Source organism: Dermacentor albipictus, chromosome 9 (genome assembly GCF_038994185.2).
Source record: "Dermacentor albipictus isolate Rhodes 1998 colony chromosome 9, USDA_Dalb.pri_finalv2, whole genome shotgun sequence".
Lineage (NCBI taxonomy): Eukaryota > Metazoa > Arthropoda > Arachnida > Ixodida > Ixodidae > Dermacentor > Dermacentor albipictus.
Genome location: NC_091829.1, coordinates 100,735,700 through 101,022,272, shown reverse-complemented (window position 1 = coordinate 101,022,272; position 286,573 = coordinate 100,735,700). Strand labels below are relative to the sequence as shown.

The window sequence follows — 286,573 nt, the reverse complement described above, 5'->3', positions numbered from 1 at the left end:
TACTTTCATATTCTGCTAAATATATTTATGACCCTATTATTCTACAGCCCTGTAAAGCCTCATAGTATGTTAATCAATAATTAAAGATCCAAACAAATTGCTTCACGTATTTGCTTAGGTATTGACCGCGCAATATTTTTATCTTTAGTACCTTTTTATCTTTACAAGCAAAACACTGTCTTCTGTGGCTTTGTTCAGCCCAGTGAGACATTCGGCTGCACCTCTGCGCTGTACCATTCAGTACAGCCCAATGCTGTGTGTGGTCGAACACTCCTAGAGTGAATGTTGCATGACTGTCGCTTCGAGGTCTGTATTCTCAAAATCACTCTTGGTGATATAGTTTCACTCGTAGTATGATACCTGACGTAGTGCAAGGCATAATAGCTGTTCAGGGTGGTGGGCATTTGCTAATGCAGCCATCAATTCTGCAACACAAAAGTAATTTTGCCAAACAGAGGCGTCCCATTTCTTTTGTCACATTGACATTTGTTGGCCGAGCTAACCAATACACACTGAAAGTAATATTTTTATGAGCTATTGATTGAGTATAAGGCTCCTGCATCTGGAGCATCAGAGAAATCATTGATCCAACAATTTTCGTCATTTGCGTGGCATTCGTGGAGAGCCCAGTTGCACTTTCTGGTCTTGATGAGGGCAAACCAACTTGTCCAAGTTCAGCGTGAGTCAGGGCCACGCCGCCAATTCGGAACAGGCCTTCACGGAAAGTGCACCTTTTAGCTCTTGTTCCCTCTCTTCTCATTTGGCAGGACATGCCACTCAAGTCCAGTCATTGCGGATGCCTGTCCAAAGACGGGAAGCCATGATTGGTCAGGAGGCAGCCTGCCGAGAAAGAGATGGCACCAATGTCTCTGCCGATGAGTGAAATCAGCACGCAAGTTCATTTCCGGGAGCCTCCTTTCTTCTTTCCTGGCGCTTGTTCCAAGCCCTTGAGGTACTTGCGTGGCACACCGTACGATGGACCAGTGAGCAGCCTCTCCAGGAAAACAACCTGTAACAGCCACACCGAGGGAACCTCCTGTTAACTGATGGGTGCAGCATAGCTCCAGCCACGGTGCAAAGTGCCCTGTACAGTCACAATCAAAAGTCTGCGGGCCAATGTACCAGAACAGCTACATTTTGCTGGGACCTATGTGCATGGTCTACATTAAAAGCACTGCGACTAAATTTTGTACGACATGAAATGCCAACTTTTAGATAGCACAGATATAGACTAGCCCCAGTGCAAAGGACTACACTTGAAATATGAGAGGATGTATCATCAAAATGATGCTTTTGATACAAAAACTAGAAAAAATGCTACTATCAGTGCTCGCTGGAAATGATGTAAAACCGAGAACATTGGGAACCAGCACTGCTCCTTGGCATGGCCTCTGAGATTGGGAGGCACATGGTGTGGAGCTCAAAATCTCTGAGGCCATGGTCTGGAACTTGTGTCGTATCCGCTAACCACCAGGAGCATTTAACTTGCTTAAATGCAAAGTTAGCTTAAGGTTAGTTAGCTTAAATGCAAAGATTGCTTAATAATTGTTTTAACTTTGCATTTATAATCAATTCAGCCAAAGTGAAATTTTATTACAGTTAGCCAGGGTTCCTGACCAGGTTTGGGCATTAGCAAATGGACAAGTGTGGTGTTAATCGTGTCGGCAAAGTATCAAACGGCTGCACAGCACAAAAACCGTAGAAATTTCAAACAGAAGTTTGCACGCCCTTTCTCTCGAGAGAGCCCCATTTTCAGCCAGATTAAAGGACACATGCACAAATGCCTCCATATGAACGTCACAAATTATGGCACATGACCTCGGTAAATCGTCCATTTCCAGCTACAGTGTAGGAGAATGCAGGGAAGAAAGGTTGCTTGCGGATGCTAGTCAAGGCAGGAGGAGAGTGTGCATATGCTGGCACTGAAGCTTGCCCCATGGCAGCACGGCAACACAACATTTCAATTTCTTCTAGTACTTCGTGTAGTAACTAACGAACACTGAACAATTAGTGCGAAGAGACAGTGCCCTTCAACTTCCGGTGCATAACCTAAACTTTTAGTGAGGCCTGGTGAAGGGTTCTTTAAGGACATAGAGCATTCAAATACACAAGTGTGGTGAGAAAAGGTTCAGTGCTTTTGCTAGCACATGATCTATGAACTCTTGGCCACAGCTGTGCCCACTCAAGTAATGTGATAAGGAACACTCAAATTCTTTCAAGAGATCATAGTGGCTGAACACATGCCCTTCGTAAGAGTGTTCAATTGATCTAAATGTTCAACAGTAACGCTACTTGTAACGTATTAACATGTCAGATTCGAATTTGCACATCATGAGTGATCGCTGCTTAAAAACATATTTGGTGTTCCCTCTCATATCGCTCACAACTAGGAGCATGCGAATATTCGAAAATTTCGAATTATAATCAAATACTACATTTTTAACATTCGTATTTGATTCCAAAACTAGGTATTCGGAAATTTTTACGAATATTATAAACAAGGCGAATGTATTACGGGCTGTGCGGAAGAAAACACGGTTCGCAGCGTTCGCTTTTATCTAGTCTAAGAATAAGTGTCTGATTTAGCGCTTAATTTTGTGATAATTTGGTGCTGCTGACAAAATTTTGCCTGTAAAGCCCGCTTAGCCACGGCACGTCTGAGCTATGCGGAAAAGCCAGCCTCTCGGTAGCAAGGGGCCCGGCTTTGCGGACAGCAATGGTGTCCTGTTTTGCAGCGTGATCCCCAACCTTGAACTTATCGCTTGACAGCAAATGCGATGGTTGACGGCTGGCATAGGGTCAAACGCCTCTGAGCTTACGGGCATTTTATGCTGCATAACACAGCAACACTGCCTCTGTTTCTCAGCTCCATGCACAAAAGACAGTGGGTGCGAGCATTACCTGGTTGCCCTGGACCAGAAGCTGCTGTTTGCCGTTGGCCAGAGGGGTCAGGGACACGCTGGCCGCCACGCCCACTTGAACCTGTGCGACACACAATCGCAGATGCTAGTAGACTCCCAAGTATGTCAAGCACCGTGTTTTGTTGCACAAAATTTGTAAGCAATAAACTTTGCAATAAGTTTTTGGATATTCGATTCAATATTCGACTTTTTTTCCTTTTGACTTGATTCGAAATATACTATGTGGAATTTACACATCCCTAAGAAAGCTTGCCGAATATCAAATAAAGAAAGACCACATGGATCAGTCTGAAAAAATTTCACCAAGACAGCGTACTATGCCCAAAATTCCTGTTCCCATGATAGACTGGTTCTGTCGAGTAAGTGGAGGATGGATGGACAGAAAAAGCTTTCAAGATTCATCAGACTGTGCACTAGCGAATCCAAAATTTTAAGCAAATTCGGAAAATCCTTCAGCAGCTGTATTTCCATACCTGCAACCTTCACAGCAGCAGCCGGCATGCTGCTCAGCCCAATCGCCAAAGAAGTTGATGTGCTGCTAGGGACAGCACGGTTCAGGGCATGGTCTGTTCGAATGAACCGGCGCTAACATACGCGAGTGTGAATGATCGAGCGCTTTTTGCAGATTGAGATATATGCAACGTCATTCAAATGGGACCACAGCATCCTAGAATTGGTACAGCCAAACATACAAAGGAAGAAACAAGCCAAGCCGGCCAGATAAAGGAACAGAGCGCTGACTCCCAACTCTTTCTTCCTTTGTATGTTGCACTGTACCAGTTATAGAATGCAATACCAACTCGCCCGATCCTCAACCTTAGTGAACCACAGCATCAGTTCAAATTAACTGGAAGTTCAAATTATGCGATGTTGAACTAATGAGATTCCGCTGCATTTGCACAACAGTGGGACTTACCTCGTGGGCCAGATGCACAACGTCAATGCCGTATGTCTCGAGACCCTCGACGAGGGTCACCTTCTTGTTGCCCGTCCGCTGGGCCACCGTGAACGAAATGAAGGGCAGGGCACCGCGGTGGACCACAGGCGCCCCGCCGCCTGCAGGCGTCACCTCATGTGCAGGCTGCATCCGCGACAACACCCTGCTGAACAGCTCCTCCCAACTGAGCTTTTCCGATGAGCAGGCCGCCGCGTCACTCAGCCGAGGGTCCATCTGCACTAGGCTGCGACACGTCAGAGGGAAAATGACTCCGTTACTTTGAGCCTGTGTACCCCACGCCATAAGGTTTCATACAAAAATTACTAGAGGTAAATCTGCCACTGCGACTTTGCATGGAATGCTAGGATCTGCCAGTGGAATGATGGGGGGGTAGGAAATGGATTTGTCAAATCTTTGGGTTAATGGCTTCAGACGTCCTTGTGACGTTATTCATTGAACCTTAAGAAGAACCTGTTGCTTGGCTAGTTTATGCATGAAAAGAGACAAGCAATTCTGGCACCATCAGACCACTGAATGGTCACAGATGTACACATGACAGCACCTGTTCTGTCTACGTGGGTATTCTTTTGGTGGCATCTGTTCTGTGCGAGAGTCGCCTTGTTTACTGTTTATTACACCTAATCTTTCTAAGTTTCCAACTATAATCATATTTTTCTAAATGCATCAAGGCAATAAGTCTCTGCTCACATTGGATAAGGAATTTTCATCTTAGATGGGACTTCGTTATAGCAAGGTTCAACTAAAAAAGTGTTCATAAACTTATCACCATTAGTAATAACAATTTAAACCACCGTGCAGTGGGTCAATACAAGTTCCGAACGGCGTGACATTAGCAGTGCTTGTCTCACTTCTTAACGAGGGACATGAATCCATTACACATCAACTGGGCACAACGAATGAACCAAACAGCGACACTCTAAATTTCATTTATATGTGGCACGCCTAAGGAGACAAGTCCATGGACCTTGTCTTGGGATACCAGCTACATACAGTTGAAGCCCATTAATATAACAAACTTGCATCCACTCAAAAATATCTCACAGTTTCGTTATATCCAATATTCGTCATATTCATTACACGCTGATATCAGTGAGAAAAAGAAATTTAATTTACTCTGTTACACTATTTGATAATTCGTTATATCTATGCTCTTTACATTGAGGTTTGACTGCACTTTGTAATTTGCAACAGCAACGCAAAATATTTTTTCACCGAATGATGCAGTAGAGGTATATTCCTTTTGGAATGTCACGTCAATTAAATTAAATTCTGGCTTTTACGTGCCAAAAGCACCACTATCTGATCATAAGGCACTCTGTAGTGGGAATCTCTGGATTTATTTTGACCACATGGGGACCAGTGTTTAACATGCATCTAAACCCAAGTGCATGAGCGTTTTTTTTTGCATTTCGCCCCCACTGAAATGCAGGCACCACAACTGAGGTCGAATCCACGACCGCGAGCTCTGCAGCGTCACGGCTTAGTCACTAAGCTGCTGCGGCAGGCTGTCCTAACCTTTTGTCATCTGGATCTTGCAGTTCGTTTTCCTTTACGTAGCTCCGGATGGTGGCTTTCACTTCGTCCAGTCCGAGTGCGTGTCCTTTGCTGCCAAAAGAGAGAGAGCACGACATTTCATTCGGGGGACATGCACATTATGCACTGACTACATCAAATAATGCACAAACACCAGCCAATAGGATGGAATGATGGCCCGCTAGACAGGGCTGATTGGACTAGAAAATATGTAGGCACAGGAAGGAGTCAGATGATGCAAGACAGAGATAAGCGGGAGCAAAGGGAAGAGGCCTTGGTCCTGCAGTGGTTTAAGGAGCAGTTGTGTCTTAGACAAAAAATTTTTAAAAATCTTTATTTGAGTTATGGCATTGAAAACCTGCATACATGTGTAATTTTATGAACTTATTTCGTATGACGCCCACTTTTGTTTGTCTAATCTGGTTCCAATTTTACGCAATGCTTCTCTTGCTTGGTATTCTGTAAAAAAAAAAAAAAAAAAGTCAGTGTCCTAAATTTTACAAAACACCTTGGGAAAGTGAAAATTGAAGAGTTATGGCACCATCAATAAAGCAATCGTTATCCATCTTAGTCCCTTTGGTTGTCGCAGCACACATCAGGTTTGATGGTACTACTAGAAAAAAGAAACAAAAAAGAAAGAAAAGGGAAACAACAGCAACTAACAGCTTAGAAACATAGGCAATTAACTTTTCGCAGGAAACCATAATAGTATAATACCTCTCTGTTCACTACTGTATGTGCTGCTGGCAGAGTATCTAGTAAATTATCCTTTTGAATTTTTTCTCACAGATGCCGTCTTCTCAGTAATTAATCTGCTCGAGAATTACTGGATAACGAACACACATACTCCAAGAGCACAGCCTCACATCAGCATTGGGTGCACCAGTTCGGGGAAATTATTTTTGATCCGTGACCACTGTGCACATTTGATCAGAGACATTTAGCTATTTCAGGGCATCTGAACTGGGAATCAGAATGCCCATGTGCCTTTTATATTCTTTAAATAGAGCATGATGCGATAAATCAAGAAGAAGCCACATGTTTTCTTCTGGTATTTTGAAGTCAAGATTTTGAGATATCCGAAGTCCGGTGCAAAAGCTTTTCGACTTAAGGGGTGGAGATCAGATGGGTTGACACCAAAGCAAGAAAAAAAATGTCAACTGTACCAATATTTTGAGATGTCAGAGTTTGAGTTTACGAGGTTTTACTGTAATGCCATATGGAATTTTATTGTATTACAAAGTAGTGGGCTATGATAGAAGCCCTAGTGGACGCTTGTGAATAAATATGATCACCTGAGTTTTTTAATGTGCAAGGTACACTAGTGTTCTTGCATTCCACTTTCATTGGCACACAGCTGCAGCAGCTGAGATTCACACCTGCGACCTTGTGTTCACCAGCAGAAGGCTCATAAACAAATCATAATACTCACTTGCGACGTGGGAACAGGGGTAGCACAGCTGCTGTGATAGAGCGCAGCTCCCTGATGGTGGGAAAACGGTAGCCATCCCCCTTGGGCGGCTCAGCCGGTGGCAGCTGCATCTGGGAGAAGCCACGGAGCCGGGGATGTTCCCTGCAAACTGACACAATGCTCTGGACACCCGGACTGGTCTCCTTCAGCGCCAGCAGACCTTCCTGGGAACGAACCCCACAGAACCACCTACTCAGAATGACCTTCTTCCACCAGTGACCGGAAACTAGCCAGCTGTCTATTAGTCCAAGTGTCATGAGCACATTTCTTGGTACTCCCTATTGTAAAATCTGGGCGCGGCTGTATATGTGTTCTCGTTGTAGGATATATTGGCTTACGCGAACAATATGTCTCGTGCGGCACGTTGGAAACAGAGCAATGTGTGGCACGACTGCCTCACTAATCAGGAGATTGCCAGAGGCGGCACATGGGCGCGATTCACAGCAGGCACTGCAGACAGTCCTCCACTCATGCAGCCCTTTGTTTCCACAAAGACGATGCACGCTACTTTGGCGCCACCTCATAGCCATCTTTACCACAAATCCCGGCTTGCGCGGCACTATGCTTTTCTTCTGATGCGTTCGCCATACATTCCTCCTCCGCTTCCCGCCTCATGGTTCCGCCACGCCCTCCTCCTCGCGCTCCCTTCCCTATTGCCGTCTTTCATCTGCCACTGCACCCTGCGTTTGCTTTCATCCTTCGCTGTGTTTGTTCGCTCAGTCACGAGAAACAATGCCGACGTTCGCCGCAGGAACGGACAACCAAGAGCTGTGCTCTAAAACAGCAGATTGATTGATTGACAGACTTTTTATGGCACCTCTGTGAGAGGGTTCTAAACTGGACTACTTAGTTCATGTTCAACATGGCGAACACTAATGTGTGATTTCATCTTTCAAGTTAGACACAAAAACAAAGTATGACCTTTAACTTTTTTGCACCAGCTCCCCTTAACATCATGGATTTTGACGGTGCCTGCTCAAGGCTGGTTAACTTTTTTCTTAATGCGTTCACATACTTAGCATACTTCACACACTTTTCGGGGGCTCTCTCTCGCTCTGAGTACATGTGTGTATATAGGCTAAACCCCATTAGCGCGATTTTGTGTGCGACAGCGACGAGCGACGAGTTCGCGCGACGGATCAGGCCGTCGCTCGAGCAGATCGCTCGGTCTTGTTGCGCGATCGCTCGGTTTTGCAAAGCTAGAATTCGTCACTCGTCGCCCAGAAGTGCTATGAGCGACTAGCCAATAGCGCAAAGCTGGAAGTGGATGTACATAACTCTAGTACTTCCGAATGTCGCACGCAACGAGCAAACGATTGAATTTTTATACGTGCAAGGACAAGAACCTACTGCAAGACTTTCAGAAATATTTTATGCTGCTTTTTACAGTAAAATACATCAACTTAAGTTAATAAAGCACGCGTCACGTTAGTTTCGGCGCCTATATTGCTGCGCTCATACCAGCAACACTGGGGAGACGTCGCTCGAAGTCATCGCTCATATGGGGTGCAACTTGTAGGCGACGAGCGAACGCGACAGCCATCTCCATCGCGTCGCTTGTCGCTGTCGCGTGCAAGATCACTTGCATGGGGTTTACACTTATGCCTGCCTAACCATTTTCCTGCCTACCTTCACTCGGTACGCCATTGTCGAATGGGTAGTGCATCAGGCTGCAGTGCTGAGGGAACAGGGTTCGAAACCAACTGCTGGACCAACTTGGGTCAATGAGTATATGCCAGTGTGTACATACATGCCGCACTCCAACAAACCTGTTTCACTGACATGGGTCACTGTGGATGTGGATGCAGCACTGGGTAGGTACCGCTGTTCAATGAAACACTTTCATGCTGACTTGGAGCACTGGGTATGTGCCAGTAAGTACGTGCCACACTTCAATGATGAAAAAGATCTCTTAAATCCTTCCGATGACGAGCGGAATCGAACCCACGTCACGAGGGTCCAGCAAGGATGGCAACCCAATGCTATAGCAGGCAGCACCACAAAGGCACTGGAGAGGTGCTGCTTTTCAATGAATGCCTTTCACGCCAACGCTTGAGCGAGCTGCGCCATGAATGCACAGCGTATGTGCCACTGTTCAATGGACCTCTCGCCAACTTGGGTCACTGAATATGCGCCACTGGGTGTGCGGCAAGCGAGAGAAGCCCGTTTGCCGCATGACGCCTTTCTAAGTGCTCGCATGCAGTAGCGCCCCACAAATTTCGGAGGCCATGTGCGTGGCCTCCTAAAGTGGACTGAGAGCGTTCTTAGGGAAGCACGCAAGAGCAGTCCCAGTACAGTATACGCCTCCCACATAACTCGTTTCAACGGTGGTATTATGTTGTTTCGGTGAATTGATTCAATGCCAAATGCATTACTATCAACAGTCATCGTGAGATGGGTTCTGCCAAATTTCCTTTTATGTAAGGTTTCACTACACTATATCATAAAAAATCTAAAGACTGCATTTACCCAAGTTCAAGAACTTCTCACAAAGCCACGACAACCCAAGTATGAAGAAATATGCAGAAATCTGTAACATGATACGCGCATACTGGCTGGGGTTCTGCCACAACATTTAAGAGATAAAACTTTCACCTTCATTTTCTCTTCCAATGACCAACGTGTTACTGCAAAATGAACAAAAATAGAACTATGAAACGATATTTCATCAACCTAAAATGATTCAGTGTCCATCCTTAGTGTCCCTTTAATCCACCAAGCAGAGCTTTGTTTGCAGTGCATAGCAAGGTGAAGAACAGGAAATGCTTCACAAAATACCTTAACAAGTTTAACAGTATACTAACCAGAAATGTTTAGCAATAATATGTTTGTCCTAAAGAGCATAAGAACCACTGAATTGGTACTACACTTGCCGCCACTTTCACAGGGACATTATTCAAAAGGTGCGAAATACCACTCAAAGCCTGCTTACCAGAAAGTGCTGAACAAGCTTGAAAAATAAAAAGCGAAGAACGCATTAGGTATACTGAACCATGCTGTGCTATTTGCACTGCTGTGTCTGGCATTAAGAACAAACAAACAAACTAAGATGGAACAAAAATAATGAGACATGGTCCCAAAGACGCAACAAAATGAAATGAATACAGTTTACTTAAAAAGAAAACTAGTTTTTTAGAATCCTAGGAAGTGGCAGGAACAAATGGTGCAAATGCCTTCGCCTTTGAGGTAAATGTCTGCGTTATAGCATACTTTCCAAGCCAATTGCATACCATTAACCTCCACCAAAGTTTTTAGAAGAAATCTTATATTTAGATGGCCAGAATTTAACAAACCCACAGAGTTCTTAATAAAGATTACTAGGAGTAACCTTAAGTGAAACGTGAAAGGCACTGCGCTGTTGGCTGTCGAGTGGAGGTGACATGACGCAAGAGCTCACCGACTGCAGGTGTGCCAGGTAGGTGGACAGCTTCTTGTAGGAGGTGCGGCGGATGTCGATCTGCCGACCCGGCGGGCAGCGCGGGAGGACGTGGCCGCTGTAGAGGCTGCTCGCAAGCAGAGGCAGCGGCAGCTTGGATCTCAAGGCCGACAGCACACAGCTCTCCAGCAGGGCATCCATCGTGTCTGCCTAGACACAAAGAAGGCCACAGATTAGCCACATAAACTATCGAATGCAAGCACTTTACCACGCCCTGGCGATGGGCTCGGCGAAACCATGCATGTGCAGAAAGCAAGCCCCAACTGGGTTCCTTCGTACACAAGGCTGATAGCGTTTGCCAAATTCAGACAGGCTATTCCTAATCAGGATAGCAATTTCGGCAAGTTGGTCTAGGTTATGAAACAACGGGAGTCTCAAATCCGGCAACACTGATGCCCTCAGGTAGCACGTGCGGGTCTATTGAGCACTTGCCTTCACCCAGAAAGATCACATACTCGTGACGTCTGTGGCAGAAAGGATGTTCCACATCTGCCACCAAGGTTTGTGAATGGTGACGCTGGCTAACACTCCTAGGGTTAGTTCTAGTAGTAAAACATAAATACTCAAGAAAGTGGATGGGGAAAACGGCGCTGTGGTACCTCAATTGGTTAGAGCATTGCACGCGTAATGCAAAGATCGTTCGCCACCTGCGGCAAGTTCTTTTTTAATCCACTTTCATTGCCATTAATTTATCATTTCTTTAGTTCAACTAGTAACTACGAGTAATTTCCCCTATGTTGTCCTCAGTGGCTTTGTTGGCTTCTTATGATATGATTAATAAAAATCAGGCCCCTCAGTTAATCCCCTTTCTCCTTGTTTGATACTTCACACAAAACTTGTGAAATCATAGAGCGAACGCAAATTCATGAACTTTACAAAAAATTAGGTAGAGTTGGCAGTTATGATAATACTAAAAAGAAAACACAGCAGACTTGAGATGACAAGAACGGACAGAGGCTGTGTCAGGCTACCTTCTTCCTAGCACAAGCTCATCTGGGTGATGGAACACAGCAATGGGGATTCTCTCAAGCTACATTCCAACGTGGCAAGGCCTCCTTCCACCCTCAACCTCAGATAGAACCCACTTACAAAATTTATCTGAACCCCTTCGAGCTTGCTCAAGGAGAAGGTAAAAGGACGGAGAGACTGTGACGTCACTTTCTGTTTTTTTGTGAAGCCCAGAGCTAGCCAATCCCTGTCGGCATGTCCTGCAACAGCCATGGCAGCCACTTTACCACAGAGGAGTAAAGCTCAGACTACATGTACACTTACTAACAGGGACCAACTCTTTCCAATGCACTTGCTGTACGTCATAAGTAATGGCGGTTCGCACCTACAACGCATGTGCACTCCTTGCTAGATTCCTTGGCAGATGTCACTTCGCATTGAGCATAACCAATAGTACTTTGAAATGCTTATAAACCTCGTTAAACATATTCATTAACTTTTGTTAGCAGTAAAAGCAGATTAAAAAGAGAAGGAAGTGCTTTCTAATGTCCCAATATTTCAGCCAACAACTGAGGAAGCCAGTTTGTACCTTGCCACAGCTGCCACGGCTGCCCCCGCCAAATCACCCCACCACTGAATCAACTAAGCTTCACTAGTTTAGGTTTCGAGGTAGTGCCAGTGGCAATGCCATTGACATGTCAAAGCAAAAATATTGCTCTCTCTGCTCGACTTGGTGGCCAAATTAGCACACTGTCGTGCAGGTGGAGTGTGAATTATCAAACAGCATGCTGTAAAGCATCTGAAATTTTGTTCATACCTATACATTAAGTCTTTGGGGCCAGTGGCGGTGATGTGAAGCTGTCTAAATAACCGAGCATGCCCTAAATAACTGCATGCATGATTCAGCACCAGTAAGCAGGTGCTGCATCATGCATGCCCCCTTGCAACACTTCAGCTACTGCAGTTGTGAGTACAATGCACCTGGAAACCTCACCTTAGATAACAGCTGTGCATGTCGCTTGCTTCACAAATAAAGAAAGAAAAATATATATTCAGCATACTGAAATGCAGTCAATAGCATGATACAAGTGATAGCAGCGTCATTGATATCAAGTTTCCTTATAGAACATTCCAACTAAGATAGTGATGCAGCCCTAATGAGCAAATACCGTAAATACTCATATGAGGGCCGTACTTCTTTTTTTCTCAACTTTGATGAGGTGCAGCTGCCCTTACATGGGACCAAGCCATTTGGTCTAATTTTTTCAACTATGCGTTCCAGAAACCTGCACGCTTCCCCACGAAATGCCTTCCTCGATCCTCTTTCTGCTTCAGGCACCGACATTTGAAATTGTCGCCGACACCAAAATTGTGGCTGGCTGCTTGCTTGCCATGTTCCTTGGTGTACACGAAAACCTTAAGCTAAAATACAGTGTCATAAGCCATGAAACACTTCCTCTCCCTTTCGGACTCCCAGCAGCTGACAGATGAGCCAAAAGAACTGACTGAACTCGCTGCAGAAACTGACCGCACAAAGAAAAGATAGCACTGAAGGCTTTCCTGCTGCCACGAAGTAACATGGAGTTGCAGGTCCTGGCCGTGTCCTGGATGTCAGAGTTCAAAGCAGAGCTCCCAACATCTAGCAGCAGCAGGCGAAAGTATGCTGCGCATAAGCTACTAAACGCAATCGTTTCTTGATTGCCTTTTTTTCTTCTTTTTTAATGGGATGTTCTATGAAAACCATACTACAAAGCAAGGAACTTTACCACATCCCAATGCAAAGCTTGTGAAAAAGTTGTGAAACAGCGCAGAAGGGATCGTACTGACCGTCTCCTCCACCTGCTGTTGTTCTTTAGCATCCTCCGACTCTTCTGGCTGTGCTTCCGTTGCTGCTGGCTCCTCCGAAGGTGCGGAGTTCCCTTCACCTGCAGCTGAAGAGTTCTCCTCTGCTGCCGCTGCTTGGCTCTTGGTTTCTTGGGACTGCAAGAACCAGGGTTCACCGTGATCACACACTGCAACATAGTAAATGGAGTTCTTACTTATGTGCATTTCTATGCACATAAGTATGCACACATTTTTTTATGTGCAGACAGCACACATTCCTCAACCAATGAGATGCGCAAACCTCAGGCTGCTGGTTCTCCTCGTCCTCTTCTTCACCACCGCTGTCGCCATCAACCCGAGGCAATGGCCGCTTGCCACCGTGCGCCCAGAGCTGGTCACCTAGGACGTGCTCGATGGCAACGGCCTTGCCAGCTCGCTGCTCAGCCGCCAGGGCCTTGGGGCTTTGCAGGAGCCGCCCCACAGCTATGGCTGCCCGGCCCTCTCCGGCCACTCGGACTGCCACTGCGTCGCCCAGACGAGCCTCGGAGAAGTGCTCGCTGCAGCCAGCCAGCCCTGGTGCCATAAGGTCTGCGCCACCTGCCATAGTTCAAAGGGATTCCACCTTTGCATCGGCATTGCCTGAGCTAATCACCTCACCAGATGAGCGGAAACATTCAGCAATCTGCTCATCTGGGACCGCAAACTGCCTCTATTTTCTGGTGTAATGGTGCCACAGAAAAAAAGTAGACTTAATCAAATTGTTGGGCAACTTCGGGCGTTTTTTTCAATGTCCGCTGATCTTAATAAAATTTTGAATATACATTCTCTTTTGCACTCTGACTGTCGAAGCCAAACAATATGGCTACAAGTCATTTAGTTTTCCTGAAAATTAATTTTAAAGATTGGCTGCGTCCCCGACTCATAACTTTTTACTGGCCACCCTGTGTTTGCGACAACAGAGACTACACTGCCATTGTCGCTGAAACCGTAGCTGAAGATGCCACTGTCTAGTTCGGAAGGTCTGTAAAAGCTTCCTGTGTCATTAGGAGACAGCTTCAGCTTCGCTTCTTTGGCGTCAGGGCCACGTGTACTGCGTGTTTAGCACGCATTCTGCATGTTTACATTATGGTAGTGCAGGAAGTGACGTCACATGAAGCAGCTACTCATTTCAGTTTCGATAGCTAGTTTATTGGTTATTTAAAATTACTGATGAATTTCTAAGCAAATTGAACCACGCTACCGGTGACAGGACTGTCAATGCCATTTGAAAATGACAATAACCTAAAATGTTTTAAAGAAACACTGGAGTTGCCCTTTAACATCTTCAAACTGCTCAATGGGTTATGAGAGATGTCACAGTGGCAGGTTCTGGATTAATTTCGATCAGCTGGGGCTCTTTATTGAGCACGCTGCACAAGCGTTTTTATATTTTGCCCCCATCAAAATATGGTTGCTACAACCGGGAATCGTATCAAATTTGTTATAGTATGTTATATATATTTTATAATTTTATTACGTCTCTTACTGTATTTCAGTTTACGAACTAACATATCCAACAACATTGCAGCCAATAAAAGTACCTCTGAACACAATACTACAAGTAATTAGTTTAGCCCAATGAGCAAACTCCATATAATTTGCTTATCCTCTATTAAACATCTTAACAATGCGTAATCACATCAGTTTCTTTACCGCAGTTCTTATTTTCCAATTTTTAAGAAATATTATACAGAGCCCTTTAGGTGAATTCTCTTTCCTTATGAATAATAAACTGTTATGTTCTACGTGGCCACCTGTCACCAAGTACTGTTGTTACGATGTGCACAGGCTAGGATGTCATTGGGACAAAGTGTGATCAAGGGTAAAGGTGGCAATGCCACAATGTCTTTCATTCTCACTTAGATTTAAACGTTTTCTCAGATGTTTACATTCCTCCATATGAACATTCCAAGTGCGATAAGATCCTGTCATGCCTCGCCATGCTGCAGAGTGAAAGCATGCAAGATTGAGTCAAGAAGGACAATGGTTCGATGAGCGCTGTCTACCTGCACAAGCAAGGGGAAAGGGCAGGAGGAGCGAAGCGAGCTCGTGGAATCAAGTGTGTGCGAAGAGGGTGAGGGGAGGGAGAGAGTGGGGACAGGTTGGTGCGTGTCTCCTGTTCTAGCACAGGCGGCACCCCCATCTTTAATCTGCTGTGGTTGCAAAGATTGGGCATGCCGAGATGGCGTGGCATCATGTGTGCTGTGTTCTGATGCGGTCAGCACTGGAGATTGCATAATATAGCGTCTCGGAGAGACACTGAAGCAACAGGCAGTTAAAAATTGGCTTTTGGTGCTTTTCATGACAGTGGCATCCCATCGCGGGCAACACCATCAACCGCAAGGGCAGATTACATGTGAAAACGTGGCCGGCTTAATTTCCTACTGCCAATGTGGAGATATCGTTGACATGCCATGAAACTGTATCTTTAGTCGCTGACACTCAATTTCAACGAAACAATCTTTTTTCTCATACATTTTCTTGCCCAATAATACGGAAAATTTTGCGGTCCCTTCCATGTAAGAAAAATTTATCAGCGACTGTACTTATTTGCATAAAACATCAAATTTCTATATAATGGAGCAAATTGCCAATTTTACCGACTTCGTTATATCGAGGTTTAACTGTATATATGTCTGCCAATTCAAAAAGACCGAAAATTATTTCATCTTCGCACTGCTGGTCTACGCACATGAGCCCTTTTGCCATCAAGATATAAACTTTTGGGTGGTGCTTTGCCACCTTGGCTCCTTTCCTGTGTGGCTTCCAACGTGCTAGCAGAGTTGAAGAGTGAGAAAGTCGTTCAACGGTGCGATATTCTACAAATACTTGAAGAATTCGAAAACTTCTTTCGGCATGAGATTTGTGAGGGAGATGTCCTTTAATAGTGAAGCCATTCTATGATTAGCTAGAACAGTGTTTCGGGATCCGTTTAATACATACTATCTTAATTTTTGTGCCACCATCTGCATCATGCTCTCTCTCTGCTACTGCCGTTCAGTTCTCGTGCTAGGCGCACTCGAGGTATCAGACGTTGCAGGTTGTTGCTACATTGCGAGTTTTGCAGCTCCTCACTTGGCCATTCACTATCATGTGAACGCAATGCAGGCAGCACATTCTGGAATCTGCTGCAATGGCAATGTGCTTTCACACACGCCTCCACACTCACCCGCCAGCCGTTCAATCACAGGTTTCCATGTGCAGAGGTAAGGCAGCAGGGACGGCAGGCGCCACAGGGTGTACAGACTGGGCACCAGGTGGCCCCCCGCATGCTCGAAGAACAGGGGCTCAGAGTCCAGGCTGTATGCCACCACAGACTCGCCCCCGTGGCATAGCAGACGCAGCTGGAACAGCTCCCCACCTCGCCCAATGGGGCATAGCTCGTCCAGTTGACTCACACTTAGGTGAGGGTATTGGGACTCCAGTTGGGAGCGAAGGCGCTTGCTGCATCAATCAGGAGGAACACCGATATCAGACTGTGGTGTCCGCCCCTTGACACTCCTCCATGCCTATGATATGGACCTTTCCATTGGGGAACAAGAACGCCCTTTTATGTTCGTGCACTGTTGTATCGGTATTAAAGATTGATTTACTTAAAAAGGACACATGCTGCTACTGTCACTGTGCACACAGTATTCCAGAAGGCATTGCAGTAACGCCCACGGAGCTTTTGTTCAAAACCTTGCTCCCTGGATGTCTATGTTCCTTTTATGAATTCGAGGCCTTGTCATACAGCAGACCCCGAATTTGTCAGACGCGGCAGCATGCACAAAAAGCATAACTACGAGGGATGGAGTGTCCTAGAGGGCTGACCTTGTTTTTATTTCTTGGTGGTGCTGACGCTCATCTTGCGCTTTGGTTTCAATGCAATTATCTCCCGACGTCAGTCGCTCGTGTAAAATCAAGTCAACTGCCTAGCTTCGTCGGCCCAACTCTCACGAATTCAGTCACCAGAAACCATCCGTTGCGGCTTGGTCATTGTAAACGGCACCTTCAGTGGTTGGTGTGTGTGAATATGCGACCCCAGGACTCGATACGCCAGACATCGCTGTGAAGTACGACGGCACAAATTGTGTTAGGTCCTAACTTGTACGATGAAGCAGCAACAACTGCTGCAATGTGTACTACTCGCCACCACTTCAAGCAATATCTCGCCCACATTTATCTTTACCGAGGAATTTGTACTTACAATACTAGAATCTTCGCACGGTCATTGCCCGAGCCCTCAAGTTAGTCAAATCTACATGAAATGCAGCTCGCTGCCATCATCTGTAGCGGCGCTGCCAGCACACTAGCTACTATGACAAGCAGGGCAAAAAAAGGACCCACCGGTCGGTGTTTCTAAGCCGAACGTTGGACTTGATTTTGAACGGTTTTATGAACATTGCACAGCCGTGGATGTTGAGTTCTTCGCACTACACTGCGCAGATTAATTTCGGGTATGCCAAGTGCCGGTCTCGACCAATGCGCGCCCGCGGCGCACCAGGAAAGATTAGCTGTATGCAGCCGCTGCAAATTCCGACTGGCGGCTACTCAAGAGGACCGACGTGGATGACGCAGACTTTAATCTTACTGCAAAGGTTTCACGCGGTGCTGCTGGTCACAGTAACATTTGGCCACGACTCTGGCGACTCTACCAGACTCTACCGCACACGTCTCAGCACATTTGGATCGACGGCAACGTAGCCGGCTTCGGCCGGCTCGTAAATGCTCGCAAACTCTCCTCGAATTGGCCAGGCTTGACTTGTCTACTGCGCAGGGCAGCGACTTGGCATTAGAGGCCAACGCAGAGCCAACGCGTGCCAACGCTAAGCTTGGCACCTTGCACCTTGCAGCGGCCGCCTTGATCCCGTCGAGCTTCCGAGTTTCTTCGGGTTTCGCCGTGCTCTTGTCGCGCCAAGCGGTCGTTTCGTGGCTCCGTCGTGTTGGGCGTCGTTATCAGTTGCCGTACTGCTTAGCGCTGCACGTTGCACAATACCCACGCGACTCGTCTCGCATCAGAGGACGCGGCGGCGGGGAGCGTGCGCCACACCGGTGAAACTCGACTCATCCCAGCCGCGGCCGCTTGACCTGACATGCCGACGCCGTCACCACGCGTCCAAGCACCACCGTGCGTGGCCGACTCCTTTTAGAGGCATTCATCGCGTATTTGGTGAGCGGCATTTTACGGCGTGTTGCGAGTACGCGAAGGAGCAGGCGATCCGCGAGACACTTCCGCAATGTCGACGAGGCGCTCCCGGATCCAGATCAAACCCAACTTGGGGCGCAAGAGCGACGGCCCTGCGGCGTCGGGACCGCGGAAGCCGGCACCGCCAGCCCCAGCGGCGGCTCCTCCACCGCCTTCGACGACGTTGGGTTCCGGTGACAGCGTCGCCGTCACCCAAACGATCGCTGCCTCGGCAGGACCGGCACCTGCACCGCATGAGCCTAGCGCTGCGGACCAACCCGACGTTGCGAGCGTGCCAGAACAGCCGGCCACGGTGCCGGCCGAAGAGCCCTCGACCCCAACCGCGGCTCCCGCAGAGCCGCCTTGCGCTGCGGTCGCCGTCGCGGAGTCTCCAGTGGACCCTCCGGACCCACCGCCGGCAGAGCCCGCCGTGACCACATCGCCGCCCAAGCGGCCAGCGCCCGTCGTTACCGCTTCGGAGTCTCCCCAAAAGTAAGTACCGCTGTGGATGGAAAGCCGCGAGGTACCACAGCACGACATTGTCCTATTCAGATGATAACCGAAGAAGTACTCGGCGTGATGCAAGATTTCGTGACTGTGGCACTGGCGCTCATCCAGCACCAGCGCAGGCATATTCAATCGGTTTCCGTGTGCGCATTATTAGTTTGCATGCTGATTTTCTTCATAATTTCTTGCTTCATCTTTGCTGAATCTTTGTTCATTGCTTCATAATTTTTATTTGTCGGATTTGATCTATTTCTTTCCGCGTCTCTGCTGTCTTATTGCCTCATTTGCTGCTCGGAAATGTAGGGCTTGAAAGTCCTACAGAAAGCTTTGCTGAGCCACACTCGTGTGAGTGCAAAAGAAACTTCATTTATTCGTTCATTGCCCATCATGGCGGCTTAGCAGCTGTGGCGTTCAGCTGCCCGCCACGAGGTCGTGGGTTCGATTTCCCTGCCCCGACGGCCGCATTCTGATGGGAGTGCAATGCAACAAATACCTGTGCTATGATTGAAAGACGTATTAAAGTACTTAGGCCGGTAAAAATTAACCATAGTTGCGGCAATGAGGTATAAGGATCAGTAAGGTAACAAAAGGAAAATGGTGCATATAACCAGCATTTCCTGAAAAGTAACAAACATTTCACAACTGAAATTTCATGTGCTTATAACAAGATTTCAGTCATTGACATACACTGCTATCAGGCTTCCAGTAAGTCTAGTGGACCAGGCATTTGGACAAGTTGGCGACTAATCGTCCTGAAACAGAGCGTAGTTTGGCGCTTGTGTCTGCTTTTTATAAAGCTCTCGTTCCTAATAATGCAGCAATAAGGCCTAGTTGGTTGAGTGTGTTATTTGCTCTGGTGTTCTGAAGAGACAGATTGGGAAGTAGAAAAGCAGACAAGCCCAGACTTGCAACTGTTTAATTTTGGTGGCCACTGCTCCCCATATTTCATATCAGGGGGCAGTGGCTGCACGTTCAAGTCGGTGTTGTTTGTTAGGTAACTTCACGAGCTTGACTTTAAGGTGAAGTTAGCAGCTACTACAAATCCTCTGAGCAAATTTAGCGATTTTGACCCGAGCCTCCTGCATGCTGTTGAGCGAAATCATGGCTTTGTCTCTTTGTGTTGGGTCCTATGTTTCAAGGTGATCGTCCGTAGTCAAAGGCTTCTGGGAAACATGAAACAGACTACCTCAAATCCACATTCCTACTCAAAAATGTGTGTGTGGGAAGCACCAGTGCACCCAGGTGCAGAATAAAACTTTGAGGAAGAGTGGGGAAACATAGTAAACTTATTGTGCATGGTCCTCCCCAGCATAGCGCATAAGGCAGAAATAAAGTGTTGGAGTAGTAAGACAACGCTGCTATTTGCTGGTGCTACACTCGGCTCATTTTTGTGAAATATATGCTTACAGGGTAGCCAGACCATCTGAAGCACCAGAGCCATCAACCCCTCAGCAGCCGGTGTCCACCCCTAACACGCCATCGGAGCCGCGGACTCGCAAGGCAGAAAAGCAGGTAAGTCACATTTTGTAAATTGTTTATACGAGCTGTAATGGCGAAGGAATGCTTCTTTGTTAATATTTTGGTCGTATATGCTTTCCCCCAGCGTGTGGAAATGCAGATGCATGTTTTAAGGGACCTTGTACTGCTGTTAACAGGCATGTAGCCTAGAATGGCTTTGTTCAAGCGCAGCATTTGGCAAGCTTATGAACTTTTTGCCATGTTTACATATTTTTTCGCTAGTGGTGTTATTATGGCGGGTGTTTTTGAGCAGGAATACCTCTCAAACATTTGTAGAGGTGGGGCATTTTCAGTGAGGTAATGTGCCAGTTTAATGTTGTGTAATATTTTTGTGCATAGGAGTACAGCATGCCATTGCTTCTGTGTACCAATGTGTGTGGAACGAAATAACATTTTTCTTTGTGTATGCTGCCATCAAGGCCACTGAAGTCTCGGCTGCTGAAGTCTACAGCAAGTTTAATATTTTCTCACATTTATTGAGCATTATGTCCTGTAGCACTACACAAGACAGAGGTAACACACAAAGTGCTGCTTTGTTACCATTGTCTTGCATCACACTACAACACATAATGCTTAGTCAATCCCAACTAGCCCAGTTTTCTGTTCTTATAAAGCTTAACATTTATACAACCTGTCAACATGACCTTTGGAGGCAAGGTCAAGACAAGGTCAACGTTTGCTTATGGCAAGCCTATAAAACTAAGGATCAAGCCATTGGCTTCTAGAGCACAAAGAAGAGTTTCTAACCAGCAGAGACAAGGGCCTTATACTAAATGCACCAACAGGATCAGATATTGGATTGTAATTGGTTCTGTCGTGATACTGGATAAATGTACTGCTCTGCAGGATTGGTAAACCTTGAGTGACAGTCCTCGGATCACAAAATTGAGGAAAACACTCTAAAGTTAAGGCGCAATCTTCTGCACCTTGCGGCAACAAATTGAAATTATGATGCTGTGATTTCTGAAAATAGATGTAACTTCGTTATAATAGAAATTGTGACAACAATCCTCCGCTGACTCGCACTGTGGTGCTTAATGGAGCTAAGATTGGTAAATGAATATAAAAGATAGTGGGGGGGGGGGGGGTGGCAACAAGTTTTTTTATGCAGATATTTACATGTATAAAATTGCAAGAGTCGTTTGAAGCCAGCTTGGGATTTTTACATCAAAGACACAGCGCACAAGACAGGCGCTGCGAAGGATTAACACCTTACCTGTGCAAGGTGTTCATCTCTTTCTGCTATGATTTTGACTTATTTTGTTATGAGTCAACTTTCCCAAGAAAATGCTTTGCCAGGATCAAAATATTTAGGCGGCATGTCTTCATTTTGATTCTTGTGTTAAACAGCAGCAGGTGTCAGTGCTAGAACACCTTCAGCAGAAGAACAGCAGCAGGTGTCCGTTGGCTAAGTAGACCAACTCAGTGGAGCGGCAATAGCGTACAGCACCTGTTTAATTTTTGACGACTCGTCTCACTGGAGCATATTTTAGACCCCTTTTCTCACACTGTGCAAGTAGAGAGCCATGTGTACAATTGCTTTTAAAATATACGAGTTTGTCACACAAGCTGTGCTAAAAGAAAAGAACTGAGTGAGGCACACAGAGACACATACGGGTACACTATTATATGTGTCCTTTCCTGCCCCCTGCACGTTTACAAATATTATTTCCATGTAGGACAGTCCGCCACTGAGGCAAGCAGGTACTATTTGTCGCACCTGCAAGGCTGGCTTCTCCACAGCATAGTGGAGAAGCCAACAAGATGGCATTGCCGAGGCAACAACTAATGTGCTGCTTGACCTTCTGCACTGTGCAGGTGCGGCGGCGCAGCAGGCGTACAAGTGCTCGCAAGCCACCCACGGACCGCAGCGCCATGACCATGCAGGACCTCATCTACTACAATCCGCCCGGGAACCCCATGCCGTACGTTCCTTTGCATGTTGCTCTGTTTGTCACCATCATCAGCCCAGTCCTGTCCACTGCAGCATGAAGGTTTCCTTTTCAGAGACCTTCATTTGCACATTCTCTGTGCTATCGGAGCCCAAATTGTGCCCAGAAGTTTTCTAATCTCATCACTTCGTCTGATCTTTTGCTGCCCTTGAATATGTTCCTGTTCTGTCAGCATCTGTTCTGTCGCTCCAGCAGGCCACTTGCTATCTGCTGTGTGCATTATGTGATATGCCCACCTTGCACTTCTCGTAATGTTAAATCAGGGTGTCTACCAACCGGGAATTCTCAGGGATTTTGAATAGTCTGGAAAAACTCAGGGAAAACTCAGGGAATTTGTGCTTCTATCAGGGAAAATTAGCTGTAATTTTTTTAGAGGGTCAAAAGTCGCGGTAATGCTGGCTCGAGAAACAGACAGGACTCGTAACGAATCGTCGTCGGCTGGAGGAGTTGCCAGTGTACTGTCAACGACCGACTTTCCGGATTCCCGATAACTCGGACGGCTTCGCGGCACCACCACGTACCGCAAAGAGTCAATGTATCATTACGTCTGAAAATTCAGACGCAAGAACTCTTCGCCGTCCGATTTTCTAAACGTTTTGCGTGATCGCAGGTCCGAGACGGCATTAATGAAAACCACCACCGCTGCTATTTTGATTACCTCGCCGCCTTGAACCGGTGCTCTCGCACGCAGATGCGCTGGCAGCCGTGGCCACCACTGCGGCAACGGTAGGCCTAGCTGCTTCGACGTTCGCTGTTAAGCTTCTTGTCGTTCGGTGCCGTGTTTCTTCATTTCTCCGCTGACAGCAATAATTTTGTCTTCGAAGCTCGGAAAGCACGGCGCATTGCATAATGCTCTTTCCCGAAAGTCTGCTTCGCCTCATTACAGTCGTGTCACGCGGTGAAGCGTACAAGCGTAGGAAGGGGCAATTGTCGCGGGACACTGTATGTATTTCTTACTTTTACACGTGTGCACTCGCCCTCACCTGTCACAGTAGGAGCATCGATATACCTAATAAGTGCACTGACAGGCATTCAGAGCTTTTTCAGACGTACATGTGTCGATTTTAGCCCTTAAGTGCAGTAAAAGACATGAATTTATTTTTTCGGACTGCCTGATTTTTCGGAAGTTTTCGCGGCCCCTAGGGGGTCTGAAAAATTGGACGTTGACTGTAAATTGACCAAGAGTATTCTTCAAATGGTCCGCGGGGCGAACGCGCGGCGAAAGGAGGACGAGAACAGAAAGAATTGACGCACTGAGGAATGAACGACCACTTCTTTGAAGGAGCCTGCGCTCAAAAAACAAATTGTTGGCTGATGCTGAGATGCAGGTGTCCCTCATCCAAACCAATATAAACTCTTTAAAGCAGTGAAACACAACACTGAGGCGTCTTGTGCGAGCTGAGAGTATGTCAGGACAGTTGCATGACACTGAGCATGCTATCAGTTCAATAGCTCATATTCGAAAATGTTTGCTTCTGTATGCATCTCCTTTTTATTTGTGCTAGAGAATGTCCAACTCGATTTGAAAATTTTTTCGAAGACATTTTATTTGCTGTGCATTTTAATAACCCCTCCCTTATATTTTTTTGAATAACATAAACACTACTCCATAGTATTCAAATTGGATTAAGTCGGTTTTTTTTTTTCAAACTTTTTTCATATGCTTACTAGAGAGTGACAGCATAGGGCGATATGGTTTCAGCGCGTCTTGACATAAAACATAGTTCTGCATCACTCAGGGAATTTTGCAAAAGCACTCAGGGAAAACCTGGAAAACTCAGGGAATTTGGAAATGTCAACTTGGTAGACACCCTGTAAATAGAATGTCACCTACTTGAATTTGATCCCTAATCCAGATCTCTATCTTCTGACATTGTGTCTGTCATTTTATTTTGCATCACTCACTACGGGATTCCCATCCTCTCTTTGAATTCCTTTATAAAGCTCCCAGCTCCAGTAGTTAGTCTGCGCTCGTATCGTCCACTTCCTGTTGTCCTTTGTCCGGGTTGTGCTGCCCACGCCTTAGGAATATGTCGAAGTTTCAGCCCCATAGATTTGACATATGTGGAATACTGTGACTGTGCAGTTTTATTTTCTTTGTTCCTCAACTTTAGATTGCCATGCACATTTTTTTGTCTCTAGCAGCAGCTGGAAAAATGCTCTTGGAATCATGTTGATATCATATCAACATGATTTAATAAAGTTGTAGCCAGTGTCAGATTCAGGATGCTGCAACTGACCATCCTCTGAAACCATGTTAAGGGGTTCATGTCCTGCTCTGGTGTCCATAGCAATTGCTATGCATCTTGTGAGTGTGCCATCAAAGCACTGCAAGCTTCCGATTTCGTGCAATGCCTGTTGCTAGACGCTGGTGTAAAGACGTGCTTTTTTTTTTTTTTAAGAAACGTCCACTCCCAGCTAGTGATGAACATCGTGCAATATCGGAGGCGTGCACTGCCCGCTAGAGCACTCGTGATACACTGATGAGGCAAATGATCGTCAAGAATACAGGATCAGAATGCAAAGTCATGAAACAACCTGACTGCGCACTAAGTGCAACAGTTTCTCACGGCCATCGTCAGATGGCGCAGCATGCGCAAGCACTGGATGCAGCATGTCTGTTGCGCCGCTGCTATTGTGCTAACGACAGTGATGGTGGGTCAGGATAGACAGGTGCATTAGAGAAAGCAGCCATGTCACTGAAGAAGACACCAGAAAACAATAATGCATTTATGATATCGTTAAAAGTAAGGATGTCCGAAAACCAAATAGTAGATTTGGTATTGAATACCAAACAGTAAATAGTGAAGTTATATTGCTTTCCAAGTTTTGCTTTCCAGTTCTTGTCCAGAAAAAGAGGAGGGCTTTCCCATATTTATGGCAGATGGTTTCTGTGAGTTATTGTCTGATCATCAAGGCCAATCTGCACAACAGACAATAAATAGGGACTGCGCATCACGTGATTCAACACTGCTCCGCATGTTCGTTGGTGCCACGTACGCGGTCGGTGCCGATGGTGAAGAGCGACCACCTTTTCACTGTCGAGTTAGGCGCATCGTTTGTTGCCTGTTCATAGGTTCTCAAATAGGGGGGCCCACGGCCTTCTGGTGGCTAATCGGCCCGATCTTCACAAATGCTTCTGTGCTTTCCATGCGCGCTGCTTTTGTTGTTCTCTCTGTCCGGGTTGCATGAATCGTTTCATGTGGTCCTGTCATCTGGGACGAACCTTGTACATGCAGAGATCACACGCTGTGGGAACACTGCATGCATCAGGGCACCAGCCATGGCCAGGTTTTTCGCTGAATATACCATATGTTCGAAAAGCCGAATAGTAGATATTTAGAAGGGTGACAGTTTCGGTTAGTTGGATTTCCATTTTGGAGTGTGCGGTATAGCGCTAAGCGGGACAGGGGACACTTGTTTTCACACTTGTCCTCGTTTTTTGCTGTGTCCCCTGTCCCGCTTCGCGCTGTACCACACAGTCTAACGAAAAGAAAGTAGATATTTGATTTGTGAATTGAATTATTCAAGGTTTGATTAGAAATCGAATACAGTCTACAGCTCGTTACAAATACAGCTCGTTATAACGGACAATATTTCAGCCTTGGTTTGCACTACGTATTTTATTAATGCAACGAAGTTCGCTTTTAATGGACTGCGCTATTACAAACTATCGGCTACAGTGGATGAAATTAGTGGCAATTTTTGTCAAAACCGGTCGTATAAAGCGGGCTTCTGCCATGTCACCACGGGCTGGCAACTGACTTGCTAGGGTAAGCTGAAGATCGCGGCTCAATATCGGACGTGCAAGCGAGCGGGGAAAGTGGGGCAGAAGCGTACTATATTTCATGCACAATGCAAGAGGGGGGGGAGGGGGAGGTATACTAAGCAGCCGCCATATCTTGAAAGTGATCTGCAACGTGGACAATTGTAATCGGCGCTTTGCCTTTCGGGCGAAACTGCAGCTGTCCTTCTTTCTTCTTCCTTTTTTTTTTTTACTTTGGACATTTGTTACTCACTTTTTGCAATAACGTTGTGGCACATGGTGACCAATGTTTGGGAAGGGAGGCATTTCAGATATTATGGACTTCGGATAAGACGGACATCTTTTGTTAAATTATCAGGGTTCACTGTAACGAGAGTCGACTCTATTCACACACTCCTAGACAAAACAGTAGAACACGCATTGAAATAAACTTTGGCTATGCAAATTTCCAATGTACTTCACTGTATCCTACAATTTGTAATATCTGCTCAAGGCCATGTTCACATTTAGTGTCGCTTTTTCCCCGTGTGTTGAAACGGGCTTATTTCCTTTTCAGCATCACTTTCCTAGCTGTTGTGTTCAGTCAATTGATTAATGGGGCTAAATGTCCCAGAGCAACCAAAAGTTGTGAGATAGAGTTCACTGGAAGGCTTCAGATTAACTTTGACGTCCTGGAGTTCTTTAATGTGCACACATCTAAGCACACGAGCTTCTTTGCGTTCCGCTCCCATCTGTATTCTGCTGCGGCAACCGAGAATCAAGCCCATGACGTTGTGCTCAACAGCAGAGCAAAATAGCCGCTCAGTCATCATGACAGCTCTGGCTGCATTGTTCACGAGTGCAGAGTATCCTGGCAGCAGCAGCAGCAGTTACCTACTGAACGTTGAGAATAGTGCTTGCTTTTGGCTTGTTGGCTTGCATAGTTGAATCCAATTTCAAAACGGTTCAGCTGTACGAGGACAAGCATGACATCAAGGTGCGAAGAATTGGAAGATGCATGCATGCATCAGTTTCTTCTATCTGTGAATTTCCCTTGCCCTGTCGCATCATTTAGAAATATTGCATGTTGCTTGCTGCAGTGAGAAGGCATCCAAAACGTTGAGCAGGGATAAGGCTGCTCCGGAGACCGGGTCAGTCGCCGATGTGGAGGAACAGGAGGCTGTCGACGATGTGGCCGAGCAGGAGGAGGACGACTCCGCGGAGGTGGGACCCCGGGTCCGTCTTGGTCCCAACGGCGAGATCACGCTGGACGAGGAGAGTCTGGTGATCCGCCGGCAGGTGGCACAGCCCTCGACACGCGCCATTGTCTACGAGACGGGTGGCGAGACCAACTACGCGTCGTTCCGCAAGAATGCCAAGGGGCGGCGCACGTGGACGCCGGCGCAGACGGCGCGCTTCTACCGGGCACTCAGCGTCTGCGGCACTGACTTTACGCTTATGGCCACTTTTTTTCCCAAGCGCACCCGCCAGGACCTCAAGGTGAGTGAACGCCATCTGTTTCCCTGCTGCCCACAAAACCTTTAGCACTTGACAGCAGAAGAGCTCAGTGGCACACTTATTCACTGACCGTGCTTTCACGTGGTTATACTACACTAAACATTCAATAAATGTACGTTCTGACCTGGAGGTGCTAATATGAATGGATTTTAATTTTAGGTGCGACTTCAAGGCAATGTGCTCCACGCTGCCTAGAAGCCACCTTTAAAGGACCCCTCACCAGGCTGCACACCAAATTTCAGTTATACGCTGGAAGTTGTTACTTGTCCTCTAGGGAGCGTTCTGGCCGCAAAAATTTTTCAAATTGGCTCATTAATAGCCGAGATAGAAATATTTCAGTGCCACAAACCCATGATTTTAGGAGGCGAGCTTCACTGCAAACAGACTCTCTCTCCACTTGCCCTGGCTAGCGTCCGTAAGCGAAATTCCTTCCCTGCATTCTCCCATACCGAAGCTTGAGGATCGCGTGATGCATACATCACTGACCTCGCCTTTCTTTTTTTTCTCCTCGCAAGTTTTAAATATGTTGTAACTTGAAGGGGGTTAAAGCAGTGCTGAAAAGCATTCAGGTTGTCAGCAGATCTAACTGCGAGTGTGCCTGTCATCATCATGCTGTCCAGGGCCATTTGTGCTGGAGTTTATGTAGTGCTAAGAAAACACTACTGAAAGCATAGGAGCATTCAACAGAGCATGATGGGGCACTCCAAGTTTTCATTCAGGTGTCGGATTCCTGCGAGAAGCATCGGGACACAAGCGGAGAATGTTTTCCGAGTTAATCGTCACACAGCTTCAAGTGCTTGAATTGCCGAAGGTTCTTTCTCATAAAAATACACGTGGCTCTATTGAGACTGGAAAGTCGGTTCAAATCAGTTCACCTTACTGTCTGCCATGGTTAATCAGTAGCTGTGGCGCACAAGGTCCCGGGTTCGACTCCCAGTCATCACTGCTGTACCTTGATCGAGTCATAATGCACAACTCTCGTGTAGCAAGCTTTGGTTACTTGGTGGCCAAAATACTCCGGAGCCTTTCGCTGCATCATCTGTTTGTATTCTTGACTTTTCTTTGGGACGTTAACATCAACATTCAGTGAGGCTACACGTTGCATAGGGTGAAAACAAAGACACTTGTAAGCATGAAATTTAGTTGGATAGCATTTATTCAACCACTTCACGAAAGCTTCACTTCACAGAGATTCTAGCGTGTGCGTTCGATCTGCATAAAATGTATATATATGCCGTATGTACTCACATAATGAATGCAGCCCCCACTTTTCCAATCAAGAAGTGTGTTTTCTTCTTTTCCTTATTTAATGATCGCACCCTCAACTTGCTGCTGTGAAGTAAGAGACACGGTACGATTTGGCGTCTGATATGCCGTCCGGTGGGTAAGATTGTGTCAGACACCGTAGCGGACGCCAAATCGTACCGTGTGTCTCCTACTTTTATTGCGGTAGCAATTATATGGACGCTCCAGGCGCATTTTCGGCGTCATCGTGGCCGCATGCTGTGGGTGCAAGTGAAAGTGTGCGAGGATAGCCAACGATTGCGGCTCAGTCTCGTGCATGCAAGAGTGGAAAGCGGGGAGGAAATGAGTCATCTTCTGTCATGCCCATGGTGCTGGGGGGAGGAGAGGGAGGGGTGGCGGCGTTTTACTCCGGCAGCAACTGTGCAAAGCGCGGCTGCGCGCACCCTACCTTGAAAGTGATCTACGTTGGGCGCTGGGTCTAGGTGCGGCGGCGGCTCATACCTTTGTGTGTGCTGCGTTCTCACTGCTCGGTTTTGCGTTGAAGTGATACAAAGCACGAAGTTCACTTCGCTTGCTGCTGCTGCCGCACTTCCTCACGCCAGCATTCTGACATCGAGCGTCCGCAGTCATATACTTTGGTGTGTTCATGTTTGCAAGTTTATACAGCCGATAAATCTACTATACTTACTTAGTATAGCTTTCTAAGCATTTGCTATGGTAATTGATGGTTCACATTTCAGATGAAACTGCGACTTTTTTAGAGGTGGCCATGGAAGAAAAAAAATCACTCACAATTTTACCCCACATAATGAATGCAACCGCCAACTTTGCGCATACTTTTTGTTGGGGGGAGAAAATGAGTTTATTATGCCAGTAAATGCAATATATGTATTTTTACTTTCCATCCATTGTTTCTATTTTTGTCTGTGTAGTGTTGGTTGTTGTCATGTTTAAATAGATTTCACCCTCTATCTTCTTTGCAGAACAAGTTCAAGCGTGAGGAACGCCGCAACCGGGAGCTTGTGGACCGCACAATCAGTGAGTGAAGCTGCTGCAATCCGCACAAGGCTTTATCTTGAAGCCTCTCCTCAAGGCAGTGCTATTGAGTCGAGCGTCAGCTACAAATATGGTTCAGCATTTTTTATTTTTGTTTTGAATGCACATTTTTGTTTTTTATCAGTGAATCTATATACAGCTAAACACATTTTAAGTTTTCTCTTGGCAAATATGTGTGCTGGTTTTAGCGTTGCTGTTAAAATAAAAGGGTGTGAAATGGTGTGAAGAACAACTTCAACAACATAAGGCACAACGTAAGCAACGACAGGCCTCCTCCCCACCCCGTCAGGTAGCCTTTATGTGCCAGGCAGTGGTGAGGAGGTTCCACAATGGGAGATGGGAGACCCGCTCATTGACGTCTTCACGCACCCACAAGAACAGTCCATAATGGTCGAGTAACTCAGTTACTTGAGCACCCGGCCAGTTGAAGAAACTCACTTTTTTCGGTTAAAACCGAATACGGTAAAATAAATTAGGCGGACTCTTTCTTTCTTTTCTTTTTTTTCTTTTCTGGTTCAAACCGAAAACGCTGCACCCTACTTATAGACGTCTATATACTGGATGCATTGGAGTGCTGCCATCTTGGACTTGTAGTAACGCTGACGTTGTCTGATGATGGCAATGTATGCACTGTACAGTAAAATTTTGGTAATTAGAAATCTCTTAATTCAAATTGATAGTTACTTCAAACTGCTCTGTTGGTCCTGGCAAAGTACTGTGTGTTGGAATAGAGAAAGTCTCCCGGGAATTCGAACTTCACAAGCCACGCAACGGTTATTTCGAACAAAATGTCTCGCTCTCATGGACTGCTTTTCATAAAAACATTAGCCAAAGGCGCAGGTTTGATGCGGCACTAGATACTGTAAGGTCACGTGCCGTAAGGATGACATGCGGGAAGCCGAGACCGATGCAAGCAGAGCAGTGTGTGCCCTCCTTTCCTATCTGGCTTAAAAAGAGCAGGAACGAACCCCTAGAGCGTGCCAGATCATGTTTCATCATGCATGGCCACTTACGCATGCCTCTCCCGTCTCGGCACGTACAGTAATCCCTCGTTATAACAAAGTCAGTGGAATGGTGAAAAAAAATTCATTATATAAGCGGTAAAGGCCAAAAGAGAGCAGCTTTGGAGAAGCAGCGATGTTGAAACTGGGAGCAAGGAGGTGAGGAGTTGACATGAAGGCGAGTGGAAGGAGTGACTGGCGTCCAAATGGCTTGCAGTCTGTAGAGTAAATGAGGAGGGGAAGACAGTGGGCCACTTTTATAGGAGGAGTGCGGAGGTCACAAAAGACTACGAAAGTATCGCGTTGGAAGGCTCAGCAAATGCCGTGGCTCAAGTCTGAAGTTGTGTTTGTTGTGCTCAAAAAACGATTAGCTGCTCATTGTGGCTATGCAGCGTGATTGTGAAAACTGAAAGTTTTTGCAGTAGGGGCTTTGCATGATCACTGGGCAATTTTTTCCCGAGGTGTGCAGCCATGAAATTTGCAAGCAGTCGTGAAATTTGCAAAATGAGAGTTCTTCGATGCACCGTTGTCTGCGACACTGTGCTAATTCTATGGTTCGTGTGTTGGTGTTCCAGCACCATCGCGTCCGTGCCATTGGCAAATGTCTAGGAACAAAATGCAATGACCCTACCACTTATTAACGCGAGAGCGTTAAGGAGCTCGTGTCGTAGAAAAGCCGGTGTCGGCGGCGTTGGCCGTGAGCGATAAATCCCAGCAGGCACTCATGAATAAAAAACAACTTGCAAGATGGGCTCGGTGGGAATCGAACCAGGGTCTCCAGAGTGTGAGACGGAGACGCTACCACTGAGCCACGAGTTTGATGCTTCAAAGAGGTACAAAAGCGCCTCTAGTGAATGCGGTGTTGCCTTAGAAACGAGCTGTTTCTAAGGCTCAGGCGTGCGTCGCTTGCTCAGGTGCACATTTCGTTGCCGCGCCGAACGCTGCGTTGCTCGACGCTCACCGCATCCGATGCAGGGCGCGTAGCCGCTGCGCCGTAGCCCATTGACTTACACCCCTTGGCGGGTCGATGGTAACGCTGTCGCGTTCCACTCTTGAAGGCGAAGCTTAAGCGTCCTCCAATTTTTTAGATCATTTGTCTGAAGTTGGATGGCGCGAATTGACCATGACCGCCTCAAGAAAATCGCCAGAGAAACACCAGCTTGCGTTGACCCGCCATGTTGACAGCCTGAGTCGTCGTAAGATACGGTTGGATTTTTCAAGTTTTCGGCAAGTTATCAATCTACTTGTACTGTAAAAAGTGCAATGAAACTAGGGGCAGTGTTTTATTGCGATGCAGGCCGATTATGGTGAGCGGCGAGCAAATTTCTAGATTGGCTTCCCCAAAGTCGTCTTCCCTATTTGTTAACGTAGCTCCTTGAGTCAGACATGGCACTTATAGTTGGCGGAACACTTGTTTTGTGCTTTTCGTCACGTTTCAGCACTAGAAGTGCTCTTTAGAGCGGTAAAATTTTGCTGATCGAGCACAGCTTATGGAATGCTATGGCGCAAGTCTGCTCATGGTCTTTCGGCCACTTTTTGGCATCCAAGAAACCACGGTTTTCTGGCATCGCAAAGCGTGAGGAAAACATTATTTTCGTGTGGATTCTATCACGGGGAACACCAGCGGTGCGATTGTGACCGGGAGCACTCAGCACTTGTTTGGTACTCGTGACTAGGCATTCATCGGTCATGGGTTTGGTACTTTTGTGGCATGTTCTGTGCCTGCATGAGACTAATCAGCCGGCAGTAATAATTTGACACTGCATGCGAAAAAGGGTCGCCGCCGCCGAGCCTTCGCTCTGAGCGGGTCAGGCTCTTCGTGCGCTTCGAGCAATGCAGCTTAAAATGCTTCCGTTTGGGTCCGGACCGGAAGAAATTTCGAATAAAGCGATTTCGTTATAATGAGGGATTACTGTACTTGATCACATTACCTTGTGCTCACTTACGCTCCCCTCCTGGCGTGCGCAAATCATCTCCAACATTGGGCACACAGGAGGACGGCACACATCAAGCCACCATCCTTCTTGGGTCACCCTCGCTCATTCTAGAGCGCAGATTTTAGGCGGCCGTTCCTGCAGCGAGCGTCGGCGCCGTCCCTCGGCGTCCTCGTAACCGAGCGAACGAGCACAGTGAAGAATGAAAGAACGAACATTGAGCAAAGCGGTGCATGAAAGGCGACGATAGTGAAGAGAGCGCGAGGAGAAAAGCGTAATGCCGAGCACGACAGGCTTTGCGGCGACGATCGCTACAAGATGTCACTCGAGTAGCACGTGCCGTCTGTATGGAAACAAAGCACTCTATGAGCAGAGTCTGTCTGCGGTGGTTGCTGTGAATCACGCCCACATGTCACAATTAGCAAGGCAGTCGCGCCACACTTTGCTCCGTTTGCAACATGCCATACAAGACAAATTGTCTGCACCAGTCAATATATCACGAAATGAAAACATATATACAGCTGCGCTCAAGTTTCACGTTAGAGAGTATCATAATCGTCTGTGAATTTTTTTCCCTAGCACTCGCAGCAAATGGCATGCAAAGCGCAATCTTATCATACTTGGACTTTTTATGGAACCTGGGCTTCTTGTCGCACTTGTCGTCGTCTGCTAATGAAGAAAGATAAGATTTTTTCAGTGTGAGCCCAGTGGCAGTTTTGGCTTTGCAAGCTGTACCGCACAATTGATAGGGCGCCATATTTAAAAGGGCTCTTCTTAGTTTAAACTTAGTTTTATTCAAATAAATTTCCGGTCCCCTTGGAGCTCAAATTAACACAATTCTCCTGTATTATTGTCAATTTCATGCATGACAATGGTTGTGCAGATGCATTCATTGTTTCAGAATAACAATGTTAACTTTTCTTCAGTGCTCACAGAATTGAGGAATAGTTTCTGTTATACTCCACGACGTTGGCACTCTTAAAATGAAAGCAGTATTATCTATACTGCATCTACTGCTGCTAACGCACAGAGGCAAGGTTGTTACAGAAGCTGAGCATATGCAAAATTTATGGGCCTAGCCTTCACTATAGGAACAGTGACTGTCACATTTATTCTTAGAAATCATAGGCAGCTTTTCATAGCAGCTGTGGGAGTCCTAGTCAAGGAGTTAGGCTGATGAGAGCAGTAGGTTTGGCTGGTAATGGTGACACAGTTGAAACTAAATTTAAAGGAGTCCTGAACCACTTTTATCAAAGTCAAGAAATGCATTTGACATTCTGCCGCAGTACTCTGCCGCAAAAAGTAGTTTAATGCATTCAGCAGAAGCAGCATTATTGGCAATCAAAGATCACCTATGATCCCTTCGCGGTGCTACCGCTCCTTCTACGGCGGAACAGGGCGGAGCGAGGTGGTGCCCACAGTGCTCTGTCTACTGAACAGCACTGCGTCTTCATCTACGCTATAGCAGACGCAGCTACATGCAAATGTAGTGGCCAACTATGTGCATGACAGGGCTGCGCTCCCATTCATGTGCTCCAGTCTGGCCGTGCTATGTGGTGCGGACCAGCTTTGTCCTGCACCAGCTTGACCAAAGGATAGTAGCCCCATCTAAATCGTGCATGCTGTAGCTCAATGCGAAGCGAAGTCTGCCAAGGCGTCTCGCCAAGAGTGAGCATGCGCCGGCACACGTACGTCTGGTCTGACCTTAAGTTTTGTGTAGTTGGAGGCTAGTTGAGTGTTCAAAACTAATAGAAATTAGCAAGACTCAATGGCTTAGCAAGACCCAATGACTATGGCACTGATAAGCAGTATGGCCAAACTTCCATTCCCACGCGGTCTGGCACGGCCAAGCGTTGGCAGACGATAGCCAGCGACAGCTGGCTTTCGTCTTCAGTCAAAAGTTTGTTAAGCCACAACACAAAGGGATCGGCTTACTCTTAAAAGTAAATATATTGGAAAACAAAGCTCTTTTCCTTCTTCCCTAAAACTCCGTTGCCCTCTCATTTCTACGTAGTCAGTGACGGCCCCAGCAAAACACGCAAGGCCCGTACAATTTATTGCTAGGCCGTCTCAAACCCCGATGGTGTCTCTGGACCGCAAATGTCTCGGAAGCCGGGGCTTCAACACCGCATACTGCAGCTGCACTTGAGGTTTGTCTGCTTGGGAGATTTATGACCCTCCATGGCATCCGAACTTATTGTCTACAAGACAAAGTTCTCCGAGCGTGTGTTTACAAGACGACGCCGTCCGAAAGTGCTCCTCACATGCGCACTGCATCTCTACAGCGCACACTGTAAGCTGTCATTCGACACCATGCGGGCTTTTCTCAGCGCCCAGCATCAAAGGCCGCCGATTGCCTCCCGGACGCGTTGAAGAATAGACCCCCGCTCCGTTCATGCAGCACGTGGTCAATGTTGCTAGGCCCTTTTTAACCTCGGCGTCGCCTCCAATTAGCCAGGTACTCGAGAGCCGGCGCCACGACACCGCATACAGCAGTCCCATTCAAGGCTTGTCTGTGTGGACCTATATGGCCGTCGGCAGAATGCCAACTCCGTGCGCACAATACCGCCTTCCCCGAATCCGCACCTCAGCCCCTTGGCGCATGCCGTGACTCGTCACCCGACACTGCGCGGTCCTTCTGACCCCTCATAAAACACAAACAGTTGCCCCGCGGACATGGAGGGAAGTGAACCCCCTCTCTATACACAAAGCACATGGGCGACTCGCGACACTTAAGTACACAAAACAATCAAAGCGGCCTTACATACGTGTTTCCTATTGAGATCCAAATGCAGATTTCCACTTACTTCAGTCTGTTTAGTAAACTGCGTCAATAAATATACATAGTAATAGTAGGAAAAAGTGCAGTGATGCACTGTTCTTGATTGATGTCCGCAGCCACATATGGGAATCTGTTATATGCAGATGAAATATAGCAGCCCGAAAATAGTGAGGAGAAGGCTTCTGTTGAAAAGAGAGCGTTTGAGAAAAAGGTGACTTCGCACTCTGCTTGCAAGCTCCACGTGTGGTGTACAACTGCACAATTTGGCTGAGATGTTTGCAGCAGCGTATGCTATCTTTGGACTGCGTTTCTTCACCAAGCCGAACGGGTGGTTCAAGACGCCTTTAATGAATGCAGATATAACAAAGAGAACCTGAAAGTTTCCTTGTTGATATCGGCGTGCGGCAGATATATGCGTATAACAAATATTGTATATAAAGAAGGTATCTTTTTGTTTCATTCAACTTTGTTATAACGAGGTTCGACTGTATGTGATGAAACAAATCAGCAGAACATTTTCATTCATTCGAGCACACAGCATTGTGGTGCTTAACCCCGTTAATTATACATTGTTTTTCTAGCATGCCTGTGCATCATGTAATGTCAGCTGCACCCTCTTAAAGCTCTTTTCACAGCCCAAATGATGTGCCAATGCTCCAGGTGTAGTGTGTCTGAAAAAAGAAACGTGGGAGGTCCTTTATCTTCCACTGTTCGTCGTTTGCAGATGACCCCACCCAGTTTGACCCTGAGGGACTGGAGGAAGATACCGACGAGCCCGATGAACCGGAGCCCGTGCCTAAGCGTGGAAGGGGCCGCAAGCGCAAAACCCCACCCACGGAAGACGTCACCGTTCAAGAGGAAGTGGTCGAAGAGGAGGTGGTGCACGAGGAGATCATCATCCAGGACGAGCCGGAACCAGACAAGACCGCAGAGGAGACGTCGGGGCACGCCACAGGGACGGCCGAGTCTGCAGTGACAGTGGGACCACTTGTGCCGGGAAGCGCAGCGGTCGGGACGACGCCACCGCTCAGGCTGCAGGCTGGGCAGCTGGTGTTCTACGCCAGCCGGACACAGGAGCAGGTGGTGCATGTGTTTGTGGTGGCACCGCCGCAGGGCGGTGCGAGCAGCGAACTGGCTGCACGCCTCAGCAGTCCACCCTTGCCGCGCGTTGCGACAGCCCCGCCCTCCGCGGCCTCCTAGTAGTGTTTTGCTTCGGTGGATGTGTGCATGTGTGTGTGTAGGCGCCCACGGGACCTGGTGTGTTTTGGTGCACTCTCGAACATGCTACGTGTTGTGGTGGACGTTGTGTGTTTGTACGTGAACATGACCCCAGCGCATTCGCGGTACGCACGGTCGAACGTGTACGTTTGCTCGCGCTTGCGTGGAAGTGAGTTTTTGTGTGCGTGCACTGGGATGGTGGCGCAGTGCTACCATCGTGGCTGTGGCCTGTTGGGCCTATGGAAAGCCGAGGCGCCTAGAGGTATGCTGACCCTCCACTCGCCTCGTGCTTTGCCAATTCCCTACGCTGCCCGAATGGTGTGCCGTAGCGAAAGTTAAGCGAGGTGCGGCTCGGCAATGCCAGTGCAATCTTTCCACACTGTTGCCTTTGCACATTTTGTGTGACAGTCCTAGCTGGCTAGAACCATCTCGTCAGACTTGTTAGTGTCGTTTCACTTATATCTCGACACATGTTCTCGCATAACTGGTGTTGCTTACGATCACGTGACGAAGCGGAGCGTCTTATAGATTGTAGGAGTGCGCGTGAACGTCGTCTGCTTCACTGACGAGAGAGCCTGCAATGAATGGGACTCATTTTGTGCTTCCTAATACAGAAGCTAACCAACCAAAGCCACTCTTGCATCTTTGAAATAGCTGCCATTTTGCGTGAAATCTGCATAGAGGTCACATGGCAATATTACTTCATATATGTGACAGTCAAGCATTGCTATTATTTATTGCTGAGCCCCTCAGCCTAACGTGTCGGCCGTCTGTTGAAGACGCCATATTTTATTTTAAGTGCCCTTGCACTTGAGGCTGCACTTATGTTCCATGTGCTCTCAGGAAACTTAAGAGACTTCTTTTTGTATGTGGACATTTCTCCTAATCGCGCTGACGTAAATGAACATGCGTAATTGTGCTTTATATAAGCGTACTGTTGGCATTGTTTGGTTTCCTGTCATAGTGGAACCTCTCGGATGAATGTAGTTCCTGCATAGATCATGTGCTGGGTGAAAGCATTTACACTTCCAGTATTAATACGATATTTATTCTGGAAGATCCAGCAGTGGCCATTCAGGCCAAGTGCAACTAGGGCTCTCCTAAAATGGGAAGTGCCTATTGGCTGCTGCACTGCGAGTGTACTCTGACAGATGGTTTCGAAGCATTTCGTGTGTTTACTGCACAGAGTGTATGGTTTGAACGAGCACTGTTTGATGGTAGTGGCTGAACTAGATGCTTGTACTGCAGAAATGGCAAGTTGATGGCAGAGGCACGGCAGTTCACTTTTCCGTAACGTGGCATATGTATTTGTCGTTAACCGCCTCACCTGCAAAATCACTGATTGGCCAGAAGCAGTCGCATGTCAAGGTGTACGCGTGGGTATCGAGAGTTTACTAGCCTCTGTTACATCAAAGGTGCTTGTAACACAGCTGTATGTTGGGTACCCGCCGCAACCTTTGCGCAACTGTTTTTGCACTCTTGACTTGTGCACCACCTGGATTTGATAGATGGAGGTGGGCAACGACATGTGCTTTCTGGACTGTGGCCTGTTGGGCCACAGAACAAAGAATTGTCTTGTGGCCCAAGCGATGAAGAACCAAATACAGATGGCAGGTTGATTGTTGAGAATAAAAGATAGCACAAGTGCAGCTGTATTGCGTTATGTGCCATTGAGCTTACTGATTGTGAAACTGCTGGGCTGTTCCCGCTCGTCAGTCTTGAGCTAGTTCAGGAGATTGCTGTCATTTCCCTGGAAGCTGGCCGCTTATCAAAAGAAAGAATTGCTTGGGTATAAGAGCTATCTGCTGAATCGCCCCTGTGACTAAATAGTGGGAATGGCCCTGCACTCTGCCTATTGGTGTGTTCATGATCTGCAATGCCATGTGCTGTAATGTTATCACTCTAACCCTCAGTACCTTGCACTGATCTTGTCTTCGGATTGATAGCATATTATCAGAAGTAAAAGGTCTGCTCCGCTTGCTACCAAGGCAGACTGAACCATGTAGTAGGCCTTGCTGCTGCATTCTTTCGCAGTTTTAGATCTCCATTGAGCTCCATCTTTATTGGGAGCTCTGAAGTGCCAGAGGTATGATGAGAGATTCACTACATAGTTTTTAGTTAGCCTTGGTTGCACACTGAGCTATAGGTCTTTGCTTTTGATAATCTGGGCCTGTACTCGTGAAACTTACTTTGCGTAACTTTGGCCTATGTTCAGGTGGCTGCCAGCCACGATAGCAATCAGTGGTTGTTTGTGGTGAACTTGTTTTTTTAGCATTCACAGACACGGATACACTGAATGCTTTGTGTGCCCTCTTCTTGTGTCTGTCAGTGCTAAAACAAGTTCAAAAGTTTTGCCAATATGGGCGCTGCACACTTTACTTTCAAAGTAAGTCCCCAGCCCAATGTGTTTGTAATTCAATAGGACATCAACCTGTTACAGTGCTTTCGCTGCCAATAGTGTACTAATCTGAGAGTATGGAGAAGCTTAGCTTACTCCAAGTCTGTACACTGAACGAGTAGGTTCAAAGAGCAGAGTGGTATTACATGGCTTATGTCTAGTCCAACTGCTAGGGAAACTTTTGCAATAGACAGTACAATCTGGCTGAAGGGTTCAGGAGATGGTAGGCCTGTTGTTTGTGCTGGCCGCTATGCTTATGCGAGATATAAAGTGAAAGCCCTGTACAAACTACCTGCTTCTGACCTGAATGATAAGTCCCTTGCGAGAAATTCTTTCTCCTCACGCAAGGGGCTTTCCCCAATTTGAAGCTGTAACTGGTGATGTCTGTTTAACAAATGTATGTTTGGTTACGGTATCTTTCTCGATGCTGTGCACTTGCTAAAGGAAGTAGAAATGGATTTGCACAATTCCTGCTCAAATAAACCTTCTCCAAGTAGGTGACCTTCAGTACACTTTGTGTCGCATGCAGTACACAAAAGCATTGCCTTGAGAATAGTTTCTGCTATTCTCGGGGGGGGGGGGGGGGGGGGGGGGGGCAGTTGCTGAGGTGCTAAACAGTGATTTCACCTATGTAATCAGGTTGCTGAGAACCTGTAGGTGGAACATGCAGTGCACTCTAAAGTATGTGCCTGGCTTGGCAATTTCTGCAAATGCTTGCACCGATTAGATGGCAAAGTACACAGCACATCGTTACAAAGCTGAATTTTTCAACAAAGGGCAAAATCGTGGAAAAGCTTAAAATGTTTAATTTCAATTTTTACGTGCTTTGATATTGGCTGGCACAATTTCTTGCAACAGGTTCATTGGAAAGTGCAAGCTGGCACATGTGCTGGTGCACTGACAGTCATGATGGGGGGCATGTGAAAAGGCAGTAAGCTTGTTTCTTGCAAACTTTAAGTGGTCAGAAAACTTGCCAGTTAAAGTTATAAGCTGCTCACTGTCGGGAATCGCATACAACAGGATTGCAACACATTGTATTAGCACTTTGTTCCATTAATTTCTGATCGCTATCGCATGGCTTCAGTGTAAGCAGTTCATTTCTCTTTATTCTTGTAGGAAAGTATAGCAAATTCTGTTTGCTGTGCACAAGATGTTTGTGCACAGCAAACCTACGATTTTGTAGCGATGCCTTCCGCTCGATTTTGTGTCACTCTTATCATCCACCAGTCTTGGCTGGCTGACGCTGTTGATAACGTGGGCGGAGTGTCGCTCTGATCACTGACAAAATGCACAAAAAGGAATAGAATCGGAAAAGGCACAGCTACAAAATCACCACCCTGGTTGCTGCTTGTAGCAGTGTAGCAAGCATTACACAGTGGATGTTTATTTCAATGTGAAACAGCATTGTCTCGGTGACACGTCTGCACTGTGCAACACCTTCCAGAGTGTACAGTCTGCCCACATTGTGAGCGCGTGAGGCTCATCTATCACTGGCAACAGCACAACAGAAGGTGTTGCAATGGGGAAGGCGGGGGGGGGGGAGAGGGGGGGGAGGCCAACGGAGTCTCTGACACCTGTGCCAGCATGGTCTTTGTCATGTCGTCACCACTTGTCCAACAACTCTGTCACCTGACCGCATTTCTCACCTTTTCCGCAAGTGTTCAGAAAAAGCTAGGCCATCTGGCGTTGCAAGCTTGGCATGGCTGGAATCGGTCATGCTGCAATTTTGAGCGCCTGAATTTTGGGAAAGGGCATAGTAGAAAGGGAGGGAGCTGTGACAGGTTCTGAAAATAAGTCTACGGGACTGTGGCGGCTGGAACTGTCGGGGAATTTCCCAGTTCTGGGAGAGAGCCGGGAGCTTCCTGTCCTAACCTCAGCTGACAAGCTCACCAGATGCAAACAATCTATTCCCGTTGGAACCAGAAAATCGAAAACCTTATCTATCAAGGACCGTGTCTGGAATTTTTATTCATTGTGCCTTTGCATTTCTGCTTCTTCAATGATTATTCCGTACATCCCTCCTCTTCGCAGCAGTATATATAATGCTAGCCATACCACACAAGCCGAATGATTTTTTTTTTTAATGCTCTGAAACGAATTGTGTTAAACTTAGCAAGCATGTTTGGCTTCTTTTTTTTTTTTGGCATCCGCGGCGGTAGCTTAGCGACTATGGCGTTACGCTGCTTAAAACCGTAGAATTTTAATTTTCAGTTCGTGTCCCTATGGTGAACGTTCGCCTATCAGTTGATGTGCTTGTGTGAACTAAATGGCGTACACCAGCGTTTGTGCTCGCGATGTTGCGATGGAGACATAGTACAACAGTACAGTCCACTTCTTGATGCACAAGTAGCGGCGCGACTAATATTGTGACTGCGTTGACGTTATGTTTTATGGTGCCCAAGGCGAAAGCTTGCCTAACTATGACGGACACTGCTTGCAAAATGGGAGAACGTTGACGCTGCGTAAACGCATATTAGCGCTGTTACATTTCAACAGCTGCCAGTTCAAAATCTGCGAGACGGAGCCGGACGCGCGGCGCGGGCAAGAGGGAGCCGCAGCTGAACGCTGTAGGCATATAACAAAATCAACAAACGCCGCGCTCAGCTGACCGTTCTACGTTTTATGCTGTCTCTGCTCTTTTCTTTTCTCTCTCTCTCTTTCCTTTTTCTGCCTTTTGTTTTGGTGCGCCAACTTGCCTACAGTTCCTCCTCGCAACAGAAATACAACTCCATGTGCTTTTCGCCACACCTTCTGCCGCGATGGATACTCTGGCCAATAGGCGCGAGGCCTCCGCGTACCACGTGAGCTAGGCAGACCAATCGTAGGTTGCCGTTTTCAAATTTGGTTCGTCTTTGTCCTGGGCCCGTGCAACGAAAATTTGCAGTGAGCTTGCGTGCGGCCGTAGATTTTGCCTTTGCATTGCGTTTCCCCGTGGAAAATCGATTGTTGGAACCAATGTGAGCGTTTGTCAACGTCTTGGGCACACCCTTTGCGTCGAAACACGCAACAACTAAGGTGAGTCGTTCAACGGGAGCGCCACCGATCTCGCGCGCTGCCTCCTAAACAAAGCCCCTTCCGGGGCGTCAGAGCTACGTGAACGTCCGCCGCGCCGACTAACCTCTCTTGCAGTGGTGTGACCGAATTTTCGGCGGTATTTTGGAAAGCAAAAATTATTTCGATAAAGGAAATTTCCTGTTGTGGGCGCTAGCTGGAGGCGTCGAGCAAATCGGTACCGTGCGCGCGCGGTCAGCAAGCAGACATTTCGGAGAAGCCCCTGCCGCGCGGTTGTCAAGAGAAGGCGCCGGGTTTGAAATAATCACTTGTCGACCCGCTTTCAGGTTTGCGATGCCGTCTTGTCTTATAATTTGCCGCGTCGACACGTATCAGCGTCTGTCACTTCTTAACTCGGCATTTACAACAGTAACAGCACGACAGAAACCGACTCGCGAAAGCATCGCTGGCGGGAACAAGCTCCCGCGCAAGTTTGTCCCTCTGCAACGGTTCCTGTAGATTTGCAGAAGAGTCGGTTCTTGGCGCAAATGCTTGCGGAAACCGTGGTCGTGACGCAGTGCATATGTCATTTGAGATCTGATTTCTGGTGGCGTGGGCGCTTGGCGCACAATTTGAATTCGTTGCGCGAATTTCAAAAACTGCTCCACGCGCGAGTGGCGAAGGGACGTGCGCGAGGAATATTCTGTCGGCCAGAGCGCATTGCTGTCGAAAACGAAATAAACCTTTCATTTTCGTGTGTGCTTTAAACCTGACGATGTAGATGCGGGTCCGGCATGTCGAATGTGCTCGGCGACCTCTTATCGCTTGTTACAGGGTCGAATGTCTGCTTACTCGGTACCGTGTCGGTCGGAACGAAGGGTAGAACTGGAGAAGGCGAACAGAAAACCAGACGTGACAAGGGCTATCTTGTCTTTAGCGCAAGATAACGCCGGTCTTGGAATCTATTTATATCATTTGTGCCCTTTACTTTTCAGTTCCGCGACACAGATTGTCTCGCCGCTTTCACCCGTCATCTGTGCAGCTCTCACCCAACTACTGTCGCGGCGGATGAGACCACTCTTAATCCGGCAGCCTGCCTAACTATATCTGCTAATTTTTCGAGTGTTGCGTCGAGCTTTACAAAAAAAAAAAAAACTCTACGTACGCTAAAAAGCTTAGCTCACTGGTCACTGACCATACCTTTGGGAGCCTTCAGATGGTGTAAGGACACCATTCGACAAATTTCTGAATTCAGACACATTTCTGATGCTGGCGAACTAAGCAGTTGCAACGACCCTGAAAAAGTCACTGTGATCTAGCAAACAATGTGTTTGTTACATGTCAGTTGCTGCAGTTCCCACTTTGCCAATTTAAAATGTAACTAAATCATTGTTATGGTGCGTATGTATCCCACAAACTCTGAGAATCGGTTGTTATGCGAAGCATATTGCAGGTAGCTGGTTATCAAGTATCACTTGGGCTTCTGCTCTTTACTACATGGACAAAGATGTTTGTGTGAGGTGCGAAATTTTGTCTGTCGCAACAGCAGCTAGGCGACGGTGAAGATGATGTCAGGATGACCGATTTGTTGTGCCACACAGCACATAATGTTAGGTTTATTTGATTCAGTCAAGTTTCCCTGCACCTATTAACGGTGCGCTGTACCCAGGCCTTCGATTCCCCGAGGTGCAGCGGTGCACCCTGCATACCCGTGCTCAATTGAACAAGGTGCAAGACCAGATGCCACCGCGGTGTAGTGCGCCCTTGAACCTTGCAGTGAGTGGGTGCAGCCCGGCAAACCGTAACTGGCACCACCTGCACCTTTTCTGAATCGAACGAACCTTTTATAATGTCATGCGGGACTTGTGTTTTTGCAGTACACTGTTCGTAGACTAGGTGGACATGCACACACCGAGTAGGTAGAATGAAATGTGCAAAACGACGACGAAGAGATGTGAAGAAGACTAAGGCAATATAGGATGCTTCTTGGGGGAAGAATGGTCACAAGAGGTGAATGGGCACACATATACAAATAAATATATTTAAGCTCTCTGTACCTTTAGGTACCCTTATACCCTTATGTAGGATTAGCCAAAAGATATGCAGATGCCCAGGAATGGATAGCCCAAATGTCAGAAATTTTAAGAACATCAAAGAAGCCATTCTTCTTGACGGCACGAAAAAGAGGCACCACAAAGAGAACTCAAGTGAGGCCCGCTTTGGCAAATATAGTTCAAAAAGAGTTGTTCTTGGGCAAGTTGGTGTGCTTTACTATACTTTTTCGTGTTCTCTGTGTGGTATCTGCTTTTTGCACCATCAAGAAGCAATATATAGTAAACTGCGCTGAGTTTCCTAGCAAAAATAGTTCTTTTGATCAAAGAAGCCATTGTATACTATACACTAGTATTCTACTTTGATGTCTGTGTGCTTTTGAGATATCTACAAGCCATCATATGTGTCAGTTTGATGTCGTGATTTAACATTTGATTGCACAGGACAAGAGGCAGTCCCTGGCACTACTTCATCGAACAGAATTCTGTGCTATATATGCCATAGTATCCAGTGGCAGAACCACTGGATACCAGAATACCAGAAGTCAAAAGCGTTGTGTATTATGCACTATTCCATGCAGAGGTATTTTTTGCGTCGGAAGGATACTTATGAGCTAACATTATAAGTGCATATGCTACACCGTGACTTATGGTTTCATTATGCATAACAGATTTGCGGTGACTGGCATCTGTTTTATTCAATAGAAATTAGGTAATACTAACCGGCTTGCCATACAAGAACTCAAGGATTTAGCCTAATAATGCTTACACTAAAATGCATGCTGCCCCACCCACCCCCCTAATTTCTCTTAAGTTTAAAATTCACAGGATGGGAGATGCCGCCTAACAAAGGTTAATCTTTCATTCACAGCTGCCGTCATGGAGCTATACGAGGAGGCGTTCAAGTTACAGGAGATGATTGAGTCGGACATGCGCGCCGAGATGTCACCGTCGGGAGGCGACCTGCGTTGCGGCATGGTCGACGACTCGCTCGATGCCTTTGATCCGCCCTCGGTCTGGACCACAGGCATCTCGCTTATCTCCGACCTGGACGGCCTTGAGGGCCTGCTGGTTGACCCGCAGACGGGCCTGCCATCACACCACCGTTCCTCCACAGGCTCCGGCACGCTGCAGCTGAACGTCACGCTTGCGGCCGTCACCACCGCAGCCACAACAGGTGCGGGAGTGACATGTGGCACTGTGCTTGTTTAGCTGCGCACTCTTGAGGGCAAAAGGTTTTAAGCTGGGTTAAGGAAGGTGTCACATCGATATGAAGCGTAAGCAGCGAGGTTGTGCAAGCATCTTGCTTCACAAATGTCTGCTTTGACTCCTATGTCGTAAAGTAGGCGATGTTCAATTTGCACTCCCGCCTCACCATGCAGACATAAGTGTGACCCCAACGAATCACGAACGTACAAACCAACGTTCGGAAAGCAAGATGCGAGAGAAAACTTAAATCTTACCCCGCCCCTCTAGAAATTTCATAAATCTTGGTGAAAATGGCGAGAAACAGACCAGGTGGAAAACACCTCGAAGTCTTAGTTAACGTTGCACTGTTTGTCCAGTAAGGCCTGTAGACCGTGTAGGCGGCAGTGTTTGCGTACTAATTTTTGTTCGGAAGCCCTTGAGATATTGCATATCAAGTCGATAACGAGAGCCATCAGGTTAATATTCTGCTTACCACAGCACCAATCATTATGCTTGAATACAAATACTGCATGGGAGTCGCGCCTCTGACTCACCAGCATAATGTGCAGTTATGTGGCAGTGCTCGCTGTTAGTAGACGTTGGTGTACACATGGGGCACAGAAATTGTTCAAGTTTCAAGCTCTTTATTTAGTCGAGAGTCTGATGGAATCCTGTCCAGTCAGGCAAACGCACGCTTAAGCGGAAAATTGGGTTACTGACCAAGTTCGTTTTGACTTGGTCAGTGACCCAGTTCTCTGCTCAAAGTTCTTGTGTGGTTTACTGGCACTTGTTGGAGAGCGCTTTGCATTCACTGATGCCAGTATGTCACTAGCCGAATGCCTTGCACGAGGTTCCTTATGCTGTTGCAATTTCATTATTATACCTTCTATCAATGTACTTCTGAGACACATAGTAATTGTACTGGCATGCGTTGAAGGCACTCATTAGAGTGTTCTGCCTTAGGGCGACTTCTCAGTTTGAAGTCGTTCAATAAGTGCCCTGGCACCACAGCTCCCACCATGCAGACCACGTCGTCTACAACGTCCTTAGACCAGCTGAGCGTGCAACCCATGTCGTCCCCATCGTCGCCGGACGACGACGCGGGCATGGTGGCATCGCTGCAAGAAATGGCACCAGCCGATGATGCCCTGGCACCTGGTTCCTACCCTAAGCCGGCCTACTCATACTCGTGTCTCATTGCCATGGCACTGCGGAATAGCAGCACAGGCAGCCTTCCTGTCAACGAGATCTACAGCTTCATGACGTAAGTGGCACTGGGCGACTGTCATGTCTCATCTTGCTATAGGGCAGGCTGTGGCATTTCCAGGTGCATCACTTCCATAGTCTTTGCCTGCTTCAACTTTGCAAGCACCATGCTCCCAGGGGTATACGGAGCCGAAGAAAAAATTGCAAAACGTACTGCTGATAGACAGAACTTGAAAGAACAGTGTTGTGGCATCATTGTTGATGCACAGTCAACTTGTTTACAAGAGCTTATGTGGCACGGCTGCTGCAAACAAAAGCTTAATTTCTGCATGGTGCATTGTTTTGCCATACAATGCAGGCCCTGAGCTTTCTGCCTGCCCTGTCTTATTGCACGTACTACGCTCCATAAATTTTTGAAGCCAATAGCACAGCTTAGCACTGTTATACACCAGTGTTATAGATCTGGGCTCTTATTACTAGCTGTATGTGTCGGCTGTATGAGCTCTCTACGTTCTAGCTCCATCAACATTTTGGAACTGCCCAATGAATGTGATCGTAGAAGTTGCCATTGTCACCCGTTTGCTGCTGTCAGTATCTGTGTCGTCCGACTTCTGTTGTACAGTGCTCATCTCTTTATCAACCTTTCCTCTGTGCAAAGATTGTCGGCCTGTTGGCGAACACTTGCATGGGTGACAACTCTCATAACATTCCTTCTGGGCACGTAATGCAGGGAGAACTTCCCATACTTTCGGACGGCACCGAGCGGGTGGAAGAACTCGGTGCGCCACAACCTGTCCCTGAACAAGTGCTTCGAGAAGATAGAGAAGCCCGGGGCGCAGCAGCGCAAGGGCTGCCTCTGGACTTTGAACCCGGCCCGAGCGGCCAAGATGCATGACGAGCTTCTCAAGTGGAGTCGCAAGGACCCTGCAGCCATTCGGAGAAGCATGGCCAACCCCGAGCGCCTCGAACTGCTCGAACGTGGCCAGTCCCTGTCCACAAATACTGCTCCTGGTGACTCCTCGCTCAACAACGATGAGGAGGGCTGACAACCCAGTCCCGTCCAGACCGAATCGCGCCCCTAGTCAGACGGACTGCACACACGCTCCAGGTGCTCGCTTGAAACTGGGGTCCAAGGCCCGGTCTTCGCTGCGGTAGCCGCAGTCGAGCACAACTCTGAATGGAGTGTGGACATCTTTGATTCTTGGCTGCACGATCTGCCGCCAAAGGTGCTGCATCGGTATAGTGCATCTTTCTGGGGCACCGTTGTGATAAGTCTGAGCACCAAAGCACCGCTGTTGTTTCAGCTTCTCCGGTTTAGGCTCGCCCGGTCAAAGCACGTCCACCACTGCTGTCACATATCACTGACACTACTCTACAAGACTTGACTACTACGTCAGTGGTGAATCAAGGTAGTGCGCCAGATTGTAAAACAAAAAAAAAATGATACCAGTGGATGTGGCATGGTTGGTAGTCGGTGCAAGAGAATTGAAAAGACTGCATTTTGCACTTCCTCACAGGTGGCCTCTAAAATGCTGCAACTCTGCGCGTGACAAGAGGTTCTGCAGGTGGTGCCTTCTGGTGCAGGGTAGTGTTGACACACATGGACAAAGTTGTGTTGTGCACTTCCTAAAAGTACATATGTATACATAGTCACTCTCCGGTGTTGCCATTTGCTAGGCAAGCACCCAAAGCAAACAAAATGAATTTGAAGGGGCGTAGCACCAGCAAAACGGGGGGGGCATAATTATACTCTGGCTACACTGGCATTTTCAAAGGAAGATCCTTTTGGTAGCTGCTATACACAGTTGGATTCAGTGGTCGACTGGCTTGCCAGATGTATGAAGAATGCTCTCAAGAAGGGCATGACTGGCGATTCACTCCCAAGCGTTATGTGCATGTGAACACGATTGCCCTGAAAAGCAAACTTAACTGCATATATTGAAAATTTCACTTTATAACTAAAGTTTAAAAGCAATTACAGCAGAGTCAAGGTTTGAGCCAGCGAGCCTACTGTTGTGAGAACATTGCACAAAGCACATAAGTGAGATTTGAGCATTCTAAGAAAGCAACATTGGCCTTGCAAACAATTTAAAAAACTCACTTCAGGTGCAAGGTTCCCTGTAACATAGTTTCAGTGTTGTTAGTCTAATCAGTCGGTAGAGTAGTTTTACCCATGTGGACAGTACGTGCCTGCCACCTGTGTAATCGTGTGGGATGTGTAAATGAAGCCTCATAATAATGAAGTGTCCAACATGAAAGTATATTATTATTCATTTGTAATAATCATACATTCATTACATACGGCTATTGCCAAGAAACATATTTACTTTATAGCTGGTGATTCGTTATATGAAGGTTCAATTGCACTGCACTTGGGAGTGTGCAAAGTTTAGCCACAGTTATGCAGACATTCCATGCAGCAGTAAGACAGAATTTGAGTGGAACAACTGTAGAAAGAAGTTTGCAAGATGTCACCATTAGCAACAAAGACCCCTGTAATGGTGCGGGCCAGTCACATTCAAAGACGCAAAACTGACTAGTGCTTATCGAAAAATATGCAAACATGGTGGCAATTTACTAAGCAAGAGCCCCAGCAAGAACTTCACCTAATTCATTGCTGTGCGAAGCTGCCATGACAAGCGTAAAAACAGCTACGATTCACATTTAAAAGGATAAGGAACACAACAGAGTTTATTCACGTTGCAAATAGTTTTACTGCTTATGAACATGTGAGCAGATAGCCCTGTGAACTGCGATTGTGTGGGAACGATTGAAAAGCGTGCATCTGTGGGAGGCCATCTTCAGTGACTTGCAGAACCTGGGTGCGATTCGCTGCTAAAACGGTGCCACCTGGATGTGCAAGCAGCTCCTGATCTCAAGAGACTTCCAGCTTTTTTGGGGGGTCCCCGTGGCGAAGAGAAGACTATTTATTGACGACGTCCATCCGAGCGGACACTCCTCCAAGTATACGGAGGCGGCGGTTCTGTCCCCTGAAATGTGGGGGTAGAGAAGACAGTTCACGGAATGCGTCGACGAACTGCAAGGACGAAACGGTGTTGTGAAACTGGTTTCGCCTGCAATTTTGGTGCTGTACATTCTTTTTCTTGCGTGCAAAGAGGCAAGAATATGATGCTGCATTTCGCCGGTGGCTTATGTTCGTGGGGAAAAAACAAGGGAAAAACGAATATGGGGAAGGGAGTCTTCGACAATGCATTGAGTCATTTACGCACTGTGCCTCTTCGACGGTCTGGTGTAATACGAGATGCGAAGGGGTAGCATGGTCTCAGCCCAAGTGATGATTTTTGTGCACTTTATTTTCACCGGGTCATCTTCCTGTCAGTTTTTTTTTTCTCACTGAAGTCATAAAGAGTATATTAACACAAAAGACTGGCGAGTCCCATCACTGAACATGAGTACAAAAGAACACAAAATGCAAACATTAAGTCAAGCTGAATTTTCAGATAAGTGCCACAAAATGTCACTTTTACTGCCAACAAATCTTACAAGTGAAGATGACAGGAAATGGCACAATGAAAATGCAAGAACCAGCTTCTAGTGGCATCCCATTTCTAATTGGTAAATAGTAAATTATTGCCAGTAAGGTAACTATCTTGCATTCAAGCCCCCGAAACATAAATTTCTTTTTACTGCTGGACACTTGCTCATGTGACCTCTTTACATAGCTTCCAGTCCTGTTTGCGTGAGCTGTGCCTACTGAACGGCACATCAGTAGCAGCCAAAAAACCAGGACCTGAATTGCTGGTTTGGCTCAGTATTCCTGTGTGGTGCCAATGTGTGGATAATGCATTGCTGCTCGTTTTTCTCCAGACTTTAACTGCTGCAACCAGGAGGCGTACCGTCCTTGAAATTTTCTTGGGTGAGCACGCTCCGTTTACATAGAAACGGAGTTTATGTGCTTCGTTACGTGGCGAGCTTACTTAGTTTACAATACTCCATTAAGTGGCAACCATAATCAGTTTACATCCTCTGTTACGGGGCAAGTATACTCCATATATGTAGCAAGTAACGTTGCAAAATCTACACAAGCAGCGCATCCGAAGTCTCACTCCGCATGTTGTTTTTTACCTGCGATGCTCTTATGGAATAGCTGCTTCGTATACAAGATGTTTCCTACTTTTCTTTAGACCAGGCAGAGGTTTTTTTTTTTTAATATTACTTGTAGCAGTTGTAGTCCTTGAGTTAGACTACTTGAGGCGGCGGACATTACTTCACGAGAAATTAAGATGCATAAGAGACTAATGAACTTTTATACAGGGTGTCTACCAACCGGGAATTCTCAGGGATTTTGAACAGTCTGGAAATATTCAGGGAAAACTAAGGGAATTTGTACTTTTAACAGGGAAAGTTAGCTGTTGGGAAAATTGAAAGGGAACGAAAGTGGTGTTAATGCTGGCTCCAGTAACGGAGCAATTGCAACGAATCGTCATTGACGCCGTGTCATCGGCGTGAGGTATTGCCAGAGTAGTCAACGATCGATTTTCCAGACGTCCGATTTTTCAAGCATGACCGATAATTCGCACGGCTTTGCAGCAACACCACGTACTCCATATAGTCAATGTATATTGCCCTGACTGCAGGTCTGAAGTGGCATTGATTAATCAAAGCCACCACCGCCGCCATTTTGATTACCTCGCCGCCTCCAACCGGCATTCTCGCACGCAGATCCGCTGGCAGCCGTAGCCACCACTGCGGCAACGTTAGGCCTAGCTGCTTTTACGTTCGCTATTAAGCTTCTTGCCGTGCGATGCTGTGTTTTTCATTGAATGACTTCGCCGCTGTCAGCAATGGCACCGACTCCGCCTTTGTAATTCCTCGCCATTGGCTTCGAAGCTAGCAGAGCACAGCGCGTTGCGTAATGCCAGTCTCCAAAAGTTACCTTTGCCTTAGTACAGAAATGTTACGCAGTGAAGGATAACAAGTGTGGGAAGGGGCAATTGTCACGGGACACAGTATGTATTCCTTAATTATACACGCGTGCAACCCCGTCTCCTGTCACAGTATGAGCACCGATATGCCTAATAAGTGTCCTGGCAGGCCTTAAGAGCTTTTTCGGACGTGCCTGTGCCAATTTTAGCCCTTGAGGGCAGTCAAAGACATGCATTCATTTTTTTCGGACTGCCCGATTTTTCGGACGATTTTGCGGCCCCTAGGGAGTCCGAAAAATCGGACGTTGACTGTACAACTGACCAAGAGGATGCTTCAAAGGATCCATGGGGTGGACGTGCGGCAGAAGGCAGATGAGAACAGAAAGGACCGACGCACTGAAGAATTAACGAGAAATGAAACGTGCCGCCGCCTCTTTGAAGGAGCTTGAGCTCAAAAAACAAAGTATTGGCTGACGCCGAGATGCAGGTGTCCCTCATTCAAACCAAAATAAACTCTTTAAAACAGTTAAGCAGTGAAACGCAACACTGAGATGTGTACAGGCTGAGAGTATGTCGGCACATTTGAGGTTGACTTTGCAGCTGCTGAAAAAGAATCTTAGTTGTGACAAAGTTCAGGCCTCTTACCGATGAGCTTGCTAACAGTTGATACAAATAGCTCATATTCAAAAATATTTACTTATGTATGCATCTCCTTTTCATTCGTATTTGAAAATGTTCGACTCAATTTGGAATGGGTTTTACGATTTTTTTCGCTGTGCATTTTACAAACACCTTCTCTTTGTTTTCTTTTTAAATAATATAGATATTACTCCTTACTATTTAAACTGGATTAAGTCATCTTTTGTTTCAACATGCTTACTAGAGAGTGACAGCATCGAGCAACATGGTGTCAGCCTGTCTTGACATAAAACAAAGTTCTGGTTCATTCAGGGAATTTTGCAAAGGTGCTCAGGGAAAACCTGGAAAACTCAGGGAATTTGGAAATGTCAACTTGGTAGACACCCTGTTTATACCTTATGGTACATATTGCAATTTATGAGTTTGTAGCCGGTGAGCTTACAAAGCATATCCACTTGGAATGAACTATAAGGATTGCATGGGCTTCGAGATAGGTGCCCTGAAACTTGCAGTAATAAGTACAAAAGTAATGAACACCCATGTATTTCATTGCAACCTTTAGGAATTAATATATCAAGACTGGCGTCATTCTGAAAATTCATTCCTAGTGGGTACACCTCATGAACTCTCTAGCTGCAATTCGTAAATAGCAAAATGTGCGGTTGATATTTAAACAGTGAATTTGTGATTTTTCTAATTTGTTCATTGTGCATTTTGATTTTTCGTGCAAATGTCCACCTCCAAGTAATCCAGCTTTACGACTAGAATTATGGTATCCAGACTCAACTTTAAAATATTCTGCACGGTCTTAAAAAAGCACCTGGTATATTGCAACTAGAACTTGTGGGCACTAGGGATTGTCAGATTATGTATTCTATTAAGTTGCTCAAACATGTCACTCGCTCATTCTGTTGTAAGTGGGCTCACATCTTGACCCATGTGATGTAATACATACGTCATATTTTGCATGACATAATGCGAGCGCCAATTTTATGTCGGATTACATGATGCGTGGCTCTGTCTTTCATGTGTGACGCACTATTTTTCAGTTGCGAAAGCAAGCAGTGAGAGAAGTCGCTTTAGCCTTCCGAGTGTTGCCTGCTATAAGTGAATAGGAGTATGTTGTGCGAAGGAACTGGTCCAACATAGATTGCCCATTCCACCAGTTGATTACTTTATCGGTAAACCTAAAGCCCTGTGCGAGTGTGCAACTTGCGCTATGGTGAGCATACAAAGCAGCAGCACAGTTGAGTTACAGGCATGAAATGGACACGGACCGTCACCACTTACGTCAAGTACAATGACATAGTCGTCCTTGAGCCTCCTGCGAGAGTCCTTCTTGAGGACGCGACACCTGGGAAAAAAGAACAAGAAGAGTCCAATGGTATGGCTTTTCACTTTCTTTCGGCAACTTGCATGTAAATAGCAGGGTATCGAACCGAAAACTGGGAGAAAAATATTTTTCTCCTATTGCAATATTAAGATTTTTTCACTAAAGTGAAACCGAAAGGAGGGAAAAATTTTAACTTTTCGATTCAGGTTGGTCACCTTTTCTGGAGCTTTTGATCCATGTATTGCCTCTACTTGTGGCTAAACTATGCTACCTCATTTGTAAATGTGCGCCATCTTGCCATGATTTTAAAAAGTAGCAGCTCCGTTGGTACAGTTCTCAGTGTATTGCGTCAGGAGGCAGACTACGTGTTGCGTTTATGTGACAATATTTGCATCGCATCCGATGTCTGGACTCTCCAGGCTGCGATGCGTGCAAAGCACCCAGGATGGTGAGGCACATACACTTGTTGCTTGTCCCCGGTACGACTGTGAACTGCAGGCATTGATCTCTTTGTCAGCCACTTATCAACACGCTGTTCAGTAAAAAAGTGTTACTGCGCCATTGACCGAACATATCAATGAAGCATGCCATCAAGGCTCTATTAGATTGTTTTGTTAATGCAGGCCCAGATTCATGGCTGAGACAAACGGGAACATGTATATAGTCGCATCCTACTACTGTCTGTCCGCCATCGTTCTCACTCGTCTATTTTTCTCCCTTTCCCTCTGAGCAGAGTAGCAGCATCCCTGTGTTTCCTCAATATATTCCCTCTCTCTTTCACAATAAAGCTTTGCTTCAGATTCCAGCACTGGTGTTGGATCTGCATCATTATCTTGTAACTACATGCAGCTTGAACAAGTGGCGTAATCTTTCAGTGCAGTTTAGCAGCAGCAAAGAGTTCTGCCAAAATAAATTTGTGCTCTCTTCCTGTAATTGTTCTTACTTGAACCAGTTTGAACTGTCAGTCTTTTGTTTCGGAGTTGAACTGGAGCTGAAACGTTCTAGGTAAGCCGAAACAAAAAGAAATTTCGTTTGACACTTAAATAGTTGCAAGGGCAACCAAATGCCATGAACTATATGACTAACTGCTAGTCTACGTTAAACTACACCACGGCCCTGCGGTTTCAGGTATTGTAGCGATAGAAATCTTTTTTTTTCTTAATTTATCCATACTGGTGCTACTCTTCAACTGGATTACTGCTGTGATATCTGCGCATAAACTGCAAGTACTTGACAGTAGAAAGCGAAAAAAATTATGCCGGTTAAAAGGGGCCGGCTGTAATGCAGTCGAATGCGTCGGCCTACGCTATAAGGCACTACAGGGCGGTCGCACTCAGGCTTTTCCTGGAAGGTCCCATATCGTCTCTTCCAAGCACGTGCCTTCATTGCAGTCGTCGATCTTGCAAGACGACGCGCATGCAACCGCCGCAACTTTGGCCGGCGTCCAGATGAAACCGGGAACGGGTTTCTAGGAAGCGCGGATCTCTGTACGTGGCTTTTGTTCTTTCTTCCGCCGCAAAAAAAGAAAAAGGTTGCCGATTTGTGTCCGTAGTAGCCACCGTACAGGAAGGCACGAGCTGCTTCTCATTAGCAATCGCGCGTTTGCGTAAGTCGCCGAATAAATCGCGCCGTTCAAAAATGGTCACTCACAGACAGCAAACTGCGCCCACGATGGCGGCAACGATGAACGCCGTGGAGAGCACGAGCAGTGCGACGAACACCTTGGGGTCGATCATGATGGGACGCCGATGACGCCTCGCGATGCATGACCAGCAGAGGCTGCGCGCGGTCTAGCCGGAGAGTCCACCTGCGACCGCTGGAGCTGCCATACCGCAGCCAGCGCTGCTTCTGCTGTAGCGGACGGGTAGAGTTGGTTCACCGCGCGGTGTCCACGGCCGTCGCCTCGAGAGACGGTGGTTTTGAAACGCGCGCTTCACACTCCGGCGCGGTATCGCAGTCAAGAGGCTCCGAGGATGCTAGGAAGCAGAACGCCGGCAGAACCGCGGTCGCGTCGGCGACGCTTTCGCGATGCACACATGGCACGGTGAAGCCGCGCTGGTAACAAGCCCTCGCCTCCCGCGGCGATGAGGGGTCCAGGTGCATCCACGCCGCCGATGTGCGGGCGAGGAGGTCCCCCGTTGCAGCTGCCGATTGACGCGGTCCTGTTTGGGTGGTGCCGGGCGTGATTCGCCACCCCCCTCTCCTCGACGGGGCAGTCGAGCGCGAAAGCGGCGGGGCAGCTTGCCAGGAAGAAGAGCCGCGATCCCGACGATCGAGAGCGGCGTGGGGGCGCACTTACCAGCGGAGAAAGCGAAACACATTCGTGCGGGCCATCGATGCTGCCGCGTGTCGACGAGGAGGCGACGGACCGCGGAAAGCACGAATCTAGCGGCGCTCCATTCTGGTTTTCGAAAGTGGGCGCGCACATCTCTGAGGAAGCAACAAGGCTTGAACAGGCTCAAGACGTTGATCTCGCCGCCCTCTTCGAAGCGCCGCTGGTCACAGAATACGGTGCTCTCAGCTGGCTAGCCAGCCTTGATCCATCCGCTCGATTACAGTGTACTAGTAGCTCGATCCCCTTGCGGTGACGTACGCGACCCGTGAGCGCCCGTCCATGCCCGACTCCCATTGGCTGGCTGTGCGAGGAGCGCGGTTGTCGTCTGGCGCGCGCCGTATCATACGACTACCCGTTCTGCCCGGCGCTGCCGTCTCCGCGTTGCGGTACGTGCGGTCGAGGTAAACAAAGGACCGGCGTTCCCCCCGGTCGTGAACTTGCCCGCGCTGCTGGGGAAGATCGCGCGCCCTGTGGCTCGAGCCCGAAGAAGCGAGGACGCCGCGACTCGCTATGGTTTGTCCCGCGGGCCATGGACCAAGCGGGCGAGCCCGAGGTGCACGTTTGGGCGAAGGCGGTTACCGCGGATGCGGCCTGCGAGCAGCAGCTCATCGAGCCCGCCGAGGTCGTGCCCTGCATTACCGAGGACTGCGGGCCGTTCTGCAAGATCTGCCACATGCCGGCCCGAGACGATGACCCGCTCATCTCGCCCTGCCGCTGCTCCGGCACCGTGCAGTACATCCACTGCGGGTGCCTCACGGTGAGCAAAGAGCGCGCGCGCGCACAGCTGATCGCCAGCTGACCGTCGTCCGCACGGAGCTTGCGTGCGCGCGCGTCAAATTGATTGCGGTCACTGGAATGGGAGATGCTTATCTGCATGGTCCACACGAGTGCCTGCTCAGCGTCCGGCAGTTCGCCTTACGCGGATGAAATTTATAAGGGCCTCTAAATATGGAGCAGTTATTCCTGCTATCGCGGCGCTGTCGTTAATTGCACTCGTATATGCATAACGGGGTTACAAAAGAAAACGAAGAGAGAAAAAAAAGGTAGTCTTCGTGAAAGCGGCGGCTTCGCGTTCGCGTCCCGCCTCGGTCGCGGCAGATTCTAGGCGGCTGCCGGTTTTTGACGCTAATCAACAATTAACGAAAAAAAGAACGTGCGTTCTCTCTGTTTAGTCGTTTAACTCTGATATGCCCCTCCCACGCTCTAATTAACATCCTTGAATTCGTACAGTCCCGTTCGCTTAATTCGCTGGTGGCCAATTGTTGTGGGTCTCTGAGCAGCGCAAGCGAAACGACGCCCCGCATCTCGGGCTGGTGCCCCGGCGAGGTTAATGCTCCCTCGAGCTGCTCGTCGTCGTCATTCCCGAATGGTGCACCCCGAATCCGGTCCGGATGTGCATGTTCGTACGCATGTTGCAGCGAACGGGCGGAGAAGCTCGCGAATGAACTTGAATTGCGTGCCCGGGCAATTATTAATCTCCATGTAACGTTCGCAAGTATTTGTGTTGTGTGACGTATACAGATAAAGCCAACTACTGGCAGAAGTTGCACACACAATGGCACCGAGACCAGCACATCGGTGGAAAGAAATAATTGATCAAATAAATGTGGAAAGGAATAATTGATCAAATAAATGTGGGAATTGAAACTGTTTGAAGAACAACAGCTGAATGCTTATTTGAGTGTCAAGTTACACCCATTTATAGCCATTCTTAAACTACAACTTCTTCCTTGGGAATTAGATGAGCAGTCACAGGTTTATGTTCATATCTTTTGGTTCAGTCTGCTCCTGTTTTCAACTAATATAATTAGGTTGCTTTTGATTGTATACTTCGCGAGGTATGTTCTCAGGCATTGGGGTATTGGTGGAAGCTAGACAAGTGCAGCTGTTATCAGCGCATCATTTCAGAAACTTATATTGGTATATACAGTACAAGAATGGCTGACATTGGCTTGAAATTCCCACACCATACACATGCACATCAAACCTTTGCTTTTGCTAAATAGCCTAAATAGAATGTGGCTGTCCTAGCATGTGTTTGTTTGTTTGGCTGGAATACTTTAAAACACAGTGGCTGTATACTGTAATTGCTTAGTAGAAAGGGTGAACCGACAAAGCCACACAATTTTGCATAGAGGATCGCTGACAGTGATTCATCATTTTTCATTCAGGCCACGGAGAAAAATCAATAAAAAGCAACTATAACAGCATCATGCAACAGTTGTGCTCTAAAGGCAAAGGCTGATAACCAGGCCAGCTATTATGAAACTATTGTGTTATAATTTGTCATATGTGTGTTGTGATGTGTCATACATGTTTGCAAACATTCAACTTGATTGAGGTTGATACCAGAAAACCATGTACACAGGTACTCTGGTGAAGGACTGATTCTAGACATCAGCCAATACAATCTAGCTAGCACTGAACTGAACCACTAAACAACAGATTTGTCTCTGAAAGTTTTCTCATTGTCTGTGCCTCTATGGGTTCCAAGTTCTTTCATTCTTTTTAATTTTTTAATGTTACTTTCAAGAAACCAAAGGATATGTACGAAACACTGTTTGAACTGATAACCTAAAAGGTAGTAGCTGGTTGAATACCAAGCAAGCACTCAGATTAAGTGTAACAGAGGATACGCAAAGCAGCATTCAGATTAACATTTCTCACAGGGCAACATAATGTGCCAGCTTTCCAATGTCCACAACTTCATGTGAATTGAATTTAACATAAAACTTAATTCATCATGCAAGGTTTCATGAAGAAAGATGCGTCTGTCATAAGATGCGTAGTAGAAATTTAAACTGTCAAAGAATATTTGAAATACCAAAGTAAAGTAGATGAATAAGTTAATATAAGTATTGCACTGTAAATGCAAGAACAACGGCTTTGTTGTTTGGTGTGCACAGCGCTGGCTGGAGATACTGAGTAAGAAGTCCCGCAAGCCGCCAAGCTGCGAGCTCTGCCAGTACCAGTACCAATGGCACAAGAAATTCCGGGCCGGCGGCTCCTGGCGCCTCCCACCGTGCTCGCCACGCGACAAGGTCCTGCACAGCGTCTTCCTGCTGGCAGTGATCGTCATGGTGGCCTGTGCCACCGTCACAATCGTCTGCTTCCGCCAGGAGGCGCCGTCGACGACAACAACGACGTCCGGCCGTCGGAGCGACCTCACCCACTCGGAGCTGGTGACGCTGGTGTGTGGGGTGCTGTTCTTCCTGGCCTTCTTTGTGGCCATGTACGTGGAGGTCACCGCCCGCAGCACCCTCTACCGGTTGCTTCTGCGATTCGTCTATCTCAACCAGCAGTGGTACATAGATGAGTACGACGCAAAGCGTGGACCCGTGGCTGTCTGACGTGCGCTTTTGACCTGCTTGCAGGAGCAAGTTTACAACTAAGCTTGGCTGGAGGTTTGTTTGATCTCTGTAAGTGCATTTGAAAACAAATAAGCTGTCTCACCTTCACTTGTGTAAGGCAGCATGTGCTTGTTTCTGTAAGGTGTTTGTTGTCTTTGTGCTGTTTGCTGCCTGTATTGCATTTCTTTTTTAAAAAACAGTCTGCGGTCCTCTGTCTCCACCAGGGAACAGTCTACAACTAAGCAGTCTCAGCTTCGCCTTAAATGTGAGCAAACTTGTGTTTGCCCCTGGAAGGTGTTTGTTGCATTTGTGTTCTTTGCAGGTCTTCAGTGTTGTCAATTGTCAGATTGCCAACTTCGTGAGATGCAGCCCTGTTGGCCAGGGCTGGTGCACTCTTTTTTGCTGTTGTCTGGTCACTAGGTTAATGGGACGTCGCAGAGGATCGCAGTGGTTTCTTAGAAAACTCCATGTGCTGCATCATCTCGGCTGGTGTTAATCACCGCCTCATTTTTCCTACCGAGCTTGACTGTAGGTTGAGCGTGTTGCCATGAAACCCCTGGAGCACCTAAATTCCTGGCACGTGCCCGGTGTGAGGAGACGCAGAAATCCAACACTATGTTGCATTGATGCAGCGTGGACGTGAATGGATCACGTTTCTTGCGTCAAGTGCGAGACCCCTTTGCAGCCCAAAACCTTGACTTCTTTTACCCTGCCTTGCCGTAATGCTTGAACGTCCGTGAAACGGTCATCGGCAGCTCTTTTGCAGGATTATTGTGAGGAAATGGCAAACAAATGAGCAACCTTGCTTTCCTTTAGATTAAAGTAAGTGAGACTATGTGAGGGCAGTGCGCTCAGCGAGGCCATTACATGAGCTGCCAATTCATAGCAGAGTGTGGGTGCAGGCCAGTCGGTGATTCATGATTTTGGGAAGTTGCCGCAAGCAAATTACAAGACTTGAAGAAAGGGACAACACGAAGCGGTACTGACAACGAATGACTGATGCATCAGTTGTCAGTACCGCTTCGTGTTGTGCCTTTCTTCAAGTCTCGTGTTTTGCTTGCGGTAGCTTCCCAAAATCATGCCAATTCATACTGGAACATGGGACATGCGAAAGGGCACTGGTTGTCTTGTCGCATGTGTAGTTGTACGTCTTTGGCAAGCTTGGGCCGGGCGTCCAGGGGCAGTGGAAACAAATCGAATGTTTGTTTGGGGCAACGCTGGTGTTACAGGATGATGTTACAATAACTGGGTCCATGTGTATGGTCTCCCAGCTGCATCAGCTGGCCATTGTAAGCCAAATAGAAAAGGTGGTGGTTTTTCGCATTTTGCTCCTTCACAAGCTTCACTATTGAGCAGACTTTCAAACGACATCGCATTTATTGAAGGAAGTGAACTAATTTTACAGCATTTCATCATTCTCTTTCTTTTTATACTTTTGTGTGCGGACAGACATTCGGCATTCCATTTGATGCGAAAAGTTCACAGTTCAAACGTCCCTATGCTTTAATGTTGCTTAAACATTATATATATAGTAGCAGATGGCGGGCAGGATCTGTGCCAACGTGCGAAACTTCAGAAGCACTAGTCCTTTAGGCAATAGAGAGGAATGAGTCTCACAGGGAGTTGATTAATTTATTTAATCAATCGATCAATCGTAGGGGTCAGAGAGTCTCGTGTCATAGCAGCGGAAGGTGTGTGACACCTTCTTTTGAAGCTGTGTACACCTTGCAGCTGTCAACTATCAACAGTCAGACCATGTGCTTTTTTGGGGTGTTCCAAAAAAGCATGTGGCACAATTTTAAGAGGGCTTTTCAGGCAGGTGTTCACGCCTGCTCACAAGAGTCCGGCGCAGATTACGGTTGTGCCCAGGGAGTTCTTGTCGGAAAGTTCTATATGTGAGAGAGGGAGCAAACGACCAAAGGGACTATCACGAATCCCTCTTCATGAAGGGGCAATTTTCCAAAGCACAGCAGCTTTGCAGCACCTACATGGCTTGTCAGGTGGTTTTAGCTGCCAGGCTTACGTGCAGAACCATTGCTCCTAGCACATTGTTCCGTGCTAGTTGGTCAGTGCCAAGCCCTGCATTAAAGTGTGATGTGGCTGTTTGTTTGTATGTGACAGTCTTTCTTTTCTTTTCGCTCAATTGGCACTTCCAGGCAGCTGTTTAGCCAAACCATCTAAGCTTATGACCCTGCGTACCAGTGAGCTTTGTACGCTAACAAGTGTCACTGGTAGTTAGTCATATGAGGCTGTATGAGGGAAACAGACAATAAAGCCAGGATAAGCATAGGAGAAATTAACTCATGTTTATTTCATTGGAATGCGCAAATAATATGAAAGGCAAAATAAATGTGGATGGGAAAAGACAGCATGCCGCTGGTGGGAAACAAAGCCGCACCTTTCGAAAGACAAAATGGTGCTCTACCATTAAGCTACCACGGCAGCCGTCCTCCCATCAACTCACTCGCGCATTTGTCCGACATGCTGCCATGTGGTTGTATGCATGGGCATGCTGGGATGTGGCAACTTTGGATTGTCACCTTTCTCAGATAGCCAAGGCATCACCAGATACATCTTGATAGCAGCATTCATCTGTTATGATTGTTCACTCCTTACTGAAGCAGCGTATAAAAGGCAAATTTCTCTTCATTATTATCTAAAACAAATTTTTTGCTAAACCTTAAGAACTCCTGCCGGGTTGTATATTAAATGTACTGGCGGGCACTGAAGATAGAAGATAATTTACACTATCTGCACTTAGTGTGCATTAGTTTGAATCATACAGTTTTGTTTCCTTCATTTGTTCAATAAATCCGAGTAAACAGTAAGAAAAGATGTGTCACGGGCAAGCAAGGACTTTGTATGGCGATTACATTCCAGGAAAGCATTATTGAACCATAACCACAATGAAACTATGTTTTAAGCCAAGCCACGTTCCAAGACAAGGATCACACGCCCACATCCCAGCCTTCCCACGGTGACACAGCACCCATTATCAAACTTGTAGACTGCGGCGCCAAATTTTTCTTGTAAACTCAATGTCCCATGCTGGCAGCCACTGTGCGTGACTTGGTGCGTGAGCATGTGTTTGAGCACATGCAATGCAAGTGCTCTTTAAGGCAGCTGCTCTTCAAGGCAACACCACTGAGAGATTTGACAGTGGAATGCCTGTTCTGCTCAAGCGCTGGTGCATGTTGCCCTTTAGGGCCAAATGACTGCAGAATCATTTCTTTGCTGTTTAACTGGTTTTCTTTCAGCCCTTGCTCGAACGAAGAAAGTCCAGCTTCATGAATATATGTACTACTTGAAAAGACGTAAAATAAAATAAAAGGGTCGATGCTTGTCCGCCCATCAAAGCGAGGAAACAGTCAGCAGCCCGGCCAGTGATTTTATTTGCATTGTTATGTGCTGTTTTTAATGCCTGAAGGCAAAATGCAGAGCTTGGCTTTTGTATTCACCTATGACCTTTAGCAGAACTGCTTCTATGGATCTGATGTTTTTACATCACTGCAGAGGTCAGTAGTCGACAAAGCTACATCCTGGGCACACCGTATTACATCTTTTCCTGCCAACTTCCATTGTGGATTTTTATCTAGCTGTAAATTAACTTTTACATTCTTACTTTACAGCCTCGAGGTAAAGCAACCAGGCAGTGAAAGGGCACATAGAGGTGCAACGGCCCAGAAAGGCTTGTTAAGGCCTTGTTATGTTCCCGACATGGTGTCTTGTTTGTGTTCCAGCACCTTTTTGCATTTGTTTTTTGGAAATTACAAAACCAAATATGCAGCTAAGAGAATGGCTGTACTGCCTTAGGTCATAGCCTCATTCACACAGCTGCAACAAGGTGGAATGCTGTGGGCATTTGCTCCGTCATGGGCTGCCTTACTCCCGTCTGTCCAGATGTCTGTACAAGAACTGCTCGTTGTCCATCTAAACGGTCGGCCAGTAGCTGGCTGCCTGATGTTAAGCTGAAACTGGCTGGGAAAGGACAAAAAAGAAGTGCTCCATTTCAAAAGCGAGAGAGCTAGCTTCATGCCAAGCGCAATTGCAAGAGCTGAAAACACATCACCGCCATGTTTTTAACATTATCTATTGGGCTAATTAAATGCTAACCAAGTAGGTCTAATCTTAATAAAGTAGGCCTAACCAAATGGGTACAACCGATTATATATAATCTAATGGGCTGTCAGCCCATTGTAAGAATAAGAAGCTGCTGTAGCTTCCCAAAGTCAGTCCTGATGAAGAAGTCAGAAGGACTCGGAAACATTCGGTTAAATTTAATACACCTACTTGGTTGAAGTTTAATTAGTCTGTATAATTTCAAATGTTCACCTCCTAACTTCACATTCTGCTTGTGAGCTCCACATACAGTCTACAACTGGAATACTTTGTCGAAGTGTTTCCAGTTCTGTGCATGACTCGCGGAATGCGTTTGCTTAACCTGGGCTGGTTCAAAGCGCCTTATAAGGAAAGGCTCCGACGCTCCCGATGTTCTCGACTGACCGCTTTTGGGGATTCCTTCACTTCTGCATGATGTAAGGTGCAGTTAAGGCCTAATAGAGCCACAGGGCGTAGTCGGTAGATGGCCTTGAGAACTGGTTGCTATCCAGCTCCGACGGCAGGTGTCCACTTCAGCTGGCTCAACGTGTCTGTGGGCATTGACAGATGGCATCCGCAAAAAAATTTTTGTTTGGGAGGAAGGTACCAGAATTCAAAACAATCTTTTCGTATTTGCCGGCTGTGGCTTGCCCTGTGATGCTTCTTGTCATATTTCAACATGGTACTTAACTCTGACATTATGACAAGACACGTGGCTGTCGCCACCATTTTGATTGTGTTGAGCTTTATCTCCGGCATTAGAGAAAATGTGTCCGACTTCTACGCTGTATAGAATGGGCAGAATGTGAGCCATGAGTGACCTTGCACTGTCTTTTCTTTTTTTTTTCTCTCTCAATCTCGCCTACTTAAAAGTTTACTACATGTAATTGTTCATGAAAACTTGGTGTTTGGAGCAGATAGCCAGCTGCCTTTTGGTGCAACAGGGAGGGAGGAGGGAGAAACAGTCAGGCCAGCAGGGGGTGAGGTAAGATGATTAGGTTATGAAATCGATTAACTGGAGAACACTAGGAAGAAGGAAGACCTGTTGCCCTACCAGTGATGAATCCAACCGCTGCGCTGACAAACATGAGCATTTGGTGTTCCAGCACCTTGTCACAACGATGTGAATTGAAACACCTTAGTAGAGCCCCACATTTGCTCGCTGTGCATTCTCCACTGAGCAGACTTTGCAAAGGGAATGCTTTGTGCACTGCACTCTTTTTCTGCGCTGATGACCAAAGGAATCTCTCAAACTGTGTTCCTGCTAAGGTGCCTTCAACATCCTTGCGCTTGATACTGCTGTCATTGCTGTTCGACCTGAAACTTGTGGGTGAACTGCACTGGTTGTTTCGGAGGAGTTATTTGAATCCTTGGGCAAGTGCTGGTGTCGATCTTGGATTTTGCAACTTCTAACCTCCTGTGCGAGAACATCATATTGCTAGTATAGCAGCAACATGATGTGATGTCACTTCTGTCATGCAGCAAAGCCAACAGAAGTGACGTGGTGCTCTCCACCTTCCGGTCAAATCCATGCTTTGGTGGCAGAGCAAGACAGAGTGATGCACCCCACAATGGTTTGATGTGAAACAACTGCTGGAAAATGCAGCTACACTCTGAGCTGACCACTAAGGAAACAAGTTCTCTGCTGTGGAGTAGAAAATCACTCTTTGATCAACCAGTGGAATTCACTTTCAATGGATAACGCACAGGGTGTTTTCTTGTTACACTTGGACAGCCGAGGTGCCAATCCATTGTGCATTTTGTCGCTCACATTGTACTACTAGGGTGCTATGCCAGACTCTTGTCAAATTATCCAGTGTTGTCCAATTACGCCATGTTGGCATTTTGAGCCAATCAGAGAGGGTCCTAGTGTAGCTGGCTCCGTTTGCCAATCAGAGATGACAAGGTGGTGAATTTGACAACGGAGTGGAACTTGGCACTGTTAAGGATGGCATCCCTGGACAACTCGATACAATCAGTAAATAAATGCTGATGTCGTGAAGACAAGTAGACGCTGGACTAGGTTAGAATGGTACTTGGGTCAATTGGTGCATGACTAAGGCAGCTTACATTCGCATGTACTGTAGCGGAAATTATGCTGGTAAATTTTTTAAAGGCCCTCTTCTATTGTGATGCCTTATTTGCATGCAGATTTGCTGCAAAAGGGTGCAAACATGCTGTCATCCACTGAGCCCATTTTGGGACCAGCATTTTGTCTTTGATGTCTCTACATTTCCATGCCTACCAGGCAGCTTTAAGCTTCAGTTTCCTGTTTGTAGGCGCAAAGCAGTCATATTTGGCATCGGCACTCTATGCTGGTGCGTGGAACAGAAGCAAAAATTTGTGTTTTGTGATTTTGTGCGGCACCTAAAGTGCTGTACTTTGGGAAGAAGACGGAAGGATCTCGACATGCACATGCCCTCGTGGCATGTGAAGCAAGTGTCACTGTGCGTGCAGTGTGAAAACGTGCTTGAATAATAATGTGCCCTCGGTGTTTGTGGCAGAGCTTTTGCCACAATTTAGTCACTGTTGTTTAGTCATGTTCAGAGTGGAATCTGTGTGGTCCATGAATAAAGAGACTTTGGTGTACAAACTTGTACTTGTGGTGTCCTGGTGGCCAAGCATGTCCATTTGTGGCAAACAGCTTGCCAGCACTCTATGTGCAGTTAAGTAGCTGGCATTGGGGCATTGCTTGTCAGATATTGCTCCGCAGACCTTGCTCACTCACGCAGACCACTCTGAAGTGCCATTGACGGAAATAGCCTGTTAGAAAAGTAAGCGTGATTGTTGAGGCATCTATGGCACAACCTATCTCTGTGAAACCATTTCTCTACTTTTAACACAGACCATATAAAAATTTTAAAAAGAAGAAATAGCTGACACAAAACCCAATTTGGCCAACTTTTAAATGAAAGCACTGCCTAGATGTAGTGGTATCTAATCACTTCTACCTGTAATGCTCTCAGGCCCTAGAACACTATCTAATAACTAAATAAATAGACAGATTTGCGCGGCAGCAAGGAAGGCTCATCTAGACCTGTAGGTGCAGCCATGCAGCCTCGCTGACCACGGCAATCTGCTGTTTATCATGAGGTTGTAGGTTTAACTCTGAGCCGTGCCAGCTGCATTTTGATAAGGTGAAATGCAGAAATACCTATGTACAGTTTTCCACAAGGCATTACGGGGCACAGGTCCCATGGCAGATATAAATTTTAGCTGTGTTAAGGATGGCACCTCTGATTTAATGGGTCACTGTGCAGTTTGCAAAGGCTACTGCACTTTGAATGTGGAGCTATGTGCTCGTGCTTTGTGGGAATTCAGATTTTTTTTTTTATCACGTGCCCTGTAAACTTTTGTGGCCAACTGTAGCTAGACGTGTTTAAAGGGAAACAATAAATCAGTTTAGACTAATGGAGCACTGTTTGAGAACCCTGCAGGCAGTCATTTCAAAAAAATAGTTTGATTATTATATGAGAAAATGAAGGTCCAAGTATCAGTATTTGAATTTCGCGCCGAAACCCCAACGCCACTACGTCAGCGTGATTTCAGAGATTCCAAAGTATGTTTTCACATTTGGGCTGCGTTGGCTGAATAAAGGTTCCCGAAACTTGCCATGTTTAATATTTGGTTCCTTTAGAACACAATGTAGTCAATCTGTACCGCTATATATAATTAGTAGGCCCTAGAAGATGCCATCAAAATCCATGACGTCACAGCCCCCAGGTGCGGGAACTCAAGTAGGCGTCGCCACCCGTATTTCGTTCTTGCGCTTGTTCTGGCTTACCAAACGTCTTATCATTGTAAGAGTGGTGTTTTTGGTGTTGTAGAACGGTAATTTACTGATGCATAAAAAATCATTTTTCACTTTAGTGTCCCTTTAAAGAGCCCCATGTGGTCAAAGTTGATTTGAACCCCTTGGCTATTGTGTCTCTCACAGCCAAAGCTTTGCTTCAGGATGTTAGCATTAGTATTACTGCTGTTATCATTAATAGTTTTCGTCAGAACCTGCCATTAGCATCCTTTTTTTTTCTGGATGGCACGATGGCCTTTCCTGCTCATCATAGGTTGAGCGAATTCCCACAGTGACCTTCAGTCGACACACAGACAGTCCTCCACCCCAGCCCTGCCTTCCTTCTAGCTTTTTTTCTTGCTGCTTTTTATGCTAGTTGTACAAAAGCCCAATCAAGATGTGAAATATGCTGCAGAAGGACATGTTGCTGGGCTAGTTGGCGCTTACTTAATGACGTGATGTAGTGGCAAGGGCACAACCAAAATGACATGTCTGTGTGTCTCTTTGTGGATGTACCCTTGCACTACACCATGTCAAGATGTGACAGTATGTCAGTGTAACGCCCAACTCTCGTGCAGGAAATGCAGTTTCACTTCTGGTATTTTCAGTGAGATTGTTGGGTGATTGGGTGAGGGAGCAGATTGTGTGAGGGAACAAATGCGAGCTAATGACATCTTAGTTGAAATCAAGAAAGAGAAATGGGCATGGGCAGGACATGTAATGAGGAGGGAAGATGACCGATGGTCATTAGGGGTTACAAACTGGATTCCAAGGGAAGCGTAGCAGGGGGTGGCAAAAAGTTAGGTGCGCGGATGAGATTAAGAAGTTTGCAGGGAAAACATGGCCACAATTAGCATGTGACCGGGGTAGTTGGAGAAGTATGGGGGAGGCCTTTGCTCTGCAGTGGGCGTAACCAGGCTGATGATGATGATGACAATGATTTTCAGTGCACTCCCTTTGAAACAAATTCTACACAGAGTTTCACATTAATAATAAATTGCAGTTGCATTGCCTTACGCTGTTGCAGCGAGTGTGAATGAAAGCAAGACGTTATACATATGGGATAGAGGCACACACACGCACACTCTTAAACCCAAACAGAACTGTAGGGGGAACAAATGTGGGACCAGCATTGCCCAATGTTGGGCCAAGGTGGCCCAACATTGCTTTTACGTTGGCACTGATTTCTTTTCATGCTGCTAGGGAGGTACTGCACTGACTACTGTGACTCATTTGGGCATTGCTTATTAATGCGTAGCAGAGCAGGGCAGCTTGGTTGCCCACTGCTATGCCCATGTAGAGCAGCAATCAAACTTAACTCAAACAATGAGGTCATATGTATAGCGGCTTAACTATAACAGAGATGGGCTGTAAGGTGCAAACATAGAATACATTCAAAGGAAGATGCATTTGGGATGGTTCGATTAAAGGCATCTCAACCAGAAATCTCCAGCACCCTCCACCGGAGAACTACATTCTGGGGTTTTACATGTCAAAACCACAATCTGATTATGAGGCACGCCATAGCGGGGGACTCCACATTAATTTTGGGCCACCAGGGGTTCTTTAATGTGCACCCAGTGAATGGTACATGAAAATTTTTGCATTCCGTCCCATCAGAATGTGGCTGCTGCACCCGGGACCAAATGCACGACTTGACACTCATGATGGTGACTGTGTTGTAAAAATTCATGTGAAAACCCGAGATGCCCCTTATAAGCAGACAATACAGAATTTCACTTCTCTTATCTCTGGCATGATAGCGTAAAAGCCTTCAGTGAACTAAGGCTCACCATATTCCACATTGTTTTATAACTTTGTTGGATGCCACACTCGGCACAATGCCACAAAGAGGACATCCACTGATGTTATCACATTTTCATTGCCAACATCTTCAATGCACTGATCATAGATACAGGAAGAAAACGATCCCTGTGATAAATTTTCACACCCAGAAGTTTCTGCTGGCTCATTTACTTAGCACAAGTGATGCCCTAAATGTTTCGGGGAGTTGCCCAAACTGCAAGGAACGAGTTTCTCATGGATGTTCGGCATTGGCATCAGGTGACATCGTCCAGTGTCATCAAGAACGACGCAACAATGGGGGAAATGCTTGCTCGACACCAGCCTGCCCATGCCAGATCACATTTGTGATGCCTGAGGCAGCTGGCAAAGCATAAAAGCCGGATGATGCCACCTGCTGCCGCCACCAACGCTGAAAATAGGTCTGAAACTTGCTCCTTGTGGTTGGGATTTTAAGGAGCGTGTCCGCTCAACAAAAACAGCCAAGTGTGGCAGAGTGTTACCATAGGTCTGCACAGTGTGGGTACGTAATTAGTGCAAGTTCACATAAAAACTGGAAATTTGGTTTCCTGTGCCTCTGTTCAGTCCACACCTTTAGTCAGAAACACTACTGGTCAGTCACTTGCCAGGCAGCAGATACATCATTGTGCATACAAACAGGATTCGCACGCCTTCATTAAACTCGCAAGAGCAAATAAAATAAAATTGTGGGGTTCAATGTCTCGAAGCAACACATGGGCTATTGGAGATGCCACAGTGGCTCTGGATACCTATAAATCTAAGCACATGGATATTTTTTCATTCCGCTCCCACCAGAATGCAGGTACCACAACGGAATCAAACATGATACCTGATGCTCAGTGGCAGAATGCCATAGCTAGTGAACCACTGCAAGGGGTCGCTCTCAAAACTCAAGAAGCAGATCATTACTAACAATGGAAGTAACATGCCAATTAATAAGGCATCTCATAACAATATATGTGCCGAGTGTCACCTAAGTGGCTTAGATGAGCTTTGTTATGGTTACGGCTCGGACACATAGATGCTTAGTTATGGGCTTCGACAATGACCCCCGCAGTTATCGTCTGCACAGCACACTTGGCATGACAAATGAGAAAACAAGATTGCGAAATGAAAGCGGTTGTTACAAAATACAGCCACAGGCTAAAGAAAGGCACGAACAAGCTCTCATTACAATGCTTTGGCTCAATAAGCTAGGAAAAGCCAAGGGATAAGAGAATATGCAGGAAGGTGCCGTACAACACTTTCCTATGCTGAACGACGTCCAGTGTCGCAAGTGGGATTTGCAGCCTCGGTGCACATTCAGATTGGGGAATCTAACGTCAAGAGTGACGCAAAGTCTAATTCGGCGACATCTGCCGAAAAAGCCCTTTCCGTGGCGATCGGTTCCAGATAGATTCTTGTCACTGCTTCTGCCGACACCCTTTGCTGTGCACCAATCTGACTTCAAGTCGGAAGTCTTGTAGAGCAAGCTGGACCCACCACTGCCACTGGTACCGTCTCTTCTTCGGTGAATGCCTCTGCTGTTGTTGATGCGTAGCCAAAAATGTGCTCACCAGGAGGCCCGGAGGTATCGCTTCTTTTTCCTTGGGGCTCGTGTTTGTGATTGACGCAGAAAAAAAGCATGCAGTCTCATTGTGAGCGGAGAAATTGTGGGGCATGTGGGGACAGTGAGGATGCCCTGCACGCGTGTAATTTAGCGCGCTCTGCAAGTTGCACTAGAAGTCAAATATTGCTCTCCGGTGACGGCTCCAGTTAGCAGTGGGTAAGCAATGTGGACAATGCAAGATTTTGGTGGAAGATTTCCGGTCGCTGAAGACACCAAAAGTCCCAGTGTGAACATGCCATTATATTTGCTCGTGAGAGCCACTCTTTTCCCCATGCTGCAAATAGCTGCCTCAACTTGCCGTGGTAGCTCGGTATTGAGCTGCCTAAGCTGACCTCGGAATATCCGCCGCTTCCGTGGCAGTAAACTGCCTTGACAATTTGAAGGTACCACCACTTTTTGAACTCTGCTGCGGTCACGCGACCTTCTCGCCCTTTGCGCATCCCCCCTCCCCCCTGGAAGTGGTCTTGCGCCCATTTTTCTGCACGATGATTGGTCTCCCTGCAATTGCCCTTGGAAACGCGCCGATCTTGCGTTTTGCTTGTGTGTTTGTTTTTTTTCATTCGCGCCGTTTTTCTTCTCAGCTTGGCTGGCTCGGTGTAGCAAAGATAGTACACTGTGTTTCCTGCTCTCTGTGCTAGTGCTATACCGTGCTGTTGCACATGAAACTGTAGCAAGAAGCCTGAAGATGGTTATGCAGTTTTTATGCTACCATACGAAAAGCATGACGGCTTGCACAGAAAGCAGTTGCTGCATAGCATTGGCCAAAAGAACTTTGTTCCGACTAAGATGTTGTTTGCAAGGTGAGGCGTCTTATTGTTCGTACCAAAGCATTCCTTAATGTCGCATTTTTGAAATTCTTCCAGCCTGCTCACCAGCATTTTTTCTGTGGCAATTAGTATGTTCCATAAAAATGGGGTTGTCCTCGGTATGCATTCTGCTGGGACTCCATCACCTCACATGTCGTAATGGATCCTAACAACCACGAAAGTGCTATCGAGAGGCTGCATCTTTGCACATAAATGTTTAATGTGCAAAGGTACAGCCTCTCAGTCGCACTTTTCGCAATTGTTAGGATCCGTTGCCTGTTTTACTGAAAATTGAAATATCGGCTTGTAGAGGAGCTATTATTTTCATTTTACGTCGATTTGTGCATCAGTCATACAATGAATGCAGGCCCTGAAAAAATTAGCTAGTCCACATTGCGTTTTTTTTTTCTTGTAGTTGTTTTAAGGCAAAAGCCTTTAGATCTTTTTCAAGGTTCTGTTGTGAACAGAAAACATCATGTGGGCCAGAAGCGGACCAAAGCATGTCCAGCCATCTATAAGAGATGAATAATTAGCCAATTGAATCAACGATTCATTGGTGATTCAATTAAAGTAGATTAGGGTGTATTAAGGCGCATGAATAAGGATTAGGGTGGATTAAGATGAATTAGGGTTAATGAAGGAGTATTAAGACTGATTAGGGTGAGTTAAGGGGATTAGCATGTATAAAGGAGGATTAAGGCACATGAACAAAGATTAAGGAGAATTAGGGTGGATTAATTAGGATTAAGGTCAATTAAGATGAATTTGGGTTGATGAAGGAGGATTAAGACTGATTATAGGATAGATTAGGGTTGATGGAGGTGGTCTAAGGTGAATTACAGGAGGCTTTACAAGGCTTTCGCATTCCCGCCTCTTAGGCGATACGTATAAGGACACTTTCGATTTTTGGAATTTGCTTTGAACTGTGCTTCCATGCACGCATGAGTGGGCGACGATTATTGTTTGGTTTTCTCATGGATACAGGCAATGTGCAGGGGGTGTTCACATGGCTGCGCATGCTTGCTGTTGATATCAACATCTAGGCGGAGGCTGGGAATCTTCAATTCAATAGCGAATGTTTTAGAACTACCTTTCTGGGGTTTTGTTCTGTGGGGAAACTTTTTCCTTTGATTTAACATGAACTGAAATCATTGCATCAATGCGCTTTGATTATGAAGATTGAGCGATCAATCATGATTGTGGTCATGTTGTAGTAATGCAGAGAATATTTGCAGGCAGTAATTTTAGCACTGCAATGTATTTCACCCTCATCCATCTTTATCAACCTTAATCCTCCTTCATCCACCTTAATCCATCTTAATACAATCACTAATCAATCATTAACTTTGCTAAGCAGTAATCATCTCTCATACACGGCTGGTCATGCTTTGATTCGCTTCCGACCTTCCTTGGGTCATGTGATATTTTCTATACCTCACAATGCGGCCTTGAAACAGAGACCTAAGGCTTCGCTTAATAAGCCACATGCAGAGGGATATGTGCCACAAGCAATACTAGATCATACACACATCATCATCAAGTGGCAGAAAAATTGTCAGGAGTATAAAACTCGCCTCAAAGCTCTTTTTACACTAGTATAGCCCGTTCATACGGCTTTAAGAAACAAAACTCTTCATAAATGTTGCCTTCAGCATTATCGATGCATTCCTCAATTTTCAACACCACTGGGGTGTGCAACTGGCCCAAAATAATGCACCTCCATGGATGCTGCGGCCTGTACGCGGGAGCCCAGTAGAAAAAGCGTGCCGTGCACAGCGCGCGCACACCCGGCGGGCGAGGAGAATTGAGGAGGAAAGTGCCGCGGGGAGGAGCTAGAGTGTCGCTACTTTCGAATTATCAAGGGGCTTTAAGTGGCAGTGGTAATTGGCGCCATCCATCAGGAGGGCGGGAAAGGAAATCCGCTTCCCTTCCATGCCATTCTAGATCGGCGCGCGCCGATCCAGGTGGTCGTGCCCTTCCCCCCACAACTTCTCCCCCCTCGCGCTCCCTCAGCATTCCCTCGTGACTCCCTCACCTTCGACTGTCTCCGCCGCCAGCTGGGCGGTATTGCATTGCGATGGACACTCCAGACGCATTTCGGCCGTCGCCGTGAGGTTCCGTATAAGTGAAAGCGTGTGAAGGTGAGCCGGCGATCGAATGCGGTTCAATTTCGCGTGCGCGAGCGAGGAACGCGACTCCAAATGCGTGCCCTGTCCTGTCGCGCGCGAGGCAATGGGGTCAGGCGAGGGATATGAGGAAGGGCGTTCTTTACCAGCGGCTGCTAGAGTGCCTCGATGTTCTCCTTGCCGCCACTCCACACAGAGTGGACACAACTGCGTCGTCTACTACGGCGTTGGTCACGCGAATCGCGGACGCCGTAGTAGACCCCTTTGGCGGACGCCGTAGGGCCGTGTTGCCACCGCTCGTGTGTCTTGAAAACGATCTGCGATGTTTGCCAAGTGCGCGTAGTGCCGGTAACTTCGTATGCGCTGTGCTTTCGACGTTTCGTTCGCGTTGAAGCGAGAGATGCATATGAAGGTCAATTCGCCTGCTGCCGCCGCGATTCCTTGCTCCAGAATTTTGACAGCGAGTTTCCGCGCTCATCGAGCGAGATGTGTAGCCTGTGCGTACGTGACACCGTGCTGGTTAATTAGTTTAGTTAAAACACGTTGGCGTGCTAGTTGGTTCCGACGATGGACGCTTCGATGATTGCTGCCCGCACGGTGAGGCAGTGCTCACGGACGCCCCATTTGGTGATCGCTGTGTCCGGCCGCCCCGTCGAAGCTACAACACATCGGATAGACTTTCTCGTGCCTGCGGTGCTAGTGTTCAATGTCAATCATGGCGGATTAAACCCTCCTTGCCCCTTACGGCACTCTACCTTCAAAAAGAAAAAAAAAAGAAACATCACTGTTTTTTTTCTGGGGAGCAGTAGGGGCTGTAGTAGAGGTTCAGCCTGCTCCCCGGCCTCGTACAGCATCTTCACTCTTGGCAGGCTTTTCGCATGCTGCTGTCCGCAACTTTTCAGGCGCATTTTGAGTGAAATAAACGCACAGCGCCTTATCGACTATGGCTGAACGCCACTGCCTGATATGTCGTGCCGTGAGGTTTTGCATCTCGCCCAAGCTAGGTTAGCTTAGCTTATGTTTAGATTATCTTAGGTTAAGTTACGTTAGTGTGAAAGGTGTTAGGGTGGCATGGCGTATTCTCACAGCGGTTATGCCGTGAGGATTATTGTCTTTTCGTCTCGGGCACTTTTGCTTAGGTTAGAGATAAATAGATGTTATGAGAGTCCCCTTTGCGAGGGGGCGGTGGGTTGTGCCACCAAGCTCTTGCTATTATACTGCTTAATGTGCTACCTAGGTTAAAAAAGAAAAAAAAAGAAAATTCCCTATTCAAATTTTCCCACCCCCTATTGTGAGCTTTGTTTTTGTACATATCCGTTTTTTGTTGTTTCCCTACTTCCACCAATCACCACTTGCTAACCTCTATTTTGGACATGTTTACTTCCCCCTGCTCTCGTTGAACCCAAGCATTCTTAAAACAGTTACACCATTTGGGGTGTATATCTGCCAAACAACAACAATAGTCGTCTGTCTTGCTTGCGTTTCCTTTCTTGAAAATGCTGCGCTCTATATACTTTTCTGCAGGGAATGCTCTGTCATGCTGATAATGCGCATGCCGTTCGTGACCTGGAAGTACTGGGCTTTAAAGAAAGGAAATGTGGGCAGGACAGATGGCAATTATTGTTGTGTGGCTAGATATACACCCCACATGGTGCAACCGTTTTTAGAGTGAAGGAGTCCAGTGGTGCCTAAATCAACCACTGGGCAGTAGTTATCTTCACATTCTAATAAAACATGCTGCATCGTTTCCCTAGTTGTTGTTGTTGTCGCCTATCACGTGTGTGGCTCCTACACAAAATGGGAGATTGGCCAAGAAATGGGTCAATTATTGCAAATCAATATAGAGCAGAAATTTCCGAATATCTATGGAATTAGCATTGAATAGCGTAGAATTATCTGTTGAAATAAAACCAGAAAAGTCATATGAAATGAGTAATAATTAATAAATAAAGGAACTTAGCAGGGCAATCATTTGGACTCTGTAATATGTTTGGACAGCGAAGCAAGCATCCCTGTGGCTGAATCCCAAAGTGGATGCCCCTAATGAAAGAATAGCAGGTTCTGTTAATCTTTACCGCAGCAGGCACATGCTTCTTTTTTCTTCCTATATCTCGCTTTATAGTTGCGTGTTCTAAGGCATCCTGATCTCGCTTCAAAAAGTAATGAGCTTTCCTTTGAGTTATCATAAATTTGTCTTTCCTGATTTCATTTTTTCCTTTTAAGTAGTAATTCATGGCAGGTTTTTTTTCCCACTGCCACCACCCACGAAATTATTTCAGCCTGTCTGACTTTCCGCTTGACAATTTTTGTTGATGTGTTTTGCTCACCCAACAGGTTGCATAGTTGCTGGTAAGTTTCCTATAGTTTTTTTCCTCCACTGTTAATCAATGTTTTTCCTGTACAAATACTCCAACACTCTCCCAGCCCATTTACGTTCTTCCATATTGCTCAGTTGTTGTTCATAATCAATTTTAGTGTTACCTTCCCTCAGTTCAAAACTTGTCCAGCCCATATCACCCTGCACAGCTTCATTTGTAGTCTTACCGTGAGCACCCAATGCGAGGCGTCCCATTGACCTTTGGTTGCCATTGAGTCCCGATTGTACTCCCGACTTCAAGCAAACAACCGCCTTTCCAAAAGTAAGTGTTATCCCACAAGATGTTGCGGTCTACATTGTCATACGCTCCTGTAATGTCTAAAAAGGCCACATATAACGGTCTGCTTTCCATTGTTGATATTTTAATACAGTCAGTAAGAACAAGTAAGTTATCATCCAAACGCCTACCCATTCTGAAGCCATTATGAAGTTCTCCCAAAATGCCATTATTCTCTACCCATGCTTGCGGCTTTAATTTGATTGCCTGCATTGCTAGCCTGTATATTACCGATGCAATGGTCAACAGTCTACACAAGTGAATTCTATCTCCCTCTTATACCCTTATAAATTAAATTCATTCTACTTTGTTGCCAAATGTCTGGTATTCTTCTATCTTCTAAAGTTTTTTCCACTGCTTTCACCAGCGCTTCCGTACTTTTTGGTCCTACTTCATTAATCGGCCTAACGGGAACCTCGTCTTGCCCTGTGGCTGTGCGCTTAGGAATTTTCTCTTCCGCTTTCTTCCAGTTGAAATTTGCCAGCACCAGCTCCTTTTCCATCTGGTTCTTTTTCATGCTCTTTTTTTTCTTCAAGTACATCCTTGTCATTGCCTTGCACAGATTCGGCTGCTATTTTTCGGATGTAATTTAATGCTGCTTCCCCTTCCAGTTTGTTTCCATCTTTGTCCAGGATATGCTGCTGTATTGTTGTTCTATTGTTGACTTCCTGCCTAATAACTTTATGTGGTTCCAAAATATTCTAGGTGCGGCCTTCTTTTTCTCACGTATTTCTGACAACCAGAGTTCATGCACTTTCACTTTTTATCTTTGCTTGCACCAGTATTTGAACCATAGACTTTTTCTCCCTGTATATTTCCCATTTACGGGTTACTTCATCCTGCGGCAACTGTGCCTTCTTTGCCTGCCTGTGCTCTCAGGATGCTTTCTGTCGTTCGGCGATCGCTTCTCATACCTCCCTGTTCCACCAACTTTTCGGTTTCTTTTTTCCTTTCCAACAAACATGTTGTTTCTCTTTCTGTATTTATGTCGTTATTACACTTAGAAGCTCACTATAGTCCCACTCCTTACTTGGCCATTTGCAAAGTTCTTCCTCGACTCTTGTGACTATATTTGTGATTTGTTCAGCTTTCAAATTTGGACTAGCAATTTTGCACTCCTAGCTCTCTTTCCCAACTACATATACCATTTTCAAAATGATGCGTTATGGTCACTATCTATGCTGATCAACATGCTTATTACGGCACCTCTAACAGGAGATATTGAACTTATGCAGGCATCCTTCAAGTGGCTTTACTATGCTTGTTTTATTAGCAGCGGCACGCAGTCGATTTTTTCGCCCTCTGTGACCATTTGTTGAACTTGAGAGTGTACTACCCCTTGTAGTGCCTAGGATGAGACATTCATTTGCAGGATTGCCAGCCGTTTGTGTGCAGGCGTGAGTAAGAGCGGGCGCAAGAGGAAATATGGGGGCTCTTGCTCCTTGAGGCTAGCTTAGCAGGACTCTTTAAAGAACTATTAGACATTGTTTGGGATATCATCGGCCTTAGTGAGATTTGAAGAACTGGTGGGGCTTATATATTGCTGAATAACGGCCATGTCCTCTGCTATAGAGGTCTCCAAGATAAGAAGCAATACAGGGCAGGATTCGTAATCCATAAGAACATTGCGGACAACATTGACGAATTCTACAGCATTAATGAGATGGTAGCCAAAGTCCTAATCAAACTTAATAAGTATTTATTAAAGGTAGTACAAGCCTATGCGCCAACATCCAGCCACGACGATGAGCAAGCAGATCAGTTTTATGATGTTGAATTAGCGATGAGAAAAGTGCAAACTCGGTGCCGGTAGAATTCACAGAAAGGAATAAGCTGAGAATAATCAATACCTTTTTTCAAGAAACGTAGCAACAGAAAGTGGACCTGGAAAAGCCCCAATGGCAAAACAAGAAATGAAATTGACTTCGTACTTTCTGCCAATCCCAGCATAGCACAGGATGTAAAAGAGATAGGCAGGGTCAAGTGCAGTGATCATAGGTTAGTGAGGGCTAGGATTCACCTAAATTTGAAGAGAGAATGAGTAAAATTGGTCAAAAAGAAACAGGTCAACCTAGAGGCAGTAATGGTAAAAACAGCTGACATATTCAGGCTGGTACTTGCAAACAAATATGCAGCCTTAGAACAGAGAGACGAAGATGATACAAAGGTAATGAATGAAACCATAACGCTGGCTTCAGAGGCAGCAACTGAAGTGAGAGGCAAGGCACAAATGCAACCAGTACGCAAGCTCGCCCAAGTAACAAAGGACCTAATAAAGAAACAACAAAGAATGAAAGTGTCCAACTCAAGAGATAAGATAGAACTCATGGAGCTGTCAAAACTGATCAACAAGGCAAAGATAAATGATATTCGAAATTATAACATTAGAAAGACTGAAGAAGCCATAAGAAATGGACACAGCCTGAAATCAGTGAGAAGAAATCTTGGCATAGGACATACCAAGATGTATCCACTGAAAGATAAGCAGGGTAGTATCATCAGCAATCTCGAAGGTATAGTACAAGCACTGGAAGAATTTTATACTGATCTGTACAGTACCCAGAGGACTCAGGATAACTCCATTCGAAACAGTCATGAAGAGGATACAGAACCTCCTCCTATAACTAGCGATAAGGTCAGAAGGGCCTTGCAAGACATGGAACGGGGAAGAGCAGCAGGAGAATATGGAATAACAGTCGATTTAATCAAAAATAGAGGAGACATGATGCTTGGGAGAACTGGTGGCTCTCTATACGAAGTTTTTTATCAACTGCAAGGGTCCCAGAAAATTGGAAGAATGCAAACGTTCTACTAATCCACAAAAAGGGGCGATGTTAAAGAATTGAAAAATTGTAGGTCCATTAGCTTACTCCCAGTATTATATAAAATATTCACCAAGATAATCTCCAATAGAATAAGGGCAACACTAGACTTTAGTCGACCAAGGGAACAGGCAGGTTTCAGGAAGGCATACTCTACAATGGATCACATCCATGTCATGAATCAGGTAATCGAGAAATCAGCAGCGTACAATCAGCCTCTATGCATGGCTTTCATAGATTACAAAAAGGCATTTGATTCAGTAGAGATACCAGCAGTCATAGAGGCATTATTTAATCAAGGAGTACAGACCGCTTACTTAAACATCCTGGAAAATATCTACAGAGATTGCACAGCTACCTTAATTCTCCACAAGAAAAGTAGGAAGATACTATAAAGAAAGGGGTCATACAAGGAGACGCAATTTCTCCAATGCTAGTCACTGCGTGCTTGGTAGAAATATTAAAGCTAATAAACTGGGAAGGCTTAGGAATAAGGATCGATGGCGAATAGCTCAGCAACCTTCGGTTTGCTGATGACATTGCTCTATTCAGCAACACCGCAGACAAGTTACAAAAAATGATTGAAGACCTTAACAGAGAGAGTGTAAGAGTGGGGTTGACGATTAATATGCACAAGACAATGATGAATAACCTGGCAAGGGAATAAGAGTTAAAGATTGCCAGTCAGCCTCTAGAGAGGAGTATGTATACCTAGGCAAATTAATCACAGGGAACTGTGATCTTGAGAAGGAAATTCATAGAAGAATAAAAATGGTTTGGATCGCATACGGCAGACATTGTCAGCTCCTGACTGGAAGCTTGCCATTATAATTGAAAAGGAATGTGTATAACTAGTGCATTTTAACACATTTAACATTTTACGAACAGCAGTAGAAGAAGGCAGAAGGCTAGCTGGTGCGATGAAATTAGGAAATTTGCGGGTGCTAGTTGGAATTGGTTAGAGCAGGACAGGGGTAATCGGAGATCGCAGGGAGAGGCCTTCGCCCTGCAGTGGACATAAAATAGGCTGCTGCTCCTTGAATATACGACTCTGCCCAGGCACTAGGGAGGAAGTTTCTTAACGCGTGTTGTATGTGGCGTTGCGGAGTGCAGTTGAGTTTGTTTACGCCCAGCCGCTGGCTGCCCGTGCGGTGAAGCAGTGGGCACGGGCGCCTCATTTGGTGGTCGCTGTGTCTGAAGAGGCAAGGTTCCGACTGGTGTTGCATAAGTCGCGGGTCGCATTTTTCGTCGCGACGATAGATTGAATTTTTTACAAGCACATGCTCCAGGACGGCACATGTAACTGGCAGACGGAAGCCTCAGGAGAGCACCTGAGGTTATTATAAAGCAGCCAGCGCAGGATCTCCAGGGCACCCAATTGAGGGGTAGCGGGGGGGATCAAAGCTGGAAGCAGGGCGGCCCGTGGTTTGGGGTCGTGCGGCCGAAGCGTGCCGAAGCATGGGTTCTAGCTTTCGTGTCCTTGAGGTGGCGCCAATAATGCAAAATAATGATACGTTGTCACAATTACTAACAAAAACAGGATTGAATAAATATAACTACGTCCAGCCGCCAACTTGTGCCACTAAGTTTAGCAGTACTGCGCCCCGAGACTTCTGCAACACCAGTCAGAACTTTGACTTTGAAGGTACATCGGACTGGCTGGACAGACTTTCTTGCGCCTGCGGCGCTGGTGCTGAGTCAGTCATCGTCACCAGCAGACTTTAAGCCACTTGTGTTCAACCACGATTGCTAAGGTGCTCTGCCTTCCATAATTTCAATGTATGTAGCCCAGGCTCTACTACGGTCGCTACTGCTCCCACAGAAACATCCGTGATGTTATTTACAAGGTACATCGCCGTAAGGCGCAAGAAAGCTATGATCCGCCACAACTGGCTTAAGCCCGAGTGCCGCAGGTGCGAGGCAGTCTGTCCGACACAGCGGATAGCAACAGCGGTCGCCAAATTGGGCGTCAATGCCTGCACTCTTAAAACGGTTGCACCATTTGGGGTGTATATTTGTCCCACAACAATAATCGTCATTTGCCCTGCTTGCGTTTCCTTTCTTGAAAACTCGGCGCTGTTAGGGTTGGCGTCTGACACCACGTGGCGACAGGAATTTTGCCTGACCTTCTACCAGAATTCGTCGAAATGAGGGTTGACTTCTCCTGCGATGGTTAATGTCAGGCACCTTGCGCACAAAGGGCCTTCCACCAGGATTCGTCGAAATGAGGGTTGACTTCTCCTGCGAGGGTTAACGTCAGGCACCTTGCGCACAAAGGGCCTTCTACCAGGATTCGTCGAAATGAGGGTTGACTTCTCCTGCGAGGGTTAACGTCAGGCCCCTTGCGCACAAAGGGCCTTCTACCAGGATTTGTCGAAATGAGGGTTGACTTCTCCTTTCCTTGCTCGGTAATGCAGGAGGAGGGGCCCTCTCTCTGTGTCTGTCACGTGACATCGACGGAAGCAAGATCCCGCCCACACTTGTAGAGAGCCTATTTAAGGGGCTCCGAAATGTACTTTTATATATTTCATGCTTTTCTTATTTTCTTTCAACTACCGTTGAATAAACCGTGCAAGTTTCGCACTAGCAAATCGTCTTGCCCTTGCTCGGTCGCCAAGGTCTACCGGATGCCTGCAGCCCGCCGACAACGCCACGCTACCCAATAAGTAATGTCGGTCAAGCTTCGATAGGCAGGCGCCGCTACTCCTCGGCAGCAGTATGGTGCGCTACCCTGGAGTACGCAACAGCGCTCGCTACTTTCCTGTCGAGAATGCAGCGTCACACTGATAATGCGCATGCCTACATGACTGGGAAGTACCGGGCTCGCAGCGTTAAAGAAAAGAAAGGCGGGCAATACAGATGACGATTATCATTGTGGGACAAGATAAGCCCCAAAGGGTGTAAGCTTTTCTAAGACTGTACGCTCTAAAAACAGTTGCACCCTCTGGGGTGTATATTTGCCACACAACAATAATCGTCATCTGTCTTATTTGTCCGCATTTCTTTTCTTTAACGCGGTGACCCCGGTATATTCCCGTAACGAACGGCATGCGCGTTATCAGTATGGCACAGTATTCCCGACTGGAAAGTAACGAGCGCAGAGTTTTCAAGGACATCCGGGCAAGACATGTAGATGGCGATTATCGTTGTGTGGCAAATATACACTCCAAAGGAGGTAAACTTTTCTTTAACACACACCCATAGAAAAATTTACAGCCTTTGGGGCTTATCTTGTCCCACAACGATAATTGTCATCTGTCTTACCCGCGTTTCCTTTCTTTAACACTGCGAGCCCGGTACTTCCCTGTCATGAACAGCGTGCGCGTTATCAATGTGACGCAGCATTCTCAACAGGAAAGTAGTGAGCGCCGAGTTTTTAAGAAAGGAAACGTAAGCAAGGCAGATGACGATTATCGTTGTGGGACAAATATACACCCCAAAGGGTGCAACCGTTTTAAGAGTGAGAGTGCACTCTTAGAAAAATTTACAGCCTTTGGGGATTATATCATGTCCCACAACGATAATCGTCATCTATCTTGTCCACGTTTGCTTTTCTTAGCGCTGCGAGCCCGGTACTTCCCAGTCACGAACGGCATGCGCATTATCAATGTGACGCAGCATTCTCGACAGGAAAGTAGCAAGCGCCGAGTTTTCAAGAAAGGAAACGCATCAAGACAGATGACGATTATCGCTGTGTGGCAGAAGGGGCACTCCAAAGGGTGTAACTTTGCGCAACACTCTTAAAACGGTTGCACCCTTTGGGGTGTTCATTTGTCCCACAACAATAATCGTCATCTGCCTTGCTTGCGTTTCCTTTCCTGAAAACTCGGCACTCGCTACTTTCCTGTCGAGAATGCTGCGTCACACTGATCAACCGCATGCCGTCCGTGACTGGGAAGTACCGGGCTCGCAGCGTTAAAGAAAGGAAACGCGGGCAAGGCAGATGACGATTACTGTTGTGGGACAAGCCCCAAAGGGTGTAAATTTTTTTAAGAGTGTACACTCTTCACACTCATAAAGAATTTACACCCTTTGGGGCTTATCTTGTCCCACAACAATAATACTCTAAGAACAGTTTACACCCTTTGGCTTGCCCCTTCTGCCACACAAATATAATCGTCATCTGCCTTGATGCGTTTCCTTTCTTTATCGCTGCGAGCCCGGAACTTTCCAGTAACGAACGGCACGCGCGTTATCAGCATAGAACAGTTTACACCCTTTGGAGTGCCTCTTCTGATAACGCGCGTGCCGTTCGTCACTGGAAAGTTCGGGGCTTGCAGCGATAAAGAAAGGAAATGCATCAAGGCAGATGACGATTATTTTTATGTGGCAGAAGGGGCAAGCCAAAGGGTGTAAATTCTGTTCTTAGAGTGAAGACAGATGACGATTATCGTTGTGGCAAAAGGGTGTAATTTTGCTTAAGAGTGTATACAAACTCGGCCCCACTCGCCCACTCCGCAATGCCGGCAGGCCTAAAGACAAACACCTACAACACGCGCAAAGAAAGAAAGGCCGCAAAGAAACCGTCTCCGTAGTGTCTAGGCAAAGTCATATCTTTATTCTATATTCAAAGAGCAAAAACCAATGCAAAAACCATGCAAAAGCACCCCCCCCCCATTTTTTTTCTCGTGCCTGCGCACAAACGACTGGCGATCCCTCAAATGAGCGTCTCGTACTCGCGCATGCGCGCAAACGTCCGGCGACTCCGCAATTGCCACACCCGGCGGCGCCAGTTAGCTCGCTACGTTTAAATTTCGTCTTTCGTTATCCTTTATTGTATGGTTATCTGCCGTAGTCGGAAAGTGTGCGCTGCGTGCTTTGGCTGGCGTGGGCAGTTTCGTCGCTTTCGTGGCCCTCGGTAACCGTGTGCTAGCGCTCCGCGATGTTCTACCCGCTCCACGACTACTCGCATCGCTCGTGCATCGTGCAGTGGTGCAGGAATACTTCAAGAACGAGTCATGCAGTGTTCTTCCGGGTGCCTAAAGACAACAGGTGAGCGCGCAGTTGGCTTCCCTGTTTTCATTTGTCCTAATCAGTGTGCGCAGTCATGCATAGCCGTTCTTGAGTGAGGCAACAGTTAATAATCGTAAATATAGTTGATTTGAGAAGGGCAAAGATGTTGCTGTAAAATCGTTAAACCAACAAGCCGCGAACATAAACCACTTGAGACGTACTGTATAGCTTCGCCTTTGCGTCTCTCATATAACGAAGTGCTTGGTTGTGTGCTTTGCATTTGCCTCCTGCTGAGAACTAGCTATCGTTTACAAACGAGTTTCTGAGCCTCAAAGTAGATGTTTCACAACTTCTACTGTGCCGACACAACGAAACGAGTTTACTTATGCATGATCCGACTGCACACTTTTATCTCGTTGGAATTTATGGGTTTCACTTTTCTTCAGGATGGAAGCGTTTCTAGAGTACGCTGGGAGGACAGACCTCATGGGTTTGCCCAGAAAAAAGGTCAACAATTACAGAATCTGTTCGGCGCACTTCACGGATGGAGACTTCATGGACCCGGCAGAAACCAGGCTCGTTTGGTCAGCTGTGCCATCCGTGAAGGCGCCACATGAGCTGTCCGAGTCGAAAGGTAGGTGATAGTACCAGGTTTAAACCTTTTAAGCTATACTACATGAGCCTTATCTGACACTGCACATTAATAGCAAAGCTTTCTCGTACCATTGTCATTTCATCAACTGGAAAAAAAGAAGTGTCGGCCTGCTTTGAAGGTGCACTTTGTTTGTTATCCACTTTGTGATGAATGTGTACTCTTCGCTTTGGAAGCCCCATATAAAAATAACTCTATTAGAAAAGCAACAATTTATTTGAAACATTAGCAATAGACATTCAGAAAATAACTCAACATGTGTCCTAAATTCAGAGCCCATCACTTGTCTAAGTATTCAAACACAAATGAAGCTGGTGCCACATGCTATTATTTTTCCCACTGCATCCTTCCTTTTCAAGCACCTTTTACCTGTTGCCATGCCTCACCAACAAGACTGAATGTCCGCACAGTGCAGATGCATCTAATGCAGCCAACCTGTGATCCTATTGTGGCAATTTTAGAAGCATATTTTCCAGTTGCCACTGCTAATCACCAGTGTTTGCTGTTACTTATACAATAACTGATGTGTCAAAATGTGACTCAATAGCTGAACTTCTGTATAACTTTTTCCAGATGATGCTGCCAGCCCTGTTCCCCTACTGGAGCTGAAGCCTGAGCCAGGAATGTCCGAGCTATACAGAGGTGGGCACATGGTTGTAGCACATTACATAGCATAAGCATACGTTTAGTACTTAAACAGTCTTAATCCACAAAACAACTCAGCGTGGGTCCTAAATTCAGAGCTCGTCGTACATGCAAATGCTGTGACTCAAGAAAAAATAAGGGTGTTAAATCTTTAAAAGGGCAGTTTTTACTAGGTGGGAGAAAATCTTTTTTGGCGGGTAGGCACTAATGCCTTAGTTACATTGTTTGGTTTAAAAATGTAGCTAAAAGAATTTCCTATTCAATAACATTGAATATATATATATATATATATATATATATATATATATATATATATATATATATATATATATATATATATATATATATATATATATATATATATATTACACAAGGTAGTGAAAAAATGTTTATGTAAAAATTTATAGTGAGGATATCATTCTGCCTGAAAAAGGTGCACAACTTTAAAAATATTGATAGTGAACAAATTTGAATATATATATTTTGTAGCCTAGTACGTCCTAAAAAGATGACAAGTTTTGGAAAGTTTTGCAGAAAACTGTTCTTTCCGCTAAAAGGAAAGTTAGCCTGGTTGGGTGGCGTGCCAATTTCCAAAGCAGTCTCTCGTCGGGATGAAACACAGATACACACCGCATGGCTCACAGAAAACTGCCGTCTTCATCTCTGCTTTGTTTTTGTCATAGCAGAGCTTGCAGTTACGGTGCTTTTTTTGCACCTGGGGCTTGTGCTCCGACTACTTTGGAGGAGGTGGAGGGTTACTATGTCCGTCGTCCATCCCAAAAATCTGGTTTACCAGCTCAATTCGAAATGCAAGCTGGCCAAAGCCAGTCTTTCTAGAGAGCTCTTCTATCTCGGCATGATTCGTTCGTCCACACAAATTTCGCTATAGCTGAAAAAGCTGACTTGACACATCATTCATATGCTGCAGTAGATGTGCGATCCTGTGCAGCTTGCCATCGCGGACAAGGTCAGTCTTCTCCGGGTCCATGACACTGAGAAATGCAAGGAACGAAAAAAATCGGATCCTGGGCAGAATCTTTGGAGAAATGAGGCCCAAAAATAACACAGAGGTATTCCAGTACAGATGGAAGCGAGGCAGTTCCACAATTCCCATGTTGATCAAGATTCCGATGCACTGCATTACTTCACCGGGACTGAAATTTTTCAGTGAGCCGTCCTTTTCTGACTAGGTCTGTGTCTATAAAATATGCGTACACGCATATTTGTTTGTGTTTTCGCAGATAACGTTGGTTAGCTTTGCAGTGAAAAGTAATTGTAAGACATCGACGGCCCACATGAAATGCCTGTGTTTCTCCAGAGTGCGCCGCCAACTTCGACCCCGGGGTTTCTTCTAGGAAAAAACTGTACGCGCTTTACAGCTGCTGGCAAGGAATCATGTCCGTATGATGTTGAGACCCTGAAAATACATAATATAGCTGTGAGTACACGCTCCACCGCCCATAACTATTTATTAGTAATCGAAATATGCGCTGCACATATAGCCAACATTCACCTGCTGGACGTTCCCGGCTTGATTTGATGCATCCTCATCCTCGGTGCTGAACTCTGATATGTCCACATCTTCTTCAGAATCACTGCTTCTGATTTCATCCGCAAAATCAGCTACACAAGCGCTCGATTGGCGAGAAACACGCCTTTTAGGAGCGTCTGCGTGCTATGACGACGCCATGATAGACATGCTCGCCTGACAATCCGAAACTTCTTGCGGCGCGGGGAGATGCACCGGAAAGCAAAAAAACCAACAAAACATAGCGGATCACGTGCGTTTGCCACTCTCTAACCTAGATGGCGCTAGGTGCCTGCAAGCTATGCGATAATTTGAACTTGAAATGACGTTGATCAAATTGATCGATTTGAATAGGCGCAATAGCGAAAGAGTTAAGCACTTGAAAAAAATTGAAACAAAAATTATGATCCCAAAACAAGCATAGCCCTCGCATTGCGTCCTCCCTTTTCGTTTCTGTCTTTTCAAACACTTTTTACCTGCTGCCGTGCCTCAGCAAAAAGACTGAACATCAGCACAGTTCAAATGCTTCTAATGCAGCCAACCTGTGCTCCTATTCTTGGCCATTTTAGACGCATAATTTGCACTTGGCACTGCTAATCGCCAGTGTTTGCTGTTGCCTGTGCAATAACTAATGTGTCAAAATGTGACTGAATAGCTGAGCTTCTGTATAACTTTTTCCAGATGATGCTGTCAGCCCTGCTCCCCTGCTGGTGCTAAAGACTGAGCCAGAACAGCTTGAGCTATATGAAGGTGGGCACATTGTCGCAGCGCATTACACGGCATAAGTATACCTTTAGTACCTTAACAGTCATAATCCACGAAACAACCCAACATGAGTCTTAAATTCAGAGCTCGTCGTACATGCAAACGGTGTGACTCAAGACATAGTGAAATAACACGTGTAAAGCGTTTGAAAAGAGAGAAACAGAAATGGTGATCCCAACGCAAACACTAGCCCTCACATTGCGCCCTCCCTTTATGTTTCGGTCTTTTCAAGCATTTCTTACCTGCTGTCACGTCTCAGCAACAAGACTGAATGTCAGCACAGTGCAAATTCCTTCTAATGCAGCCAACCTGGGTTCCTCTCGGCAATTTTAGCCACTGCTAATCGCCAGTTGCTTATGCAATAACTAATGTGTCGAAATGTGATTTAATAGCTGAGCTTTTGTATAACTTTTTCCAGATGACGCTGTCAGCCCTGCTCCCCTGCTGGAGCCAAAGACTGAGCCAGAACCCTTTGGGCTATATGAAGGTGGGCACATTGTAGCGGCACATTACATAGCACAAGCGTGCCTTGAGTACCTTAACAGTCGTAATGGAAGTCTGGGGTAATGCCTACAGATTGGAAAACTGCGGTAGTAGTGCCTTTTCTAAAATCTGGTACACCCGCAACATTCCCTAGTAGCTATAGACCCATTGCACTAACAAGTTGTCTAGCCAAATCCTGTGAGAGCATTATAAACATAACTCACGTTCATCCTTGAAACAAGAAGCCTAAGAAACAAGCACCAGTGTGGATACAAAAAGGGCTGCTCCACCACTGACCATGTCGTGCGACTAGAACATGAAATGCATGACATGTTTCTACACAAACAACACTCTCGTGGTTTTCTTTGATTTAGAAAAGGCGTATGATACCACATGGCGATATGGAATTTCGAGAGAGCTGGCTGATCTGGGAATTCATGGCAGAATGCTAAATTCTCTGTGATTTCATGTCAAATAGAACATTTCAAATACGTCTCAGCACAATACTGTCACGCACATTTACACATGAAAATGGCGTTCCACAAGGTCGCACTCTGAGCTTTACAATCTTCATAGTCAAAATGAACTCTGTTAAAAAGGTCATCCCATCATCTGTTATGCACTCAATATGTGTTGATTCGCAAGTAGCTTGCCGCGCCTCAAGCTTACCCGCCTGCGAAAGACAACTGGAAATGACGATAAATAATCTTACACAATAGGCTAACAAACATGGTTTCTGGTTTTCAACACATTAAACTCTTACAGTTCTCTTTTCCCAGAAGCAAGGGTTGCACTGCAGTCCAGTTCTCACATTGGATGGTACAAAACTGCCGGTCTAGTAAGACTACAAATTATTAGACGTAACTTTTGAAACAAAACTGAACTCCCTGGCCAACAGTAACACAAATAAAATTAAAGCAAAGAAAGCACTAAATAACCTCAAGGTTCTGTCTCAAAAGCACTGTGGATCTGACCGAACATGTCTACTACGTATATACCAGTCCCTTGTACGTAGCATGCTCAACTGCGGTAGTATAGTTTTTGGTGCAGCTAGGCAGTCCTACATTAAACAACTCGATCCAGTTCATAATCTCGGCCTACGACTGGTGAGCGGTGCCTACAGAACATCGCCTCTACAAAGTTTAAACGTTGACTGCAATGAGCCTTCCTTACAGCACCGCAGAGCACTACTTACACTTTGCTATGTACTGAGAATTCAATCATCGCCACAACACATATGCTACAACATCGTGACACAGTGCAAATCATGGGTGCACTACACAAACAAACCAAACATGATTCAGTCACTTACGCCACGAAGAATACTGTCAGATTTATGATGTTCCTCATGAAGTCATACAGGTTGCCGAATGGCCACCAAGATTGCCTCGGTGGGACAATTTTACACAGCCATGTGACTTGACACTAACACATCCAAAGAAAGAAGACATTCCGCAAGAACACGTAATACAAGAGTACCGAGCTATTCAAGAAAAATATAAAAGCTACAAGGAATTCCATACTGATGGCTCTACAACACAAGAATACGTAGGTGTCGGGATTGTAACGAAAAATTGTGAAAATAGCATTCAGATAAATAATTTTTCTTCACTCTTTACTGCTGAAGTTTATACAGTGTGGATGGTAGTTAAGAAAATTACTACCGACAAGCAGAAGAATGCTGTTATTTATACTGATTTGTTAAGTGCCCTGAGAGCTCTAAACTTAAACTCCGCATCTGAACCCCTGCTTGCCAATATCTTAAACATGGTCCTTAATAACAAATACGGAGGAACCATATGATTCTGCTGGCTCCCAAGCCATGTTGGGATACCAGGGAATGAAGCAGCAGATAGCACACCCATGGCAGTTCACAAAAGCATAACTCGCATAACACTTCCATACAAAGACAGTATCCAAGCGATTCGTAAGGCCCTAGCATCAAGATGGCAGCGAGAATGGAACTCGTACATAAATAACAAGTTACATATTACTGAACACTTGCTTGGCGAGTGTAAATCATGCAGTCACCAAGAACGGTTATATTAGGTGATGTTATGTCGACTTCGAATTGGACACACGCATCTAACACACAATTTTTTATTTCGAAAAGAAAACCCACCAACTTGCGAGAAATGCCATGAATCGCTTACAGTAAACCACATCATTACGTCATGTCCACGTACTGAAACACAGAGGTGCAAACATTTCAACAATTTGTATCACTTGGATATACCTTTACACCCTGCCTTAATATTGGGCGATGAGTCGCTAGTGCTGGTCACTAACTTGTTCGAGTTTTTAGATGAAACTGGGTATTTACATACTTTAAGATAATGCAGCTATTGCTGCCTTAACATTGGATCTTGTACTGTCTTGTGACTGGCGCAGCATGGCCTTAGTCGCTTTTGCGCCATTTAACTCGAATGAACTAACTTAACAGTCGTAATCCACGAAACAACCCAACATGAGTCCTAAATTCAGAGCTCGTCGTACATGCAAATGGTGCGACTCAAGACATAGTGAAATAACACGTGTAAAGTGTTTGAAAAGACGGAAACAGAAATGGTGATCCCAACGCAAACACTAGCCCTCGCATTGCGCCCTCCCTTTTCGTTTCTGTCTTTTCAAACACTTTTTACCTGCTGCCACGCCTCAGCAACAAGACTGAACGTTGGCACAGTGCAAATTCCTTCTAATGCAGCCAACCTGTGCTCCTATTCTTGGCAATTTTAGACGCATAATTTGCACTTTGCCACTGCTAATTGCCAGTGTTTGCTGTTGCTTATGCAATAACTAATGTGTCGAAATGTGACTCAGTAGCTGAGCTTCTGTATAACTTTTTTCAGATGATGCAGTCAGCCCTGCTCCCCTGCTGGTGCTAAAGACTGAGCCAGAACAGCTCGAGCTGTACGAAGGTAAGCACATTGTTGCAGCACATTACATGGCATAAGCATACCTTTCGTACCTTATCAGTCGTAATCCACGAAACAACCCAATGTGAGTCCTAAATTAAAACTCGTAACACATGCAAACATTGCGACTCAAGACATAGTAAAATAAAGGGAATAAAGCACTTGAAGAGACGGAAACAAAAATGTCGATCCGAACACGAGCACTAGCTTTCGCATTGTGTCCTCCCTTTTCGTTTCTCTCTTTTAAAACACTTTTTATCTGCTGCCACGCCTCATAAACGTCACGACAGTGCAAATTCTTTCTAATGCAGCCAACCTGGGATCCTATTGGCAATTTTAGAAGCATATTGTTACGTAGGTATGTAAAAAGACGCCGACGAAAAGCTATATACAAGTATATTTACAAGGTAATACGCCGCACTTGGCCAAGAGGCAACAGCCCGCGCTAGCCTCTAATCGTCGTTGTCGTCTTCACCCTGCTCGCCTCTTTGTCATCGCAAATACTGTTCCGTAGCACTACCCCCGGCGGCAAAAGCGCCGTCCCGGAGCGACTAAATGCCGGACTCGGAAGCAGTGTAGTAGGCCTTGAGCCTACTGGGCTTCTTCGATTTTCCACTTCTGGCTACCCGCGGGCTGCCAGAGCCAGCCAGAGCGTCTTCGTTTTTCTCGGGTTGCTCCGCCCACTGCGCGACGCACTTCCGCCGGGAGTTCGTTTTACTCTGGCTGGACGGTTTGGCTACTCGCGGGCTGCCAGAACCTATATATATTCTTCGATTTTTGGAGTTCTGGCAGCCTGCTGGCAGCCAGCTAGTTCCGGATAGGAAGTCACGTGGACTGGGATCCCAAAACAACCTGAACCTACCCGAAGTTTGCAAAATTGAACGCCGATACAGCTGGCCTAATGTAAACAAGCTACCAGCATGGCAGCGCCCGGCGAGGGGCGCTCGGTGTAGGTGGCCCATTTATGCGTTGCCAGCTTGAAAGTATATAGTTGCATTCAGGGATACGATCACTTTCGCGCGACTCGGCGCAGGACGCACACTGGGCCAACCTCGCCTTGCGCAGCGCAACAGATGGCCTCCGACGCGGCCGATGCCAAGACGCGAAATCGCGCGTAAGTGATGGTCTACTCGAAAGCTATTGCTCGAGGATCCCTGCTCACAGCGATCACGTCGCCCACTGGCGACATTGATGAGTTGGTGTTGTGACATCACAAGACATGAAAAGGCAGGTTATCAGGTACCTCTCATACGCATAACATTTCGTGCTGACCTGCTTGGGCGTCGATTTCAGAAAGTTTGTTGTAGCTGATGGTGCTTCTCATTTTGACCCTAAGGAGCTTGGGACGCAGCTGGTGCATGAAAATGCACGGCACCTGTGACCAGAGAAACGTTTCACATGAAAAACAACATTGGTCGCGATCATGAGAGCAAAAAGCCAATGTATGTGTGTAATGTATCGAGTGCAATCAGTGTATTTTTAGATCAACGGCCTGCAGTTCGAACGCGTGTCGGTTTCGAGCTGCCATCTAAGCATATGAAGGAGAGACGGAGCGAACACGGGCTAGCTGCAAAGCCTTCGCTAACTGCAGAAAAAGGAGCTAGATGTATACATATGCGAGATTTGTGAAAAGGAACGCCACCAGAGAAAGACGAACCCAAAACGTACCGCAATGTGTGAATGAGCGTCTACAACTTGCGTGGAACATGATGCAGATAACATGCACGCGTGAGAGCGTGGCGCGCTGATCACTGCCGCGAAGAAACCATCAGGGGACGCACGCACAGAAGCTTCAAACAGTTCACCATGGCTCGTATCGCACCGCTTCGCAATGCGGAACGGAGCGTTCGCACCTAAAAAGATAACGCTAGAAGTAAGGAAATCCGAAGATGACCGTAGACAGTTGACTGAGCGAGGTAAATTTTAAGTCCTCAAGCGCCCGCGTTGCAATCCGTGAAGTCCCCGCAAAGGTGGCGGTGAGCACCCATCGCCTCTTTAAGTCGTCTGCTAGCCAGAGAACTTCCAGAGAGCAGCCTGACCAAAATCGTCCTGGCAGGTTCTGGCAAACCGCAGGTAGCCAGATCCGTCCAGCCCGAGCAAAATGAACGCCCGGCGAAAGTGCGTCGTGTGGTGGGCGGAGCAAGCCGAGAAAAATGTAGATGCTCTGGCAGCCCGCGGGTAGCCAGAAGTGGAAAATCGAAGAAGCCCTCTGACGTACACAACATCACTAGATGCCAGAGTTGAGGACGAGGTTGAACGCACAGGAGCAATTTCGTACTACGTCACCTGGCACAGCACGTGGCAGGGCCCTGTATATCGCGAAAGGAGCTTCTCTGAAAGTCCGACGTGATGAGAGGGTAACCACGGGAGCACGAGCGCTCCAGGCGAAAACTGTACGTTACGGTGGCGGGCGTTGTACTGACGTTGCTGAGTGGTTTGCGAGGCCGTCAGTCGAGTACGGGCAAGCTGGCGTGCATGGTCCGCGAGGGCGATGGCCTAGCGCGCATACTCGCTTGTTGAGATAGCAGCAGGAGGAAGTGCTGTGTCTAGGGGCAAGGTCAGTTCGCGACCGTACAATAAATAAAATGGAGAAAATCCGCCGATGTCGTGCCGGGAAGAATTGTACGCAAAGGTAACGTCAAAAAGGGCAATGTCCCAGTCGTGGTGGTCCTTGGAAACGTACTTGGACAGCATATCGGTAAGAGTACAGTTTAACCGCTCTGTCAGGCCATTGGTTTGAGGATGGTATGAGGTAGTCAGCTTGTGTTGAATCGAGCAGGAACGCACAATGTCGGCGATAACTTTCGAGAGGAAGTTACGACCACGGTCAGTAAGCAGCTCTCGCAGGGCGCCATGAAGATAATGTCACGCAAGAGAAAGTCCGCAACGTCAGTGGCGCAACTGGTAGGGAGAGCCAGCGTGATAGCGTATCGAGTGGCGTAATCAGTTGCAACAGCTACCCATTTGTTCCCAGAGGATGACGTGGGAAAGGGACCGAGGAGGTCTAATCTAACACGAAAGAACGGTTCCACAGGGACAGTGATCGGCTGGAGATGACCAGCAGGTAGCTCCTGAGGTGTTTTCTGACGCTGGCAGGGATCACAGGCAGCAACATAGCGTCGGATGGAGCGAGTGAGACCAGGCCAATAGAAGCGGCAGCAGACGCGGTCGTACGTGCGGGTTACCCCAAGGTGTCCTGCAGGGGGTGCGTCATGCATCTCAAAGAGCACAGTCTGTCGTAGATGTTTTGGCACGACAAGAAGAAGATCAGATCCGTCAGGGAGGAAGTTCCTTCGGTACAGAATGCCGCCCTGGAGGACATATCGGCGAACGGACGCGTCGGTAGGTGTAGAGCTCAGACGCTCGATGAGTGCTCGCAGCGGTAGGTCTCGGTACTGCTCATGGCGATGTTAGCGAAGGCAGACACAGAGAAAATGCCGTTGGCGGTACTACTGTCGGCGTCGTCAGGCTCGTCTACCGGGTAACGAGACAGGCAGTCAGTGTCCTTGTGTAGTCGGCCAGACTTGTAGGTGACAGTATATGAATATTCTTGGAGGCGTAAGGCCCAGCGACCAAGTCTTCCTGTAGGATCTTTCAGTGAGCATAACCAGCAAAGCGCGTGATGGTCTGTGACAACGGAAAAGGGTCGGCCATATAAGTATGGGCGGAACTTCGCAACCGCCCAAACTAGGGCCAGACACTCACGCTCAGTGATGGAATAGTTGTGCTCCAAGGGTGAGAGGAGCCTGCTAGCATAAGCGATAACACGGTCGTGGCCACGCTGGTGTTGTGCCAGTACTGCACCGATTCTGTGACCGCTGGCATCAGCACGGACTTCAGTAGGCGCAGAAGGATCGAAATGAGCCAGAACGGGAGGCGTTGTGAGAAGGTCAATTAGAAGCGAGAATACAGAGGCCTCGTTATCGCCCCACTGGAAAGGGGTGTCTTTTTTCAAATGCTCGGTTAGTGGTCGTGCTATGGCCGCGAAATTTTTCATGAAACGGCGGAAGTACGAGCAAAGGTTGATGAAGCTGCGCACATCCCTGAGACACTTTGGAACAGGGAAGTACGTAACAGCATGGATCTTGCCTGGGTCCGGTTGCACTCCGTTCGCGTCAACGAGGTGTCCAAGGATGGTAATCTGGCGACGGCCGAATTGGCACTGCGATGCGTTGAGTTGTAGACCGGCTCGCCGAAAAACGTCCAGGACTGCTGAAAGGCACTCGAGGTGCGTAGCGAATGTTGGGGAGAATACTATAACGTCGTCCAAGTAGCACAGGCACGTGGACCATTTGAAACCGTGAAGAAGGGAGTCTATCATGCTTCAAAAGTGGCAGGAGTGTTACGTAGACCAAACGGCATCACTTTGAATTGATAAAGACCGTTGGGTGTTACAAAGGCAGTCTTCTCACAGTCGAGATCATCCACGGCAATCTGCCAGTAGCCGGAGCGAAGGTCAATAGAGGAGAAATAGCGAGCACCGTGAAGGCAGTCAAAGGCGTCATCAATCCGAGGTAGGGGATACACATCCTTTTTGGCAACCCTGTTAAGGTGCCGATAATCCACACAAAAGCACCATGATCCATCCTTCCTTTTTACCAGTACAACAGGTGACGCCCATGGACTACGTGACGGTTCAATAATGTTCTTGGCAAGCATTTTGCAAACTTCGGCATGAATAACTTGACGCTCAGCCGGTGATACTCGATACGGGCGGCGATGAATAGGAGGGGCATTGCCGGTATTAATGCAATGTTTAACAGCTGTTGTTTGGGCCAAAGGACGATCGTTAAAGTAAAAAATATCGTGGTAAGAAAACAGAACACGGTAGAGCTCACGAGCATGCTCAAATGGCATGTCGGGCGCAATCATTTTCTGTAAGTCGGCGATGGTACAAGTTGCCGACTGTGATGGCAGAGGAGGATCAGCTTAATTGTCGTCTACTGCAATAGATGCTACTGAGTGATCCTCGAATGAGCAAAGCTGGGCCAGAGACATCCCGCGTGGCAGCACTTGTGTCGTCAAGCCAAAATTGACCACTGGCAGGCAGACGCAATTCGCCGTAATAGATAAAACTGTATGAGGTACTGTGATCCCTTGTGTAAGGAGGACGTCTTGCATAGGAGCTGCGATATCGTGACCGTCGCGGACTGGTGGGGGTGACAAGAAGTCAACTTAAGTAAGTGCCAAAGGTGGCAAGCGAAGGAAGTTGGCAGAACTGAGGCGACTGGGGCGCAATCAGTTCAGCGGGATCCAGAACAGGCAGGTCAAGGCGGAGAGTACTGGTGGAACAATCGATGAGAGCAGAATGTGCGGAGAGGATGTCTAAGTCGAGGATGATGTCGTGGGGACAGTGGGCGATGACTGTGAATAGCACGATAGTGGAGCGATCGGTGAAAGAGACGCGGGCGGCACACATACAAATTACAGGGGCTGTTCCGCCATCGGCAACACGGACAACAGGCGTCGTCGCGGGCATGATTATTTTCCTCAGCCGGTTACGAAGGTCAGCGCTCATTACCGACAAATACGCCCCAGTGTCTATGAGAGCAGATACAGAAACACCGTCGACTTGCACGTCAAGAAGGTTCAGATGAGTGAGCAAAGTCAGTAGAGGATTTGGTGGTGTAGGGAGCAATGCAGCGTCACCTCGAGGCGCTGCATCGTCTAGTTTTCCGGCTGGGAGCGGCGTCCGAAGGGAGTCGGCGAGTAGGAGCGACGGGGCTGGGGAGAGCGAGATTGTCGTCGTTGGGGCGAAGGCGAACGAGAATAGGGGCGGTTCGTTGCAGGAGAATCAGTGCCGGCATTATCGGAGCGTGCGGCATAGGGACGAGAAGGCCCACCTGGGGGTCGAGAGTAGGCAGTATAAGTAGACCGGCTCGGGGAACTCCAGCGACTGCGACAGTGCCGAGAAAGGTGCCCGATTCGATGGCAGTGAAAACAAATGGGCTTGTCATCTGCAGTGCGCTATTCAGACGAGTTGCGGAAACGTGGTGGGTAAGAAGATGCGGGACGGGGCGGAATCAAAGAAGCCGGGTGGGTATCAGGGTGATGGGCCGAGCAGATGGTGTGAAGACCCATGTTTTTGAACTCCTGGCGGACAACTGCCTGGATCAGGGAAACCGTGACTGCAGGTGCATTGGAGGGGCTGGAGTCGAAGGCAGCCGGATAGGCGGCCTTGATCTCACGCCGAACGATTCTGGTAATATCACCAGTGTTGTTGGGACGAGGAGCGTCGGCACAGGAAGATGTCGCTGGGATGTTGGGCAGATGGGCAAACTGCTGGTCGATACATAGGATTTTAGCGAGTTCCAGGCGGCGGCACTCTTTTATAACTGCATCCACCGTTGCCACGTTGTTAAAAATGAGCAAGTTGAAGGCGTCATCGGCAATGCCTTTGAGGATGTGAGAGACCTTGTCGGACTCAGTCATGTGTGTGTCAACTTTGCGGCACAGTGCCAAGACGTCCAGAGTTTACGTGATGTAGGGCTCTGTTGACGTCTGCACAAGGCCGGAAAGCGCCTTCTGCGTGGAAAGTTGGTGACCGTAGGGGTTGCCAAACAAGTCTCGGAGTTTTGCTTAAGGAAATCCCAACTGGTGAGCTCATCTTCGTGCTTCCGAAACCAAAATCGAGGTGTGCCACCGAGGTAAAAGACTATGTTGGCGAGCATGATAGTAGGGTCCTACCGGTTATTGCAGCTGACGCTTTCGTACAGGCTGATCCAGTCCTCGACGTCTTCCTCATATTTGCCCGAGAATACGCCAGGATCACGGGGAGCGGGGAGAATGTGTAGGTCGTCAAAGTGGCAGCAGCTGTCGGAGCCGGCTGAGTTGAGTTGTCGTCGCCAGGAACCATGAAGGAACGCTTGACGTACCGTCTACTGCGAAGCTCCGTGACGAGGTACAGGGAACGTCCACCTCCACCAGATATGTTACGTAGGAAGACGCCGACAAAAAGCTATATACAAGTATACTTACAAGGCAATACACCGCATTTGGCCAAGAGGCAGCAGGCCGCACTAGTCTCTAATCATCGCCGTTGTCTTCACCCTGCTCGCCTCTTTGTCATCGCAAATACTGTTCCGTAGCAATATTTTGCACTTGCCACTGCTAATTGCCAGTGTTTGCTGTTGCTTATGCAATAACTAATGTGTCGAAATGTGACTCAGTAGCTGAGCTTCTCTATAACTTTTTTCAGATGATGCTGTCAGCCCTGCTCCCCTGCTGGTGCTAAAGACTGAGCCAGAACAGCTCGAGCTGTACGAAGGTAAGCACATTGTTGCAGCACATTACATGGCATAAGCATACCTTTAGCACCTTAACAGTCGTAATCCACGAAACAACCCAATGCGAGTCCTAAATTAAAACTCGTAATACATGCAAACGTTGCGACTCAAGACATAGTAAAATAAAGGGAATAAAGCACTTGAAGAGACGGAAACAAAAATGGCGGTCCCAACACGAGCACTAGCCCTCGAGGTGTGTCCTCCCTTTTCGTTTCTGTCTTTTCAAGCACTTTTTACCTGCTGCGATGCCTCAGCAACAAGACTGAACGTCGGCACAGTGCAAATGCTTCTAGTGCAGCCAACCTGTGCTCCCTATTTTTGGCAATTTTAGACGCATAATTTGCACTTGACACTGCTAATCGCCGGTGTTTGCTGTTGCCTATGCAATAACTAATGAGTCGAAATGTGACTCAGTAGCTGAGCTTCTGTATAACTTTTTCCAGATTGCACTGTCAGCCCTGCTCCCCTGCTGGAGCCAAAGCCTGAACCAGAATCATTCGAGCTATACGAAGGTGGGCACATTGTTGCTGTACATTACATGGCATAAGCATACCTCAGGCACATACCTAAGGGGGGGCCCGGGGGGGGGGGCCTTGGCTCTCCCCGAAGTTAGGATGCATACCCCCTCCCCTCTCTGCCCATGCCACCACTTTCCTAAAGCGCCGCCAAATAAATGTTAAAACTTGACAGCTATTTGGCGGTCAACATTTTGCTGCCTTTTTCACTCCTTTTGGATGGCGGTAGTTATCGGCATCTTTTGGGGTGTGAGGGTCAGTTTCCTTATCGATTCGGTGCCCACGCGATTACGTCGAGATGCATTCAGTTGTCACCATCTTTTCGACAGTCACGTTAGTGCAACCTTCTTCATTTAGACTGACCCAGGGACCAAGAAAGGGATTCGGTTCGTGGTCAGCTGGTCTGTATGCACGTGGAATGAGTTGCAGCCAGAGAAAATGCCAGTTGCATGTAACCTTTTCTTTTGCTTCATTAATTCCTCTAGTAACGGCTTGCAGTGACGCTGACAGATTCTCGGAACCATATACCTGTGATGTGGGTTAGATAAGGTGAAAAATAATGCGAAACAGCGTCCATCATCAAACCCTGCAATAACCGTTGTGGGGTTCTTACACCCATACTCTTGGGACAAAGGAATGACAAAACACTAGTGCAAACAATCACAAGGGCATTGATTGCACCTTTCATAGATCAATGCCTGCTAGCCGAGTTGCTATCCACAAAACATGCCGATGGGCGCGCGACAAATCTAGAAGCCCGACTCACCGAAACCGGATAACGAGCGAATATGTTCGCCCCATGCTGGATCCCAACGCCTGGTCGTTCCCGTGTACGGTCAAGCGAACGGTGGCGCGTTCGAAGGCAGCCAGGCGAGACGGTCCTGCAGAGGCATGGATCGGCGCACGCGTGGCACGTCCCCGCTGCTCGCCGGCCCGCACCAAAGAGACAGCGCCTTGTCTTTCCTGTGCCCAAGTAACCCCGCCGTGAGGCGGCGTTAGCAGCTCAACACTCGCGCCATCTCTCGCACTGCGCTTCAACCACTCCGACCGCCGCGGGCGCCAGGCCACGGGGCGAAGCTGCACTGCTGGAGGCGGGAGCTATGCGGGAAAACAAGGTATCAGGGGACGCGTGAGAGTCGCGCATCCCCACACCGTTAAATTCATAAGCAACATAAATGTCGTCCGTTACTTCGCTGGTTTTTGCCTAATTGTAGAGCGCATTTCTTGCAATATTGCCAACTGCAAACAAGAGTCGCAAGGCGTCGAGAAATTAAGCGATTTACTAAGCAATCCACTTTCTGCAACCGAGGCAACAGCCAAACAGGAAGAAAAAGTGAAAGCTAACAAATTTAACCGTTTATGAAAATATTTATAGAGGAACATCTTTTTATTTAAAGAGGAAGTAGAGAAAACACTGCCAGAAGTGGAGGTCAACCCTGTGTGTTTTGAACGACGCTTCTACAGTTATCATTCGAGCCACCTAACGTAGCCACTTCTCTGGTGTGCTTGTGTAGGTGTCTTTCCAACCTTCCGCTGTAGGCGCAGTACGTCTGTAGAATCGCAGCGTCCTGCGCCCTACGAGGTTGTACTGAACTCGCAGCCACGCATCGTTACGTAACTTCCCAAATAACAATACAAGTCATTTGCGGCACTTAACTTGGTAGAGCATAAGTGAGAGATCCAAAAGAACTGGGACGGTTCCGCAAATATATATTTCTCTATAGTTCTTCCAGAGCTAATTCAAAAAACGCTGCTATAGTCAGATACAAATTAAGTCTGCAGTGAAGCCCTGCCCACGCCCTCATAACCGCCAGCCACTGTTCTTCCGGGAGGCTGCAAATAATTGGTTCTTCAAACTTTTTTCTGTTACCCGAATAAGGCCGTAACCACAAAAGTAAAATTATTAGCGCGTAATTTTACACCTTTTGGATCGTCTATTATAGTGGAATGGCCAAACCCTAATTCTTTATTGAACTGAAATAACATGCTTGCTTTGCTGCAACTATTTATTGTCGAGTCTCACTCTAGTTGGCAGTGAAGTTTCATGAGTAAAACGAGTTCAGCAGTGAAATGAACGGCACCGCAAACTTTTGAAGAGTGAAATGCTCAGACTCCATACACTTTGTCTATGTCTGTTGCACACCTCATTGCTTCCGCCGATGAAAAGACTGTTCAAGAACAGCAGACGCTCCAGAGGTATCAAGTGCGACGCCATTTAGAAAAAGGCCGCATGACGACGTTTTTGTTCGCTTCTGCGATTGGCTGGCGAAGTAACACAACCCTGCACCGTTTGTGTGCCTTGGTTGCCAACTGCTGTTTTTCTTTAAGTTGTGTTTTTCTAAAGTAATCATTATTTTACAATTTGGCTTTACTTTTTCTTGGCAGTGTTCTTCCTGCACTTCTTTGCTGCGCAAGTCGATTTGATGTGGTTCCTTGTTTGCCAAGTAAAGGAGAGGCGTATTTCACAGGGCGTGCCTGTAAAATACACCTTATTTCATTTCTCTTTTGTGGGTTTATGCATTTTTATGGCGAATGGTGGCCATTATTCACATTTGTACTTGTAAGGTACCCCCCTTGCATAGAAGTTACCTTGGCTTGCACCCCCCCCCCCCCCCCGAAAACATATCCTGCGTATGTGCGTGGCATACCTTTAGTACCTTAACAGTTGTAATCCATGAAATAACCACATGTGAGTCCTAAATTAAAACTCGTAATACAAGCAAACGTTGCGACTCAAGACATAGTAAAATAAAGGGAATAAAGCACTTGAAGAGACGGAAACAAAAATGGCGATCCCAACATGAGCACTAGTCCTCGCGTTGTGTCCTCCCTTTTCGTTTGTCTTTTCAAACACTTTTAACCTGCTGTCACGCCTCATGAACGTCAGCACAGTGCAAATTACTTCTAATGCAGCCAACCTGTGCTCCTATTCTTGGCAATTTTAGACGCATAATTTGGACTTGCCACTGCTAATCGCCGGTGTTTGCTGTTGCTTATGCAATAACTAACGTGTCGAAATGTGACTCAGTAGCTGAGCTTCTGTATAACTTTTTCCAGATTGCACTGTCAGCCCTGCTCCGCTGCTGGAGCCAAAGCCTGAACCAGAATCATTCGAGCCTTACGAAGGTGGGCACATTGTTACAGCGCATACCTTTAGTACCTTAAGACTCGTAATCCACGAAACAACCCAATGTGAGTCCTAAATTCAGAACTCGTAGTACATGTAAACGTTGTGACTCAAGACAGTAAAATATAGCACTTGAAGAGACGGAAACAAAAATGGCGATCCCAACACGAGCACTAGCCCTCACATTGCACCCTCCCTTTTCGTTTCTATCTTTTCAAACACTTTTTACCTGCTGCCACACCTCATGAACGTCAGCACAGTGCAAATTACTCCTAGTGCAGCCAACCTGTGCTCCTATTCTTGGCAATTTTGACGCATAATTTGCACTTACCACTGCTAATCGCCGGTGTTTGCTGTTGCTTATGCAATAACTAATGTGTCGAAATGCGACTCGGTAGCTGAGCTTCTGTATAACTTTTTCCAGATTGCACTGTCAGCCCTGTTCCCCTGCTGGAGCCAAAGCCTGAACCAGAATCATTCGAGTTATACGAAGGTGGGCACAATGTTGCAGTACATTACATGGCATAAGCATACCTTCAGTACCTTAACAGTTGTAATCCACGAAACAACCCAATGTGCGTCCTAAATTCAGAACTCGTAATACATGCAAACCTTGTGACTCAAGACAGTAAAATAAAGCACTTGAAGAGACGGAAACAAAAATGGCGATCCCAACACAAGCACTAGCCCTCACATTGCGCCCTCCCTTTTCGTTTGTCTTTTCAAACACTTTTTACCTGCTGCCACGCCTCAGCAACAAGCCTGAATGTCGGCACAGTGCATATTCTTCTAATGCAGCCAACCTGTGCTCCTATTCTTGGCAATTTTAGAAGCCTAATTTGCACTTGCCACTGCTAATCGCCAGCGTTTGCTGTTGGTTATGCAATAGCTAATGTGTGAAAAGGTGACTGAAGAGCTGAGCTTATATATATCCTTTTCCAGAATATGCTGTCAGCCCTGCTCCCCTGTTGGAGCTGAAGCCTGAACCAGGACTGTCTGCACTATACGAAGGTGGGCATATTGTTACAGCACATTACATAGTTTAAGGATGCCTTTAGTTCTTTAAGAGGAAGATGAAGTGCTTTACTTGTGGATCACACCTCGCCCGTCTCTGTGCTTTTGTGGGCTTCTCACTGCAATTGTGGGGTCTACTTGCCCCATACATCGCGGTGATGTATGTACAACCGCCCGAGGACCATCCTGGTTCCCATTCATCCTCAGATATCGCTTCGAGGAAGCAAGGAAATGCATCGAGCGGTAGCGAGGACATAGAGCTGTACTGTGCATCAGGTGACAAGTCCTCGGAAGACAGCTTTTGACTTGTCCAGTAACCGCAAGGCCAAATGAAGAATTGTCAACGCATCTTCGGCACCAAGTTCAACCACCGTGAGAACTGCACCTCAACGATGGCCTCACTGCATCCTGTTTGTGCCAGAACATGCTACTGACAACCTACATGTCCTCAACAGGCAAGCACTCTGCGTGTATCTAGAAAATACCGTGCCGAACGAGATCAAGGATGTCAGGATAAACACTAGGAGAAACATCCTGGCAATCAGTGTTATGAACCCGAGTGCGCTGAACACACTGTAACGTGGCTGGGTAACATCAAGGTCCTATCTATTGTGCCAGCGAATGGTGCCACAATAACAAGAGTCATCTATGACATTGACATCGAAATACCTGACGCAGTCCTCCCAGTTCTCATGAAACCAGCAAGTGAACATAACGTCATTGTGAACATTGGTCGCCTCGGTAACACATGTTGCGCGAGGATAACATTCAAAGGTGACTGTCTTCCATCCTGCATGAAGGTTGGCCAGTTTCGCCACCAGGTTTGACCATTTATTTCAAGACCAATGCAATGCTTCAACTGTCAGAAGATTGGCCATGTGAAGGGTGTTTGCAGAAATTCCGCAGTGTGCCTGTGATGCGCCGAACCTCACTCAGAAGACAACTGCAGTGCAACCTTGTTGAAGTGTCCTAACTGTCAAGGTGATCACTGTGCCTCTTCCAAAGACTATCCCCAGATAAAGGAGGAGATTGCCATTCTTAAACAAATGGTGAGAGACAGCTCTACCCATAGAGGCCGCTGAGAAAGGCCGGCGAAGACCATGGAAGGTCCTCACAACTGCAGATTGTGGGAATGCGCGACCCTCGCGCCTCCCCTGATGTTTTTCCCGCATAGCGCGTCTCCTGTGGTCCCGCTTCGCAACGTGGCCTGCATGACGTCAGCGCGGTCGATGTGGTTAAAGCGCACTCCGAGAGATGGCGCTAGTGTTGCGCGGCTGCGGGGTTACCCTCAGCGGGAGAGACGAGGCGCGCTCTCTTGGCTTCGAGACAGCAAACGGGCTGTACGTGCAGCAACGCTCTTCCCCGGCGGGTCGCCGAAGCAGCGCGGACATTCCGCGCGCGCCCGGCGCCCGATGCATCTGCGAGACCGCCTCGCGTGGCCGCCTTCGAACGCGCCACGTTTCGCGTGACTATACACGCGAACGACCTGGCGTTGGGATCCAGCATGGGGCGAACATATTCGCTCGCTTCCGGTCGCGGTAAGTCGGACTTCTAGATTTGTCGCGCGCCCATCGGCATGTTTTGTGGATAGCAACTCGGCTAGCAGGCATTGATGTATGAAAGGTGCAATAAATGCCCTTGTGATTGTTTGCACTACTGTGTTGTCGTTCCTTTGTCCCAAGAGTACGGTGTGAGAGAATACCCACATCAGATCCCACAAGATATAAACTTTTCAAGAAAAGTCGACTCGTCAAGCAGCACCATCAGCAGAAGTTTCCAGCACCCCAAACACTGATGTTGGAAGGGAGAAAACTGCCAGATCTCTCTCTGCAAAGGAATGGCCACCTGTTATGCGTACACGAACGGCAGAAGAACCACAGCAGAAGCCGCCCCCAGTACAGCAAAGTGCTGTATTCGAGGAGTCGCGGAAAACAGATGAGCAAGTGACAGCTCTTCTTAGGCCTTTAATAAATGTCATTCGCGTCTTGCTAAACAACATTCACACACCATCTGCCAGAAGTGCGCTTCAAGTACTGGACACCTCGAGTTAGGCGCTGGCAACGCTCAAGACGATCATGGCTCCCCAGCCACTGCTTTTCATGCATGAGGTTCAACAAGCAGCTATTTTTCAGTGGAATCTCTGCGTACTCGGAACACGCATTTCGGATTTCCATCGCTTTGTGTATGCCGATATGTTTCCCAGTATCGTAATTTGCGAGCCGAACTTTTCAAACATTATCATGCTTTCTGGATGTGAATCGTTTGTCATCAACTGTTATTGAAAACAGTAAGGGTTTGGTGTTTATTTGCCATGACCTCACTTACATTCATCACCCTAGGCCACCTAATGATGATAATCAATATATATGCCTAACAGTGCAGAAAAATAGATTTACCTTTACTGTTGTGGGCGCCTACCTATCTCTCTCAAGTTGATTTGGTCACGAAAGACTGCGAGACATCCTTTCCTCAACTCCAGATTTGTGGATCATTATTGGAGATTTCAACGCCCATCATACACTCTGGGGAAGTAAGAAGATCAACACGAGAGGCACAGCTCTGGTATCTTTCGCCTCCAGTAATGAACTTTGGCTGTTGAATCACGGAAGTTCGTTTCTATGTGGCTCCACATACAGCAGCTATCTTGACTTGGCTTTTGTCCACGAAGCCTTGTCAGATGTGCTGGATGGTTTGCGGACATAGAGACGCATAGAAGCGGCCATATTCCCATGTACGTCAAGATCAGAAGATTGTCTCCCTCCAAAATACAAGATACGTTTCAAAGTGTGGGCTGGACCAAATTTCAGTCTGTCATGGAAGAACACTGCAAAGCCAATCCATCTTTCGACTTGGAAGAGGCAATCAAGAGCATGGTTCAAGACATTATGCATGCTCTTGCATGCTCTTCGAAACTGATGTAATTTTATGTGGAACTAGAATGACTTCAAGCAATCCGACGACTTGCTGTACGAAGGTACTGATGCATGAAGGCAATGGACCATTTACGGACTGCCAGACGCACCCAAAAGAAGATCTAGCGTTGGTTAGGAAAGCTCGAATCGCAATATTGGACTGCCTTCTGCGAGTCGCTAGATCCATGCAAGCCTTTAACGTAACTATGAAGAATGGTGCGCGGTCTTTGGGCACCCCCTGTACAGCGGTTCCCATTCAAGGCTCTAGCCCTCTCTCAAAAGAGTCTGGAGATTGGCGTGGCAGAGGAGTTCTGTGCCAGATTATTCGGCCAACTCACAGCTCCCAACATTCCACCGCCTTCGAGTAGTTGTCCGCCACCATGTGATCACCGCATGGATCTACCATTCTCAATCCATGAACTTAAGGCGGTATTACCTTTGTGTGGCCGTACATCAGCGCCAGGACCTGATGGAGTTTCCTACTGAGCTGTGTGTCACCTGGGTGAGCGAGCGAGAGGTGCTCTCCTTGAGCTGTACAATGAATCTTGGAGAGATGGCACGCTACCAATAAGCTGGAAGACAAGTCAGCTTGTTCCACTGCTGAAGCCTGGAAGGTCGCCGTTGGAACTCTCATCATATCGCCCGATTGCTTTGGCAAGCTGTGTGGGCAAAGTAATGGAGAGGATGGTTCGGCCTGGAGTGGTACTTGGAGTACCACAACGCCTACTTTAATTCCATGGCAGGCTTTTGACGTGGACTATCATTGATAGATCACATTGTCGACCTGGTCACCTACGTTCAGCATGAGAAATGCCGTAAGCGTCTCTGCAGTTCTTTGTTCGTCGACGTCAAAGGGGCGCATGACAACGTTGCGCATGAAGCCATCCTCTCTGCTCTCGAAGAGGTAGGAGTGGGTGGTCAGACGTTTAGCTATCTCTCCATAAGATCCTTTTTTTGTAAACACCGAGGACTGCCATACTCCTCTACATTATAGCTTCCGCAGCATCCCCAAGGGCGGTGTACTTAGGCCTGTGTTATTTAAGCTAACCCTAATTACACGTGCCAAGCACAGTCAGGCTATCAGTGTACGCGAATGACATCTGCATGTGTACGTCTGCAGTAACACGCCTACAGTTGCGAACGAGAATTCAGAGCTGCCACCCAAACTGCTGTCTACCTCCATAATCGAGGCCTGGAAATTTCCTCGGAGAAATGTGCACTAGTGCCATTTACACAAAAACCCATGACAAACTACAGCATAATAATAAATGGCCAAATAATACCATGTGTTCAATCTTGCAAGTTTCTAGGTGTCATAATTGACAGGGACTTGTCATGGAGCCCTCACGTATCATACATGAAAAAACAGTTGACAAGCATCTGCCACCTGTTCAAGTTTTTCACTGGCAAGACTTGGGGAATGTCTACAAATGCTATGCTACAACTATATAGGGTACTTTTTCTTGGATTTCTGTGGTACAGCTTGCCAGCAATAACCAGCACAGGCAAAACGAATCTACGCACGATACAAGATGTTCAGGCTCAAGTGCTCCGGATCTGTCTAGGCCTGCCTCAGAGCGCATCCACAGTGGCTACTATAGAAATTGCTAGAGACAACCTTGTCAAGACCCACATTGAAATTGAAGCACTGAGGACCCATATAAGGCATCTTGCCAGTACTCCTCGCCACCACCTAGCCTCTGTACCAGTGGACAAACCACACAAACCTTTCAGGCAAATGATAACCACACATGATGAATCATTGCCAGCTTGTTTCACTCCGGCTGCGAGACTTTCGATTCCTCCATGGTGCCTTGCTCAGCCAAAAATCAACCTCACAATACTTGGCATAATGAAAAAATCTGATCTGTCGTCAGCTCACATTACTATTTTTGTACGAGAACTACCGCTACTCTACACATATCTACACTGATAGATCTGTCCTGCCAAATAGCTCTGCTGCAGCAATCGTGATACCAGTGAAAGTTACAGCCATAAAATTTAAGACGACTCGCGCGACATCATTGACGGCAGCAGAGCTTGCAGTGCTCATTACATTGGTGATGAACCACCACACAAGTGGATGATCTTCTACGATTCAAAAGTGACACTGCAGTCTCTGCTGTCACCTTTACGACACGGACCACACAAACAGCCAGTATTTCAGATTACAGAGACGATGCACCATATAAATGATGCAGGCCATGAAATAACTATCAAATGGCTTCCAACTCACTGTGGGATTATCGGCGATGGACGTGTCGATCAAGCTGCCTGTTCAGCTCGTACTAAGGACCACCACATGCCAGTACCACTTTCTAGAACTGATGCAGCACGGAAGCTCAGCCTACTTGCTCACCAGTGCATCACGTCGCAATGGAATGAGCCGCATTTCAGGAATTCCCGACTATACTTCCTTGATCTCACATTAAGCCTTCGAGGCCCATCAAAGCTTCGCTGTGGAGACGCCATGCTTTTGTATCGACTGTGGTTGGGCGTTGCTTTTACCAAAGCATGTGTGTTTTGCATAGGGATGGCCGATACTGCAACCTGTGACCGCTACGGCCACGAAGAATCAATTGGCCATATTTTGTGCGACTGCCCGCAGTACAGTCCACAGAGGGAATCCTTTCACCATGAACTCGATCAGCTGGATGACCGACCACTATCGGAAGAAAGAATTCTACACCATTGGCAGGAGGTAATGTCACAGAAGAAGGCCGTGCAAGTGCTACTGCGCTTCTTACAATATACCGGGCTTTGCGAACGTCTCTAGCTGGAACGCTCTTTATGTGTGTCTGTGTGTGCAATTTTTTTCTTTTTTTAACCCTTACCTCTCTGTCTTCTTTCTAACCCCTATCTCCCATCCCAGTGTAGGGTAGCAAATTGGAGACTACTATCTGGTTAACCTCCTTGCCTTTTCCCTTCATATCTCTCTCTTTTAGTACTTTAACAGTCATAATCCACGAAACAACTCAGCATGGGTCCTAAATTCAGAGCGATTCATACATACTAACGTTGCAACTCAAGGCATAGTAAAATAAAAGGTGTAAAGCATTTGAAGAGACGGAAACAAAAATGGCGAATGTGACTTAGTAGCTGAGCTTCTGTATCACTTTTTTCAGATGACGCTGTCAGCCCTGCTGCCCCTGTAGAAGCGGACGCCTTAACCAGGACAGTCCGGGCTGTGCGGAGGTGGGCACATGGTTGCAGCACATTACATAGCATAAGCATACGTTTAGTACTTTAACAGTTGTAATCCACAAAACAACCCCGAGTGAGTCTTAATTCAGAGCGATTCATACATGTAAAGGTTGCGATTGAAGACATAGTAAAATAAAGGGAATAAAGCACTTGAAGAGACGGAAACAAAAATGGCGACCCCAACACGAGCACTAGCCTTTGCAGTGCATCCTCCATTTTTGTTTGCCTTTTCAAACAATTTTTACCTGTTGCCATGCCTCAGCAACAAGACTGAACGTCAGCACAGTGCAGATGCATCTGATGCAGCCAACCTGTGCTCCTATGTTTGGCAACCTTAGAAGCATATATTGCACTTGGAGGGTGTCTACCAACCAGGAAAACTGGGAATTCTCAGGGATTTTGAGTAGTCTGGAAAAACTCGGGGAATTTGTGCCCCTATCAGGGAAAATAAGCTGTAACTTTATCGAAAGGGTCAAAAGTCGATTTAATGCTGGCTTGAGTAACAGACAGGAATCGTAATGAATCATCTTTGATGCTTGTCGTCGGCTGGGGCAGTTGCCAGTGTACAGTCAACGACCGAATTTCCGGATTCCCAATAATTTGGACGGCTTCACGGCACCACCACGTACCCCATAGAGTCATGTATCAGAACGTTTGAAATTTAGAATGCAAGAACTCTTTGCCGTCCAACTTTCCGGACATTTTGCGGTGACCGCTGGTCTGAAATGGCAATAATCAAAGCCACCACTGCTGCCATTTCGATTACTTCGCTGCCTCGAAATGTCGCTCACGCCCGCAGATTCGCTGACAGCCGTAGCCACCACTGCGGCAACGCTAGGCCTAGCTGCTTCTACGTTCGCTATGAAGCTTCTTGCCGTTGGGTGCCATGTTTTTTATTGAAAGAATTCGCTGCTTTCAGCAATGGCACAGACTCCGCCTTTGTGCTCCTTGCGATTGGCTTAGAAGCTCGGAAAGCATGGCGCGTTGCATAATGTCGGTTCCCGAAAGTCAGCTTCACCTCTGTACAGAAATTGTACTTAGTGAAGCATACGTAAAAGTATAGCAGTGAAGCATAACAAGCATGGGAAGGGGCTATTGCCACAGGACACAGTATGTATTCTTTAATTATACAAGCGTGCACACTGTATTTCCTGTCACAGTACGAGCACCGATATGCCTAATACGTGTACCAACAGGCCTTCAGAGCATTTTCGAATATGCCTGTGGCGGTTTGAGCCCTTAAGGGCAGAAAATGGCATGCATTTATTTTTTCCAACTGGCCGATTTCGCGGACGTTTTCGCGGCCCATAGGGAGTTCGAAAAATTGGACGTGGACTGTGCTACTGACCAAGAAGATGCTTCAAATGGTCCATGGGGTGAACGAGTGGCGGAAGGAGGACAAGAACAGAAAGAACCTACGAATTGAGGAATGAACGGGAAAGGAAGGGTGCTGCTGCTGTTTTGAAGGAGCTTGAGCTCAAAAAACAAAGTGTTGGCTGATGCCGAAATGCAGGTGTTCCTCATCCAAACCAAAATAAACTCTTTAAGGCAGTGAAACACAACACTGAGGCGTCATGCGCGGGCTGAGAGTATGTCAGGACAGTTGAAGTTGACTTACAGGCTCTTGAGAGAGAATCTCAATTGTGATAAAGTTCGGGCCTCATACCACTGAGCTTGCTATCTGTTGATAGAAATAGCCCATATTCGAAAATATTTGCTTCTGTATGCATCTCCATTTAATTCATATTTGAGAATGTCCGACTCGATTTGCTATTTTTTTCTAAGACATATTATTTGGTGTGCATATTACTAACCCCTCCCTTTTATTCTCTGTTTGAATAACATAAACACTACTCCTTAGTATTCAAATTGGATTAAGTCAATTTTTAAAATTTTGTTCGTATGCTTACGAGAGAGTGACAGCTTCAGGCGATATGGTTTCAGCCCGTCTTGACATAAAACATAGTTCTGCATCACTCAGGGAATTTTGCAAAGGCACTCAGGGAAAACCTGGAAAACTCGGGGAATTTGGAAATGTCAACTTGGTAGACACCCTGACTTTACTAATGCTAATCGCCTGTGTTTGCTATTGCTTATGCTATAAACAGTGCATCAAAATGTGACTCAATATCTGAGCGTCTGATAACTTTTTCCAGATGATGCCGTCAGCCCTGCTACCCTCCTGAAGCTGAAGCCTGAGCCAGGACCATTTGGGCTATATGGAGGTGGGCACATTGTTGCAGCACATTACATAGCATAAGCATACATTTACTACCTTAACGGTCTTAATCCACGAAACAACCCAGCATGGATCCTACATTCAGAGCTGGTCATACAAGCAAACATTGTGACTCAAGACATAGTAAAATGAAAGGTATAAAGCACTTGAAAAGACGGAAACTGGCGATCCCAACACGAGCACTATTTATCGCACTGCATCCTTTCTTTTCATTTCTGTCTTTTCAAGCACCTTTTGTGTGTTGCCACGCCTCACCAACAAGACTGAACATCCGCACAGTGCAGATGCATGTAATGCATCCAACCGGGGGTGATATTGGCAATTTTAGAAGCTTATCTTGCACTTGCCACTGCTAATCGCCCGTGTTTTCTGTTGCTTATGCAATAACTAATGTGTCAAAATGTGATTCAATAATTGAGCTTCTGTATCACTTTTTCCAGATGACGCTGTCAGCCCTGCTGCCCCTACAGGAGCGGACGCCTTAGCCAGGACACTCCGGGCTGTGCGGAGGTGGGCACATGGATGCAGCACGTTACATAGCATAAGCATACGTTTAGTACTTTAATAGTCGTAATCCACGAAACAACCCAGTGTGGGTCCTAAATTCAGAGCTTGTCATGCGTGTAAAGGTTGTGACTCAAGACAGCGAAATGAAAGGTTTAAAGCACCTGAATAGATGGAAACAAAAATCACGATCCCAACACGAGCACTGGCACTTGCATTGCGTCCTCTCTTTTCGTTTCTCCTTTCAAACACTTCTTACCTGCGGCCACGCCTCGGCATCACGACTGAATGTTAGAACAGTGCAGATGCCTCTAATGCTGCCAACCTGTGCTCCTATTGTGGCAATTTTATAAACACATAGAGTAAGCTTAGGTTTAAGACCTGTTTTTGGGAAACCTTTTCATCATGAGCTCTAATTACTCCAACAGGACATTGCTAAGGCACTGAACGTAAGTTTACATATCGTCCATATACAGTAAAACATTGTTGACCGTAGTTGGCTGGGGCTCGGAAAAAGTATGTACAAAGCGGTAGTGCTGCCTAACCGAAATAGCATGAGATCGGCCACTTACCTGTCAAACGGAACTCGGCAAGAGTGCGATGAAAGGGGAAAAAACATGCAGTATTAATTTACTTCGTGTGACAAACATGTTATTTTCTTTTGATGCCGCGGCGGCCTAGCAGCGACAACAGTGGCGTCAAACTTGCTGAAGCTGTGAGCCAGCTTTTCAGCCATCCGCCTCTTCTCGGCAAACGCTCGCATGGTAGATTCCTCATTGGTGTTGCATATTCTCTGTGCACAGACGTGGTAGCGTTACAGAAGTCGTGGGGCACCTTTTCATTGCAGGGTGCTGTTCTCGTCGTGACGATTGCGTTCATGAGGCTGACGTAACGCGCAGCCTGCCACTGTCGGGCCTGAATCGCCCGTGCTGTCACTTACCATGTCGTCCTTATGACTGTTGCTAGGTGACGCTTCGGCAACAACAGAGGCAACGATGGTGAAAAGTCGGCCCTCGTAGCAGACATCTCTTTGCGGTCGCAGCATTGCTGCCAAGAAACTACTTCGCATTCCAAATGCCACACACCGTAGTCAACCATCTCGTGTGGCAGCGTCGAGTTTTCACGTCGCGTTCGATAGCACGAACAATGTCTAATTTTGCAATGCTAAGCACCCGGCGTGTTTTTTATCCGAGTTTCGGCATGACGCGAGTTCTCGCTTGCACGACGCCACAATGCTCTCTACGAGACGTTCATTTTAGGGATCGCCAGCCGTTGGCGCGCAGGCGCGAGTAAGAGCAGGTGTGAGAGAGAAAATTTGGGGGCTTTCGCTCCTTGAATATATGACCCTGCCCAGGCACCACGGAGGAGGTTTACAAGTTGCGGGTCGCTTTTTTCGTCGTGACGATACATTAAATTTCTTACTAGCATTGCTCCAGGAGGGTACATGTAACCAGCAGACCGAGACCTCAGGAGAGCACCTGAGGTTATAATAAAGCAGGTGGCGCAGAATGTTCACGGCACTCGAGGGGTAGCAGGGGCATCAGAGCCGGAAGCAGGGCAGCCATAAGTTGGGGCCGCAGAGGACGAAACGTGCCAGGAAGTCTTCGCATAAAAAATTGGTGGAGAGCCGATCTTCACTACTTTTAAAACGAAACTACTGTTTAAGCGGGTACGGTTTTATGAAGTTTTACTGTAGCAGTGCACGTGTAAGTGGTGCAGTCTCGTGGACAAACATCACCAGTAATTTAGTACGAGCTCCCCGTTATTGTAGTCAAGGCAGTGAAGTAATGCTTAAATTAATGTTGCACCCGTAAAATACCCCTGGCACGCGTAGGCCTTGGCGAGCCCCAACGCACGAAGCAGTCCGGCTTCTAGGCTTGGTGTTCTGGAGGCGCCATCAATAATGCGAAATAATGACACGTCGTTACAATTAGTAAAAAACACGATCGAATATATTTACGTCCAGCCGCCAACTTGCGACACTAAGTTCAGTGCTACCATGCCGCGTGACTTCTGCAACACCAGTCAGAACTTTGCCTGTGAAGGTACATCGGACAGACATTCTCGTGCCTTCGATGCTGTTGCCGAGTCAGTCATCATGCACCGGCAGCCTTTCAGCCACCTGCGTTCAGCCGCGGTTGCTAAGGCACTCTGCCTTCTAGATTTTCAATATATGCGCTCCGGGCTCTACCCCGGTCGCTACTGCTCCCACAGAAACATCTGTGATGTTATTTACCAGGTACATTGCCATCAGGCGCGAGAAAGCTATGATCCGCCATAACTGACTTAGTACGAGTGCCGCAGGAGCGAGACAGTCTGTCCGACCAGCGCCTCATTTGGTCCGACACAGCGGTCGTCAAATCGGGCGTCAGTGCCTGCTGTTTCACCTATTTTACCATGCCGGCAGCATGCCTAGGGACAAATGCCTGCAAGAAACCTCCTCTGTAGTGCCTGGGCAGAGTAATCTATTCAATGAGCAAAAGCCCCAGATTTTTTTTCTCCCGCGCCCACTCTTACTCGTGCCTAGGCACAAACGGCTGGCGATGACTCAAATGGACGTCTCCTATGCTCTGGCGCGGTGCCGAAATGATGTTGATGTGGCTTCACGCGCAAACGCACAGGGTGCTTGGAGGCCGTTGTGCTGATCTCTGAGGCTTGTTGTTCTGCCGGGCTGCCTGATGGAGACGACGCACCGGCGTGTTTGCACGACAAAAAGTGGAAACACTACGTGTTAACTGATAGGTACGCAATAAGCTGGTGCGGTTTATGCGGATACAAAACACATTATGTTCAATGGCTGCTGAGTCGGGGATTTGACTTTACTACTTTTAAAACGAAACTACTGTTTAAGCGGGCACGGTTTTATGAAGTTTTACTGTAGCAGTGCACATGTAAGTGGTGCAGTCTCGCGGACAAACATCACCAGTAATTTAGTACGAGCTCCCCGTTATTGTAGTCAAGGCAGTGAAGTAATGCTTAAATTAATGTTGCACCCGTAAAATACCCCTGGACTCCCACATCATCAAATATGAATGCAATTTTCCCTCAAATATTTTCCATGTTGTCCTTTACTATTGCTGTATGGTGACCTAAGTTGAGCAAGACCCCTAGAATAGGAGCTCTTTAACACAAATAAAGTGTGTTTTGACTTCTATAAATCTGCACATTATACCAACAATGCACTGCTCTTGCAGGTACACCTTCACTGCATGGGCGGAAATAAAAGCTGTTTAGCCTTCAAACAGGGAGAATGCTGACGTGCAAAGCAGACTCCTGCAGGTACCGGAGAGGCACACTGTTGCCAAAGGGGATGCCATGGAAACCCTGTGGTCGTGCCTGACTCCACAGTTCTACAAGCTTGTGAACAGTCGGGTCCTGCTCCATGGCCGCAAAATGAATTGTGGCCAGGTGGCCACAGGAAATTAGCTTGTTTTCATCGGCAACCCACTTTTTCACCATCGCATAAGAAGGAGCATTGTCCCCTAATGTTCTTGCGAATTTCTTGTGGTGCGAGTTCTTTTTTCAAAAGGTATTGAATGCCTGCTTGCTTTGCGAATTTCTCCATTTCCATACTTCAGCTTCGCGACCTTGGTTTAAACCGCTGTACCTTAAACCAAGAACATCAAAATAAATCCGGATTGCTCATGAGACGATTCAAATAACTGAATAACATATTGCATTGCAAAACAAGACCACGCGAAAAAGATTTCAAGGGTGGGCTGCGAACTTTTCAGGTGCCCCTCGTACCTAGAATTGTATGTATATTTGTAATTACCTGTATGTACCTTATTTTGGCTAATAAAAACTCGGGACAAAGACTTTCTGATTCACCCTCGTACAAGTGCCAGTTTATAAGCGATCTTGTGCTTGAAAGAGCATCATGATCGCTGACCTCTCAATTCATAGATTTCGTGTCGGTGGCCACATGAATTGATTATTTATGACAATGCAGATGAATCCTACACGCAAATGCCTCAAGAAACATCTAACTGTTAAACAGGAAGGAAACAAGAAGCACCAAATGCGTCAAGCAAAGGCTGAAGTGTCAAGTCCCACTAGTTCTCGTGTGTATAATGAACAGTATACTGTGGGCTGCAAGCGCTCGCACTCATCAATGGGATGCAATATAGAGACATTGCTGATAGTTGCAGATTCAACACACCTGCTCCAATGTACAGCGCATAACAAGAAACGCATGTATAAAAAGTGACCAACTCGTGTCAACCTGCACCATGCGTGACGGTGTCTCCCATTCTTGATTTGCCACGCTGCATACAGGTGGCCCAGCAGTCGCAAATCTCGCCGCCTGTAGTTCTCAACAGTGGCTGTGTTGGCTCGCACAACTCGGTTAGGCCTTCAACTTCAGCTGCGACTGCAAGTTCACCACTTGCCAAATGGCAAAACCTGTAACGTGCAGACATGCCGCAGAATCCACCTGCCTCCCAACCGAACGATGGCATCCAAGATGATGGCCTTGATAGAAGGCAAAGGGTGTATCGCTTTCGTGAAGGTATAAGCACAATGAAAGCAGATGCACAGGCCAAACTGGCACTGAAATGCCAAGATATAAACAATGTGTTCAAATCCATCCTTTTGATTGTGACGAAACACACACACACATGCAGAAAGAAAGAACGGGTAAAGTGGTATAACAACACTTTATTAAGCTTACACGAGGCCTTTTTGCACACAAGGCAGCATGCTAAACAGTATCATGTAGGCACACTTGTGAGCACAAAAGTCATGGCAATGAACAAAGCTTGCAGTAGAAACCCTCAATTTGAAATCGCAGAGAAACGCAACACTGTTTGGCTGGCTCCACAACAATCGGCGCTCTTAAATAACGCACTACGCACTCTCTTACATGCACATAGCAGCACACAATTGAAAAGTTGAGCCAGAAGGAATGAATGAGTTCACTGCTAATTTGTCAATTTTTTGTTTCTGCAGCTGAATATAAGCCGCCTGCAGCTTTTTTGGTTTTTTTCCCACTCTACAACTGTTGGATGTCTGGGCAGTGTACTACCACGAAATGCAGCCCATCCTTGGGCCCCCGGCAAGGCCCCCGGGCAGCCACTGTTTTCGATTCAGCCTAATACAAAAGGTTTTTCGAGCACATTTAAATCCTCTGAGCAATTAAAACGCTTAAGTAATGCAGTCATAGACACGACAAAAAAAAGCAACTTCCAGAAGCTCTCTTCTAATGAGTCACATCAATGACTAAAAATGACTCAAAACTGAACATTAAGTGCCGCTCAAAGGGGAATGCTTAAAAGGAACTTTTTCTTCTTTTTAACGAACAAGGACCAAGTACTACGCCTCCGTTTTGGTGTCATGCCGACCTGCAGCCAAGAGATTTTACTGTGCAACAAATTTAGTGGGCAACACGAAGAAGGCCAACAGAAAAAAAAAAATACAACAGACTAAAAGATACACAAATAGAAATTGAAGCGCACAAGCAAAATTGCCATGTTCCATTTTTTTAAAGCTAGAAACAATGTTTCTTAGGTGGGCACTATATTTTTTTTCTTTTTTGCAAGCAGAAGTGGCAATGCTCACTGCATGCATATTTTCTCTGTTGTTCCTGTCTGTGCTGCTCGCTGAATTCATCATTCCATAAACTGAAGCCATACTCTGATTGGTCAAACTAGAATGATGAATCTGGAATGCGGCCTCTGCAAACCAGCTGAGCCACAAGCTATTGTAAAAGGTGTCTACAACAGCCAAGGAGTAAACATTTTGGGCTAGTTGTATCACAGTCACATGGCAGGAGATAAAACAGCCCTAAAGGACAAGAAAACGTGAGGACTGTGCCTTAGTGTTGACTACGACTTGCAGGTTGCGTTTCGACAAAATTGTTTTTTCCAGCTGGGATTATTTCAGTGGAAGCTGCCCATTTGAATTGGTGAACTTACACAAAAGCTTCATATTGGAATGAACATGTCACTGCTTTATATTTAGACAAAAAGAGTAGGCAGGACTGCTGAGTCAATTTCCATGGTTGACATACAGCACACCATCACCAAGATATGGACAGACCGTGCTGTGAAACAACCATGGTCCGACATCAACAAGCATACCGCCTTTTTTTTTTTCCTGCAGTATAAGTTACAGTCTCTAATTCTGAGGGAAGAGTCAAGGTGGCCTTGAAACAGTGGCCGAAATAAACCGCGCTTAGTTGGAAACGACAAGAGTTTCTATCGAGTGGTCGCAATTTTCCTGCCTTACCCAGCAGTCCTTTGGTGCCGTTTTATCTGCCGCGCTACAGCCATTGCTTACAAACACCAATGAGAGCAGGAAGTGTGACGCACAGGGGAGGGGCGCCGTTCGTTACCGATGCTCGTGTTTGTTGTCCCCGAAGGCCACCTCGTGCACCTCACGCACAAAGCGCTGCCAAGAGAAGACCTGCTCGGCCCGCTCCCGGCCACGCGCACCCATCTCCTGCGTCAGGCTGCGGTCGCGCGCCAACCGCACGAGGGCGGCGGCGAATGCCTCGGGCGTGGGGTCGCACAGCAGGCCCGTCTCGCCGTGCACCACGGTCTCGGTGGGGCCGCCGCTGTTGCACGCCACCACGGCGCGCCGCATGCACATGGCCTCGACGGGCACGATGCCGAAGTGCTCGTTGGCAGGCGTGTAGACCACGGCGCGGCACGTGTGCAGGAGAAGAAGCTTGGCCGACTCGCTGGGTGACCGCACGAAGCTGACCCGCTGCTGCACGCCCAGCTGCTCCGCGAGCGACACGAGCTCGTCCCAGTGCTCAACGTTCTCGCGGCACTCGGGGTCATAGCCGCCGGCCACGATCAGGTGTATCGGAACCTCGCGGGAAGCCAGCTCTGCAAAAACGAGTCCAAATTTAATGAAATCTTTTTGAGTAATGGTGTACTACTGCAGTCACACCTTATTATAATGAAATCGCTGCCGACCCCCAGATACCTTCGCTGCATCCAATAGTTGTTACGAGCATATATTCGTGACATGCACAAAAAATTTGTTTTACTTCATTATACAGTTGAACATCAATATAACAAAGTGGGTAAAATCTGCAATTTGCTTCATGATATTGAAATTTCAAAGGAAATTAGCCCTTTTATGCAAATAAGTCCAATTGCTGATTAATATTTGTTATATGGAAGGGGCCGTAAAATTTTCGGAATTGTCAGGCAGTGGAAAAAACAAGGTCGAATGAGAAAAAAAGTTATTTTGTTGAATTTGAGAGTTGGCAACGAAAGACACCATTTCAGGTCGTGCCGAGGATATCTTCACATCGGCAATACGCGAAGCCAGCCATGCTTTCGTGTCCACTCCACCCCGCAGCTGATGGGGTCACTCACAGTGGGACGACGCCATCATGAAAAGCAGTGACAGCAGGGAGCGAATGCTTTGTCTGCCTCTCACTTCAATGCATCTCTGAAACTCGAGATTACGCTAACCTCCAGTACTAACCATCATTAAATGGTGTGCTGCCATCTGGCAGGTACAAATTAAAACACTTCAGCAGCTTTCACTAGCGTCCTAGGTCTACAGCGTCAAAAAGAAAACGAAATCTGGTCGTTTAAAAAAAGGAAAAAACTATGACGAAACATTGCAAACTCTTTGTACTAAGCGTGAGACGAGATTAAACAAAGGTTGATTTATTTCCTGCTGCCACATTGGAAAGCTAGTAGCAAGAGTGAAATCAGATTGAAGCAGGTGGCTTGCATGCTGCCATGTTGCGAGTGCCTGTCGCTGGAAGCGGCTGCACGGACTACCAGGCGACTAGTGCAATTTCCTGGCTTAACCAGGAAATTTCGGCAACAAGTGACGGTGATGGGCCGCCCTCCACGACGGCCAAACTTGTCACTTGTCGCTGTTGCTTGTTGCCGTCACTCTAAAATTGCATGCATTATGGTTGCGGCTTAAAGGCGTTAGAGATATGGTTTTAAGAAACTCCGTCAACTCCACTGACTACTAACTCAACAGCCATTCAAGCTGCCTGTGTGGCAGTGCCTCCTAAGTTGTTGAGTTGATCGAACAACTACTATTTGGAACATCTGGAGCATTTGGAACAACTACCACGTGACACTGGTATTGGACCGTGATGAATCACACAGAATAGGATGAATTAATCCTGAACAATCAAACAGCCCCACAGTGCAGGCTGATGGGGTAAAACGCTGCACTCACCGACAGCATGTAGTGCCAATGCAAGGTTCTTCTTTCGCTCGAAACGGTTCAGCGAAAGGAAGAGGGCCCCCTGGGGCTTGTCGATGCCCAGTTCGTCCAGGGTTCCCTCCAAGGGGCGCTCCACGGCCGAAAGGCTAGCCGCTGGGTAGAGGACACGCAGCTGCACGTTGGACAGCCGGGGGAACACTTCTCGGAATACCCGCCCTGCAAGCCGCAGAGCAAACACACACCTGAGATTACTGCACATTGTCATAGCCACTCGAAAGTCAGGTTAATTTTTTCAAACGCGAAAAATAAGGAAATCTGGCACTTGCACCTGAAGGGCAAAGCATTAAACAGTAATAGCAAGGCTTAGCATCATGTTTGAACTCCTTGGACGGTGTTCTAACTGTGCACGAGTGTGACGTGGCGCGATGCAGCACGCAAAGCAATTGTTGGTGGGCGGAAGAAACAGTGCCACGGCAGCTGCCAGGCGTCTCACAATGCTGGCATGATGAGGAGTGCTGTTAATGGTGTTAAAGGCGTCATGCTCTGGTGGTGCGTGAGACGAGACCGACAGAGAACCGGTGGCGTTGGCCAGCCCCCAGTGACATATAAGATAGCTTGGCGTTTACTGTCTGCTCCCACTCACATCAGCACACACACACAATGGCCATGCTAGCAACAGAATGCAGAACAGTGTCCTGGCTCTGCCATTGAGCCACAGTGCTGACAGCATGTGCACTTCACTTTTTTCTTTTGTAGCCAAACGTGCTCCGCGCCTTTGAAGACTTATATAAAACTCAGCATGCGAGCTGCGCATGCACCGTCGATAGCGGGACAGTATGATGGTGGCGGTGGCACCCACGGCAGAAATGTACCTAAGGTGTCCCTATAATTGCTATCGCAATTATAAGGTAAAGGAAAATGAAAGTGGACAAAAGTGTAACTTGCAACGAGTGGGGGCCAAACCCACATCTTGCACATCACACATGTGGCGGCCATCCTCCCAGCTGCTCTCTTGGGTATTTTTGTATGTGTGCAAGATTAGCCCTGGGAATATTGGCCAGTGCCACTCATGGCCAAGGCAGCAGATGTGGAACATCCTTTCTTGACTAATGAAAAAAATCAAGCCCCTTGCATGTCCTTGTTCTTCTTCCTTATGGCACCCTGTCATGCTGGAGTGATGGCAAAGAATCCAAAGCTATCAATACTATTGTCAATAATGAATTTAACTTCTTATTGAGCGTACTTGTGCCCAGACCGCTGCCATCACTGGCATGAGAGTGGGCTTTCACGTGGCACTTCTTAAATTTGACACGCATATTTTTTCACTTAGGGAAAGATGGCCACACAAGGCTCAGGACGCCTTAAATGCTGTTATTTGGTCATTTCTCGACTTCCCCTGCAACTCTCACATTAATGCTTTATCAAATAGTTAATTAAAAGTCAGCAAACTTCATTAATTACATTCATGAAAAACGCACACCAAAACACCGATTTCCAATCATGTAAAGCCCTCCATTATTTTTTAATTCTTGGCAACATTTATTTGGGACAGCCGGTACAGACTACAGACACAAAACCAGCACTCGATGCTGATGTTGCACTATGTGCGTATATTTTCTATTGCAGTAAAAGCATAGATAAGCTGCTTTTAAACATCGTTCTTCTAAGACATATGCACTACTCCTGGCCAAGGCACTCTGGGTTATTCTCTGCCCCACGATGCAGGCGCTCACCAGTGAAGTGGCTGTTGACAAGCACAGAATCTGCAAATCCCGTGCTCCACTGCTCGAGCGCGTTGATTGGCCAACGGTAGATTCTTTTCAGCAGGCCACCTGGCTTCGAAAGCATCAGGTCGGGGAAGTGGCAGTAGAACACAACCCGAGCGTTGCGACACAGCCGGAGAATAGGCACGCATGCAGACACCTGCACAGAAAGACAAAAGTCAGACATTCTTTCTCCATACAGGCACGCCTTTCTTGGTGAAAGAGGAAAAAAAGTCATCCAGACAAGAGTACCACAAAGCGACAAACAAAACTCGCACAGCTGTCTCTGAAAGCCATAGAGCCACAGAAATAAATTAGGAGGGAGCATTACGTCCTGCAGGCAGTTGTCGCAGGCTGACTCACTGGGCAGCCATCCCCTGCTCTTTTTCTCTCTCTCAGATAGCTGGCACAATGCGTCACTCTCGGCATAGTCGTCCCAATGCGCTTGGTTCATGGTAGGTTTTAATCGACACACAATTGTTCGGGCGCCTTACCAACTGCTCTATGCACATTTTCATCTGACTGCGCAACTTCAGTCATTTATACTGCAACACATACATTTATCATCATCTTTGAAATGTGCAATCCACACATTCCTGTCTCACCCGTTATCTTTTCGGAGTGTGCGCCGAGTACAACAGTGCAAGATGCTCGAACTTACCGCAACGTGGTCACATGTTGAGCTGACACACTTGGCTTCAACTGTGTTCTGCAACACTCCCCCCTACTTCTTTCCTTCCGCCCTGCAGAATCTTCAAAGTTGAAAAAAAATTTTCCTTGATCAAGGGATTGAGCCCGGGACTTCTCCGGACAGTGGAGGAAGATTCACAAAAGGTAAAAGCTGTCTTTCATATGAGATTAGTGCAAAGCTACAAAGGAAACTCACAACTGAGCTATGCTTAATGTACGGAGAAAGAAAAAACTCTAGGAAGGAGCATAGCATCAGGCAGTTAGCCTCCGCAAGGCAACTGCCTTTGATGATGCTCCTCCATCTCTACAGCGCGCACCTGCAAGTTGACTCTTGTGAAATCAGCCCTACATGATTGTCGGACCTTTTAAGGCAGCTTTTGGTTCGTGGCAGCTCTTGGCGATGCCCTCGTCATAATCGGCCCTTGCCACTCACTCTCCCTCGTACTCTCTGCATGATCAGCAGCTGGAAATCACCGCTTGTCTATCACGTGGTTTGGGCCTATTTCCCATGAGAATTTCCTTTACATTCTTTATGACTAGGCTTCAAGATTGTCATGTGATGCTCTCTCCTAGTCCTTCCTCCATGGCTTAAAGTAAGACGAGTCTTGTGCTGTGTGAACTAAATAAATGAACATGCATCAATGAATGTGCAATTCATGTGTGCAAAATCAATGAGTGTGTGATTCTTAGTCACAATCTCTAAGCGTTCTTGTGATGCACCTTACTCACTCCCTAGTGTGCAGTCTGGCAGCGAGGAGACCGTGGCCGTGATGTTTACCGACCAGAAGCGGCAACTTGTAAAGTTGCGGTTGCTGCAGCCAATTGAATGTTGACACTTAATTGTACTCAACTGCTTGTCATGAAAACCGCTCCAGTTCGAATAATCAGTTTATGCCTGTGACAACTGTTATCTATAACGATTCATCCACAAATGTCCATGGCACACTACACTACGTTAAATTAATCAAACTAAATTGCGAGGTTGAATGCCCCGAAATTTCATAGTGCATTTATGAGGCATGCTGTAGGGCACTCCAGACTAATTTTGACCACCGGGGGTTTTTTACCATGCCCTGAAAGCACAGTGTTTTCGCACAAGCGTAAGATATTTTGCATTCCGCCCCTATCCAAATGCAGCCACCATGGCTGAGAATGAAACCTGTGACCTCCTGTCAGCAGCGGAGTGCCATAGCTACTGAGCCAATCAGTAACAAGAGCCGACTGTGTGCTACAGACACGAAGGAGGGCTTGCCCACTGTGTACAGATGATCTTCCGTGAATCTACCATTCAGATGGTGTTGCACAGACGGTAATCAGAGCTGAACGAAAGAAGAGCCTTTCTTTCAGTTCTCTTCTCTAGCAGCTCTCAAAACACTGCACAAAGTTGGTGAGACGGCCTGCAGAGCCAAGAAATTTTACTGGGTCTGATGCAGGTGTTCTGGAATTTATAGAATTTGTCGCTGCACTTTGACAGCCATAGACTAACATGCAAAACTGTAAAAGAACTTGGCTGACACGTGGTTTGGATCACCTGTAAGAATTTCATGATTAGAGGGTCCCCGAACCATCCCACGGGCTTGTTGAAGAACCATAGCCTGCGGACAGCATATGCTGCTGTGAACAGCTCAGCCAAATTTTGCAATCGTGCGCAGCGCATGGACCTCGCAAGCAGAGCGCAAAGTCACCTTTCTTTCAAATTCTCTCTTTTCAACAGAAGCATGCTTACCACTCTTTCCTGGACACTTTATTTTGTAATACAGCAGACTGCCATATGCAGCTGCCATTGGCCAACAGCTGACATCAATCAAGAAGGGTGTTTGGATCAGTGCATTTCTTCCTACTCATACCATGTGTATTTATTGATGCAGTTTAATAAACAGGCTGCTGCAAGTGAAAATCTGCTTTAAAATTTCGCAAAAAATAACGTACTTCCAGAACAAGCCAACTATCGTCTGCTCACGCTCGGCTGGTCGCATAGGAATTGAACTTTGGTCACCCTGCTTATGCATGTCGTAGCCGTCAGGTCTCACTAAATGCGACTAGTTTTGAACACTCAACTATTCCTCGAACCACACGAAACTTAAGGTCACTCATGCTCACTCCTAGCCGTTCCTGGTTAGGTGCCCTGGCAGACTTTGCTTCGTAATGCTCAAGCTATTGATAGCAATTCAAAATGTGCAAGAAGGATGTGGCTACTATCCGTCGGTCAAGCCAGGACAGAGCCAGTTCATTCATTCATTTTTATTTCCTTAAAGACCCCCCGAGGGGGTATTTACGGAAGAAACTAGTACATAAGAAGCCGATTAATGAGTTGGTGGTAAGAGTGAAAATAGAAGAATTCCAGATCAAGCTACAGAACAGGTATTCAGCTTTAACTCAGGAAGAGGACCTTAGTGTTGAAACAATGAACGACAATCTTGTGGGCATCATTAAGGAGTGTGCAATGGAAGTCGGTGGTAACTCCATTAGGCAGGGTACCAGCAAACTATCGCAGGAGACGAAAGATCTGATCAAGAAACGCCAATGTATGAAAGCCTCTAACCCTACAGCTAGAATAGAACTGGCAGAACTTTCGAAGTTAATCAACAAACGTAAGACAGCTGACATAAGGAAGTATAATATGGATAGAATTGAACATGCTCTCAGGAACGGAGGAAGCCTAAAAACAGTGAAGAAGAAACTAGGAATCGGCAAGAATCAGATGTATGCGTTAAAGGGCCCCTGAAACGGTTCGGACAAATTTTGTAGGCGCATAGGGTACAGCTTAAGTAGAACATTCGCACCACAATTTAAGTGAAGCGTTACGTATTAATAGAGTTACAAGCGATTAGAAGTTACCCTCCTCCCTAGCCATGCCTTTCCTCCTCAACTCGCTCGCCGAGCGAGCGGTGCTAAGCTCCGCCTTCACTGGTCCTGCGTCACGATGCAACGTCACATCGTCCACTTCCGGTTGTTGGAGCACGCCTCCTCACGCGCGAGACCTCTCTGCTGGCCGCTTGGCCGTTGACCGAGAGCCATCGAAGCAGCGTGCGTTGCGAGCATTCTGTCGTAGCGCCGAAGGTGGCCGGTATTCCGGTAACCACAGGCAAGCTGGTCATTTCGGCAAATGACTGGAGGCATAAACTCAAGCTGATGAAGGAACTTCAGAGTAGACGTACGTGAGCAGCCTGATCGGTCTGCACGGTCCAGACACTTGTTGGCGCAGCGCTTAACCAGTCAAACGAAGCGCTAATATTGCTCTAACCAAGTGTAAAACATTTTAAACATTTATAAGAACAACGTGTTGATGATTACACTCCCGCGAAAAATACACACCAGCAGCAAAGAAGAATGCACTTCGTTGCTGCTACTGTGTATGGTTGAGCTCTGTGCCACCAGGTGGCTGCACCGTGCAGACCATTCACATTTACCTTTCTGCTCATCTCATGGCTCATCCCGGCACAGTCAAGCGGCCAGACCCTGTCTCCTTGCGCTTGTGTTTGCCCTAATACCGGACTTGCGAAACGCTATTGCGTTAGTAATCTTCCGCTGTAAAGTGACGGCCACAAACGCGCAAATCCTGGTGCCTATCGGATAGCCGCAGTCCGATGCGCAGCAGCCAGTTCGCTCGTATGCTGCCTTGCAGAGGGACACGATTTTGCAACTTCACATCTTTCCAGTTGCTACGTCTGCAGCCCACAACGCAACAAGGGTGATTCATCGTGCTCACGAAAAGACTGATCGACACTGACGGCGGAGCTCGCGTCAAAGACTGCGCACGTTGTAACACAAGCAGACGACACTTGCTGTGGGCCGGAAGTGCTCAAGTGTACTAAAAAACTATTCTTGTGTATTCTCTTTAAGTTATTTTCTTTTTACAAAAACAAAGTAACTAACATTCCAACTATTACGAGCATCATTTGTTCACCATAAAGTTGGAAAAATTATCAACCACGCGCCCTGATCAGCCAATCAGATAGCTCGCCCATGTGACGTCATATGGGTTATTTGCATCATATGGGTAGGGGCGGCTTGAAATTCCGCCGAGCAGTGCGCTGCGATCGACAGCGATGTGCATTTTTAAAACCTTATAATAAATTACACGCTTTACGCAGAGCACTTAGATGTGTTAATTAATGATCAGAAGGACCTACTCTAACGACTCAGTACGTTTGTAGAAAATCACCAAAATCGTTTCAGGGTCCCTTTAAGAGACAAAGCCGGCAATATCATTACTAATATGGATGAGATAGTTCAAGTGGCTGAGGAGTTCTATAGAGATTTATACAGTACCAGTGGCACCCACGACGATAATGGAAGGGAAAATAGTATAGAGGAATTCGAAGTCCCAAAGGTAACGCCGGAAGAAGTAAAGAAAGCCTTGGGAGATATGCAAAGGGGGAAGGCAGCTGGGGAGGATCAGGTAACAGCAGATTTACTGAAGGATGGTGGGCAGATTGTTCTAGAGAAACTGGCCACCCTGTATACGCAATGCCTCATAACGTCGAGCGTACCGGAATCTTGGAAAAACGCTAACATAATCCTAATTCATAAAAAAGGAGACGCCAAAGACTTGAAAAATTATAGACCGATCAGCTTACTGTCCGTTGCGTACAAAGTATTTACTAAGGTAATTGCAAATAGAATCAGGAACACCTTAGACTTCTGTCAAGCAAAGGACCAGGCAGGATTCCGTAAAGGCTACTCAACAATAGATCATATTCACACTATCAATCAGGTAATAGAGAAATGTGCGGAATATAACCAACCCTTATATATATAGCTTTCATTGATTACGAGAAAGCGTTTGATTCTGTCGAAACCTCAGCAGTCATGGAGGCATTACGGAATCAGGGTGTAGACGAGCCGTATGTAAAAATACTGAAAGATATCTATAGCGGCTCCACAGCCACCATAGTCCTCCATAAAGCAAGCAACAAAATCCCAATAAAGAAAGGCGTCAGGCAGGGAGATACGATCTCTCCAATGCTATTCACAGCATGTTTACAGGAGGTATTCAGAGACCTGGATTGGGAAGAATTGGGGATAAAAGTTAATGGAGAGTACCTTAGTAACTTGCGATTCGCTGATGATATTGCCTTGCTTAGTAACTCAGGGGACCAATTGCAATGCCTGCTCACTGACCTGGAGAGGCAAAGCAGAAGAGTGGGTCTAAAAATTAATCTGCAGACAACTAAAGTAATGTTTAACAGTCTCGGATGACAACAGCAATTTACAATAGGCAGGGAGGCACTGGAAGTCGTAAGGGAATACACCTACTTGGGGCAGGTAGTGACGGCGGATCCGGATCATGAGACGGAAATAATTAGGAGAATAAGAATGGGCTGGGGTGCGTTTGGCAGGCATTCTCAGATCATGAACAGCAGGTTGCCATTATCCCTCAAGAGAAAAGTATATAACAGCTGTGTCTTACCAGTACTCACCTACGGGGCAGAAACCTGGAGGCTTACAAAAAGAGTTCTACTCAAATTGAGGACGACGCAACGAGCTATGGAAAGAAGAATGATAGGTGTAACGTTAAGGGATAAGAAAAGAGCAGATTGGGTCAGGGAACAAACGCGAGTTAATGACATCTTAGTTGAAATCAAGAAAAAGAAATGGGCATGGGCAGGACATGTAATGAGGAGGGAAGATAACTGATGGTCATTAAGGGTTGCGGACTGGATCCCAAGGGACGGGAAGCGTAGCAGGGGGCGGCAGAAAGTTAGGTGGGCGGATGAGATTAAGAAGTTTGCAGGGACAGCGTGGCCACAATTAGTACATGACCGGGGTTGTTGGAGAAATATGGGAGAGGCCTTTGCCCTGCAGTGGGCATAACCAGGCTGATGATGATGATGATGAGGGGGTATTACATAAGGGGTGGGGTTTTTTCGTTTTGTTTGTTTAGACAGAATATTGTTGATGCCGATCAGTGCGATGTTATATTTGATATGCTATGCATGAAGCTTGATGGGCAGGTGATAATGGCGATGTTGCGAGAAAGGCCGTTCCAGTCTTTTGCTGCTCTGGGACAAAATGAAGCAGAAAATGTTTTAGTGCGGGCACGTGGGCGAGAAACTTGCAAGGAATGGCCAGTGCGGTGAGATATGTGAGCTGCAGGGATAATGTAAGGAGCGCAATTAAGCAGCGAGTGAAAGAACTTGTGAAATAGAGAGAGGGTTGCATTGCGTCGGCGACAGGATAAAGGTGATAAATTACACTCGGCTTTGAGGGATGAAGCACTGATTTCATATGAATACGAAGCATGAATGAATCTAGCAGCACGATTTTGAACGGATTCTAGCGTATTAGTGAGACCTACTTCGGGTGGGTTCCAGATGGGAGATGCGTACTCCAACTTAGCCCTCACTAATGATTTATAAGCAAGTAGTTTTACGTGTCTCGGAGCGTTACGTAAATGTCGTTTTAAGAAACCCAAAGTTCTGTTAGCTGATGACGTGACTTTAGCAATGTGTGTGTTCCAAGACATATTGTTAGATAAGGTAACTCCAAGGTATTTATAAGTGGTTACTGATTCAACAGGGATGTTAGCTATGTTATAAGTGAAGTGAAGGGGAATTTTACGACGAGTGAAGGAAATGAGCTTGCATTTAGTCGGGTTTAGGGGCATTAGCCAGTCATCACATCATTGTAGTATGTGGTCGAGATCTTGTTGTAGAATCATATGGTCAGATGGGCTAGTAATGGTTCGGTAGATTATTTGGTCCGCGCCATGTAGCACAGCCAGACAGAAGCATACGAGCACGAGCGCGTACTCTAGCCCTGTCGTGCACAAAGCAAACGCTGCAGTTGCATGTTGCTTGCGGTCTGCTTTATAGCGTAGATACAGCGGCCGCCGCGGGGTGCTGCGATGAGTCCACTGGCTGAGCATACTGCGGCTTGCTGAGGACAACCGCATTTGGCACATTTGGTGCGTCATAGGTGCCAAAATTGGAACTAGTGGCGCCTACGTGAACATCCAAAATCAAATTTGAACTGTATGCCACAGTAACGTTCAGTAGGTGGAGCACACCCCACTCTGCCGTAGCCTTCGCATTGCAAATCAGTGAAGAAGGAGTACAAGCACCGCAAACGCTATGTGTGATTGCCAATAACTCTATTTCTGCTGAACACATTGAACATTTTGCGGCAAGGTATTTCGGAAATAGTCTAATGTAACCTCAAATAGATTTCTTGAGTTGGATAAAGAGTGGTTCAGGACCCCTTTAAATGAATGGCCAATAAGTATCAACCAAACCATCTAGCAAATACAGGATTATCAACGAGTTCAAGACACTTAAAGGTGTGTAACCAGGCCAGAAGCCAACATGCAAATGATGCAACCGGGAATGTGGAGACTTCGGATTGTATAGGCGCCCTAATGTTTAACTGGCATGCGCGAGCGGCGACTTTTCTGTGCGTCAGCACTGTATGACGTCGCGAGGCTGGAAACAGTCTGAGGCTAAGCGCATGTGGACAAAGCGCACTCAGCTGGGCCCATCGTCTGCTAGGCTGTTTCCAGCCTTGGCCCGTCATACGGCGCTGACGCACGGAAAAGTCACCGCTCGCGCGTGCCAGGGTTAAAGATTTGGGCGCCTGTACATGTTGAGCTTGAATGAACGGCATGTTCAGAGCAACTTGAACAAACCAGTCTTTTTTATCATCCATTGTGCTAAGTGCCAATCCCAATAGCACTGAAGCATACATTCAAAGACAATATGTGAAATTAATGCAAAAAAAATTTCATGATGATTTCAAAGATTTTCATGATGACTGGCATATTTCTATTTTCACATTCACTTGTGCATGTGACAAATTCACAAAACACCAAGCTTTGGAGCCAGAGCGAGCCCCACAGCAACTTGCGGCAGGATAAATTATGCCTAAGCGGTGTCGTACTTTTGTTCCGTATCGCTCGCTTTTCATTCTGTTTGGCCAGTACAGTTCAGCCCTAAGTGTTATGGAATTTGATTGTGTGGTCCTCACCTGGTCACATATGATGACGTCGGGGTGAATGTCGCTGAACCAAACGACGTAGAGGGCGGCCACCATCATACGCAAGTATGAGCACAGAGCGTAGAAACGTCCCAGTACTGACCGAGGCAGCCAGTCACCCACCACCACCACCTGGAAGATGGCCAGTCATTAATGCACCCTGCGACTCTGAACTTTGCAGTCATGAACCTCTCCCACCCATACTGACTCCTACGAAACTTACTAGAGGCAGCTTTGGTGTTAATGTTTACAGGAGCTGGAAGTATGCCAGTTCATCCAGCATGGCTGCAATGGGCAGTAAATGTAGGACAAACTGGAAGGTGTTTAAATGACAGATTGTGTGAAGATTCAAACTCATTAAAAATAACACCTTTTCAATTGGGCCTGTGCACTAAGAAAATGCCATGACGGAGGCGTACGGCAAGCATTCAGGGGGCATACACCGTCAAAAATAACTCCTGCATGCATCAGAACACCTTCAGTTTTATTAGTATTTGACAAGAAAGAGACATACCTTGCTAACTAGATTCCTTTTTTTTTGCATCTTGTTACCTGTTTCTCCCTGTTACCACTGTCACATTTATTTTTGTTTGCTGCTGTTGTCTCTTTCAGGTTGGTAGCTGTTTATGACTGTTGCCTGTTTTCCTAGTTTTCTTGATACTTTGTTTTCATATAGTACTCATCCGTGTGACAAACTGCGCACGGCTTCACCACTACTGCTGGCCGGCTCGTCTTTCGTTCTTTAATATCCTTCAGCCTTGTATGTATACAAGTCCATCCTGTGAGTAATCCAGCAGTGGACAGTCGGTGCCTCTCTTGTTTCGTCTTTCATCGCTCCTGTTGTTGCACTGTATTTCTCGGGAATGTCGCTCCACCAGCTAGCTTAAATTTGCACCCGTGTTGTATGTTTCGATTTGCCTAACTCCTTCAGTCACAGTGTTCCACATTTGAGTATGCAAATCTTTTTTAACCAATTCTGTCTGGTACAGTGGCAAGAAAAGAAATCCGCAGAAATTGAGCTGTAGGTCAATTGATGCCTCTGAACACCCTGTGTTATCCAAGTTGGCCTCGGACTACAGAGTACTGCTACACATGACTGCTTTCACTAAAGACACTCCCATTAAAAGTTCTGGGATGTTCGAAGTATCGCGTTCCGTCAGCTGTGACGAAGTACCAGTTTTTCATTCTTGCTCATGCCTGCAGCCAGTAATTAACCTGTATGTGTGGTTTGCAACGCGTGATTTAAACTATTTAGTTAAAGAAAATGCAACATTATGGCTTGTACGTTTAGTCAATAGTTAGTTACTCTGTAATTACAAGGGCTTTCTTTCTTTCTAGAGTCTACGGCACTTTGGAATAAAATTATGCGACTTTCACACATTTATTGACAGTGCATCATAATTTGTGACTGAAGAGGGGCTAAACTTTGTCCTTCTGGCTTCGAACAGCTTTGCAAAATACAGGAAGATAAAAGCACCGTGAATAACGACACAAGAACGCATTACAGGGAAGCTGACAGATTTTTCAAAGAAGTCAACTTCAAGTAAATTATTATAGTTTAATACTTCTGACACAAAAATCATCATTTAAAATGCCACGGCAGCATCTGCGGGAGCTGCCGAGGTTCGGTTAAAGGGCTCTGATGACAAAGATGATTGTGACGTCATTGTGGGTATCGGCAAGGCATGTGACTCGTATGAGCACTCATTTGACCCCTTTGTTGACGTCATCCTTGCACCTGGTCTTTCGCCGCTGCGAAGCTCGATGAAAATTTAAATGGTGATTGCAGTGCTGCTATGCACACAATCGAGAAAATTCAATTCGATTATACTGTGGCAGCTTTGCAAACCACCATAAACCTTCCCATTCTAAAACCTTTTCAGCATACTTTTCAGTCACAAGCACAAAGATCAGACAAATCCCTGCACTAACCAACATTCTCGTGGTATCTGAATGACCGCAGCACCAGAGCTCGCTCTAGTAGGTTACTGCAGAAGAATCTAGGCCTTGCACCACCTGCCTGGCACCCATACCAACTCGAGTCTTTGTTGCTAGTTAAGGAAAGGAACCTAACAGGTGCCATTAAGCCTGGATTTGGCTTGTTTCCGTGATCCGCTGTTTTATTATTTGTCAGTCCGCCAACACGCTACATACTTGCTGGGAATGGCACAACACACTGCATTCCCCAATCACCATCAGTCGTAGCAACATCCCACCTTCCTTTCCCTGATGCCCTAGAAAGGCTGGACCTCTTTACCACAAGAGGCATGGAAACTGCTGGTGGCCGAAATGCAGTCGAACCTTGTTATAATGAACAGGCTTGTGCGCTAAAAATCATAGTTAAATATGTGAGGTAATTCAACATACCCATAACAAACTTTAACTTTTGTGATGTGTGTGTTATATACCGATTGATAGCTTGATATTTAAAGAAAATGAACCTCGATACAAGAAACACAAATACGATGAATGATCTGGATATAACAAAATTAAACAATGAATTATCGGATATAGTAGAATGTTCCTCGCCAATAAAAAATTAATTTATAAAACAAAGTATTTTTGTGCACGATAAAATTTCTTATATAGAAGTTTGACAGTGTTATCTAATGCAAGTAAAACAATAAATGCTGCATACACAAGAATCCGCTCGGAAATAGAAACATTGTCCCCAGTCAGCAATTATGTGCTTCAGCGGTGTACGGGTTTAAGACTTTCAGTGCAGTGCCTGAAAGCGCTTGTTTAGGTGGCGATGCACATCCGTGGCCATGCCCGAATAAAGCTGTGTCACACTTTCCACACACTCCTCGCCATTCTCGAGATGATTCGTGAATGCGAAACATCTGAAGACTGGTCGTGCTGCCTACACTGAAGTTGGTTAAAGTGAAATTGGATGCCTGACTTTTGTTCTCATACGACAGATGGCACGACAAAGCCCGCACTGTTTTTTTTAACGATGCAGAGATCCAAGAACTCATTATGAACTCTTGATGTTAATTACGAGGCGTGTGCAAGTGACAGTGATGAAGAGGCCACATTGCCTGTAGCACAGATTAAAAAACATACAAATTGTTCAGCAGTATATTGGCCATGAATAGCACCTGAGTTTACAGCCTGCTGATGTGTTACTTGGAAATCAAATTTGCGGCACTTCGGGGACAAAAAGAAGAAAAAAAAAAACCCTTCTGGAACGCAGCACATGGAAATGCCCTAAACGCACAGCTACCAAAGAGTGACGCCACCTTGAACTGGTCATCGAGCGTCTCAGGAAAGCAGTGGTTCCGGTCATGGTGTGTGGTGACAATGTAGACAGGGTTTCCCTTGGACCGCAGCGCCAGGCCCACGTCCACCATCAGCCGCTCGGCTCCGCCGACACCGAGGTCGAGATGCACCAGACACACCTGCTGCTGCTGTGCGCTGTCTCCGCCGCCTGCCACGAAAGAGCGCCGATGGGCACCGGGTCTGGGCTACACAACACGTGGGTGCCACACCACGCCACGACTGCCAAACCGCGAGTGAACTATAATTCTTGCTGCCATGAGTGCACGCCATACTTACACCTGCCAAGTCTCCAGAGTTTTTCGTGAAATTTACTAATTTCGCTCGTTTTACAATTTTGCTTAGAGTTTGCAAAGTCAGTTTCACTGGTCATTCCCCAAACCTTTTGTCGGAAGTGTTCTTACAGTAAAGAGAAGGGGTACTTGCTCCGAGCAAGTACCCCTCGAAATTCACACGGCAGACAAGTTCCTGAAGCAGCTACTGAAAAAGTCACGGTAATCTGAAAGCAATGTATTGCTAATCACTATTTATGAGTGTCATATTGTGCTTATGAGTGCCATATTCAAGCTAAAGTTAATTCACCTTTAATAAAATGTATGCGTATTCTTGAAAGGACATGTGCTAAGGGCAAGCACTTTCCAAATGCATGCAACCCAATCCCCTTCTGCTTTGACGTCGTGTCAGTAGAATTTTACTAATTTTAGGCTTCACATGTTGGCAGGTACGCACACCATGCAACAACCTTTATAAGGAATTAGCGACTGGTGCAAAACATGGCAAATGAGCCTTCACGTTTCAAAATGTGCCTCAGATGACACTTGGGAGAAAGAAAAACCTGCTGCTGTATACCTATTCAATTAGCAATGTCTCAATTAACAGGGTATGTCAATATAAGTATCCTGGTGTAATTATCTCACGTGCAGTGAAACGTAACTGTCAAGTTTAAAAATATAGCTATATTGCTGCACAAAAATGACTGTGGCTACTGAAGCACTGCACTACAGCAAAATGAAATTGGTGGCATATATATCGTTAGTAAGACCTGTGCTCAATTATGCCGATATCATGTGCAACCAGAACTCAAAATAAATATTGCTTGCCTAGAAAGCACACCAAATAAAGCTCTCCATTTAATATATAACTCCTACAGCTGGCAAATATTTGCAACCAATCTAAAAAAAAAATCAATCTGACCTCCCTACACTTAAGTCATGGCAAAAATTACATGACTTGAAAATGATGTTTAACACTGTCAGCTGTCAGCAGAAGCTTCAGTTCGGTGCTTATATGGAGTCTTAACAGGTCTAGAAAGAGTTCGAAACACAATATGACCATTCTATTGCCCAAACGAAAGAATGCCGGTTTTCATTTGTTCTTATACCAGTGGCCAAGTGGAATATGTTGCCACATGATGTGAACATGCCTATGATGAAAGCACTTTTGTCTGTATTCAATGATCCCTTGTGATATTGCAGATTTTGCATTTGCTTACACCGTACGTTCACAATACATTTCAAATGTATTGCAATGTATCGTGGCCTTTTCTTCCCGCCCATTAATTCTGTGCAACATGCTTTTATTCTACCAGTGAACCATGTGTCAAACAGCTTAAATAACGCTATCATCTTTCTTTTCCCATTGCAAGCTGTGCATATAATCTTTTGTTATGTCTTGTGGCTTCACAGCAGTTTGGTATGCTTTGTGGTAACACTCCTGCCTTGGCTGTCAAGAAGATGCTGACAGAAATGTAACAAATGTATGAATGAATCCAACACGGAGGCTTCATGTCATTTAAACAGTACCGATGCGAGCATGTTGTGTCTTGCATATTTTAACTCTTTTTTTAGGCAGACGTCAGCTCCATAATTACTGTACTAAGCCTCAAGAGCACCTCAATTATTTTGTTGCAGCACCTCTCACACAACCCGTTCCACCGAGCCGAATGCACTATTGCTACAGACGTGAAAAGGGAGGCTACAATCAAACCTCAGTATAACAAACACTGATACAACGAATTATCGGATATAGTGAAGTAAATACAAAATGTTCATCACTGATACCACTATGTAGCAAACATATGATTATAATGAATATCAAATTTAACAAAGGCATTTTAATGTCAGATCCAACTTTGTTGTAACCAGATTCAACTGGATTAACGTCACTGAAAGTGGAGGTGGCGGTCATGTGATGTCACAAACAACTAAAGAGTGCCACTGTCGGTCAACCCGGTGCCGCAATTGAAGGCTGGACAATGACCATGCTGCCAAAAGTGCTGAATCAAGTGCTGAATTGTAGCACTAGACTTTTGGCAGCACGGTAATAATGTGTGTGTAAACATCAGTGGTGTCTGGAAGTGCAATTCTGCCACATAAGGTTTCAGTGACATCGACAGTATCCTTTTACCCGTCCAAAGCCACACTGCACTTGGCAGGCATTTCGAACTGGTTGCATTGAAAGGTAACACGATTCTCTATTTTTATGCACTCTCAAGGAATCGAGAGCACAACTACTGGGTTGACAGCTATCCAGTAGAGAAATAAAAACAAGATGCGAATTTTCTGTCAGAACTTCTATAAATGCAAACTGCAACAAAATTTCACTTTGGCTAAATTGGTTATAAATAAGCGGCATATCCTACCGAAGCAATCTTGGCAAAGCTACCAAGTCTGGCAACTGTCCAATTTTCTTATTTACAGCCTTTAGATAGCACCTAAGCAGGCAATCCATGTACTTAATGGTTAGCAGGTATGTTGCGAACCATCACGCCTCTGACATATTTAGCACGCTGTTGGCACTGCCTAGCCTCGGAGGTCATGCCAAGGCACCACACTGGTTCTCAGTATTATGGGACCTGCACGATTCCTAACTAAACATAATGGCGGCAATTTTTTTTTTCTTTTTCAGTATTGGAGCTGAAGTGTCGAATCATGGCTATTAGTTCTACTCGGCTGTACTAGGTGCATTACAAGATACATGAACACCAACTAGCACGATTTCTCACTTGACTCACTGCAACTGCCACACGCAAGCGAAGTCAGGAGAAACGTCTGAGAAGTGCCATCCTTTCTAGCCTTACTGCGACATGAATTTCACTCTGTGCCATGATGTCACAGTAATGTTGATAACAACAAGGCACAGAATCTTGAGGACACTTTTAGTATCACATGAGGATATCTCGCAAGTGTTTCCCCAACAATCATAATTGCTAAGCGTCATCTTTTCACACACAAGAAAACATGTGGTAGAGTTTCTACAACTTGGAAGTCACTCATCTTTAAACGTACACTATTCGCCAGCATAAAAATGGTGCAGACGATGATTGTTGATGTAAGCAGATATCCTGAGCGAGCAAACTAACTACCACATCTAAACCTTCACACACATTGAAACCCACATGCAATAGTCCGTGCATACAAAAGAGCGAAAACGTTGGCACTTGGTGACTAATGCCCACTGCCACTCCAGTGCATGAGAGCAGGCACATTCTGCACCGGTGCCTATGTCCGCCTGCCGACCATTGATCAATGACCACCAACTGCCGGCCACTGCCAACCATGAGAACACGTAAAAGAGACAAAGAAAGCTATTCACTCTGAAAGAAAACATTTATTCTGTGTCCCCATAGTGATTCCTTCAAATGTGGAGCCGAAGATTCTCTTGCAAGACACAAGTTATCAATGCGGACCAAACCTGAAGAATGTGTCAACCTTGGTGTTATTCCTGTGCGCAGCACAAATGACGAGTACTGTTTGATATCACATCATGCCATCACCGTTTGGTCACTAAACAATTTAATGTTTGTGAAGATAATGCATGGAGATGCAATAACTGCCAACATTTCCAAGTTCATTCAAATAAGAGCAATAATTATGAAAGCGTGAGAAGCTGAACTTATAGATTATTTCCTAAAAGGGTGAATGAAATGTATTTATTTATTTAGTTTTGTACATGAAATTTTGCACATCATAGGCCAATTCAGAGTAAACTCATAAAAAATATTCAAACCGAAGGTTCTGGAAAAAAAAAAAAAAAAGGTCATCGGTGCCTTGGCGTGTAAGCATGAAACTCATGACTGCAGTTCAGACTTAGCAATGCAAACATTGCAGTGCAGTTAGTTTCGGTGGCCAAGACATTCAGATCTTTTCCCACAGAACCCCTGTTGTGAATACTTTTGATTGCAGGTGTACATTTTATGTTTTACAATCAGTAAAAATATCAATTAAATACACTTTATGAAAGGCACGTGTGCTTAAGCTCAGCCATACCTGCATGAAAAATTTAAAGTTAGAGAAATGCAAAAAGAATAATAATAATAATAGATTAGCACTTTAAGCTCACTGCACAACCAGTGACAAGTTCATTGAACAGTTCGTTTATGGTAAGGAAAGCAACAACACTGTATTACAGATGAACTGGTCATATATCTTGAATGACATTAGTATAAACTGCAAGAACAATTGCACCTAACGTCTCAAAGCGTAGCTTGACAAAATATTGAAAGATTTTACACATGCTTGCATTAACCCTGACCGTGGTTCTTGCTGTCTATTTTATTAATCTGTGGAGAGCTAGTGTCAGCAAGTATAAACAGCACCGTTAATTTCCTAATGAAGCCTTGTTCTTTTTTTATCTGAAAAACAAAATTTTGGATGTGTCGCACAGCTTTACATTGTAGATGTAGAGTTATGACGCAGATATATCTCTGGATACATTCTTCTGCCAGTGCAAACAATGGTCGAACTTGAAACACTAAAATGGGTTAATGTTAGTTTAAAGGCCCTCCTAACAGAGACAAGCCAGTAGCCGTCTATCACAGCGGCGTACATCGTGGCAAGGCTTGTACAGTCGTTCACACTTCTGTCTAGAGCGCCAAGTCGGTGTGCTGTGATGCAAAATAATTGCCAACTGTGCCCTGCTGGCCGGTAAAAAAAAAAAAATGTTTGCGGGCAGTAGAAGCCACAAGGTCGCCTGGACATGCACAGTATTCTGCACGGTAATGTGAACTTAGCAGCTGCTGTGGTATCATCGTTTTTCTGTCTTGCAGCCACGCGCTTGAGCAGTCTAGACGGAAGTGTGAACGTATGTGCATACTCCCCAGAGGCTATCACAGTGGTCTAAGTAGCACTTGGGCTGCTTATTGCGAATAGCAGCAACACAATACTGCACCGACCGAAAGTCGAGTACATTATTGTAAGCACAGGTGAATTCTTAATTGCAGTCGGATGTGCTCATTTTACATTGAAACGCTCCCTCGCAGTACCACTAATGCACACGCAAACTTGTCGAGTCGTTTTTACTTTCGGTCATGTAAGACATGCCGGCACATAACATTCGAATACCTTCCAGTAAAGGTTAAACACCCACGCTACGTCACCCGATTGCCGACTGGCCAACGCTATTTCACGCTCTCATTTGCAAGCTATGCTGATGTTACCAAAACACAAATGCAAATCGCAAACATCATGGGATTTCGTAGCCGACACGTCAAACTACGAAACAACACACCGCTGTAACATTTGTTTTTGCTGATAGCGGAGTTTGCAGTCGACATTATGGTACCTGAAGCGCTGGAGCCTCTTGAGCTACCTTTTCTGCGGTCTGACATCTCCCGTCTCACCATAGAATAAAGAACCAACTCACGGACAGCGTCGACAAAGCACAGTAAACTGACTGAACTGCTGTTACCGCATCAGCGATGATGTGGACGCGGCCATGTTGTCTCACGTGGACTAATATTTTGGTACGCATTTTAAGAAGAAATAAAAATTTATAGTTCAAGTAAGTTTACAACAAATTAATTACCTTTTTTCCGATTTACTGAGAACGTCTCTTTTAATAAAAAATTACTTTAATTACGTCTGCAGTTTCGTATCTGCAGTCTGCACATGGTCGAGTTGACGTTTGCCAGTTTGAGATTACCACGCTTTTAAGACACTCCCACCTACCACGTTGTTACGTCAGCTTTGCTTCCCTGTTACTGTCACATGTAGATCTTGTTTGCTCTCTCTTTTCAACATTCAAAGTTATTGGTTGTTCTCCATTTTACCGGTCCTGCCGCTTAACAATTTTCTTTTCTTTCTTCTGCACGACGCTCGAGTGTTATGCTGCACAGCTGCGCAAAGGATGCTCAAGAATCTATAGATTAGCCTCTTAGCCATCATACTGGCTCCATAGAAATATGCATAGCATTTAATTTGGTTTAGGTTTTCAGCGGAAACGTCTAGTCTTGCGGAGAGCAGACGCCATAGCAGACGCGTCGAAAAGATGGCGTCAGCCAATCAAATATAGCGGAAGTATGGTGGCTAGCGGAAGTGCAAACGATGGTATATGGTAGCCGTTGCTAGCCATCGGCAGCCGCAGCCTGGCAGCCATCGGTTGTGCATGATGTGATGCGTCGCCCGATGTGAATGGATCACGACCGCTGGACCAGCTGGCGTTGCACATCTGTGGCATCAGTGACCAGCGCTGCGGCTTTGACGACGTGTTCATCACCTGCCCCAAGAGCGCCTCCGCTCCGAGGCGGAACGGTAGCGTAGGCGAGTACGCGTTTCACCGGGTAGCCAGCCGCGTTCCTGCGAGGGCAGCGGCCCATGGCGATGGCGTCCGACATGGGCGACAAGGCGTTGGCAGCTGGCCTGCTCGAGCCTTCGCTCATGAACATCATCGAGCAGAAGTCCCTCAAGTGGGTTTTCGTCGGCGGCAAGGGCGGCGTCGGCAAGACCACCTGTAGCTGCAGCCTGGCCGTGCAACTGGCGGCGACGCGCGAAAGCGTGCTCATCATCTCCACCGACCCGGCCCACAACATCTCGGACGCGTTCGACCAGAAGTTCTCCAAGGTGCCAACTCCGGTGAACGGCTTCTCGAACCTGTACGCCATGGAGATCGACCCCAACCTGGGCTTCTCGGAGCTGCCGGACGAGTACTTCGAGGAAGGCGACCCGTTCCGCGCCAGCAAGAGCATGATGCAGGAGATTCTGGGCGCCTTTCCGGGTATCGACGAGGCCATGAGCTACGCCGAGGTGATGAAGCTCGTGCGAAGCATGAACTTCTCTGTGGTCATCTTCGACACGGCGCCCACGGGACACACGCTGCGCCTGCTCTCTTTCCCGCAGGTAATTGTCGCAAGAACAACAACAGGTTAACCGGCCGCCACAGACAGCTGTAGGTTTGCGAATCACAAAAGCTGTAAAAGTTGCCCTGCCGTCCTGTCACTGCTGCCATACATCACTCGACGGGTCATTCAGCAGATGGGTCAAACGAGCTGCTGTAAAGGCTCGGGCTGCTCACAAAAGTGTGGCCAGTTAGTTGCTGGAATCCGCCCCGTTGAGCCTGCATAACAGAATTCACTCACCGAAGCTGCGCTGTTCGTTCGATTACGGGCCCGGAATTATTGCTATAGGCCGTGCCACTTTTTGCACGTTGGCCAAGGTCTGTTGCCGCCTACTCGCATTCAGTGTGGCCGTTATGGTGTCGGATTGGTTTCCATTTGAGTCTTGGTGATGGCAGGTTGTTCCATCAGTAGTGGATTATTCATGAAGGTGCGTACACCATGCACATTGCAGTTGACTTTAAAGATACTGCGTAGAATTAGATGCTTTAGCAATATCAGCTTTTGCATATGTAAAACTGAACTGCACATAATTATGCTACTAACGCCACATGTAAGATGCAGCAGTGTATGCTGGCTCTGAAAAAAAAAAAAGCTGTTTTTCAGATAAATTGAGTCTCGCAGTTAGCAAAACAGTGGAACTGCATGAAGCAAACAGTGGCCTGGAGTAGTCAACTGGGACACCTGTGTTCACATCATACGCTGGTAAATGCTGTCGTGCTACCTGGAAAGCTGCCATTAGCGCACCTGAAGTGACCATGGCACACTATTGTTTCCGAGCCTGACATACTACGGAACCCAGCACACATTTTAGGCCTCATTGGCCTTTTAAATGCCTAGTGCACCCTCTTTCCATAGCTCCTGCAGTTGTTTGAATGCTGCCGTTACATAGGGATACTGACATGATATTTTCGGCTATTCATATTTTTGCATTAAATCATGCTCCTAGACCTCCAAATGCTAGAGGAAATAATGATGAGCCACAGAGCACCGTAAATAATTTATTATAATAGCTTATCTACAGTCGGTGTGTTCACCTCCCCCCTGGCACTTTCAGTAGTGTCACTGCAAGGCTCATCTGAGCTGTGACATGCGCAGTATATCATTGCTCCGGGCTATGCTGGGCTGCAAATGAAACACATTGCAACATATCATCCTTCTAATGTTGAGTGGCCAAGGCATACCAGCCGACAATTTCTCGTAAGCTTTTCATAAAACTTGGGCTCGTTCTACCAATTTATGAATGTTTGGTCATGTTTTATGAAAAATAAGGCCTGTTTGCGAAGTCTCCCACGTTGGTCACCAACTGCACCCTTGGAAGTCTATTGTTGGTGAAAGGTCATCAAAGGGGCACTTACTTCAAGCGAGCTGTTAGGACACGTTCCTTGAGCTGGCAAAATCGGCTACAACAGAGCCACCAAAAAAGTGACCACAATCTAAGAACTATGCACTGCTTGTCAGTCCTCCCAGTTCCAAGTTTGCTGCTGTTTGTGTGCAACATCTAAAGGTATGATGATACACTGCGCTGCGAAGCAATACAGTGGGCTAGGATGAGAAGTCCAGAGTATTTATTCGCACCACACTGTACCACCATGTCACAGAACCCAGTGGGCCTACTACAACAAATTATTGGTGTGAACATAAGTCATCTTTAATGAAGTGTGTACGTATCCCTCAGAAGTCATGTGCACAGGGTAAACGTGTATTTTTGTTGTGTTCTAATACCCCCTCTCGTTCCAGTGTCATTTCTGTGAGATTTGCACGAATATTAAAGTTCACAGCTCTGCAGGTATGTGAAGGCCTGCAGGATATAATGTGCCATTTGTCGTATCAGGGTAATTTGCTCATCTTTAAAAAGGCATGCTGAACTTCTGACTGAAGAATACCCAGGATAAAATTCCATTCTGTTGTCTCCACATTTAAGCAACTTTTTTCATCAGCCTCGGGCAGATAGATCCACAGAGCTTAGTGCAGCTGTGTTTTCCGGCCCTATTTCACTCGTTAATTGCGTCATTCCATTTTTTTTTTAAACTTCAATACTTGCTGCACAAAACTTTTTCTCATATGCGTGGTAAATGCTTGACTATGAAAGCATTACAATGTGGCGGTAATGATTGAGCAATAAGTGTTAGCCCGTAATTCCAAAATGGTCATTACTCATGTGGCCGCATCATGAAAAGCTAGGTATGGTTGACACTACCCATAGGTGAGGGAATAATGGGACAGGTGCTAGAAGTCACAAGATTCCAAAGATTGCATGAACAGACATTGTCCAGGAGTTTCCAACTTGGTGGTTTGTTTGGTGTGTTCCACTGTAAATAGCAGCGAACCAGTGTGAGTCAAACAGTGAGGATGATGTAGTGGGAGTAAAACACTGACTGGTGTAATTTATGCACATGTTTTGCTTCCATTGCGCACTTTTGCTTGCTGTCACACTTGCTCTTTGAGGTGTCCAAGTAAAGACAGTGTGGTTACCTTACTGAATTGGTCTTTTTATGTATGACTAAAAATCTGGTACGTTTTGAATCGCTTGGCAGCAGATTTCATTGTCATGTTTGCAGACAACAGAGCAGAAGTACTGATTACTGGGGAAGTCGCAATTAAATGCTAGAGCACGGGGTGTGCTTCTATCAAATGCGAGAGCCATCAGACATCATTGCAATCAGTCAAACACCGTTCCCAGCTAAGCTAGTTCTCAGTCTTTTCCTGTGCTGTAGTGTTTAATTATGGAATACCAGATCACACTTACATAGGGACACACTGTTTTGGGGAAATGGTGTTGACGTCATAGAAAGAGCAGCATGCTGTCCCGCACATTGGACTTTCCTGTTGAATCATTGCATATTTTGGTCCCTGTTTTGTTCTTTCTGAAGGCACTTAATGAGAAGTGCTGTTTGCATTGCAGGCCACGTTTGGGTTGCCTTGTGCCTGAAGAGGTGAAAAGCACACTGATGCCTGACATTGTGTGGTAGCAGCTGTTTTGCTTTGCGCAGTCTGTGCTAGACGGGAACTGAATAATGCCTCTATTTGTGGCCAAACTCACGCACCCTACTAGTAGACACAGACATTGCCGCGTTACACATTTCTCACAAAAGTTCTTCCACTTTAATGCATCACGAAATTGTCATTTTCGATCGCTGCATTTCATTTATGTAGCACATCATGTAAGATACATTCCCATTGGAACGACCTGTTCATCTAATCATGACCACATAAAGCCAACAGACAATGAAGCCAAGGAAAACATTAGGGAAATTAAAATTGAAATGTAGAACATAGTCAAGAAAAGGGACATGAAAGTGGAAAAAAAATATAACTTTTTCTAAGAAAATATAACTGTTTGTCTAAGCATTTCGTAGCAGAACAGTTAGTACTGTGTGCTATTGTGTTGATGCAGATGCACATAAGAATGCTGATTATTGTCAAAGTATAAGCATTTTTGAGAGCGTTGACCACATATAGCTTTGGGATGTAAAAACCGTAGTTGCAGTTCTAAACGATCCCACAACCTTCACATTTCGCATGCGATGCTCTACCAATTGAGCTACTGTGGCGCCGTTTCTCCATCGTTCCTCACCTGCGGCAAGTTGTTTTTTCATCCACTTTCATTTCCATTACTTTATCGTTTCTTTATTTCATTTATTAAGCACAAGTAATTTCCCCCATGTTGTCCTTGGTGTCAGTGTTTGTGGGCGTCTTATAAGTTGCAATTCTGCCGCTCGCCCGAGGACATAGCAGGTGAGCTATAGGAAAAATGTTGCATGTTTCAGTAGGTTAGTGTGATGCTCAAAACACAAATTCTTTCTCATAGCGATTATACACTCCTTAACTAATGCTATCGCTAGGTACTGGGGGGTCCACTGTTGAAGGGAACACTTGAGTGGGGAACATGTGCAGATATTCCTCTCTCACAAGAGTACAGTTAGATTTGCAGCAAATAACTTGTGCTTGATAACTCTGACTCCTTCCGGCGCACCTGTGCAGTGCACCTCCACAGCCACTTGCAGCAAGGGTGCCCGAAAAATGAGAGCGACACATTTGAGCGTTCCCTTTAACTGTGGACTGCAGTGTACATAACAGAGAAATTTAAGATATAAGTTTCTGTGTTCATAAAACATAGTTGTATGAATAGGGAAACACAAGAACACCGTCACCCGAAGTAGGACACACTTCGTCTGATGCTTTACCTGAACTGGTGTTACTTGTTTGGTGTCATTTGTTCTGTCACATTATCCGTAGGCCATGCAAGCCACTGCACATTGGATGAACAGGCATGCACCAAGGGCTTTCTTGTTCTGCCCTGGGAGCAGTAGGTCCCGCATTGTCGGTATTTACCAACTGGTCCTTGCACCTATCCCGCAATAGCTATGTTTAACCAACCAGCCCAACGAGAAACTGTTCCCACGCTTGCCCCCCTACGCAGGTCATGGAAAAGGGCATGGGCAAGCTGCTGCGGCTCAAGTCCCACCTGAGCCCGTTCATCTCGCAAGTGGCCGGACTGCTGGGGCTGCAGGAGCTGACGGCCGACGCCATGTCCTCCAAGGTGGAGGAGATGCTGCCCGTCATCCGCCAGGTCAACGCCCAGTTCCGCGACCCGGACCAGACGACCTTCGTGTGTATCTGCATTGCCGAGTTCCTCTCGCTCTACGAGACCGAGCGGCTGGTGCAGGAGTTGACCAAGTGCGGCATCGACACGCACAACATCGTCGTCAACCAGCTGCTGTTCCCCGAGCGCAACCCCTGCCGCATGTGCGCCGCCCGCTGCCGCCTCCAGGCCAAGTACCTGGACCAGATTGCCGACCTGTACGAGGACTTCCATGTGACGCGGCTGCCCCTGCTGGACCAGGAGGTGCGCGGTGCCGAGCAGGTGCGCGCCTTCTCCCGGCACCTCGTGCAGCCGTACGTGCCGCCTTACACACCGCCGCCCCAGTCCTAGCCTGATCTGCCAATAAACCGGTGCTGCTTGCTTTCATGTCTTTCGTCTTGCGTGGTGGTGGCTTGAGGTTGTGGGTTCGAGTCCCGACCATGGCAGCCGCATTACAGTGGAAATGAAATGCAAGAAATGCTCCTGCAGTGAACTTATCGGGCAAGCAGCTACTGGTCGAAAATCTACAATCTGCCCAACAAGACATGCTTCTCAGTTGTACAAGATTGCCGATAACACAGCTTTTTGTGAATGAACCACTTATGTAAAGCTTTTTTGCTGACTATAAAGTAAATGTGAAGAACTGGATTCTCTTTACCACACCAATTTAACTTGGTCTGTGGCAGATAATCAATGATACAGTTAATTTAACATTCTTGACATTGAACAAGAACACAAAACTGAATGAGCTATGAAACAAGCAAGTTCCTATCAACTTGGCATGAATATGATACATACATGCCTTGCTGCACAGGTGCCTCTTTGATGTGTGACAACTGCATCAGTCACGCAATTGTTTTCTTCAATTGGAATGGCGTCAAGTGTTTCAGTACATAACGTAAACATATTTACTGGTGATGGAAGTGTTTGCAAGAAGATTGGAAAAGTAAGTCATTTACATGGATTCCTTTAGCGCTTTTAATGCTATAACGTAAAGGAGCGCCCGAAGAAAGCATTCGTCATCAAACTGCTAAACTTGCTCAGTGCAACTAGACCAGGTGTAGCCTTTTGCTGGATATCCAACCATGTAGGCACAGGAGGTATTGAAAAAGCAGGCATCAGCGTGCAGTTGTAAGCATACACCGCTTACAGTCCAGGACACCCTATTTGCTGACCTGATAACTTGCTTTATGTTGTGTTTCCTGAAAATCAGCTGAATGGAACAGTTCAGTAAGCACTATAGCGACGTCCAGGATCGTCGGACAGCTTTCATCACCAAGAATGTGTCGGAGAAGTCAAATTATATGGACTGAGAAATTGAGCACTTTGTACAGTTGCATGGGTATCTTTTTAAAACATAGAGCTTCAGACCGTCATTGTAGAAAATGACAGGATCTTAACCGCCTTTGCAGTCAGACCTCGTGTAAATACACAGAAAGGAAAAGACACTTAATCAAGCCCTGTTTCTTACTACGCCAAAAACTGTTTATTCAATATAACAACGTTTTTAATTTTCTGGAGTCAGTAGGTCAGTTAGGTAAGATTTGAGCCAGCTAAGATTGATAAATAGCCTTCGATGGCATCCATACCACTTTTATTTGCCACTGCCATTTAAAGGGACACTGAATGAAAATTTTATGTGGAGCTAGATCGAAAGATTAGGCTTCTGTAGTAATGAATTCAAAACGAGAATGGAGCTTTTTTGTAAGCAAGAAAATAACAAAATTAGAAAATTGAACTATGGTACCTCTCATGTGAGGTCAACACTGGCCATTTCACAGAGAGTGGCATAGGGGGAGGTCACGTGCGAATTACGCCGACTCGCCTGCATTGGTGCGGCCAAATAAGATTAAGGAGCATCGGTGATACCTCTGGTGGCAATTTTTCTATGCAACAAAGTTGTGTATTGGAAGACGGAACATGGTGATAGACTTCTAGATGAACAATCTATCAATCTAGATCAGCTGAATATTTCCAAATGCACATATTCACTATTGGGTGTGCATTAAAGGAATCCAGGTGTCCAAAAAGATCCGAAGCCCCTGCTATAGTGTCTCTCACTGCTTCTGCATTAGTTCCGGATGTAAAACCCTGCCACTCAATCGACGAGGCATTAGTTTCTGATCAGGCTTCAGAGCATGCATAACTTGGACCTGTGCGTAGCCTAGTATGACATGCCCGAAGCAAGAACTTGCCTTTTCATTTGGGCTGTAGCACACCGTTTTGGTCTGCCTAAATTTGTAGCCATGCGGTGTTAAAATTCACTCTGGTCTCGCCCCGCATTGCTACTTGTAGGGTAGAAAAATTTATCTGAATTGATCCCTTCAAGTGCTGTGTATATGATTGCACAGTGCTCGTGCAATGAAACGCATCGATTTGGGCTAACTATAACGTGCACACTTTCGTTTCCAGCATCTTCAGTTTGTGTGACATCGGCGCAATTTTGGCTCGCACACCTAGATCAAAGTCTTCATTTCTAGTTAGCAAATTTGTAGCGACATGGCATGATGCTGTAGAGTAATTGGACATGTGGAGTGTTCTAATTTAATGTTTCCCTGTTGCGTTTCATTTTGTGAGCACTGTGCATGCCAAGGTAAATCCTCAGAATGACAAACACTAATGAAAACAGTGGCACGCAAAATGTGTTTGACGATAGTTGAGGAACGCTGATTAGGGCCTATTAAACAATTTTACAAAAGTGCAGAGTTTTGATTTGGTTTAATTGATTTTAGTAGTAACGATTTACATTGGAGAGTAGTCAAAATGGCCAGCTGTTTTTCGAAAGGCTCTTCAAAAAGACTTCACATGCAGGAATTACAGAAATCAAGCCTACTGCTACTTCCCTGTACTGTGTTGCCTTCCACTTTCTTACATAATACAGAGCCATTGTAATTTTGCTGCGGTTTGCATGTTTTTTAGGCACATTCTATTCAAGGGCAGCGCGAGTTCTGACAATGGTTCTCCCAGAACATGGCGGGCAGCTCAGTCTTGCAGTGTTCATAAAGAATATGTGTTTCACATACACTTCAAACAGCATGCACTGTTTAAACACAGTGCATCATGGGTCACAAAATTTGTGCTGAGAAGTTGCTGCAAAATTTTCATGTGCATAAATTTTTTTTCGAAGGTATTTCTCCTGGATTACTAAAAAGCCTGGGCCTGTATTCACGAAAATTTTCTTGCTTCCCCGCACCTCCGCCAAAGTCTTGCAAGTAAAGATGCAGACGAGAGGCTATGGTATGTGCAGGTATAATTTCAAACGGATACGTGACTCATGGTCAGAAGGCAACAGCTCATGCTAGCTTCAAATAGTAATCTTTTCTACGCAACTGGCCCCTACGTCATCATTGGTACTGGTCTGTAGCAATATGTACTGCCTATGATAGGCCATTGCTGTCTAGATTGCTTTATTAATAGCTGGGTTTAGCTTTTCCATAAACATGTTAACATTCACAAAGCACTACCTGGGACATGGAACTGCAAGAACAGTACTGACAGTGGCATCCTATGACGTCCCAACACAACGTGTCGGACACATTTTCATGTTACGTGGGCGGTGTTGCGGAAGAAAATTTTCTAAAAGGCTACATGGCGACGACTACGTTGCTGAAAAAGCACTTCACGCCTGCAGCCGAGTTGAATGTGGCTGGTCACTGCGATAATATCTCCTTGTCCTCTCTGGTTAAACGCTGCACCACCAAGTGTTGCCGCGGACCCATCTGCTCAAATTTACATATCCAATAAAGCGGTATTCTGCAAACAGAAATAGAGAGACTTAGTTTGTTCGTAAAGCTCTCAACACTTGTGGAATAGCAGGCGCCCGAAGAGTTACATGGCGGCAACAACTCTGGTGACACACTGTCTGACCAGCAAACACACAAAAGTAATGCTGCAGTGACTAAAATAGCCTACTTCACTGCTGGTGTAAAGCATTGGAAGCAACATGATCCTTAATGTGCAGTACTTTTATCATTCTTTTGTGATGATAACACTGACACAGCACAAAAGAAGATTGTATTTGGACAAAACGCCACGAGATGTCACCACCGGCTTTACTGCTGCTGTCCATGGCTGCGGTAACCTGCAGGTGTTAAGAATATTCAGAAGCCTATGGACAAACTAAAACTCTCTATTACGAGAAAGCTTTGGCTCAGTGTTTAGCTGATTTCCTTATTCAAATACATATAAAACACAGAAATGTTCTTTCTAGACAATTGCTGAACCTATTTGAATGAAATTTGTTTCGTTTAAAAATGAAAGTTGAACTTTACCATCTATAGGAAATGTTTCATATAGGCCTAAAAAAATTTTTTTTGTCAGGAACTGATGTTTAAGAATAAACTGAAATTCCAAGTTCTAAAATCCATAACAATGGGTCAAAAAGAGATATCACAATTCTGCAAACTGACGGCGTCCATTAGGGCATCTAAAACTGATAAATGTGATAGTACTAAGTTTACATCAGTTTATGTGGAACTGTTACAATGCTTACGAGGGTTTTATGAAAGTCCTGCTCACAAATCGGCGGCGAATTTCAGGGCAGTGGTATAATAAGTAAATTTTGTCTGTTTTAAATCCTTCAATAGGTGCAGTTTACAGAATTGTGATATTGTCTTTTATTGCTGCCCTAGAGTTTTGTCAGCTTGATTCTTCAAGATCTTATCTTTATCTTTTTTTAATGGAACAAACTTAATTAAAATTGGTGCAGTGGTTAGTGGGAAAATTTCTCCTTTTCTGTATATTAATATAGGTGCTCCTGACGCATAGCTGACAATATATTCTGAGCACATTCGTAGTCACTCTTGCTGTACCAACTGTCAGATAACTATCATGAATGTTGGGCATTCAAAAAAGCAGGAAACACTCTTATGCGAGAGAGGCTTTCTAAACATGGGCCCTGCTCTTTCGTTGCCATGTAAAAAGGGAATAACTTCCAGATCTACCAAAGATGCGCGCTACAGAAAACGTTTCAATTATATTGTACTGCCAACTTGGAAGAGGCTCAGTCTTAATTGCGTCTTTCTGTTTAGTCCTGTTAATGGTGCTTTTTGCATAAAAAAAAAAAGCACCTAGGCGGTGACTAAGCAGTGCAAAACTATCTCAATACCAGGGTGTCAAATCGAAACATTTTCAGGTTCAACTTTGGAGCGAAAATAATAGCTCTTCAAGCCAGTTTGAAGCATTATGAACTGCTTCATTTGGATTTGAAGAAAAATTGCATGCCTTCAAGTGAAGAATGGGCGACGCTTTCTGAGAGACGTACAGTTCCTTTGGCTGCTAGCTGTGCAAGACCATTTTCTTCTGCACGGGCATTAACTTGAAAAAGTTGTTACAAAAATGAAGCACCATACACCGTTGTATACATAAAAAGGTCGGAATTTGCCCATTCAGTGAGCTTCGTGGCATTCTGTGTGGCTAGGCAGTGATTTACCGCAATACCACTCCCGCGAATTCTCTCCTTCACTGGTTTCTTGAAGTTGCCTGTCCTTGTTGTCCATACTGTACAAAATTAACACTTAATTACTGTTAACTACCCATGTATTACATGTTTATTTTATTTTAATGGAAGAAGGCACAGCTGTCTTGTGTCTGTCTGTTTTGTCCTGTTCTTAGCATTGCTTACTTTTGGAGGCACCTAGGGGAAAATGTAATAGCACAATAAAACGGGCTGCTGGCTAAATATACCGAACATGAAAACAAGGCAGGGCAAGTGAAGCAGCTGGACTCGGACTCACAACTACCTAGGTGCATTCCGCACCATTTGTCCAGCTGTGATGGTGAGTAGGAGTTTGCGTTGTACAAAGGCGAGTTTTGAAGTGAACCGAGAACTCGGAAACATTGGCCACCAAAACAGGTGATGTATAAGACATAAAAATGCACATTGAGGATACAAATTAATGCATTTTGAAAAATATGAGTAAATGGGTGATGATTTCCAATTTTGTCCAGACGTAGTTTAGATGTTCAGTAAAGGTAAAGTTAGACTAAGAGATATGCATATTTTTGTAACTTTTGTTGCTGTTGGAGGGCAATACGGTGGGTTGCAAATTTGGGTTAAAGTGTTGGCATGGATATTGGTGTAGTGTAGGAAGCACGACTTTTCTTTGCTGATGGTGACTTTTGCAAGACATGCCCAGTCAGAGTCTAGCACGAGTGCCTCACGTGCTCCTTCTTTTTGATCCAAGTGTTTGGTGGCGGAAATGACGACCACCTGTCATCGGTGAATGCCTGTGTTGATGCACCGGGCGGGAAAGGGGGGATTTAAATGGCTACAAATAATATTTTTAAGTAGGGGACTCATTGGTGAGCTCTCAGGGCTTCTAATTGAAAGGGTGGCTTACACCTTGCAGGCACTAAAGCAGTATATGACGGTGTTCAGGGAAAGATTTTATCTACTGGCAAAGGTTTCCGTACTCACGGACGTGGACAACTTTCTGTAGCCATGAAGGGAAAGCCACGGGGGCGGAGCTTTTGCGCATATGTTACCGTGCCAAGTAGTCCGGCAGTGTTTGACAGTGCTTTTCGTTACTCAAAACAGATGCTCAATCGACGCAGCTTCCACGTGCGACGGTTTCGCATTTGTCCAGACGCGGAAGGGAAAAGCTGTAAAATAAGGAAACTTTTACATTCAGTGGTGTGTTTTGTCTTAATTAACTGTTGCTAATAAGGTGTTTATGTTTTCTCTTCCCCAGTTTAAACTAATGTGGATGAAAACGCGGGTCTCTTTTCAGAAGCGCTCTCACTTGTGTGCAGTTTGCCTCCATAGTTTTTCCTTCATAGCCACAGAAAGTTGTCCGTGAGTATAGGGCTGTTATGACAAACTAAAATACTGTGGGATGCCAAACGCTGTCGATAGCACCTTTGAAAACAAGAGATATGAGTAAAGAGTGTAGTGTTTCGTCTTTCATTTGACCACATGTTTTAGTGAGCACACATAAGGAGAGTGTATAAGTCGTTCTAACATTTAGCCAAAGATGTATTTCATTACATTAGGCTGGTATGATGCCAGTGAATTGAGCGGCTGTTAGGTTTTGCAATAAACCTGTTTGTCAATGAATAAGAAAGCACATTAGTTTTAAACAATGAAATGTAAACAGAAAGAAAATGTTGTTTGCCTATGAAAAATGTTTTTATCATGGGAAGAGTGAGCCCGTCTCACCACTGAGCAGAACGGGTGTTAACCAAGTCGTGTTCGATTTCTCCAATGGTGAAAGGCACGTCTTAGATTGTCGTATAATGTGTCGCCATTAATTGCTGAAGCCTAGTGCAATCCTGCTTTACAAATGAGACTTGGAGTGGGAGGCCAAATTTGCTTTCTTAATGATGTGCAAAGCCACCTGGAGGCAGATGTTTTAGCAAGATTCATGTGCACTTTATTAGTGGTCAAAGCATCACAGTATTATGACTAATAAAAGTTTTGAGGTGGGATTCTGTTGTTTTTTGAAAATGCCTACACATTGCCCTGATGTGTGTATGTTCAAGCGTCAAATCTCAATCAAAATGTCAAACCAGGAATAGCTCCCACCTGGTTGCAAAATGAGCTTTATGCAAGCGTTTGAAAATATTATAAAGGTTACTGATGACAAATTCTACACCTTCTTTTGAATGAAGGGGAGTTTGCCGAACCAACTGGAAGCAAATAGAATTGGGGAACGATTGCAGAATTTTCAGTGTTCCCAATTTTGTGAGGCATTTTAGTCGAGGCTTGTTTTGAAAGAAAAGGGAGAATTTAATGCTTTCATAGCCAGAGTTGCGAACAACTTGTAGCCGTACAAGGCAAGAGCAAGAGATGCTAACATGCCATCCAGCCTGCTGTGAGCAACGTGCGATAAAGATAGAGGGTTTCTAATTACTACCAGATATTATTGTTAGATGCGAACTGTAATGACTGTGCCCCGCGTGTATCTGCATCAACTGTGCTCCAACGTTAGTGTTTCGCACTTAAGTCGTTCTCAATTTCAAATGAGTGTATGATGTGATTGGTGCAAATTTGAATTTCATTGAGCAATAGTTCTGAGTGGAGCATGAGGTAGTGCATAAACTGCGTTGATGGCAAATGTGGGAACGGAAGTCGCACAGTTTGTTGCTGTTATCAACTCCAAGGTGTAAAATATAATTATGTTGTACCTATTAACGGGTGCTAATAGGTATAGACAGTACGTGGCTACATTGCATGCTGCAGTGTCAGCCAATGGGATCACTGTGGCGAGGCACATGACTGTTCAGAAGTAACACTCGGCATGCTGCAAAGAATTGACACAAGAGACGTTGCCTACTGCTATCAGTGCGGCAGACTCCAGGATCATAGAATTTCAGTAAAAACGACCCTGGAGCACAACATGTGATCAAACTGGTTCCTCCATAAAGTTCCAGTTTGGCTGAAAGTAATGGTTTAGTTACGGTTTTCACTCCAGTTCCGGTTCGACACACTGCTCAAAACACAAGATGTTTTAAAGTGAAGCTTTCTTTGCCTCTTTGACTTTCCCACTGCTGCTGCTGCTATCCAGCACGCTGCGTCGGGGGTGTGGTTGAGAGTGTGTGTATACGTGACAGGAGCTAGTCAGAGAAAGAAGGTGACACAAGAAACTCCTTTGGTCCCAACCGCATCGAATGTGCACAATACCCTCTGGAGCTAACTGGAAATCCCCACATTAGCCTCTTGACAGCTGTAATTATCTGTGACCCCCCTCAAAAGCATTGCAGAAACTGCAGCGCTTCCCTTTCTACTAACATGGGAGTGCAGAGAGGACGTAGATAGAACTGTAGAAAGGGGGGAGGGGAAGGGGCAGTTCCCATACAATGGGAAGGGGGGGTGAAGTGACCTGAGAAGGCAAGAGAACCCTACTACTATATGACAGAAGTTGTGGGGAAACAGGATAAGCTTGAGTTCCAAGTACGATACATTACGTTCCTGCTATTTCTGATAAACACCATGCAGATATGTTAAGCGGATAAATTATGCAGGGTGTGCAGAAGCAGAACCACATTAATTAAAGTGCACTGCAGAGTCCAGGTGACACTACCTAAGTGGTCGACCGTCAAACCAACACTTCTGTGCTCGCTGCGGTAGCTTTGCAGCTATGAAATTGCTAAAGGTTATGTATTTGATCCCGGCCGCAGCAGCCACATTTCAGTGGGGCGAAATAGAAAACAAAACATGCACTTAAATTTTGGGATAAGTTAAACAACACCATGGTGCCAAAAGTAATACGGAGTGAGCCACTATGGCCCGTCTCATAATCCAATTGTGGTTTTGGCACGTAGAGCCCCATAATTCAAGTTTACTACTTCTGCCACAATGCAATGTGCCATGTAACGCAATGACAATGCTCAAACCTCTCAGAGGTGATGAAATATGGCACGCAACAGTGCCTCAAGCTAACATCTTGCCCTGTATGTTCTGTGTACTATGCAGACAAACAGCAGTGGCATATGCAAGGTAACGTTTAACATCAACTCACCATTCTCACGCTAGACTAAACGTTGAAGAAATTAAGCTTTCGCCATCAACATGACTGCTAATTATCGTCAATCATAGCAACCAGCACGAAAAGCTCCGCTTACATCGATTCCCACAGTGCATGGGATCTGCATCATTTTTGTTCCCTTCATGACAAAGCAGGAAAGACAGTTAAGAGAATGATGGGAGTTCTGTTCAATGATTGAGATTGAATTTTATACAACAGTTCCAAAACAGCCACCAGAATCAGACACCAGGGAAGAGTTGATTTATTCAATTTTCTTTTCTACAAGGTGTGACAATATGACCTAACACATGGTCATCTCGCATTACCCAATTTCCACATCGGCCAGCCAGAATGCTAAATTAATGTGAAATATCTCTCAGAAACAATATCCCAATTATGAACTACTTCATGCTCATACAATCCTTCAAAACACCTGGTTTTCGTGAGATAAAAAATAGTTGGAGCACAAGTAAACAGGGCAGTCAAAGCCAGCATCGGTAGAGTATTTTGGCGTAGCTGGCGATATTCCGAGGACAGTCGCGGTGGCCGCTCTAATGCGGCAGTTTGGACCACGGCGTTGATAAAGCAGTCGCCGGTATTCCCGTAAAACATGCACCAACTTAACCCCCCCCCCCCCCATGTTTCGCCGAGTTCACTGGAAAACTTGACACTCACGATTCGCGCACTACCCTGCAACGGGATTAACAGGGCTCATTCTGTTCAAAAAAGAAAAAAAAAACGAAAATAAGTTTTTTCGTGTCGCAGCGTTGTTTCCGCTGCGACACTATTACGAAACGAGGCGACCACCTTGCACCAAGATCCATCTGCTTGGTAAACGTTCAGAGCGGCGAGACTGAAGCCCAGAGCCACTACTCGAGGCCGTCGTGCTTCTCGCGCACGGCCTCCTTGAAGCGCTCCTCGAGCAGCGACAGCTCACTGATGAGGTCGGTGATGGCGTTGGTGAAAGCCTCCTGCGGAGTGTTGTCCGGCGTGGTCTGGAGCCGCAGGATGAACTTGTGCTCGAGCGGATGGGGCACCTTGTAGCCGGCGAACAGCACGCAGGGGTCCTTGAGCAGCTGCGCGCGGATCATGTTGCCCAGCGTGTGGTCCTCCTTGTTGACCGTGAAGATGGCCGCGTTCGGCACCTTCGTGTCCTTCTCGATGGTGACCTTTTTCTCCCCGTCGAACAGCAGGAACGACTCGAATGCCGGCGGTGCGTTCATCGCGACGACGCTGCTCTGCGCGGATCACCGGACGTTCGAAGACCAATGGCGTCGTGTAGACGGCTCCGGTGGCGTTTACGAAAGGGACAGGTAGCAGTCGCTCCCAGCACTAGATGTAGGCGAGCAAGTCGGCGACCGTCAGAGTGTGACAGTTCAGTACGAAGAAAATTGTCCGTGCCAATGAACACGACAATAACGACAACACAGATACTTCGCCACGACGAAATATGACGAAACGCCGACACTGGCCGACACGGACCGCCGTAGAATCACACTAAAGATTACCAGATGCCGCAACGCTACAATTCACCACCTTCCCCAAAACAAAATCAAAACGCAATTGTATCTGACTTTACAGCGTAAAAATATATCTATAAAAGCATTTTAAATCCAACATTAGGTTATTATTTATATGAAATAATAAATATTTACGCAGCAAACTCATATGTACAAAAAATTAAGAAAACAATGGCCTAAGTTTGGCGAGATTTTGAAAAGCAAACATCCACACTGAAACAACATCTCGTGGATTCTCGAATAAATGTGACTTGCCGAGAGATATAGTTATTTCTCTTTTGGTTCTTTTACGTGCTGAGCGCCGGTTAGGTATGTATGTCTTCGTACTACTCAGTGTTTAAATCTCCTTGAATCCTCTTTACTCTTCGAAATATAGTCATAGACTATAGCAGAGTGTGTACTTTAGTTTTTGGTGGTGTTTATGGTGGCAATATTTCACCGATTTGGTATCTCAAGGCGTTTCGATACCCTCGGATGTTACGAGCTTTGGCGACCATGTCGATCGTGTTGGCATTCGCTAGCAGGAATACATAAAAATCTACACTTTGTCAAGAAAGAAGGATATATTTGGGTAGTTGTTTAGAAGGCTGTGAAGTATGTTAAACATTGACATTTGGCAGGCGTCATTACCAACGCCTGTAACGCAATGTCGAGCAAAACTTCGTTTAGTGTTGCATCCCGGGTAATGTTGCGACCATGTGTCGCTTGCTCTGGGCTAGCTGATTTAGGTGCCCGCTAGCAGGCTAATCTGCGTTCAGTCGAATGTCGTAGTTCTCGCAAGCATAAACGGTTGCACGACATGTTGCATAGCCCATCGTGAAGCCCAATTGGGTGTGCGTACATTCGATACTGATCGGACCTGTACTTGCCAAAACGAGGTGCGGATCATCGGGGCTGGATAAAACCGGCTGTTACAAATATTAAATCTGGACCAGGGCGTGCGTAGCCGTAATGTTTTGTTTCTTTAATTGCATCAATGTGGGAAAGCAGCTTCATGTAAATATGGGAAAATGACAGAAGGCGAAGACGTGCGCCGAACTTTCAACTAATGCTTTTATTCGTTGACACAAATGCAAGGTATTTACACAAAACTACAGGCCAGAAAGACGACGGCTCATGTACGTGTTAATCTCGAGGCATAACTAAGCCAGAATTGTTGATCACGAATGCATGGCGGCCTCTATTTAGACATTGTTACATCCGGGTGGCACAGTGAATTTCGTTCAGTTGACCTCCGTTATGTGTCATTTACCCTTGTAAGTAGATGATGTAATTGAACTTCACCGTGTGCCCTCGACCATTGCAGTGGGCACACAAATGCGAGTTGTAAGGAAAGCATATGCTCCCTTTTGCCGCGTGTGTGTGTCAATTCTTTCTCTTTTGTTTGGATTTTTTTTCACGATGCATGGCCTCTGTGTTGCTTTCACACTGAAAATCCCAAGAGTCGTTCCATAATAGTATACCAAGTTTTGCAGTTTTCTAGCCTTCTGATGTGGAGAACCGACAAGCCTTGCCAAGCACAAGTTGATGCACTAGTTTGATGTATTGAAAAGCAGCCATGCTTGAAAGGCAACAAACACAAGAACACGAAACAAACTCAGTGAGCAATATTCACAAGGAAGGCATACTTGCTAGTATATTACAGCAGGCGGTATATTGTAAAAATTTATTTTCTGACCTGTTATCACCCACCACATACATGAAGCCATCTGCATTTGGTGAAATGTTTGGGTGGAGTGCCACTTGAGCCAGTGATGGCATATGAGAAGGGAAAGAACTTCAATCAAATCTTTACTCTATCCTGATCCTGGTTGCAGAATCTTGCACATTGTTTCATATCCAATTGATGGAGTGAAACCACCTAGAGCGATGAGCACTGTGCAAGCCAAAGAGTCACTGTAATGCCTGCACTACTAGAACTGAGCTTGCTCAATGTGACTTGATAGGTTGCTTAAGTTTTGCATATAGAAGCAGTGTGTGAAACACTATGCAAGATAGCAAATGGATAAAATTCAGCACACGTGGCCTTCGTTATTGTGGCCAGGGTCTTTCGTGTGCTCCTGCTTCCACTGGAAAGCTTTACGTGATGTCTCGCCGCGTGCTCCTCGTAGGCGGGCCCAACGAGCAGTCATGGGGGCGTACAAGTACATGCAAGAGCTGTGGCGCAAGAAGCAGTCGGACGTGATGCGGTTTCTGCTGCGACTGCGCTGCTGGCACTACCGCCAGCTCAACACGTGCCACCGCGCACCCCGCCCCACCAGGCCCGACAAGGCACGCCGCCTTGGTTATCGTGCCAAGCAGGGTAAGGCCGCTGTCCAGCCCATTCTGTAGGCGGTGCTGGCTAGTTGTACTGGCTGCTCTCGGAGAAATAACTGCAGTTCATGCTTGCCATTGATAAATTTTACTGCGTGCGCTCGCTGACAAACTGTGTGTTACAGGCTACGTGATCTACCGCATCCGGGTGCGCCGTGGTGGCCGCAAGAAGCAGGTGCCCAAGGGTTGCACCTACGGCAAGCCCAAGAACCACGGTGTGAACAGCCTCAAGCCCGTGCGCAACCATCAGTCCATCGCTGAGGTTAGTGCCATGTAGTATGCCTTCTCTTGTTGTCAAGGTTTACTGGATGGTGTTACTGATTGTGCTTCTGTCCATGGTAGACTGTGTCATGAGTGTGCGTGCCGGGTGTGTCTTGTAAAGTGTAGTGGGGCGAGAAGAGGGGAGCTATTGTCTGATACTTCCTTAGCTCGTGCTGCCCCTCATCACTGCAGAAAGCAAGGATGGAGTTGCTCCCATATGAAGCTTCCTTTGCAATACTGAGTTGACAAAATTTGTAACAGTCTCTGTTTGAACCTGTAAAGGAGCAGATGTACGCTGTATGTGTACACGATGAAATGCAAATGCAGCCTTTGAAGCTTAGCAGATTGGCTTGTCCTGTAGTTTTGTGCGGTCAGCGATTACTGGATAGACGGGGCCGCTATAAAAGAGGTTTCAAAGAGACGCTGGTAACATCGCTGTTGGTGTTTGAATTGGTCGCTGGATTAGGGAGCGTAATCCGATATGTGGTGCGAAGCTGTTCAAATAATTGAGCATGTTGACGACTGTATGCATTGGCCACAGGTTGGAGTGTCCTCAAAAACAGAGCAGTAGTTTGAGAATTGCGGTAGTGTTCACACTCATATGCTGTCCCAAGAGAGCAATGCCCTAAGATGCTGTTTACATTGCACAAGACACTGTAATCTCTTGTTTCTTCCCTGGGGCACAAGTTGGTCGCGCAGGTGTGCTGTGCTAATGCAGTAAATAAAAAGGTACCAGGAAGAGGAAAAGTGACATAAAAGGCAGAGAGGTGAACAATAGTACTGTATTTACTTGCATAATGATTGCACCCCTGAATTTTGTCGTCAGAATTTGATTTTACTTTCCTGCTTAATGATCGAACCCCGAACTTGTCGTAGCAATACGTTGTGTACCAAGTCTCGCCAACGATGATCGCACGTACCATCTGTCGAATGCTAAGCGAACGACTCTTCAAGGCATACCAAGCGGTCTGCATTCACCAAACTGATTCTTAAGCAGATACCCGATTTCATTCCTTTCATTACCTTTCACTTCTTTCCGCACTTCCATGAAAAAAAAATAAGCTACAACCAAACTTGCCTTTGCTTTATTATTTGTAGGCTTTACAATGGTTGTGTTCAACAACATGAACAAAAAAGGTGCCTTCGATTCCTCTTGTCTACACTCGTGGGCATGCAACAAATTGCGAGCGGCAACGATAGTACAGTGAAACCTCGTTAAACCATAGTTGGCCGGAGCTCGGAAAAACAACGTACTAAACGGTAGTACTGTTTAACCGAAATAGCATGAGATCGCCCACTTACCTGTCGAAAACGGAACTCGGAGAGAGTGCGATGAAATGGGAAAAAAACATGCAGTATTTGTTCACTTCGCGCGACAAAAGTGTTATTTTCGTTTGATGCCGCGGCGGCCTAGCACGATGACAGTGGCCTCAAACTTACTGAAGCTGCGTGCCAGCTTTTCAGCCAGCCCCCTCTTCTCGGCAAACACTTGCATGGCAGATTCCTCGTTGGCGTTACGTATTCTCCGTGCACGCGCACAGTAGTGCTGCAGAAGTCCCGGGGGTGCATTTTCATTGCTGGTAGCTGGAGTTTTGAATACTTTGAGTTTGGAATAGAGTTACATTATTGCGCCCCTATTCTCGTCGCGACGATTACATTCATGAGGCTGATGTAACGCGTAGCTTCTGCCACTGTTGGGCCTGAATTGCCCGTGCTGTCGCTTTCCGTGTCGCCCTTATCACTGTCGCTAGGCGACATTTCGGCAACAACAGAGGCAACGGTGGTGAAAAGTCGAACCTCGTAGCCGACATGTCTTTGCGGTCACAGCAGCGTTGCCGAGCAACTTTGCATTCCAAATGCCACACACCATAGTCAACAGCAGATCCTTGTTGCATGCCAGCGCCGACTTCTCCGTGTCACGTTCGATAGCACGGACGATGTCTAATTTTTCTTCTATGCTGAGTACCCGGTGTCTTTTTTATCCGAGCTTCGGAATGATGCGAGTCCTCGCTTGCACGACGCCATAACGCTCTCTGGCATGGCGTCGAAATGATGTTGATGTGGCTTATAGGTGTATTACTCAGGCTCGCGCGTGCGCACCTGACCCTTCTCTGGATCGCACAGCGCCGGCGGAGCGGCAGTCGCTCCCTAGCACTTTTGCAGCAGCCCTAGCAGTCAGAGCTGTGACCCCTAACCCGCGGTTCGCAGTGAGTTGCGACCACGGCGGGTTCAGGCCAGTGGGGACAGGGTGAGTCTCGACCTAAGGTGTTTATTCACCTTAGAGTACAATGATTCCAACAGACAACAACAGCCACAACACATACAAATACAGCACAAAACACAACCGCAGCGGCGGAGCATTCCGCACGTCTGGGGTGAAACAACCGCACAATGTGGGAACCACAAAAGAGGCTGATAAGAGTTCAGCTCACCCAAATGGATCCGCGCTCGGGCCCTGGGGCGGTGAGTCGCACACAAAGGCCGGGCGCCACAGGGGGACGGCGTGCGGCGGTCTCAGCGGCTGATTTGAGATGCGGCCTCTCGCAAGCTCTTCCGCCGTGAGACCAAAAACGTGCATCGGGGGAATAGCGCTTCTTCCCCGAGCGGCGGAGAGGAGTCTCCCCGGTTCCAAGAAAGGGAAAGGAGGGAACGGGGTGCCTTGGCTGCAGTGTCGCGGCCAGGCGCGAAGAGCAGCGGGAGCGGCGAAGGTGCCCTCTCCCCACTACCCTCCGCGAGCGAGCACATGATTATCGCGTGATAACCGCGTGGCTGCTCCGGAGATATCGGGATGCGCGTGCGATCCCCACAGGCTTCATGCGCAAACGCACAGGGCGCTTGGAGGCCGTTGTTCCGATCTCTGAGGCTTGTTCTGCCGGGCCACCCGATGGAGACGACGCACCGGCGTGTTTGCGCGACGAATAGTTGAAACACTACATTTTAACCGATGCGTACTCAATAAGCTGGTACAGCTTATGCGGATACAAAACACATTATGTTCAATGGCCGCTGAGTCGGGGATTTGATTTCACTACTTTTAAAACGAAACTAGTACTGTTTAAGGGGGGACGCGGGGATCAGATCGCGAAAATCGCAAAAAAGATCGATTTTTGGCAACTACGTGTTTCAGTATCTGCAATGCCTAATCTACATTGTATCAAAATGGTTTGACTGAAAACGCACAAAAAGTGCCCGAAAAAAATTAATTTATGAGTGCGTAGGGAGAGAAAACAGCTTTAAGGGGAGATGTGGGTCTTAAAACCAACTTTGTTAATTTTAGTGTGAACGGGATGATATTTAACAGTATTGTTCGGCTTTTTCTGCTGATTGCAAATATCTAATTAGATTTTGTATATCTTCATTAGAACAAATGATGCAAAGTTTTTAATACAGAAATTTAATCAATTTCTTACGGGACTTTTCAAAAACTTAACTTTGTCGAGAGGAAAAACAAAGTATATGGCCAGAACGCCAGAGAGTAGCTCTAGCCGGTGATGCTATTTTTATTGTTCTCAGTGCAATTATAATGCAAAAATACCAGATGTAAACATAATTTCAATATCTTTGCTAATTTTCATTTGTATTTAGTGGCAATTAAAATTTAGCCGGCAACTTTAGAAATAAATAAATAGCATCACCGGCTAGATCGATTCGACACAAATATATTGATACCAAACTTTTTGCTGGTACTTAGAAAGAACATATGAAGATACCCCGTAAGGCAGTGTGCAGTGTTTAAAAAAATGAAGCTGAGAAAAACGAGTTTGAACTTTTAGTTCACTATAACTTTTAATGGACTAACAATATGGCAATATAAATTGCACCACCATGTAGCCCTGTCTTTCAGCAACAAGTTCATGACATATATATGGCCATTTTGCAAAAATAACATTGAGATATTGGTTGCAAAATCATGCATAGTCACTGAAAGCAATGCCAGAAAGCTAGCACCACGAGCTTCACATTCCTATTTTAGTTCCTTGTTGTACAGAAGGCACACAAATGACATTCCTATGCAAATAAGGCTGCGCAGAGTTCATGGCCACAACAAAATATGTCCTTTCCACAAAGTTTATGGCTACAACAAAAAATTTGAATCAAATCCCAGTGGTGGTCGCCATATTTCAATGGAGCTGAAATGCAAAAACGTTCCTGTGCTTGTGTTGTAGCGCTTCCCAAGTGGTCAAAATTGGTCCAGGATCATATCACGGTTTTGGAACGTAAAATTCCAGAACTCAAATTTAAAAAAAAAATTATCTCTTGCACACTCTCACAATTGTGCATTCAGCAAAAGGTCACACCTATACCTATAAAAGCTCAGGACTGTAGGCAGAGTCTGTTGGTGGCTTGTGCCTCTTTGCAAGCTTGTTTTTCAAAGCATTTCTGTTTGTGTGATCCTTGTTGGACATGTGAAGCCTCCGACGATCCTTTCGCGCATGCCACACGTGGAGCACTCCAGCACAAGCTTGGCACAGAGCCCCTACTCCTTGGCGGGGTCCTTCGAAGCATCAGCGTTTTCTTGGCGCACACGGGACACGGCATAAGTCCAAAAAAGTCTTGCACCACGGATAAATCCACGATGGCAAGTTCCGTTCCGCTGTCGCTGACGTCCTCTTTCGTGTCAACACCCAGCAGCTCAAACTTTCGCTCCGTTGCAGACTGCGACGCCAGGCGCCTTATCGGCGATCGCTGCGTGCTTGCTTCTTTCTTCGGTCGTGAAGAAAACGGTATCTACACGGTCTGCGCCAACATGCGAGGCGTGGGTGGACGAAGTGTTGATGCTAGACGTACTGGGTTGCAGCTCGGAACTCGATCCGGCAGAATCTTCAGGCAGACCAGCAGCCGGCAACTCCGGGTACACGACAGGCGTATCCGTCTTCTGTCGTGCATTCCACGGCCGCCTTCGCGCCTTGCCGAACGCTTGACGCATAGTAGTCTTCATACGACGGTGTCCTCCAGCCATTCGGGCACCGAAAAAGACACTTTATCGAACGTTGTCGAGAAGCGAGCGGCCGAACGTTCACAGTGGCGCGGTGAAACCACACAAACACGCAGCGCGCACGAGAGCGACCGGCCTGTCGGGAACGCGGGAATCGGCACTCAAACGGCACCAGACCAATAGGAGCGAGGCGCGCGGGTGGCGTGCGCGCTTTGGCCAATCAGCGGCACGGGCGCATCCTTCAGAAATGACGCGATAGCGTCGGTTCCTCCTCACCTACGCCATATTGAACCGGCGCAAAATACGCACAAAGAAAGCAGCTTCCAAACAAGCTCAAAATGGCGCCCGCCGGCCAACGCGTTCGCAAATGACGACGGCGCGAAGTTCGAACATTTTTGGCGATTTTTTGCTAATTCCGCGGCCACCCTGGCCCGTATAGGTGTTCTTTTTTATTATTTTCCGATTAAATTTAGGTTCTAGATTTCGCGGAGGGATTCTTGAATGTATAAACATAGCGAAAACGCACTTTTTCAAAAATCGACTTTTTTGCGATTTTTTGACATTTCAAGACCCGCGTCTCCCCTTAAATCGCATAAAATCACCGCAGTTCGCGGAGCTCTAACTCGTCTTTCCCGCCACCGAACGCCGCCATCTTGGTATCGTTCGAAAGCTCGGTTGCCGTACTGAAGGACGTCTCGCCATTGGTTGCTGCTGCAGCAGCGGGAAAGCTGGCAACCACAGCGGACCGCAGTTGTCTGCTTTGAAAACCACGCCGGCGTGTTTCTTCGTTTGACACTCGCAGAATTCGGATTTATGAAAGCTCCCAGGTCAGTGATGGATTGTCGCTCGTTCGAAAAGAACTTTTAAATGAAGCATGCCTTCGGAAAACGGAAACGCAAGCCTCCTACGGCGAGAAAGAGACGGCGGCCAGCGGGAGAAGCGGAGAACCCGACTGAACACGCAGATAACGTGCCGCGTTATCTTGCACCGGGCGATTCCAGCAGCGAAGCCAACAACCGCCTTGTGACATCGACACTGATAACCAAGCCACTGGAAGAGGTGCCAACGGAGGCTCTCGCACCTGTGTGTACGGCCATGCGAGTCAGCAACCGAGATCGCGTTGTTGGAGGCGACGCGGGTCGAAGGTCTCCATCGCCGGCAGAGACGGTGTGCGTTTCCGATGCATCGTGCGACAGGGACACGCAGCCTGCGAGTGAGCCCCAACCATCGACGAACTACAAACTGTATGGTGACTCAAGGTTCACCACGAATCGTCGCACGATTCAGACGCGCCTCAAGCCGCGTTTTGTGTCAGCGGTGACTGCAGAAGCGCAGGCATGCAGCGTTCGCGACTCCCTTCACGCAGTGTCCGCGACTGAGCGGAAGCAGCAATGCCAAGAACAAACTTCGCCTCTCTCCCCCCCCTTGTGACTGAGTTCATTATTATGCCTGTTTCCACGATGAACTCTTTGATCGCTAAAACTCTGTGCCCAAGATGCCAACAGCGTTCTGTGGGTGTACAGTGCGATACCAGGCTCGGTCTGGCAGTGAAAATGGTGGTCATGCACTACTCCAGACGGCACAAGAAAAGGATGAACGCCTGAAGAAGGCATCCAAAGCCCACCAAACAATGAGGCAAAGGTGTAAGAAGATGTCTGACAGCAATGATTCAAAATATTACAGCTCTGGTGCTTTTGAATAAATTTGCAGTGCTGTTAAAACTTTGCAGCCAGTTTTCTCAATTGCATTTTTTTTGTCAATCACCTCGCCCGTGGAAAGCGTAGCACAACAATGGTTGGACCGATTTTGGCCCAGTTTGTTTTGCTGTGATCCACAAGCTGTGGTGTACTTAAAGACGGTCTTGAAATGTTTCTTTATTTTTCCATTAATTATTTCACAATTACTACATGGCTCCATGCAGTGAAGCACAGTCATGTGCATGTTATGTTGAGCAAAAAATTATTAGCGCTTAAAAAAAATTTGAACACTGTCTTGATGTAGATTAGACGTCTGTGCAAACATGCAAAGTATTCCCAGCTCCCTATCATGTTTCATTACTGTGCCAAGCTTTCCACAAGCAAGGAACTTATAAATTCTTATAAAACAAAAACTAATTAAGATATCCTAATGAAATTTTAGATTTGTCTTTTTATTGCAATGTGCAGTGTGTGTGCCAAATTTCAGCCCTTTCTGTCAAGAAACAAAAAAGTTAATTCTGATCCCCTCCTCCCCTCCTTAAGCGGGTACAGTTCGAGGTTTTACTGTAGCCGCGTTTACACTGATACGTTGGAAGTGTACCCTAGTCATACGCCGATGCTTGTGACGCAGCTGTTTGCCCACCCTTAGCGGAACTGTGCCGTACTAGGATAGTAGCGAAGACAAATGCCGAAGTTTTCGCCGTGTGCTCACCATGCGTTTCCATGTCACTGGCAGCTAAGCGCGCGCATCTCTGTTCCTGACCTCTCACAGTGGACATGGCTACGTTATTGCTGCAAACTTGCCGATATTAACGATATTATTCATTACTGATACGGAAGAAACTGTCAATGCACACAGTGTACTCACGAGAATAAAAAAATCGCATGTGGCTTGCTCTGCCGGCCGCCTTTTTTGTTTTGGTGTCCCACACTGTGAACAGTGGCAGCAGCCTGTTTGTTGACCTGTTGTCATCCCGCAACCAATGCAGGGTGAAAAAAACTGTTTTCTTTTCGCAAAAATTTAGCCCACGTAATAATCGCACCCCAGAATTTGCGTCAATTTTTTTGACAAAAAAGCGTGATCATTATGCAAGTGAATACGGTAACTGACTGGTTGCCAACTCTACTGGGGGAAGGGGTAGAAAAGAGAAGATTTAGAGTGCACAAGTATGAGGAACACAAATGATGACATTTGTCTTCCTTGTAACAATCCCACACATATTGACACGGCAGAATTGATTAAATTCTCATCTGGATATGCTACTAGGCAATGACATGACTTATCAACAACACCATTCACTGCTAGAAGTAATTGTTTTAAATATGCCTTTTCTTCTGCAAACTGTTACCGAGTGGAATAACTTAACAATTCTCGGCTGTCACCAATGCTAACATAATTTGTATTTAGTTTAGAGTAACTGAATTGCATGTTTTGTTGCGTTATCTAGCAGATTCACGTGAAACCTGTATTGTTGGACTGTTTGTGCAAATTTTGTTGATTGAATTGTATAAACCCCCCGGCTAAAAATCCCGAAAAAGGCATTGCAGTACTAATATCAATTAAGCTAGTGGATTTCGACATGGAAAGCATGGGGTAGGGTTATTGCTTGCCGATACTGGTCGTGGGAGACAGCTTTGTTGTGTGCAGGGTACCGTAAAAACCGGACTATAGGTCGGACCGGAATATAGGTCGATCCCTCAACTAACGAATTCTCAGAATGAAAAAAATATATATATATTTTTCAATGGCAAAAGTTCCGAAAGACATGACACCCTTGCCGTGAAACAAATGCGACTCGGGGGGTTGCACAATGGTGACAGTATTTATTTAAATGCTGCTCGCATGTGCACCTGGCCAAGTTTTTAGCAGTATCGCGCGGCCATCGACCCGCGTGCTTGTCAGCACCTTATTAACGGCGCTGAGCAGCGAAACAAACGAGCGCATGTGTACACATGCCCTTACTTTCGCTATTTCGCCGCTCCGTGCCGTGATAGCACACAGAAGGGCACGAAGTGCGCAAGCGCTACTCCGAATCAGAGCAACGCCTTTGATCAGAGTCGGATGACGAGTGCTTCTCGCTGCCCAGTCCATATGCGCGTGCGATCTCTACCGCTTTCAAACGGATGCATTCGGCAGTCACAGGCAGCGATCTTACACGCAGCTCTCGGACGGACTCCGCAACCTTGCCTTCCAGTTCTGCAGTCCGCTGCGATCCGGCACGAAATGACGTTTTCTTTTGGTTGCTGCAAGTTGTAATACGTTGCTTTTGCCTCCGCCACTACTGAATGCTCTTTTCGGATACTTCAAGTTCGCGCTGTGCCGCCAGGTTGCCGTGGGCTTCTGCGTACTCAGTCGCCTTTTTCTTGAAGGCGACGGTGAATTGACGTCGGCTTCCGCTCATTTTGAAACAAAATGAAAATGCAGCCTTTAATTAATATAACTTTGCGACAATGGAAACGCAAAATGCTGGTGCCACAACGTCGCCGCGCTGCTGCTGATGGCGGCTGTTTACTTCATCCGCCCATTGTTGCAAGACTTCCGTAGTTCTTCTGCCAATGTCCGGTATATAAGTCGAGGGTCGACTTTTCGCGATGGTATTTTGAAAAAAGTTCGACCTATATTCCGGTTTTTACGGTATTTCACTTCCTCACGGCATTACCTAGAAATATTCTTACGGTGAAGCTTTATTTGTTGTTTCCTTCGACTTTTCCGTTGCTGCTGCGCTCGCTGTCTTCCACGCCACGTTGGGAAGTGGTTCAGTGTATATGCAGGGTGTCTGCCAACTGGCAATTCTCAGGGATTTTGAGTAGTCTGGAAATACTCTGGGAATTTGTGCTTCTGTTAGGGAAAGTTAGCTGTCTTTTTATCGAACGGTGACCAAAGTTGCTCTAATGCTGGCTCGAGTAAAAGAGAGGAACTGTAACAAATTGTCTTTGACACTGTGTTGTCGGTTGGAGGAGTTGCCAGCGTATCAACGACCAATTTTGCCGATGTCCGATTTTTGGGACATGCCCAATAATGCCGACGGCTTCGCCGGCCCGTAGAGTCTATGTATAAAAACGTCTAAAATTTCAGTTGCAAGAACCCTGCGCCATACGATTTTCCGGACTTTTTCCTGGCCACAGGTCCGAAACGGCGTTTTAATCAATGCCACCACCGCCTCCGTTTTGATTATCTCACTGCCTCGAACTGGCACTCTCACACGCAGATCCGCTGGCAGCCGTAGCCACCACCGCGACAACGCGAGGCAGAGCTGCTTCGACATTCACTATTAAGGTTCTTGCCGTTAGGTGCCGTGTTTTTCATTGAAAGAATTCGCCGCTGTCAGCAATGGCACCGACTCTGCCTCTGTAAACCTCACAATTGGCTTTGAAGCTTGGAAAGCACGGCGCATTGCATAAGGCCGGTTCCCGAAAGGCAGCTTTGCCTCCCCACCGAAACGTTAGGTGGTGAGGCATACATGGAAGTGTTGTGGTGAAGCTTAACAAGCGAGAGAAAGGACAATTGCCACTGGACACAGCTCTTATTCTCTAATTATACACGTGCACACCCGCTGTCTCCTGTCACAATACCAGCACCGATATGCCTAATAAGTTTACTGGCAGGCCTTCAGAGCTTTCTCGGACGTGCTTGTGCCGATTTGAGCCATGAGGTGCAGTAAAAGACATGCATTCATTTTTTCGGACTTCCCGATTTTTTTGAACATTTAGCACCCCCTAGGAAGTCTGAAAAATAGGACGTTGGCTGTACAACTGACCAAGAATATGCTTCAAATGCGCGGCAGAATGAGGACGAAAACCGCATGGACTGTCACATTGAGGAATGGTCGGGAAATGAACTGTGCCGGCACATTGCAGTCTGAGGCAATGACAATGGTAATCTTCTCGGAGGTTATGAAAATGGCGCACAATACCGAAAGCAAACTCATCTCGCTCTGTTTTTTGTGTATGTATTACACAGGAAAACAGCAGTGATGCATGCAAGGTAACATTTAACAAATCGCCACTCTGCACTAAACACTGAAGAACACACCCTGAGCAGCGCTTTAAGTTTTCTAGTGTAGTGCGCTGCCTTACGCATGTCAGTGTTAGTCCTACTGCCTCCTTCAGTGTATTGGGTCATCCTGCCTATCCAACTTGTGTGGTGCCCAGCTTACATGTGTACTCATGAATCATGCACTTCTTTTGGTGCTCATTTCAGGAGCGAGTGGGTCGTCGGTGCAAGGCCATGCGTGTGCTGAATTCCTACTGGGTGGCTCAGGACTCGACGTACAAGTACTACGAGGTTATCCTGGTCGACCCGTTCCACAAGGCGATCCGGCGCGACCCCAAGGCCAACTGGATCTGCCAGGCCGTGCACAAGCACCGCGAGCTGCGTGGCCTCACCTCGGCCGGCCGCAAGTCGCGTGGCTTGGGCAAGGGTCACCGTTACACTAAGACCGTGGGTGGCTCACGGCGTGCCTGTTGGAAGCGCCGAAACACGCTGCAGCTGCGCCGCAAGCGTTCAAGCCATTAAACTTTTGTTTGGCCCCCTTTGTGTCGGGTCTGTTTTAGTGGCAAGTGGCTAGCTTCTGTGTATCGCAACACTGCCATCGCGCTGACTACGCAGTACAGAGAATGCCATGGGTCTCTTCATCCAACCAAAAGGGCTCCATTGTTCTGCCTCTAGTTTCTCTTTGTGCAGCACCAAATGAATAGAGGATGGGTGAGCCCTCCTTTCTCTGGGACACGCAGCCAGCTTGAGCCCTTGCCTTGCTGTACTGCACAAGAGTTGTTGAGATTGAGCATAGTTATGGAATTGGAATGGGTGTCATAGTTCTACAGAACAAATCGTGGCATTCAGTTCGTGTGGGTCAGTAACTTGGCTTGTTCTTGTTCCTAAATTAATGGTGCACACCTTTTCCAGGGGTACCAGGGCTAAAGTAGTACAGCTCTGCCTGATAGGCCCTTCAAGTGCACAGCACAAATGCGTGGTAGCTGGGCTTGCAAGAATTGTCTGTTCCTTGCTTCTATACAATGAACATCGGTGTAACGAGTTACTGAATATAATGAAGATCTAGGGTTCGTGTTTTTGCTGCCATCCGATATGACGAAAGTGTCCCTGGTGGATGTGACTGCTTAGCGACTCGATTATCGTCTGCTCTCCTAGTTGGTTTTGTTACAGGTGCATTTTAAGGGTGTGGGGTCAAATAGTGTTTGATACCGAACAGTTCACCCTCAGTGGCTATGGTGTTGGGCTGCTGAGCATGTTGCGGGATCGAATCCTGGCCACGGCGGCTGCATTTCGATGGGGGCAAAAACACCCGTGTACCTGGGTTTAGGTGCACGTTAAAGAACCCCAGGTGGGCGAGATTTCCGCAGTCCTCCGCCTCATAATCATTAAGTGGTTTTGGCACACAAAGCCTCATAATTTTTTATAGCGAATAGTTCGAAAATGTTCACTTTCTTGCCAACAGATTTCACAGTGAAAAGTTGCTGCACGCTTAAAAGCACAACGGGAGCATTGGCAAGAACTAAGCAGTTCTCTGGCGTCTAATCCTGCTTGGCACCCATGCATTTCTGGGTGCTCAAACTTTCATTCTTTCAATTATAAAATTCACTTCTGCCGGGCAATTGGAACTACATGTTCGCTTACGTCCCTGCAGAGCTTAGGGGCAGTGAATGTAACACTAGTAGGGCTCGTTCACACGGTGTGAATGAGATATCCCGCTGAAAACTCCTATTTTCTTGGCTTGCACTGAGAATATTTTCGAGCAATAACCGTAGCTCGCAATGTCTACTTACGGCATTTTTCCGATTCTAAGGTGAGCCTCTTGGAACATAGTGGATGAAAGAGCGCGCAGCGGAGGAGGAGGGTAGGGCGAAAGCTTGAGTACACTCTTGGAAAAATTTACACCCTTTGAGGCTTGTCCCACAACAATAATCGTCATCCGTCTTGCGCGTTTCCTTTCTCTAACGCGGCGAGCCCGGTACTTCCCAGTCACGAACGGCATGGGCGTTATCAGTGTGACGCAGCATTCTGGACAGGAAAGTAGCGAGCGCCGAGTTTTCAGGAAAGGAAACGCAAGCAAGGCAGATGACGATTATTGTTGTGGGACAAATTTACACGCCAAAGGGTGCAACCGTTTTAAGAGTGTAAAGCTCAGTGCCGCTAGGAGGTGTTGGCAAGATACTTGCTTGTAAACAACTTCACCCTGCAGTTGAATGTAACGGTGAACTATTCAAAGCCTTGGGTTTTAAAGACGGTGAAAGTAAAATCGACTTTGAACAGGTAGAAATAACTAAATGGAGGCTACCTGATTGGTGGATAATAACGCAAAAGTAAAGGAGTAAATGCATACACTCTTTAAAAAATTTACACCCGTCGGAAATGCTATCGTGCTGATACTGATAATGGTAAGTACCGGGCTCGCAGCGTTAAAGAAAGGAAACGCATCAAGGCAGATGACGATTATAGTTTCGTGGCAGAAAGGGCAATCCAAAGGGTGTAAATTGTTCTTAGAATGTACACTCTAAAAACAGTTGCACCCTTTGGGGTGTATATTTGTCCCACAACAACAATCGTCATCCGTCTTGCCCGCGCTTCCTTTCTTTAATGCTGCGAGCCCGGTACTTCCCAGTCACGAACGGCATGCGCGTTATCAGTGTGACGCAGCATTCTCGACAGGAAAGTAGCGAGCGCCGAGCTTTCAGGAAAGGAAACGCAAGCAAGGCAGATGACGATTATTGTTGTGGGACAAATATACACCCCAAAGGGTGCAACCGTTTTAAGAGTGTAGCACCCTTTGGGGTGTATATTTGTCCCACAACAACAATCGTCATCTGCCTTGCTTGCGTTTCCTTTCCTGAAAGCTCGGCTCTCGCTACTTTCCTGTCGAGAATGCTGCGTCACACTGATAACGCCCATGCCGTTCGTGACTGGGAAGTACCGGGCTCGCAGCGTTACAGAAAGGAAGCGCGGGCAGCACGGATGACGATTATTGTTGTGGGACAAGATACGCCTCAAAGGGTATAAATTTTTCTAAGAGTGCAACTGTTTTTAGAGTGTAGTACCATTCAAGGCTAGGTAGCGCGCGCCGCCCGATTCAAAGGGTTGAGCCTCATTCATCCATCCATCCATCCTGCATAAGTACACTCTAAGAATCGCTGCGCGCCCGGTACTTCCAGTAACGAACGGCATGCGCGTTATCAGCATGATAACATTTCCTGTCGGCAATGCTATCATGCTGATAACGCGCGTGCCGTTCGTTACTGGAAAGTACCGGGTTCGCAGCGTTAAAGAAAGGAAACGCATCAAGGCAGATGACGATTATCGTTGTGTGGCAGAAGGGGCACTCCAAAGGGTGTAAACTGTTCTTAGAGTGTAAGTTTGTTCCTCGTCCTTTTGAACGCAGGCCAGGCGTTTTAGGCGCCACAGGAAAAAGTTTTTTTGCTGTTTCTCACAGTTCACTGTTTTTTTTTGTTCGTGCACTTTAGAGTTTCAGCACAATTTCGAAGAGGGCGGCTACGAGATGGCGTCAGAGTAGCGCGCGTCGATTGGGGGGGGGGGGGGGGGGGGTAGTCTGCAGCGGCTGCTGTGAATCGCGCCCACGCGTTACCGCACGCGCTGCCAAGTTGATTCTTCATTCTATGTGCTGCCTCTCGCGATCTTCCGGTTAACTAAGGTCACTTACGATTAGCGAGGCAGTCGCGCCATGCTTGGCTCCGTTTGCAACGTGCCGCACGAGACAGTCCGCGCCAGCTAATCTGTCGCGAAATGAAAACACTTGTAGAGCTGCGCTCAAATTTCATATTAGGGAGTATCGTAATCATCGGTTAACGTTTATTGAAAAAACATGCAGAAATTGGCCGGAAATTGCCTGCTCGCTGCTATAGGATATTAAAACAAAATCGCTTTTGCGCTGTTTGTATGCTTTACCGCATGACATGTGTGTTGCGGCGAAGCTGACTTTAGGAACCCGACCGCCATTGTGCAATTTGCGGAACGGGTGAGTAAGGTGAGCCGAGTAAAAAGAGAGTGATTTACTGTGTCATTCAACAAGACGTATAAAGATGAGAACATAATTAAGCGCGCACGAAGCTCTGCGGCCCCGTGAAACATATATAACGTTGTCACTTTAGGAATTTTTTTTTTCTCGCAAATTAGGGATTTTGGGGTATCATTCTAGGGATAATACGGCACGCTGAGTTGGCAACACTGATAGCTGGTCTGTGACATAGAAAAGCTGCGCGCTTTGTCGTGTAGCCACAGAATACGTATAGCTGCAAGATGTCGCACGTTCCATTACACGGAAGCGTCCGGTGCAAACTGCTGAAGCTTCGACAGCGGCGTCTCCTTGAGGAGCTCGAGAACGAGCAGCAGGACCGTGCCAGAAATCCCCGAGAGTGAGTCATATATTTTCTAATTTCATATTTTCCTTTGCTGGCTTTGTTCATATGTAGTGTGGCCGTCTTTCTTTTTTTTTTGTCTGGAGTAGACCATGTTTTTTGCCGGTGGCACACCAGACGCAAAACGATCGTTCGGGATAAATACGTGCCATACACGCTGTCGCCGCGCCTGTATGTAGGGGGCTTTAGTTTGGGACGGCAACTCGCGGATCGCGTTTAATTTTCGGCACTCAGTCGCCTTGGTCGCGGGTACGTTGCCAGTTTGGCGCTCAAAATGCACTACGCGCAGCGAGAGCATTGGATCTATTGAACGACAGCTAGACGCGAATCAATGCAGCCATTATGTTGGGATGTGAATTGCACGTGTACCTAGGCCTAATCCCCGATGTTCGATCTGTAATGCACTCCCTCTCCCCATTTAGAGACAAAACTTCACTGACAGATCTCTCCACCTTCCGCTAATTTAACTTTTTTTTCGCTTTGCTGCCAGAATTTGTGATCACCAGTGAACAGTTCAATATCGGGCATGCGACTCATGCCTAGTGAGCAATGACTTTCCTTTTTTTTTTTGCCTTTTCATGGGTGGTTCTGCTTTTTCTTTTCCAAACTTCCCTTGCTGATTTAGGCAGAACCGATTGCCTTATCTAATTCTCGGTTTAATTCACTCTCGCCTAACCAGCTCTGTTGGTAGAGTGACAACTCCACAGAGGCAGCACCACTGGGTTCAATCCCAGGACCAGGCTGGAGCTTTATTCAAATGCGAAGCATTCCTTCTGAGGAACTTGCATGGGTTTTCTCTGTAGCGTGTTATTTTCAGGTGGATGCCACATTTCATTGCAGGAAGCAGTTGCAGTTACTGAATGTCCACATTTAACTACAAGCTATAAATATATTTCCCCATCAAGAAAGAAATATAAGCAATTAGAATTTAAACCAGGAACGAAGCTGCAGTTTTCTCTCCCTTCTTTATATTGAAGCTCAAGTGCAGCCTGTATTGTGTAGTTAGTTTACAAAAGATGCAACCTACACCTCCATCCTTGATGGTTGACGTGGTGGATGAAGTTGGGTGCATCCGAAAAAGAAACCTTACAAACACACCATCATCTGGTGTTTAAGAGGTTTCAACACTGTGTGGAATGTGCCAGTAATGAAATGCAATCAAAATGCTCAGTGGTAGGTCACAGTGATCTTTTTTATTTGAAAGCTTGCTTTTGAATTGTACGTGCACAGGTATATATGTACATGTGTAATTTGTTGTGCCTCGGAAATTCTGAGTTATCAAAAGAGAAACTGCAGGCATTGACTTCAAGTCAACAGAACTTGTTCTTGGCTTAGCTAGCATTTGCTGAAAGACATGTTTACCACTATAAACAGCCAAGAAACATCAACAATACGGCTAATCACGTCGCCGACACTCCCTACTGCCCAGTCGTTCAAGTTTCTTGCCTTTGTGCTCGTCAGTCCAGCAGTACTAAATTGTTTCTAGCCAGAAGATGGTGCCATGACTGTACTTGGTTTACTTAGGCTGTGCGTGTTCCCAGCTAGGGATACGATTTGATTGATATACTTGCAGACAACCAGTGAAGGTTGCGTTCATTGTGACCTAACAATGGGCTATTTCTGCAGAAACTTGACAGAAGGCACGTTGCAGTCGGCGACCATGGAGCAAGCCACAGAACAGCAAGGCACCGAGGAGCCACCTATTGAACGGTCAGTCAGTGCAGCCTGAACTTCTGTGCCAATACGCTGCTGAAGCACAAGCTGAATGTGTTGTTGAAAAATGCTCCTGCCTCTTTCAGGTTGCAAGCCTTGAAACTGCAGCCACAACCGGAAATTTCATCAAGGTAGTTACTATGAATCTTTTAAAGCACAAGTACAGTGAAAGCTCGTTAATTTGGCCTTCAATAATTCGAATTTATGGATAATTCGAACTGTACGATTTGGTCCGGCCAAGCTCCACAGAAGTCTATGTATAAAGAAGTCCGTGAATTCGAACACGAGAAGGTTCCCTCACGGATAATTCGAACTACGCTCGCCTGGCACACGGCCAGAGAAACGCGCCTACTGCCTACACACAAGGCTGTATTGCCTCCGAAACGGAGAGAACGGCGAGAGAAGGCAAAATCGGAAAAATATCTAACCGACGCGGGGTCAGCCAGAAGGCAGCGGCGGCTGCCGCCTCTCCGTTCTACGTAACCTCCGAGACTTCTTGCCCGCTGCGAATCTCGGAGGCTTCGCAAATCTTGTACAGCTGCTGATGCTGTGCGGAGATGGCACGGCAAGCGCCAAAACACAGCGAATCAAGTACGTCGCAGCTGCGCTTGCAATCAAGAACCAACGAATCAGGGCCTTGGCCACCTTCACATGTTCGGCGTCTTTGTCTCGGCAGTCTTCATCGGTTGTGCACCTCTGTTTTCAGCTTAGGCGGCATCGGCCGTCGCGATTCATTGTGATGGTGCTAAGCCTTGGCTAACGTTCGTTTCATTGGACATCGGTGGTGTGGCACAGTCGGACCCAGAGCTTCGACTCGAAGATGGCGTGTGCCCGTGGCACACGCCATCACTTTTTGACTCGCCAAATTTCTGACATGCCCTACTGCTTCCAAATCGCAGTGTACTGTTGCTCTCCTTCACTTTCGTTAGTTCGAACTTTCGTTAATTCGAACTGAAGCGGCTTCCCCTTGCGGTTCGAATTAACGAGCTTTTACTGTATTTCTTGTGGAGCTGGATGGTTTTAGTGCTGCGGTTGTCAGAGTTACTGCTCAGGTTACCTTTAAAGTGAAGCTGTCTTTGTGGTGTTTGATGCTATGGTTGGTGGTTGTCCTGTCCAGAGCATGGATTGAGCAAAGAGCCTTGAGGCTGCATGGGAAGTGAGGATGTTTCAGTAAACATCAAAGAAAGCTTCGCTCAGAAGTGATTCTCACTTGTGCGTGGGGTTCACCAATTTCTTTTCTTTTTTTTTTTTGGTGCACCAGGCTGAATGACCGTCTGTTCACTTGCATGTAATCAAGAAGATGCTCTGTTGTGCATGTCCTTGTGTGCAGCCGGTGTTCACTCTCTTCCTCTGTTTCTCTACCCTGCGTAGGGTAGCAAACTAAATGGGTGGCCTCCCGACCTGTCCTTTTTGCTTTCTCTTATTTACCACAGTATCTAGGTCACTGGTAAGCACTTCGGTACGAATTTTCTTTTCAGGTGCAGAGAAGAGCGCCAAAGGAGACGACTCATGTTGAAAGCTCGTGTAATTGAGCGCTATGGGCTTGGAGGCTCAAGAGCCGAAGCACATCGGGACAACGTGCGCAATTTTTGCCTGCGCCTTGAGCATGGAGGCTCAAGAGCCGAAGCACATCGGGACAACGTGCGCAATTTTTGCCTGCGCCTTGAGCAACGCCTTATGGCTCTGAACAAGGAGGCTGCACAGCAGACAATGAATGAAGTTGAAAATATGATGTCTAAGGAAAGGCAGGATTTACGAAGGCATATCTAGTAGCCTTTGTTTTGGTGTTTTGCACTTTTGTAACTGCTGTTGCACGATCGAGAATGTGTGCATATTTACGAGCAGGTAACAGTAGCCATTTCTGTCGCTATATTGTTGCTTAATTTTCTTGCATCATTTGTTTTTCATCTATAGGCAGCAGACTCTGCAAAACCTAGTAGTCAGCTTCACTGCACAGCAGAAATTGCAGCTGTGGTTGCCATGGCGAATAAATTCTCAGATATGCTGTGGCACCGGTTGTGACCATAAGCTGCCAACCAATTATAATCTCTGTTTGAGGGTTACTGTAGTCGTGCGCTTGTCTCTGGTGTGGGGAGGAGGCATGTTAGGAAGGCACCACACTGTACCTGAATTTTGCCTTGCCCCTGCCGCCAAAGAGTTTTCTGCGTGCAGGGAGGCTGCCTTGGTGTGCTATAAATGGTCCAGTTAATCTATGCTTTTCTTTTTCATTCTTTTGTTGCGTAACCAAAAAAAGTACAGACTTGAGTCTTTCAGAAGTTGCAATATTTATTGTTCCTTTATCACCTGTTGTGTTCAATAACTATGAAATGTAGCCGCTGAAGGTTTAGTGACTATTTTGTTTTTATTTCATTGGAAATTTCATTGGATGGAAATAAAGAAGTTAATGTTATTCATATATCTTTGGGCTTAGTTTTTTTATCACACTGTGCATCGCTTCAATCGCACTGCACAATGTTTGGCTTCCTTTAGAGAAATGTATTTGCATTTTTTAGCTGCCATAAAATGTAGTTTATTCTGCCTGTCATTGTTCTGTGCTGCATGTTGTACTGCTTTGCTAAGAAATTTGGCCAAGTGCGACAATGTGGGGTTAGAGCTTGTTGCGAGAGGTATGGGGATCGATACCCAGCACCATAACCAATTGTAAAGGGAGCATTCGGCAGCTTGGCAGGTAGCGTCAAGCGTAGGCAAGCAATCAAGCGACACAGAGCAGCAGAAGCTTGATCTGGGCGAGTTGGTTTTGCATACTTGAAGAAAGCGCTACGAAGACGCGGACTAAAAGGGGAATGCCTTGTCCGTCGTACATGTTCCTCTTTTAGTCCGCATCTTCGTAGCGCTCTTTCACAACGCAGAGCAGGAACGGTTGGAAGCCTGAGCAGCTCGCGACAACCACTGGCAATCCGGCTGGCCAAGTGGCTGCACATCGGGCATTGGATCAACGATTTGGCTGGCCTCGTCTGCGCTCTCTTCGTCGTTACACATGCAACTTGAGCGCCGCTGTGACGGAGTGCACTGCATTACGGGGCTTTTTGCCCAAGTTGTAGTTTGAGACGACAGCTTTGCTGCTATGCTACCAGGCCAAAGGTACAGTATTCAGGAACATCTTGGTTAGCCCTGCGATCCCAAACACAGTTACACATGAAGGAAAACGATGAAAAATTGTTGACCTTTATTTCTGGCGATGAAAAGTACATTTGTAAAAAAAAATAAAGCCACAGCAAAATTTTATTTGAGGTAAAAATAATTTGGTATAATAATAACTGGTTTGCTGGAACATCAACAAGTGGCGAGCTTGCTCTAACGTATCGTTGAGTTTGCCTTGCTTAAATTAGAATTTTTTAGGCACCGTAACATGTATACTACGTTGGGCACTACCGGGCCAAAGTTCAGGGTTTAAGAACATGTCTACCTAAAGTTTGTTTAGCAATCAAAAAAGAAATTGCAGTGGTAATGTGAAACCATACAGTGTGCATGTTGCGGGTTTTAACGGAAATGTCGTATGGCAGTCGCCGCTCCACAGCTGAAACATAATTGCTTGACAACTGCGCTGAGGTTTGTGATCAAGGATACAAGGGATCATGTGTGTGTTAAAAAACGAACAAACAAACATTTATTGCATTTGTGAGCAACAATTGCAGCAGGACAGATAGCCGAGGTATCCTTCAATGAGAACATGCTAGACGGGTGATTCCAACTTACTGCTGCAACGAGCAGACTTTTTCAAGCATACACAAGAGCAGCAGCAGTGATGGGAGCTTCCAGGCATGCTGCTCATTATGGTTTGAATGTTATGGGGAAACATGGCATTAGAGTTTGCATCTGCAGCCAGTATATAGTGGTACACTGTCTTTCTGGTTTCAAAACGACCTTTGTGTAGAATTACGTTTCTTGAAGCTTGTTGCACGGAAACGATTAGCCTCACCTATTGATTAGAACGTAAAGAATAATAAGTGGTGCCCAAATCTGCGTCACAGCGATGGTTGGCTCTGAGTAACAGATCTTAAAGGCTATGCTTTTTCTAACTGCATGCACCGGAAGCAGAAACGCATCACAGGCGCCACGTTTTGGGAATCGCCTGTTGTTTGTGGTGAGTGCGCCAACCCAGAGATTGTCTACGTTTGGCGGCACACATATTATTGGAAAAAGCCGAGAATTCTTTGCTGGGAATTGCACGACAATATGCACTATTTGTGAACACTTCACCACTCTTGAGAAATGTGTAGCTACAGCAAGCAACACGATTCAACCTCAAAGAAAAGCTTCAATCAAGCTGTGCCAAATTGTAGGATTTCTGGAGAAACTTGAACAACTGTGGCACTGGGCTATCAATTGTAATACTGCTGGTGGTAAACAAAAGAGCAAGGGTTGGTGTGGAAATTGAGTCTACTGCGTGGCAAGAATCAAGCCAATTCCGTGTAAAGTTAATAGAATAGTAGGTTGTTCTCGGGGGTGGCAAGTTTACCCAGTGGAATAAGCTTGGCTTGGAGGCCACCAGCTTTCTGTGGGGCTGCTTCTAACATCCATCCATCCATCTGTGAGAAGTGCCTTGCCTTTTCTTTCAACTTGATGGCTCAAAGTGCAAGCCTAATGTGACGCTTCACCATGTGCGGGGATAATGAGGGCTCGCTTCAGCATTTTCACATGCTGTCCTCATAAAATGGTAACATATCTAAAGATTCCTATGACCCTCACCGCAATGCAAAGCACTGCTTTACAATGTGGGTAAAATATTGCATGTGATTTGCTTATCAACCTTGTCTTTAATCTTTTGAAGCAGGTTATACATGCGGTTATGGACCGGTGCATTCAGATACCATTTCTAAGCGCTACAGTCAGTGTCAACCTGAGGTCTTGTGCTGAGTTAAAAACCCTGCTGAGTTAAAAACACTGCTGTCCAGCTCGAGGATATGTTATGGAAATGCACCAGCCATTCATGTTCAATCGTTGATGTGATGTTGCCATGGAGGTCAAGTTCTTTTGTTATCAGTGTCTACCAGCACCAGTTACGTTTTGGAGTGTGGAAAGGCACAGAGGGCAGTTGCAGTACAGTTCTGTGGGTGGAGTTTGTACCGAATTCTTAGGTTGTCACTGAGTACAGTTGGCATATGCTGAATTGCTGAGCTGGGGCATGGCTGTTTGCATGACAAGCAGTGCTGTTGCACGCTCAAGAGCTGGCTCCAAAACTGTGAACCAGAAGGCATCAGGTTTTGTCTGTGACCAGCTGTGCCAGGAAGTCCGTGCACCACTCGGTGTTCTGAAGTGAGCGACGGGCTTCCGCGTATGGCTCGTGCAGCAGTGCCCGCACACTCTGCACCTCGGAACGAAGCAGGGTAGCCAGCCGTGTTTGCACAGCCGGCGAACACACTCGCGTCATGCTCTCCTTGGCGCCCGGCAACTGCCGCCACAGCCACTGCTCAAACAGTGACAGCTGATCCTCGTCTCTGAAGAAGAAGAAGGAAGGCAGTAAAGTCAATGAGACTCGCCAATCGGTCACGCAACGCGTAGGGAAGGGGGATTATTAGAATGAAAATAAGAAACTTGATGAGGAATAACACACTGCACACAGGAGGTAGCACAGCACCCAACAAAGAATCAGTGAGGTCAGTCTTGAGCTACAATAGCACACAGTTCTATGCTCTGTCTCACAATTCCTTGGCAGTGAAGCGGAAGTTACAGCTTGAGTCGTCGTCCTATTGAGAGGGCTATCGCATTGCGTCCCTTCGCTGTGAAGCATCCTCCGCTTTCGAAAACACACAGCATGGCACGAAACTTCTCTGCTGACAGCAAACTTAACTGTCGTCTCAACCGATTCAATGGTAGTAAGGCGGAAAGGTAAGTTCGTGTCCACTGAATAACTGTTTGGCAAATATCTGAGCTGTCATTTACATTAGTACTGTGTGAACCTAAAGCACACCAGCCGAATATCCAAGCACATTTCTCTGTTTATCCTAGTAAACACTTCGGAATGTTCCTTTGCGACTTTTGTACAATGCTACTACAAAACACAATGTTACTACTACAAAAGTTACTACAGTAGAATCTCTGTAAATGGAAATAGCTTAAACGGAACAACAGCCTTATGGTTGGCTGGTATATTTAGGCAATTAAAGAAAAAAAGTTTGAGAACGAAACCGCATCTTTTCTAAACCTGGGTAAACGGAACTGAAGATGTTACCAAATGAGAAACTGAGTGGCCAATCCCAGCAGCATCGTGACAAGCGTCACTGTTTGTGCCTTTCCTTTTCGAGCTTTCTCTCCAGCTCTCCACATTCTCGCCAAGGTGGCTTTTGCTGGTGTTTGTTGGTGCCGTGGTTAGTGTAACTCTACCGTGGTCGGGACTGGCTGTGGTTTCTTTGTGTTGGCAATGCTGGTGAGCTCAGAGTTCGCTTAGAGCTTCCAATGGCGGCCAAGTAACGCCCACACAATGCACTCACGATGGAGACGAACATCAAAGTTGCCGATGACTTTGAGAGTGGTTGCTGCACTAAAATGGCAATTAAAAAACAGCTAAATGACTTTACCTATTTGTATATTGTCTTGCCAGCTCTAGTCGGTGGCTGCGCGAACGTAGAAACTGTGCAAATAAAATCATTGCAGTCACATCTGGTATACTTGTTATCTGATGTTGGCATTAAAGTATCTGCCCCTTTCAAAAAAGCATCTTGTGCACCCTTGAGCTCAATCTCTTGGTAAATGGAACTCCCAATAAACAGATCTTATTTTCCTATTTCCTTGAGCTTCTAGTTAACGAGAGTCCACTGTATAGGTACCAGAAGTACGCAGTATGGCACACTGAAATTTGTGGTGAGGGCAGCCTCGTTAAGTTGCGGAGACTAAAGTGACACGCGGGCTATGAAATTTGTCGTAGTGGAGAGCTTCGGTATCATTTTGACGATTTTGGGCTCATAAGTGTACATCTGTGCAGACCACTTGCACCTACCATCTAAAGTGCAGACCGCCTTGTGTGACCGTTCCGAGTTGATGCTGAATTTCTTCGATTGGTAATTTGGGCCACCTTGATTCTGCATATGCCATCACTCACTGACTGAAAGCAATGCCTTGGGTCGTCCTGGACATTCTTGGAAGATTAATCAGGGACTTGTTCTATAGATGAAAGGCCAGGACTTGTAACAGTGTCCAGAGGAAATCGCTGTTCACATTTTGTCGGGGAACCTGCTGTTCTATCTTCCAAAACAAGAGTGTTTTTGCATTCTCCTTCCACGGGAATGCAGTTGAGAATCAAGCCTACAACCTTGTGCTCGGCGATAGGATCTACCGTAGCCACTGAGCGAATGTAGTAGGCGAGGCCAGTCTCCTGAAGACCAGAGTTTGTTACTCCTGCTCACCTATTTAGAGCAAGTATGCCTAATCTTGACCTGTTGCTAGCTGTCCATGCAGCCCACACTGGGTAGCCAATTTGATGATGGGGCAGCTGACGACAAAGCCACGGCGAGTGAATACTGGTGGCAAGCATGCGATAAAAACATGCCGAGTGTTATCGCAGTTATTCTTTTATTCTTTCTGCCAGTTACTGCAGTTCCCGGCTAAAGATGGCGGCCCCCTACAGTCATTGTAAATTCTGGTCTATAGTGCAATAAGAAAAACACCTCAAACGTATACTGGTGGCTTTTTTTCATTGATGTGAAAGGCGCCTACGATAATGTAACGCACAAAGCCATTCTTGATGCCCTAGAAAATAATGGAATTGGTGGACAAATGTTTCAGTGGATTCGGAGCTATCTATTCAGGAGATCCTTTTTTGTTAAAAGTGTGGATGGCCCAAACGCTGACCACTACAACTGCAGGGCGGAGTTATCAGTCCTACTTTGATCAACCTTACAATCATTGGACTTGCCGAGGTTGTGCCACATACAGTGTCAACCCTTCTGTATATGGTGATGACATATGCATCTTGACCTTGGCAGTTACACATTCCCAGGTGTGTGCACAAATACAAAAAGCAGTGACCAGGCAATTGTCATAACTGCATGCTCAAGGCCTGAGCATTTCAATGGAAAAGTGCACCTCCGTCGCTTTTACCCAAAAGCCCATGATCTGGTACCCCATTTTTACTGACCACCAAACCATTTCATATGCAAAATCTTACCGATTCCTAGGTTTATTATTGACAGGGACCTTTCATGGAGCCCCCACATCTCATACGTGAAGAAGAGGCTTACCTCTATCGCCCATATACTAAGGGTTCTTGCTGGTAAAATGCGGGGCACCTCCGTGGCATCTATGTTTCAACTATACAGGACTTGCTTTCTGGGATACTTGCGATATAGCACACTATTGCTGTTTAATGCTAACAAAACTAACACCCGTGTCCTACAGAGCACTCAAGGCCATAGCCTTCGAACACGTCTGGGGCTACCTCGATGTGCTTAACTGTAGCAATGAGGGACCACCCAATAACAACTTGTATAGCTGTCGACGTACTCCGGGCACATGTTCGCCATATATCCAGCGTTTCTGACCACCATCTCGCCCGCAACAAGAATGCCATCTCCTCTGTGGTGCCTGAAAAAGCCTCCTGTGCACCTTCCTGTTCCAGGAATGGCAAAGAAGGCTAGCCTGACCTCCGGGGCTTTAAGACGATCACATTGGAACTTTTGCATAGTTCGCACACTAATGGAATCCATGTTTACACAGATGGTTCAGTCTTCGAAAGTTTGGTGGGTGCCATTGTCATACCATCTCGATCGGTCGTCGTCAAGTTTAAGACTTAGCACGTCATGACATCTACAGGTGCCGAACTCGCTGCTCTTTGTGCTGCTGCGGAATTTATTGCTGTGGAATACATTGATAGAAAAAAAAAAAAAAACACCACTTGCATATGGGCAATACTTTATGACTCGAAAGCGACCCTCCAAAGTGTGCGAAGTTTACGACTAACTGGTGTCCCAAATTCATCAAATTTGCCATCGTGTTACTGAACGAGGACATGATAAGATCTTTCAGTGGCTGCCAGGATATTGTGGCATCGTTGGTAGTCACCTCGCCGATGATGCTGCTCGACTTGCTCAGGCGGAAGCACCCACACTCCTTGTACATTTGTCAAGATTAGACACTGCAAGAGATCTTCGCAATCTCGCTTGTACCATCACATTGAGTCACCAGTGTACTTACTCCCTAGAGCTCCATTCATTAATTATACACCCTCAACCAAACACTAAAACTGAAATTACCAACAAGCATTTCACGACATGACACAATACTGGTGTGTTGGCTGTGGGTAGGAGTAGCCTTCACCAACTCCTACAACTATTGCACTAGAATGACCAACTCACCTATGTGTGCTAAGTGCAAGTGTGAAGAGGCCCATCAATCATCTGCTGCACCACTGCGTTCGCTTCGATAAATGCCCAATGCCCGACTCCCCAGTGTGTCTTGAATAGACAGGGCGACAGGCTAGTTACAGAAGCAAAGGTGTTGGGAACCTAGCCTCACAGCTCATCAGCCCAGAAAGCCATTCGAGCTCTTCTACAGTTCCTCAAGGTGACAAACTTGAGTGCCAGGCATTAGATATGCTTCACCTGGCTTGGTGTATGCGATCAAGACTCATGTCTTTCTCTTTCTTTTCCTCCCCCACCTCCCTCCCCATGTGTAGGGTAGCAAATTGGGCAAAGTCTAGGTAACCTCCCTGCCTTTCCTCCCTCCCTTCTCTCTCTCTGGTTTATACCTCAGTTACATGCTCACTTTCAATGAATGCTGACACCAAAGGCCATTGAAATGCAGGTGCATAATTGTTTTTGATGCAAAAGCATCAAATGGCCCATTGAGCAAAAAAAGCCAGCGTCTGTAGCAGCAGAATGGCACTAAAATTCCCATTGATTGCGGTGCAACATCATAAGCGCGCTGCCACACCACATAACCAGCGTGCCTCGGCAGAGCAGAAACGGCAATGCGGGGCTTAACAGTTTGTTGTCGGTGAGGCAGCCTCGTGACGCGCATGTGCGGGTGTGGCCGTCTCACTCTTAGAAGCTGGCGTGCATTCCATATTATTCTCTCTCACCCCCACTGGGCTTAGCTGCTGCGCATGCATGCTGGCCTTGGTGGCCCCTGCTGCTTCCTCAGTTTCTCGTCATGCAGAACGTCGCTGGCATGTGGCACTGGCACTGCAGGCTTGCTGGCTTGGGCAGCACGTACCGCTCTGGTACGTTACTCGCAGCACAAAATTCGAACAACCGCTCAGCGGCGTTGAAATGGACATTAATGCTTTTGCATTCACAACTCGTAAGAAGTGCTTAAGTGTATGTGGATTTGTTTCTATGTGAGCCTACGGAAAGCAGCCAACAGGGCTTGCGGATTTATGGTCACTGAAAGTTAGCAGGTGACTGCAGGACTACATGCCGTGCGGCAAGAACGAATTAGGAACATACTGTGCACGAAGGCAGAGCACTCCTTTGGGTAGCAGCTCCACATTTGCCTGAAAGAGGGGTGAGGCTCCATCGCAGCAGATGTAGAAAGCGCTGTACAGACGCGTCAGGCCATCCAGGGAAGACAGCCTCCAGAATACTGTGGTTGAGGTGGAGAAATGGCGGCTGGGCTGCCCTGCGGTTAGCGACCAGAGGGCGAGCCGTGGTGGTACTCTGCTCTGCTTGGACCAGGGTAACTGCTGCACGTCTATTTCACACTGGTGCCTCAGCATGGTGCCTCCCAGGACGCAGACTGTGATGGGGCCAGCAGCACCACTAGGAAGGCAGCAGCTGGCGCCAACCACCAGCGCGTCCTCCTCAAGCGACGTCCTGACGCCGAACGTGACTCCTGGGCTCACTACGAGCACAGCAGGTGGCTGATGCTCCCTGAAAAAGCGGCACGGGAGGTTGCACATGTATGACTGATTTGTTGAAGCGGGTTCCCTGTCTGTTGGTATGGCAGAAGAGTCCAGGAGAAGTCTGCTGCAGAGTTCCCTCTTGCACTGAAGAAAGCACCTTCGCCGAAATGTTACAGATAGAGTGATAAGTGAACATTTGTTTAAAGCCTATTTACAAAGTTTAGCATAACAGTAAAGATGGCTGCTAGCCTAGAGTAAAAATCCTGCATTGTGGTTTTTCTCACATTGATTAGCATCGTGGTCGCTGCACTCACAACCACGTTACACTAGCCCCGTTACACTGACTATGATGCATGCTGCCTTCTGTCACTAGCTTTTTGTATCGTCAAACTTTCTGGTGGTCAAGCTTGGCACATTTAGTTTATGGTACACTGAACTGGTGACTTTCAAGCACTCCAGAATGCTCTCGCAGTGCAGTTTACATTTGACTGGTCAAAATCGAGTGTTTGGAACACATTCGACTGGTTCGTTCCAAGAATCGTATTCTCCAATGATCACTTTCGGCGACACTATTGCCTCAGCCTTCAGGCAAGCGTCGATTGGCCGGTTGAGCAAAACCGGATCAGCAGATTGGCTGGTTGAGCACTAGGTCACGCGAATGCGATAGTACTGCCGAAAGTTATCGTTACAGAATACGTCCCCCAGCTCAGAGTGCTTGGAAGCACTCTCTCAGTGAAGTATGGGAAATAAAAAAAGATAAAGTTTTGAGGCTGCTATGCACCAACATTTGGGTACACCAGCATACTACTTGACTATCAAAACAGCTGATACACGATTCCCATAGCCGAAATTTTAGATACAGCAATCCTGCACTCAAGTACGCTGCGGCAACCAGTACGAGCTGCGACTGACAGAGGGAGAGCACCTCTTTTTTGTCCTGAGTTTACTATTGGGATATGAGAGTGCTATAGCGAAAGGGACACTAAAGGAAAATATTAAGTCGAGCTAGATCAAAACATTAAGCTTCTACAATAACAAATTTGTCAATCATAACGATAACAGAGCTTTTCTATGTGAGAAAATGATGAAAATGGAAAGTCAGAGTGGCCCCGGCTGTTGTGGAGCACGGAATCTTTCTCGCTTGATGCATGGTGCGACATCAGGGCCCTGGGTGGTGCCAGCCATCCTCTAGGTGGGGAGACGGAACCAAAGCGGGAGGTTCAAGGAATGCCGCCGACACAAATAGAGGGGAGGAGAAGTGGCTGATTCGCAGATAGCGGCAGAAGTGGTGACGTGAAGATTATGTCATGGGCTCAGTTATGGAACGGGCGATTCAAATTAAGGAGCAGCAGTAGGACGTTTGGTGGCAGTTTTCTACACAACAAAGTCATATACTGGCACTCATAAAATTATGATAGACTTCTAGGCACAATTAAGCTACTGAAACGACTCAACTTAACTTTTTCATTTAGTGTCCCTCGAAGGTCGATAGACTAATTTCAAACACACTGGGCAGACGGGTGTTTTTTTTCATTCTGGCCCCGACTGAATGTGGCTGCTGCTGCTGCTTGAGTCTGAGCTTGTGCTCAGCAGTAAAAAGCTTCTGAAGACATGCATGTAGGAGACCGTAGCCACTTTGAGTGCATCTAGGCAGATGGCGAGAATGCCATACCATAACCACCTAGTGACTGTTTGGCACAAAATCATTCTTCTCCATGCCCTTTAGGTGTTCCGAAAAAAGTTTTAGCCAAGACTTACATGCCAGGTAGTCGGCTGAAGCGGAATCCCAGCAACAGACGACGACCCCAGACATGAGTCCAGGAATCCAGCAGTGTGGCTTCTTCCGACACTTGTGCTGCTTGTTCCACTTCTTCCGCTGGCTGCTGCTCCAATGGAAGCACTGGGAGAAGTGCCGTGTTTCTGACAGGGCTGCTGTCAGCGGCCAATGACGGCCGAGTGGTCTCGTGCAAAAGCAGCTCTGCTTGCTCCCGTGCTCTTCTGAGCTTTTCAAGTGCTGCCTGGCTCGCCTGTGCGTTGAGAGTGAAATGAAACCACACTGCAGCGGGGTCACTACAGATGGCATGCACTTTAGCTGAGAACAAAACAGTCGAGTAATGGTCACAAGCGTGGTATTAAACTGGACTCGCTGCCAGGGTGTCGGAACGAAGTGTTTTTCGTTGTGATTTTAGTTTCATTCCACTGAAAAAAGTTTCGTTCTGGCAAACACACACACACAGAAAAGAGAAATTATTTGTAACAGTTCATAAAGGTTTTGGCTAGCATGCAAAAATTTTCAAAGCAAAGTAACGACCAAACATACTTTCTACTTTACTCAAAAAGTCAATTATGAATTCTGAGATCACGCTCAGAGCCTTGAGTCAAGGCCCTGAGCATGATTTCAGAAGCAGCACGTCATTGAGTGTACTTGACAAAATGCAAGACCGCTGTTCCGACAAAACGAACTGAAACGAAGATAAATGAACAATAAAGCTTCAGTAACAAAACATTGTACCCGTAGAAAACAAAACAATAAGCTCTTCAGTGTGAAAACCCTGGGTTTTGCTACAATGCCGACAGAACTGAGCGGCAGGCTTAGATTAGTGGAGTGCTCGACTGGCTATCGCTTGCACCACCCCTGTCTGAGATGCGTGCTACTGCGGAGCCCCAAGATATGCGCTAATGCTGATTCTGCCTGCCTGATGTCGGTGGTTTCATATTGCTGACTTTCCCGTTGAAACGAAAACCGATAAAAATATTTCAGTTTCACTCCAAAACAAAATAACAAATAATGTTTCGGTTACATTCTCGTCCTGGCCAAAATTATCATTTTTTCTTGTTTTTGTTTCGTTACGACGCACTGCCAATTGCAACACGCTACCTGTGGACAAAATGTGAGTGGAAATCAGCTCAACCAGTGTTTTAGCCGCAACAGCCATGTGTGCTTGGTACTCCAATCAAATGTTGGCCAGCATATCTGAGGCACCTGTTTATATCCCTATTTATAATACGTCTATCCCACCGTAGGCTTCCATCTGCCAGCCACCATCTTGGCTTCTGTATTAACCAGGTGTTTTTCCTTATGTAGAACACTTGTAGAAGAAGGTGTTATATGTAGGCCCCTCCCGGTTTTGTAGATAGGCTACATGACGGCATTTTTCCCTTGATAAGGTATCAAAACTGTCTACTTTTGTGAGCTTCTCGTGATGCATTCACTCGCATATCAAATGTAAATGTTTGCATGGAGGCTGTTTTGTACCTGCACTATTTGAATCTAGGTCTAAAATTTCATTGCAGTACCATTTTAAGTGGCAAAAATTGTGGCACAATCTATCGAAGATGATCATCAAAGTCAGTGATAGCTTTCCCGTGTAACCTGCTCCATATTCCGATGACAGCTGTGGCTCATGAAACCTTATGCACATGTCACACAAAGTAGCAATCTCACTGCTGACCACAATGCCGGATGCTACTACAACACAGCACATCTTGTAATTGCTGCACCCTAGCTGAAGCTCTGGAGCAGCCCCCACAATCCTTGGTATACTGGTTGAAACTTTTTTGCAATAGCTATCTATCAAGCAGCCGTGTTTAACGCTAAGGTGTCTACTGCAAATGGGGTGTCATCACTTTTAAGGGAACACCAAAGAAACACTGAATTTGTTTAGATTGATTAGGTATTCTTGAAGTGCCCTGCTTTTGTTGATTTTGCGGTAATGGTATGATTATTAGAACAGAAAATGACGGTCAAAGCTGCATTTCTGATTTTTGTGTTTAAACCTTTGGCATCACAGAGTGCGAAGTCTTTTTTCGCATTTTGGCCATTGTGGTTCAGTACAAGTTCTTCGAACTTCCTAAGTTCAGTCCTTGGCTGCCATAGAATACAATGCAGTCCATGGTCACCGATAAAAATTTAACTAGGCCCAAGCAGACAGCGTCAAAATCCATTACTTCACAGGGAGCTGGTGCTGGAATTCCAAGGTGGCCTCGCCACCTGTCTTTCTTTCTCGCATTTTTTTTCGGTGAACGAAATGCCTTTATGGTGTAATAGTGGCTTTGCTCGCATTGGTGGAAGGGTAATTTACTGACACAGTTGAAATCATCTTTTCGTTTTATTAACCCTTTAATATATTTAGGGCTGCATTCACCTTGTCTCACCTCGGTGGGCCCATTCTGGGAGATTGGCCGAAATTGGCACATACCAGTATCAGGTACACAGTGCGGAAGTTGTCTATTCGGGCCCATACCGAGTGGCCCGTGTCGTCTGCTCGACAAGGCAGCAGCCAGCACATATGTACCTAGTGGCTAAAGCTTGTAGACAACTAGGGTCACTGCATGTGTGCCACTGTTCATTATGTGAGATTGTCCTACCATCCAAAGTGGCTGAAGTAGCTAAAAAAAAGGCTACTGCTTTCAAATAAAATAGACCCAAGTGCTCCAGTCATTGTACGGCCGCAAAGGCCACTCACGCCTGAGTAGTGCTGCAATAGGTCGACTAGGACCTGAGAGGCCTGGCCACTGGCAGCGGTGGCTCCCTCCTCTCTTTCGTCTTGCACTGCAAATTGACTTGGCTGCAGGCAGCGGATGCGGCTACTTGCTGGCTCCCATGCCACAACCTGCTCGCTGCCTAGGCCCAACAGGTCCCCGCAGGAAATCTCGGGGCCAGGTTCGATGCAGTCACCCAACTGAAATCAAGACATGCAGCCTCGTTCACAAAGAGGCTGTAGGATGGACCAGCCTAATCGCATGATCAACGGCGTAAGTTTAAAACTATAACTATACTAGAGCAAAATTCGGCACCAGTGTCTATATGTGAGCTTTAAGAGCAGCACTTATTTTATCATGAGAATGATGGTTACATGGATCTGTATCAACCAAAACCTTTGGCTCCAGACAACTTTCTAGATTTAAAAAAATTCTACCTTGTGTGTCATTGCAAATTGAATGCATGGCAATGATCAGGATCATTTACTCTGGCTCATACCATAATGTTTCTTAAATACAAGAATAAATACCTGCTTAAAATAGAAAAGATAATAGGCCACAATGAGTTCTACTGCCCAAATGACACCTAACTCTAGTGGCATGTATACTCAAAAGCGGTGACACTTGTTTATCCACTGAAGATTACAACACTGAGTAAGCTGTTGACATTAGACACTCAACTGCTTTAAAGAAACTGTGTTGCTAGCACACAACACAGCTAAGTAACGAGGAACAGTACAAGAAGCTACAGCATGCTTCATTGATAAAGCCAGGCCAAATGTTACAAAAATTCGTGTATTACCATGGTGGTTAATGAAACTCCAGGTCAACAATGACAGACGACAAAAATGAAATTGCAGTGCTGACTAGCTGAGCCAACTAACACTGCTATATAATCAAGCAGTGGGGGAGGCAACGAAACGGCTTGACTGAGGCAGCTTTTTGGCACTAAAGACATTCTGAGAAATGGAAGCAGACACAAATGTAAGCACGCCAGCAAACCTTTGGCACAGCAATGATTCTACAGAAATATTTTTTTCTGCTTCTTAGAACTATGCCTTCTGTGCTACTAGAGCACTGTCACAGGGCTCTGAAAAATACACAATAATTGAATATGATTCGTTTAGTTCTCAACCTACCTGCACCTAACTTGCAGGTGCACTTCGATAGCAGCTGATTCAGTCAATCTTTCGCCAGGAATGCTTGACGAGCAAAAAGAGGCAGCGATGGAACCAAAGCTGCCACCGAAATGATGCCATCCATCGAATCTGCACTGAGAGGGTTTCTGGCCTTTAACTAAGGCACACTGGCATGTACAAGGGATCCCACCATCCAGCAGCAGCAGACTGTTGCTTACTACCTCCCTGAGTCTTCCAGCCAAGTACTGTAGGCACAAGGTCATAATTCAGTTGATGTGCACTAGGTTATTAAGCGTATTTGTCTTTGGTGAATAAAGCAGTGCGTGACCTGTCACCATAGCGATCGCTGCAGACTGTTGGGAAATTAAAAGTGCTGAGACATGCGGACGAATTCGTTTCAAAAATTCTGTGGTCCCCACGCACTGTGGGAATCGGTGTAAGCGAAGCTTTCCATGCTTTAAACTTATCCTGCTTGTTCTCAACTGCTGCACTGTTTAGTAGTAGCACTTCCTAAAGCCCGTCAATACATGTTTTCGCTGACCAACAAAAGTGGTGGTGACTTGTGGATGGAGGGGCTTTAGTGTTTCATTGTCTTGCCTTTTCCCTCTTCCGCCATGTATGTGAGTGAAGAGTGTCAAAGCTCTTGTTCCCTCGTTTTGCGACTATTGGTTATACCCACCTGCTCTCTTTATGTCCTCTCTACCATTCTATCTAGCTCCCTTCTGGACTATTGTGCATTTAGTACAAAGCGAAGCGCTGCAGTTTCTGCAATGCTTTTCCATCAGGTCACGGATAATTACAGCTGTCTAGAGGGTATCGTGGCGATGCCCAGGGAGCTCCATAGGGCATTCTGGTGGCGTAATAGAAAGGTCCAAACGAATTTCTTGTGTCATCTTTGCTCTCTGCTGTGCTCCTGGCATGTGTATACACGCTCTGAACCACCTCGCGATGTGGCGTGCGAGACAGCAGCAGTGAAAATGTTGAAGGAAGAGTCAAAGAAAGCTTTGCTTAAAAAACAAAGAAAGTGGGGGAAACCCATCTTGCAATTACTGTCGACAGTAATGCACTTAGCATTGAATCAATATAGTGACACAATGTATTTCCACCGTTGAAACAAGTTATGTATGGGCATGTACTGCAGCGGCACTCCTCTTTTGCGCTTCCCTAAGAACACATGGCGTCATCTAGCGCCGCCGTCGCGAAGCTTGGCTTTCAAGATGCGTGGTGCACCGGTGCATGTGAACGCTGAGAATTGTTACCTCGCCTGCTGCACACTCAGTGGCACACACTCAGTGACCCAATTTGGCGAGAGGCTCATTGAAGAGTGGCTCATACCCAGTGCTTTTGTGGCACAGCTCGCTAAATCGTTGGCACGAAAGGCGTTCATTTATAAGCTGGACACACCCGGTGCATTTGTGGTGCAGCCTGCTAATGCGCTGCTGTACTTGAGGAACCCTTGTGATGTGGGTTAGATTCCGCCCAGCACTGGATAAGTTAAAAAAATAATGAAGACGGCTGTGATGGAACCAAAGCTGCCACCATTCATTCAACCTGCCAGGAGTGCTCTTGACATAGATAATGGTTCTCACCCGACTAGTTTACCTTTTCCAAAGTACACTGGCACTCAAGGCACATACATTTATGCACTTCTATGTAGCCGACTGCTCGATTTTTCTGTTGCTGACTTCACTGTTGAATGCTGCTTTCTCAGTGCATGCTCATGCAGAATAAGAGGCAAGAAGAAGCAGTCTGGGTCAGAGGGACACTAAAGTGAAACCAGTTTAGACCGATAAAATTTTTTTTCAAGAACTCTGTTGTCGTTAGTTTTGTCACAATAGGTTGATTATTAGAAAGAAAACTGAAGGTCGGGGTTACATTTTTTTTTTATTTCGCTCTGGACCCTCACCGCATGTATGTCAGTGTATGTCATGGATTTCAAACCATTTTTTTTTCTTCTGTATTTGGGGCCGACTTGGCTCAGTAACAGTTCCTGAAACTTGTCATATTCATTTTTTGACTATGTAATGTAGTCAATCTTTATCGATGAAGAATAAACTAGGCCCTACCAGATGCCATTGTGATCTATGACATCACGGTGAGCTGGCGCAGAAACTTCAAGTGGCCGTCACCACCCGCCTGTTGTTCTTGCATCTTTTCTTGCTTACCAGGTGTCTTCGTTCTAATGGTAAGAGTGTTTCATTTCTTTTTTGGTATTGTAGATGGGTAATTTAATAATGCAGAAGAAATAATTTTTCTCTTTAGTATCGCTTTATTGCACGCTCATTTCCCAGTTTGTTCACTTCAGTTCTTTCCCCAAGGTCGGCTCCTTCCTGTTGCAGACTTCTTCACATTTCTTGCCCCTTGCTCCGCTTGTCTATTCAGGAGCGCACCCTTTTTGTGGCATTAACCAAGAATAGGCACACTTTCCCAGTGGCCCAAGTCATCATGCAATAGTGGTTAGTAGCAGCACACCAAAGTGGGGTTAGCATCCCAAGAATGCTAATCGCACAAAGATAAGTTTGGCTGCATTAGTACACTATACCTTTCTTACAACACCAAAGAACCTCCTCTCACGGTGAGGGAAGTCTCAAAAGCTAGAGAAGATGCAAAAAATGGAGAGACTGGTGGCAATACCACATTAAAGTTTCTGAACCAGCTTGCTGTGATGTCGCCCATTTTTACAGCGCCTGCTATTTAGCTTAGCAAGATTACTAAGCCTAATTAACTTAGAAAGTTCTGGGAACTTGTACTGCACCACAATGGCCCAAATACGAAAAAATACTTTGAAATTTGTGATGTCTCAATAGCGTACCAATGATGGGGTTATGGCTTAAAATTAAAGAAAAAAAAATATATATATATGTAAGAAAAAGAACTTGGGCCTCTGTTAGCTCTTACCACAAAATCAAAGCTATACATATAGTTTTAAAAGAGCACTTTATCAGTCTAAACTAATTTACTGATTCTCTTTAGTGTACATTTAAGATCTGGACAAGTGGAGCTTATGAGTATGACCATGTTACCAGGCTGCCTAGATGTTTACTATTTCGCGCAGCATGCGTGTCTCACCTGGAACCGCCCACTCGCATCCTGGGAAATCACTGCTCCACCACCGGAGTAGAACCAGATGAGCATGTAGTCCAGGCTGCTGCAAAAGAAGCTCCCTTGCAGCCGTGCAACATCCACAGAAGGCAGCTGGCACCGGTAACGGGGACAGCCGGATTCAATCACCAGCACTGAACCAGACGCAGTGCACGCAACGGTCACATTATCACGAAACACTGTCTTGAGCTGGTCCCAGGACGTGACTGGTGTATCAGTGTGTCCTGAAGGTAGTGTGACAAGGCAAGCGGTCAGCTGGGAGCTTTCGTACAAAGAGCCCAGGAACAAGTTTGTCCCCAGTTGGGTTGTCCGAGTGCCAGAAGCCGCAACAAAGCATGTGCCTTCCCTTAGTGCCAGGACACAGAGAAGAATCCATTGGGGTTCACAGGCCTCTCCAGCGATCGCTACCTGGCAGCTGGTACCAGACAAGATGGCTTGGACAGACTTTTGTTCTTCCAAGGCTACCGTGACAGAAAGGCCATCCGCTGCAAATGTGCAAACTGAATTGTAGTTCACCATCATTAGAATAGTAAAATATTGTCCAGTATTATCTAATCCAGGTGCCCTTTCTCGTTTCAGGATGAAAAAGCAACCTTCCCCAGCCCCTGCTCCAAAAAAACTAAAATAAAAAAGAGAGTATAACAATCGGATGATGTGCTTTGCTCTTAATGCAGACTGGGGTTGCCTGAGGTGATGTTGCAGCAAAGTTTATTTTAAAAGTGTGGAATAATGAGCAGGCCTGGCTGAACTTCGTTATATTTTGTTGCAGAGTGTTGATGGCAATAGAAGCAGAAACTCGTGTTGCAACATGGACTCCATATTGATTTTCCTGCTCCATACTGTTGTCCAGCTGTTCAAAACAATATCTCTAAAACTTGTATCTGTCCTGTAACTGCAATAATGCATGAGCTACTTCATCTGACAGGCTGGATGCATTCCAGCCTGTCTGTGCCATCCCGGATGCGTGAAATGTTTCACATGCTTCTTTCGCGCAGGCCTCCGAAACTGGTTCATCAGTTTTACACAAGTACTGACGTGCCCTGCCCACATTTGGTGCGACAGCATCTGTTCTATAATGTGAACAGATGCCATTCAACCTAAATTTGGAATTGCAAATTGAGTGTATAGTTAAAATCAAGCACTCTCCTACCATGGCAATGAAGATGACACAATGGTTTTCAAGAGTAAGCCCATGTGAATCTCCTGGTGTGGTTGGAAACAAACATAGAAAAGGAAGTCAGCATATTTTCACAGGCCACATTTTCACGTCAACTGGCACGAACCAACGAAACAAGATGTTCGCTGCGTTAAATCATGATAGAAAAAAGATTTGCAGTTTCCAGCATAGCACGTATAATATACTCACTCATGAATTCAAGGTTGCTGTCAAAAAAAGAAAAAGTGCCATGGAGGAACCTTTAGGACATTTCTTAAGCACTGGGGGGGGGGGGGAGGGGGGGGCATTCACACGGATTGCAAAGAATACAGAAAATCTTTATAAGTTTCTCACGGCATCCAGCTGCCGGCAACAATATATATTCCTGTGTTAAAATTGTGGTATTCACATAGCAGCAGGCGTCTGTGAACGAGTTCTTGCTCTAACGCCGTGCTCTGATAACCAGAGTTGACTTGTACTTTTATCAACCCTGTAAATCTCCTAACTGAAAAATATAAAGCGGAAAGTTGCCGTGATTTATTGATTGCACTAAGTAAATAGTAACGTTTTCTGCATTTGCGCGAACTTCACCCAGCAATTTAATGTAGCGATATCGCTTCACAACGGCTTTCACATATATGCGCCGGTTCTCGCGACCCCTGACTCACTTAGCGGCAGAGGCTCGAGCAGCACGCGGCCAGGCGTTAGCTGGACCAACGTCGGACCGTCGAGCACGGTGCATTGCGAGGCGTCGGCTGCCACCCCTGCAGTAGTGGCTGCAGTAGTGAACGTGCCGCTCTCCTCGTCCCAAGTGTACACTGCGCTCCCGGCACGGAGCACGAGCGTCTCGAGCCCACTCGACCAGCAAGACACGCTTGTCAGCTCGCAATCGCGCCTGCGGCCGGGCGCAGTCACGACGAGCTCTCCCGTACTCGGCACGGCCTCGCAGGCATCGCCTTGGCCCCGAGCTAGGAAGGAGCGCACCAGGCAGCGGCCTTCGTCGGACGTCCGGGCGGCCCACAGTTGGCCGCCGAACACGGCCGTTGACCAGCCGCCGGACATCGGTTGGTCGCAGCTGATCGTGTTGGCGCGATGAAGCTGCGCCGCGGATTGAAGATCTGGTTAGCCGGGGCTGCGGTAATTCAGCGCAATTCAGACGCTCAGCACACACGCTCGCTTCGTCTACGCGCTTTCGCTTAGCATTTTTGTACTCGGCGCCATAGCAGTTGCATGGTTGCATTTCACGGATGCGAAACTGCGGCCTTCTAAGCGGGGGAGATTTTGCAAAGTCTTGATTTTATTCTGATTTATAACAAAAGTAAAATATAAATGTCGAAGTTACTTGACACCTGCATTTTTATTAGAAAATAATATTAGAACAATGATTAAAGATAGCAAACATTTTTGTTGTTGCAAGTCAGCACAAGCCGGAACCGTAGCCGAAAGCCACTAAGTTTGTAATTCTAAATAAAAATTATCACTTAGGAGGCCGCCTGTGAGCGCGTGAGTGCCCTTTTATTCATTTGTGTATGTATCTAGATTGTGTGAACACAAATTCACTAAGCTTTCTCACTCGTTGGCTTGGGTAAAAGTGCCCGTGCAGTTTGTATTGCTTCCGATAGTGTCTCTGGCCCGATGTCACTTACCCCTTCCGGTGCTTCATCGAGCCAAGTGTCCGTTGGCTGTGTTTTAAATGTCTTTCGACGTCTTCAACAGGTCTTCGATAACGAAGAGGGTGCTGGGCGCATCTTGAGTCTTGAGGCATGTACACAAGCAGTACGCCAGGGACACCGCAGCAAGGTGAGCCGTCGTTTTGTCATCCGTGTCTAGCTAGAGCACTGCAGACCGCGTCCATCGAACTTACGTACCATAACCTGAGCATCATAAAAGCAGATCAGCATTATGGCGGTATTTCTATGCACGTGAATGGTATCGCCAGCTTTTTTGGCTCGTAATATTGGTAGCGTAGTGTAAGGACTCGAACTGGTACTGTTGACAGCGTTGCACTCCCAAGTGGACATGAGTTGGTCATGGTTGCAGCCAACTATAATCACATTTCATTGTGCACTACGCATGACCGCTCCCGTGCACCATGACAACGCAAGCTGTGCTCTCGTTGCCCTTGTAGTTCTGAGCGTGGTTACGCTCGACTGACGATGGATGAATAAAATGAAAACATGCAGTTGTGTAGGATGCCGACGAAAAGGCAAATGCCTGACAGAGTGCCAATCCCGTGTTAGATTGCACTATTCCCGGGACCGACCCACTTTTTCCAATATTTTCCTCCTAGCAGCTTACGCTACGTAGAAACTGTGCCACTTTGCACAGACTTCATAATTGCCCAAGGTTGAGATGCTTTGTCGTTTCGTCAGAGTACAAATACCATTCTCTCATGACATATACCACATGACATAGCTATATGTATGCACAGTTATAAAATACGTAGTTGCTGATAACGTCACAATCCATTTTTCTCTTGCTTATGCTCATTTGATACGTAAGTAGAACACAACAACCGCTATGCTGTAAGGCCACGTCGAACGGCTGGCGTAGAAATCATGCCATTGCTGGCGTACAATCGTCTTCAACAGGGTTGTTATCGTGTTGTTGTTCTACACAAGTGCGCTCGTGACCCACACACACATGCAACTACACCAAATGCTTCACACCTAAGACCTACACAATTCTTTCCTACTTTGGCACTACGTTCATTGTGGGCATTCAAAAAAAGAAATTCAGCATGGTAACATTGACAGTGTGAATCTGGAACAAAGAAAACAAACAGGCTGGAAGACAAATAGCTTATGCAGCATTTCAAGGAAGCTAGGACGTATATAACCAAATCAATATGGTTACATGAGCACCAGAAATGCCTTCACGACCGATCACTATTGAATTGCCAAAAGGTGCACAAATACATGTTTCTTAAGGACGTGGAGAGATATTCGCCTCAATAATGACAATGGGAAGGGTGTTTGTCAAGAAAATTCAGAATTACTTGGTGACCGCGGCGACGATATTGACCAGCACAGCTAGAGTTTCACGCATTGAATTGTAGCCAATGCTTACGTGATATATAAATAGTAGTAGCATAAGGACACCTTTATTTAACTATTTGCGTTGTTGTCTATGCTCGTTGCCCGATTGTGTGCCCTGCCCTCTTCCCCTTAAACCAAGAGTTGTCAATTATGTCAGCCAAAGCTACAAGTGCATAGTAGAACCTTGCCAATGACAGGCCTGAAGTGAACATCTTAGCACCAGTTCTCCTAGTGTTCCATGAGTGTTCTATTTGGCATCGAAGTTCAACTGTTAGCACACAATCACCTTAGATAAATTATATTCACTTCGATGCCAGTGTGTTGTTGGCTCAAAGGCAGATGTTTTGACATTACGGCCGAGTAGCTCAAAGTTGTAGCCCCGTTACATGGCTTTAGTCATGCTAATTGGTGAGCAAGGAAAAAAAGAAAGTGAATTTTCACTGATATCATCTCAAAGAATGATAAAGGATGTTAGCTTATCTGTGTTCGTGTAGAGGCCAGCCGTTTCTGTCCTAGCGGGAGCACTGCTCTGCACCTCAGCAATGCAAACCACTTCCACAATCACCAACATGATGGGGTTTGATAAGAGGGGCGAAGTAGTTAAGAAGTTTGCTGGTTGTAGTCAACCACGTTTTAACCAAGCGATGAGGCATCAGTAAACACAGAAGGTGCCAGTTTCTTTCTTTTTTTTTTTGTCATTGAATTTCTAGTTGACTTTGCTTGCAACTTAAAAGTTGGTATGATGAGGAGTAGTAGAACAAGGAACGTCACTTCAAGCCAATGTTTCGACCAGTGGACTTGTCTTCATCAGAGACCTGACCTAACCGAGGTTGCATTCCGAAGTGAGCAGCTATTCCACTGTTGATACAAGCTCATTATCTTGAAAAAGCATGTCTGACATTGTGTTTGCGTCTTGGGATTTCGTAATGGAGACTTGTACGGACAATGGTGGTGGTTTTTATTGTGCTTGTCCATACTCTGCATGTTCAGGTTGTACTGCACACCATGTGTTGGCTTAGACATGGCGTACACATGTTTGTATATATTATTTCTGCACTTGTTTAGTGTATTCATCGTAGTAATTGCCTAAGTGTGCACGTGATCACATATGTTGCGTGTTCTAGACCTAAGCACCTGGGCTGCAATGCCATGCAGAGCTAATTTGATTGTATGATTTTGCCATTTGCCTGCTCTTGGCGTGCTGTTGTGTGTGTGTGTTTGGATTAGGACAGACTTAGGGGGGTCCCCACTATATTTTGTTTTCAGTGAAAATTTTCTATGGAGTCCTGAAAACCCAAATTCAACTTATTGTGTGGCTCAGAAGAGGCAGAAAAGACGCAATCTGAGTCACGTTTCTTTCCTACCAAAAAAAAAAAAAACCCCAGCTTAGAAAGCAATGTAATTGTAATTTAGATTTGATTATTATAGCTACACAGATCGGGGTGACCAGGCAGGGTTTAAACATGTGCTAAAATTTTCCCACCTTAAATAACATAAATGCAACACGTTCTTGCAGTGACAGATTTATCAGTCCTGGATGGGCATTCCAAAAAATTTACTCAAAATTGGCAATGATTGTTCTTTCTAAAACGATGTTAAAATGGGCCAATTTGTGCTACTTTTCCAGTTTTAGTGTTCGAAATTTTATTACAAAATTTGTACTTAATGTAGCTGCATATTTTTGTCTTAATTTGCGAGAAACCCTTTGGCAATTTGTCAGAAAAGTTTTCAGCTTCGCTGCTTTAGCTAAAATAGCCCCACAAAGCCATTGCTTTCGCGGTCAGTGAGAGAGGCTTGCTCAGAAAGCAGTTTGGGAGCTCTTCAAAAAAAATACTGTGCACAACACAAATCCAAATTTTGTTGGGCCAGTATTTCTAACAATGTATAATTGGCAAAAAGCTTTGGCGGTGTACAATGTTTTAGTTTTTTGAGCAATGTATCTACAAAGTTGTAAAACCTGAAAAAAGAAACCTTGTAAAAGTCATGAAAATGCTTTTCAGCACTTCTAGTGAAATAAAATTTTTGTAAAGGAAATCCACGAGGCACCTTGCAAAACAAAGGTTCATCCCTTTCTACAAAGACATTTGCCCACCTCAAATAAAATTTTCATTGGAAACAAAAAATAGTCGGGACTCCCCTAAGTCTGACCTTATCTGAACACACCCTTAAGTGTGAATTCATTAGTGCAGCAGTCATCTTTGTGTGTTCGTTGGTTGCGTAAAAATTTGGTAGTCTTTCAAACTAGTGTACTAGCCATGTCAGCACCATCCAACAGCATCAAAATGTTGGACCGAAGTATCACTGCCACATAACAGAACTGTCAGGAACCTCCAGTGCAGATGACACTGGAGGACTATGTTCATCTTTGTAAATTCCAAGATGTAATTTCTTTATTTAAATGTAAGTGCCACCGAACCTTGTGTCTTACTTGTAACGAAAAAAAAAAAAAAATTGAACATAGTTTGATGCACATGATGGTAACTGTGTATCACCTGTTACCCTTTGGCAGCAAAGTGAATCAGTGTGTTTGCAATGATTGTGCTTGCAAACATTGGCACGATGCCCTCATTGTTCATCATGTTGATGTCACTTAACGGTATGTGCCTCAATGTGCTATAGCTGGTGCTGGTTATGTCTGTAGACCTGGCCTTGAGCCTAGCAGGTTTTGTATGAAATGTTTTAACTTGACACTTCTGGCTTTTGTCACCTGCTATTAAGCTGAATGGCCACAACTTCAGCTTTCGCAGGCCACAACTTTCTCAGGAGATGTTTTGACCTCACTGTCTGCTGGAAACTTTGTCTCAATGGGTGTATTGTTGTTTCATAGATTGTTAGGTTATCTGGCGCCTTATGAAAGTTAACGGGGCACAACGTTTTTAGAGAAAGCATTCAGTGTAGCGTAACTACCACACAGGCGCAGGAAGAACAGGACACACACGCAGTCCCCTGTGTCTGTCCTGTCCTTCCCCTGTGTGCTAGTTATACTACATTGAATGTTTTTTTGATGACATACAAACAAGCCAAAATCTACAACTATGGAACACTCATAAAGGGCTTAGTCCTTGCCAGTTCGCATTTCTTATGAAACATTGCAGTGGGCAAATGAAACCAGTGACGTAGGTCCTTGAGTAGTAGTAGCAAAGCAACAGAACGATCGCATGTTCTGTCACTAGAATGTTATGTACACTTGGAGAGCCCTCATGGGGGTGAGGGGTGATTGTACCAGCGGCAAAAAAATCCTAGCATTTTCAGCATGTCGACTGAAGGAAATATGTTTGACATCTGCGGCCGTCAGCATCTTCACTTGTGTAATTCTGTGCAACACGGATATGTTCCTTGCTGTTGCTGCCAGCGACCCTTCTCTGCCATGGAATCTGAAGCCTAGCAATCCATATTTCATTAATCCCAGGCAATAAACTGCCAAACTCGTCGGCTCAACCAGTTGAACAAGATACTATAAAACACAAGGATATGAAATGTGGAAGTCACATGACTCATTTGTGCATTTGCAAGATTCTGCGAACCATGACATTTCAACACTGCAACCATCCAGCCACCGATATTATCCTTGTGAATGTCGTACAATAGGGTTGCGGTTGCACCAAAGGCATTAAAACTCCTGGAGCATATGGCTACAAGAAGTCTCAGCTGTCTGCGCGCGATCGTCATCTTTGTGCGATGCTCGCTTTCAGTAGTTTTGGATGTGCTAAAATAATCACCATGTTTTCAAAGACCCCATTCAAATGTGAAACATGCTTCTCAGTTTTAAAGTAAAGCTCAATGTAACCTGTTTATGACACTAGTTGAGGTTAGCTGACTCCTCATTGAAATGCTGATGGCAGTACAGTGCTTCAAGCAGTAGAGCAATGTGTAGTGCTGATGGAAAATTGAATGAAATGGCAGATGTCTGCGCATAATTTTTTGAATCTTGAAGGGAAACTTTGGTGAGTAAGTGAATTTTAGGTAAAAGCAGTGCTTTCTTTATTTGTTTCGATGATTCATAAACATTTCTAGCTGTTGTGTTTTTTCGCTGCGGTCTCCTAAAATTTCAACAAGGCTTCGTTGCATGCTGCAAATTCAATGCAGCTGTGTGTATTATAATTATGCATCACCAAGTACACGTTATTGAAACTCAAACCATAACCATGCATTATGAGCTGAGCTGCAAGGTTAGTTTACTTGATTGGATTTACCTAAACTTATTGAAATGTCCAGAGTAGCCATGCTAATATGCAGCCATCCAATGAGACCTACCTGGCTGTCACCAGTGCCTATAGTCTGCGCTGAATGCCTGAGAGCATTGTCCCAAAAGTCCTGAAACTTTTGATGGTGCATGGAAAGATACGCTGCAGCCACCACAGTGATGCTGTGTCTCATAATCATCACCGCAGTACGACGTGACTGAGATAGAGTGAGAGCAAAAGAGAACTTTGATCTTTGGGATGAGTGGACACTTTTTTCTTCAGCTGCACCACTTTCTGCTGCCAAGTGAAATAAATGCCACCAGCTCTGCTTTGTGTTGCATTAGCCTCACAAATTTGCCAAATTATTTTCCAAGGTTGCTCCATGCCTGACAGGAGCATCATGCAACAGCCGCCTTTGTAAACCTGCAGAAATTTGTAGGGAGCAGAGCTTCATGGTGGGAATTAGTGAAGACATGGGCCAAATAGACACATTGCTTCTCTTTTGGGCATGGCCATGGTGTTGCCAGAGGTAGTACACAGAAGGCAGGGGACATTTAGGTGTGCTGGTGAGCATTTTTGTGAGGTATTGAGCTGGGCCAGATGAGGCATTTGGGCTGTTCAGGCTTAACGGTGACAGTGGGGGCCGCCTTCCGCTATGTCTTGGTAAATGGGCCCCTCCAAATTTGCCCCGACAGTGGAGCTTTTGGCCAAGCCTCTGCTCCTTAATCCTATGCTGGCATCGATAATTGGCTATCTCTTGCCAGCTGACAAACAGCACATTGTGTTTTTGGTTCTGCATTGTCTGTCTTAAGAACTGTACCATAAAAGCAGGTGATGACATTCACCCAAAGTATGTTCCTCTGTCTTCTTGCTATTGGCATCCTTTCAGTACAGTCAATCGTGTCCTATAACTTGCGTTTTGAGCTCTTCTGTGAAAGCCGTTGTTAAACAGCAAGGTAGTTGCCCTGTGAGGTTCAGAGAAACTTGTGGGTTTGGACTGGGGTAACGTAATGCTATGCCAATATGATTTTATTCCACATCTGCCACTAGCCCTTTGTAATAGGTCAAGATGGCTTTCTGAGCGATTGTAACATATTGCGGAGGACTAAAGGTGTGTTTGGAATAAAACCAGGTTGCAATAGTTTGACATTATCCTGGCCCTAATCTGCACGTAGTGGTTAATTGAAGAGAGCTCTGGCTGTGCATGGTGCGCAGGCCCGTCAGTCCATTGGCAGCAATGAACAGCACCGTGAGCGTGCAGCACATTCTGGGCGAGGCGCGTCGCCTGGTGGGTCGTCTTCGCGAGCAGGACGGCAACGCCGACCGCCTGCTGGTTCAGGCCCAGGCCCTGAACCAGGGCGTGGAGGCCATGCGCCAGTACCATGAGGAACTGTCCCAGCTCAGCTGCGTGGCGACCACACCACGGCCACGCGCCGCGCTCGTCCTCTCCATTCAGCAGGAGAACCGGCACATGCGCGAGCTGCAGCAGGAGAATCGCGAGCTTGTGGCCGCCCTCAAGGAGCATCAGTCGGCCCTCGAGCTGATCATGGCCAAGTACCGAGAACAGGCAAGCATTGCACCACTTAGGCAGTAGGGTCTCCCCAAGTATTGCAGATTGTCAGGCTCAAATTGTAGCTTCAGTTGCGAACTATCAGTGAAGCTCTCACTTTCACCTGACTAATATGCCTGTTGGCCGATTTGCTTTAAGAGAACAAATAAACTAACTTTGTTGCTGTGGTTACCATGACAACCACAAGCTACAGCTGTTCTTGCGTGCCAGAGACGCAGTACTCTGTCGTATAGGCTCGGCAATAGGGATATTTGAAACCTAATGCCAATGAGCCAAAAGCACAGTCTTTGTCCGAAGATTCTGCTATAGAGTTATATGAAACTAGGGCTTTGATCAAACATCAAGTAACATGAGGTGGTGCAGCTGGATAACGGCATAAAAACTGCAGATGAATGGGGAGCTCATCACATAGATGCTGGCACCATCTAGTGGCTCAAAAGACAGCTAAATAACTGAATCACTGCTGTTCTATTACCATGGTTGCCTTGACTCGCTCATAGATTCGTATTAGGCCAAATTAGATGCTGCTTATTCATACTCCTTCCAGCACAGCTTTTCTTTGACTTCGTTGACGCTGTGTTATTTGATACACATGCTTGCACTGGCACAAGTTTATCTTCTGAAATGTCTCTTGCTCCATGGCTTATGTCCTCAACTATAAGTCATTTTGCTAGTTACTTCAACATTATGAACAGACCAGTGTGTAACGCAAGGCTAGAGCGAGGATTAGACAGGTTACGGCGCAGTCATGTCCTTCCTTCTTAACTTGGAAAGCTAGCTCCATTTGATGAAAGATAGCTTGTGCCATATGTAATTTGTCAGACATGTAAACTGTGGAGGCCTGTCTTGTGAACTCGAGCAAATTTTGATGCAAGCAAATAGTGTTCATTATGTCAGCCTGCTGCTGTGACTTAGTGGCTATGATGTTCTGCAGAGAGTGAGGTTGTGGGTTCAGCTACCAAGCCCTGTAGCCATCTTCTAATGGTGGCGGAATGCAAAATGCTCTAGTATTTAGGTTTAGGTGTATAGTAAGGGATACCAGGTTGTTAGAGTTTACCTGGACCCTTTACTACATGTTTTAAATGCCACACTTTCCTTTGGGATATGGAACTCCATCAGCAATTCTATTAGTCAATAGTTCAATCAATACTTATGTAAAGGACGTGGCCGTGTGTGTATACCCGCAGAAAAAATATTGTTTATGTGGTCAGGGATTCCTTGTCATTAGTCAAAGCTTTCGGTTCGGCAGGGTGATACCAGCAGTGGCTTGCAGAATGTCTTGCCCGGCCCGTGCACAAAGCCAATGCCTTTGTGGGTATCGTGTAGGTGGCACGGCTGGGTTCTGTGTGCCAGGCTGAGCAGCGCCTCGGGGAAGGCACCCAAGAGTGCCACCACCTGGCCGACAAGGTGTGCGAGATGGCCGAGGTCATGCGGCGCGCCGCCGAGATTGACGAGCTCGCCGGTGCCCGCCAGACAGAGACGCTCGTGCGCCTGACGACAGAGAATGCGGTATTGCGACAGCTGCTTGACATTGGTCGGCGCGCTGGTTCTGCTGGACTTGCGGACGTGGAAGTGCAGACAGACCAAGGAAGTGTAGCCAGCCCTCAATAAAAGACGTTCTTTGCTCTTGGCACTCATTGTTTCGTATCTTTGAATTGAGTCACCACTTGGGATGTGGGGCCGAGCACGTGAACTGCTACCTCTTACTGTTGGGCTACGGGACTATGATGAGATAGAAAACCTTGTCCCCATTTTATTATTATATTTTTGAAACTACTTGCCTATTGAACACTCTCTCTGAGTGTTGTATGCATTTGGAGTTAGGGTGGGGGAACATTATGGAATGTGAAATGAAGTGCAATATTTGTAGCAAGCCTGATGGTAATGCTACTCTGCAGCTGTACAGCTCCTTATGATGCGAAAGATGCAACCTCGAGCAGGCAAAAATGAGGTAAGAGATGGCTGAAGCTAGTCATGAAGTGGATCTGGTGGTGAAATCCTATCATTATTACATGGCCGACTCGAGTCCTTTCTGACAGGATGAAGAGGATGCTACATGAGCAGAGTACCTTTGATTTATAGGATGTAGATTTGGGTTTTAAAGAACGGGTATATTTTTCATGTTGCCATTCTGCATCAGCAATTTCCAAGTTGCCTCATGTGCATCGTCTTTGGACCAAGCAAACATCACCAGGCTACAGCAAAGGACGTGCTACATACAAAGGACATAGGTTGCGCAGCTGCGCATCATGGTCGTGGATTCGGTGTCTTGCAATGACGGCCATATTATGATGGGGGTGAAGTGCAAGAGCACTTCTATACAAGGGTATACATTAAAGGGCCCTTCATGAGGCCTCATTGCAAATTTTGTTTATGAGCAAATTACTGGACATCGACAAGCGAGCATTTCATCAGTCAGTCAGTCAAGAACTTTACTGAAGTCCTGAGGAGTTTCAATCCGTTGGAGATCCCACGCGGGGAACTCCTCCGGCAGAAACCGTAGGCGACACCCAAGTCGGGATGGGAACGTGGTGACGCTCCGCCAGTTCTTGGGCCCTCTGGACGGCCTTGAGTTGGAGTTTGAGGTCCAAGCTTTTGAGGGCTTCTTCCCATTCAGGCTCACTGGAGAGAGGGCCCTTTGGTAACGCGGTACATTGCCATAGCATGTGCGAGAGTGAGCAATAAAGTTCTGGGCAGTCTGGGCAATTTGCCGGGATAGCATTTCATCACAATAAATTTTCAAATTGTTTCATTATTAGAGGAGAAAGAAGGAATTGAAATGTTGTGTTGCTGTGATGCCAGGAGGCAAGCCAATGCAGACACACTCTCCTCTTGCCCAGACTAGCGTCTGCAGGTGACACTTTGTCTCTGCCTTCTCCCATATTGGAAATTATATGGTATTTGTGCATGTGTCCTTGACTCTGGTGGAATGCGGGGCACCCTTATGAGGAAGGGAGCGCGGCCTTCTGTTTTAAATTTCAGTTGTTTTTGCACCGTGTAGTCGCTTGGCACCTTGCAGGCACGATGCCCACTACATGATCTATGTGCTGTGCTTGTCAGTTGGCAATGCCCAAACTTGATGTAAGGCCTAAGAGGTCAAGGTTTATACATAGTCTCCCGATACAGTGTGTTCGATGGTGTTGCTCTTGGTTGTTGCCATCAATTGATCTCTTGGCACAAGACATTTACATTCACCTACATGGCCCATCACTCATGGCCCTTGCTAAGAGTGCATTGTTACCTTTAACCATGTGGCTTTGGGGCTGGCAGGTGTGTTTGCTGTTTTGCCTCTCTTTTCGCATGCTTCTAGCAGAAAGCACAATGAATGTGAATGACTTGTGTGTTTCAACATATGTGATCACTTGTTTATTTGCTGGACATACTGTCCAAGACTGGGGAGCCATTCCAGGGTATGGCTCAGTGACATGAAAAAAAAAGTTGTTGCCTCGCCCAAGATGTGGAGTCATTTGAACAATCAGACTTTCAGTGTTTTGCACAGTACATGTTAAGTGTCTATAATCTGTTGGCATCTAATTCCATGTGATGCTGAGCTTCGTGTGTAGCCCACCCATTCAATATGGCAGTACTTTTGTCCAGAGTCTCTGAGTGGGTGGCACGTGACTTGTCTGTAGTTGTACAAATTAGTTTTTTTGATAATAGATAAATATATCCTGTTGTTCTAGAAATTCCTGAGCACAAATTTTCAGATCGGCAGGGGGCCAAGAAGAGGTTCGCATTAGGAGAACTGAGAGTACAAGATATTGTATCGTGATCTATATTGGCCACTCTCGCTATAATTCTTCACCTGTGTGCTATGCGAGTGACAGGCAAATTAAAAACCTGCGGGACAAATTGATGACACCTCAGACCTCGCAGCATGGCTGCTTCTGATGAAAAGGCAGAGTGTGCTGGTGCAATGATTTGTTGATGCAGCCACACTCCCTTGAGAGTTATGCAAGGGAATGCAATATTGGTCCTGCACACATCCGTTGTTAATGACGCTTTTATTTTCTTGAAGTTGCACGCAGGGTAGATGTCGACAGTGTTGACTGACGATGCAGATTCTTTCGCAGATGTTTGCAGCATGATGTATTAACTGAAGAGAAGGTTTGCAGCTTAGATCCCAGACACTGCAGCATCACCCTAAAAGACTCGGAGCATTTCATATGTGTGTGTGTGGCGGTAGGCGGATTACCAAATGCAAGTATGCATGTAGAAATAAATGTAGCTGACTCTCTAGTACTATCAGATTATGTCCTTGGCAGCTGGGAAGCTGGAAGATGTCTTGTAAAAACAATGTGGTCAGGGAGGGTTGGAGAGGGAATTGAAGAAACTGTGCAATTCTTGCTTAAAGCATGGGCATGCTTTTATCTATATTTCTTTTAAATGCAGGATTTGGTGAATTGATGTGTGAGGCACATTGGAAAGAAATATATTCCTATATTTCTATGAAATGCCTAACCTAATGCAGTTCAGTTTCTCATTACTTTTTGAATCCCCTTTTCTAAATACAGTTTTCCTTAATCACATATGCATGCGTGCCAGATTTCAGCAGTATGTTCAGAGATGTATTGCTTGAGTAATGTGACAAGAGGCTATATTTCGTAGCGATGGTTTTCCTTTGTATCTATGCTCTCTATCTGTTGCACCGAATGGCTGATCCCAACAATAACAGTTGTGTAATGTTGCCTCAAGCAACAATGAAGGGCAAAGAAACAAAGAAAAGAGAATAAGTATTGTAAGACTTTCTACCAAGTTTCTTGCATCACCCCCCAAATAGGGAGAGAGAGAGAGCTGGTGAAGTTAAGCTAGGGCTCCAGGAGTGAAGGTACTGAATACATGTCTCGGTGGACATGTTGAAAGGGCTGTGTGGGGTCTTTTGGTGCAATGAGTATTAGGTTGACTTCAGGTATGACAGGAAAGTGCTGCATTCTTGCTCTGCCTTCAAACTTTAAAGTTATTTCTTGGAAAAGTGAGCGAAATTTCCTCTTTTTTTTTACTGTGCCAGTTTTCTTGTATACTGTTCTCATAAAAAAGTTATTTTTGCGGACTCTCTCTTGCCCCTAATGGAATGTAAGAGATGCAGTTGGATGCAGTAGAGTGCATCAGCAGATAATTTTTCTCAGAGTATTTAAAAATCTACAATAATGTTCTCCACACTCATGACAGTAAGACAAGCGTAAAGCACTAAGTGATGTGCATGACTGCCGAAAGCCAGCAAGCTGACGTTCACGACTCGTTACAGTAGAGCAGTGGAAAGAAAAGTGCGTTTTGAACGAGTAGGACTTGTTGTTGCCAATATCGATTCATACTGACAGGACAAGTACATCTTGGTCTTGGTGGTTTTTTAAAGGTCAATTATTGAACCGCTGCTTCCTACTAATGGCCTTCCTTGGCAGGCTTTCTCAAAAGAGAGGGAGAAGCTCTAAAGAAAGCTGGATATGTTAGCCCTGCTATGTGCAGGGCTTGGTGTGCTTCATGGGGAGATGATTTCATTGCATATACTGAATTTCCTCATAAAAAAGCTGCAGTTCTGCCAGAAAGGCGAAGCATTGATTGCAATTAAATGAACAAACACGGTGTCACGTGCACACAGGCAAGCGTGAACACATCCCACTTGTAACCATGGACTTGCTGTCGAAACGCTAGCGGGATGAAGAGCGGCAGCAGCGGCGAGTGTATTCCCCTTCATGCTGCCTCTCGCGAACTAGGCACGCCAGAAAGCAGTACACATGATGCCATCATCTATCTCGGGTCGGCTAGACTTTGAACCCAGGGCAGATTACCACTGAGATAGGATGTGTGTGGCCGCGCCACAACACAAGCAGAGATGTCCGCGATCTGGTGTAGGAAACACGCAGCCTGAATGAATAAAATATGCAATCAGCTTGCCCGTACAATTCCTGGGGGGGATGCTAAAGTCATCTATTCAAGTTGATGCACAAAAGTGGTGCTTACTGTTGATAGCAACATGCAAGTTATGTGCATAAGACCATAGCTCTCATGTCCTGTTGAGGAAGTGGGATTCGTGTCACAGATTTTACAAAGTGTGCTTTCTTGGCAATAGCATCTGACTTGGCATCACTTATGTTACAGTGTCCAGGTAAGCACTGCAGTGTAATCTTGCGGCTGTCGCACGTTGATTTTGGATGTATGACATTGATCTTATAGACAAGCTGACTTGGCACTTCAGCAAGGCATTTCCATTTGTTTTAAGTGTTGTCACATAGAATTGCCAACTGTCCAAAATTTAGTGAGACAGTCCTGAATTTAGAGTAAATGTCCCGTGCCCCAATTTAGCCCAGTTGGCACGACCAAATGTCTTGACTTTTGCTTTTTTATTTTTTGTACTTGATAACAATAAATAGACCATATTTTCATTTCATAATGCCTCGCAGCTCGTTTCTGCATTATTTTTTGTGTTCTGTTGCATTGCTATAAACATAAAAACGATAATGTTTTTCTCGTGGTTCTAGTTCTGTTGTAGGCCCTAACCCTTGTCCGTATGTCTATATGTAGTGGTAGCTGCATTAGTTGGGCCACATTACTGCACGTTTGTTGTAACTTGTCATCCCCCTCCTCCCCCACAACCCCCCTGTGCCGGCTTTGTCCGCTGGAGAGTTGGCAATGCTATTGGCACTGTCATTTTGAAGCACCACCACTGCAAGTCTGGCTTGGAAGAGCCCAAGCAAAAAACAGCTTGGGACTGGTGGGGGCACGTAAGTAGGGCACTATCCAGCACTGCTGTGTTAGTGGCACTGCCATTAGCTCAAGGTTGGGACGTGTACCACCAGCGCCAGGATGTCTGATCAGTGTACACTGGCGTCTATCACTCACTAGTGTGTGGCACTGTTGCTTCCTGGGAACTTTGTGCATGTTGTAGCAACACTCGTCCAGAATAGTCCATTAGTACTGCGTGCTAGTGTGCCTTGTGAGCACTCGTTGACATTGTGCATGTGAATTTCAGACAGAAATTGATTTAGATTGATTTAGAGAAAGAGACGGGAGGAGTCCACTTGAGAGAGTGCTTCTCTTAAGCTTAATGGAGAGGGGAAAGGGCAAGTGACAGTGAAACGATAGAGTGAGCTCTGTAACTAGCATCAGTCAGTGTGTGTGGTATGCATATTGTGTGCACGCATGTGCTAGTTAGCGAGTACTTTCACCCAAGATATGCTCATGCCAACGTGTTTCACGTAGTCCCATACAATGGGCAAAACGAGAACAAGGGGAAAGCAGGAGCCAATGTTTCGACATACAGGTGTTGAAAAAGCAAGTCCATGTGTCAAAACCTTGGCTCCTGCTTTCACCTTGTTCCTCATTTTGCTTGTCTTCAATTTCTATCCCCCACATTTCCGGTGTTTTCCATGTAGTCCCACAGGCACACAAGCATGTTGTGCCGCTGCATGAATACGCATTTGAAGCTCATGCTGAAGGGACCCTGTTGGCCAAATTAATCTGTAGCTTTCTTATGTGGTGCCCACTATAGGCCAGCTGTATGTTCTCAATGAAAATAGAAGCAATGCTTTTTTTTGACATCAACAAAGCATTGGGTGGAGCAGCAGGCTGTGGGTTATTTTGTGGCCATGATATTAATGTATGTACCCATACGTTAAGATTAGATTATCTGTGCTCAAATGCCTCTGTTTATATATATGTAAATACATGCACACATGTACAGTGAAGCTGGCACTATGTTGTGCCCACTTCGCTGTGGTGAGATGTTCATGTTCATTAGAAAACACATAGACTCGGCACTTGTGTTCAGCGGCAGTCCTCCTGCTGCGTGCAGGTACTAACTTCCTCAGCAAATAAAACCTTGCAAGCAGGTGCCATGCTACTGTAGTGAAACACTATGGTCACTTCAAGCTTCCATCATTCAGTGAACCGTTTGTCCCGGGGATTCAATACATTACTTGTGATGCAAACTGCTGCTGCAGATGCCAGAGATGTGGTTGAGGAAGCTGCCACCCCTTAAATGATATTGCGCGACATAAAAACGACACGGACGTGAAAGAAGACGACACACCAAGCGCAAAGAAAAGGGCCCGTTGAACTAGAAATGAACTTAATGAGAGCAGCATTCCGGGCAAGTTGGTAATCCATTGCTTAAATGATACTGCGCGACATAAAAACGACACGGACGTGAAAGAAGACGACACACCAAGCGCAAAGAAAAGGGCCCGTTGAACTAGAAATGAACTTAATGAGAGCAGCATTCCGGGCAAGTTGGTAATCCATTGCTTAAATGATATTGCGCGACATAAAAACGACACGGACGTGAAAGAAGACGACACACCAAGCGCAAAGAAAAGGGCCCGTTGAACTAGAAATGAACTTAATGAGAGCAGCATTCCGGGCAAGTTGGTAATCCATTGCTTAAATGATACTGCGCGACATAAAAACGACACGGACGTGAAAGAAGACGACACACCAAGCGCAAAGAAAAGGGCCCGTTGAACTAGAAATGAACTTAATGAGAGCAGCATTCCGGGCAAGTTGGTAATCCATTGCTTAAATGATATTGCGCGACATAAAAACGACACGGACGTGAAAGAAGACGACACACCAAGTGCAAAGAAAAGGGCCCGTTGAACTAGAAATGAACTTAATGAGAGCAGCATTCCGGGCAAGTTGGTAATCCATTGCTTAAATGATATTGCGCGACATAAAAACGACACGGACGTGAAAAAAGACGACACACCAAGCGCTCCAAGCGCTTTGCGCTTGGTGTGTCGTCTTCTTTCACGTCCGTGTCGTTTTTATGTCGCGCAATATCATTTAAGCAATGGATTACCAACTTGCCCGGAATGCTGCTGCCACCCCTGTTGTTCTGTTTGCATGTGTGACAAAGGGCAGGAAGGAGGGAGAGGGGTGTGCATAATGGAGGGAGGAGGAGTAGGAGAGGTATTATCTGCCAGCCGAGGAGACTTTAGGTGTTGGGTAACTCATATGCTGCTGCCATAGTAAAGAAGAGTCATGAACCCGACACAGCCCTACGCATAATTTTTGATACGCTCAAATTGACTCCTGCATACTCTGAATTAAGCATGAGAAAGTCAATGCAAAGCCATTATAGTAGCATTTTTTGTATTGTTTACTGGAGCTAGTTTTCAGCCTGCTGCTGTAACTTAGTGGTTGTCGGGTTGAGCTGCAGAGCTCAAGGTCGTGGGTATGACCCAGTCCACAGAGTCTGCATTCCAATCAGAGTTGCGGAGTAAGGCCATCCATTCTGTTCCTACCCAATTCTGGAGACTTGAAACCCTTTGTAGTTCCACTATTTTTAACTCTTCGGAATGGTGAGAGTTGGATCTTTTCCACTCCTGGAGTTGCCGAGGTGGTCCATTCCATTCATTCCATTCCAAAAGAAACACTTGCTCTGTAATTTTTTACTACTTGTGCTTGCATGCCTCTCAACAGCAACAACAAAAAACAAAACTACAACATATTTTTGCAGTCTTAATGATGTTACATATAATGTTACATACAGTTTCTTTTTTTGCACAAATAACATGCTTTGTGGCCTGTTATTTCTGGAGTGCATTGTTGCCTGTAACATCTCCAACATCTACTGTTTTTAAAAGATCAAAGCCTTTTGTAGGTTTTGATGTTGGCAAAAATTTATCTGCCTATGTGCTGTTAAAAGGGTCATGAGTCCACAAAAGAAGCATTGCATGAACACTCGTATGGTAGAGCACATGCCTGGTCAATATAGTGGACATTATTTCGCAAACAAATATCCAGGATGAGTACTCAGTGCAATTACACATGTAGTATGACTAAGTAAAGAAAGATATAAAATATTGTCACATCTGCACTATTGCTTTGCTTGTATATTGTAAAATAGCATGAACGAACATATGCTAGTGGCTTGTGTTAGAAGTAACGAATATGTGACAAAATTGCAAAATGTAAAAGTTCTTGCAATCAAAGACTCTCCAAAGCATGCCCACTTGTGGTGACAGCATGTCATGTAATCTCCTCTTTCAAAGTGCCTTCGTAGTCTTTACATAAAAAAATTCAAAGCGACAGAGCAAAGGCTCACTCTTTAGGCTTCTTGAAAACTTGTTTAAATACATTAGGTAGGCTGTATTGGGGACACAACTGCAGTGAGGGGTACATGAAACATCTTGTGCGTACTGTTGAGGGTGTATGGGAATTGGGCTACACAAATGATGTAACCAAATACACAAATGGCATTTATTCGTGCATTACAAACCTTACATGCTTAACTTATGTTATAGCTACTGGGGCTCGTATGGTCTGATCTTGCAATCGTACCCGTTCCCTATTTATGGTGGGCCCGCCATGGCCAAAGGTGGTGGTCCTGAACTGGCATCCATCTTTCTTGCTGCTTGTGTTTCTCCACGGCAGTTTTGTACCTTTCGTGACAAATGCAGAGACGCCATAGTAGAGCAAACGTCAAATTTCAGTAAAAAAAAAAAATGCACACTTGCAGGTCTTATAACTCCCGATGAACACAGGTTTGTGTTAGATGGAGTGTACTATCAATGTCAAATGAAAGTTGAACAGCGGAGCACGTGGCCCAAGCATAAGTGAAGGTATAGTGTGCGCCGTCCAGTCGTCACCATTGACAGGCGCGCACATCCAGTTTGGCTGCACTGCGCGATCCCCCTCTAGTAAGATAATTTCGCTTCTGTTCTGGTTCTTACATTTGAAAGGGGGAAAAAAAAGAAGCTAAAATAATGCAGTTTATGGCGAGTCTTGTCGCACAGATCGCCAAAACCACAAGTGCTGTTGGCGATAACAGCGGTGCGCGTGGTGCAGTTTGCACCGTCATTGCCTGCGCCGCGCGGGCGAATCTACCTTGCGATGATTCTTGTGTGTATAAATGTTCTCTTCATGGCCAGAAATAAAAGTGAGCAAGTTATAATTTTGCTTCATGGGAAAATGATGCTTAAGCTCTTCGTGGAGTAAACACATTTTCGAAGCAATGTGCCCATGTATGGTTGCATTTGGGGTGCAGTGGGCACACCGGGAGGCACCACTGCCCACTACCTGCCCAGCTTCCTGACGGGCCCGCAGACCGATGCACGGAGCCCCGCGTCAGACCGGCTTGCTACCTCAAGCCTACACACCGATGGGACGCCTCGGCCACAGCAGGCAACCCCGCTGTCCGGCCCGCCTACTCGGAGCCTGTTCGGCGAAACCAGCGTCCTCTCCTCGTCAATGGTGTGTGAAGCACATGTTGTTTCAGCAGCAATGATATAGCTGGTTTATCCGTTTTACCACGGTGGCTGTTAAGTGCTTAGAAGTGCTTCGATGGTGGCTAGGTTGGGTGGCATGATTTGATCGTATAAGTTGCACTGCTCAGAACATGCGCACGGAGACAATAACAAGCAAGCATGAAACATACAAAGCATAGCACAAGGCCTGTGCACGTGTCAGTGGTCCTGTGTGTGCTACCTAATGAGCCCAACTTATACCTTCAAGTCATAGATGTTAAGGGTTCTTTTAGCTCTCCGCACATCTGTACGTCCACCTATCTACTGCACCACTAGACGAGCTGCCTTAAACAACCTTATGTAGCGTGCTCTCATATAGTGCTTTGGAATTCACCCCAAGCAGTTGGAGTTAAACTGGAGTCCTCTACTACATCGCTTCTTACAGCCCATGAGTTGCTTCAGCATGTTAAACTCAATAAATTAATAATAAACTAGTGCTCATAGATGGCATTATTGGGGCCTCGTTAAAGCTCTCTCTGACTTAAAGCTTGGATTCTCTAGCCACCCAGCTGAGACACTGTCGTTGGTGCGCTGCATTATGATGACTAGAGACCGGAATTTTTGGGGAAAATTCCAACTTTTTTCTTTGCATCTTCATTGTGCCTATTTAATATATAAGCACGAACTATGGGTCCGGAAACATTTTGGTGGTGCCTTTATTGTGCCCATAAGGGCATGTTTCTGTGTTGGGGCCTATATTGGATTTTCAGAGCCTAAACATGCCCTTTTCTGTATTTTCCTCCTAGGACTATTTTGTTTTTAATGTTCCAATCCACTGAGGATTTTGGCCGAAGGCAGCCGATCATTGCGACGAACACTTTGCTAGTGTAAACACTGCATACTAACAGCTTTGTAGCAGACGAGACTATTTCTGTGTGAAAGGCTCAAAACACTCGGTGTGACCATGCACTGGAAGGTGACTTAGCATACTTGTGCACTCACTTCACATTTTAACTGATATCGTTTAGAAACTTGAATGCACGGGCGCCACTCTGATTTGGAATGTGGGGCTTATTTTCAATGTTCAAGAACGGTTCACCATCATTCCCAACGAATCTGTTGCCGATGGAGTTAGTTCGAAACTTCAATCTGTCTGAAACAAAAATCCCGGGTTTTCTGTGCTGAAAAAGCTGTCAAAGGTTCTGAACTGGCAAACATTCTCCAATTCCAGAGGGCATTGGATTATTAGACTTTCCGAAGTAGAAATATGTACCACTAACTTCAGTGAATGTTAAGCGTCCCGCTTTGCACACAAATCAATACTCCGTGAAAAAAGGCATGATGTGAAACTTGAAAATCTTGGAATGGTGCTCGTTTGTCACTGCTTTCACAACTTTTCCTGTAGTGTATAGTCATTTGAGATAAATCTCGTAACCTGATCAACTTGCCTCACTCTGTTTTATTGACAAAATAAAGTGTATTTCACGAAGCAGGGTTTGGTAAGCTGTATTTATAAAGCAATCGTTTGTCTTCAGATGGCACGGTGGAAGCTCTTATTAGTTAAGCCTATACATGACTGGAGGGCAGACTGGAGGACTGGAGTTAATGCGAAAGATGGCTAATTACTGTATTAGTAAATGGTTACTGGCACAGAGTGGCTGTGAAAGAGGAGAGAAAAAAATTAATGCAGTGAGATTAATGAGAGAATGAATGTGGTTAGCCGACCTGCCTGGAGAAATGGGACATGTGATTGAAAACCTCCAGAAGGAAATAGGGGAGTTACTCTGGCACACGGTGGCAATCTGTCACACAAGCATGCCATCTTTTGTAAAAATGGGGCTGTGCTGTTAAAGCCTGTTTTGTAAGCACCTGTCGTGTCCAGGAACTAGAACGCTACACTCTGACGGCAGGCAGTTGCTGCACCTAGTTCGGGCAGAAGAGTGTGTCTGCGAGGCTGGGGCTGGTCATAGACATTTGATGGACTCAACACAACTGCAGATGTATGAACCTGGGCTACGAATGCGAAATGTGTAGCTGTTTGTAAACAACATGCCAAAACACGCATGGTGCCAGGAGCGTTGATTTCTCTTGTTGATTGCCCAGAGGAAGGCAGAGCTGTAGGCAAACTACAAGGCACTGTATATGAGTTCGTGATGCCATCTGAAGTCCATCGTGTTACTGTAAGCTCGTGAATTGACTTGTTTTGCTAATTTTCAGTGTCTGTTTTCTTCGAGAGTGGGATGAAAACACATCGGGCATTATCACAAGCAGAATGGGCAACTTCATCCGCTTTGTCCTTACTGATGATGCCCGAACGACCAATGATTACCTAAAGATTTTACAAATCCAACACACATTTTGGAATCTGTTTGAAGGGAAGCATTCCTGAAGGGGTTAACGAAATTTTAGCGTCCTTGGCGTAAAAGAAATGAGCATGCACACATGTGCCCTCGCGTACCCATGCTACACAATGTGGCAACTCTCTTATTGGCTTGTATTTATTAATTTCTTCTTATTTATTTTAAATGTACCACCCACTTCTTTGCTGATCCGCGCTCTGTGGGTAATGTCCCGTAGTACGGAAATTATCATTGACATTGCTGCGATCATCGCAAAGAGGTAGTCAGAATTGGCACAATATAAGTATATGTGTGATTGTGGCCTAATGGTTAGGAAAGTAGTCATAGAACGCTTAGAAAGGTTTGCTTTAATAATGATTGTGCTCTTGATATTGTGTATTTCTTGCAACAAGGATAGCTGAGTATCATTTGCTTTATCATTGAGTAATTCCACAGAAAACAAGGCCAGTAGCCTGGACACCAAATGGATTGTAAAGATGGTAGCGTCCTGCATGTGAGCTATTCTGCCAGACAGCAGCGCACAGTCAGTTAGAAGCCATGGTCAGGAAAGTACTGGAGGGTTTGCAAAGAAAACTTCGCTTTAAAAGTATATTGTTAGCATTTCTTTATTGCACAAGGGTAAATGTGCCTCTGAGGTTGTGGCTTGGCCCACCTCTCAAGTAGCATCGTACATTTTGCTTTGCATCTGAGATAAGCATAAGCACAGCCCTCACTCATCCGACAGAGCACATTTGCTAATGCACCCACATGTCAGTGTTTCCAGCATCGCGACTATGGCATCTTCAGTTAAATCGTTGTTGGATTAGACAGCTTTGGATGTGAGCTTTTAAAATCTAGCCGTGCTTTAATGATGTTGTGATGCATTTGTGCATCACAGTGTTGGCTGTTTTGGTGTTTTCGGTGTTCGCTGTTTCGGCAATACATAGGTTTGCCTTGCTTTCTTTTTTTAGACGCAAGACAGCTTCTGTCAAAGTCCTTCAGGTAAGTGATGTGCCTAACTTTACTATCAACTCAATTTTTCACATTCACTTCGTTCTTTCTCGGTGGCAACAAGGAACCGTAAGGGGAACATTTAATCTAGTGAGCATTTGTGCGCTGGTGTGGCTTTAGGTGAATTTGAATATTGTATAAAAGAGTCAAATTTCCCTCTAAAATAACTCACTCTCGGCTGACTTAAATTTGCCTGCTTTCTTTTTTTAAGATCTAGTTATTGAACTCCATGCAAGAAGATAAGTGCTGGCAGCTTCTCCTTAGAGCGCCGTTTCTAGGAAAGAATGGAGGGGCCAGTGTGGTGTTTCTGTAATGTCCTGTGTATTCCATAAGCATTATTTATCTATGCAGCCTGTCACTGCATTCCAGAAATAAGCAGATTTAGGTAATCGCTACTGTGGCAACCACATGGCAGCCACTTTGATAGTACTGGCTCCTTCTGGTGGTGCATCTGCAATTGCTCATACACAAGGTGTCGCCGCATGATTTCAAGCACAAAAAATAAAAAAAAGAATGCCATTTAGAACATGTTGCTATAACCTGAATGCAATGCCAATTAGAAGTCTGCTGCAGAACTAATCCATATGTGGGAAGTATGTTAGAAAAAGACAGCACTCGAAGGTGAACGTCTATGCGCTTTCTGGTGATGTCGGCTATAATCTTGTAGTAGCTTTCCTTGTTTCACTGTTGACCCTGTGGTACTTTATGCATTTCACCACTAAAGCAACAATATTGGATCATCCTGAATGCTAGTGTTGTGTTTCATTAGTAGCTGACAGTTTTCCCATAGTAGCGCATTTTGTTTAGACTCGCCAAATCCTATAGTTCCCTCCTATTTAGAAAGAAAGTTGCTCCTTTGTGACAGTGAAAGCACAGGAATGATTACCTGAAGGGGGGGCGGGGCAGCTAAGTCAATTATACTGATCCATTCTTTTGCGAAAAAATAATGTGCACTGGTGCATTTCATTTAACTGTCCAATTGGGACTAAAGTGATTACTTTCATAAAGTCGGTGACTGCGTACGAGCTGTTATTTTTTCGTCTATGCCAGGTGTGCTGCACGAATCCAACACGGCCAACGTCTCTGGGCAGCTAGACACACTGTTCAGTCCCGGGTGAGTGAGTCTAGGGTATTAAGTGAGATTTAACGCTGTGTGGCACCTGTTTTAGTGGTTTTTGTGCTTTCAGGTATGGCTGCAAGGTTCGACAGAGCAAGACTCTATTTTCAAGTTGAGCAGTTGCCACAGCAGCAGAATTGCAACATTTAAATGCTACAGCATCTTCACGTTCTTTTCTATGCAAGAAGGCTTGCCTTTACATGAAGGCGTGATTTGTGTCAAGGCTTCCCCTGACTGAGCCGTCTTGTCGTTCACACCTAATTCTGACGGAAGAAAGGACTGAGTACTGCGTGCCATCTACTGTGTCTTAGAAGCCTGTAGATAGAATGCTATCTGGGACCCCCTCTGGATCCATCAGTGCTTCAATGTAGAGCTAAATAATTGGAAGTAGCAACTATGGTTCTGGACCATGTACTGGGAAAACGCCTGATTAGTATCCTCGCAAGTACAACATCAGCACTACTTGTACACCGTGCGAATAAAGTCAGGCAGGTGTCTAATAAAGGAAAGTTAGTCTGCAGCTCTTCACAGCAACATAGATCTTCTAAGTGTCTGCTAACGAAAATTTTATTGGAAATTGACTTCAAAATTTGCTGTCTGATAAGTGCATAATTTTGCTGCTGAAAAAGCCTAAGGTCAGCAAGATGTGGCAGAAAACTTAACAAGTTGGCAACAATGCAATAAACTGCGACATTTACTGTTGTTGCCCTGTTTTTGCTAATTTGTGGTTTTTCACTTTCTGTGCAGGGATCAGACGTACTCCCCAGGCTGCTCCGATGAAACTTGGGTTACCGTTTTTGGGTACGTATCTTCGGGACACAAGCAGTGCCTGTGGCCGGTCTGTGCACATTGGTTTGCATGAAGCTCCTTTGAATGCACTACCATGTGTGAGTGACACAATACTAGTTATACTAGATATCTTGCAGCAGTAGATGTGCAAATACTCAAGCAATAGACTGAAAGCTAAGTGGTTGTGCAGCTTCAGTAGAGGCTGTGAAATGTCAGAGTGTTGCAGTAGTGGTAACATACCACCATGGCAAATGAAATAAACATGTCGGGTCTAATTAGAATGAATTATTTCATTTCTTTTTTGATCACTTCATGTAATTTCAGCATGATATCATCTTGTAAATCTTATTTGGGACCTGTACTATCTTAGGCAACTTAATGAGTAGCAGTGTGAGATAGTTCTGTTTAATTATTTTTATAAAAGGGTTTCTGCTTTATAATTTCCTGTTTTGTATTGCACTTATCCACAGTGCACTGGTATTCATGCAGTAGTCCGAAATTCTTATCCTTTACAGTAGATCCAGGTTTGAGAACAGCAATTCTTGAACACTGACCTGCATATAAATTCATCCCATTGTTCCTGGTGTTTCTCTAGTACACAGAAAAAAATGTGGAAACTCTGCTGACTTGGCTAAATTGTTGCAGGTTTCCACCATCTGCTAGTTCGTATTTTCTGCAGCAGTTCTCTCAGTATGGCACCATTGTCAAGTACAAGGTGAGTGCTCAGAAAGTGGACTTAACTGGGTGCCTTCGATTTGCTGTCCCGCACTGCCCAGGACTGCCTGAGGTGCTGCTTTCGGTCAACGGGTGTTGCAGTCCACAGCTTCTTGGGCAGTTCTGGACAGTCTAAGATGACAAATTGAAGAGCCTCCTTAATGGCTTTGTGGTGGGACCTAGTGGCATGTGACAAGTGTCAATCATGGGGGGAAAGCGTGCCCCTTGCGTCATAAAACACCACATATCATCATATCATCAACATATCAGCCCCTGAACGTGTCCACGGGAGGCAAGTTCAGGCTCCTGATCCCTTCTTTCTAGGTAGCCTAAGATACCTGGAAACGGTATCTGGATAGGAAATAACGCTGATTATTGTTATGTGGCAAAGGTACACGCGAAAGGGTGTACGTTATTAAGAAAGTGCACTCTTAATAATGCCAACACTCTTAAGGCACATATCTTGTCCCCAAATAATAATTGTCATCTGTCCGACTTGCGTTTGCTTTCTTGGAAACTCTTTGCCTGCTACTTTCCTGCCAAGAATGCTATGCTGCACTGATAATGTGCCATTTCTGATCTGGAGGTACCGAGCACACATTATTAAAGAAAGGAAAAGCCCGCTAGATATAGGACGATTATTGTTTGGGGACAGCACAAACCCAAAAGGGTGCAAACTTCTTTTGAGAGTGTAGGTATTTCTTAAAATCTGTGTACTGTTGTAACAGCTATGGGTAGTTGCTTGTATCCTTACTTGCTTGAGGTAGTGATAAGCCAGCACTAAGGCCAAAGAAGTTAAGTGATGCCAGTGCCACGAAGTAAAGACAATAGAAAAGAGGAAGCCAATGCCATGATTACCTAAATTGGAAAGTTAGGACTTTGCGGAGGAAAAGGGTGTTCTAGGCTGTAGACAGACTTAGCCTCGCAAGACATGCTGGCAATCGCTCCGCCCGAGCGCCTCCTGCCACAGTGGAGTACGTGAAGTGTCTTGTGTGGATGTTTGGGCGCCAGGGTGACATAACCAAATACTAGACATGTTACATTTGTTCATGCATTATGAAACTTATGTGCCTAACTTGTGACACAGCTGTTGGGAGTCCTATGGTCTAATCTTGAAATTGTGCTTGCTTCCTGTTCGTAGCAGGTGCGTAGCCAGGATTTATCTTGGGGAGGGGGGGTCTAAGGTTTCAATATTTTCTGTTAAGTTTCCCATTCTTGGTGCATAATAATACTTTTGAGCAGGCCCTTGGTCTGCCTGAAGATGTCTGTCATCCTGTATTTGTCTGCTGTGGGCATTCGAAGGGTATGCACCTTTGTTCGTAGGCGACATGCCTGGCTTAAGGGAAATGGGTGCCGGCCAGAAAAAATTTGGGGTGGGGGGAGACTTAAGTCTGGCAGAACCCCCCCCCCCCCCTGGATATGCCACTGATTCGTAGAGAGCCCGCCATGGTCAAGGGTGGTCAAAGTTGGTGGGTGCGAAACGGCAGATACCTCATTCTTGCTGCCCAAGTCTATTCACATCATTTCTGGACCCTAGTTACGTGGCAGGAAATCGTATTATTCGTTGCCGAGTTCCAAATTTATCAAAATGAATTGTTTCCTCATTCAGATCTGCTTTGTTTATTGCCCGATTATTCGGAAAATTCTGCGGCCCCTTTCCCTATAAGAAAAATCGATCGGCGACTGTACTTATTTGAATAAAAGGTCAAATTTCCAACGAAATTTCGATATAACGAAGCAAACTGCCGATTTTACCGACTTCGTTATATCGAGGTTTATTTGTACACGTGTACTATGGCTGAGTGAGCTTTCTCGATTGAACGTGGCCACTCTCGCTCGGATCGACAGACGTACAGTTGCCTCGTTAATTCGGATTTCACATGACCGAAAAAAACTTGCGAATGTCGAATTATCAAGTGTATCAAGAAAGAAACAAACGCTTACTACGTCAGCACGCTTTTATTTACTGAATGAATCGGCAGATCCTGTTTCTACTTCGCACAAAAGCAGTGCGGAAGCTACAATTCTCGTCATCTCATGACTGATTGGCGCTCGCATCGGTGAAGGCCTCGCGACTTCCTTCGCAGCACGGCCGCGGCGCAAGCCCTCATCTGAGACTCGCTTTTGACTACCGTGCGCACATCCCGCACACATCGTGGACAGCTTTTCATCGAGTAAAAAATTACAGTGACGTTTCACTTCGTGAACGCGGGTTACGCGCAAGCACATGGGTGCCATTCATATATAATTGCGTTGTATGGGCACTCCAGGCGTATTTCTGCCGTCGTCGTCGCTTCGATGTTCCGTATAAAGTCCAAGGGCGATAACATCGTCCTCGCGCGCCGTATGTTGTACGTGCGAGTGAAAGCCGCGGCTCAGTCTCTCGTGCACAAAAGGCAAAAGCGGGGAGGAAGCCCGCCGTCTTCCGTCGCGCGCACGGCAGCGGGGGGGGGGGGAGGGGGGCTTTCTACTGCCGCGGCTGCTGCGTATGGCGCAGCCGCCCGTGCCCTATTTTGAAAGCGATCTGTGATGGGAGAGAGTGCGTGCCTAGTGCTGATAGCTTCGTGTGTGCTGTGTTTTCACCGCTTAGTTCCCGTTTAAGCGAGAGGCAGCACGAAGGTCAGTTCGCTCGCGGCTGCTGCCGCATTTCCTCACTCCAGCGTGTTGGCAGTGAGTTTGCGGTCATCGAGTAAGATATGTGTTTATGTTTGCTTTTGCGCGCGTGACGTCATGCTTGTTAACTTAGTAAGCGAATGCTTACAAGTTTATACGTCCGATGAAGCTGCTATGCTTACTTCATATAGCGCTCTACTAATTTGCTAATGCTTCGCCTTTTGGGTGAAACTGCGACTTTTTTAAAAAGTGGTTTAGTAGTTGCCGCCATAGAAACAGAGGAATGGTGTGAAGCAATGGCCCGAGAGGGCGAGCTGCTTTCCCCGCACCGATGCGATCTCCCATTCTCTCGACCAGTGCCGACCGACGGAATTCCTTTTCGGCCTCCTCCTGTATAGGAGCTGATGGCACACCTCCTACTCGTTGTAACTGTACCCGCCGCCGCGAGCGCTACCTCCTTTTTTTCTTCTCTTGTTGCGCGGCGCATTTTTGGAGGTGGTGCCACGTGGGCCTTGCTGTGTCCTCTTGGTTTTACGGCAATCCCCCCGAGTTGTCCCCATTGCTGCTGCTTGGCTGTTGGTGCTCTGTAGGTGCCTTACATATGACGAGAATCGCCATTGCGCTAGGTGTCATTCGCTCGCCGCCGAAGTCAACGGCCCAAGTGGCTTCTTCGAGGATGAGAGCACGCGGGCCTTTGTTTGATTTTTCAGCCGTGTTTTCAGCATGCGCCAATGTAGCTTTGCAATGCTGTGAAAAAAAAAAAATCACCCGTTGCGTGGTCTACACGCCGCATTTGTCTTTTTACGCTGTCCAGACCTTGTGAGAGGGCCCTTTAAAGGCCCACTAAAGGAAAATATTAAGTCGAGCTAGATCGATAGATTATACGACTAGAAATTTATCGTCGTTTGCTGTGTGCCGATATATCACTATTGCATAGAAAATTGCCGCCGAAGGTCGGGCTGCTGTTAATTTTGAACCGCCCGCGCCAATGCGGACGAGCTGATGTAGTCTCCACATGACTCCCGCTGTGCCGCATTGTGTGAATCAGCCAGTGCGGACGTCATATGAGAAGTGTAGTCCACAATAAGTGGTGCCGCTCCGATTTTCCTCCTATGTTGCTTTCTCGCTCACAGAACCTCTGTTCTCGCTACGAATGACCAATTTGTTAATTACAGAAGTCTAAATCTTTCACTCTAGCTCGACTTGATATTTTCTTTTAGTGTCCCCTTTAATGTCATTACGAGCACCATTGCACTATCGTAGCGAAATGGTTGTCGTGTCTGTTAATGTGTTGTAGCTGCCGCTTTCACTGCGTTGCACCTTAAACGAGGCTGCAATGTGTTAATCCATGGCTCAGGTGAGCTCCGAGGGCAACTGGATGCACCTGTGCTACCAATCTCGACTGCAAGCCAAGAAGGCGCTGAGCAAGAACGGCAAGGTTTTCGGAGCGCACACCATGGTCGGCGTCAAGGCCTGCGGGCTGCCCGACCAGCCGGGCCAGGCGTCGTCGTCCAAGGAGAACACGGCCACCATCGAGGCCCGGCCGCTGGTGCAGGCCTACCGAGCTTCGGCCAGCAGGCGCCAGGTGACGCTACCGGAGACGCCCACACCACGCCGCGACACCACGGTGGCGTCGCGAGCGCTGGAATATCTCTTCGGGTGGTAGCGGCACCGCCACCTTCGCCACGGCTGTTGCTCTTCACTGCTGGAATTAAAGCGGCAACCTTTCCCAACGGGTTGTTTTTTAGTTTTTAGTCTTGTCCGTTTCATTCTTTTGTACAAACATTCGAGAAACGAAGGAGGAACGGTGAAGTTGAATCACGTTCCACGAATTATAACTTAGCTCAGTAAGACGTAAACGAGAGGACATATTCTGGAACGATCACTTTCGGCGATACTATCGCCTCGGCCATCAGGCGCGCACTGATTGGCTGGTTGAGCGTACGTCACGCGAAGGCAATAGTATCGCTGAAAGTGACGGTTCGAGAATACGTCCCCATAGATTGGCAGCTTGTGGAAGTTTTTGTGCCATAGTCATTACCTTGTAGAAAACGAATTGTTTATGAAGTTCAACTGGCTGCAGCTGACTTAATCTCTGTAGTATCTTTTGTTGCTCTGCACGCCTTTTCTTTGGCACTTTCTAAAGGTGCTCTAGCCCACAGTTTCTTTTTGCCACTAAAGAATTGCAACGTCTTGTCATCACCAAAAGGAATGGTTTCAGGCAGTAGCATTGACACCAATGCCCTGACAAAAATATCAGACGGCGGGTATTTTTACTTGGCACCTCCAGAGCGGTTGCATTGAGAGACTGCTGAAACGTTGTACAGTTAAACCTCGATATAACGAAATTCGCAATGTAACAATAACTTTTTTGTATCTTATCCGTAGAACACCATGCATTTAGAAGTTCAACATTAAATGTGTTACAGACGATTTCAATACAGCGAAGTTAGACTGCCGCCGCGAAGGAATACCAAGGTAAAAAGATGGAGCCCGTCTCACTACGGCTCGACGGTAACGCATTTAGCACTCAATCGATATAGCGACACACTGCCGAAACGAATTATTCCTCTTTTGCGCTTTCCTAAGAACACTCGGCGCCTTCTAGCGCCGCCGCCGCGAAGGGTGCGCGTTGCCTCCGACTAAAGTCCCTCCCTCCGACATGCATGGCGCGCCGATGCGTGCGAATGCTATGAAACGCGTCATGAGAGAACCGGGCTCTAGCTCTTCTTTCCGGAGACGTTGCGCCGTCTGGCGGCACTGCAGAGAAGTCCGCACGTGGCCTCCGAGACTAGAAGCTTGATGCGGCGGTGCCAGCGAACGCTGAGAATTCTTCCCTCGCTGAGCTGCGCATTCGGTAGCAATGCTCAGCGACTCAAGTTGATTCATTGAAGAGCGGCATGTGCCTATTGCGTTCACGGCGCAGCCTGTTAACGCGTCTGGATGCTGTCCTTGAGGAACCCTTGTAACATGAGCTAGATTCCGCTCAGCATCGACTAAATTTAAGGGATATTTTTTCCTCATTGTAGAGCGGCACTTTCACAGTGCCACATAACTAGTTACCCAACTTGGCGTCAAAGGTGTTCGTTGAAAACCAGCACGGGCCGTGAGGCTCCGCACATACTTACGCCATGCCATGCTGTATGCCATGATGTTATATGATGGCTATATATTGCTACGCTATTCTATCACTGAAGTTGTTCATACCAGTTCCTACATTCATGACTAAATTATTCCTCAATTTTATGGCAATGACAGCTCATAAACAAGTGTCATATAAAATGTAACGCTCACAGCGCGTGAATTTTATCTTAAATCTCAGATTATTAAATACTAAAATCGCAAAACAATATAGCACAGGTCAAACCTGAAAGCGACGTCATTTTACTGGCGCGGCTTCTTACTTGCAGCGTAGTGGCGCCTATGCGTTGTCATTAGAGGTCGCACACAGTGCGGTAAGCCTTTTAATGGTGCTAGAAATTGTGGCGCACCCGTATAGTCGTACGCACGCATAGTTGGAACAACGTTCGAGAAGTTCACGCGCAACGCTAAATCTTGCTATCGCAGTCAGTGCTCCATCCGTCAGGCGAAACTGCAATTTTTTTACAAGCACACTGAAGTCTATTGAAGGACACAAGCACACACTCTTACACTCTAAGAAAAGTATGCACCCTTTGGGGTGTATATTTGCCACTCAAGGATAATCGTCATCTGTATTGTCCGCATTTCCTTCCTTTAACGCTGCGAGCCCGGTACTTTCTAGTAACGAACGGCACGCGCTTGACAGCATGACATAGCATTGCCGACAGGAAAGTAGCGGGCGCGGCGTTTTCAAGAATGGAAACGCAAGCAAGGCAGGTGACGATTATTGTTGCGTGGCAGAGATGCGCCCCAAAGGGTGGAAACTTGTTTAGAGTGTAGACAAAGGTACACTCTTTGGGGTGTATACCTGCCATACAGCGATAATCGTCGTCTGCCTTGCTTGCGTTTCCGTTTTACAAGGACTTCACTATCCACTGACACCACAATATTGCGGCGACGAAACAACACTACTGCCATCTGAAATCCGAGAGTGGATCCATGTGGCGCCAATCCCCCGTCACATGCACCCAGTCCATCATGCGGCTCGGAGACGCGCGCGGGCAGCCACCTTACTAAGGCGGCTAAGCGATCCGGATGCTTACTTTACAGACGCGAGTTCGTATCACAAGAATCAGAGCCACCCTCAATACATTTGCAGCAGTCGTGACTAGCCAAGGACGAACAACTGCAGCAGCATCCAAACACACGAGATCGGTTGCAACGGCCGAAGCTGTGGCCATATCCCTGGCCATACGCGCCGCGGAAGCTAAGGGCCAATCGGCCTATGTGCTGACAGACTCGCAGGACGCCTGCCGCCTCTTCCTTGGGGGGGCTTTACCGGGCTGCGTCTTCCGCATCCTAGGAACAGAACTCACCCTAGATCATTGCGTGACCTGGTGCCCGGCGCACACAGGGATAGCGGGGAATGAAGGGGCGGACCGCTTGGCTCGAGGCATGACAGGCCGAGCCGCGGGCCACACCGCCCGAGAGAACACCTCGATACCCGGTGCGCCAAGAGAAATCCTCGAATTACAACGGCTAAGTAGGCGAACCAAAGCCCTTCCTCACCCAGACCTAGACAGGAGGCAAGCACGGGACTGGCGTCGCCTGCAAACAAACACTTTCCTACATCTATACAGGCTACACAAAATGTACCCAGACAAATACAGCAACAAATGCCCGTGGTGCGAAGGAACACCGACATTGGAACACATAACATTCCAGTGCGTGTTACGTCCGGCGGCAGCCACCTCGCCGCTGCTAGACAACACTCTACATAACTGGTCGTGGGAGGCGCGACTCGCGGAACTGGAATTGGGAAGCCAACTGGCGACCCTTGACCAGGCCCGGCGAGCCGCTGTAACCAGTGGGGCCCTGGAGGAGGGGCTCCACCCACCATAACCAAACAACCTATACTACAATAAACGTTTACTCTCTCTCTCTCTCCTTTCTTCAAAACGCCGCGCCTGCTACTTTCCTGTCGGGAATGCTATGTCATGCTGATAACGCGCATGCCATTCGTTACTGAGAAGTACCAGGCTCGCAGCGTTAAAAAAAAAAAAAGAAATGCGGACAAGACAGATGACGATTATTGTTGTGTGGCAAAATACGACCCATCGCCCGCACCATGCACCGTCATTGCAAGGTAGATTCGACCGCGCGGTGTGGGCGATGACGGTGCAAACTGCACCACGCGCACCGCTATTCGCGCTGACAGGACTTGTGGCTTTGGCGATCTGTGCGACAAGACTCGCCGTAAACTGCAATATATTAGCTTCGTTTTTATTTTTTATTTCCTCCCTTTCAAATGTAAGAACCAGAAGCGAAATTATCTCACTAGAGGGGGATCGCGCAGTGCGGCCAAATCGGATGTGCGCGCTTGTCAATGGTGATGACTGGAAGGTGCGCACTATATCTTCACTTATGATAGGGCGACGCGCTCCGCTGTTCAACTTTCATTTGACGCTGATAGTACATTGGTTTAAGAGTGTACTCACGTTCGTTACGTTTGCGTATTACACCGCGACGGAAGCGACCACCGGTTTTTGACCTTTTTTCTCTTGTATGGACATGAGCCTTTGTGTCAACTGGATACTATCCTTCCCTACGGACCTGAAGCCTCTGAGTGCACTGCAATTTCAGAAGTCGCCCGATGCGCCGAAGATTGCCGCCAGCTAGCTCGTTCGTCGACCAGCGAGGATCAGGGGCGCCAGAAGACACGACGTGACAGTCATCACTGCTTCACCCACCTTCCCTGCCGGTTCCCTTGTTTGGCTATGAACAACCCCCAGAAGGCGAGTGCTAGTTTGTTTCAAGGAACGTGCGCGCTCCAAGCGGTTGCCCGACATCCTAATTTTTTTTTTCTCTTTTTGCGAATTATAAATCGGGCGGAGCGCGGCAAGTGGTTGTCTTCGTGCGTCTGTCGAGCTTACCTCCGCTCACCCTTGCCACTCGCTCAGCGATATCACAAGTCGGATCGCGCTTGGTCATCTGCTTCGGTTGTCGTCTATAGTATGAAGGTGTGATGGATAAGACAGAGAAGCTTGATCGGGCGTGCAACGAACAGAAGACGCAGGCAACCAGGTCAACCAAGCATTAGACGAAGGTGGCTAAACGGGGTATCACATGTGTTTCTCACAGTTTTTCAGTTTTCCCAATGACAGCAGGTAAGCGCAAGTGTTTCACTTTACTTTCTGAGCAGGTATTCATTTTGCATCAGTAAACCCGTTCTGTGCAAGCCTGAGTAGACTGACATAGGAGTAGTGTCGCTCGACCCATACGTCATGACGGCAGCCCAACTGCTGCCCGCGAAATACTTATACTGAAGGGCTTGATGCGTGGTTGTAGGGCTACGAATTTTGTGCTCTCTTTGTCGACACATACAGTCAAGGCTAAAGTAAAAAGACAAGATACAGTCGTGATGTTTTATCAAACTTCAAGAGCAGTGACGGCAAAAGGATTCACGCACTTAATTTCTTGTTGCGTTTTGATGCACCATTATTAAGATATCCTGTTGAACAAGGTTGAAGCTCTCTATATTATCTGAAGTTTGGAGCGTAGACGCTACTATACGCTCAGTTACTTTGCTTTAGCCTCAGCTTCCGTGTGGGCAAGTTTTTGAGCACCCGTTTTATAGACGAGGCGCACTGTGATTCGTTTTGCCCGCAAAATGTATTTAATAATACCGGTGATAGAAGTACAGAATATTCAATGCTAATTAAGTACGATGTGGTAATCCCCCATACGATGAAGAGGGCTATTAAGTTTTTTTATGACTGGTTGGTTCCTTGCGTTGCTGTTCTGTCAAAGTAGTGTCCTAAAACTCGCCGTGCTTTTCTGTCTTATGAATATGACGCAAAATATGACGACAGGCAGATTATATGCACTTGTAAGCGCTATAGAAATATTCTCTCTCATTCCCAATGTAGTTCAAATAATGAGAGCAATTATAGGCTACTTCCTGTTCGTGCATATGCATGTAGCCAGCTTAAAAATTCTGCGGGTCTCATGCTGTCTCTTACTGGGTCTCGTACTGTTAATGAAATACATGTATTGTACTCTACCTTCTTTCTGTAAGCCACAAAATATGTCGCCGTCATAAAGTACTTAACAGTCAAGTTCCGTGTGACCAGCCCGTGATGGTTAATTTTCGCATTGGTTTCGATTTTCTGGAATCTATGTTCGCTCATTATGTACAAATTTCAGTTGTGTATGACATTTGCTTCTGCAGAATGACACTTCCGCACTGCGTGGAGGTCTGTATTTTTCCGGTATGGAATGCTTGAATGAAAACAAAAGCGTTCAGCCTTTACTTGTGTTGAGTTTTGGCTGACTGGCCAAAATCTTGGCCAACACGTGAACGAAATTAACGATTCATAGTGCCAGGAGGTTTTCTTTATATATTACCCCCCCCCCCCCCACCCTACTATATTTGTTGACTAATTGAACTCTAGCCTTAAACTTAAAACCACAAGTTGTGTATATATATCGTAATGTGTGCATTTGATCATCATCTGTACATATTCATTAGAACCCCTCGGGGCCGTAATAGTGGGTGGCTCGCTCGTTGAAATAGAACACCTACGGCCTAACTGGTGCCTCAATATATATATATATATATATATATATATATATATATATATATATATGTATATGTATATATGTATATGTATATATGTGTGTGTGTGTGTGTGTGTGTGTGTGTGTGTGTGTGCACATTTAGTCTTCCGCGGATACCTTTGTGGTGACCAGGGGACCAAAGGCCCTGCGGTGACTATCATCAATCATTAACATGATGCGACCATAAAATAAAAAAGGTTAAAGAAAGCAGGGTACCTCAGCTAGGACTCTGCATAGTGGCTCAGAGACGATTCTAACACCATCCTTAAATATTGCGTCCTTGTTTTTTCTGGAATGAATGAATGAATGAAAATTTCATTTAGAGAGGGGATGGTTCTATGACCTGGGAGTAGCTCCAAAGGTATTGACAGAAGTCCTCCGTCCAGGAGTGCTGCCCACTTTCGTCATGATCTGACAAATCCGCCAACCTGCGTTCACGTTCGTGATCTTTCAAGAGAGTCTCGATAATGTTTAAAATAATTGGATGGAGTAACGACGAAGAAAACAAGAATGAACCGTGTCTGTCTACAAAATACGGGCAACGATGCAGCTTATGGCTAATACAGAACTACAGTCAATCGAAGACATAGGCGTCGTCTTCGGCAGCAGTTATCGCGTTCGTGTCGGCTGGAGCAGACCCGACGCGTGGAGTGGCAAGTTTCGGCATTCTCGAGGACGGCTGCACTTTGGTCTCCGACCCACTGCGAACGCCTGGAGCACTTCGAGGCGCCTTGTCTTTGACGGCGTGCAAGACGACTGCCTGCTGGTTGTAGAAAGAGACGGTCGACACGACAACGGCCAGCGTGAGGAGCAGGCAGAATGCCACAGAGGCTAGTGCCGCGGCCGAGGCTACACTGTCGCCACCGCCGACATCGTGGAGCGATGCATCCACCGCTGTGACCTCCTGTCGCATGGTTGTGGCGATGTGGCTCTTCGCACGGTGCGTGGCAGAGGGATTTCAGTTCGCCTCGACTCCGTCCTTTTCTTTTACACAGGCTGCAGACTTGCGAACGACGTGTGTCGAAGGCTTGCGCGGAGCACAAGATGGAAGAAGTGCGCAGTACCTCTGGCAGTCGGCTTGTGAAAGGAACTGCTCTGAGCGAGGCAGAAACCGCCGGCTGGTTAGGAGCTACTTCAACTTCCTCTTCTTCTTTGAAGAATGACCCCATCCTCATACGAAAGCATGACCCGAATTTTAATGCGAATATTCTTCTTTCGGAACTTCACCCAGACTGTTGTATATCTGCCTCTGTGTATCTTTGTCTGTCCGTTTGTAGTCGGCTAACTTCTTTGACGCCAGTTTGGCTCACTGGGTAGTGCCTGGTTAAATGGGATTTATGTGGCCATACTTTTTGTGCCAAGCAGTCAGTATTCTTTTTTTTTTACCCAAGCGCGTGCATGTGTTCAATATGTATATGAATTATACCTGAAGCAATACGTTGAGCTGTAGAAGTAGGAACCAGATGAAAGTAGAAAGGCTTTCCCAGACATGCCCAGAGAAAAAAAAAAAACAGCAGACGATGGAAAAACCATACCCAGGAATTCTGGACATACCTTTAGTTTCCTTTTTTCGCCACCACGTACGTGGTGTATCGACCTTAAACAATTGAAATTCACGCCATGACGTATGCCATGACGCACAACTAAAGAAAACACAGTAAAAAGAAGCACACACACACACACACACACACACACACACACACACACACACACACACACACACACACACACACACACACACACACACACACACACACACACTTCGACTGTTGCTTCACCCGAATGATTGGAAACGAGCGCGCTTATGTATCAGCCTTGTCTCGAAGACGACCAGCTACTTGCTCGACTGGCAATGAATCGACGATCTTGCTAGGCGCCTGGCCAGACAGCTTCTCGGTATTGCGGATGAGATGTCTGGCGGAGATAACTGCTCTCGCAAAGCTTCCGTTGGTGTTAAGGCGAAAGCCTTTAATGGCTCATACTCGCGGCGTCCGCCCGTCCGTCCGTCCGTGCCCTGGAACGATGCCAGCTGTGGCCTCTCCCCGTTACGCTCTATTAGCAATCACGTGATGGCACAGCGGCGCGCGCGGCAACGCTCCTTTGTCAGACGTCTCGTTGCAGCAGTCGAGTTAGTCGGATGGCTCCCAAGTGGCCCGGTGATGATTCCACGGCAAGGGCTTGGAGAAGCGCCCAAAGAATGTGGATTCCCCCGATACCAAACGCCAGAAGAAGAATGAGCGAATGTGCAACGTGCATGCGGCGGGTAACATGTCACCGTGCACCAAGGCCAGGGAGACGGAACGGAAGCGATTAAGGCGAAAGCCTTTAATGGCTCATACTCGCGGCGTCCGACCGTCCGTCGGTCCGTGCCTTGGAACGTTGTCGGGGATTTCAACCAAGACGCTAGGAATAGACATGCATTTGTGAGTGGTCTACAAAGTTCACTAGCGTTACAGTTGGATACGCCGACGACGACAGCCACCACGCAGCATGGCAGCTGTCTTGATCTCGCCTTCCAGACATACCGAACCACCAAAGATCTCGAGTACATATCAATACATTTCAGTGATCACAAGGCAGCTATCGTAGACGTCGACCCAGTCAAGCATAAGGAATTCATGGGGCATTAAAGCAAAGACAATGAATTCATGAATAAACGGTCCATCATTTACTTCAAACCACACTTTGTCAATATTTGTAAAAAAATTGAAGGACACTGGGGTCGGTGAAAGCCTGTGCCCATAGCACTGGGAGTGTCATGCACGCACGCACGCACGCACGCACACACACGCGCGCGCGCGCGCGCGCACACACACACACACACACACACACACACACACACACACACACACACACACACACACACACACACACACACACACACACACACACACACACACACACACACACACACACACACACACACACACACACACACACACACACACACACACACACACACACACACACACACACACACACACACACACACACACACACACACACACACACACACACACACACACACACACACACACACACACACACACACACACACACACACACACACACACACACACACACACACACACACACACACACACACACACACACACACACACACACACACACACACACACACACACACACACACACACACACACACACACACACACACACACACACACACACACACACACACACACACACACACACACACACACACACACACACACACACACACACACACACACACACACACACACACACACACACACACACACACACACACACACACACACACACACACAAAGACACGGCATAGTCGAATGGGCACAGGGTTTCGCCGAACACACTTTGGAATTTACAGTGTCCTTCAAATTTTTTCTTGATTGTTTTTCTTGTTTGTGCACCTTTGCGGCCGCGGGCTTGGGTATAGTCAGCGTTATGTTTAGTGGGATTCCTATGGAATCGGCGTGATGCATTGAGGGAGCTTTAGCTCGGGCCGATCTCCGATGCCCGTCGCTCAAATACGTGTAAAATGCCTAAATGTTTTTATGAGAAAACCGCTCAACCGACTTGAATGAGAATTGTTGCATTTAGGAGGGTACGTTAAATCACAGTGATTGCAGCAATAATTTTGATTTAGGCCATGGCAGTTTCCACAAGAATTGTCGGAAACCGATAAATCTAAAAAAAAAAGAAGTACCAAGTTTACAAACCGGTTACTCAGCATAAAGAACTCACACCGCATCTCTATAGATTGCATCTATTGGAGTATGTCAATCGGACAAATTTTACATATGAATTTACGACTTATGCGAATTTTGCAGGATAGTTGTAAAAGTTTTGCTAATGCCAAAATCACAAGTTAGTGGCATATTTCAAGGTGGCGTATATCATTTTTGTTCGCTTTAGATATATTTGGTGCAGCTTACAGAACTGCGATATTATTTTTGTTGCTGAGTTACAGAGCAGCATGCTTCCAGTCTTGTTTCTTGAATCGCAAATTTTCAGAATTTGTGGAAAAAGAAAGGTGCCAGCTAAATAAAAGATTTCCTCTATGAAATCCCATTTTAACTGTTTCTTTTAAGTTCAACAGAACTCATTTATTTCGGCGCAGTGGTTGTCAGAAGAAAATATTGCTCATTTCTCATGTAGGAGCTAAAGCTTCCCTTAGGTTCTGTTTAGAATAATATCGTTGTAGAGAGAAGAAGCAGGACAGGAAACGTATTTGCAGCATGCGCAGTAATATACAGTAATTGAGAAGAACAAACCTGCAGGAGGCTAGTCACTGAAGCATTGTCCTCTTCAGCTCCAAGCTCGTGCTCATCTTTCTCAGCGTTGTGCAGAGCAGTGTTTAACATATTTCCGCCCGACGTCGAAGCGGTGTCCCGGTGCTTCTTAAGCAGAAAGAGACTGGTAGCGTTTCAGGCGGCTGACATGAACGACGTCATGGGAAGTCGGGATGGAGCGAGTAGTAGGTGTGACCGGAGAGTTTCGACAGGCCGACGCGGTGGGTGGGAGATCATAGGACAAGATAGATCTCCGGGAACATAGCCGGCGTCCTGGTGACGACTCTCACAAATGTTTTTCTGCTTGTTCTGAGAAGCACTAAGGCGACGATGAGCAACTTGGCGTGCTTCTTCGGCTCAGGCAATGACATCGCGGGTATACTCAGACACGGACGCTTGAGAGGTTGGCAGCGTTGTATCAAAAGACAGTACTGGATATCGGCCTCACAACGAATAAAATGGTGAGTAACCTTTTCTTTTACGTGCCAAAACCACGATCTGACTATGAGGCACGCCGTAGTGGGGGACTCTAGAATAATTTCGACCACCTGAGTGTTTTAGCGTTCACCTAAGTATAAGCGCACGGGTCCTTTCGCACTCCGTCCCCATCGAAGTGCGGCCTCCGTGGATTGCATCCCGCGACTTCGTGCTTAGCAGCCCAAAACCATTGCCACTAAGCAACCATGGCGCGTATATAGAGTTTATTTGAACCAATATTTATATCCGCAGAGACTGGAACGAATGACACTGTGTAGTATTATCACTTTCTGAAAGCGAAAACAATGCAACACGAATAATGGAGCCATTCCACTCTGTGAAGGTGTATGACGAGCTAAGCTGTAGCACATTATACATGGTTAGACCACGGGACTTGTATTTATTTTCATCATTTGGTAATGATAGTGATGATAGCTTTGTGAATACTGTGATATACACGCATTGGTTCGGTTACAACTTTATACAGAACCTTGGTCAAAGTTAAGTTCGTACACGACTGTTTATGCATAGCTGAGTGACTTGGATTGGTGTGGCACTTCAAGCCAAACTTTTCTTGCACAATCTCAGTGAACCATTACGTGTGTGGCTTGGAAATGCCCACATTGAAGTTTCCACTGGTGATCACAGGGGCAGTTCTATCGCGGCTAACCGATGCAAAGTTCGTCGTCATGAACTTCTCGATATCACACTTGGGTGCGTATGGATAGATATACACAGTGGATATTATAATTCCGTGTTTCGCTTGTACGGCACAGACATCCGCATAGTCGGTGGCACTGTCATCTTGCGAGTCAAGGGTGTATGGTCGTACATACATTTCCTCCTCTGCATATATGCCAATGCTTCCTGCTCGTGAGTCCATGTGCTGTTCACAAAAGATTCCAGCCTACCTTTCGGCTTTAAATTTGACTGATTTATTTCATTATTATTATTATTATTATTATTTGAGTGCTTGAAGCCTGCTTCACTTCCGCTTCGGGAGGGCCCCATAATGCAGAACCTCCGAGATCGGCCCACATTTTTACCCACGGACACGAAAAATGCATCGCGGGGTATAGGTGTGCGTCTGCGCTGTAAAGGTGCCTGTGACGTCGATATTGCTGCCCTGTGTATTTCTCCTCGATAGCACCATCACCATCGGCATGGCTGTGCGAAGACCTGCCAAGCGGTTCGTCTTCGTTATCTTCCTTGCGTCGGCGGCGGCGCATTGTCTTGAGGACAATGACGCCCTAAATCTGGACCATCATTGCGTCCTACATCCCTTCTGCGACCAAGCAAGCTTTCGGCGGCACACGTTCGCTGCTGTATTGATGCTAAACTTTAAAGTGCTTGCCTAAAAAAATCAAGTGTCTCAAATCAAATCATGTATGTATATATATATATATATATATATATATATATATATATATATATATATATATATATATATATATATATATATATATATATATATATACGTATGGGGTTTTACGTTCCAAATACACTTTCTGATTATGAGGCATGCCGTAGTGGAGGACTCCGGAAATTTCGACCACGGGGGGTTCTTTAACGTCAACGTAAACCTAGTACACAGGTGTTTTGGCATTTCGCCTCCATCGAAATGCGGCCGCCGTGGCTGGGATTCGATCCTGCCACCTCGTGCTCAGCAGACCAACACTATAGCCACTAAGCAACCACGATGGGTCATTAAATATATATCGAAAGCGGACTGGCCGCAAGGAACATGCTCAGGGAACGATGCCATTGGTGATATCACAGAAGGCTGGGAGCGGTCAGGTTGTCCTTATATTCTTTTTTTGCGTCAATTATGCTTCCAAATAGTTTATTTGCAAAACACTTGTTCGCGTGGCTCTTACAGAAGCATGTTTGATAAAAATTTCTTCGCTCAGCTAGATTATCTCGAGGACGGGCTCCAAGCTATTCATTTGCCTTAGCCGCCTAAGGTCAATTACCGTAGCTCCGTTTGTTATGCAAATAACTGCTCAACTTACTCCGTATCTAGATGTTATCAGTTTGAACACTAGAATGATAATAATAATGTCAGCAAGATTTACAGTGGTCTATTTCTTAGAATTTGGTGCCGTTAAAATGTACTGCCGGGATATTCATGGTGCTGTACGCTTCTTATAGAGCAAGTGGTAAGGCTTGGAAAGCTTATCCCGGCACAGATCAAGGTCACGAGCTTAAACGCTTGTGCCAAACCGTGCACTCCTGTCCTTAGAACTGATTCTCCTACATTTTACAAGAAGCACCTCAGCGCTACGGTACATCACACAAGGTATGTGAGAACATTGTGCGCGATCCAGATTTGATATCTGAGCGTTGGTGGCATCAGGCTCGGTTTCCCAGCGTTATCTGGAATACTGAAGACGTAGACACACATATACAGTCTCTTTCCCACCTTCCACTCAAAAACCTGCGCGTGCGAGCAGTCTGACATTCGCATTGTAAAAGCAGAAGTTCACGTTCGGGAATATTCGTTTAAGCTCATGAACTTGATTTGTGCCAAAAAAATCTTGACCAAGTTTTCGCACTTGCTTGACAAGAAGCCTACTGAACCATCAATTTGCCGGGTGTTTTCAATTGCACCAAATAAAAATGTAAAACCAATACAAATCCTGGCGACATCATTTTATAATTCGAGTGTTCAGAGTAAGTTGAGCAGTTGTGTGGGTAATTAACGAAGCAACGTTCATTAACGTTGCAACAATTGATCTTGGGTGGCTTAAAACGCGAATCACTTGGATAAGTATGGCTTTACATGCACCACAATATGTGGCTGCAATGCAAAGTGAGCATGTATCGACGCTACGCGGCGCGCTTGTGACATCGCGTGACTTCTCGCGCGGACGTTGGCGGACACCACTGCCAACCGAAGTGGCTATTGGAATCAGCCCATAACAACTCACGCTGTAAAAAATAACCTGTGACACACACACACACACACACACACACACACACACACACACACACATGCACATGCACACGCACACGCACACGCACACGCACACACACGCACACACACACGCACGCACAAAGCAATGGGACAGCAATGAACATTTGCTAATCGACGTTTCACCAGTAAATTTAGAGCACATATTGCAATTTAGGAATAGAATCAAGTGGCTGCATAAGGAACATTGAGACTGAGGCTTTAGTTTCACTCTCAGTTTATTATTCTTTAAATACAATGAATGGGTAAGAGACAACATACTGTTACGTTTCGCCTACGACGCGCGGTATAGCCGGCGCGGATGCAACGGACGCCGGGGCTTCGTTCAAAGCGGCGGACATTTTGGCCCGTTCGGAGCTGCCGCAACGCATCCCCGCCAAGCGCGTCCAGGCATGTTTCAGTGCCACGTGTCTTCGTGTGTGCGTGTGTGTGTGTGTGCCCACGCTTGTCAAAGCGCGGCAGCCGGGAAGAGGAGTTCCTCAAGTGTGAAGCGAGGAGGTCTGACCGGCGCCGGCCCGGCTGATGCGTCACTACACTCGTCTCAACATGTCTCTCGATCAGCTTGTCCGTGCCCCGCTGTCACGTGGTCTCGTCCCGTGACGTTCCCTCTTGCCATCAACTCCGAGAGTATAAGAGCAGCTGCCCCCGGACGCCAGGAGAGAGGCTCCGATTTCTTCTGTTGAGTAACGTGCTCTCCCGTCTCTCCACTTCGGTCGACCTGACCGGCCGCTCTTTTGCGATGCTAGAATAAACAGGTTGTTCTGTTAGCAGTCGACTCATGCTTTGCCAGGACCTTCGGATGCTTCCAGTTGTGCCCCAGGCCGCCAGGCCAACGCTACCCTTGGGGCTTGCGACCCAGATGCAACAACGGGCGTCAGCACTGAGATTCCAATAGCCGGATGCCAGCGGTGAGATCGCGACAACGGAGGCCAGCAGCGAAGATATGCGGTTGACTGTATGCTGAGCAGCACAACGACCATCCGGGAGCAGTGCAACGAGCCCTGTGTGATGACTGGTTGCCTGCAGCGGAACGACTGCACTGAATTCTTGGCTGCGAGGTTTGGTGAGTGCGGGACTTTCTTCTTCTGAGTTTTGCCAGGCTTTTGTTAGTGTCAGAAACAGAGCTGGTAATTGTAGTTGTCGTTGCTGCCGGGTTAGTTGCGGCAAGACAATAGTAGGCAGTAGAGAAAGCAGCATTCAGAGCAGCCATGGATTTGAAGTCGTTGCGCAAACCGAAATTGTTGGAGCTTGCAAGGGAGTTGGGTCTGGATGTCTCAGGCAAACTCAGAAAACCAGAACTGCTGAGGGCTATTCTTGAGTTAGAAGCTGAGGATGACGAGCTGTCGGAATGCCTTGAGACCATTAAGGAGAGGGAGACGGCAAAAAGACATGAGCTTGAACGAAAAGAACAAAAAAATTACCGACGATTACGTTACTTCCTAATGCGAAATTTGAGCGCAGCAAATAAGCTGTTTCACCTTTTCGATAGATTGAGGCAAAGAAATCGAGCAACACATGTATGCGCTATCACAGAATTTTTTTTTATTTTTCACACGTATTCCTTTAACAAAGACTCCACTAACAGTTCTTGACAGTCATGAAGGAAGCTTTGTGGTCGGAGAAATATACTGATATATGTTCGACTTGGTACACCAATGCTTGATTCTCAAAGACGAGATCTATACAAGTGCCTCGCGAGGTTGTCACAGCCGTGGGACGCGTTACGAGCGAGAGGAACGGGATGTTCTCCCGCATAAGTGTTAGGAAATTGCTGTTTGTCTTTATGTCAACATTAAAGTCCCCCACTACTAACATCGGTGTGGATCGATGGACGGTTAATGCGAGCTGCAGGAGGTGCACGACGTCTTTCGTGAGTGCGGTAGGGGCGAAGTAGGCAGCTACTACCAGCAAGCCGTTGGGCAACTTTGCGGCGCACAGTTCGCCAACTTCAAAGTTCGAGCCGGCGCTTTGACAACCGGAAACTCGCAGGAAGAGGTGGGAAGGGGGCGGCGTGTACACCCAGCGGCAAACGATGGGGGCAGAAGCGCGTGCAGCAAGCGGACAACACGATAAAGGGAGGAGGGAAGAGATAGCAGCGACTGACTGATGCCGCTGACGCCGATAGTGAGTCAACCCCAGCTGCGGAGTTGGTTTCAGGGACAACGCCGCCGATGCCGACACAAACAATATGATACCCTCGCTTCCGCAGCGCTAAGAACCAGGGGGGGGGGACCCTTTCCTCCTCTTTCTGCATGGCGGCGACGGCGTTCTATGCAGTCACGTTATCTTCACTCTCTAGCGGCGTCAGCGGCATCCAGCGGTATCAGTCGGTCGCTGCTAGCGCTGGGGGGATGAAAGGGGGGCGGAGCTGGTTACGAGGCCGACGACGACGACGACGACGACGACGACGACGCGAAACCCAGGAACGGACGCCAAAGAGCTGCGCTCTAAAAGAGAAAGAAAAAGAAGAGCGCGAGCACGCTTTGGAAATGAAGCGTCTGGAGGTAGAGATGGAACGCGCTCGTAATGGAAGTCAGGCACACGGTGCAGGAGAACGAGTATTGTTCAAAATGACTGACCTAATGCGGCCGTTTAAGCTTGGAGAGGACATTGGTTTGTTCATGGTTAACTTTGAGCGAACGTGCGAGAAGCAGGGGTTCTCTCGGGAAACGTGGCCACAGCGCTTGCTCACTTTGTTACCCGGCGAGGCGGCCTACGTAGTCGCTCGCTTGAATAGAGAGGAGGCAGAGGATTTCGACCAAGTGAAATCGAGTCTGCTAAAAAGTACAGGCTGTCAGCGGAGGCGTTCCGTCGGAAGTTTCGAGAAAATGAGAAAGGCAAAAGTGAGTCATATACAGAGTTTGCCTACAGGCTAACGTCAAACATGCAGGAGTGGCTCAAAGAAGAGAAAGCGTTTGGTGACCACGAGAAAGTTCTGCAGTGTTTCGGGCTGGAACAGTTTTATAGTCGGTTACCTGAGAACGTGCGGTACTGGGTCTTGGATAGGCCAGACGTTAGTACGGTGGCTAGAGCCGCTGAGCTAGCCGAAGAGTTTGTGACGCGTCGGGCTCGCGGAGCTAAGGACGGTCAAAAGGGTGAATTTGGCTCCAAGTTTGAGAGGCCGAAGTTCACGCCCATGAGAGCAAAGGGGGACACACGTAGTGCGGATGCGAGTGAAAGCAGTCCGACCGAACGTAAGGAGACGGGGGCAGCCGAACGCAGAAAGCGGTTCGAGACGAGGCAAGTGCGCGTGTGTTGTACGTGCCAAAAGCCGGGTCACTTTTCGGCGCAGTGTCCGGAAACAAAAACAAAAGTCGTGTTTTTGTCTTTATGCAGCACTGACGAGAACATGAAGCTTCTCGAGCCTTACATGCGAGACCTCCTCGTGAACGGGAAAGAGTGCCGAGTGCTTCGCGATTCCACAGCTACGATGGATGTAGTTCACCCCTCTTACGTAGAACCCGATATGTTCACGGGCGAGTGCGCATGGATCAAGCAAGCCGTGGAAGCTCATAGCGTGTGTCTGCCCGTAGCAAAAGTGCTTATTGAAGGACCTTTCGGAGCGCTTGAGACGGAGGCCGCAGTGTCATCTATGCTGCCCCCCCCAGTACCCGTACCTATTTTCGAACAGGTCCGATCACCTCCTGCGCGAGAAGGGGCTTTTGTTTGGTGAGGCTAGCGTTCAGGACTTAACCAGATCGAAGGTTCGGGAGCTCGCTGCAAAGGCGGTAGTTGCGGGGCCGACGTTGTCGAACAATGAAAAAGGGTCAGAGGCGCAGCAAGCTGATATTCAGACATAAAAACTGCTTACAGCGCAAACACATGCAACCACAAAGTAAGGGACAGGACACAAGCGCTGGCTTGTGTCCTGTGTTCCTTATATAAGGCACCCGTCTTCCGTTAATAAAAGTTAGTTGACAGTCAGCGCTTGTGTCCTGTCCCTTACTTTGTGGTTGCATGTGTTTGCGCTGTAAACAGTTTTTATGTCAAGTATGCACCAACTCGCCCAGAAAGAAGTTTTAATGATATTCAGAGCACGTCCAAACTGAATAAAATTGAGCCTGTAGCGTTGAAGGCACCAGATACTGGAGAGGAAATGCCCGATGCGGCAAAATTAGAAGAGCTATCTGCAGACTTGCTCATCGCGCCTACGTCAGACGGACTTAATAGGTTGCTAAAAGTCAGCCGGGCGGCTTTGATAGCCGAGCAAAAGAAGGATGGCAGCCTAGAAAACATACGCTGCATTGTCAAGGAAAGTATCGCCAAGAAAAATGCTCGCTTTGTGGAAAGAGGTGGGGTCCTGTACCGGAAGTATATAGACCGCAGGGGAGTGGAGTACGATCAGCTGATCGTGCCTCAGTGCTACCGTCAGGATCTGTTGCGCTTGTCGCATGGGGGTTCGTGGTACGGACACCTAGGAGTTAAGAAAACTAAGGACCGTCTCTTGCAAGAGTACTATTGGCCAGGGTGTTTTCGAGACGCAGACCACATTGTGAGGACATGTGACACCCGCCAGCGGGTGGGCAAACCAGGGGACAAATCGAGGGCGCCGTTGAAGTTGGTACCTATCATTACGGAGCCTTTTAGACGGCTCGTTATTGATACAGTGGGACCTCTGCTGGTAACAGCCATGGGGTACAGACACATTTTGACTGTGATCTGCACAGCGACAAAGTTCCCTGAAGCAGTGCCGCTTAAAGAACTCAGCTCAGTTGATATAGTCAATGCACTACTGTCCATATTTGCGCGAGTTGGTTTTCCTGCGGAAGTCCAATCAGATCAGGGCACAGAGTTTACTAGCGCTTTGACGACAACTTTTCTCGAAAGGTGCGGGGTAAAGCTGTTACACAGCTCAGTGTACCACCCCCAGTCGAATTCCGTTGAGAAGCTCCACTCCGTCATGAGGCGCGTGTTGAGAGCATTGTGGTTAGAACAACAAACTGACTGGGAGCTGTGTCTGCCTGGGGTGAGGTTTGCATTGAGGACCGCGCCGCATGCGCCTACGGGGTTTTCGCCAGCTGAGCTGGTGTACGGTCGCTCGCTGCGATCTCCGCTTCGCATGCTTCGAAACGGATCACTGCCCTCTCCACTGGCTGCAGACCATCTCTTTCACAAATGGCCGCCTCCTGCGCTGGAGCCTCGCTTTGCAACAACATTCCTTTGAGGTGCGTTACAAAAAGGGGAGTCTCAACGGTAACGCCGATGGCTTAAGTCGAAGCCCCTAACGTAGGAATCAGCCTCAGAGTTGCTTGTTACTGATGTTTTTCTTCCTGAGGCAGGATTTTTAACATATTGCTTTTGTTCAGTGTTTCAAAGTGATGACGTGCTTTCTAGTGCAATTTTCCAATTTGTGGACGTGTTCTGGGTGCTGCTAGACTACTTTAAGGAAATAGGCAGTAGTATAAAAGGGGAAAGAGCCTGGCATGGCTTAGTGAGGGTTGTGCCGTGCTTGCTGACTGAGCGGCTGAGTTTCGGCGCAGTTCTAACGCTTGCTGGGAACGAGAACAAAAATGGCAACTCTCCCGAAATCACTTTGCAGTGTCCTGTGTGAACCTGAACGTGAGAACGAGGCCTTCTCGGTGCGCTGCGCTCAAGAAACGCCGAGGGACGACCGACTTCGGTTATGAGCATCATCGAGCGACATCCCTCCGGACAGCGGATGCAATCCCCTGACCATCGGGATCTCCTTCCCCCGGCGGGGTGGTCTGTTACGTTTCGCCTACGACGCGTGGTATAGCCGGCGCGGATGCAATGGACGCCGGGGCTTCGTTCAAAGCGGCGGACATTTTGGCCCGTTCGGAGTTGCCGCAACGCATCCCCGCCAAGCGCGTCGAGGCATGTTTCAGTGCCACGTGTCTTCGTGTGTGCGTGTGTGTGTGTGTGCCCACGCTTGTCAAAGCGCGGCAGCCGGGAAGAGGAGCTCCCCAAGTGTGAAGCGAGGAGGTCTGACCGGCGCCGGCCCGGCTGATGCGTCACTACACTCGTCTCAACATGTCTTTCGATCAGCTTGTCCGTGCCCCGCTGTCACGTGGTCTCGTCCCGTGACGTTCCCTCTTGCCCTCAACTCCTAGAGTATAAGAGCAGCTGCCCCCGGACGCCAGGAGAGAGGCTCCGATTTCTTCTGTTGAGTAACGTGCTCTCCCGTCTCTCCACTTCGGTCGACCTGACCGGCCGCTCTTTTGCGATGCTAGAATAAACAGGTTGTCCTGTTAGCAGTCGACTCATGCTTTGCCAGGACCTTCGGATGCTTCCAGTTGTGCCCCAGGCCGCCAGGCCAACGCTACCCTTGGGGCTTGCGACCCAGATGCAAGAACGGGCGTCAGCACTGAGATTCCAACAATAGAGACGAGAGTCCCAAAGTCAGACTGCAGCGGGACCCTCGCACAGCGACAACAACAAAAGCGATTAGTTTGACTGCAAGGGAGTATTCGGCCAGGGGTTGTCCGAGAAGGGCATCGGCTATGTGACCGTGTTCGCCGTGGTAGACCTGCATTTCCACACGGAGACCGACGTTCACGCTTGTCGCTTAGGGACTTGGACCTCTGGTATCGGAAGCCCGCCGATGGCAACATGGCTACGGCTGCCTGGAAGAACGTCAGCGTGTCGCTGGGACCGGAAAGGTGGTTCAGACGATGCAACGTCTGCGACTGGCACGGTTAAGAGCAGTAGTCCCAGGAAAGTCTACCTCATTATCTCCACGCGTCCAGTGTGGTCTCGTTCGGTAGTGACATTTTATGCCGCAACTAACGTCAGAATCATGGAGCACAATGCGTATCTAGCATTGTCGGGAGTTATTGACCCCCTGGTGGATCGAGTCCTCCTCAGGGTCATGTTCTCAGTAACGAGCAGTCGCCGTCGCGTCTTTTGTCATCGCCGCGATTGGCGCCGTGAAGTCGTCACGGTCATGCCAACTGTCGTTGGACCAGCTATATGGTACTTTATGGCCATTACATTGCATACGAATTCAAAATGTTTCATAGAAGCTCACCTACCAGCCCTTTGGAACTTCCACTTACGCATTCTGTCGTCAATGTTTTTTGTTAATGAATGCACGAACCAAGTTTTGATACTTTGCAACTAAGGGCATACTTCTGAGTGACTGTCTATTGTCGCTTAAATGCGGCGGCTGCGTTGGTTTCATTGGGATTTGGCAAGGCGAGAGCAACACGGAAAGCGTTCTCCGAAGAGCATGGTATAACAGCCGCGGAACCAAAAAAGCTTTCATGCCTTATTTTTTGAAGTCATCATCAAAATTAGCCTATTTGCAGCTACATATGTTATAATGTCAAGTAGACAGGTACAGCCTGACTGGTGCCTTGCCTGACTAAGCTTTTGCTGTCCTTGAAAAGATAACGAATAATAGTCGCTTCCACGTGTCACTGTTTCATATGTGCCGAAACATGGAAGATAAAAGCAGAAAAATAAGTCATATATGCCGCGCAGTGGTGTATTTTGTCTGTTGTAAATAAGATTTTCACGCTTTCTTTTCTCAGCTTAACTAGCGCGGATATGAGAATGTGGGAATACTTTCGGGAGTGCCTTCGTATGCACTTTTGTGGCTCCGTCGCATGCTTCATTTCCGTAGCTCCTTCTGTTGTCCTACGTGCTCTCTTGCACTTAAACTCAACCCTGAAAAAATCTAATGACACGTATGCCACATATCCAATAATCCTATATGATCATATGAGAACACATATGTTATCTCATATGACACGTATGCCACATATCCAATAATCCCGTATGATCATATGAGAGCACATATGTTATCTCATATGACACGTATGTCACATATCCAATAATCCCGTACGATCATATGAGAACACATATGTTATCTCATATGACACGTATGCCTCATATCCAATAATCCCGTACGGTCATATGAGAACGCATATGTTATCTCATATGACACGTATGTCACATCCAATAATCCCGTATGATCATATGAGAACACATATGTTATCTCATATGACACGTATGCCACATATCCAATAATCCCGTATGATCATATGAGAACACATGTTATCTCATATGACACGCATGCCACATATCCAATAATCTCGTATGATCATGAGAACGCATGTTATCTCGTATGACACGAATGCCACATATCCAACAATCTCGTATGATCATATAAGAGCACATATGTTATCATATGACACGTATGCCACATATCCAATAATCTCGTGTGATCATATAAGAGCACATGTTTCATATGTGTTCTCGTATGATCATACGAGATTCTTGGATATGTTGCATACGTGTCATATGATACTTTTTGTTTGATGGGGAAGTTATGCAGTCCCAACTAGCTTACCAGTCTGTTCTTTTCATTTTTTTCTTTGCCACAGAAAGTTAACAAAAATTATGAGGTTTTACGTGCCGAAACAACGATTTGATTATGAGGCACGCCGTAGTGAGGGACTCCGGAATAACATGGACCACCTGGGGTTCTTTAACGTGCACCTAAATCTAAGTACTCGTGCGTTTTCGCATTTCGCCCCGATAGAAATGCAGCCGCCGTGGCCGGGATTCGATCCTACGACCTCGTGCCTACTACCTATAAAGTAAGTAAGTAAAAGTAAAAGTAAGTAAAACCTGCATCCACTGAGAATTGCGGTAAATGTTCGTGGAATAACCTGTATTTAGCACCCGGAATAATCTTGCATTTATTCATTTATTTGGAGCTTGAACGCATGCGAAATTAAACGCACGATAAGATGTCCAATGGGCGAGGTGCTAATGAAGTTTTTTTTAAAAGGTAGGAGAAACGTAAAAGAGGCAACGGGAATAAGCGCATCCGACCCAGGCCTGAAGCAACTTTACATATATGCACCACTGACGCGACAAATGTGACTTAGCGCGTGGAAGTCGCCGCGCACTCTACGGTGTGGCGCTCCGACAGCTTTGGTCCGTCAGATGAACAGGTTCACGTTTCCCGCCGGGGCAGCTACCTTCGTGCCGTTCTCGGCAGATGTCGCGGCGATTACGTTCACGCCCTCGAAAAATTTCGTAGCTGTCTCGTTGAACGGCATTCGGTCTTCGTAGCCGTCGTCGTCTCCGGCGACGTCGCTGACGGCACTTGCAGCCGGCGTCGGGACGTAGTCAGCCGGAGCGTCCACGGCTTGCTTGAGGCTGTTGGCCCGGTTAAGTGCGGCCACGCGGCGGGAGGAGGGCGGCGGTGGCGGCGGCGTCGTCGTCGACGACGACGAGCTGGACGACACGATCACGGCCATCGCGACGAGAGCGACGAAGGTGAGCGGCACCGTCGCCACCACCACGGCCACCATGCCCCAGCCGCCGCCCCGGACCACCGACGCGACCATGCTGGCCTCGCTGTGCTGGACTGGGGACAGCAGTTCGGATCTCATGATTCGAGACGAACGTGGTCTTGATTTTGCTGTCGGTTCCTGTGCACCACAGTGGCCCAAGCTTCTATGGGGAGAAAACCCCAATGATGGTGATGATGATGCACCTCTGCTGGTGGGAAGTACCCACTCACGGGGAATGCGAAGCTTTGGGCGCCAGAGGACACGTAAGGAGAGAGAGGAAGAGAAAGAGGCGTAATAAAGGAGCGAGTCGGGGAGGTTAACGATAATTGAAAATCCGGTTTTCTACCCTGCAGAAGGAGCGGAGAAGGTGACGTAGAAAGTTAACAAAATGGAAAGAGAGGCAACACAGGAACGTGACCAGAGCCGGCTACGATCACCGCGCAGGGTCACCAATTCAGCCAAAGTAGTTTGTGCAGTGTGCGTTGTCGTTCAAAATTGCAGCACTTAGCGCTTTCGTTAAGTTCGGTTGCGAAGACTTATGAAATCTGCATTCCAAAATGCTTTGTTCTGGCAATGCTCTGTGATCAACGTGTAAGAAATATAACTTTATCGAGAAAAAAGAAAATGCAAGAGAGACGGAGGGAAACGTCAGTAGAAGAAACAAAGAGAAAAAAGAAAAACAAGATAGTGCGTGCATATTCGCTTTCTTCAGCATGAACCAATTTAAAAAGAAATTATTCAAGAAATAATCGGGTACTTGGGTTGGCGTATCATGGCAGACCAGTAAGAGAAACTTTTGTTTTTATTGACTGATTATTATTATTATTATTATTATTATTTATTATTGATTGATTGAGTTGTAGCTGTCGGAGTCTAGCTGTATTCGGTGTTGGTGGTAATTAGAATGGAATGGGCGTTGCTTCATATCACGTATGTGGCTCCTGCCCACTATGGGGTTTCGGGCAAGAAACGAATGGATTATTGTAATTTACAAGGAATAAATTTCCGAACTTTCATGAACTTAGCGCCGTACAACGTACAATTATCGGTTAAAATATAATCAGTAAAGTGGAAGCCCGAAACGAAAAAAAAATAAGTGGTTCTCTTAAGTCCAGGCAAAGTCCTCGAAAGGTATTTCCAATATTCTTTTTGTTGTCACAGTAAAGTGGCGACAAGATAGAACGAAGTGATGGATTATCTCTTCCTCATTACAAAACGAGCAGAAAGGGGAGGGAACCAAACCCGAGCTGTCCAAGTAGAAACTCGGGGAAGGAATGCGGCAACGTAATTTTGTGAGAGAGACCTCAAGCACCTTTGTGTTACAAGGTTCACTATGCCACGGAAATACCAGGGACATTTGGGGGAGCAGTAAGAAAGTGGTTTGATAAGGACTGCATAATTGATCGCATCCGAAATCTAGCCATCGTTATGTGTGCTGTCACTGGCAGAGGAACTGACATGTGATGCCTTTGCCAGTGAATGGGCTGCTTCGTTAAAGAACAAACCTTTATGACCAGCTACACAAATAAAATGAACAGATTGCAGATAAGTAGGAACTGGCAAGTGAAATAGTTCTAGCATGGGCGAAAAACTAGTAGCGGTAAGGGAAGAGCACACATATAGTAGTGAGTCAGTAAGAATAACAGCTGCTGTAGTCGTTTGGTCTAATTTACGTAAAGCTAGAATTAACGCTATGAATTCAGTCAAAAAATAGGTACAAGATCAGAATGGTTGTGTGTACAAAAGAAGATGGTCCTGATTATGGCATGTACTGCCCACTACGGGATAAGTTCAAAATACTAAGAAAATAGAAAAGAAAATGATAGAAGAGATGGTGGAAAAGGAAGAATATGTAATTCAGAAGTTAAGCGTGATCTAAGCAGTGAATGGACAAAGAATGAGCAAAACAAGACCTTTGCGTGAAAGCTTTTGAAGTAGATAGAATTTGAACCTCTCTGCCAGAGTCTAGCTTAACGTGGACCGTAGATCTCCTTTGATGTACAGTGAGGACCGAACGTTCACTCGTGCAGTCCATGTTATCGCCCAGCTATGGAACTGGCCATGTGAAATGAACAGCAATTAGACAAAAACAAGACTCCTGATATTGAAATTGTAACAGCTGTTTCGGGTAGAAAACTGAACTTAGCACAACAAGCATTCTTGCGACCAAAGACTAGGGCCGAGGCGCCGAGAGATAGCATAACACGGATAATTTGGTTTAGTTGAAGGTCTACTGAGGGAAACTACCGAGAAAGCTTAAAAACGATCGTCGTCATGAGCATTTACCAGGGCACGCACACGCAATCTGGGATGGACGATAAATTGGATGCTTATGAGAATCGGAATCTTATTGTGCATCTTTCTTCTACAACATAGCAGTAGTTATAACCCAGAAAATGTGTACGGCTAGAAAATTAGCCTCTTATAATCGATCAATCGTTTCTATCAATGAATCAATTGTTCATTTACCTTGCCCAGGAGCAATCCTAAGGTCTCAATTCCGGTACACGGGTATAGCAATGACAAAAATGAGACAACTACAAGAGTGAGTGAATGAATAAACTTTATTGCGGAGACCGAGCTACTAATGACCGAAAGTGGGTGGCCATCCGATTTCAGGTAGCCGTGGCCACGTGCTGACAGCCTAGCCCTGTGCACTAGCCCTAGCTGTTCCTGAGGTCTTGGGCTTGCCTTCTGGGCTTCCCACTGGTTATCTGTTGGTGCTGAAATGGGCGAGACTAAGTAAAAACTAAGAAACAACAGAAGACAAACTAATTTACAAGGAAAAATTGTCGCGTTACAGCACAATAGAAGACACATTTGTTAAAAGAGGGCAACTATAAGAAATGACCGCCGTTCGATAGAACGCAAGGTAAATTCACAAGAAAAGGACGGAGAAATACTTGTAGAAGTTGGGAAAGTCAATAAGGCATAATAATGGGGGAAAGCTCGATACAAATCAGTGACATCGACTATAGAAAAATATTAAGATCAACAAAACAAGTGTCATTGTGAGACAGACTTTGTACTCTATGCATTGTCGAGTGTGGGCCATGGCAGGCAGCAACGAGAAATTACGCGGAAATTGAAAAAACTGAAATTGTCTAGTTTGGGGCAAGTGCAGATACCAAGTAAATGGAAACAGGTCAGCGTGATTACGTCTGAGATGAAGTCATGATCGTGACGACAAAGACCATTGCAGGAACAAATAAATGTTCATGTTAGTAAAGCGGTGATGGTATACACCTATATTTTTAAATCCATTAATTGATGCCACTGTTGCATCTAGATGCGCGATTCCAGACCTGTAGACTGGTGTTTGCTACTGGGTAAACTGTGCTGACCACCTTAGACTCGCAAGAGCAGCGATGGTTCATCAAGCGCGCACCCAGAGTGGCGCGATATAATGGGGTGACTTGCTTGTAGAGTGGAGCCCTACGAGGAAGTCACCATGTCACCCCGCCCTGCCTCGTTTGTGGTTTTACCGTGGGCTCCCAAACCCAACCGGCCTACTGATCTTTGGTTATCTTCTAACCCCGACAAGATATCTGATTTCATGCATAGAATGGCATTTACGATCGTTAGCGCTGCCATCATTAATACTTTCCAGATTACACGCACCCCCAAATATTTATTGTGGACCCAATGTGCTCCATATTTTGTTACTGCTGCATTCCGCTTCTCCTTAATTTCTGAGTATCTTGGTGGGTGCTTGAGAAAGTATTTTCTTTGTTTATATATACGCACAAGTATTTACATTGTTTGACTACGGGTATGACTCGCTGTTGAGTTGACAGCACGTAATTACTTTTTTTTTCATTCAAGATCATAACTCCGGATTTCTGTGTGCTATACTTAACACCTATATTTGTCGCTGCATTGCCACAAATATTCACAAGTGTACGTGAATCTCTTGAATTATCCGCGAGTACCAGAATGTCGTTCGCATACATCAGTCCGGGGACCTCCTTTTACGCCATTTGTCTATAACGCACGTAGGTTAATCAAACCCTAATTCCCTGTTTTCCAGTCGCTTCGCATGCCCGATGACAGTGCCACCGCGAAGGGATCGTGAATCCCAACAAGCTTGAAGAGGCCGGTTTTCACACCTTCCAGTTCTAGCCGCCCCTACGCAGTGATTTTGGTGTTGCGGTGTTAAGCCCGAGAGCGTGGGATTGAATTCTGGTCGGGGCGGCCGCGTTTCGATGGGGGCGAAATGCAAAAACGCTCATGTACTGTGCATTGTATGAAAGTTGAAAGAACCCCCAGGTGGTCAGAATTAATTGGGAGCTCCCACTACGACATGCCTCATAACCATATTGCGGTTTTTGCTCGTAAAACCGAATAATTTATTGTAATTAACCTTAGACAATCAATCCGTTTGGCGCAAAGCACTCACCCTAAAATTTCCATATTTTCCTTTCCAACCCAAATCTAATCGGGTCAGTACTACCCCGTCTGTTAGGAATTATTGAAAAAGAAAACAATTATCCAGTTCTTTCCCCCAGGCCGCTCTTCTATAGGCGAATAGCATTCGCCTATACTTCTGCTATTTCAAGCCAGCCCAGCCCAGCCCAGCCTGCCTTCTTACGCCGACCCAGTGGCCCAGGGCCACTATGTATGTGTTCCTTTCATTGCTAATAACGCTACGAAATCAGGCCTGATTCCACCAACGCTCGAGTATATAATTGGAAGCGCAGACAGTGTTCCCGCGCACCTTGTGTGATGTACCGTAGCGCTGAGGTGTTTCTTGTAGAATGTTAGGAGTCCATTGAAAAAGAAGTGCACATTTGGGAACATGCGTTCTAAGTTGATGAACTTTAACAAATATGGAGTTTTACGTGACAAAGTCACGGTCTCATTATGGCCATCCCGTAGCGGAGGACTCCGGAAATCGTGACCAACTGAGGTTCTTTACCGTGCACCTAAATATAAATACAGGAGTGCTTTCGCATTTTTCCCCGATCGAAAATACGGCCGCCGTAGCCGGGATGCGATCCTCCGACCTAATGCTCAGCAGCGCAGCACCATAGCCAATAAGCAACAACGGCGGCTTTCATGAACATGAATTGTTTGAAGAAAACCTGTCCAAAGCATATCCACCTGCTTTATTAGAAGCGCACTGCACCTTCAATATACCGGCGGTATTTCTTAACGGCACCAAATTTTAGGAAATAGACCAATGTAAATCTTTCTCACATTGTTGCTATCATTTGAGTGTTGAGATGGTAACCTCCGAATACGCAGCAAGTTGAACAGTTGCATGGGCAATTAGCGAGGTTTTAAATAGTTGATCTTGGGTGGCTAAAGAAAATGAGTAGTTTGGAACCTGTCTTCAAGATTGCGTAGCTGAGCGAATATATGTTTACTAAACATGCTCCAGTAAGAGCTAAGAACAAATATTTTGCTATTAAGCACTCTCTGAAAGCGTAACGGAAGCGGAAAAAGATCGTCGGTAATGACCTGACCGCTCCCAGCCCTTTGCGATATTGTCATCAATGGCGAGCATGTTGCTTGTGGTCAGACATTTCTCTATTTTTATTCACATTGTTTTTCCGAAGGGAAGCTGTTTAAAGTTGAAATGTCAACGCAGCAGTGAACGCACGCTACCGGAAGCTTGCTTGGTCAGAGAAACGATACACGGTTCAATAATGGGGCGACTTAGCGTGTCATTGCCGTGAAGACATTGCGCTGCCGCCGACGGAAGCAAGAAAACCAAGGTGAACCACTTTACAGCCTCTCACGGGGCCACGCCGATCAAGGGTGGCAATACTAACGTCACAGGCGCTTCCTTTCTTTTGTCAGTTTCGCTTTCAGGAAGAGATAATGCAGAAAATGCAGTGCCATTCGCTCTTGTCTCGTGTATTTAAATATAGGTTAAATGAGTTCAACATTGCGTTTGTTTCGTACAGTAGGCGGGAGCAGGAAAATCTTCGCTCCCACCCACGAACACCACATACACAACGCCCTCTCTCCCCCTCACACACACACACACACACACACACACACACACACACACACACACACACACACACACACACACACACGCACACACGCACACACACGCACACACGCACACACGCACACACACACACACACACACACACACACACACACACGAATTCTGTCTCTCCCTCGCACGCGCGCACACACACTGTACGCATCCGGAGATATCCATGCGCACACAATCAGGCACACATTTATGTGCACGCACGCATGCTGAAACACGAACACAACATTCGCACACGCGCACGCACACACGCATCGAATGCCCACAGACGCATACACGCATTTTCACGCACTTGCGCGCATGCAAACGCCATTACGGAGGCACAGGCACGTCGCACACATACAAGTGCACACACGCGCATATACAACCACACACAGGCACCTTCAAGACGTGCACACGCATAATCTCTCCCTACCATCAGCGCTGCCTCTCAGAAACCAAAGTGTGTAAACAGACTGTACAAAACAGAACTCTAGAGCTATAATAACTCGATTTAAGGTTTAAATTTTGCGCTTCTTCAAATCAATGCACCCTCTGCCAGGAGGGTGCAACACGATCTGATACTTTCGCGTGATTTCACCGGCCATCCGTGACGAAAACACCGCCTGGACGCACCACCAATGTTCCGACTATAAGTGCCATAAGTGCATATGTTGTTAGAAGGGACTACCGTCTCGTTGTAATCGGTTGAAACTTTCTGATCCTCGATTTATATTTTGAAACATCATTAAAAAAAATTTCCCAGTGAGTTGCACTTGTGCTTTGCCGTGAAGTTCGAAAGGAGAATGTCCAGAATTCCCGGACATGTTTCTAAGCGAAAACTGGCGTACCTGCACGCACTGTCAAGTTCTGCACGGCCGACCAGTTGGGCTCACTGGGGAAGTTGGCGTAATGCGAATGAAGTCGCCTCGATGGCGGCGGTCCTTCGACTTCTCGAATGTTCAATGGCCGTCGGACAACTGATGCAGTGTTGTCAATGCGGAACGTCGCTCGTTGAAGAAATAGTTCGAACTTTAAACGTCGGGCGCTGCTTCTTCTCGGCCACGTATCTTAGGGAAGTCGATGGTCACGTGCTTGAAACAGGCTCGACCTTTCGCCGTCTGGCCAAGCAGCTGCGACGAAGACAGCAGCAGCGCCTGCATTGTGCGACAAACCGTTTCTTGCGACTCAGGGAAGAAGACGACAAACGGTGTCTCCACCGCGCAATCGGTTTGAGTTCACTATCAACTGTTTAGCGCACGAAAAGAAAATGAATGTCTGATCTGTGTTTAACGTCAAATGAACACGGTGCGACAGGTGGCGATCTATAACCGCGGCCTGTACTCAACTGGATTGATAATTACCGCACGGACGGATGCTTATAAGTTTACCGCATGGGCAAACAGGTGCCGTGGAGATTATGCACCTAGGTACGCAAAAGAGAGTGCGATGTATGAGCTAGAGTGAGAGCAATCTGTTTAAACAATTCAATGCCGTTATGATTTGCACCAGAAGTATATCGCGGGCTATCTTCCGACTAGGTATATGCAGACATAAGGTTACCATTAAGTATAGCTGCAATATAGTTATCCACTGCCGTCTCTAAGACAGGTACACCAGCGTGAGTATTTATTTATTTGCTTGTTTATTTATAAACGCCGCGAGTTTATGCAACATTTAATTAGCAGCCCGCTGCGCATGCAACTACACAGAAAAGGAACAAAAATAGGGGAACTACATGCATACCTAAACAAATGAGAGCGGTAAGGTTCGTTATTTTGTTTACTTATCCGCGCCTGTTCAACGTCTTTTAATGATACATTAAAATGTTTTACTATACGGCATTTTCTAGACGGTGTTATTTGTTTGATAGTAATCAGTGTAAGAAGAATAAAACTTGAAAAAATGGTCTGGAGCACGTTAGATGAACGAGATCAATGATATATTGCTCGCACTCATCTTGATTTGTTGAGACATTGGTTAAAGTGCAATTGACTAATTACTCAAGGATAATTATGCAAGATAGGAAAGATTTATTTTAGTGACAACTCGTATGCAAAAAGTAGAGCACGCACAGAAATACCTGTGCGTTTAATAAACATGTTCCTTCGACTCTACATTCGACGTGTTTTTTTCCCCCCCGAGCTCTGAAGAAAGTGAGCAAAATACCATAAAAGTGACGTCAACGCGCACTTGCGTGTCTGCATAGCAGCGCTCTCAATAGCGTTTCAATGGAAAGAAGTCCGCATGGCCATGTCGAAAGCCGACGAGTGTGTTTGCATACACGTTCAGCGGCGGCTTTTGGCTTATTGTTGTTTATTTATTTATTTATTTATTTATAGATACTGCGATCTGAAATCAGACCATAGCAGGGTGGGTATACATAGAAATATACAAGCATGTAAACACATACAAATTCATCACATATGCAGGAATTGAATCTTCACACCGACGGCAGGGTCGTAAGCTGGGCGATTGCGTTCTTGCTCTTTCAATTAGCGGGCCCGCTTTTCTTTCTCGAAACTGGATGGAAAGCGCTGCAATGACAGTTTTTTTTAATATCTCGGGTGTTTTCTTCAGAGCAAGGAGGAAAAATAAAACGCATAGCACATAATGTCATGGAAAGAACATTATTAGACCTTTTTTGTTAGCACGATCTGCAACTTTTCGAATATAAGTGATCCCCTAAATCAAATATTCTAAAATTTGAATAATTAATCGTAAATAATTAGCTCACTAAATGCACTTAGAAAGAGTAACTACTCAAGGCGACTACAAACAATAAGCCGTTAGTCTCCTTTACAGACCCCCCCCCCCCCCCCCCCCTTGAGCTCTTGAATAAAAAGGTCCCCCGAAAGGCGAAGCATCGATTTCGATAGCAAATTAGAAGACAGCAATGGAAGTACGGATAGTAGTTTCATCGCCGTTATAACCTTGGAAACGTTCGCTTACTAACTAAATTAATAAGCATGGTGTTAGCGCGCATAGGCAAACATGAACATACCACACTCGATAACTCATACTCGCGAACAAGATGGCAGCAAAGTACTACAGTCAATTCAAACCGTTACAATACACCGGAGGTCGTCAACACGTCTACAATGTATGCGTCTGTTAGAACATAATGTTACAATGAAACTGAGTTTTCATTCATGCCTGAATGTTTTACACGAAGACATCACTTGGTTGGTTGTCGCGGTGGGCGGACATCAACAGGTTCTCGTAGCTACCGTCCGCCGCGTCAATTTCCCGAGCGGTGACATTGAGCAGTAGCAAAGGGGTGTGGTAGTGACGTTAAAAGACACAGCAGCAGTACTGTGAAAGACAAAACTAGCTTTTATTGGGCGAACCTGTGCCCACAGAACAGGCTGCACTTAAAGCACAACGATAGCGGCGAACACAGTCGGCGATCGTCGAAAATCTGATCAGCGGGTCAAGCCTGGTCAAGCGCGTCGGCTTTTATACAGAGTCGTCGAATGTCCCAGACTAATCGTTGGGACCCGCGTGCCTTTCATAAAGATCTACATCATTCGCGTCAGGTGAATAAATCAGATAACACAAGGTTCGGTGATAACAGACTGCGGATAGAAGCATCGATAACTTTCCAGAAACTTCGGATACATGCAAGCGCGTCCCGCGCTGTGCGATAAGATTTGTTAGGTGGCGAAACCTGGTCGCCCGATAAATAAAAATACACGTGTCAATATGTTGTTAGAAGGGACTACCGTCTCGCTGTAATCGGTTGAAACTTTCTGATCCTCGATTTATATTTTGAAACATCATTAAAAAAATTTCCCAGTGAGTTGCACTTGTGCTTTGCCGTGAAGTTCGAAAGGAGAATGTCCAGAATTCCCGGACATGTTTCTAAGCGAAAACTGGCGTACCTGCACGCACTGTCAAGTTCTGCACGGCCGACCAGTTGGGCTCACTGGGGAAGTTGGCGTAATGCGAATGAAGTCGCCGCGATGACGGCGGTCCTTCGACTTCTGGAATGTTCAATGGCCGTCGGACAACTGATGCAGTGTTGTCAATGCGGAACGTCGCTCGTTGACGAAATAGTTCGAACTTTAAACGTCGGGCGCTGCTTCTTCTCGGCCACGTATCTTAGGGAAGTCGATGGTCACGTGCTTGAAACAGGCTCGTCTTTTCGCCGCCTGGCCAAGCAGCTGCGACGAAGACAGCAGCAGCGCCTGCATTGTGCGACAAACCGTCTCTTGCGACTCAGGGAAGAAGACGACAAACGGTGTCTCCACCGCGCAGTCGGTTTCCGTTCACTATCAATTGTTTCGTGCACGAAAAGAAAATGAATGTCTGATCTGTGTTTAACGTCAAATGAACACGGTGTGACAGGTGGCGATCTATAAACGCGGCCTGTACTCAACTGGCTTGATAATTACCGCACGGACGGATGCTTATAAGTTTACGGCATGGGCAAACAGGTGCCGTGGAGATTATGCACCTAGGTACGCAAAAGAGAGTGCGATGTATGAGCTAGAGTGAGAGCAATCTGTTTAAACAATTCAATGCCGTTATGATTTGCACCAGAAGTATATCGCGGGCTATCTTCCGACTAGGTATATGCAGACATAAGGTTACCATTAAGTATAGCTGCAATATAGTTATCCACTGCCGTCTCTAAGACAGGTACACCAGCGTGAGTATTTATTTATTTGCTTGTTTATTTATAAACGCCGCGAGTTTATGCAACATTTAATTAGCAGCCCGCTGCGCATGCAACTACACAGAAAAGGAACAAAAATAGGGGAACTACATGCATACCTAAACAAATGAGAGCGGTAAGGTTCGTTATTTTGTTTACTTATCCGCGCCTGTTCAACGTCTTTTAATGATACATTAAAATGTTTTACTATACGGCATTTTCTAGACGGTGTTATTTGTTTGATAGTAATCAGTGTAAGAAGAATAAAACTTGAAAAAATGGTCTGGAGCACGTTAGATGAACGAGATCAATGATATATTGCTCGCACTCATCTTGATTTGTTGAGACATTGGTTAAAGTGCAATTGACTAATTACTCAAGGATAATTATGCAAGATAGGAAAGATTCATTTTAGTGACAACTCGTATGCAAAAAGTAGAGCACGCACAGAAATACCTGTGCGTTTAATAAACATGTTCCTTCGACTCTACATTCGACGTGTTTTTTTCCCCCCCGAGCTCTGAAGAAAGTGAGCAAAATACCATAAAAGTGACGTCAACGCGCACTTGCGTGTCTGCATAGCAGCGCTCTCAATAGCGTTTCAATGGAAAGAAGTCCGCATGGCCATGTCGAAAGCCGACGAGTGTGTTTGCATACACGTTCAGCGGCGGCTTTTGGCTTATTGTTGTTTATTTATTTATTTATTTATTTATTTATTTATAGATACTGCGATCTGAAATCAGACCATAGCAGGGTGGGTATACATAGAAATATACAAGCATGTAAACACATACAAATTCATCACATATGCAGGAATTGAATCTTCACAGCGACGGCAGGGTCGTAAGCTGGGCGATTGCGTTCTTTTTCTTTCAATTAGCGGGCCCGCTTTTCTTTTTCGAAACTGGATGGAAAGCGCTGCAATGACAGTTTTTTTTAATATCTCGGGTGTTTTCTTCAGAGCAAGGAAGAAAAATAAAACGCATAGCACATAATGTCATGGAAAGAACATTATTAGACCTTTTTTGTTAGCACGATCTGCAACTTTTCGAATATAAGTGATCCCCTAAATCAAATATTCTAAAATTTGAATAATTAATCGTTAATAATTAGCTCACTAAATGTACTTAGAAAGAGTTTAACTACTCAAGGCGACTACAAACAATAAGCAGTTAGTCTCCTTTATTGCCCCCCCCCCCCCCCCCACTCGGAGCTCTTGAATAGAAAGGTCCCCCGAAAGGTGAAGCATCGATTTCGATAGCAAATTAGAAGACAGCAATGGAAGCACGGATAGTAGTTTCATCGCCGTTATAACCTTGGAAACGTTCGCTTACTAACTAAATAAATAAGCACGGTGTCAGCGCGCATAGGCAAACAGGAACATACCACACTCGATCACTCATAATCGCGAACACGATGGCATCAAAATACTACAGTCAATCCAAACCGTTACAATACACCGGAGGTCGTCAACACGTCTGCAATGTATGCGTCTGTTAGAACATAATGTTACAATGAAACTGAGTTTTCGTTCATGCCTGGATGTTTTGCACCAAGACATCACTTGGTTGGTTGTCGCGGTGGGCGGAGATCAACAGGTTCTCGTAGCTACCGTCCGACGCGTCAATTTCCCGAGCGGTGACATTGAGCAGTAGCAAAGGGGTGTGGTAGTGACGTTAAAAGACACAGCAGCAGTACTGTGAAAGACAAAACTAGCTTTTATTGGGCGAACCTGTGCCCACAGAACAGGCTGCACTTAAAGCACAACGATAGCGGCGAACACAGTCGGCGATCGTCGAAAATCTGATCAGCGGGTCAAGCCTGGTCAAGCGCGTCGGCTTTTATACAGAGTCGTCGAATGTCCCAGACTAATCGTTGGGACCCGCGTGCCTTTCATAAAGATCTACATCATTCGCGTCAGGTGAATAAATCAGATAACACAAGGTTCGGTGATAACAGACTGCGGATAGAAGCATCGATAACTTTCCAGAAACTTCGGATACATGCAAGCGCGTCCCGCGCTGTGCGATAAGATTTGTTAGGTGGCGAAACCTGGTCGCCCGATAAATAAAAATACACGTGTCAATATGTTGTTAGAAGGGACTACCGTCTCGCTGTAATCGGTTGAAACTTTCTGATCCTCGATTTATATTTTGAAACATCATTAAAAAAATTTCCCAGTGAGTTGCACTTGTGCTTTGCCGTGAAGTTCGAAAGGAGAATGTCCAGAATTCCCGGACATGTTTCTAAGCGAAAACTGGCGTACCTGCACGCACTGTCAAGTTCTGCACGGCCGACCAGTTGGGCTCACTGGGGAAGTTGGCGTAATGCGAATGAAGTCGCCGCGATGACGGCGGTCCTTCGACTTCTGGAATGTTCAATGGCCGTCGGACAACTGATGCAGTGTTGTCAATGCGGAACGTCGCTCGTTGACGAAATAGTTCGAACTTTAAACGTCGGGCGCTGCTTCTTCTCGGCCACGTATCTTAGGGAAGTCGATGGTCACGTGCTTGAAACAGGCTCGTCTTTTCGCCGCCTGGCCAAGCAGCTGCGACGAAGACAGCAGCAGCGCCTGCATTGTGCGACAAACCGTCTCTTGCGACTCAGGGAAGAAGACGACAAACGGTGTCTCCACCGCGCAGTCGGTTTCCGTTCACTATCAATTGTTTCGTGCACGAAAAGAAAATGAATGTCTGATCTGTGTTTAACGTCAAATGAACACGGTGTGACAGGTGGCGATCTATAAACGCGGCCTGTACTCAACTGGCTTGATAATTACCGCACGGACGGATGCTTATAAGTTTACGGCATGGGCAAACAGGTCCCGTGGAGATTATGCACCTAGGTACGCAAAAGAGAGTGCGATGTATGAGAGAGTGAGAGCAATCTGTTTAAACAATTCAATGCCGTTATGATTTGCACCAGAAGTATATCGCGGGCTATCTTCCGACTAGGTATATGCAGACATAAGGTTACCATTAAGTATAGCTGCAATATAGTTATCCACCGCCGTCTCTAAGACAGGTACACCAGCGTGAATATTTATTTATTTGCGTACTTATTTATAAACACCGCGATTTTATGCAACATTTAATTAGCAGCCCGCTGCGCATGCAACTACACACAAAAGGAAAAAAAATAGGGGAACTATATCCATACTTAAACGAATGAGAGCGGTAAGGTTCGTAATTTTGTTAACTTATACGCACCTGTTAGTTTAACGTCTTCTAATGATACATTAAAGATATCTTACTATACTACTTTTTTTAGCCGCTGTTTCCTCTTTATTTGTTTGATAGGGATCAGCGTAAGGAGAATCAAACTTGAAAAATAGACTGGAGCACGTTAGATGAACGAGATCAATGATTTATTGCTCGCAGTCATCTTGATTTGTTGAGACATTTGATGAAGTGCAATTGACTAATTACTCAAGGATACTTATGCAAGATAGGAAAGATTCATTTTAGTGACAACTCGTATGCAAAAAAGTAGAGCACGCTCAGACATGCCTGTACGTTTAATAAACATGTTTCTTCAACTCTACGTTCGACGTGTTTCCCCCCCCCCCCCTTCCCCGAGCTCTGAAGAAAGTCAGCAAAATATGATAAAAGTGACGTCAACGCGCACATGCGTGTCTACATAGCAGCGCTCTCAATAGCGTTTCAATAGAAAGAAGTCCGCATGGCCATGTCGAAAGCCGACGAGTGTGTTTGCATACGCCTTCAGCGGCGGCTTTTGGCTTATTGTTGTTTATTTATTTATTTATTTATTTATTTATTTATAGATACTGCGATCTGAAATCAGACCATAGCAGGGTGGGTATACATAGAAATATACAAGCATGTAAACACATACAAATTCATCACATATGCAGGAATTGAATCTTCACAGCGACGGCAGGGTCGTAAGCTGGGCGATTGCGTTCTTTTTCTTTCAATTAGCGGGCCCGCTTTTCTTTTTCGAAACTGGATGGAAAGCGCTGCAATGACAGTTTTTTTTAATATCTCGGGTGTTTTCTTCAGAGCAAGGAGGAAAAATAAAACGCATAGCACATAATGTCATGGAAAGAACATTATTAGACCTTTTTTGTTAGCACGATCTGCAACTTTTCGAATATAAGTGATCCCCTAAATCAAATATTCTAAAATTTGAATAATTAATCGTAAATAATTAGCTCACTAAATGCACTTAGAAAGAGTAACTACTCAAGGCGACTACAAACAATAAGCCGTTAGTCTCCTTTACAGAACCCCCCCCCCCCCCCCCCCCCTTGAGCTCTTGAATAAAAAGGTCCCCCGAAAGGCGAAGCATCGATTTCGATAGCAAATTAGAAGACAGCAATGGAAGTACGGATAGTAGTTTCATCGCCGTTATAACCTTGGAAACGTTCGCTTACTAACTAAATTAATAAGCATGGTGTTAGCGCGCATAGGCAAACATGAACATACCACACTCGATAACTCATACTCGCGAACAAGATGGCAGCAAAGTACTACAGTCAATTCAAACCGTTACAATACACCGGAGGTCGTCAACACGTCTACAATGTATGCGTCTGTTAGAACATAATGTTACAATGAAACTGAGTTTTCATTCATGCCTGAATGTTTTACACGAAGACATCACTTGGTTGGTTGTCGCGGTGGGCGGACATCAACAGGTTCTCGTAGCTACCGTCCGCCGCGTCAATTTCCCGAGCGGTGACGTTGAGCAGTAGCAAAGGGGTGCGGTGGATATACAGGTAGCTTAACCATGTTCCCGTTTCCTGTGGAGAGAGAGCCATAAAACGCACAAAGAAAGAAAGAAAAAGAAAGATAGAAAAAGAAGGAAAGAAAGAAAATTAATGCTCTTCCATTCTATGAAGAAAGATAACCAGCCAAGATGTGTATGTGGGCTCCTCAATGGCGAACTGCACCTCCGCCGCGGGTCGGGCCGGCATTTAACTATCTTCGGGATCGGCTCACGTATGGGGAGTATTTAACGCCTGCTTCCCCTCCGCCGTGGGTCGGCCCGGCATTGCACTATCGTTGGGATTTTTTTTCTACACGCGGACACGATATTGGGGAAAGTAGCCCTTAACAGTTTCTCTGTAGAAGGAAGAAAAAGTGAGTGACTGACTGACTGACTGAATGAATGAATGAATGAATGAATGAATGAATGAATGAATGAATGAAACTTTTATAATAATAATGGGGGAGGCCTATATCCTCTGTGGGGAGAGATAGAAGCGCTGCAACGCTGCGGATCGCGCAATCCCATGATGCCGTCTCGGTCAAGGCTCCTATAAAAAGTTGACGAGGGATCAGTTGCGTTTATTCTCGCGGCTGGTCAGGATAGCGGCTGATCAGACGCCCTGAATCGCCATGAGCAGGCCAGTCTGGCTTCACGTATGTCCAATAAAAGCTGCTTGTTAAAATGTTTAAGCAATGCTAAACGAGTAGTTTGGGCTTTGTGATGCCTGTACGTCCATTCTCTTGGTTTCAAAAGTAGAGCAGTGCCCGATTAAATAATTAGTGTCTGCGTGACAGTGAAGTCTTGCAATGAGTTCACGTCACTGTGGTGACGCCCATGTCGTCACCTTTTTTTCTTTAGCTACAGAGTATTGATAAAGAATGGCCCCTTTTTTATCGTGTAGATAAAAAAAGTTCTTTAAGCAAAAAGGTCCCAAATACTATACCAGGCTCGGAACGTAAAGCTGTGATTCCGCCTGCTACCGGCCTCCTACAGTAACCACTCGTGAATTATTGTTGGTACATAGCTATATGTGTCTGATTACGTTTGCCGATGACAAGGCATAAAGTATTCACGCGCTCACATGTGGACGCGTCCTTCTTTCCCAGCTCCTCATCGTCAGACGCATTGCTTGTTTACTTAACTAAGACACGCTGCATGCATTACAGAGCGGGCTCCTATACACGTGTGACTATCTGTGTGATTCGTTGGTATACTTGAGTGGTTAACAGAGCATACAGGTTGCGCGCGCGGTAGGTCGAAGGGGGGGGGGGAGTGCAGGAGCGTATTGTCTAGCACGTAGATGCCCGACCGCCAGTACACATGCGAGCACCGCAAGAAGTGAAAAAAAAGAAAGATGCCTTTACATTGGTGCTTACCACTTCAAGAAGATCGGCGCCTAGCTCGTCTTCAATGCTACCTTTATGCTTTGGAAGAGCACGTTTGGGTTCACTATGATACTCATCATTCAAGTAGGATACACAGCGACGTATTATTCAAGCATAAGGGAGCTAACAGTTGCAAGTGTCCAAAACTGTATTTCCGCGCACGTGGTGCACAAAACTCGCAACGTGACGGTGTTCTTGCTTTCGTATTCTAAAGCCAAGCTTTATTAGCCTCTTCCGGCGACTTTTTCACTGCTGCCCCTGATGTCTAGCACACCGCGTGGGGGGCTTGTGCAGAGTGTGTATAGAGATGGCGTGAACGTGGCAGAGAGGATATGCGACGTGAGAAGCTCATTTCGACCTTTGCACCACGTCGAATGCGACAAGGCCCTCTGGAGCTCCCTGCGCGTCGCCGCAATACTCTCTTGACAGCTGTAATTATTCGTGAACTCCCGCCAAAGCATTGCAGGATACCTTTCTACAAACATGCTACCGCCAAGAGGGGATGTGTATAGAATGGTAGAGAGTAGGGGGAGAGGAGGCGGAGAATAGGTAGAACGGGACGCAGCCAAGAAACTCTTGGCACTCTTCGCTCGCAACTTGCATGAATGTGGAGAGGGCGGGAGAGGGAAAAGGAGACGTGAGAAGGCGAGCAAACGGTAGTAAGGTGCGTCGCTGGGCGCGCCTCCAAGGCACCCTATCTACTACTACTAGACACGACAGCGGTTGCGGACAAACTGAATAAGTTCAAGTTGAAGGTGCGGCACAGCACATTTCTGCTATTTCTGAAAAATAAGCACCACCCAACTTCGTTAAGCGGACAACTGACGTACGGCGCGCAGACTGAAGGCAGCATTAAAGCTCCGTAGCGTCTGGACGACATCGTATAGCACCGTATATTCCAGGCATCTCACTTCAATTGAATCCTTCTGTGCCCGCGTTGGTAGCTTTGCGGCTACGGCATTGCTGTAGCCGCACACACACTTCCCACATTTCCCAGATATATATATATATATATATATATATATATATATATATATATATATATATATATATATATATATATATATATATATATATATATATATATATATATATATTGAACGAGAAGGGGGTTAACCGATATAGGAGCACGGTGCAACTGGCTTAGCACAGTTGCTGGAAAGCATTTTTTCTACCTACGAGCTACGGTAGCTTCAGCTATTAGACAGTTTTAGTTTGGCGTTTGCAACCGAACGTAAAAGCATTACGTACGTAAAGAAATAGCGTCGTCCTCACTGCGCATACTCGGAACGTTACTGGGTTTCTGCGGTTTACGCGCGCTATGATAACATGTGTCATTTGGCGAGTTTAACGTCCGTAATGTTTACAGACGCGAAGAAATCGCGTTGTCGAACATGGCGGCACCCATGGCTCCCGCTTCAGCGTGAATTCTCGTGATGGCTACGCTCTCTCGCGTTGATCGCCAGTAACTATTGCAATGAGCTTTCGCTCTCTCTAAACTCACCTGAAAGGTTAGTTATGAGCGCATAGCACGTACATTTTCTGAGATCGTTCGGCGATTCTGGCGCCCGCACGCCTAACGAGACGCGTCCAAATAGCAACAGCAGGATGGTTGCTATGGGCCATCTTGGCTTGGATACGTTTGGCAGGAGGCACCAGACGGCGCCCTGTTAGCCCTGTTTTATAACTTTTTCTTTACGTTTTTGATTACGTAAACTAAAAGACTTGAAAGGACACGCACCGTAACGTCCCGCAAAGGTGCTTACGTGTACCGTACGTAAGGTGACAAACGCTATTCTAAAACTGTCTTACTTACATCGCATATGCAGCACAGCGGAACTGGAATGGAAGCTTTGATGCATAGCGCCAACTATACAGCCATTGAACAGCTAGGACTAGGGAGACAACCGTGTCAATGGCTAATGATGCCTTGTCTTCAGAAACACAGACTTTGCTTGAAGAAAGAACGTCAGCTATTGTTCCGTATAAACCTTCAAGATGTTTTCGCGTGCACCATTATTCCAGTAACGCCCTTGCCACAAAAACATGTCGAGTAGCTTTGAAGACTAAGCACAGCGTCGATTTTTGTACAAGCCTATTCGTTGCGTATAACGGAAACAGCGCACAAAATGCTCACAATGAGAGAGAGAGAGAAAAAAAAGAAAACAGCGCTTCAGGATTGTCGTATGTGGACACACGAGCAGAGCAGTGTGGATCACTCTTGTCGCCGTTATAGCGCTGGTTACTACGCCAGTTTTAATGCCTTGTTGAACGTATTATTGTTTTTTCAGGCGAAATACGTACACCGTGTGCGTATGCAGGTGTACATTTTGTCCCTTTGTAGCATATTACATAATTCTAGGAACACGCTTTCTGAAGCGACGACAGTCCACGCCAGCGACACGGAGAGCCACCTGTGCATAACCATAAAGGTGAGGATTTATGACCGCCATATCGACAACCAGCCTTAAGAAGAGTGAGTTCCGAAACCATGTGCTGCATTGAATTAGGGCAGTGAAGCTTGCACACCATAGTTTTAGCGCGTGGTAACGAACCACAGGCGATAATGCACAAGCCGGAGTTCTCTACGACGGAGTCCGCTGTGACAGAAAGTAGAGCTTTGGGAGATGTTAAGCCCGAAACCTATTTGGCTTTTGTGTTTCCTCGGTAAGTGCCTGCGCAAACTCGCTCTCAATTTTTGTAAACTTGTTCGTATACGCATAACTTACGCATCGGTTCTTCACAAGCCGGTTTCGTGCTACATGTGCTTGCCACTTGTACAAGTCCACAGCCCAAGAGGCCCACTGGTGTATTTCACACAAAATTATTATGGTGTTTTACGTGCCAAAACCCCGATCTGTTTATGAGGCTCACAGTAGTGGGGGACTCCGGCTTTTTGGACCACCTGGGCTTTCTTAAAGTGCACCTATGTCTGCGTGGACGAGTGTTTTCACATTCGCCCCCATCTATTAAATGCAAGCCCACAGCATGATAGATCGTTTTGTGCGCTGATATCCAAGGCCCGTGAAAGGATCGAGTATCCGTTTCCGACCTGATACGCTTCGATAACTCGGGTGGAGGCGCTGTTCGGGCTCTCGTTATGCTGTGCTTACATAATACAGTAAAAATTATTTAACGGTTGCGTCATTGAAATACGCTGGCGCTAGTAGTTCTGGGAATTCCGGTTTTGTGTGCGTTGCGTGTCATATCACGTGTGGAAAGACACAGATGAAAGAGGCTATTTATAAGCTATTTACACTGGAGCTAGACCACCAGGCCGACACTCGCTCGCGCCAAGGGCAAAGACCCACTTCGTTGTCGTCCTCGCGGCGGCTCGTCCCTTGAGCATCGCTCGATGATATCGCAATACTACCCCCGGCGGCAAAAGCGCCATCACAGTGCTGTTAAATATCCAAAGCGCGTGGAGAGTTGTAGGGCTTGAGTCGGGCGACGTGGACAATGTCACTGGTTGTCACAGCGGAGGACGTAGTGGGCATGGATAGATCGATTTCATAGGTGACATCGGTCACTTGGCGGAGTACGCGATATGGGCCTGTGTAGCAGGAAAGCAGTTTTTCACAAAGGCCAACTTTGCGCGATGATGAAAGCAACACGAAGGTGGTGCCGGGCACAAAATGGACATCACGGTGACGGAGGTCGTAGCGTTGCTTTTGTTTGCCTTGAGAGACTTCTAGACGAGCGCGCGCAAGTTTGCGAGCATGGTCAGCATGGGCGATAGCATCACGGGCATAAGCGCTAGTTGAAGCTGTGGTGGACGGAAGCACGGTGTCCAGTGGTAGCGTCGGTTCACGGCCATACAAGAGGTAAAAAGGCGAAAAGCCAGCAATTTCGAGACGGGAAGAGTTGTACGCAAAAGTAATGTAAGGTAGAGCCTGGTCCCAGTCACGGTGGTCATCTGAAACGTATTTGGATAGCATGCCTAAGGGTGCGGTTCAAACGCTCAGTGAGGCCGTTCGTTTGAGGGTGGTAGGAGGTGGTAAATTTATGCTGTATTAAGCAGGCCCGCATGATGTCGTCAATGACTTTGGCTACGAATGTACGGCCACGGTCTGTTAGCAATTGACGTGGAGCACCATGAATCAAAATGATATCATGCAGGAGGAAGTCCGCAACATCAGTTGCGCAACTGGTCGGAAAAGCACGGGTTACGGCGTAGCGGGTCGCGTAGTCCGCCGCAACTGCAACCCACTTATTTCCTGATGTAGATTCCGGAAATGGGCCGAGAAGGTCTAAGCCGACACGATGGAAGGGCTCGGCAGGGATGTCGAGCGGCTGCAGGTAACCAGCGGGGAGCTGGGAAGGCTTCTTGCGTCGTTGGCAAAGTTCACAAGCAGCGACGTAACGTCGTACGGAACGGGCAAGGCCCGGCAAGAAAAAAGAAACGGCGACGTACACGGTCATAGGTTCGAGATACGCCGAGGTGTCCTGCCGTTGGTGCGTCGTGAAGCTCTTTAGAACGGTTGAGCGGAGGTGTTTAGGTATGACGAGTAGAAACTCAGAGCCGTGCAGATGAAGGTTACGACGGTACAGAGTACCGTCGCGGAAGACGAAGAGGCGTAGAGTGGCATCCGCAGGAGAGTGTTCAAAACGGTTGATGAGTGCTCTGATGTAGGCGTAACGACGTTGCTCGTCGGCAAAATGAAACAGCTGCGATACAGAGAATACGCAAGCAGCACTGGTAGTATTTGAGGAGTCAGGGTCGTCAACAGGGTAACGTGACAAGCTGTCAGCGTCTTGGTGCAGGCGGCCGGACTTGCAGACCAAGGAATATGAAAATTCTTGTAGCCTCAAAGCCCATAGACCAAGCCGGCGTGTAGGATATTTTAGCGATGAGGGCCAGCAGAGAGCATGATGGTCAGTGACTACTGAAAAAGGGGTGACCGTAAAGGTAAGGAGGGAACTTCGCAGCCACCCAGACTACAGCAAGGCATTCTCGTTCCGTAATGTAGTAGTTGCGCTCCAATGGTGTGAGGAGGCGGCTCGCATAAGCAATAACGCGATCCTGGCCACGCTGGCCGCTGGCATCTGTACGCAATTATGTAGGGGCATCAGGGTCGAATTGGGTGAGAATGGGTGGTGAGGAGAGAAGAGTGACGACGCGAGAGAAGGTGGCGGCTTCTGCAGTACCCAACGAGAATTGTAGCCTTTATTCAAAATATTAGTGAAGGGGTCTAGCAATTGCCGCAAAATCTTGAACAAAACGACGAAAGCACGAGCATAGCCCTACAAAACTTCGAACGTCTGCGGCTGTCTTCAGAACCGGAAAGTCTCGGACAGGGCGAGTTTTGTCGGGATCAGGCGGTACTCCGGAAGCTTCAACAAAGTGGCCCAGAGCAGTAATTTGGCGGCGACCGAAATGACATTTGGACGAGTTAAGCTGCAGCTTCGCCTTTCGAAATACATCAAGTATAGCTGTTAGACGCTGAAGATGTGAGTATCGAACGCGGGCGAGAAGACGATGACGTCGTCGAGGTAGCAGAGGCATGTGGACCATTTGAAACCTCTGAGCAAGGAGTCCATCTATACGCTCAAAGGTGGCAGGGCCGTTGCATAATCCAAACGGCATTACTTTAAATTGGTATAGGCCATCAGGTGTGATGAACGCGGCTTTTTCTCTGTCCATACCGTCAACAGCAATCTGCCAGTATCCAGAACGAAGATCGATAGAAGAGAAATAGCTGGAACCGTGCAGGCAGTCAAGGGCGTCGTCTATACGTGGGAACGGGTAGACGTCCTTCTTAGTAATGTTGTTCAGATGACAGTAGTCTACACAGAAGCGCCACGTGCCATCCTTCTTAACCAACACTACAGGTGACGCCCAGGGACTCGACGAAGGCTCAATGATGTTTTTATCTATCATTTTGTTCACTTTGAATTACTCGGCGTTCCGATGCAGAAACTAGATACGGTCGTCGGTGAATAGGCGTAGCATCGCCAGTAAGAATCCGATGCTTGACCGCGAGCGTCTGGCCTAAAGGGCGATCGTCGAAGTCGAAAATATCTCGGTAGGACGATAATACTTGGTAAAGGTCTTCAGCCTGCGCAGAAGACAGGTCCGTCGCACCCATTTTCTGTATCTTGGGATCGGCGGCCGAGGCTGGAACGTTGGGCCTGCTGAGCTCGCGAGAAGCATCGGTCGATAAAGTTGCCACGTGATGGTCACCGAGACAATCAACGTTGGCAAGGAACCTTGCGGTAGAATTTGCTCTGCCAATCCAAAGTTACAGATAGGCAAGAAATTGCGGTTCGCAGTAACAATAAGTATACTGTGAAGCACGGTAACTTCATACTGCAGTGGATTGTCGGGCAGAGGAGTGACGAGGTACTCGCCATCAGGGACTGGTGGGGAAGACAAGAGTTCAATATAGGCTATTGATTTTGGCGGCAGGCGAATAAAGCCAGTGGGGCGTAGGCGGCACTGGGGTGCGTCAGAAGGTTCTGCGAGAAATGGCAACTCAAGGCGAAGGGTACTGGCAGAGCAGTCAATAAGAGCAGAATGCGCGGAGAGAAAATCGAGGCCGAGGGTGAGGTCGTGGGGGCAATGAGCAATCACGGTGAAGAGGACAGGATTGTGGTGGCCGGCGATGCTAACACGTGCCGCACACACGCCGATGATAGGCACAGTACCGCCATCCGCAACGCGGACGACGCGGGCCGACGCTGGAGTGAGGAGCTTGTTCAGGCGTCGTCGGAAGGCAGCACTCGTAATAGAAAGATGTGCTCCTGTATCGATGAGTGCCATGACAGGATAGCCATCAACGTCAACGTCAAGAAGGTTTTGGTTCGTAGGTAATGTGAGCAGAGGATTTGAGGGCAGGGTGGATAACGCAGCTTCACCTCCAGGAGCTGCAGTGCCTAGTTTTCCGGCTCGGTCCGGTAAGCGATAGGCGGCGAAGAGAAACGGCGGGGTTGGGGCGAACGAGACTGATGGCGTCGAGGTGAGGGCGAGCGGCTGTAGCGAAGGTTCGGAGCAGGGGCATCAGCGACAGTGGGTTCACAGCGGGTGGTATAGGGAACAGAAGGTCCAAAGGTGCGGGAATAAGCGCCGGCGTATGTCCGAGGAGGTGGTGGCCATCGGTTGTGACAGTGACGAGCGACGTGGCCGATGCGACAGCAGTGGAAGCAGATCTGCCTGTCATCAAGGGTATGCCGTTCGGACGGGTTGCGGCGAGATGCGGCAGAAAAGGACTGCCGGTGACGAGGAGGGCTGCTAGAGAACTGGGGAACCGTGGGTGGGGACGATAAATACACGGAGTTTAGACCCATGTTCTCAAATTCCTGTCTGACGACGGCCTGAATCATCGAAATCCTTGTTGCTGGTGGATCGGCAGGCGCCGCGGAGAAAGCTGGCGAACGGACGGCCTTGAGCTCGCGGCGAACAGTAAGGGGGACATCGCCACAGGGAGTGGTCTGACGCGGTCGACACTCACATGTCGACGTAGCAGCAGTATTGGGCAGCCGCGTGATGTGGTGTGATATGGCGGCTCTTCGCTTGCTCAAGGCGACGGCATTCTTTGATGATCGCGTCGATAGTCGAGACGTGGCCGAAAACAAGGCATCTTCGGCGATGCCTTTTAGCACATGCGACACTTTATCTGCTTCAGACATAGTATCGTCAGCTTTGTGGCATGGAAGCAAGACGTCGAAGATGTATGAAACGTACGGCTCTGTAGATGTCTGAACACGAGACGGAAGAGCCTTTCTCGCGGCAGCCTTGCGCCCAATGGGGTCGCCGAACAGTTTCTTGAGCTTTTCTTTGAAACTGTCCCAACTAGTTATCTCGTCGTCATGCGTTTGGTGCCACAGGCGTGGGGTGCCGCCGAGATAAAAGATGACATTGTCGAGCATAATCGTTGGGTCCCACCTGTTATTAGCACTGGTGTGTTCATGGAGCTTGATCCATTCGTCAACGTCCTCGCCCTCCAGGTCAGAGAACTCACTAGGGTCGCGTTGTTGGGCAACCGTGGTAATTGGAGCAGTCGGACAAGCCGAAGCCATTGCAGAGGCGGTCTTGTCACCGGGAGGCATGGTGACAAGCTCGATGTACCGACCACTCCGGAGTTCCGTGGTGAAGACGGGGGTCGCTAACCTCCACCAGAATGTTACGTGTGGAAAGACACAGATGAAAGAGGCTATTTACAGGCTATTTACACTGGAGCCAGACCGCCAGGCCGGCACTCGCTCGCGCCAAGGGCACAGACCCACTTCGTCGTCGTTCTCGCGGCGGCTCGGCCCTTGAGCATCGCTCGATGATATCGTAAAAATATGAATGCTACAGCTATGTCTGACTGCGTAGTATTTTAGGTGAAACTGCAAATTTCTGATTTTAGACACCTGTTCTAGAAGCAAAATGAAAGTGGCATACCTGCTTTTGACAAGTTCAGCAAAGTCCACGTCTTACGAATGAAGTCGCGTCGATGACTGTGGTCCTTGAACTTCTTATTCGTTTCGTGGCTCTTTATTGACTGATGCGGGGTTGTCGATGCGGAAAGTCGCTATTGGTGAAATAGTACGGCTGCAGGGGTCGGGCTGTGATCCTCTCTGGCCATGTCTTGGGGAAGTCGATGGCTACCGGCTTGAAGTGGAGTCTGCCGTCTGCTGCTGGGTGAAGAGTTTGCGACGAAGACTCTAGCAGTGCCTGCACGACGTGAAAAAGCCCTTCCGTTTGAATATAAATTAAAAAAAGTAAACGTTCAACCATAGCATGGTCTGATTCACTTACTGTCAAGTGTTTTCCACACGAAAAAATAAGAATGTGCAATTTAGCTATGGATGAAACTGTGAATGTGGCGTTCCGAATGAAATGGCACTTACAGAATGACGGCATATCGACACATGCACTTGTCCATCTTCTTCCGGTGACCGCTTTTCAGCCGCTACCAAACGTTGAACGTTATCGCTCGGCGGAGGACGCGCCTCCATTTATCGAAAGTTTTTTTAATGGTATCAGCGGTTCTATTCGTTGTCTGTTGTCATGGCACGTTGTCTGACGAGATTGTACGCGCGACCCGATTTCTGCAGTGCGGTATACAAGGTATACGCATGCACCAGCGATTATGCTGGCACGCTTAGCACGCTGATCAGATTTCGACGATCGCCGACTGTGCTCGCCGCTATCGTTTACTTTGAATGTCACTTTCTGTTGTAGGATCAGATCCGTCCAATAAAGGGTTAGTTTCATGATTCACAGTTTTCGCTCCGATGTTGTTCACCGTTACTAGAACGTCGCATCTGGTAGAGGCGCTTTGCGTTAATGTACAAGGCTTTGCGTTAATGTACAAGGCTTTGCGTTAATGTACAAGGGAATGTACAAGGAAAGGAAACATGCCAGCGCGTGGCCTGTGCTCTGCGGAGGCTGCTTAGAGTGCCATCAACAGGGAACAAAGGGAAGCACGTACGTTTGTAGCACTATCTACTGGCGGCCAGAATAAGCAGACACGGCTGATAGGCAAGCGGCTGTGGACTGCCTCCCACGCCAGGTGGATGCGCAACAGGCGGGGCCTGCAACGCAGCGTTTGCTGGTATCAAACCGCACTTGGTACGCTAGCACCTTGGAAAGATGGAAGGATCAACATATGCCCACTAGGTAATAGGCACTCCCAGCGTATTTTAATGCGTAAGCATTCTTTGGCGAGTTTCGTACCAAGATGGGTCCGCCACCCGAAATTTGTGATACCTTGTATCTGGCCAAAAATTTGTGATGTGCGATGTTACGACATTTAATAGCTATAAAACTAATAGTAGTGTAAATGTAGATGATTGGTAGCTTTATCAGTGATGAGGAACAATTAAAAAAGATTGATTAGAGAGTATAACCATACAGATACATAGGGTCCACAGAAAATCCATGGGGAAGCCTATAGCTGGGGTGGGCCAACTTGAAATTTGGGTGTGGGCCAACATAAATTTGGGAGTGCGCCAAATTAAATTGGGGGTGGACCAACTTGAAGTTTGAAGGTGGGCCAACATAGAATTCGGGGTGGGACAACTTGAAATCTGGGTGTAGGCCAACATAAATTTGCGGGTGGACCAATTTAAGTTTCTTGGTGGGCCACCAGCTTAAAATTTTGGGGTGGGCCAACCTAAATTTGGGGGTAGGCTTATGCACGCTTTGACAACTCCAGTAGAGTTTCTGCGTACTTTTTTGCAATACGGAGCCCTGGCTACATCCCCTCATAGCATGAATAAACGTCATGTGATTCAAAGCGGTTTCGGAAAGAAGTGCACTCAAGAGAAACGTAAGCTTAGGTAAATAAACGTAATTATGTTGTTACTAATTGTTCAGGCTTAGTTATTTCTATATTGACGACGTTTGCTGAATTACTTATTTAATCTTAGTTAAAATTACGACGACGACGTTTATACATGTAATTGTTAATTAATATTACTTAAGTGTAACTAATATCAAGGTAACCTTAATCCTTGATTAGGCTCCGTTGATCTAAAGTTAGTAACTTTTGATTAGCCTAATATTTTAACATTAATTGATTTTAATTAGCCGCAATATTCCTAGTTACCCTCTATTAATCGCCTTTAGACTTGACTAATCTTATCCTAACTAATTTTATTAGTATTTCCAACCTTACTTATACTTATGCCTCTCAGTACTCACTATATATAGTCAAAATCATCGATCTCATTCGTCATACGTAGTTTTAAGGTATTCTCATATACACCTCCATAGCACCTCAGGTGTATCTATGCATGCAATGCATCCTGTCACGCGTTACAGATAGAAAACTGGACGAACGGACTGACGGACGGACAATGTTCCGAGGGAAGAAGGCCTAGAATGCTTACGCATTAATATGGGTACCCCAGGAGTGCCTAATAACAACCGGGCGTATGTTGACGCTTCCACGTTTCCAGTGCACTTGCGTATACAACGCGGTTTGCTAGCAGCAGTCATTGAGGTAGAGGCCCCGCTCCTCGCCCAACAGACATACGAGGAGGGGGGGGGGATTCCAGCTGATTCCAGCAGGCGCTTGCTTATCAGCGACGGCTGGTTATTCTGGCAGCCAGCAGATGACGCCACAAGTAGATGTGCTTCTCCTTGTTGCCACGTGCTGGCGCTCTAAGCAGCCTTCACAGAGCACTTTCATAAAGGACCACCCTGTACCGGACGCGCCCGCAACGCCGTGAAACAGGCCCGAACACCGAAGAGAATACCAACTTTGCCCCAGACCATATTGGTCCCCGGAGGAAGAACTTGTTCCTTAGATTACCGATAAGTGCCACGATAGTAGACACGATGGCGGCTTCGGTGGCACTTACACCGAACGTGTTGCAGCAGCTCAGTGAGCCACCGACCTTCCTCGGATCTTCATTCAAAACCTGGAAAGCTGGCTGGAGACTTACGAAAGGGTCACCGCCTTCAAGAACTCCAACTACGACGACAGGCTGCGTCATGTAGAGTTCTTCTTGGAAGACGCCGCCAGGACGTGGTTCGAGAATCGCAAGTCAACCCTGGCAGCGCGGGACTTCTTGCGCAGCACCCTCTTGAACACCTTGACGAACGTCGCACACAATGAGAGGGTTGAAGCGATAACTGGAATCATGCGTGCCGCTCCCAAACGAGAACATTGCTATCTATACGAAAGAGATGGTCCACCTGTTCCGCCACGCTGACCTGGACATATCAGAGGACGAGGAAGCGCGGTTCCTCATGCGTGGCGTGAAGCAAGAGCTTTTCCCCGGATTAATTCACATTCTCCCAAGACCATCACAGAATTTTTAAGGGAAGCCACGGCCATGGTGAAGACGCTAGAAATGCGTACTGGGCAATATAACCGTCAAGTGCTTTCGTTGAAGAGCGAAATACAACCACTAGTCTGCTACGAACTCCAAGAGATAATCAGATCCGTTGTACATGAAGAACTGCGCAGTATGCTCCCTTCAACGCAGACTCAGCAGGAAGCGATGACCTAAGCCGCACTAGACCTTCATAGCCAGCCGTCACCCACCTTTTCCGCACACGCGCCGGGACCCAGAAACAGCGCAGTTCCGTAGGCTGCCACCGCAGCCACGAGGTGGCCCTTCTGCCTCCCGCCCAGCGCAGCTACCGAAGAAAAATCGATGTATTGTGCTCTAGGACGCCGTGCTGTTTGTTATCACTGCGGAGAAGCCGGCTATGTCTACCATCGATGCCCGTAGAGCCACATGGCTTTACGAGGGTTCGTCGTGTATGTGCCGCGCCCACAGCAATGTCAGCGGCCTCGTGATATTGCCGACTACCTCGCCGCAACTCAGTGGTGCCGTCGACGACGGTCCCGTTCGCCGTCACCAAGCCACTACTTGTTGCCGCCGCGCCAAACGTACACCTGCGCAACCTGTGGGTGGGCCCGTAGCCCCTTTACCGGAAAACGAAAAGCATCAACCTAAGGAGGTGGAGTTGCTGTACGTCGAAATGCCGAAGACAATCCGCCGACGTCGACAACGTAGCATCGACGTGCCGCCATCCCTACAAAGCTTCGAAGCAAAGAATACGCGAACCAAGGAAGACCTGACGACGCGACGTACCAGACATTCACTGCAATGTAACGCCAAGAACTACCGGCCTTGATGTTCTGGTGGGCGATCACGACGTCACTACTTTCGGCTGTACAGCAGCCGACTGCTTTGTCGTCAGTGCACCCTTCCTTGGCCGACAAGATGATGAAATTCATGAGTGCCTCCGGCCATCTGGAGGACCTGTAATAACGCTGACCGGAATCTGCATAAAAAGAGTTACAGTTCATGACCGGACCTACCCTGCGACCGTCGTTGTCCGGCTACAATGCTGACGGGACGTAATTCTCGGCATGTATACTTCCCGAGTCAACAGGGTGCAGTCATCGACCTAAAAGTGATACCTCTGTCGACAAATCAAGCGATACCACTGAAGGGGTATCGTATGAAGGGGACTCACTAATCGTGCCCTAGGTGTAGTTGGAGACCGAATCAGTACCGCGCCGCGCCAACATGATTTCCGTCGCCGCAGAAGCAGCCGGAGGCATGAAAGCCATCGTCGAGAACGACGAACAGCTGCTGGACGATTGTTAATTGCAAATGGTAACGCACAGTTACGCCGAGAAAAAGCGCAAGTATTGGTGACGAAGTTCAGCCATCAACATAAACACCTGAATATTGGCACAAAGATCGCATACCTGGAAGAAGTTACAGCAGTCAGTGATGCACTTGTTCTCCTTTGAATTTTCCCGAATATATAAAGCGGGTGCGTGGTGTTGAACCACTCCTTAATATTGATAAATCTCTTCCCTGTTATAAGCAAGAACAGCTCAATGGTATCGCCCATCTATGAAAGGCCTACTTCTCGTCGTCATCAAGCATCCGACAAACATCAGTTGCTAAGGATTGCATAATGACCAGAAAATGTCGTCCACCACACCGCCACAGCCGTTACCCGGTTTCCACGCGCACATATGAAGCTATGTAAGTAACAAAGTGACGAAATTCTCCACGACGACATCATTCAGCTGTAGAAAAGTCTGTGGGCGTATCCTGGAGTCATCGCGAAGGAGAAGGATAGAATTCTGCATTTCTGCATTGATTAGCGCAGCCAGAACAAAATCACGAAGGACGTATACGCCTTCCCTGTGAAGGATGGCTCGAAAAAATGACTAACGGATGTGAAACTATCTTTACCGAGAGGAACGAAGGCTTTGGAATTTTCAGTGACATTTAATAAACGAATGAGCGAGGTCAAATTGACCGCGTCAGAGAAACACTAGAAAAACCTTTAATTACTACACACTTGATGAATAGAACTTAAATCCCAGGGAATCAACCACTAAAGCCTCACAGAACTATATAGTCACACGTCGCGATAAGTAATGTTTGTAAATGTTCACGCTCTGGACATCGATGTGCTGTCGGTGGGTCGGTAGGTTCCGCTTCACGATGGCGCCAGGGATGAGCATTGTATGGTCGGACAGCTCATAGGAGGCGTAGGAATCGGCAGCAGGGCAGGTCTGGCACAGTCTGGCCCCGAAAAACCAACGGAGGGCACAGGGCTGGAATTTGTACCGATACAAGTGCAGTGGACCATGGACGGCTGAAGAATCGCCAGGTAACTGGAGTAGCCAGCTGGCTTCGGGACGAGAAGCCGACCAGCTCTTGCTGCCTGGCACTACTCGCTTCTGATGGTGACGATGATGCCTCAATTCTGTGCTGTGCCATCAGCTTCTCCAGGCACTTCTTTATTCTTTTTCTCGTTCCTCGCGTGTTAAATTGCTATTGGTCAAATTTGTTCGTTTGTAATTTCTGGTCTTATTTTCCTACATCCTCCGTTCGCCACATGCCAGCATCATTGCCTCTTCGTCGTCTTCTTCGTGCTCGCGTCGTTTCGTAGAAGCCCAGCACAGCACCACGGACACCCTTACCACAATTGATTACCGTGAACGATATGAAAAGTCCCTCCCACCCCCCTGTGAAAGTTAATGAAACGTCTCCTAAATGGGCTTAAGGCCGGAAACAAATATTTCCGCACAAAGAAATAAATGAACTAATTCACTTAACTCTACATTGAGATACAAATAGTTGCACAAGGGCAATAAGTCAGTCCATAACGGTCAACAAGCAAGAACTGTACTATATTATCTGTCATATGCTTCGTGCCTATGGTTACAACTTATCATGTAATCAGCATCAGTGTTTTATCAACCTATGATTTTGCCTGGTCCAAAAAAAAAAAACTTCCTGGGTCAGTCTTGGTAGAAGGGCTTAATTTATGGTGCCCAATACGGGCCAGTTCAGGCCGTGAGCGGCGGCGCTGCGATTGAAGAATACCGTGTGGCACGCCTTCATGTCCAGTGCGTGATTACGTCACATGATCCCACAGGCTCCCAAATAGTCTTGGAAAAGCTTCTTGCTAACTCCTCATCGTCGCATTGGAGTCCAAACCAAAACACGGTGGAAGGGCGGGTACACGACGTAACGTCGTCAAAGGTGGTTGTGTAGGCTTTCGATCCTCCACTGGTTCTTGATCCGCAGGCGGGCTAGCTGTCGAGCGTCTTGGACGCGGTGAAGAAAGGCGGCGACTTCCAGATACACTTCCTCGGTGACGTGTGGCAGCATGGCGTCGAGTCATGGTCGAGTTCCTGCCGTAAACCAGCTTGTACGGCTCGATCTGCGCTGTTTCTTGCACCGCCATGTTGCACCACGGGAGGATGCCCCCCCCCCCCCCCCCACCCTTATTGTGTTCGACGTCGACATACATCGCTAACATGTCGGTGAGCGTCTTGTTCAGACGTTCATTAGGCCATTCGTCTGCGCGTGCTGGCAGTTGTCCTCCTCTTCCTTGTCTGACTGTACTGCAGAATAGCTTGGATGAGCTCCATTGTAAAGGTCGTTTCTCTGTCGGTTTCCGCTGCACTACTTTTGGGCAGGGCTTTCGTTTTGGCGTAGCTCGTAAGGTAGTTGGTGGCCATGAAGAGCGACTTGTTTACATATATTGATGTCGCTAAGGGTCCCAACAAATTCACCACAATCTGCTAAAATTGTCCACCAGGACGCTTGATCGGCTGCAGTAAACGTAAAAAAGTGATGGCCTTGAAGGTAGTGCCATGCGCCGCTGCCAGTCAATGGGTGTCGTGACGTTGCGGTCGACGTCAGTGGTCACGAGTGGACAATAGTACTTCTCTTGTATTCTTGTGAGCGTACAGGAAAACCCAAGGTGCCCACTTCTGACCGGAGTATTGCTGGCACAATGCGAAGGTAATTTGCGCAGATTAGGGGGATGTTCTTTTTACGAGGTCGTCGTTGCGCAAGCAAAACGAAGACAACCCACGGCAAGATACCCTAAGGACAACGTCGGCATTGCCTTCTAAGTGGTACACAAAACTTCATAACGCCGCATCTGCTCGTTGCTGTTCGGTGGTATGTTTTACCTGTTACTGTTTCTAGGAAGGCGTTGTCGAGTTCGCCTTGTGGTTGCGGGACAATAGGGGTGCGCGACAGGCAGTCGGCATCAGAATGCTTCCTCCCGGACGTACGCACCATGGTGATGTCAAATTTCTAGAGTCGGAGACTCCATCGCGCTAGTTGACCTGATAGATCCTTTAAACTTGCCAGCCAACGCAAGCGTGGTGGTCGCTTACCACTTTGAAGCGTCTGCCGTATATGAAAGGCCTAAATTTCGCCGTAGCCCAAATGACTGCAAGGCACTCTTTCCGTCGTAGAATAATTCGCTTCCGCTTTTGGCAGTGGCCGGCTAGTGTAAGCTACTATGATTTCAACTCCGTCATTTCTATGAATTAACATGTCACCGAGGCCTACGCTACTTACGTCGGTGTTGATTTCCCTCTCGGCGTCTTCGTCGAAGTGTGAAACGACTGGTGGTGACTACAGCCGTCGTTCGAGCTCCTAAAAAGCGTCGTCTTTCAAAATAAATCGGCAACCGCACCTCCATCACTTGCTGCTCTTACTTTTCGGGATAAGGGCTGCAGACGGTAGTCGAAAGGCGACGGCGACAGGTAGCGGTCTGGTGACGGCGAACTGGATAGTCGTCGAGGGCTTCACTGAGTGGCGGCAAGATAGTGGGCGATATCGTGAGGGCATTGGTTTTGCTGAGGGCTTGGAGTGTTCACGGCGAACCCTCGAAGTCGAATTTCACTGCATGGGTTCCAGCGACCCTCGTAGTCCCATTTCACGGTATGGGCACCAGCGATAAACGTGACCCGCTTCTGCGCAGTGATAGCAGAGCGGATGGTGGTCGGCTTGCGCGCCTAGTGTCGACCTTCCTTGGAAGGCTACGCTGTGCCACAGTACGGCTTTGTGGCAGCGGCGTGGCCGCGAAGGGGCACCATGGCGGCGGCCGATGGGGGATTATGTCATCGCGACTGGCTGGAGTTGCGCCGATTGCGAGTGCAACTGAGGAGCTTAAGTGGTCGCTGTAGCTCCCTCTGGACCCCTTCAGGGACCGAGGGCGCCTGTGGTTGCTACGAAGGCAAGATGTTGCGCAGTTCTTCACGCACAATGGTCTTGATGGTCTCTTGGAGGTCATCGGAGCCCAGTGATTGCATGGCGCCCGGCGGCGTAGTGAGCACTTGACGGTTATATTATGTAGTACGCATTTACAAAGTTTTATCAGTCGTCGTTGCCTTTCCCAAGAACTCAGCAATGGCTTTCGGCGGGTGGCGAATCAGTTCGGCGAATTTTTTTTGCTTGACGCCCCCTATTAAGAAGCGGACTGTTTTTCTCCTGCGACATTTCTGGGTCCGCCTGCCGGAAAGACGGGTCATCTCTTCCGTGAAGATCGCGATGGTCTTGTCTTGTTGAGCAGCTGGACTCGGTTTTCTAGTGCAGTTTGGGCTCGCTCCTGGCCCACGACGCTTGTGAATGTCTGCAGGAAGCCGCTAAAGAACAGGTGCCACTTTGTTAAGATGGTTTCTCGATTCTGGAGCAACGTTCTGTCGGCGTCTTACACTGCAAAAAAGACATGGCGCAGCTTGTTGTTGCTCTTATAATTGGTAGATTTCATACCAGTGCAGCCAGCTTTCCGAGTCCTCATATGTTTATCCGTGGAACTTTGGTGGTTCCCTGGGCTGCTGCAGCACGATTGATGCTGGTGAAACTGGGACTTCCATTGTAAGTGCTTCCATGGCCGTGCACTTCCTCGTATTTTCAAGTAGAAGTCCGTAGAACGGTAGCAATCCTTGACGCCTTTGGCCATTTCTCTGGCACTTGGTAACGTTGGAGTTGTCCTCGGATGTTGGGTTGGATCGCAAATTCACGGTGGCGTTCGTTACATGAATGCACGGGCACCTCCACCAGATGGTGAAACACGACTACAAAACCCTTGTTCGTCTAAATTTATATTGAGCGAACCTGTGCTAATAAAAGCAAGTTACACTCAAAGCACAACGATAGCTGCAAACACAGCCGGTTATCGTCGAAAAATTGATCTGCCGGTGAAGCGCAATGTGCCGTGTGAGGCAATGACAATAACGTACTTGGAAATTTTGAAGAATGGCGCATAAGAACGTCTCAAGCAAACACGTCTCACTGTGTGTTCTGCGTACTATGACGAGAAACAGCAGTTGCAGACGCAAGGTAACAGGCACCAGCAACTCGCCACACTTATATTTTGCTAAACAATGAATAAATGAAACATTTTCGCCGTGAATATCACCGCTAGTTATCGTCAGTCAATGTAAACAGCACAGAACGCTTAGCTTACGATTTCCACAGTGCGTCGGATTCGCATAAGTTTTTGTCTGAGTAATTTTCTCACCAGCGCTTGCACAGACGCTTATCTCGCTAGGAATGATGTTCTGAAGAAAAAAAAACCGTTTAGGATGCAGGCCGGTTCCGTTGGAAGCTTGTCTCTTGCCTCCTTGTTTTGAATGCCTTGCGCTATGTATATACACGGGAGCCCAGCGCAACTGGCTTACCATAGTTGCTAGAAAGCATTTTTTTTGGCTACGAGGTACGGTAGCTCATTTGTTACATACCAGGAAGGCACGTGTCGCAAAAAGCATGTCCAGTAGCTTTAAAGCCTTTTGGAAAAGCCAATTCGTTGCGTACAACCGAAGCAGCGCACAAAATGCACACAGTGGGAGAAAAAGAAACAGTGCTCCAGGATTGGCGTATGTGGACACACGAGCAGTGCAGTGTGGACCACTGTTGTCGCCGTTTTAGCGCCGGCTACTGCGCTGGTTTTTTGTGCCTTGTTGAAAGTTCTAATGCTTTTTCAGGCTAAATACGCACACCGTGTCCGTATGCAGGTATAGAACTTGTACCCCTTTAGGATATACCAGAATTCTAGGAACACGCTTTCTGAAGCGACCGCAGTCCACGCCAGCGACACGGAGAGCCACCTGTGCATAACCATAAAGGTGAGGATTTATGACCGCCATATCGACAACCAGCCTTAAGAAGAGTGAGTTCCGAAACCATGTGCTGCATTGAATTAGGGCAGTGAAGCTTGCACACCATGCTTATAGCGCGTAGTAACGAACCACAGGCGATAATGCACAAGCCAGAGTTCTCTACGACGGAGTCCACCGTGACAGAAAGTAGAGCTTTGGGAGGTGTTAAGCCCGAAACCTATTTGACTTTTGTTGTTCCTCGGTAAGTGCCTGCGCAAACTCGCTCTTATTTTAGTAAACTTGTTCGTATACGGATAACTTACGCATCGGTTCTTCACAATCCAGTTTTGTGTTACATGTGTTTGCCCCTTATACAAGTTCACAGTCCAAGGGGCCTACTGGTCTATTTCACGCAAAAATGTTATGGTGTTCTAGGTGCCAAAACCACGATCTAATTATGTGGCACGAATTAAGTAGTGCAAGGACTCCGGAAATTTGGACTACCTGGGCTTTTTTAACGTGCACCCAAGTCTGCGTAGATGAGTGTTTTCTTATTTCGCCACCATCTATTAAACGCAAGCCCTCGGCATGATAGATCGTTTTGTTCGCTGATATCCAAGGCCAGTGCAAGTATCGAGAATCAGTTTCCGATCTGATACGCCTCGACAACTCGGGAGGAAGCGCTGTGCGGGCTTTCGTTTTGCTGGGCTTACGAGGAAATAATTTCACGGCTGCATTACTGAAAAATCCGGGCGGTAGTAGTTTTGGGAACACCGGCTGCGTGTGCGTTGCGTGTCATATGAATGGTGTAGTTATGTCTAACTGCGTAGTATTTTAGCTGAAACTGCAAATTTCAAAATTTGAGGCACCTGTTCTAGAAACAAAAAAATGGCGTACCTGCGTTTTGATAGGTTCAGTAGGTCGACATCTTACGACCGATGCAGGGTTGTCGATGCAGAACGTCGCTATCGGCGAAATAGTTCGGCTGTAGGGGTCGGGCTGTGATCCTCTCTGGACACGTCTTGGGGAAGTCGATGGCTACCGGCTTGAAGTGGAGTCTGCCGTCTGCTGCTGGGTGAAGAGTTTGCGACGAAGACTGTAGCAGCGTCTGCGCGACGTGAAAAAGTCATTGCTTTTGAACATAGATGAAAAAAAAAATGTAAACGTTCAACCACCGCATCATCTGATGCACTTACTTTCAAATGTTTTCCGCACAAGAAAATAAGAATATGCGATTTAGCCATGGTTGAAACAGTACATGTGGCGTTCCGAAAGAAATGGCACTTACATATTGACGGCATATTGTTCGTCTTTTTCCGGTGACCGCTATTGAGCCGCTACCAAACGTTGAACGTTATCGCTCGGCGGAGGACGCGCCTCCATATATCGGAAGTTTCTCGAATGGTATCAGCGGTTCTATTCGTTGTCTGTTGTTATGGAACATTCTGTGACCAGATTGTACGCGCGACCAGAATGATGCAGTGCGTTATGCAAGTTACACAGGCCCCAGCGAGTATGCTGGCACGCTTAGCACGCTGATCAGATTTCGACGATC

General features: G+C 46.6%; 12 protein-coding genes and 3 long non-coding RNA genes across 34 annotated transcripts in view; 9 read left to right on the top strand and 6 right to left on the bottom strand.

Annotated features, from left to right (window-relative positions):
- The window catches only part of eIF2D (eukaryotic translation initiation factor 2D), a 19,392-nt gene extending 1,560 nt beyond the window's left edge, over positions 1-17,832 (bottom strand). The window contains exons 1-10 of the mRNA XM_070525136.1: positions 17,460-17,832; positions 16,300-16,574; positions 13,393-13,688; positions 13,095-13,247; positions 10,281-10,469; positions 6,845-7,047; positions 5,395-5,484; positions 3,838-4,102; positions 2,902-2,982; positions 1-1,009 (exon numbers count right to left, since the gene is read on the bottom strand). The exon at positions 1-1,009 is cut by the window's left edge and continues 1,560 nt beyond it. Of these exons, the coding sequence (XP_070381237.1) occupies positions 899-1,009; positions 2,902-2,982; positions 3,838-4,102; positions 5,395-5,484; positions 6,845-7,047; positions 10,281-10,469; positions 13,095-13,247; positions 13,393-13,688; positions 16,300-16,574; positions 17,460-17,515 (1,719 nt within the window). The 5' untranslated portion in view covers positions 17,516-17,832 and the 3' untranslated portion in view covers positions 1-898. The remainder of the gene's footprint in view (positions 1,010-2,901; positions 2,983-3,837; positions 4,103-5,394; positions 5,485-6,844; positions 7,048-10,280; positions 10,470-13,094; positions 13,248-13,392; positions 13,689-16,299; positions 16,575-17,459) is intronic.
- An 83-nt stretch (positions 17,833-17,915) lies between these two features.
- Positions 17,916-39,679, top strand: LOC139049580 (transcription factor TFIIIB component B'' homolog). Its single transcript, XM_070525137.1, has 6 exons — positions 17,916-18,789; positions 20,214-20,316; positions 22,141-22,247; positions 27,120-27,519; positions 29,766-29,820; positions 36,280-39,679. Exons 1-6 carry the CDS (start codon positions 18,350-18,352, stop codon positions 36,753-36,755), a joined length of 1,581 nt encoding a protein of 526 aa, XP_070381238.1. The 5' UTR covers positions 17,916-18,349; the 3' UTR covers positions 36,756-39,679.
- Positions 39,680-41,890: 2,211 nt separating this feature from the next.
- On the top strand, positions 41,891-49,114 carry LOC139049576 (forkhead box protein F2-like). 2 transcript variants are annotated; one of them, XM_070525133.1, is made up of 4 exons: positions 41,891-42,186; positions 45,085-45,390; positions 46,413-46,665; positions 47,338-49,114. In XM_070525133.1, exons 2-4 carry the CDS (start codon positions 45,093-45,095, stop codon positions 47,651-47,653), a joined length of 867 nt encoding a protein of 288 aa, XP_070381234.1. In that variant the 5' UTR covers positions 41,891-42,186; positions 45,085-45,092; the 3' UTR covers positions 47,654-49,114. The 2 variants fall into 2 exon arrangements, with proteins under 2 accessions (XP_070381234.1, XP_070381235.1); XM_070525134.1 differs by lacking the exon at positions 41,891-42,186 and adding an exon at positions 42,250-42,509.
- Positions 49,115-49,270: 156 nt separating this feature from the next.
- LOC139049578 (uncharacterized) lies at positions 49,271-56,008 on the bottom strand. The gene is made up of 3 exons (XR_011508407.1): positions 55,116-56,008; positions 53,423-53,486; positions 49,271-49,597 (listed from the first exon to the last, which is right to left on the bottom strand). It is a non-coding gene; the product is annotated as an uncharacterized lncRNA (long non-coding RNA).
- Positions 56,009-56,194: 186 nt separating this feature from the next.
- Positions 56,195-65,847, top strand: LOC139049577 (E3 ubiquitin-protein ligase MARCHF1-like). Its single transcript, XM_070525135.1, has 2 exons — positions 56,195-56,557; positions 58,707-65,847. Exons 1-2 carry the CDS (start codon positions 56,330-56,332, stop codon positions 59,148-59,150), a joined length of 672 nt encoding a protein of 223 aa, XP_070381236.1. The 5' UTR covers positions 56,195-56,329; the 3' UTR covers positions 59,151-65,847.
- A 17,664-nt stretch (positions 65,848-83,511) lies between these two features.
- LOC139049575 (protein TsetseEP-like) lies at positions 83,512-115,447 on the top strand. 13 transcript variants are annotated; one of them, XM_070525121.1, is made up of 16 exons: positions 83,522-83,871; positions 84,279-84,466; positions 85,058-85,126; positions 87,339-87,407; positions 87,841-87,909; positions 90,755-90,823; positions 98,019-98,087; positions 98,550-98,618; positions 101,679-101,747; positions 102,173-102,241; positions 102,691-102,759; positions 108,800-108,869; positions 111,035-111,103; positions 111,558-111,627; positions 114,243-114,363; positions 114,816-115,447. In XM_070525121.1, exons 1-13 carry the CDS (start codon positions 83,762-83,764, stop codon positions 111,036-111,038), a joined length of 993 nt encoding a protein of 330 aa, XP_070381222.1. In that variant the 5' UTR covers positions 83,522-83,761; the 3' UTR covers positions 111,039-111,103; positions 111,558-111,627; positions 114,243-114,363; positions 114,816-115,447. The 13 variants fall into 13 exon arrangements, with proteins under 13 accessions (XP_070381229.1, XP_070381233.1, XP_070381228.1 ...); XM_070525120.1 differs by lacking the exon at positions 114,243-114,363 and having other exon boundaries at positions 83,523-83,871; XM_070525127.1 differs by lacking the exons at positions 102,173-102,241; positions 114,243-114,363 and having other exon boundaries at positions 83,516-83,871.
- An 813-nt stretch (positions 115,448-116,260) lies between these two features.
- Positions 116,261-139,201, bottom strand: Alg2 (alpha-1,3/1,6-mannosyltransferase Alg2). Of its 2 annotated transcripts, none has more exons than XM_070525117.1 (6): positions 139,041-139,201; positions 133,442-133,629; positions 130,191-130,331; positions 121,506-121,695; positions 119,785-119,988; positions 116,261-118,454 (listed from the first exon to the last, which is right to left on the bottom strand). In XM_070525117.1, exons 1-6 carry the CDS (start codon positions 139,099-139,101, stop codon positions 117,952-117,954), a joined length of 1,287 nt encoding a protein of 428 aa, XP_070381218.1. In that variant the 5' UTR covers positions 139,102-139,201; the 3' UTR covers positions 116,261-117,951. The 2 variants fall into 2 exon arrangements, with proteins under 2 accessions (XP_070381218.1, XP_070381219.1); XM_070525118.1 differs by having other exon boundaries at positions 139,122-139,189.
- A 202-nt stretch (positions 139,202-139,403) lies between these two features.
- Positions 139,404-145,561, top strand: LOC139049574 (ATPase ASNA1 homolog). Its single transcript, XM_070525119.1, has 2 exons — positions 139,404-140,593; positions 145,013-145,561. The coding sequence occupies exons 1-2, from the start codon at positions 140,072-140,074 to the stop codon at positions 145,523-145,525; spliced, it is 1,035 nt and encodes a 344-aa protein (XP_070381220.1). The 5' UTR covers positions 139,404-140,071; the 3' UTR covers positions 145,526-145,561.
- Positions 145,562-154,880: 9,319 nt separating this feature from the next.
- Positions 154,881-156,147, bottom strand: Polr2J (DNA-directed RNA polymerase II subunit RPB11). Its single transcript, XM_070525111.1, has one exon. The coding sequence runs from the start codon at positions 155,862-155,864 to the stop codon at positions 155,511-155,513; it is 354 nt and encodes a 117-aa protein (XP_070381212.1). The 5' UTR covers positions 155,865-156,147; the 3' UTR covers positions 154,881-155,510.
- Positions 156,148-156,352: 205 nt separating this feature from the next.
- On the top strand, positions 156,353-169,903 carry RpL15 (ribosomal protein L15). Its single transcript, XM_070525110.1, has 4 exons — positions 156,353-156,470; positions 158,273-158,463; positions 158,600-158,736; positions 169,570-169,903. The coding sequence occupies exons 2-4, from the start codon at positions 158,292-158,294 to the stop codon at positions 169,882-169,884; spliced, it is 624 nt and encodes a 207-aa protein (XP_070381211.1). The 5' UTR covers positions 156,353-156,470; positions 158,273-158,291; the 3' UTR covers positions 169,885-169,903.
- Positions 169,904-173,573: 3,670 nt separating this feature from the next.
- LOC139049565 (uncharacterized) lies at positions 173,574-178,009 on the top strand. The gene is made up of 4 exons (XM_070525109.1): positions 173,574-173,753; positions 175,383-175,466; positions 175,556-175,600; positions 176,948-178,009. Exons 1-4 carry the CDS (start codon positions 173,638-173,640, stop codon positions 177,237-177,239), a joined length of 537 nt encoding a protein of 178 aa, XP_070381210.1. The 5' UTR covers positions 173,574-173,637; the 3' UTR covers positions 177,240-178,009.
- A 630-nt stretch (positions 178,010-178,639) lies between these two features.
- LOC139049563 (uncharacterized) lies at positions 178,640-197,208 on the bottom strand. Its single transcript, XM_070525102.1, has 6 exons — positions 196,815-197,208; positions 194,958-195,475; positions 190,734-190,949; positions 188,026-188,294; positions 185,873-186,295; positions 178,640-180,928 (listed from the first exon to the last, which is right to left on the bottom strand). The coding sequence occupies exons 1-6, from the start codon at positions 197,206-197,208 to the stop codon at positions 180,688-180,690; spliced, it is 2,061 nt and encodes a 686-aa protein (XP_070381203.1). The 3' UTR covers positions 178,640-180,687.
- On the top strand, positions 190,920-192,222 carry LOC139049566 (uncharacterized). The gene is made up of 2 exons (XR_011508405.1): positions 190,920-191,022; positions 191,947-192,222. It is a non-coding gene; the product is annotated as an uncharacterized lncRNA (long non-coding RNA).
- Nup35 (Nucleoporin 35kDa) lies at positions 197,072-226,458 on the top strand. Of its 5 annotated transcripts, none has more exons than XM_070525106.1 (8): positions 197,072-197,210; positions 197,863-197,946; positions 215,923-216,128; positions 219,432-219,462; positions 220,522-220,585; positions 221,336-221,389; positions 222,023-222,092; positions 226,062-226,458. In XM_070525106.1, exons 2-8 carry the CDS (start codon positions 197,910-197,912, stop codon positions 226,368-226,370), a joined length of 771 nt encoding a protein of 256 aa, XP_070381207.1. In that variant the 5' UTR covers positions 197,072-197,210; positions 197,863-197,909; the 3' UTR covers positions 226,371-226,458. The 5 variants fall into 5 exon arrangements, with proteins under 5 accessions (XP_070381207.1, XP_070381209.1, XP_070381205.1 ...); XM_070525108.1 differs by having other exon boundaries at positions 197,129-197,267; XM_070525104.1 differs by having other exon boundaries at positions 197,146-197,283.
- Positions 226,459-251,966: 25,508 nt separating this feature from the next.
- Positions 251,967-286,122, bottom strand: LOC139049561 (uncharacterized). Of its 2 annotated transcripts, XR_011508402.1 has the most exons (7): positions 285,916-286,122; positions 274,575-274,847; positions 264,670-264,834; positions 262,336-262,641; positions 259,294-259,599; positions 256,261-256,566; positions 251,967-252,143 (listed from the first exon to the last, which is right to left on the bottom strand). It is a non-coding gene; the product is annotated as an uncharacterized lncRNA (long non-coding RNA). The 2 variants fall into 2 exon arrangements; XR_011508401.1 differs by lacking the exon at positions 264,670-264,834.
- Positions 286,123-286,573: the final 451 nt, after the last annotated feature.

Bases quoted from the DNA above. Each gene is read 5' to 3' on its own strand.
- RpL15 (XM_070525110.1), top strand. From the start codon at position 158,292: ATGGGGGCGTACAAGTACATGCAAGAGCTGTGGCGCAAGAAGCAGTCG. The intron at 158,464-158,599 runs GTAAGGCCGCTG...TGTGTGTTACAG, and splicing joins TGGTTATCGTGCCAAGCAGG to GCTACGTGATCTACCGCATC. The intron at 158,737-169,569 runs GTTAGTGCCATG...TGCTCATTTCAG, and splicing joins ACCATCAGTCCATCGCTGAG to GAGCGAGTGGGTCGTCGGTG.
- LOC139049565 (XM_070525109.1), top strand. From the start codon at position 173,638: ATGTCGCACGTTCCATTACACGGAAGCGTCCGGTGCAAACTGCTGAAG. The intron at 173,754-175,382 runs GTGAGTCATATA...CTATTTCTGCAG, and splicing joins CGTGCCAGAAATCCCCGAGA to AAACTTGACAGAAGGCACGT. The intron at 175,467-175,555 runs GTCAGTCAGTGC...TGCCTCTTTCAG, and splicing joins GAGGAGCCACCTATTGAACG to GTTGCAAGCCTTGAAACTGC.
- LOC139049576 (XM_070525133.1), top strand. From the start codon at position 45,093: ATGGAGCTATACGAGGAGGCGTTCAAGTTACAGGAGATGATTGAGTCG. The intron at 45,391-46,412 runs GTGCGGGAGTGA...CTGGCACCACAG, and splicing joins CACCACCGCAGCCACAACAG to CTCCCACCATGCAGACCACG. The intron at 46,666-47,337 runs GTAAGTGGCACT...CACGTAATGCAG, and splicing joins GAGATCTACAGCTTCATGAC to GGAGAACTTCCCATACTTTC.
- LOC139049574 (XM_070525119.1), top strand. From the start codon at position 140,072: ATGGCGATGGCGTCCGACATGGGCGACAAGGCGTTGGCAGCTGGCCTG. The intron at 140,594-145,012 runs GTAATTGTCGCA...CCCCCTACGCAG, and splicing joins GCCTGCTCTCTTTCCCGCAG to GTCATGGAAAAGGGCATGGG.
- LOC139049577 (XM_070525135.1), top strand. From the start codon at position 56,330: ATGGACCAAGCGGGCGAGCCCGAGGTGCACGTTTGGGCGAAGGCGGTT. The intron at 56,558-58,706 runs GTGAGCAAAGAG...TGGTGTGCACAG, and splicing joins TCCACTGCGGGTGCCTCACG to CGCTGGCTGGAGATACTGAG.
- Alg2 (XM_070525117.1), bottom strand. From the start codon at position 139,101: ATGGTGAGACGGGAGATGTCAGACCGCAGAAAAGGTAGCTCAAGAGGC. The intron at 119,989-121,505 runs GTGAGCGCCTGC...TGCGGCTTGCAG, and splicing joins TGTCAACAGCCACTTCACTG to GGCGGGTATTCCGAGAAGTG. The intron at 118,455-119,784 runs GTGAGTGCAGCG...TCGTTTTTGCAG, and splicing joins ATTGGCACTACATGCTGTCG to AGCTGGCTTCCCGCGAGGTT.
- Polr2J (XM_070525111.1), bottom strand. From the start codon at position 155,864: ATGAACGCACCGCCGGCATTCGAGTCGTTCCTGCTGTTCGACGGGGAG.
- LOC139049580 (XM_070525137.1), top strand. From the start codon at position 18,350: ATGTCGACGAGGCGCTCCCGGATCCAGATCAAACCCAACTTGGGGCGC. The intron at 20,317-22,140 runs GTAAGTCACATT...TGCACTGTGCAG, and splicing joins CTCGCAAGGCAGAAAAGCAG to GTGCGGCGGCGCAGCAGGCG. The intron at 27,520-29,765 runs GTGAGTGAACGC...TCTTCTTTGCAG, and splicing joins GCACCCGCCAGGACCTCAAG to AACAAGTTCAAGCGTGAGGA.
- LOC139049575 (XM_070525121.1), top strand. From the start codon at position 83,762: ATGTTCTACCCGCTCCACGACTACTCGCATCGCTCGTGCATCGTGCAG. The intron at 83,872-84,278 runs GTGAGCGCGCAG...ACTTTTCTTCAG, and splicing joins CGGGTGCCTAAAGACAACAG to GATGGAAGCGTTTCTAGAGT. The intron at 87,910-90,754 runs GTGGGCACATTG...AACTTTTTTCAG, and splicing joins ACCCTTTGGGCTATATGAAG to ATGATGCAGTCAGCCCTGCT.
- Nup35 (XM_070525106.1), top strand. From the start codon at position 197,910: ATGTACACAAGCAGTACGCCAGGGACACCGCAGCAAG. The intron at 197,947-215,922 runs GTGAGCCGTCGT...TTTGGGGTGCAG, and splicing joins GCCAGGGACACCGCAGCAAG to TGGGCACACCGGGAGGCACC. The intron at 220,586-221,335 runs GTGAGTGAGTCT...CTTTCTGTGCAG, and splicing joins GACACACTGTTCAGTCCCGG to GGATCAGACGTACTCCCCAG.
- LOC139049563 (XM_070525102.1), bottom strand. From the start codon at position 197,208: ATGTCCGGCGGCTGGTCAACGGCCGTGTTCGGCGGCCAACTGTGGGCC. The intron at 190,950-194,957 runs GTGAGACACGCA...TCTTGATTTCAG, and splicing joins ATGCGAGTGGGCGGTTCCAG to TTGGGTGACTGCATCGAACC. The intron at 186,296-188,025 runs GTAAGTCTTGGC...CCGCTTTTTCAG, and splicing joins TTCAGCCGACTACCTGGCAT to GGAGCATCAGCCACCTGCTG.